This window comes from Podarcis vaucheri, assembly GCF_965113315.1.
Source record: "Podarcis vaucheri genome assembly, chromosome: 1".
In the NCBI taxonomy this organism is placed as follows: Eukaryota; Metazoa; Chordata; class Lepidosauria; order Squamata; family Lacertidae; genus Podarcis; species Podarcis vaucheri.
Window position 1 is genome coordinate 35,077,421 of NC_138759.1, and position 288,358 is coordinate 35,365,778.

At 42.0% G+C, this 288,358-nt stretch overlaps 4 protein-coding genes and 2 pseudogenes across 16 annotated transcripts; 2 read left to right on the forward strand and 4 right to left on the reverse strand.

Moving 5' to 3' along the window:
- Window positions 1–32,916: 32,916 nt before the first annotated feature.
- Window positions 32,917–62,424, reverse strand: BRMS1L (BRMS1 like transcriptional repressor). Its single transcript, XM_082213779.1, has 10 exons — window positions 62,104–62,424; window positions 55,323–55,413; window positions 50,914–51,041; window positions 44,360–44,439; window positions 40,284–40,380; window positions 38,794–38,877; window positions 37,905–37,969; window positions 37,708–37,747; window positions 36,947–37,073; window positions 32,917–35,740 (listed from the first exon to the last, which is right to left on the reverse strand). The coding sequence occupies exons 1-10, from the start codon at window positions 62,237–62,239 to the stop codon at window positions 35,617–35,619; spliced, it is 972 nt and encodes a 323-aa protein (XP_082069905.1). The 5' UTR covers window positions 62,240–62,424; the 3' UTR covers window positions 32,917–35,616.
- A 6,281-nt stretch (window positions 62,425–68,705) lies between these two features.
- On the forward strand, window positions 68,706–198,227 carry RALGAPA1 (Ral GTPase activating protein catalytic subunit alpha 1). Of its 11 annotated transcripts, none has more exons than XM_082213280.1 (42): window positions 68,706–69,169; window positions 88,391–88,501; window positions 89,593–89,642; window positions 92,255–92,312; window positions 93,453–93,496; window positions 93,723–93,900; window positions 95,329–95,444; window positions 96,101–96,239; window positions 97,938–98,146; window positions 99,094–99,333; window positions 100,235–100,423; window positions 101,713–101,850; window positions 103,308–103,456; window positions 104,533–104,662; window positions 106,780–107,017; window positions 109,345–109,506; window positions 116,464–116,604; window positions 122,140–123,711; window positions 125,506–125,630; window positions 125,947–126,163; window positions 127,391–127,567; window positions 128,348–128,500; window positions 129,533–129,726; window positions 129,844–129,942; window positions 130,037–130,192; window positions 132,780–132,908; window positions 134,975–135,100; window positions 136,367–136,425; window positions 136,949–137,057; window positions 142,141–142,251; window positions 147,092–147,160; window positions 147,967–148,101; window positions 149,137–149,320; window positions 155,809–156,673; window positions 158,622–158,693; window positions 160,401–160,524; window positions 162,479–162,634; window positions 170,804–170,962; window positions 172,273–172,400; window positions 187,262–187,386; window positions 194,774–194,888; window positions 197,078–198,227. In XM_082213280.1, the coding sequence occupies exons 1-42, from the start codon at window positions 69,064–69,066 to the stop codon at window positions 197,166–197,168; spliced, it is 7,848 nt and encodes a 2,615-aa protein (XP_082069406.1). In that variant the 5' UTR covers window positions 68,706–69,063; the 3' UTR covers window positions 197,169–198,227. The 11 variants fall into 11 exon arrangements, with proteins under 11 accessions (XP_082069406.1, XP_082069410.1, XP_082069412.1 ...); XM_082213284.1 differs by having other exon boundaries at window positions 194,774–194,838; XM_082213288.1 differs by having other exon boundaries at window positions 68,709–69,169; window positions 122,140–122,307.
- Window positions 198,228–198,344: 117 nt separating this feature from the next.
- Window positions 198,345–201,844, reverse strand: INSM2 (INSM transcriptional repressor 2). Its single transcript, XM_082213667.1, has one exon. It carries the CDS (start codon window positions 201,756–201,758, stop codon window positions 200,412–200,414), a length of 1,347 nt encoding a protein of 448 aa, XP_082069793.1. The 5' UTR covers window positions 201,759–201,844; the 3' UTR covers window positions 198,345–200,411.
- A 37,081-nt stretch (window positions 201,845–238,925) lies between these two features.
- LOC309527643 (26S proteasome complex subunit SEM1 pseudogene) lies at window positions 238,926–239,169 on the reverse strand (annotated as a pseudogene). The gene has a single exon. The product of its transcript is annotated as a 26S proteasome complex subunit SEM1 pseudogene (transcript).
- A 25,543-nt stretch (window positions 239,170–264,712) lies between these two features.
- NFKBIA (NFKB inhibitor alpha) lies at window positions 264,713–269,461 on the forward strand. The gene is made up of 6 exons (XM_082222549.1): window positions 264,713–265,078; window positions 266,329–266,437; window positions 267,113–267,323; window positions 267,633–267,721; window positions 267,844–268,104; window positions 268,853–269,461. Exons 1-6 carry the CDS (start codon window positions 264,804–264,806, stop codon window positions 268,898–268,900), a joined length of 993 nt encoding a protein of 330 aa, XP_082078675.1. The 5' UTR covers window positions 264,713–264,803; the 3' UTR covers window positions 268,901–269,461.
- Window positions 269,462–277,578: 8,117 nt separating this feature from the next.
- Window positions 277,579–278,226, reverse strand: LOC309532083 (large ribosomal subunit protein eL31-like; annotated as a pseudogene). The gene is made up of 2 exons: window positions 277,915–278,226; window positions 277,579–277,689 (listed from the first exon to the last, which is right to left on the reverse strand). The product of its transcript is annotated as a large ribosomal subunit protein eL31-like (transcript).
- Between the last annotated feature and the right edge of the window lie 10,132 nt (window positions 278,227–288,358).

Here is a 288,358-nt window from a genome sequence, read left to right on the forward strand (position 1 = left end):
GAAATCGGCCACTTTGTCTGAAGTAACTGTTATAATCAGAGACAGTAGGAGGTGGCATATGCCTCGCCATAGGCTATATGCTGGTGCCCTAAGATATCAAAGTCCTAATGTTTAGCAGCAGAAGTAAAATGGTGAAACTCACACTTTCCCACAGCTTTCAAGGCTGCCAAAGTATATATTTGTTTTGATGGTTATGCCTGAACAGCAGCAGGTTTGCTGTATGTTTATATATGTAATTTTCAATGCTCTTGGAATAAAGTATATCTGATGTTCATAATTTTGGCCCAAAGTACTTTTTGGATAGGAGTGGTATGTCTGTAGCTTTGCCTGCTGAGTGCTGGCTCTTTCACCCAGCTCTGGCCTCACCGTGAAGCAACGTGATTCACAAATCAATTCACTTTAGGGGACAGATTCAAGAGGAGCGTCAGGTTACTAACTCGGTAATCTCCAGCCTTTTGTATCATTTTTTTTAAAAAAATGAGAACTCTATTCCTCTGTCTGTTCCAGATGCGAAGGAATGTTTTGAGGCCCCTACTGATTTCAATGCCACACATTCCGAAAGCAATATAATTCTCTCTGTAGTCACAGAACCAAACACTGTACGTGTTTATGTTAGGTTATGTTTTGAGAGCAAAGGTTTCAAGGGAGCTAACTGGTTTTATAAATGCAGGCTTCTGATCTATTGAACCAGGTAGAAAAGATGGCAATGAGCAAGGGGCACGGGAGAGACATTGTAACAGACCGAATAATAACAGGAAGAATAAAACATAACCGGTTCTCCTGGTTTGCTTGGTTTTCTTAAAAGGCAAAGTTCGTGAATTTCAATAGGGACAAATGCAAGTTTCTGCACTTAGGCAGGAGTAACCAGATACCCAAATATAGGGTGGCAGACATGTGGCTTGACAACAGTGCATGTGTAAAGGGTATAGGGTAATAGTAGACCAGAAGCTTAATATGCTTTAACAGGTTGATGCAGTAGCAAAAAATGCTAATACAATTCTAGGCTGCATCAACAGAAGTACAGTGTGCAGATCAAGGGAAGTAATAGTCCCCTATTCTCCCTTTGTCAGGCCACACCTCGAGTCCTGTGTTCAGTTGTGGGCACCACAATTTAAGGAGGATTGTGTGCAGAGAAGGTCAGTCAATATGATATAGGGTCTGGAAACCATGATCAGAGGCAAACCAGGGGGTTGGCCAGGTTGGCCCTGCCAAGAGCGCCCAGGGGGACACAAAAATAATGCCCCACTACTCTGGCTCAGAGTGGCTAGAATCCACACACTCCCTGGACTGCTCCTTCACTGCTCTGGGTGACCAGGTGAGATGTGCAGGCTGCTATGGCAAGGGCACATGACGCAAGGAGCACCAATCCAGCCTAGGTATGCCTCTGCTTGTGAGGAATTGTTTTCAGAGCTCTCTGGGAAGAGGGGTGATTGGTTTTTTGTTGTTGTTGCTTTTTTATTGAGATTTCCACACAAACAAAAAACATATTACAGAAGAAAAAAGGCATATAAAAATAAACAGTAAACACTCTTATCAATCAATGTTAAGTATCACCCACTTATTTACACTGCGTTAACACACATTTTGACCTCCCTCCTGTCCTGCTACGGTTTTCTTACATTTTTTCTTCTCCTGCAGTTTCTATTTCTAAAATTTACTCATAACAAGGATTATGTTAGACCTGCTGTAGTTTTTAATTTACCACAATTTCTTTCAATATACGTCACAAATTTACTCCACTCTTCAGGAAACTTTGTTTCTTTTTGGTGTCTGATTTTGTTTGTCATTCTTGCATATTCAAATAATTTTGTTTGCCAATCTGTGATCGTGGGAATCTCAACTGATTTCCATTTTTGAGCTATCAATATCCTAGCTGCCGTCATCGCGTACTGAAATAAGTTTTGGTCTTTTCTTTTAATTTCATCCCCAATTATTCCTAAGAGGAATGTCTCTGGTTTTTTTGAAAAGGTATACCTGAAGATTTTTTTTAATTCATTATATATGAGCTCCCAATTTTTTTTTATTTTATCACACGCCCACCACATGTGGTAAAAATCCCCCTCCTTCTGCTTACATCTCCAACACATTTTATTTCCGCTTTTATACATTTTATCCAATTTTACCGGTGTGATATACCATCGATACATCATTTTCTCTAAATTTTCCCTTAGTGTGGCACACACTGTGAATTTCATTCCTCTGTTCCATAACCTCTCCCACTTTTCGTACTCTATATTATGTCCCACGTCCATGGCCCATTTTATCATTACCTCCTTTACTACTTCATCTTTTGTGTCTCATTCTAACAGCAAATTATACATCTTAGCTAACAGTTTAGTTTTCCCTTCTAATACTTCTGTCTGGTATCTAGATTTTTTCTCATTCATCCCCAATTTTTTGTCCTCATTCCAAAGTGCATTTATCTGATGGTATTGCAACCAACCTGTTAGTCTATCTTTCAGTTCATCATATGGGTTGATCTTCCAACCTTTTTCCGCTTTAATCAATATGTCTTCATATGTTAGCCTTTTCGCTTCCATGTTTACCTTTTTTATTGTTAAGATATCTGTTGGGGATAACCACCAAGGAGTGTTCTTTTCTAAAAGTTTCTTATTTTTTCCCCAAATTTCAAGCAGTGCTCCTCTGAAAATATGATTGGAGAATCCTTTATGGACCTTCCCTTTATTTAGCCACAAGTAAGCATGCCAACCATATCTATTGTTAAAGCCTTCTAGATCTAACAGGTCTAAATTCTCCAGAGTAATCCATTCTTTAAGCCAACACAAGCTGGAAGCCTCATAGTATAATCTTAGGTTTGGTACGGCAAAGCCCCCTCTTTCTCTCCTATCTGTTAGTATTTGAAATTTAATTCTTGGCCTCTTTGCCTGCCATATAAATTTTGAATGACTTTTTTGCCATTCTTTAAAGATCACGGATCCCCTAATGACCGGGATGGTTTGAAATAAGAACAGCATTTTTGGGAGGATATTCATTTTGATTGCAGCCATCCTTCCAGACCATGAAAGTTTTAGCCTATTCCATATATCCAGATCTTTTTTGATCTCTTTCCACATAGGTGTATAATTATCGCTAATTAGACATATTTTTTGAAGTTAACCAAATAACTAAGTATTTGATTTTTTTTGAGACCTTAATTCCACATTCTTGTTCTATGTTCTCTTTTGTATTCCTATCTATATTTTCACCAACATTTTAGTCTTTGTTTTATTTAGTTTGAAACCTGATACTTTGCCAAATTCATCTAATTGATTGTTAGTGATTGTTAACTCCCCCTAGGAAATGTAGCTCCGTGAAGGGAACGGGGGTCTCCCAGCAACTCTCACTAGCCTTGCCAAACTACACTTGCCAGGATCTTTGCGGGAAGCTATGACTGTTTAAAATTGTATGAAATTACTTTCCATGTACAGGGCTGATGGGGCCTTCATAGGCGCCGACTCCATGGGGCCTGAGGGGGCTCGAGCCCCCTCAAAAAATTTATTGGGGGGCTCAGCCCCCCCAATAATCTCGGGCGCCCTTCCAGCAGAGCGCCGCCGCCGTCCCCCGCCTCCTCCCCACCTGCTCCCTCGCCAGCCAGCCAGCCAGCTGCGCGCCCTAGTCGGAGAGCCCCGGCCGTCCCCCGCGAGATTAGGGAATCCCCGGGGGCGGGGGCTCCTGCCTCGCTGCTTCGCAGCACCACCGCCACTGCCAAGGCACTGCCGGGGGGAATTTCCTTCCTCCTGGCGGTTTCAGCGGTTTAGGGCCGGAGCGGAGGGGGCTCGCCCTCTCTTCTCCGGCTAGCCCCATGTTTCCCACATATCAGCTGTTCCGGAGCTGATTAATAGGCGCAGCACGCTCTCCCCTATTCGCTCACGAGGAGGCGGGGCCACTTTATTTGCATATTCATGAGCTTATTTATTATTCATGAGCTTTCCTGGGGCCCCCCCCCAATATTTTTTATAAGTCCGCGTCCCTGGGGGCCTTTTATACACTAATAGTGAACTCATTCTTCAAGTGCCTTTTGTTATGTAGCCCATACAGCATCATCCACATTCAAGAGTGAAGTGTGAGCTTAGCCCATGTAGCCCATACAGCATCATCCACATTCAAGAGTGAAGTGTGAGCTTAGAGTAACCTCAAGGTCTGCAGCACTCCTCCAAAAATCTTTGGGGGGGGGACCCTCTAGGGGGACCAAGGCCCAAAGCAGTCCAATGTGGACTGGTCACAAAAGGCTCTGAAACAGCTCGAAAATGTCCAGTTTCACCAACTTCGCAAAAAAAATAATAAAGCTCAAGTTTGCCGAAAAAAGGTCAACAACTTTTCTGTCTGGATTTTCAGTTTTTGAAATATGGCAACCCTAGCAGAATGGAATGGAGTGCCTTGGAAAAGGGGATGGCTGGCTGGAACATTGAGCAGGAGCACTCCACACTGCAACATTTCCTTCAGGAACTACCGTACTTATCAATTCCTATAAATCAAGACCGATAGAACTTCCTTATTCAGAGATAGCATTGCTCTCAATTCAAGAGGCTGGGAATTTTTGGCAAGGATCTTGTTCTTCTTCTTATGTTATACTTCAGCATTGTCCAACCCTAGCCAGCACCATGCTGATGGGAGTTGTCCAAAACAACTCGAGGGCACCAGGTTGGGAAAGGTTGTTATCATCTATTATACAGGCAAATATAGTCAAAACCCCAGAGAAGAAAAATGAACCTGTGCTTAATAGGGCACAAGTTTCTTGCATTGCCTGGACACTTTATCTTCCTTTGTTTGATATTAAAATCATTATTATATGTAATTGTGCTGAAACAAATGTACAAAGAGACAGACTGGAATAAAAAACCCCAGTGTGCATCCTTTTTGAATGAGAAGCTCACTGACAGATAAATGCCTGGGTAGTAAGGAGAGAAATCTGTACTGAGTTTTTTTGTGGATTTAAAAATCCAATTAAAGGAATGCCTGATAAGGGAGAAATTTCTAAGCATACAGGTAAATGCTGCAGGACAACTCTACAAAACCAATCCAGTGGCAGCAGCTCTCAGATTTATAGGTATCCCGTTTGTCATTCAATAGTCAAATAGCTCTGAATGGTCAAAGTCTGCCTTTGTCCAATTGTGACCTCCATGTTCCTGTGAGGGACATCTTTGTCTCACTTTTCTTTGGTCACCGAGTTCATGTACATCAATAGGCTGAGACTCACAGTCCATTAACAAGCGTTTTCAGCTCAGCCCCGGGCCACCCAGAAGCCCTGGTGCATGTTCTCACTGAATGGCTTCACTGGTGGCCCATTCAAATGCTCTAATGTCAGGGGGGAACGACTTGAATGGAGGAGCCAATGTACACCATTGCTCAGGCAAAGTGACTGCAGGTTTCAACAAAGCCTCCCCTGTGGCGATGTTAAGCAGAGTTATCAATAGTGCAGAGGCAGAGGAAGAACTAATGCTCCAATCATGCCATCAACAGGTGGCCCAGATGCAGCCACTTCAGAGCAAAAACTGCAGGCCAACATTTACGGGTAATTCTATCCTCTTTCCAGTTCCAGCATACAGATGTCCTCTGCCTGCCTGCCTGCCTGCCTGCCTCCCTCTCCCACATTCTGTCAGCCTCCTTGAACTGAATCCCTAAAGACTTTTTTGTTTCTCTGGCTATTCACGCAGACAGTAGAGAAACACACTCATCTAGTTATCAGGGAAGACCAATTTACTTTTTTAAAAAAAAATGAGCCTGAGTTATTTGTTTACTCCTCCACTATTTTTTGAAAGCTCATTTTGTTGCTATTTTATATTGTGTGTGTGTATCCTCCAACACAATGGTGCTTATTCTTAAACCAATTAAGACAGCAGAAGCAAACTCCATTTTATTTCTGCATCCATGATGGTGCTATGCTTTAGGTAAAATTAAAAGCGAAATTGCACATATGCATAGCATTCATTTCCTTTCCTTTTTTTAAAGCAGGGTTTGCAAACTGTTTTGTTATTGTGGTTACTCTAACATACCAGGAATGTAGCAGTTGCAAAGCATGGAATAGTGGTGGAAAGATAAATGTTCATTATATGCTTGACAATGGAAGTAATACACATGGCCGCCTAAAAAGCAGGTGCCCTAAAACCATTAATACATTGAGACACACACACACACACCTGAGATGCTACAGTGGAAGATCATACAGGAGAATGTTGCAGTAGTCAAGGTGGAACTCAGCCAAAGCACCAACTATAGTTTTCTTAGCAGGTCTGTAGCTATGCAATTTTGCACACGTAGAAGCATCTTGGCTTGGTGATAGATTAAACACTGGGAAGTGGGTAGGGAAAGAGGCCTGCAGTGCTTGTGCCTGATCAATAAGGCTGAGAATATACAAGGGGAATATATGAGGAGTATGTAAGGAGAGAAAGACTTGAGTGTGGAAAAAGAGAAGATCAGCCTTGAACTTAGGGACTGTCTGAACAGGGCTTTCTTGCGCCCGCCCTGTGGAACGCCCTCCTGTCAGATGTCAAGGAAATAAACAACTATGCCTTTTAGAAGACATCTGGGAGGTTTTAAATGTTCGATGTTTTGCTTTGCTTTTATACTTTCCTGGAAGCCACCTAGAATGCCTCGGGCAACCCAGTCAGATGGGCGGCGTATAATAATAATAATATTTATATTAATAATAATACTATCCCAACTTGATTCCTCAGATCATCTGTAGGAACATCTTTGGTTGTTCCCCAAGTTGGTGAGGCTTCCTTGCTGTTGGTCCAGTCTTCGGGAATGCTCTTCCACCAGAAATTCAGCAGCTTAAATATTATTTTTTCTATATTTGCTGAAAACCCCTCTATGCTGCCAGGCTTATGCAGACAATTAAAGAGGGGGGGGGGAGGAATTCAGTCACAAGTGACCACTGATCTGTGATTTAGTTTTTTATGCAGTTTTTAATGTGTGTGCTTGTGTAGATATGTGTTGTACGATACATTGGTATTTATGAAGTTACGATGTGTAAGTAGTTTTATTATATTAATTTTCAATAATGTTAGGTTTGGATGGTGATGAAACATCCAAGTGGAAAGATCAGCCAGGCAGATGTGCAAGCCATGTGAGGTACATTTGAAAGCCATGGGAAAGAGTGGAATTGGGAAGCTGTGTCCCCCCCCCCCCGATGCTGCTAGACTCCAGCTCCTGTCAGCACAGGCAATAGCCAGCTGTGACAATTTTCTTCTGTTCAGGGGGGGAATCTAAACCTGGGCTTCTGTGTAACAGACACTGACAGCCAAGTTTTTCACCTCAGTTCCCTCTGCAACTGCCACTTTAAGGGGGAGTGTTAAGCCCCTTTCATATCAGCACACAGGGAATTTAAGGTTCAAGGATGGGTCTTGAGGCAAATGGCAAATTCATTTCCTTCCTTCCTTAGTAGAACCTGAGCATAAGAGGGGGGGGAGATAAATGAGGTTTAGGATTTTTTTAAAAAAAAACTTATAAAATACTAGCATTACAATTAAAAAATATTGGTTATAGATGCAGAGCTGAGAAACCCTAATTAAATCATGATTACCTGAATCAGCAAGGCTAGAATTAGGCGGCAAGCAAAATGTGATATGGGCCTCCTAAATGAGTGAAAGATGCTCAGATATTTATACCTTTTTTTTTTCTTTGAAGGAGATAAATTTTGAAGAAAAACAGGACATTTTACAAAATATCCAACTATATGAAAGGATTCAGTGAACTGTATATCCAGAATACATGCAACACAACTTTTGCACACACAAAAAATTGATTTGACATAGTTTGCTGTCATCAAAGCAAAATAATTCATCGGCAACAGCCGATAAAACTCCATCAAATACTAACAAAAACAATTTTTTTAAAAAGTCTATGAATACATAACGTATTATCAAAGCCTAAATTATACAACAGCATATCCAGTCCACATCCGAGCATGGTAAAAGGGTCAGTATTAAAAATAGCATTCACTGTGAACACAACTAGTTTAACTAATCTATCATCACAAAAATAGATGTCTTTTATTCCCGTTTTAGTAAGTTCAATTGTATTGCACTGGAGTGAGGAAAATGGGCTCTAGCGGCTGTTCCTATGTCTCTGGAGCCAGCCCAAACTGGGGTAGAATTGGGAATATCTGCCACGTGCGGTTGGTGGCAGTTGTAGCATACCAGCGACTTGAGAGCCACAGACTCCAGATCCATGGCGTAGAGCCATAGTTCCCAACGTGGGGTACACGCCCCACAGGGGGGCAATTTGATTTTTAAGGGGGGCAATTTGAGAATGAGTTATTAACAGTTAATGACATTTTAGGCTTCCTTCATGTGAACAGGAGTTCACTTTTTGAATAATAAGAATTATATGTCTCTGGGGAGTGGGGGGTCGGGGTTTTAGAAATGTTTGGGTCATTTCTAAAAAAAGGTTGGAAACCACTGGTGTAGAGGAAGAATAGCAAGGAGCCGAGAACAGTTCCCTGGGTGATTTCAGCAGATAGAAGGGGTTTTGTTCTCAACCAAGAAAGTGATAGAGAAGGAGGAGGAGGAGAGGAAGAATTGAAAATCTGCATATTGTCTTTATCAGGTGTAAGAATTTTTCCATGCCGAAGGTAATATATGAAGCAAAGAATTTCTTCATTTTTACTTTCCATTTCACAAAGATGGAATCTTTAGAAAGCTAGTTATTATTCCTAAGGCCCATTGAAATTGCATTTGAGACTTCAAAATGGATTTCTTTAAAATAAAATAAAAAAGTAGTACAGTGGATTGACAGGAAAGCAGCTGCACAGCAACAAATGAGAGTGAAAATTAATAAGAGACCAAGGCAAAAGAAAGACTATTGGTTTTGCACAACCACGGCAAATTGGCTGGATTTAGAAGAACACACTTTGATCTTTCCTACACTAATTACTGCTCCATGTTTGAAGGTTTTGTGCATTCATTGCCCTTCATAGAAAAATGAAACTACTCTAAAGCACGGCTGCAATACAAATGAAAAGGTGACATCCAACAAATAAAGTGTGGCAGAGGTCACCCAGCACAATAACTGTATAATGCAACTTTAAAATACCCTTTATATACAAACAATGACATATTTGCTGCACTTCTGAATAAAGAATTGACATTAAATGGAGTGAGAGTGTTCGAAGGTAATGAAAAAGTAATTGCACAGAAGACTGCTGAAGGAAAACTATGAATCGAGTGTTTTGGAGACAACACGCGTAAGTCAAATCCGTTAAACGTTACTGACGTTGGAACATTCTTTTTATTATGGCTGCAGCTGCAGCATGTACAGCTTTGACTTAGGAAACAGAGGTGGGAGAATACCATATATCTCATCCAAGCACCCAGACCAGACTTGGACCTGCAACAGGTCAGCAACATTCCTGCTTGCTTTAGAAAGCACAGGCTCTGCACGCAGAAGGTCCTTCTATGTAACATTTATAAATATCTTCTCACTGATTCCTTGAGTAACCCAGAATTGACTCCAGGTAGGGAAATCTTGTAAGCTGAACACATGGAGCTGTCTTGTCCCAAGTGAAACCGTTGATCCATCGGCTCAGTACATGGTAAGGGTTGTAGCTCGTTGGTGGAGAAACTCTGGATGTCTGGGAACGTCTCCTGCCTGAAACCTTGGAGAGCTACTGCCAGTCAGTATAGACAGTGCTAAGCTAGATGAGCCAATGATCTGGCACAGTATGTTCCCCTATGTTCCCATGCCCTTCTCTAGGGATATCCAATTTGGCACCCTCCTGGGCCAAAGGGACGTGGGTGGTGCTGTGGGTTAAACCACAGAGCTTAGGACTTGCCAATCAGAAGGTCAGCGGTTCGAATCCCCGCAATGGGGTGAGCTCCTGTTGCTCGGTCCCTGCTCCTGCCAACCTAGCAATTCAAAAGCACATCAAAGTGCAAGTAGATAAATAGGTACCACTCTGGCGGGAAGGTAAACGGCGTTTCCATGTGCTGCTCTGGTTCTCCAGAAGCGGCTTAGTCATGCTGGCCACATGACCCGGAAGCTGTACGCCGGCTCCCTCGGCCAATAAAGCGAGATGAGTGCCACAACCCCAGAGTCGGTCATGACTGGACCTAATGGTCAGGGGTCCCTTTACCCTTTACCTTACCCTCCTGGGCCAGAGTTCTTATACTAAAGACCCTTAACAGTGAGGGTCCAAAATATCTTAAGGATCTCCTGATCCATTAACTCCTAGCCCAATCACTGAGATCTTTGGGGGGGGGTCTCTATTCTTGCCCCCTCTCCATGGTTCAGATGCATGGCTTGCTAACCACTATGAGCTCAGTGCAGTGGCGTCAAGTCTGTGGAACTCCAACCCACTTGCGATTAGACAGGCACCCTTCTTGCTGAACTTCAGGCTCATGAGAAAGACTTTCTTATCCCAGTAGGCATTTCAAGGTAGGGTTTGGTATTAGGATTATTGCTTTATTGTCCCTTTTTTCTGTGGATTGTTTTTATGCGCACTGCTCAGAAGTGCAAAAAATTAAGCAGTATATAAAAGTCTTAAATAAATTAAATACATCACATCCCCGACCATTCGCCATGCTGGCTGCAGCTGATGGCAGTTGAATTCCACAATAATATGGAGGCTGCCGTGTTGGCCACCCCTGGTCACAACCATAACTGAAACCATTTCCACAAAAATCATTATGTGATCTACAAATAATGATACAAATGTTTTTGATACCAATAGCAGCAACAAACCCCCAGCCCAAGAGTCTCAAGTGAAGTTTAACATAAGAAGATAAGAGCCTGCTGGATCAGACCAATGACCCATCCAGTCCAGCAGATGCCAATGGGGAACCCGCAAGCAGGATCCCAGCAAAAAGAGCCCTCTCCTTTCCTGCAATTTCCAGCAACTGGTTTTCATAAGCATTGCTTCTTCCGGCCATGGAGACAGAGCATAACCATCACGGCTAGCAGCCTTCATCAACCCTCTTCTCCGTGAATTTGTCTATAGATTTTCTTTCTCTTTGTTTGTTTGGACGATTATACCCCACCTTCCTATGCTGAAATTAAACTTACATTTACAATGTAAAATGTCCTAAGAATGTTTCCTTTACTGGCCATGGAGCAGAGACTGCTTTGAGGTCATGGAGGTGACTATCAGCATTCACTGACGTATCTCTGCTTTTTAGAAGGTTCACAAAATTCGCCTGGGATTGTCAGCATTTACCTGTGAATGACATCACTCACCAAATTTTGGAAATTCACCATACAAAGGGAGTAAGACATAGTTTGGTGTGTTTAGTCCCAGAGAATAAAAGAGGCAAACAGGTAAAACGATGTTTCTTATCAAACCAATGTCTGTAAGAATACTCAAGATGTCAAATAGCACAATTATTACCTTCTAAAGGGCCAATTTTAATCAGCATGGACAAATTTTAATTGATAGGGTTGAATGTTAAGGGCACACTTGTGTATTTTTCAAGGCTAATTGGATTGTAGTGTGTTACTGTAATGGGGGAAAGATAATGTTAAAGATGGCCTTTATGTCTAACACTGAGTGGTATTTTGTTCATAAAACTGTACATTATCCCACTTCATTCAATATATTTTAAAAGGTATCCATAGCAAGGGTTTGATAATATGCAAATTTCATTAAATGTAATTGTCACAGAGCAAAGCATCTCCTCTCCCTCTGAAAAATCCGTGGTCTGCCATAGGCACTTTCCCCTACCATTTGGCAAGGTGAGGAAGGTTCTTCCTATCTGTGGCCTACAGAGTGAGCTAGCACACTAGGGACATGGAGGTATTTTCCTTGTTCTGCCTGAATACACTCCTGTCTGTCAAGGAGGGAGGAAGAAACCTCCTCAAGTTAGCACCTTTTCCAGATTACCAAGTATTTAGTACTGTTTCTTTCGTACATGCTGGACTGGCAAACACTTCAGAAACCTTTCTGATTGGATGCTGACCCCTTTACCCCTCCAGCCTCTCCCATTCTAAGAAGCAAACTTTAAAACAGAGAGTTGGGGTGTGCCTTTTGTCTCCATCTGCCTGAAAATGTCTGTCTGTCACATGAAATCTGCTCATTAAGTGAGATGCAGTCCATTAAATGCTGAAAACCAACCTGGTATAGGATCACTTAATGCTATCTTGTGTTTTCAGGGCAACCTACTACATACACAGTGGGGCAGCATGGGAGGGCCACAGGGGCAGTTGCCCCAGGTGCAAAATTGTCAGGGGCGCAAGACCCCAACACCCACTGCTGCCTCAATACAGCTGTGTGCTTCTGTTGCTGGACTCCCTTGAAAACAGCTTCTCCATGCGAACCAGGAAGCAACTTCTCCAGACAACAAAATGACTTTTCTTTTCTTATCTCTGTGGCTGTGATCTCCTGGATAGTATACAGTGGTGCCCCGCAAGATGAATGCCTCGCAAGACGGAAAACCCGCTAGACGAAAGGGTTTTCCGTTTTGGAGGTGCTTCGCAAAACGAATTTCCTATGGGCTTGCTTCGCAAGACGAAAATGTCTTGCGAGTTCCTGCGGGGGGGTTTTTCCTCCCCCCCTTTTCCCAAGCCGCTAAGCCGCTTATCAGGTGATCCTAAGCCGCTAAGCCGCTTAACAGCTGATCCGCTAAGCCGCTTATCAGCTGATCCGCTCAGCCGCTTAACAGCTGATCCGCTAAGAAGCTAAACCGCTTATCAGCTGATCCGCTAAGCCCGCTAAGCCGCTAATAGCGCTAATCTGCTAAGCTGCTAATGGGCTTGCTTCGCAAGACGAAAAAACCGCAAGACGAAGAGACTCGTGGAATGGCTTCTTTTCGTCTTGCGAGGCACCACTGTACACAAAAAGTATCAGGTGTAATGACAATTATTAGACAACAAACCAACAACACCAAAAACTGGCTTATGAATATAAAGGACCATTTTACTAGAATAGTTATATACAGTGGTGCCCCGCAAGACGAATGCCTCGCAAGACAAAAAACTCGCTAGACGAAAGGGTTTTTCGGTTTTGTGTTGCTTCGCCTAGACGAATTTCCCTATGGGCTTGCTTCGCAAGATGAAAATGTCTTGCGCTTTTTTCTTAAAGCCGCTTGAAGAGGCGCAGTTGCGACGAACCGTGCTTTGCAGGACGAAAAACATTGCAAGATGAAAAGACTCACGGAACGAATTATTTTCATCTTGCGAGGCACCACTGTAAACTCATAAACCTACTAAACAGAGAGACATTACTGCATTCTATGTTTATGAGTATCCCCAGGCTTGGTTATGCACATTACACTTTAGTTTGCTTTCTGTTTAGTAGGTTTATGAGTTTATATACCTATTCTAGTAAAATTGTCCTTTATATTGTTGTTGGTTTGTTGTATCATAATTGTGATCTCCTGGATGACACGAACACCATCAGGCAGTTGAATGTGCCTGCATATTGTATCTGCCTCCTGCGTTGTTTTTGCTGTGTTAGCAGCACCCAAGTGATATCTCTGTGGCACAAGCCTAGGCAGTGTATAGGAAGGTCCTTGGCTTTCCAGACAATAAGATCTCTCCCCTGCCCCAGCCTTGTTGATATGGTCCAAAGGAAAGCAGAACAATACATCTGGAACCAGCTTGGCTGCAGGAGTTGCCAGAAGGAAACTTACAACATGCCATCCAACTGCCATAGGGACCCCACTCTGGATTTGTGTAGGGTTTACTCCTTAGCCTTTTCTTCTCCCGAAGATATCCTGCAAGGAAGCGAATCTCAACAGGATACAAAATGACATTCCGTGCATATAACAGAATCACATACACTTCCACTTACAAAAGGGGGAAATATTGTTGCACACCACCCAAATCTCTGAGCGGTGTGAGATTCATAGGGTTCCAGGCGCTTACCCAAGGTTTGTGTTTCCTTCTGAAAGAGGCACAGCAGAGACTGAGGAGTCTATGGGTTATTTACACATATATACAACCTGAGTCTGAAATGGAGGGGTTCACAGCATTAACACCTCACAAGGATATCGTTTCTCCCATAGCTGTAGCCTTTGATTCAAGCAAGAAATCAAACAGAATTCAAAAGTTGCTCTCAGACGTTGCTCTGGCTCTCTTTCCAGCTTGCTGCTTTACTTATAGGTCGCATCACTGCAACTCAACTGTAACTCTGGCTTTGTCCTTTTAACTAACTGGGCGTTTGGGGGGCCATCTCATACCCAGCCCCCTTAATCCTTTGTTCTTTTAATGGCCTTTGTTCTTTTAATGGCCTCATAAGGAAGCTAGCCTGACTATTATTTTAACGCTTGCTGGATCATAACACTGACTATGCCCTTCCACGTTCCGGAGCCCCTTACGGGGTTCCTTCTTCGTTTCTGGGGGCGCTTCTGGTACCCGCCGAGTCCCACGGCCACAGGCTCACTCTACCTGTGGTTTTCCGATGTGGGTCTCTGCTTCGCCGTAGCGGACGACCCGTTTCTGCGGAGCTTCCCCTTCACAACGCAAAGGGGACCGCCATTGCCGTTTCGCGCCGCCTCCGGAAGTCGACTATGCCTGTTGTGAACTGCTCTTGTGAACAGCTAGCATATTAATGACGCGATTGCCTTTCAGTGCTGTATGCATTTAATTGCCTTCTGACCTCAGTGTCTGCACCCCCTGCCCCTCACCAATGCTTATGCCATTACATAAGTGTTTCTTACTTTTTAGGGTGCCACAAGACATTCTTGCTTGTCAAACAATGACAACAAATTTAATAATTCATAGGAACACTTAACATTAACATCAACGTACAAGCTCAATCAAATGTTCAGGCTTTACCGCATTAACCTCCCTAGAAGGTCCTGTTTCTCCCGTAGCCACCATCTTGGATTCAAACAGAAATCAGGCCTGGTTCTCTCTCTGCCTTTCGAGCCTGCAGCCTTTGCATCCAACTTCTAGCTCGTGTCACTCAGTTCTCCACTCTGGCCTTTTGTCTTTCTAACTAACAGACAATTGATGGAGGGAGGCCCACCCATTTTTCCTCTGGCATGGAGCCACTCCCTTTGTTATCTTAATGATTCATAGTTAGTAGGCCATAACCAGGCTGGACCCATGCTGGACCCAGGTATTAGAAGAGTCTTGCGTACAGCCTACTTCCTCCCCGCCCCAACTCATAACAGCAGGTACACATTACTAACCAAACTCTTATACGGGACCTTCTTTTGCCCTAGGAACACAGGTCAGGAAATTGATATCTGCTGAGGCAAAATATAATATGTGAAGCAGCATTAAGAATTCAAGGACACTGGGCTTGTTCTGTATGATTCTGATCCATTATCATTCAATATTTAACATAATAATAGAATGCAGGTTAAATCTGAATAGGAGATAATGTCTTTATCTGGGTTCAGGCATTTCTCCCTCCTGTGACGCCTAATATTTAAAGTGCATTTCTCAATGTTGAATAATAAGAGGGAATCTCACTGTTTCTGCTCTGCACAGCTGACCTTTTCTTTCAATAGGAAGCCACTCTTTTATATTAAGAAATGATTTGGAACATGCTCCGTTCCTATACTTTTCCAATATGCCAAGGTGTGCTACATTTCTGAATAAAAAGGCTAATGAGGGCCGCAACCTTAAACACACAGTTGCATCCCTATATTGTAGAGATGATATTGCAGAGGCGGCCCCCGTTTACATACGCTCAGTTTGTGTGCGACCGTGTATACGTGCATCGTGTTGAACCCAGAAGTGACCTGGAACAGTCATAAAGATGTCACTGAAATGTCACTCTAACAGGGAAGAATGGGAGCAGAACCAATCCCCTGCTTCTGGGCTTTCTTCCTCTTGTGGGGTTCCACCACTCCTCTGCGTCCAGCAAGTCCATGACAAAGGTGCATTTGTTCATAAGAGGTGGGGGAGCTTCCGAATCTGATTTCCCCCCCATGATTGTATCAGTCAGATTTTGGTAAAGAAGACTGGGGAAAGAACAGTTAAAGAATTGGTATGCCATAGGCCTGCGTATTCCCAACTTTGTGGAAATCTACACAGAGGCAGCTTCTCAAACCCAGACTTTCACCTGGCAATGTCCACTCAGTCGCATGGACATTGAGGAGGTGGGGTCAGTGGTGTGCCACATGCTGGAGGCAGGGCCAGTGGCACAGCGCTGTTCTTCTCCAGTCATAGCATGGATCCCCCTTCATGCCATTAGGAAGATAGGAAGGTGTCTATCAAGTCAGATCATTGGTCTATGAAGCTCAGCACTGTCTATACCAGCGTTTCCCAACCTTGGGTCTCCAGCTGCCTTTGGACTACAATTCCCATCATCTCTGACCACTGGTCTTGCTAGCTAAGGGTGGTGAGAGTTGTAGTCCAAAAGCAGCTGGAGACCCATGATTTGGAAACACTGGTCTATACTGACCGACAGCAGCCACTAAGATTTCCAGATGGGGTTCTCTCTGAGCCCTACCTGGAGATGCCAGGAACTGGACCTTATATCTTCTGCATGCAAAGCCCTTCCTATGCAATGGCAACTTTCAACATTTAATTATAACTGTTTGGCTCAATACTGGTTTACTAGCTGCCTCGATAGTTCAGGAAGAATGGTGGTATAAACCCAGCAGTTGGATAAATGCAGTTAAATGGTGCTAGCATCCGTAAAAAGGTAAAGGTACCCCTGCCCGTACGGGCCAGTCATGTCCGACTCTGGGGTTGCGTGCCCATCTCGCTTAAGAGGCCGGGGGCCAGCGCTGTCCGGAGACACTTCCAGGTCACGTGGCCAGCGTGACAAGCTGCATCTGGCGAGCCAGCGCAGCACACAGAAAGGCCGTTTACCTTCCCGCTAGTAAGCGGTCCCTATTTATCTACTTGCACCCGGGGGTGCTTTCGAACTGCTAGGTTGGCAGGCGCTGGGACCAAGCAACAGGAGCTCACCCCACCGCGGGGATTCGAACCGCCGACCTGACGATCGGCAAGTCCTAGGCACTGAGATTTAACCCACAGCGCCACCCGCGTCCCCGCTAGCATCCGTACTTTCCATTATAAAATTTAAAAACTGCATTTTAACACCAGTTGTTACAATTCTAAAAGTTTTGTTGTTGTTCAGATATACACATGGAATGAACATACACACAGAGAGTGCCGTATTCCAAGCAAGCACATAGTCTGGCCGCATATCTTTGATTAAGACAATGATTCTGTCGTGGGCAAATCCCTTGCAAAATGGGAGCTGAGAAGTATAGCAGTAGCAGTGTATCTAATTCATTAATATATTGGTGTGAATTACACAGTAGCAACACAACATAATTGCCAGAAGAACCAAGCTCTTACTAAAACATATGTATTTAACCTTGGCATTATGAACCATTCAAATCCTGAATACAAAGCAACAGACTTATGTTTGAATTTTCATTGTCAGAGTATCTTAAACCTCTTCATTTCACAACTGACAGTGAAAGCATCAAGCGGTGGTTCAAAGCCCTTTTACCATTGACTCATTCATAACGCTCAGTTGCAGAAATCCTACATTTGTGATTTAAATTTCCTACATGGTGTATAATTGGCAATGCCACTTGATCCTTCTGGCACTGCCTTGCATTTTGTTCATCAGGCAATTCATTTCAATTTCATTTAGATATAGACTTTGGAAAAGGAAGAGATTTTTCTTTTTAAAAAAAGAAAAATAATGAAATAACAAAAAGACTAGCTTTTGTATTACAAATAGTAACAAGCATCTCTTTTAGAAAAAAGAGAGAAATGGAGGTTCGCCATAACTGTGAATAATCCATTTGTTTCAAGAGAGAATTTGCTACACTTTATGTAGAAGAGTTGTGAAAGATCAAAACTAAGCAGCTTCGAGGTGGATTTGATTAGAGCATCCTTGGTCAACATAGTCCCCTTCAGATGTTTTGAACTAAAACTCCCCTCAGGCCAGGCCAAAGGAGCTGACTTAGGGAAGTGAAAAAGACAAAGGGCATAGATGCCATCTGGAAAAAGAGAATGAGGAACATTGGTTTACTAGTCTGCATTTTACTAGACATTTTGAGGCATTCTTCCCCACCATGTCAAGACTATTACCAAGATGGTGCTTATAATAATGATAACTCTTTACCAGGGTTAGGCAACCTAAGGCCCATGGGCCACAAGCAGTCCATGGGGATCGTTTAACTGGCCCATGAACCAGCCACGAACTGAGCCGCCCGCTTGGCAAGTCCCTGCATGCTTCACTAAATGGGTATAGCACAGCACAGGGATTCACTTCGGTGGTGCTGAAAATCGCATCTGCTCATGTGCCGATGCTGGAAATCGCAGGTGCACACGCGATCCCGCCCACGGACGGATCTCTGCTGGAGTGAACTGGCCCAGGCGAAGTAAACCTTACCAACCCCTGCTCTATACAGAAGTTAATATTCCACCTGATGTAAACAATATTATGGGTTGGGAGAGTCAGTCTGAATGAAACCCTGGTTCCCCTTCCAAACCTGGGGTCCTATATCTACGAGGATAGAATGCATAGTGGGATGGTAATGGCTTTATTTGGCTGGCTAGCTAAGTACCAAAATTTTGCATAACCTAAGAAGTTGCTCTGTGCCACAGAACAAATGGGTAGGCCCTTCCTCCACTCCCTCACTTTGCTGCTAGGTTAAACAATAGCTCTGTGTGTGTGTGTGTGTGTGTGTGTGTGTGAGAGAGAGAGAGAGAGAGAGAGAGAGAGAGAGAGAGAGAGCTGGAATAGCTGAAAAACATAAATAAGTTTGATCTGTGCTACACTGAGGGCTCCTTTGAAAATGATGAAGCAAGATCTGTTGGGGTGTTAATGCTGTGAGCCCTTCCATTCTATACTCCGGTTGTGTGTGTGTGTGTATATATATATATATATATATACGAACAAAACCTTATATCCTACTTCATAGTCTCCACTGACCTACACTCCACAGAAACCAAACCTTGGCTGAGCATTTAAAATGCTTGGAGTTTCTCATCACTCGGAGGTTTGGGTGGAACATAACATCTTACAGAAAGGTGGCTTTTATATGAAGTGTATATGTTTTAACTTTTGTTTGCTTTGATAGTTTTATCAAGTACGAGTTATCTGTTTGTAAAATTGGGGACCCACCACAGACGAGCAGAAGAGTGTCTATTGCCAACTGGGGAAAATAGAAAATGCCACAGCTGTCGACATCTTTGACCTTGCACATATGTTCAGATATGTGCCCAGCCCGGTGTCTTTGCAAACAACAAAATAACAATAGGGTGTGGCCACTGCTCATCACCTCATCTCACTGGTTCTTGCAGGCTCCTCCCACCATTGCTTGTTCCACTAAGCCTGGCTTCAGCTAGGCATAGTAGCACCAATTCAACTCAGTTTTGCACCTGCCACCTGCTGACTTGCTCTCCTGCTAGGTCCAATCCATGCTGTCGGATGAGGGATATAGCAATGCAAGGAGGGAGCAGCTACTGCTGCAGGTGTTGAGTGGCTGGAAGGAAAGGGAACCCATGGGTACCCTGGTGCCCACAAAAACATGCAGCTGTGATGGCATATGCTACAACCCCACAGGCAACTGATGCTTGAACACTCTGCATAGCAGCTGTAAATCACTATTAAAAGGATTCCTCTCTATTGGGTTATGGCAGCCAGCAATTACTGAGGTTTTGCTAATTAATTCCAAAACTTAATAGCTGCCACATTTATTCACCTTTTAGAGGATCTGTCACAATTATTATTAATTACTATTTATGACATGCATTTGACGCCCTATACAAAAGAAGAAGAAGTCTCAAAGCGGTTTTACAAGATAAAAGACAAACAGATAAAATCAATTAAAGACCACGCACTTAACAATACAAAATCCCTAAAGTGCTCATCAAACAACACAATAAGGACAATTCCCACCCTACCCTAGTAAAAGATAGACACCATAGTTGAGGCAAACTCAACTACCAAAGGGTTGGGCAAATAAAAATGTCTTATTTGGAGGCCTAAAAACTGACAATGAAAGTGCCAGGTATGTTTCCATGAAGAAAGCATTCCACAAATTGGGGGGGGGGGGACGACTGAAAAGGCGTGTTCACGCATGGCCACCCTCCACACCTCCCTCAGATGAGCTATATGGAGAAGAGCCCTGATGAAGGATCTGGGCTGGTTCATTGTTAATGGTTTCTGATCTTGAAAGCCTACCAGAGTGGAGGATGCATTCCTTTTAGTGAGAATAAAATAACAACAACATCACCATAACCATCAATGTGTATGGCACTTAATGGAGTACAAGAGGATATTGTCCGTTGAGGATGGAACTAGTCATTATAGAAGATTTCCTGCTGCCACCAAAAAGAGCAGCCCCATCTCTCACACATTGTCTAGTAAAAGATGGTGCATCACAAGGCGTTGTTGTTCTCAGGGTTTCCTCACCCCTGCTGCACTTTGCTGGCTGAAGAAGAGTAGGGGCAAAGAAACTTGAAACAGCATTGTGTATATGCAGTTTCTTTTACAAAATATAACCAGAGAGAGAGAGGAAAAGGAAGAGGCTGAGATCTGAGGCTACTGTTTTCCATGGCAGCCCTGCATTTCCAAGACTCTTCCTAATAACAAATTCAGTGAGTGAGTGCTGAGGGGCTTATAGCCAAAACGAGATCACAGAGGAACTCTGAGATTTCTAGACGTACCCCAAAAAAAGTCTTTAGAGAAAAGGAACCTACGGAAGCAAAGAACAACCACCCCACCCCAAATCAATTGAGTGAGGACTGAGCATTCTCCGTGACCATAGAGTATTGAGTGTGTGTTGCAGAAAACCACAATTTGGAGGAAGAGGAATGCATGGGAGAGGGCACATGAATGCCTGGCTGGAAACCTGAATATTCCATAATGTCGCATTTTGCTGTAACATTTTGTAACAGCTAATTCCACCCTCAGAGATTGAACATTATTGTAACAGCCTGTACATTTTTTGTTATTCCTATATGAAAAGGAAAAATCCATTGTTGCATGTTTAGCTTGTCTAGGCCTGGCATTAGGTGTTAATATGTTGGGTGAATATGGCTGTGAATACTGCCAGGCCTCAGTAGGACTCATTTCTGACCCAACCCTGACAGCCTGTTGGAATCAATGGCAACACATGAGCTGGGCCTTCTGACTGTTCCCTCACTGTGAGACATGGAGCTACAGGGAACCAGGCAGGGAGCCTTCTTAGTAGTGGCACCCTCCCTGTGGAACTTCCTCTCATCAGATGTCAGTGAGATGATAGAACCTTTAGAAGACATCTGAAGGCAGCCCTGTTCAAGGACGTTTTTAATGGTTGATGTTTTATTGAGTTTTAATTTCGTTGGGAGCCACCCAGTCAGATGGATGGCATATTATTATTATTATTATTATTATTATTATTACTACTACTACTACTACTATTAGAAACACCATGAGAAAGGAGTCAACCAAGCCTAGAAACCCACATTTTCAAATGAAAGCTTGCAGACTAAGACTTCCCTAACTTTTTCACTGCCAGAAGATGGCAGGACAGGGTTCAGGAGCTTGCAGGAACTTGGGGGTAACCAGATCATATTAAGCTCCTGGTATTATAATTGGTAGTGTGGAATCGGCCTCAGAACAATATGAGCTATAGCAAACCCAAATTCTGAATCAAACTGAACTCTCATCACTAAGAACCACTGATCAGCTCAAGCAAAGCTATCTTGCACCACTGTATATGCCATCAAAGGTTTGCTTAGGATTGGAGCCAAGACAAGCCCACCCATGATGGAAAGTGAGTCAACCACCTCAGACAGGCTCCATAGGGGCAGCAGATCTTTATTCCCATCCCTTGTTTCTGATGTAGAGCTTCATTTACCCCTTCTTCCCCTGCAGGGAGGGTGAGCGCCATTTTGTGATTTGCCTCAGGTGCCAAAATGTCTTGGGCCAGCCCTGCTTGAAGCAATCAAACTTTGCAGAGAACTTTGAAAATAAATTGTAGTCTTTAATGCAAAATGGTTATCTATTTCACAGTTAAGGCATTTTCTGATTTGGAAAGAAATGAAAAATTGATATGCTCTTTTTCTTGCATGTCTATAAATCTCAGGATGACAAACAATTCAGTCTTGGTTTGCTATCTTTTCTCTTAACCTTTCCCCCACAACTCCTGTATTCTGTATTGTATTCTGCTTCTAAAAGTGATACTTAGTTTTAAGTAGATTGCAATTTAAGTTTTAAAGAGCTGTAATAGATTTCCTTGGATGAACAAAGCAGTAGTTATCAAGGGCAATGCCTGTAGGGACTTTTGAGATGCAAGAACTGAGTAGACCTGTCTCTTTAGGTTTCATACAGATGGTGCTCATCTCTTTAAGATGGCAGTTGTGTAATTGAGATACAGCCAGTACAATTGGGGATTTTTAAGTGTAGGCAAAGGCGGGCAGCGCCAATTTCCAAAACCAACAAACAAAGTGAAGTGAATCTCAAAAGGTGCTAAAACACTTCTATGCTGAAGCACTCCAGAAAGTTTGTTATATCTGATGAATGTTGAATATAGCATAACTTTTTATCACGAGCAATGGTCACTTCAGAGTTCCTGTGACAAGATGCATTTTGCTAGACAACTGCACACAGTATTTCAAGTGTGGTGGCCGTAAAGGTATTATGATATTGGCAGGTCTATTTTCAAATAAAGAATTGAATATAATGGCAGTTGACAGGGGCATTGATGGTGCAAGATTTTTCATGCTCCATTTCCAAATTATCAAAGTTGTTGTAGAGAATTGATTTGCAATCCAATTAAATTTTTTTGTCCCCCCCCCAGAAATGCAGCTGTTTTGTAGAATTTATCCCATTATCAGATCCAATATTTATCTTTATCATATGTTATTACTGAAATCATATTTCAAATGGATGTGGGATGTACTTACAACAATGTGGCAACTGAATTTTGAAATGAAATACAGATATACAAGGAGATATTTGAAGAGTGAAAGAACAGAATAACAGAATCGTTTCACATCTCTTCATATCCCCAATATTCATTTATATTATGAGGCAAATCAATTAAGACAATTTGCTATTAGTAAAGAAAGAAAAGGTTAAAGTGTGGGTAAGAATGCAAAATGATTGTCAATATGGTATCCTGGGAGTGGCAGCTTTTTTCATTAATAAAAATCTTAAGAATCTAGAATAGGTGTAATTACAATTTTCAAATCTAGATGGAAGCAGAGGACGAGATGGTTGGACACTGGTTCCCAGTCATTTACTCCCTTTTTATTATCTACTTTTCTATAACAAGGATAGAAGGCAGATTATTATTATTATTTAAAGTCAATAAACAGATTATATAGGATTAGGGCTTTCTAGAATAATAATAGTCTGCCTACAACAAAACAAGAATTCCAAGAAATTTCAGATAACAAGAGAACTCTTGGTTATAACCTTGGCAGGTTAGTTCCTTTTTTAGCAAAAGATATAATTAAAAAGCAATAAAAAGAGAATTAATGTCATCTGAAGCCTTGATTGTGGCACGTGATTTTAGTGCCAAAGGACAGATCACTCACGTTTATAGAATATCAACAAAGTCAGATACAAGTGATCTAAAAGGATTACAGAAATGTTGATAAAATAGTTTGTTATGATATTGACTGCATCAAATGGGAAAGAATATGGAACAAGGCGGGTATGAAATCAAGCCTGACAAAGATTCAAGAATCTCCTCTTAAAATAATCACAGGTGACATTCTACTCCAGGGATTTTATCATGCATTAACCCTAGTCCATGCTGGTGCTGGGGGGGGGACCTATTTCCACTTATGGTGGGAGTGTCACCCAGTGGCAGCATTTGGAGAGATGATGTTCATATGAATTAATTTCATAATAAAACAAGAATTGATATCAATCCCTTTGTCAGCGTTACTGGAGATATGAGATGGGCCAAATGAAGATGGCTTAGATAACAAATTGAGTCTATATTTATTGTTAGGTGCAAGATGACCATCACAAGAAACTGGAAATATTCAGAGTGATTAAAATGATAACTTATGGCATAGTCAAATCTAGTCCATAGTTATTGCTGAAAAGGTAACTCAAAAATTAAGGGATACTAGAGGACAAACATTTTCATTTTATTTTCATTTATGTGGCCAAAAAAATATTTTATACATTAATGCTATCATAATGATTAAGGCCTTAAATGATAATTTTAGGTTATATGTTAGTGACTAAGTTTTAATTTATATATTTTTTTAACTGTTGCTATTTCTGTATTGTCCCTGTTATGTTGTTGTTGTTGTTTAGTTGTTTAGTCGTGTCTGACTCTTCATGACCCCATGGACCAGAGCACGCCAGGCACTCCTGCCTTCCACTGCCTCCCACAGTTTGGTTAGACTCATGTTTGTAGCTTCGAGAACACTGTCCAACCATCTTGTCCTCTGTCGTCCCCTTCTCCTTGTGCCCTCCATCTTTACCAACATCAGGGTCTTTTCCAGGGAGTCTTCTCTTCTCATGAGGTGACCAAAGTATTGGAGCCTCAGCTTCAGGATCCGTCCTTCCAGTGAGCACTCAGGGCTGATTTCCTTAAGAATGGATACGTTTGATCTTCTTGCAGTCCATGGGACTCTCAAGAGTCTCCTCCAGCACCATAGTTCAAAAGCATCAATTCTTCGGCGATCAGCCTTCTTTATGGTCCAGCTCTCACTTCCATACATCACTACTGGGAAAACCATGTCTTTTACTATACGGACCTTTGTTGGCAAGGTAATGTCTCTGCTTTTTAAGACGCTGTCGCCTTTCTCCCAAGGAGCAGATGTCTTTTAATTTCGTGACTGCTATCACCATCTGCAGTGATCATGGAGCCCAAGTAAGTAAAATCTCTCTCACTGCCTCCATTTCTTCCCCTTCTATTTGCCAGGAGGTGATGGGACCAGTGGCCATGATCTTTCTTTTTTTGATGTTGAGCTTCAGACCATATTTTGCACTCTCCTCTTTCACCCTCATTAAAAGGTTCTTTAATTCCTCCTCACTTTCTGCCATCAAGGTTGTGTCATCTGCATATCTGAGGTTGTTGATATTTCTTCCGGCGATCTTAATTCCGGCTTGGGATTCATCCAGCCCAGCCTTTCGCATGAGCGTCCCTGTTATACCTACTTGCAAATTCAAATGTATCCCTATTGTGGTTTATGACTTCCTTGATATTATATGTGGGCTGGAACTGGTCTGTGACGGAAATAATAAAATTCATTCATTAACAATGATCAATTCCCTGCAGTGAAATATGCTACTTCTCGGCTTTAAGTAAGAATATCATAAGGCCTTGGGACACAATCCTGATATTTATAAATAAAATATACCTTTAACAATGTTACTACCCCCCAACACCAGCAATAATATTTTTTTTCCAGGCACTATGAATGAAATTACTCTAATTTAGATTTTGTGCGCACGATTAATTTTAATTTTCATTCAACTTTATTTCCATTTCTTTATCTTTGTATTCCATTGAAGCATATGTTCTTGTTTAAATGAATAAAAAGATTGTTAAAAACCTGTCACGTAGGTAATGTTTAGTCAGAAGAAAAGCTGTCAAAAAGTTAAGAGGGGGAAACTCAAAGTGCCCTCTTCTGGCAGCTGGTAATAACTGCTAGTAAATTTGACTTAATTGTTGAAAGTTACTTCGCATGTAACAGTACAGTTATCTTATTACATAGAATTTACCAGTTAATTCTTGCTAGGTGGATGCATATTTAATTTTATTTTTTTGTAAATATAGCTAGCCTGCTGTACACATAAATGCCTAAATTTATCTGGGGTTGGTGGAGGTGGGGAACAAAAATATTTCTCCAACCATGTACAGTCGTACCTTGGAAATCAAACGGAATCCGTTCCGGAAGTCTGTTCAACTTCCTAAACATTCGACTTCCAAAGCACAGGTTCTGTTTGGCTGCAGGAAGCTCCTGCAGCCAATCGGAATCTGCGGAATCCCCGTTGGACGTTTGGCTTCCAAAAGAACATTCAAAAACTCACTTCTGGGTTTCGATCATTTTTGAGCCAATTTGTTTGAGAGCCAAGGCATTCAAGATCCAAGGTACGGCTGTAATACCTTATGTCCCTTCATTCCATCACTTATGAGGCTAGACTGGCTCTCTTCTGGATGGATAGCTACTATTATGGAGCCCTGAGCAAGACACATAATAATTCGCCATTTTCATATGATACTACTACTACTAAATATGTACCAAATTTCAGCCTTCTGAAATTGCCTTACAGTTTATGAAACAGTGAATAGGGGAAATGCAGGCAGTAGTGTTTAAAACTAAGGCTAATTTGTGGTCTTCCAAGTGGGCTACAACTCTCAATGAACTCGCATGAACCTTACTATTGACTATAGCCAATGAAGGGGGTTGAAAGCCAACGTTTGGAAGGTCACAAGTTAGTCGCCCAGGAAAAAAACTCTAGCGGCCCATAACAAGGTATTGAGCTCGTACAACATTCTCACACAATGTTCTTCAACTGAATCAAAACTATTATTATTACTTATTTATTTCATAATATTTATACACTGCTTGATTGTAAATAAAATCTCAAAACGGTTTACAAATATGATAAAAACAGTAACATTTATCACTAAGAAAAATTATAATTTTAAACCTTTTGAAAAGTTAAAAATAGGCAAATACGAAGGCAACTAGCATAGAATTACAACATTTGCTAAAATGCTTGGGATTCCCATATATATTCCATTTTGGATTGCTTAATGGTCACATAACAAACACCAATGATTTATGATATTTCATAACCTCAAGATGAGTGATTGCTCTTGATGCCTTGGGACGGTGGGGGAATCCAATAAAATAATGGATGAATCCTGGCAACCTGGAGGTGCTGTGGGGGAGCAGTTCCCTAGTCTAGATAATTGGTCAACTGCCTGCTTTGAATAGGGTTGCATCCCCTAAAGGAGCAACTTCGTATCTGCAGGTACTCCTGGATCCATTTCTGTCACAAGAGGCCCAGTTGACCTCAATGGCTAGGAGTACCATTCACTTCCTTTGGCTAGTAATACACTTTTAGCCCTTTCTGAAGTGGGATAGCCTGTCCACTGTTGCCCATGCCCTGGTAACCGCCAGATTGGATTGCTGAAATGCACACTATCCAGGGAATTGCCTCTGAAGTTGATCCGGAAGCTGCAGCTTGTGTAAAATACAGTGACTTGACTGGGGCATAATATTACCACTTTGTTACCCTGCTGTTGAAAGAACTGCACTGGCTGAAAATTAGCTATAAGGAAGGAGTGCATGGACCTGTCAGTTTCGGTTTTCTTAGTTTCTCATTTTCCCCGTCTTAAATTCAGTTCACGTTTTTAGTGTGACTTTCTCCCAATAAACATTATGGCAAAACAATTTCCCCTAATGTAGTGCATTTTTTGTGTTGTTTTCACTAAAATGTGCGTTTTTATGCACAGGTCATTAATTTTCTTGTACGCATTACTTTGCTTGAGAACTGCATCGCAAAATTCAGAGAAACACAGATTTCAAAGGATGGCTATGTCTTCGTTTGTGTACTGTTTTGCAAAATGTGAATTTGGTAAGTTTGCCTTGAAATTTATTTGTTTTATTTCAGGTAGTAGCTAACAACCGACTCTCAAAGAGTGGCTGTTTAGGGACTTGGGAGATTACATAAATAATATCTCAGATTTTAGGAGAAGCTCATTCTACACTTTTCTTAGTTCATCAGTATAACTGTTGAAATATGTTTCTTTTTAATTACATGCTTGTAACTATGGCAACTATAAATATAATTACTCTCTGTTCTTAAGCTTCAGCATAGTGATTTCCTTTCAGCAAAGAGCAGTAAAAATAATCCTTCTTTAGAACTCTGGACTTTTTCTCTCCTGAATATCCCTTAATTAGTATGCAATAGGATTAGATCCAGTTATAACTCTTTTGCAACTACAAGAAACCAAATAACTAATATTGAACAGATTTGGGGGAAGGGACAAGGAGGGGTGTAAAATCTCAAGTTTGCTGCTTAAACACTCTGGTAGGAATTTGCTGCCATCTTCAGGCTTTCAGCAAAATGGATTTTGCACCTTATTCTTCAGATTATCTTCTTGGAAGAGGATGAGCAAATGTAATTTTATTTGCTCCCAAAACATAATACAACAAGCAAGAATTAAATAGCAACCACAGCCATATGCCTTATTTCCAGTTAGAATAACTCATATTTTATGCATATATTAGAGCAAATTTAATTCTAATCATGCCATTCACAAAGCATTTCTGCAAGACACCTCCCACTGATTTCAGACGACAGCAGCAGTGCTCAACAGATTAAGGCTCCCTGAGAGTAAGCCCCATTGAATTCAGACTTTCTTCTGAGTAGCCATGCTTAGGATTTCAGCCTAAACCCCTAAAGGTGGTGAATCAGCATAACTTTAGTACTCCAAAGAGTATTCATTAATGGTTCCTTTTCATCCTGGAAAAAAGTGACGTGGGGTGCCGCAGGGTTCTGTCCTGGGCCCGTTGTTGTTCAACGTCTTCATAAATGACTTGGATGAAGGCATTGAGGGGATGCTCATCAAATGCGCAGATGGCACCAAACTGGGAGGGGTAGCTAATGCCACAAAAGACAGAAACAGAATCAGAATTCAAAATGACTTTAACAGATTGGAGAACTGGGCTCAAGTGAACAAAATGAATTTCAACAGGGGCAAATGTAAAGTTCTGTACTTAGGCAGAAATAACCAGATGCAAAAATATAGGATGGGGGACATCTGGCTTAGTAGGAGTACATGTGAAAAGGATCTAGGGGGTCTTGGTGGGCCACAAGCTTAACATGAGTTAGCAGTATGATGCAGCAGCAAAAAGAAAAGAAAAGAAAAGAAAAGAAAAGAAAAGAAAAGAAAAGAAAAGAAAAGAAAAGCTAATGCTATTCTAGGCTGCATGAACAGAAGTATAGTGTCCAGATCAAGGGAAGTAATAGTACCACTTTATTCTGCCTTAGGACCACACTTGGAATACTGTGTCCAATTCTGGCCACCACAATTTAAGAAGCATGTTGACAAGCTGGAACGTGTGCAGAGGAGGGCAACCAAGATGATCAAGGGTCTGGAAACTAAGCCTTATGAGGAGTGCTTGAAGGAGCTGGGTATGTTTAGCCTGGAAAAGAGGAAATATGATAGCTTTCTTCAAATAACTTGAGTGCTAGCACATGGAAGAGGGAGCATGCTTGTTTTCTCCTGCTCTGGAGGGTAGGACTCATGGCAATGGCTTCAAGGAGATTTCGACTAAACATTTGAAAAAACTTTCTGACAGTAAGAGCTGTTTGGCAGTGGAGCAGACTCCCATGAGAGGTGCTGAACTCTCCTTCCTTAGAGCTTTTAAAGCAGAGGTTGGATGGCCATCTGTCATGGATGCTTTAGCTGAGATTCTTGCATTGCAGGAGGTTGGACTAGATGACCCTTGGGTCCCCTTCAAACTCTACAATTCTATGATCTTCACGACCATCAAAGAAGATGCAGCCCATTTCACCCTTCTTACAAAGATCCAGAGTTTTCATAACTTGTTCTTAGACACTCCTCACTTTATTGCGATCAACTGCAAGTCTCTTATCTTCTTAAGTGATCAAGCCAACATCCATAAAGATGGCAGCGGTGATGGCTAACACCATATCTGATGCTCTGCATAGCAACATTATGTATTTCTAACGTGTCGTACCCCATCTTTTTACTAGAAGTGGAAGGCGTACTTTATTTTCCTAATGTCAATCATTACTTCCATCATTTCTATCTTGGGCACCAGCTATTTATTCTTCATTTTCATTAGCAGAGAAAATTATTTCATTTGATGGTATTGAAGCATCCTGCTTATTTCTCTGCTTATATTCAGCAAGCCTCCTTGTCTTGTCTTCTTGATGTTTCTGCTTTTTGACTTGCCTGTTATGCTTAGGTATAGGCAGGCCTGTAGCAATTTCAGCCCTCGCTGAATGGGGAGGGTCCAGAGTGCTGCCACCATTCCTACAACCCATGTTCAGCTACTGTGCTCAGTAGGCCCCATTATTCTTTCAGGAGGGGTTCTCTGAGGTGACAGAAGCTGGTCTGTGGTCATACGTTTGTATGTTTGTGGCTCTCATTCTGCAGGTGCTGCTTCTGGCAGGCAGGGTTGGCAGTGACCAGGCCTAGATGTGTGGGTGCCTCTTTGGGGCTACGTTTCGCTAGCACCAAGCGACTCCTCTGCTTCCTCCCTCCATCACCCTTCTTTGGGGAGCTGAGTTAGCTGCATTGTCCTGCTGCAACTATCCTGGAACGCAGCCAGTGCTCCATCTCCGTCATAAGCTTAATTCATCAACAATAATGAACATCTTTGCAAGTTAAAAAAGAAACAAACACCATTGCAACCATGAATTGCTGTTCTTCAGTGGTTCAGTATCAAAACCATTACAATACAGTAGTACCTCGGGTTACATATGCTTCAGGTTACATACGCTTCAGGTTACAGACTCCACTAACCCAGAAATATTACCTCAGGTTAAGAACTTTGCTTCAGGATGAGAACAGAAATCGTGTGGCGTGGCAGCTAAAGTGGTACTTCAGGTTAAGAACAGACCTCCAGAACAAATTAAGTACTTAACCCGAAGTACCACTGTACACACATAATGACAGTAAGTAATATTTTTGGATTTTAAGACCCCAACTTGATGGGTCTGGTTGCTGGGTTTTCTTGTAGGTTTGATTTCCTTCTGTTCCCCCCACCCCTTTGGCTAAAACACTGAGCAGGAGCACTCCATATTGCAACCATTTGTTACAGGTCACACTTGCCTCCTGTGGTTGCCTGTCGGGGGGGGGGGCGGTAAGAAAATAGAGGTAGCTAGATGCTGAAGCTGCTTCTGCAGCCACCTGGTGGAAAAACTGAGCCTTGGGGAAGTGTCAGCAGAGGATCGGGGAGAGACATTTTTCAACCAAGCTCCTTGAGTGAAGTATTGACAGGAGAGGAGGACTCTGTACTTATTGCTAAAGGTAAAAGGTAAAGGTAGAGGACCCCTGGATGGTTAAGTCCAGTCAAAGGCAACTATGGGGTGTCGCGGTCATCTCGCTTTTCAGGCCAAGGGAGCCGGTGTTTGTCCACAGACAGCTTTCCGGGTCATGTGGCCAGTGTGACTAAACCACTACTGGCACATGGAGGACCGTGATGAGTGCCAGAGCGCACAGAAATGCCGTTTACCTTTCTGCCGCAGTGGTACCTATTTATCTACTCGCACTGGTATGCTTTCAAACTGCTAGGTTGGCAGTAGCTGGGACAGAGCAACGGGAGCTCACCCCGTCACAGTGATTCAAACTGCCAACCTTCCAATCAGCAAGCCCAAGAGGCTCAGTGGTTTAGACCACAGCACCACCCGCACTTGGCTCAAAATAGGCTGCCATAACATCTGCCCATCTTTCTCTTCTAGAACAAGGCGGAGGAGCCAGGGAAGACCCAGAAATCTAAAGCATGAAATGCAGATCTTAAATACATTTCAGTATCGAGGGAAGTTGTCATTATGCAATTTGTAATTAACCAGATACTTAACATGTCCATAGTGGGCACTGTGAAGTACAATTATGTGGACACAAATACATGGGAAGGGTAATAGTTCAGTGGTATAGCACAGAAATACTTTGTAAGCAGAATGCCCCAGGTTCAAGGCTTCTCTTGTATAGGATACCAGCTTTTAAATAATTCTATGTTTTATACACACAAACAGAACAAGGTCAAGGAAAATGGTGTTCTTCATATTATATGAAGATAGGTCTAAAAATCATCCGTTGGTTTAAAGAACAGCATTTTCAGGCTCAGTTAACATTTTTAAAGGTTTTTAAAACCACAATCACTAGAAAGGTGAATAATATGTTTTCCGCTGTGGCATACCTGTATAATTTACTTACTTGCCTTATACAAAAAAAAAACTTGCAAAAAGAAGCAATACAATGTAAACACAAAGAAAACATATAAAATTAAAACAGATCCTCCATAAAATAATTCTTAAAACTCACCCCCTAACCACCATATAAGCACGATCACTATTCATGTTAACCAGCTGAAGAATACCCTAGAAGTAGCAATTGGGTGTTAATAGCCTGTGAGGAAAGTCCTTGCCTGGCACTGAAAATATGCAATGCAGGCTCCAGGCGAGTCTCCTGGGGAAAGCGTTTCATGAATGGGATCCCCAGTTTCCTGTGCGTGCCAGGAATTATTCAACTCAAACACTGAATTTTAAATTTTCAAATTAACAAACACCTGTAATCTAAGAATGAAGGCAAATGGATAAATGTACAGCTAACGGCTGATTCATACAGAAGCATGTGAATATTTTATGTGTACAGAAGCCTCTGGTCACCTGTAGCAGCTACTGAATGAGTTGCCAGAGTGCCGTTCCAGCCCACTCGGCCGTATTTCCCTCAGTAGTCATCTTGCTCTGCAGTGGCAGCATCTTCCCTTGCCTTTTCTATTGCTAGAGGACAGAAACTGCCTGAGGCAGTCAAAGCACACATGGTAGTAGTAGTGCTAGCACTGGTGACAAGATTCCAGACGTGCTCTCTGTAAGGATTTGTCAAAGCTCATTTTGAAGATGCAGGAAACTACCTTCCGCTGAGTCAGACCATTGGTCAGTCTAACTCAGTATACTGCCTGCACTGACTCACAGCAACTCTCCAGGGTTTCAGGCAGGTGTTTTTCCCAGTCCTATCCTGGAGATGCTGGGGAGTGAACTTTGCATTCGCAGCATGAGCTCTATCAGTGAGCCAAGACCATTACCTTTGCTCACAGCCAGCCTCATTGCTGCAATGATTGCAGCCAGTCACAGTGTTGGTATAGCTAGCCAGTGGCTTCTCTGTATATAGCCGGTTCACAGGCTCTTGTTGTCATAGAAACAAATGGTTTGAGAATAACAGCTGCTTCAGTTGTTTGCATAGAGTATCAGAACTATTAGTCCATTAGATTAGGCAATAAAATTTTAAAATATTTCCTCCTCCGAGGTGCTTGAATACACTGCATTTTTATTTTTTTAAAAAAAGGTTTACACTACAGAAACCACATTCACGAGCTGTACAACTATTCAGATTCTCCATGACAGGTTCATTTATTTATATACTAGGTTAAAAAATACAAATATCTCATTACAAAAAAAGCTTTATCAAACTGTGTACATACAGTAGGTTTTGTCAAAAGCCAACCTGTCAGAATTACTTTATATACATTTGGCTAATATGTGTGACATGCAGAGTAAGAAGAAAACGGTTGCAGGCCAATTTCAGAAGCCTGGGATTATAGACTTTTGACAACAGTCAAATGGGTTTCGCATAATCGGTAAATACATTTCCACATAAACATGAAAGCAGTTTATAAACCAGGATATGACTTTATTCTGAGCCCTAGCAACTAGAATCAATCGAACTGGCAAGTGAGAGACAATTCCAATGCAGAAGAGATGTGTCATATTACCAGCCCTAATGGAAGCACGGTAACATGAACACAAGAAATAGTTATTTAAGCAGCAATGGCTGGCATCCCATGGTTCCATGCAGCAATGCTCAAGTGCCCCAGCTTGGATGGTAATGCAGATTGCTGCAAGGTTAGTGTGTACATGTATGTTCACACCCACACCCACACCCACATATGTTTAACACACACACCTGTTGATACTGAAGGACAGGTGAGATTCCAACCTGCAGAAGTGCGCAAAGGCAGACGCTGCCAATCCTTCATTTTTTATTTTTAAAAAGAAGACAACAGTCTCAGTGTACGTTGCTCTGAGCTCAGGCAGGCTCTTGCTACTAGGCTGAGCTGAAACTGCTCTGGATGCAGGGTAAGAATTTACAAGAAGAGCAAATTGTCAGAATCCTGCCCATTGAATCCAGCTTTAGGGCTCCTCACCTCCAATACACTTGAAGCTCAAATTGGAATGATGAGACATAAAAATACTTGGGGTAGCATCCAACTAATGAATCCCATCAGCACAAGAATTTCTGCTTATGCAACAGAACCACCCCGACCCCACAAATCCACTTCAGAGGGTTGTGAGAACTCCTAGAACAGATGGGAGGGGCTGTGGGGGAAGTTCCACTCAAGCAGAAATCCTTATGCTGATGGAGTAAGTTACTACTTAGCGCTGCTTTGGATAACTCCCTTTTCCTTTGGCTGAGCAGTTGATTCAGGCAAGCTTCTGGGCCTAAGAGTTGATTTTTCCACGGGAGGCTATTTTCAAGTAGAGCTGCCCATCCAGGTCCACCATGATATTTGCTTGCTGGGATGAGACTGGAGTACTGCAAACACACTGATTAATTTATTTTACACGTAGGGGTTTTAATTCTGGACTTGAAATAGAGAGGGGTTGCATGTTAAGATTCCAGATTTAGCACCAGTCCAACCTAGAACATAAAAACACTTTTGGCAGCCTTTTCCATCAGATGCAGACTTCCTTCAAAGGCTCATCTCAATGGATAGTAAAGTGCACAAAACCACCAAGTAACATCTCCTCCTCCTTCTACCCAGCCACAGTTCACGCCTCCAACACAGAATCATAGAATTGCAGAGCTGGAATGGGACCCTGGGGTCAAATCCCCAGCAATACAGGAATCTCAACTAAAACACCCATAATAGGTGGCCAGCCGACCTCTGCTTTAAAAAAAAACCTCCATGGAAGTCCACCACCTTCTGAGGAAGTCTGTTCCACTGTCGAACATGTACGGTAAAACTAAAAGATCTTACTCCTGATGCTAAGCTTACAAATGCTAACTTTTTGAGGTTGTTAAGCAGCAAACACCATTGTTTCTGCCCAGGGTACAATTTTAAAGGATTACACATCATTGGACTACGGATACATTTAATTACAGAGCTATATGCAGCAATACTTTTGGTTATCGGTTTACCATTTTCAGAACAGGCACTCTTGACCTTTGGAGAGGGGACTTAATACTAGCAGAAACGGAAACAGTGTCATTTGCTTTTGCACTGATTCCCCACCCCCACCCCCCAACGGTGCTTGTTTTAATAGAAATCAGTAACAGTTTTTCTGAAGTAACCCAGCTAGGATAACTGTTTGGAGGGGGGTCTCCACTTTTTTCCAGTTGCCCATCTAAGTATACTTTTCCATTAGGCTACATCAAAGTAACATTTGCGCAAGCTAACATAGGTTTGCAAGACGAACATGACATGTTTTCTAAAATTCAAGGAGTTCTTATATATGTAGTGATAGACAACACAATCATCACATGATCCATTCATTTCTTTATATATATAAATAGCACTTCTTTCCCATTTTATACAAGTGGATTTAGACTACAGTCTTAGAAGCTAGTGTGCCATGTAGTGAAGAACCAAAAATGTGCCCAGGTGGTGTCTTTCTGCAGCATCCTCTCACTTCCCCCAGCAGCTCAATAGGCAGTTTTAAAATTGGCTCACACATTGAGCCAGGCAAGCAGCTGCAAAAGAAACTTAAAAGACCCCAAGCAGCTGCATGCGCCATTCTCCCCCATGCATGCACATAGCTTTGTAGGACTGCAGGCTTAGTCAGATGTTCTCAGGCTCTCCAAAAGGTTAACGTTTTCTATCTGAGACGCTGGAGCCGAATTAGAGGCGAGACGTCATGGTCGACATGATTATGTGTCACTTATTCTAAGACATTTGTATGAAGATTACTGACACTACTACAAATACACAGATACTGCCACACAAAATAGATGAGAACAAATAGTAAATACATCTTTCATCTCATGGCACATCTAGCAGGATAACACTGTCTGGTTGGTTTAACGGTCAGTTGTGATTATGCTTGATTGAATATTTTCCTTTCTGTAGCTGAGAAATATACAGTTTGGATTTGCTTCCATCAGGCCTCTTAAACCACACTTCATCATGGTTAATTGTTGTAATTATGGCACTGAAAAGAAAGGAGGGGGGAATCAGGAGCACATTAGTGTCCATATAAAACTACAGGATCACCTTAAACTGCACTGCCATTTATAAACGGTACTGTAATTATTGGTAATAGAACACACAAGCATTATAACAAGTACCTCATTAAATTAAGGATAGTTAATAAAATACAGGAACACTGATATTGGAAGTGTACTAAACATTACTACGTCTGTTTACCAACCGTTCACATCTTTAATAGCCGCCCTTTGTTAAGGAAGGGAAAGAGAGAGACAGGCACGTGCGCAGGCTTAACAGCAGAGTGACTAGCTGGCAATGATGTAGCTACAGTAGCGCTCTATAGGATGCTGAAGTCAATATCCTATAGTACAGTTTGCTTTTGTACAGATGGAGACCATTCTGAGCATGTCCAATTGATGTGTGGCTGTCGACACGTCAGTCCTTTTGGACCGTGAAGAGGGCGTAACAGGGGCAGGGAGTAACAGGGCGGAGCATAATGGGCTGGCTTAAACAGTGACAAATGCAGGGACCAGGAATGGAATCCCTACACAAAACGGCTGCCATCTGTATAGTATGTTTTACAATGCCTATCAGTAGGAATCCTACAATAACATCTAGCTATTGTAATTAACACTGATGGAAGCTCGATTTGTTGTGGGATTGCTACTGATAGGCATAATAAGGTACCCTATATGAAAGCATACTATTACTATAGGATGCAAAAGTCACCTCTGCGGATGCTACTGTAGCTACATCGTTGCCAGCTAGTCATTCTGCTGTTGACTCCATGTTGACAAAAGTTCTCACTGAGTGATGCATAGGCAAGCTTCTCTAGTCCTGCTGTGATTTAACTCATTTCTCTCTATATATTTATAAATTAATGTTCATATTGTCTGTATGTACGAGGCATAGGCAAACTCCGGCCCTCCAGATATTTGGGACTACAATTCTCATCATCCCTGACCACTGGTCCTGTTAGCTAGGGATGATGGGAATTGTAGTCCCAAACATCTGGAGGGCTGGAGTTTGACTATGCCTGGTATGTACTATGTACTTTCCCCATACAAGAACATCATTCAGTATATAATATAAATTTATTCACAGACTTGAGTGTTGTGGGGTCTGCTTTGTTTATTCTTTTAACTAAAACTCTCGAGATTCCTCCAACCAGAGACAGGTTCACTAGGTGAATCCTGCCCGCTATCTTTACCTTACAGGGCATTCATCTTTCCTATCGATACATATCGCTTGTCCACGTCCGTACCACTCCCCATTATAATACAGCCTTCCATCTTCAGATCTTGCATTGTGTACATGTTTTTCCAACTTGACAGGGGCTGAAAGAATCAGTGCAGACAAAACAGAACAGGAGATTTAAGAAGGCAATTTCTGTCTACCTCATTTCTACTCTGAGTTGGCCTTTTTGCTTGGAACGCCTCCCACAACTATAGAACAGGAATGGGGAGCCTCAGCCGCAGGGACTGAATGCGGCCCCCCCAGGCCTTTCCCTCTGGCCCTGGAGCCTTTCCAGCCACTCCCCATTTCCACAAACTACACCCATAACTGGCTCTGCACTGCACCCTACTTAAGTATTTTTGCCATGTTAGAATGTCCTTGAACTCTGACAATGCTCTTAAATGCCTGAAGGATGAAGAGGTTTGCATGAGTAGATCAGTACTTGGTGCTTCACCAACCTTTGCTTCTACCACCCCCACCCCCCCAGTCACTGCCATGTGGCCCTTGGAAGGTTTCCTACAAGGTTCTCCACTCCCTACTACAGAAAGGATCCACTTAAGTTCTCCAAAAGGACAGAAAGTCTTTCCAAACCACACAAGACAAAAACAGTGTCTTGCTGCCTAATCCGTACACAATTAAGAACTCCCCATAGTAAACTCTTAGCATCTGTGGCTGAGAAATCCTGAGCTATTATAGAGGCAAGGATTGAACAAGCATAAAGCAGATTGTCCTTACGTTCTGTTTTCACTCTATGTGGCCCCAAAGTAGCCATTGCCTGAAATTAAAAAATGGTAAGTTAGTCATCATTTTGGCAAATCAACTTAGGAGCTTTGCTTTAAAGAGCATCCCTCTTGAAACCTAAGCCATGCCCATTCATATCAGCCATTTTCTTTAAAAGAAAAAGGAATACAGAGAGCAACATTCAACGATACCTTTCTTATTGTGGTCCAGTCTTCAAGTATATCAAGATCTTGCAGCATGTACACTATATAGGGTCGTTAATATGTTAAGGGACTTGCACATTTCCAAAGAGGGTCAAGTTGTTTTTTGTTTTTTAAAAAGGTTCTAGCAGATCACTTTGAAGTATGCTTGGTATAACGCAACTAAAATCTGTGCCAAGGCAGACCCCAAGGGCAGGGCATACACATTTTTTGTGTATGCCTTGGAGCGCCGACACAAATTTATCAGAGAAGCAGCATTGCTTCATTTCCTTGTTTTCAAAAGGGCTCCTTGTGTGGCTACACATCCTTTTGGGTTCTAAAGAATGAAAAGTTGTGGTTGTGGCAGGTTCCTCTGCATACATACACAGAAAAACAAAGGCATCTCATTACAACTGTTGCCAAAATTTCTGCAAACTCTTAGGCTTTTTAAAAAAGTTGTGGGGGTTGGAGAATAGGAATGCTGGGTTATCACTAGATGGATATTTTATGCTGTACCACCTGCCATCTTCTCTTTAATAATCCACATTATAACCAGGAGGGTGATATCCAACATTATTCATAATCAGACTAGAGCCACTGAAAGCAGTGGAACCCAGTCCACTCATTTTAATGGGTCTACATTGAGTATGACTTAGCTTTTGAGCATCATCCTGTTACTATAACCATACCACATACTGTGCAAAAAAAAGAGTGACAATCCAATGGACAGACCAGCTCTTAGTCTCCAAGAAAAATATTGTTCTAAATTCTCAGCTTTCAAACCATTGTCTTGTGTTTCACCCCACTTAGTTTCTTAATGAAAGTTGTATGAAGTGTTAACAACCAGCAGCACTGTAATTCAGTGAATATTATATCCAGTTGGCAACCATGAAAAGGATATCTGATACAACAACCGGTTTCTTCTTATCGGGACTGAAGGGATCCTTCCTTTTTTTCCTAGACTGAAGTTCATCATTCCATAACTCTGAGGAAATGTAAGAACGTGGCAGTTAAAATAATTTTCTTCACACAGCACACAGGTCTCCAAGCTCATCTATACATACAATTGATAAGCAAGCTGTGCTGCTTTAGGAACTGGAACTGCCACTTACACTGACTATCCCATCTTATTAACATTTAGAAAAGATTTTTCTTTATGGCGTTAGGCCGGGAGAGACAGACGGACAGAGAGACAGAGAGAGACCCTTGCATTTGAGTGTTATAAACCATGCCTGTGACCAACTCCAACTTGACACAAGTATTTGGTCACTTCATGTACACTCTTCCTTTCCATTTCTGTGCAGCTACCTTTATGTTATGGGCTGGCTGAGTCAAGACAATGCAGGTGGAGGACTGCCCAAGGTGCCAGAAGAAGGCTGCAGTGGAATATGGGAGCCACTGCTGGCAGTGTGGCAGTGTGCTAGCGATGACCCCAGAGGATGGAGTTTCCCCCCAACCTACTCTTTCATCTCATTTGCCCCCGTGATGAGAGCTGAAAGTCCCACCTCTCTCTCTCTCCAAGGTAGTCACAACTTCTCTCTGACACGCCCATGGTGCTCATTGCATCGCCCACCCCAGAGCCGCCAGTTACTGGGAGTAGCTCTGCCTACCCAGAAGGGGATGTTTCACTGGTCCCAGCCACCTCTCAGGAGGCAGAGACACTTCCCTTATCACCTAGGTCCAGGAGAAGCCAAACAACAGTAATAAATAATAAAAATAATTTATTATTTATACCCCGCCCATCTGGCTGGGTTTCCCCAGCCACTCTGGGCAGCTTCCAACAGAATATTAGAAACATGGTAAAACATCAAACATAAAAAACTTCCCTAAACAGGGCTGCCTTCAGATGTCTTCTAAAAGTTAGATAGTTGTTCATTTCCTTGACATCTGATGGGAGGGCGTTCCACAGGGCAGGTGCCACTATTGAGAAGGCCCTCTGCCTGGTTCCCTGTAACTTCACTTTTCGCAGTGAGGGAACTGCCAGAAGGCCCTCGGAGCTGGACATCAGTGTCCGGGCTGAATGATGGGGGTGGAGGCGCCCCTTCAGGTATACTGGGCCGAGGCCAGACAACAGCAAGAGAAGAGTAGATTCCGCACACAAGGTGTAGTGAGAGATTTCAGAAATGCTTACTGCCCTAAGATGGGCCCACCCCATTCCTATATATAGGATAGCAAAAGGTGTGTGACAGTGTAGGATCAATGTCTAAAACTTTGGTAGTTAGAGTACCTGCCTTTCATATAGCTGTGTTTAGAATTGCCTGAAGTGCCTTAAACCAGTAATCTGCATATGTGCAGCGGTAATCTCTACATTAAAGCCTTTGGAAAGAATCTTTCTTCAAGTCTTTGTCGTCAAGAACTAGGAGTCAGGACACTCCACCAGCTCTTAGTTACCTGAGGTAATGTCAATGCTATGTCGGTCTTCTTCAAGTCGTCTGATTTTCTCTTCCAGTTCACTTTGAACTGTGTCATACAACAAGAGCTTTTCACTCTGAAAGGAAAAGTTAACAATGTAGTCAAACATTAGCCAACGAAAAGCAGCCAACACATCATCTTCTACTGGATTGGGGCACTCAAGAGCAACGGAAGAAGCTTCCAACAAAGAGACCTGATGTATAAGAACCGTTCTCTCGCTGGGTTCAGAGTGCCAGAGGCAATGCAAAAAGACTGTCTTCTGATGTTAAGAAAGGTAGTCTCAGGTGCGTGAGGCAGATGCAATAGTGCACAGAAGGGTTAACATCCTGCAGAACATTCAAGTGGGTGCATGACATAACAAAAGCGAGGGGTTAAAAGGGGTTTTCGTCTTCCAAGAAGTGTTTTGAATCTACAAAGCACCAAGCCTAGACTGATAAATGTGAAGGGCTTTACCCATATTTTCCAAACAGTGGGGAATTATATAAACGCAAGAAAATAAGCACACTAGTCTTAAAAAAGGAGAAACCCAAAACCTCATTTTCCTTCTAAATATGTTATGATCTGTATGTAGCTATTTGCAAAGGGCTCAGGACAAGCAACCTGCAGGAACACATGGGAGAATTTCAAGTCATCTTGGGGGGAAGTACAGTGGTACCTTGGTTGGTACTCAAACACCTTGATTCTCAAACGCCGAAAACCCAGAAGTAAGTGTTCCGGTTTTGGAACGTTTTTCGGAAGCCAAACGTCCGATGCAGCTGTTGGCTATTGTTTTCGGGGCGCCTGCACCAAACAGAAGCTGCCAAACGGACTTACGGAACGGATTAAGTTGGGCACTTTTGTTTTTGCTATTTATTTTGCGTTTTTGTTTTTGAGGCTTTTTCGGTTAATTTGTTTTTGTGATTGTGTGGAACACAATTCAGCTACTGATTGATTGTGTGACTGCGGAAATGGATAAAAGCCCCCCATGCAAACAATGACTATCATCAGTGCAGGTAAGAAAAAATAATAATTTTTATTTTTATCACCTACAATACTGTCTTATTTATTTTATAGTACAGTACACTGATTATTGCTTTCATTTTATGGATCAATGGTCTTGTTAGATAGTAACATTAATGTTAAATTGCTGTTTTCAGGGTTGTGTTTAAGAGTCTGGAACGGATTAATCGGTTTTGCATTACTTTCTATGGGAAAGTGTGCCTTGGTTTTGGAACGCTTTGGCTTTGGAACGGACTTCCGGAATGGATTAAGTTTGAGAACCAAGGTGCCACTGTAAAAGAAGCAATGCAGCTGGAATAAAAAGACTATGCAACTAGTCCTGTGTGCTTGGAGATGCTTTAAGAAATTTCAGCTCGTGTATCCCTGCAAAAGTAGCCTCCCTTCCTTCCCCACTGGCCACACAGTATATCATGTTTGGAACCTATTGCAGGGGGGCTATCAATATGTAGCCGCCTTATATTCAAAATCAAGAATCCCAAATGGTGCAATCAAACCCTTCAGCATGAACTAGATCTTTGGATTCTGATCATTCTGAGGGAACTCAGGGTGGATTATGCAAATTAAAAACAGATATTTTGATTTATTTCTCAAAAAAAAAAAGTTGGAAACAATATGGTTTAAACTGAATTCTGAATTTAAAACATGTAACGTCTACACTTATTCAGGTAACTCACAATTATGTGCATTTAACTTCTGCTCATTCATCTTCAGTAAAAAATAAATAAATAAATAAAAAGGGGGCAAAAAACTTTGCCAATCCCACCCACCACTGCACCCAGTTATTGTTTTAACAGGAATGGGATTTTAACTTGGGTGGGTACTGTTTTATTGGGGGGGGGGGCGCGTTGTTTTAAATTGTTGTTAAATGTTATATGTTAATTTGGATTTTTGTATTTGTATTTGAGTTGGGGTATCGTTTAGGGGCTTTTGCTGGGGAGTGTATCGTTTATACATTAGTATTGTTGTGCATACATTAGTATTGTTAATTGTTTTGATTGTTTTTATTATGTATTTTGTGCTTTGTATATTGTAACTTTGTGTTGTGAAACGCCCCAAGACCTATGAGTATAGGGAAGTATACAAATTTTAAGGATAATAATAATAATAATAATTTATTATTTGTACCCCGCCCATCTGGCTGGGTTTCCCCGGCCACTCTGGGCGGCTTCCATAGAAACCAAAAAAACACTAAAATATCATACATTAAAAACTTCCCTGAACAGGGCTGCCTTGGATAATAACAATATTGGATAATAACAATAACGTGTCCTTTGACCAGTCACTGTCTCTCAGCCTAATGTACCTCACAGGGTTGTTGTGAGAATAAAATAGAGAAGAAGAAACTGGTACAACACCTTAGCACTTTGGAAACACCAGTTCATCCTAGGATATCTTGATGCAGAAACAAGCTTCCATGCAAACAATGGATATGGACACATTTCTGTCATACAAGCCTCTTTGAACCAGTTGATAGGGTGTGTGTGTGTGTGTGTGTGTGTGTGTGTACATATATACATGTATATGTATATGTATATGTTTATGTATATACACACAGAGAGAGAGATGGGAATTCCTACCAAAGGCCACAAGGTATTTCATTAAATTAGCTGCACAGGACTAGTTCTGGATCAGAACTATTGTGTTTGACCTTCCACATACTATTGGGAAACCATGTACAAGTGCATTACTTGCAAGTGGAACATACAACAAAATGCCGCAGTGCATCACCATCTTTAACAAGAGTGTTGCTGTTGAGAGTCCCAGCCACACAGCACATCCTCTGGAATACAAGGGCTGAAGGAGGGCACTTTTACTAGTCATCTGTTGCCACACCCCTTGTTCTTCCCAAGTGGCATTCAGCATTCTCAGTCCTCACTGTACTGTTTTGGCCCTTCAGAGTGTTTGTGTAATTATCTCCACCATCCTCAGGGTTTCCATAAGCACACTCATACTTCCCTCTTGGCTCCATTTCTGTTGACACTCACCATCTGAGTTTGCTATTAAAAGGGAGTGATTATTGCATTTCTTATTGTGGGAAACTACGAAAAAGCAGGGCATTAATTTTTGTCTCACAAAGAAACACTGTATTGTCCAGGTGTGCTATATAGCACCTGGTACTTCTGGAAAGCACTGCAGCCAGGATCCAAAGAGCTGCAAGGTTCATGCAAGGCTTTAATGTTGACCCAGTGGAATTTTTAATCCTGTTAATTTTGCTTGAATCAGGCCTTAGTGTTTTTAACTGTTTACAGGAAGAGCCTTTAACAATTACAGCTGGTGTTTTCAGGCATAGATGGATCTACAGAGCTACATGACCAATGTTTTTGTGATCATGCTCTCAATGTAGAATGAAGTCTCAATGTAGAATGAAGTCTCTTCTTCACTGCAAACTAATGTTTTGATTATTACAGTAACCAGTTAGTATGCCTATGTTTTTCAAGGGGAAAGCCAGAAACTACAGAACTGTGAGCCTGAATTGAATCATCCCACCCAGAGCTCATTCAAAGATTTTCAGTGCCTCTCAATGATTTTTAGTACTGCATGAACCTTCTTCTGAATCAAAACAACGTCTGAGTTCTTGGTTTCAGGCAGCAGAAATACGCCACATATCACAGAAAAGTTCTTTGAAAATGACACCACACACAAGAGATGCAGTCAAAAATGTGGTTCAGGTAGCATTGCAGAACTGAAACAAATCACATGGCAGTGACCTGACCTAGCAACCACTTGTTTATGCAAACTTGAAACATACATAACTTAGCTGAAGTAATTTGCTTCATTTTGTGTTCCCAGTGTACCCCTCAGGTGGCACGCTGGTTTCCTTTTGAGATTAAGATTTTACAAGGCTGATTAGACATGCTACCAAGAGCTTCAACATGATTTTCAAGAAAGCCCAGTAATTAAAATCATTGTTCTCTTTACTGTGGATGAAAATGCTGTAATATTCTACGTTCAAAAATTACTTGTCAGCTGCACAACCTGATTGTGTGCATGTTTCTCCAGAAGCAAGCCCCAACAGTTACAGACAAATGAAAACTCTCTTCAGCTATGAACGGTACCTCACAGTGCTGGCGGGAAGCTTGGATTTCACATTCATATTTGTTTTTCACGGACTCTAAACAGAGCTCTCTGTAGATACCTACAAAAAAGCATTTTTTTTTGTTTAAACCTTCTGTGGGAGAGGCAAAATAGGGCCTACAGACCTCATTTACCCTACCAATGCATTTCCCCATAAGCTGCAACTTACCAAACCCTAAGGAATGGGGCATTTTAAACAGCGGTGAAATCCCAATCGTGCCTGGCCCTCATGAATTCTCCACAAGTGAATTCTAAATTCCCCATCAGTAAAAGGCCCCTTTTCAGTTCAACCCATTCAACCCAAGGACAAGGCTCTCTTTACTCCACTGCCCATCCTGTGCCCAGTAAACACACACAAAAATTCCCCACATGTGCCCTTTTCACATTCCCCCTTCCAAAACACATCAGGGCTATGACACCGGGAAAACGGGCTAGAAATAAAGCTGCTTGTACTTTCTTTTTCCTAGCTCTGAGTGCGGCCCATTTGCTCCTCTGCTCCTCTTGATTCTTCAGTGTTAAATGTGGTAAAAGCTTGATGAGATATTAACTGCCCACTTTCTATCTTGGACGTGGGCATAGAAGTGTATGGGAAAGCAGCTAAAGTGTTCCCCGGTTCCCTCATGTATCCAGGCTTTGCTATTGTTTGCTTCCTATGCTAGCGGGAAAAGGGGTGGGAGAAAGAGAGGAGAGCCTAACTCTGCTGTCAGGGAACTGCCATCAGTGCCGGAGGGAGAGAACAAAATCCATAGGGATTCCAGAGAGCGTCCCGGGATTGGGAGAGGCAGCCCATCTTCTGGGGAACAGAATCAGCGTAGCACCAGTGGAGAAGGGGGGCAGATAGGGGAAGCGGCGAGGCGGTCCCATGACTCCTTGCCGGGGACCAGCGGGGAGAGTAGGGGTCCTCCGCTGCCTACACCCTCCTTGCGCAGAAGGCTTTCGCGCAGAGAGAGTAGGAGGAGACTAGGCGTCAAAGAGCTTCTTTGCTGGAAGAAGTTTAAGAAACCCCCACTGACGGATTCTGCCAGCGATTGAGACAGCCACGGGTGAGTGGCTGTCCGGACAGAAAAGGTTCACTCAGGCAACCCAACCAGGTGTTTGCACCGGCTTACGCACGAGCAACCCCTAGAACCATTACAGCAATCCGTCAGTCCCTGACGTTGCTCATGCGCAGCCCTGGAGAGGCAGCACGATGAGCCAAACAGGGCCGCCCAGAGACAGAGCAAGAAGCCATGGTGCGAGGTCTGGTCGAGAGGAACCGAGACCTGGAGGTGCATGTTGCTACCCTGTCTGCGCGGCTGGAGGAGAGGCGGGCTAAGGATGCACAGGTCAGAGCCACCCCGATAGGGAGGAAGGTCCTGGGGCTGGTACACAAGTTTGGTGGAAAGCCCCAAGACTACAATGCCTTCCGAACAGAAATTCAATACGCTTTGGAATTGCAGAAAAATGACTTTGTGGATGACGGGGAGAGGGTGGCTTACATTGTTGGACATCTGTAGGATGGGGCGCGTGAATGGATCAGGCCCCTAATGGCGACGCAGAATGATGCATTGAAAGATCTTAAGAAATTCTACCAGGCAATGGACGCGATGTTCTCCAGCGAGGTGGAGCAAAGCGTGACACGGAGGGAGCTGATGGGGTGCAAGCAGGGGAGCCTGTCCGTCAGAAACTACTGGAGGCGTTTTGCGATGTTAGTCCACAAGCTCGGGTGGGATCTGGACTCTGAACCAGTACAAATGTTGTTTGAAGCGGGTTTGGCCCCCGAAGTGAAAGACGAGTTGTCTCGAGCGCCCCGCCTGCGGTCGATGGATGAACTCACAAAGACTGTGCTTGCAATCGGTGTACGCCAGGAAGCGCGGGCTCAGGAGAAGCCGGAGATAAGGGTGGAACGTTTCCATGACAACCGCATTCTGGAGATGCCGAGGGAGCCTTCCCAGGTGGCGGAGACGATGGAAATTGATGGAGCGTGCGCGTGAAGTTTCAAACGCTGGTGAAGGTCGGAAAAGGGAGGGGAAGGAGTGGGAAACTACCAAGAAGTGTTTCCTCTGTCAGCGACTGGGACATTTTGCAAAGGTCTGCCCTCAACGAAAAGCCTGGCAAGGCATGATGGGGGCTGCAGGCCACGACGAGAAGGGGGAGGAAGGGCCGGTGCAGGGAAACGACAATGCCTGGCTGCCAACCAGCAGGGGCAACAGCCAGGCCAGCAACCAATAGAAGTGCCCCAGCCTGACCCTCCCAAGGCAGCTATAGCCATAGAGGTGGTGCTAGAACTCCCAAATGGGCACCCCGTCAAAGTGGAGGGGCTGCTAGATTCTGGTAGCTCGTGTAATTTCTTCAGCAGAGACTTCGCTCTGGAGCACCAGGTCCACCTGTTGCCACTAGATTTTCCCTTGCAGGTGACCACCATCGATGGCAGGGAACTCCTGGGAGGGGAAGTGACACACCAGACACCGCCAATGCGAATGAGGGTCTCCAGGCACACAGAAACCATTGCCTTTCATGTGGCCACGCTGGCAGGACCCCAAATAATACTGGGAATGAGCTGGCTGGCAATACATGACCCATTGGTGTCATGGCATCAGCGGTCGGTCACCTTTGGGTCAGCTTACTGCTTAGAACACTGTCTGGGAGGGAAGGAACCAAGAATGACTGTGGCCAGGGTGGCTGGGGTGACCCTGGAGCAAAAAAGGGAGGTGCCACCACAATATGCTGATTTGAAGGAGGTCTTCAGCGAGAGGGAGGCAGACAGACTGCCCCCCCACAGGCCAAATCAACCTGCTTCCAGGGGCTCAGTTACCAGTGGGTAAGCTGTATGCCATGTCCGACCGGGAGATGCAGGAGTTGCGGCAGTTTATTGACAAGAACCTGAAGAGAGGTTTCATAAGGGAATCAAAGGCGGTGGGGGGCAGTCCAGTCTTCTTTGTGAACAAAAAAGAGACTAATCAGCCCAGATTAGTCGTGGATTACAGGGCTCTAAACCTGGTGTCAGAACCCATGACTTTCCCAATGCCCAGGATTGACGATATTTTGACACATGTGAGGCAGGGGAAGATTTTTACCAAGCTGGACCTCAGGGGAGCATACAATCTGATTAGGATAAGGGAGGGGGTCGAATGGAAAACGACCATGTTCACCCCCCTGGGGGCTTTTGAGTACTTAGTCATGCCATTTGGATTACAATTGGGGTCCGCCTGCTTTCAAGCCTTCATGCACCATGTGTTGGGGCCTCTGCTGTACAAGAATTGCGTAGCCTTTTTGGATGACATCTTAATCTATTCGGACAATGAAAAGCAACACGTCAGAGACGTCAGGGAGGTGCTACAGAGATTGAAGAAGCATCAGTTGTGGGTCAAGCTGGAAAAATGCCAATTCCATGCCAGGGAGGTCGAGTTCCTGGGGTACAGGTTGTCAGACAAAGGACTAGCCATGGATCCGGGCAAAGTGAAGGCAGTGCTGGAATGGAAAGCCCCCAAAAACAGAAAGGATGTGCAGAGGTTCCTAGGCTTCAGCAACTTCTACTGGAAGTTCATAAAGAACTTCGCTCACTTGACAGCGCCCATAACGGATTGTCTTAGTAGCAAAAAGAAGTTCGCGTGGACAGAGGATGCGCAGCAATCCTTTGAAAAACTGAAGGTGTTCGCCTCGGAAGACCAGCTCCTGCACGTGGATCCGGAGAAGCCCATGAGACTGGAGACGGACGCGTCCGACCACACGATTGGAGCGGTCCTTTTGCAGCCCGGGGCCAAGCAGAACTGGAGGCCGTGTGCCTTTTTCTCTAGGAAGCTGAGCAAGTCGGAGCAAAACTACATGGTGTATGACCGAGAACTGCTTGCGATCTATGCGGCATTTCGCCAATGGAGACATCTATTGATGGGGCGCGGCACAAGATCCAGGTCCGAACTGGCCACAAGAACTTGGAATACTGGCGGACCGCGCGAGTGCTCAACCAGAGACAAATCAGATGGTCCCAGTAGTTCGCCAAGTTTTTCTTCGAGATACGATACGTGCCGGGAGAGGAAAACGTAAGGGCAGATGCTCTCTCCCGGAAACCGGAGTACATGGAAGGAGAGGGGCCACCAGAGACCAGGCACATGTTCCCCGAGGACCGGTGTGTGTGTGGGGGAGCGTTGGTTGGGAAACGAGAACTGGCAGGGCTCACCAGAGACGATGAGTTTGCTCAGACAAAAATCAGGGAACTCAGGGACGGAAAGGAAGTCAATGGAGGGTTTGAGGAAAAGGAAGGGCTACTGTACTATAAGGGGGCGCTGTATGTACCAGGGGAGACTTTGAGGGGGAAGGTACTTAGACAACTCCATGACAACCCCACAGCTGGGCACTTTGGACAGCACAAGACCATGCTACTTGTCACCAGGCAGTTCTGGTGGCCAAAGGTGAGGGAAGATGTATGAGAATATGTACGAGGGTGCGACCGATGCCAGAGGGCAAAGGGGGAAAGGGCTGCCCCCGTGGGGCTACTGGAACCCTTACCTACACCGGAAAGGCCCTGGGAGGTGGTGTCCATTGATTTTATGACAGATCTGCCCAAGTCAAGGGGAAAGACAGCGGTCATGGTAGTGGTCGATCTACTGACTAAAATGTGCCATTTCGTAGCTTGCTCGCATGCAGCAATGGCAGAGGAGACAGCCAGGCTGTTTGTGGATCACATTTTTAGACTGCATGGGGCTCCATTGAGGGTAATCTCGGATCGCGGGAAACAATTTACTTCCCGGTTCTGGCAGAGACTCATGAGCTTGCTACAGGTCAAGGTGAGCTTCTTGATGGCGAGGCACCCAGAAACCAATGGACAAACCGAAAGAGCGAACGGTATACTCCAGCAGTACCTACGTTGCTATGTCAGCGAGAGACAGAACGATTGGGTAGAGAAATTAGCTTTGGCTGAATTTGCGTACAATAACACTGAACACGTGTCCACGGGAATGAGCCCTTTCATGGCCAATTACGGGTGTCACCCCAGGGCCTTCCCGGGGAGGGGGGAGGAAGGATGGAGTGTACCTGCGGCTGAGCAATTGGTGGAGGAAATGGAGGCCTTACACCAGCAACTCAGGCTGAACTTGGAGCGAGCCAAGGAAGTTTACAAGAGGCAGGCGGACAGGCACCGTCAGGAGGGGGAGGCCATACGGGTGGGAGACCGGGTGTGGTTGTCATCCCAAGGGTTGCCCCTAAAGGGAGGGTGCAAGAAGTTGCAGCCTAGGCGGCTGGGGCCTTTTGAGGTAATACAGCAGGTTAACCCAGTGGCATTTAAACTCAAGTTGCCTGACAGCATGAAGATACATCCGGTGTTCCATAGGTCCCTACATTCACCTTACAGGGAGGGGCTGGAATTCCCGGGACGGGAGGGAGGGGTTACCACCCACCCACGGGTAGAGGAGAGGGAACACTGTAACAAAGCCACGGAAATACTCAATTCAAGGTGGCGAGGTCGCCAGGTAGAGTACTTGGTAGCTTGGGAGGGGGAACCTAGGTCTGAAAACACTTGGGTCCCTGCTGAATCAATCACTGACGGGTATCTGGTGGAAGAATTCCATGGTTTGTTCCCGGATAAGCCCAAACCATTAGCTAGATTCTGGGAGGAAGAATTTGGAGCCACAGACGACGAAGGGGTTTTCCTGCTTCCGAAGAGGAGGGAGGGGAGGTGTCCGAGGGAGAAGGATCAGACTGGGAGGTGCAACCAGCGGGAAGAAGTCCGAGCAGATGGGAGGCTGGTTTTGAAACCTCAGAAGATGATGACAGTTCCTTCAGGGGATTCCCCTCATCGTCGACCAAGGAGAGAGAGGAGGTTGTATCGAAAAATCGCGCCGGGGTGGGGGGTGGGGGTCCTGAGGAGGAGGTGGATGTCAGGGAACTGCCATCAGTGCTGGAGGGAGAGAGCAAAATCCAGAGGGATTCCAGAGAGCGTCCCGGGAGTGGGAGAGGCAGCCCATCTTCTGGGGAACAGAATCAGCGTAGCACCAGTGGAGAAGGGGGGCAGATGGGGGAATCGGCGAGGCGGTCCCATGACTCCTTGCCGGGGACCAGCGGGGAGAGTAGGGGTCCTCCGCTGCCTACGGCCTCCTTGCACAGAAGGCTTTCGCGCAGAGAGAGTAGGAGGAGACTAGGCGTCAAAGAGCTTCTTTGCTGGAAGAAGTTTAAGAAACCCCCACTGACGGATTCTGCCAGCGATTGAGTCAGCCATGGGTGAGTGGCTGTCCGGACAGAAAAGGTTCACTCAGGCAACCCAGCCAGGTGATTGCACCAGCTTACGCACGAGGAACCCCTAGAACCATTACATCTGCCTTGCTAAAAACCCAGTAAATAAGAGAATGCCTTGGAGGCCAAGCAGATGAGATGAGAGTTTGATTTCATCTACTCTGGGTATTCTTATACGATGCCCTCCTTGAATCTTTCACCAACAAAGGCAGAAGTGCCGAAGAGTACGGTGTAGTTAAAAAGGAGCAGATTTAAATGTTTTTGTTGGTATTTTACTTCTACTAACAAGAAGTACCTAGCTGAGTCAAAAACAACCCCTTTGCACACTTACCTGCCACTTTTGTTCGGATTTGCATGTTTTCTTGCAGAGCTGCCAGCGGTTCCAAGTACTCTGGTGCCTTTCCCGCAATGACCTCCTGCAGTTTTGCATCCACTTGGCTTAATCTCTCTTTGTAAAGTCTTAAAAAATGCAGATGAAAGATGGAGTGCATTGCATTAAAGTAGTGTAGAGAATACTGTATATTAACATTACTAAGAATACATTTTCCACAGCCACCAATGGCCAGAACCTAGAAAACCATTGAACCTGCCAACCTTGCAGAAATTCAGAGGACTTTAAAAAAAAAAAATTAACTGTACAGAAAAATTATCACTTACACAATGCTTATACAGTGCTGGATCTTTACATTATCCTTCCTGATTTTAGCCCGCACAGATGAAGATCAGACATCCATTTAAGACTGTCTCCTAGTACCCAACACATACATACAGCTATATGAATTGGAACTCTTTGCTAACTAGATATTTACAGTATTTATTCCTAGTCTTAGTCTGGGAAACATGCAGAACAGAACCCTCACTTTTTTTAAAAAAATGACCAATCCTTTATTGCTATTTTTGAAAATGTTGAAATGCATATCCTGCTCTCAGGGCAGCTAACAATATTAATAACTCAGTAAAAACAGCACAGCAGCTGTAGATAAAACACAATGAAGTAATTTTTCTTTAATGAGGTTGGACTAAGGACTTATTATGGCTTAAACTGGTTTATCACAAGTGAGTGTTGTTTCACAGTAACTGAATGTTTCAAGAGTCCTCATTACGGTACTAGCAAATACTTCCATTTCAGCAACCCAAAGAATTACACACTGTGCACCAGAAAGTAAAACCATGTTTCCTGATTTGCAGTTTACAGGGCAGCCGTGCACCTAGAGCTGCCACATTCAAATACAAAACAGGACCAGTCTGGCCTTTATTTGAAGCAGAATGTGCAGGAGAGTGAAGTGAAGCATGCACACACTTTCACCTTGTAGCATCCATTGCTACCTAGAGTTTTGTTACTGCCCATATCACTTCCAGAGTTGGAGTCAAGCCTGGTAAAAACCGCTTAAAGTAGCTATGTAAGGCGAGGGGTGGGGAAGTTGGTTCACTTCTACAGCATGATCCTTGTACCTTGGTTCTTGAATGCCTTGCAACTCAAATGTTTGGGATCCCGAACACCGCAAACCTGGAAGTGAGTGTTCCAGTTTGTGAACATTCTTTGGAACCTGAACTTCCGACACGGTTTATGCAGCTTCTGACTGCATAAACATACTAAAAACGAATTGGCTAGCAGCAGTGCGCACCTGGCTGATCAACTGAATCAATTTTTTAGCCGCTTTGAGGAGGGAACTGGAACTACTGTCACTACAGCATTGGCCACCAGCACATCATCAGAAACTACTACTGATAGACAACCACTTTTATTACAGACCTGTGATGTACAACGTGCCTTTCGGAGCATTAACATCAGGAAGGCAGCTGGACCGGATGGAATCATGGGACGGGCTATTAGGGACTGCGCTGCAGAATTAGCCGGCGTATTTACGGACATTTTCAACCTATCCCTGTTGCAGGGTTTTGTCCCTACCTGCCTGAAGACATCGATTATAGTGCCAGTCCCCAAGCAGTCAGTGGTGGTATCTCTCAATGATTATAGACCAATAGCCTTAACATCTGTTGTTATGAAATGTTTTGAGAGACTGGTGCTAGATTATATTAAGGCTAGTCTTCCATCCACTTTAGACCCGTTCCAGTTTGCATACAGAAGAAACAGATCTACTGATGATGCTATTTCCATCGCCGTCCATACTGTATTGAGTCATCTAGAACGACAGGGAACCTACGCAAGGCTGTTGTTTGTGGACTACAGTTCTGCCTTCAATACAATTCTGCCAGACAGGTTATTTCTTAAAATGACCAACTTGGGTATACATCAGAAGATCTGTCTGTGGGTAAGGAATTTCCTGACTGATAGGCCGCAGACAGTGAGAATGGGACCTTACTATTCTTCTACTCTAGTATTAAGCACAGGAGCCCCTCAGGGATGCGTGCTAAGTCCCTTTCTCTATTCTCTGTACACATTTGATTGCACCCCACTGTATAAGTCCAACACAATCATCAAATTTGCGGATGATACAACAGTGGTGGGGCTCATCAGTGAGAACGATGAGACTGCTTATAGGAAAGAAGTACAGGGGTTAATTCAATGGTGTAAAGAAAATAATCTTATGCTTAACACCAAAAAAACCAAAGAAATCATAATTGACTTTAGGAGAAAGAAAAGTGTATTTTTACCATTGCACATAAATGGCGAGGAAGTGGAGAGGGTTGGTAGTTTTAAATACCTGGGCATTTATATCTCGGAGGACCTCTCATGGACTGCAAATATTAATATGGTTGTGAGGAAGGTGCAGGGGAGGTTGTATTTCCTGAGAATGCTCAGGGGACTGAATCTATCCCAGCACCTACTTCTGTCCTATTATCATAGTACCATCGAGAGTGTCTTAACCTATAGTATATTATCGTAGTATGGGAGCAGCTCTGAAACGGATAAAAAAGCTTTACAGCGAACAATTAAAATTGCCCAGAACGTTATTGGGCTCCGACTACCAACCCTGGATGAGATCTTCACGTCTCGCATCTTGAAGAAGTCACATAATATTCTGAGAGATCCCACCCACCCTGCTCACAACGTCTTTGAACTATTGCCTTCGGGCAGAAGATATAGGACAATGAAAACACGAACCACACGCCTTCTGAATAGTTTCTATCCAAGAGCTCTGATTGCACTAAATAACGATCTCAGGGCCAGTTGCAAGGTTTAGTAAGTAGGGAGTAGAAGGAATGAGATAGGTTTTAGGTTATGTTATGCTTTTAATAGGTCATGCTATATTCTGGATTATGTTATGTTTTATAGATTATGTTTAAATAGGATGAGAGTTCGGAGATACGTGCAAATGTATATGTGAACCCGGTCTTTGGGTGGGTGTTTGATTTTCGTTGTTGTGTATACTGTGTATATATGGACAATGACAATAAATTTATCTAAATCTAAACTGAGTGCAGGAAGCTCCTGCAACTAATCAGAAGCTGCACCTTGGTTTTCAAACACTTTCAGAAGTCGAACGGATTCTGTTAGAGAACCAAGGTACGACTGCATAGAGAAGACCCCATTTCCCCACTTTCTGCTTGAATGGGAGGAGGCATGGGCATAAAATGCAGGTGGCTATGCCATCACAATTAGGATGGCCTTTTAGAATGTCCCACCCTAGCAGAGGGCAAAAGTTGCTTCTCCCTTTGCATATAAGGTCTAGGAAGACAAGGGTGAATTCTTCCATTTCAGATGTACAGCAATATAAAATTTCATGGTAACTACATTGGAAATCTCTACGCATCATTGTATTGATTATCTGTCCCTCACAAGGAGGTCCCAACACAGATCACAACCATGTAAAATACAATAAATATCTAGAAACCTCCCAAAATTTCACCAGCATACATTAATCTTTCAGCATAAACAATCATAATGTTGCTCCACAAACCTTTGGATCAGGGATAGGCAGACTTCAGGCTTGGAGAAGGTCTGTAGTCCATTAGCAGAACATACAGTGGTACCTCGGGTTAAGTGCTTAATTCGTTCCGGAGGTCCGTACTTAACCTGAAACTGTTCTTAACCTGAAGCACCACTTTAGCTAATGGGGCCTCCTGCTGCCGCCGCGCTGCCGGAGCCCAATTTCTGTTCTTATCCTGAAGCAAAGTTCTTAACCTGAAGCACTATTTCTGGCTTAGTGGAGTGTGTAACCTGAAGTGTATGTAACCTGAAGCGTATGTAACCCGAGGTACCACTGTATGTTCTGCATGCAAAAGACAATCAGTTCAATCCCTGGCAATTCCAGATTGGGCTTGGAAAGACCCTCATTTGAAACCTTGAGGTGCCACATCCAGCCAGTGCAGACAGAGGCAGATGCCTTGATGGTCTGATTCCACATACAGCAGCTTCCAGTGCTCCACCTACCTTTTAGTTTTACTACAACCCATAATCCATCAACTAGAGACAGGTGCAGAATGGCAGCAGGGGTGGGGAAATACATACTGAGAATTAAGGAAGAGGTCTCAGCCCAGGGATTTGTTTTGATAGCACATCTGAGCTCACAATTCTTTTACCCATAAAGCCTACTCATGCCTTCTTCCAAGCATCCTACACTTCAGCAATCTAATTAAGGAAAAAAGCCTTTCCACTGTAGCTACTGTCACATAATCCCATCAGAGAACCCTGTGAATCTACTGCAATTCACCCAAATTTGTACTAGTAGATCCCAATATATTTTATGCCTTCCCTTGCTTTACCAAATACAAAGCTAACCCAGGATGGTGAGAGGACTAGAATCCAAAGCAAATTCAAATCTGTAGTTTACTTACTGGTCTTTGAGGTCTGTAAATTGTTTTTCAAGATTGGACATCTCATCCAAACACTCCATTCTTCTTCTTTCACAGTCCTCATCGTCCATTTCTGAGAACAGAATTATTCACTTTAAAAATACACAACAGCAACTGGTTTTCCTCCAGCCTATTTTATAGAATTTATACTCAAACAGTTCATTAAAACACACAAAAAGTTAATATTCAAAAGGATGAAGTTTTAAGAGGAATTAATACTTGGCCATCTTTATTTTTTTCCTGCTGCACAATTCATCTTGGAATATAACCAAACTGGATCATCCATCACTAGTTCAGACTCACTTGAGCGGGCATGTGAAATTGAGATTTAGTTATTTTTTGCCCCAACATGCATCCCTTTACACCTGTTTACACTGAATTGCACGTCATTCTACCGCTCATTCACTGACTTTGGATTTGGAAAGGCCCTTTTGGAGCTCTTCACTATATGGCAAGTACCCTTGCAGTATCACCAGGAGATGTGGTACTGGTTTTATATCAAGGCAATTTAAACTCATCTCTTTTTATATTAATGTGTTTCATGAACGTGTGGATGGCATGCACTGCAGAATTAGAAATAAGGGGGGGGGAGGAATCTGATGCATTCTCTGTCTACATGTCAGGATGATAATCAAGATCATCTTCTTGAAAGCTAAATATATGGACCCAAGGACTGGTAGTTACTGGGTGATGGTTTTTCCACAAGATGGAAAGTAAATGTCCATGACAGGAAAGAGCCTATTCTATTGTGGCACCCTTTTTCTGAAATTTGCTCCTGTGAAAGTTGCACCTGACACAACCCTTATTCTCTTTTTCTTATCAGGTATACCCCTTTTTATTTGCTCAGGTCTTTTAAGTTTCTAAGGTTTTATACTAACATTTTATTTTGCTTTATTGGTCTGTGCTTTATTATGGAGGCCTAAATCAGATAGAAAATCTAATAACAGATTTATGACTTTCTGTACTTCCGATTATTTCAGGGGAATACACAACACTTACTTGACAAATCAGAGAAGTGATACTTCCTAATTTAAGTAGCAGCTTTAAGCATTACAGCTGCTTCATAAAAGGGCACATATTTTAATAATCCTCTTCACTGCATCCCAACCTATCAGTGTTATTTCCATATTGCACATGGAAGGCTAAGGCTATGATGTCTTTGGACAGTGAGAGTACATTGAGGAAGTGAACTAGAGACAACCTCCTGTTGACATGTTGCTCCTTTTGACACCACAGTGCACCAGCTCTTTTGGAATATTTTACAATAACAATCCTCCAGGATTTTGTTTATGAGTTTGCAGAGTCAATTCTGGGCTGACAAACAATGACCAACAGCAGTATAAATTATAGCATGAGAAAGTCTGTTATGTACTAACTGGTACAGATACATTCCTAAGAATCAATGCATGTCTGTCAACAGTTATCTGTTGACATTATTCTTGGGATGAGAAAAATGAACAAAAGCTTAACTGTTTGTCCAATTCGGAAGCAAGATACTAGCAGGTGGCGCTGTGGTCTAAACCAGAGCATCTTGGGCTTGCCAATCAGAAGGTTGGCGGTTCGAATCCCCGCGACGGGGTGAGCTCTTGTTGCTGGGTCCCAGCTCCTGCCAACCTAGCACTTTGAAAGGATGCCAGTGCAAGTAGATAAATAGGTACTGCTGTGGCAGGAAGATAAATGGCGTTTCCATGTGCTCTGGTTTCCAACACAGTGTTCCGTTGCACCAGAAGCGGTTTAGTCATGCTGGCCATATGACCTGGAAAGCTATCTGTGGACAAACGCCAGCTCCCTCGGCCTGAAAGCAAGATGAGCGCCACAACCGCATAGTTGTCTTTGACTAGACTTAACTGTCCAGGGGTCCTTTACTTTTACCTATACCAGCAATGAATAAAATCTGTGCCAATAATCTCCTCGTGATTTCTGAAATGAAGCTTACCTCTGCCACCATGCTACTTGCTTTGTCATATCAAAAACAGATTTGGTGCTTCCAGAAGTCCCATCCAATCAAAAAACAATGGGGGGTGGTGGAGAACAGCACATACTAGTTGGGATTTATTTACCACACTCCACTGAAAGCACAAGTGACAAAAGTGCTCCGTGAAATATTGAAGAGGCCTAAAAAGAATGGCTTTGGACAGGAGACTTCCCCCACCCCAGAAACCCAGGTTAGAATTTGCTCGTCCAAGTAAGTAGTTTAAGTGCTTGACATTTCAACGTATTATGAGTCCGAAATGTGAAGGTTTGATCAATGGGTTGCAACCTATAGCACTGCACTGCAAATAGCACAGGCAAACAGGCTTTCTGGTGTACCTAGGCACCAAGGAGCAAGGAGCTGCATGTAGTCTGCAGGGCACATTAGTGTGTTGGACTAGGACCTGGGAGACCAGGGTTCAAATTTCCACACAGCATGAAGCTTACTGAGTAACCTTGGGCCAGTCGCTGTCTCTCGGCCTAACCTCCCTCACGGGATTGTTGTGAGGATAATATGGAGAGGTGGAGAACCTCCTTGAGCCCCTTGGTGGCGTATAAATGCCTTTTCCTCAACATGTAGCGTACTTGCCCCCAAAAGTCTGGCTGCCAATTATTTAGCGCTTTTCTAGGTAGGCTTGCTACCTAAATCCACTGGATCCACTCTGTGCGGTTCAGAGGAAACTTGGCATAATAATCATAACTTACTGATACTATACAGCACGTCTTCAAAAAGTGAGGATGAATCCTAGCCACCATTAAAATAGTGAACAGCACTGGGGAGTTGTCTGACAGAAAGTCTCCTGGGAAACATAGTTCCCTATTTCCTAGGGTTCCCCCCCCCCATATTTGGATTCCAAGTTAGAAAGATTAATGCTGTGAAGTCAAATATTTCGAAGTGTGAAATCCTCATGTCAGAACATAAAAAGAGCCCTGCTGGATCAGGCCAAGGGCCTATCTAATCCAGCATCCTGTTCTCACAGGGGCCAACCAAATGCCTCTGGGAAGCCTGCAAGCCTGGGCCTGAATGCAACTGCCAAACTACAGAATAAGGAGATTGTGCTGTGCCAGCTCTTCATCCAGCCTCTTTCTTGCACACTGCACAGTGTTAACACTCGGCTTACTCCAGCAAGAAATCCTGATTCACATTCAGTTTATTTTAAAAGTTTAATGCAACTTCTATTTTGTTGGGATGATCGCTGGATGTGGAGCACACTCCCCACCCGCAGGCAGCCTCAGCCTGCCTGCACGCGTGACCTTGGGGTGCGGAGCACACTGCCCCGCACAGATAAGGCCACAGATAAGACCACAGCTGTCTGAACATCGTGCCCTCTGTCTAAACTTTTGTGGTCACAGTAGTCTGCGGTGTCCTGTCTGTAACCTTTGTCTCTGAGACCTTTGCCTCCTTCGTCATACATTGTGCAAGGAGAAAATGACGCGGTGGAAACAGGTGCCAAAATAACTTTGTACCACCCCACGATCTCGAGGCTGGAAGATGTGTAAGGGTCACAGCCCAAAATGTATCTGCCTGGGTTTGCATATTGTGTCAAGAAAAGGAGCCTCCACAGAGCTAGCCGGCAGCTTGCATGCAGCCCACCTGTGCGCAGCTCACTTGCATTATCAACTCCAGCCTCATGTCCTTCACTTCACTATTTGAGTTTAAAATAATGTACACATATACTACTGTTCCAGAAAGAGGTTTTTCCCTTAAAAATACCTAGAGGTTCTTACCGTAATACTGTGTTTTCGAACCTGACCAAAACTGAACTCACAAGATCAGCCGGTTTACAGAATGCATGTTACCCTTAAATGTTTTTTTTAAAGTATTTGAAAGAAGACGGACGAGCACAAGGTTTAGTGTTTTAATGCTCCATATATTGGAGGGGGTTGGTGAGAGAAAAGAGCAAAAAAGCCTGTCCTCTTTGTAATAAAGCATATTACATGTTCACACGCAAACTCTCTCATTTTATGACTTTAACTTTAGCTTTTTTGTGTTGATTTACTTGTACACCACTTCAAGACAATTCTAATTAAGTGGCACATAAATTGGTGAAATAAATAAAATAAATTATATTTTTTCTGGGTTCCAGCCAGAGTTCCATGGGTCATGAGCCTAGAGTAGAGCTACTAGCACATGGCCACTACTGGCTCAAGAGCAGTTTATCCAAGAGAGGCGTCTGGCCACAGAAACTAAACAACTGTTTGGCAAATTGAAAATAAAAATGAACGCATCTGATAAAGTGGACTCTGGTCCATGAGAGCTTATGCCTTAACAAATTTATTGTTGTTTTTAAGATGCTACAAGACTATTGGTTTTGCTGCAACTGATGAAAACGTCTGCCTCTCTGAAAATGCCTAGGCAGATCTCCAGTTCTGCCAGGGTAGTGTTCATCAAACACCATTTTAATGGTTGGCTTAATTGCTCTGCCAAGCAATTCACTCCTCAAATGAAGGAAAAGAAACTTACTTCCTCTGTTGCTTTTGTAATGTTGGGATAAGTGAAGGAGGATGTGCACATAAAATGGAGGAAATGCACTACTAGTATAGTTCAGTGAAGAGAAGAAAAGTAATGAGGGTAGGTAAGAGATTTTGGGGGGACTCGGGTGGCGCTGTGGGTAAAACCTCAGTGCCTAGGACTTGCTGATCGCATGGTCGGCAGTTCGAATCCCCGTGGTGGGATGAGCTCCCGTCGTTCAGTCCCAGCTCCTGCCCACCTAGCAGTTCGAAAGCATGTCAAAGTGCAAGTAGATAAATAGGTACTGCTTTATAGCGGAAAGGTAACAGCGTTTCCGTGCGCTGCGCTGGTGCTGGCTCGCCAGAGCAGCTTCGTCACGCTGGCCACGTGACCCGGAAGTGTCTGCGGACAGCGCTGGCTCCCGGCCTCTTAAGTGAGATGAGCACGCAACCCCAGAGTCGGACACGACTGGCCCGTACGGGCAGGGGTACCTTTACCTTTATCTTTTTAAGAGATTTTTATGGCACTATAACAGCTATGCCAAGAATGAAAAGGAGAAACAAGTGCTTTTGAGAGACTTTGCAAATCTCTCCTCCAAGACTTGTGAGGGGCATAATTTTGTGAGCCATGCTAAAATAATTGCAACTCTGTCTTGCACTCAGATTCCTGGTATCTGCGCTGTAGAGAGTTTCATTCTCACTTTCTATGCCTTCTTTTGCAGCATTCCCTTCCCATGCTTCTCTCCAAATACTGTTTGCAAAAATGTAAAGTATTTTATCTTCTCCCATTCCCTCCAAGTCCCCCCCCCCAATTCAATCTCAATCTAGCCAGTCAGATCAAACTACTTTGTGCTTCCTTCTCAGGGACCTTAGTTATTCATAGAATTCCCTTGTGTTCTCTATGACTCTACAGATGTTAGAGAGCTCCAGCTGTACCTCTTCACTGAAACTCATTGTATGCCGAACTGTGTGTGTGCATGTGTAGACAATCCATATTCCCAGATTTCAGTGTGCAAGTAGCTACAGGTTGAAATGCTCTCACTTCAGTTTCCCCCTCTCCTCCAATCTGTCCTACACGCACAATGTAGGAAACCTGCCTGCGAGAATATACATACATGCCATTTCCCTTTAAAGATTAGGTACAGCAGATCTGAGCTAGGTCTGGCTTGAGTTTGGCTCTTCTCTGTATGCTTGCCTGTTGTAACACAGGAAGCAGTAAAAATATGATCTTGATTTCCCTGACCTGGGAGTAAGACCTTAAACTCAAAAGGAGCCAATTCTGAGTAGGCAGAAATAGAATCAAACTGTATAAATGGAGAGGATGCCTGAATGCACCAAACTGAAACTGCGTAAGTTAGTGGTTCTGCAGATGAGTAGTTCAATATCCAGCACTAACATTTAGTCGTTATTTGTTAAGAGCTGGCCTTATTCGCAGATGCATACATCTTTTCTGTTGTTGGAGAACATGTGCAAGTTTTGTGTGTTGCATTTCTGTAGCATTAAGATTTTTCTCTACTTTCTTCATCAGTCTGCCCACACACCTGAGCCCAGACACTCCATTCTGTTTTTCCCTTCCATTACTCTGAATCAATTCTGACCATATATGTTTGTCCTGTCATTTCCTTGCCTCTGCCTAGCCTCATACGCCTCTTCCCTTCCCCTTCTCAGATCAGTCTTATCCGTCTCCTCTATCTAGCTATCTATCTTTCAATAAATAGCCTCCTTCTTGGAAGCTAATGTGTCTTAATCTACTCTGGAGCCATCTCCTCACTCATCCATCCACGCCTGCATCTTTATTTTTTATCAGGGTTGCAACATGAAAGAGGGGGAGGACAAGTATGTGTGGGTGGATGTGGGTGTGTAGTGGCTTGCCAAATGCAAGAGAGGACAGGTGGCTCCTGCAACTTTATTGGTTTACAGAAAGGGGGGGGCAGGAATCCCTGCTGAACATCAGTAGCGTGCAGGAGCCCTGGGTTTTTTTTTTGGGGGGGGGGTTGCCTCCGGAAGGCGCGGGCAAGCAAGAGGGATGCTACGCAGGTCTGCTCGGAAAGGATCTCCACTGAGTTCCACGGGCCCTACTCCCCTGCCAGCATGCACGGGGTTTTGCAGCCCTGGACGAAAGCAAGCATCTTGCCTGCCTATTGTTACCCCGGGCGACGCCTAGGGCGAGCTGCCCTGCCCTCCGCCCCACAGCCAAGGGGGTGCATGGGGGAAGCACCGGGCGGGGGAAGGGGGCGGAGCGGACGGGGGAAGGGGGCGGGTCTGAGTCCTCCTTTTCCCACCCCCCGGCCCAGCCCGAGTGGGCAGGAGAGAGGGCGCCCCGCTGCCTCGCCGGCTTCACCTGAGCTGTCACCCTCCTCGGACACGGACGAGCTCTCGGACTCCTCCTCCTCGGAGCTGCTGCCCTCGTTCTCCCCGTAGTCCACCTCCATCTCGTCGTGGTTGTTCTCCTTCTTCTCCCGCGAGTGGACCGGCATCGCGCCGCCCAGCCCAGCCCGCAGGCGCTCGGCGTCGCTGGCTCCTAGGGACCGGGGGACAACAGCCCTCCCTGGCCGGCCGCCCGCCCGCCTGCCTCCCCAACGCGCCGAAGCTCCGCCTCAGAGAAACCCCGCCATCCACCTTAGCCCCGCACAGCCTCACGCTCCGCTCCGCCGCTCATTGGCCGACAACCCGCCGACGGGCGTGGCGCGCGGGAGGGCGGCGGGGCGGGCGGCGGAGCCGGAGCGGCGCGTGGCGGAGCTTGGCTGCGGCGCGGAGGATCTCGGGACATGTAGTCTCTCGGAAGGAAGGCTTCACTCCACCTAACCGCCTGCCCTCCCGCCCCTCAGTGGGCGGCGGAAGGCGCGCCGAAGTGGAAATGTTTCCCAGGGTTGCAGGCGGCCTGCCAAAAGAGCCGCAACAAAGCCTCGAAATTCTGAGAGCCGGTGATGAAGATGGTGGAAAGATTTAGGAAAGGGTTTATTGAGGAGTCAGACCCGTAAAGCCGTACACGGCGGCAGCAGCAGCAAAAGGCGCGGGGAATTTGTGGGCGCCCAGATGCTGCCCGGACTACAGCTCCCACTATCCTTGGACATTGGCCATGCTTGCTGGAGCTGATGGGAGTTGGAGTTCCAACAACATCTGGAGGGCCTCCGCGTCCTCGCCGCTGTTGCGCAGGATGGCACTCTTTTAGAATGTAAGAAAGGTTCTTTTGCTGGATCGGACTAAGGGTCCCATTTAGAGCGAGAGCCAGCCTGGTTTAGGGATCGGAGTTACATGGCTTCAAATCCCCACTTCGCTGCCCTATAACTCAGTCTAAACTACTTTGCTTCCAAGGATAAAATGAGCTGGGGAGAACTCCTGTGCTGAATTTTTTTTATAAAGGCATTGCAAGATGAGGTGCTTGATTTTCAATGCACTCTGAAGACGAACTGTGAAATAAACATGGAGTTTGCCTTCATTGTTGTTGCATAATCTTTGATGCTTCAGCTGAGCAGTCCGCTACATTTGCAGGTCTATTTTCATCTGTTCAATTGCTATATGTGAAGTTAGGCTATCATGCCAAAAATTTACTTGCACTGAGGTCACATTCACATCATACATTTAAAGCACCTTTATAGCACTTTTCACAGCAGTGTTTTTTCTGGGGGTACTCAAGGGTATGCAGTACCAACCCTTTTTTTTAAAGGCAAAAAGCACTGGTTTAAAGTGTGACACTTCCTGTAACAAATTCATGGTGAGTACAGGCTCCATTTTTCTAGAATAGAAGAAAAGCACTGTTTAACAGACATAGCTTCCCCCAAAGTATCTTGTGAACCGAACTTTACCCATCACAGCTAAAATTCTCAGAACCCTTATCAGTTCCCAAGATGCTCTGGGGGAAGCAATGTTCTTAAAACGTTCTTTAAATGTATGGTATGAATGTGACCCTAATCTCATTTGCCATTTTGTTGTCTGTTGTTTGAAGAAACCCTTTTGGTCGCACTAGAGAGCCTTGTTTGGAAACAGTTCTTAGCTTCAGAGACCAGCATAGTTCCCATGGGGTCCAAATGGAAGAGGACCTCCTGCCACAAAAAGTTTTGTGCCAAATGAGTGATAGCAATGAGTGAAAGCAGTGTTTGGGAAGGAGCCGATGTCTGAAAAGCAATTCATGATTCAGCCAACCTTCACTAGTCAACAATTTAAGGATTTATCTTCCTCCTAATTTTGTTCTGCAGCAACTGTGTGGTGCCTTCTCATCCAGGAGTTTCTGGGCTCAGATGTCGTAGAACAGTAAGGAACCCCACCATGTCCCCACCCTGCTAATGTGTTCACAGAAGCTCAGAGAGCAATAGCAAGCACATGACAGGCCAGCCTATTTTATAGCTATCCCCAAAATAGTGGCAAGGGAAATGAAAGTTAGAATCATTAAGTGTGTAATGGCATCTTGAAACAGTAGAGGCAAAAGGTGAGTCCTCCTGTAGATTGAAAACTGGCTAAACAAAAGGAAGCAAGGGTCAAGACAATATATTTTTCACAAAAACGGGCAGTAGGGTCTGCACTTGAACTGTACCATTTAATTTATATATGATAGTGAATCAAGGGTGAGTGACAAGATTGCCAAAGTTGTAAATGATTCCAAATTAATCAGAATAATGAAAACTCTTCAAATAATGACTCTTCAAATGCTCCAGAAAGCCAATTTTAGTGACATATTTTTGTTAATAAACAATTTAATACTTAACTGTAAGATATTAATTATAGTCTTTTGTCTCAATCTTTAAAGCTGCCTTTATGTACGATGAAATAGTTATTGTGCGATATGCTTTCTTGAACATTTTTTACTTGTTTCTATTTCAACATATCATTTGATTGCAAGCTAATCTAAAAGTACATGCTGCAAACAATCTGGAATGTGTGCACAGATGAGAAAGGGTCTGGAAACCAAGCCTTGTGAGGACTGGTGGAGGGAACTGGGTATGTTTAGACTGGTAAAGGGGAGACTGAGAGGATATATGAAAGCTACTTTCAAATATCTCAAGGGTTTCCACATGGAGGATGGAGCAAGCTTGTTTTCTCCAGGCTAGAACCTGAAGCAATAGAAAGGAGATTCCAACTAAACATCACGAAGAACTATCTGACAGTAAGCTGTTTGACAGTGGAACAGACTCCGTTGGGAGGCTGTGGACTCTCCTTCATTGGAGGTTTTTAAGCAGAGGTTGGATGACCACCTGTCATGTATGAGCTAGTTGAGAATCCCGCATTGCAGGGGCCTTGGGGTCCCTTCCAACTCTATAATTCTATGGTTCTTTTAACTTCTTAATGCCTGTAAGGTATAATCCCATTGCGTGGAAAAAAAATTCTGACACCCATAAAAGAGTACAAGTGAACAGAGAGGACAATTAAAGGTTAAAAAATTAAACAATTTATATTTTTGCTAATGTACAAAAAGTGCAGTGCTCAGGACAGAACCCTCACAACACTTTCAGCATTTAAGTATTGATCCCAACTGCCAGAGTTGGCATTTGTGTAGATATATGCACAAAACCACAAATACAACAGAAAGTTTTAATGATGATAATGTATAATATTTTACAACAATGCTGGAGATGTTTAACCAGGAAAGGGAAGAAGAAGTGGTTGTAAGAGAAACTGAATTTGATATTTGTGCAACAGTATGCAGCGGACAAAAGGCACACTAATTTTTCTCTGTTTTTACCACTAAGTATGGGAACCTGCACAAAGCCTATCACAAAATTCCAACAGAGTTCAAAGTATGTAAGGATTAAGCATCAAATACAGAATGTCTCGCTTTCCCTGAATATTAAGTACAGAAACATATAAGTGTCCATCCCACAGAAAAACAACGAAAGAATAGAAAAATAAATTTGTCCAAGGAGCCCAATGATGACCTATAGCTGTGGGGTAAACAGATTTTTAAAACTTGAGTACAAATTATGTTGGTTTGCAGACAATGAAAAATGAAGCAGTAATCCTCTGCACATTTAAGTAAGAATAAAAGAAAAACCTCTGAAGACAGTAAGACTTTCTTACAAGTAAATATACTTAGATTCACACTACATGAGTATCTCTTGTATTGATGAGGACAATATGAAAATTAGTTCTCTATCCCATTCAAAAATACTATTGTGGGGGAGTGAGTGTTTAGAGAACATTCAGGCAGTATTTGATATGAAAAGGTAATTTAGGGGCAAAATGAAGCAAAGCGCTACAGATAGTAACTGAGAATAAAGGATAACTGAGTATAAAGCAGTGAAGGTGAACAGAACAGGTAGGAGGTCGCGTACAAAGAGGGAAAGGTACGGGCCAGAAAACAAATGTACATATCTGGTGCCTGTTAATCTAAATTCCAGGTATGTTAATCTGTAACCACAAGAAGTGGTGCTTTAGAGACTAACTAGTTTATTACAATGTTTGTTTTCGTTGGAGCTCAAATGCAGCACAGGATAACCTAAGATAAAAACTAAAGCTAATATGAATACAAAACACACCCTTTATTATTGGTGCACCAAGTCTATATGAAAACAAGGCAATGCATGTGACATTCTAACTTTTGGTAATGCATAACTACAAGGAAAGGGAAGGTGTTATTTTTATAGTAAGTCAATAATTCATAATCCTGAAAAATATAAAGTTGCTAATTAATTTCATTCTATGATTCTGTTTCCTTATCCCCTTGCAACTAAAAGTGAATGGATGGACACACACATTGCATGCATCCAATGAAAGCTGATGAGAACCCCTGCTTTCTCCCTGAATTTGTGCAGGGAGTATCCCTGTATTTGTCCCTTAAGTTTGCTCCAGTACCCATTCACCTGTCCTGATTGTAGTGCAAGTTTAACTGGCTACATCTGGCCAAGTAGGATTTTACCACCACTACCCAAACTTCACTGGCTGTAGTTTTTTGTTTTGCCTACTAAGTCTACACTGTTAGGTCAAGGGAGGAGTAGTTAATGTTAAGTGTGATGCCACTGGACAGGTTAAGATGTCCAGGTGTAGGCACAACTGTTTGATACTATTCTTTTTAACCCAGTGTGGTGTAGTGGTTAAGAGCGGTAGTCTCGTAATCTGGGGAACCGGGTTCGCGTCTCCACTCCTCCGCATGCAGCTGCTGGGTGACCTTGGGCTAGTCACACTTCTTTGAAGTCTCTCAGCCCCACTCACCTCACAGAGTGTTTGTTGTGGGGGAGGAAGGGAAAGGAGAATGTTAGCCGCTTTGAGACTCCTTAAAGGGAGTGAAAGGCAGGATATCAAATCCAAACTCTTCTTCTTCATTTCACGATCTACTCCAATGGCACCTTCTGGTATTGCAGACGCCACTGCCGATTCACATCTCTACCTACTGTGCCCTAAAAATACCTAGAGACAATGCCACAAGAAGAGTATGAAGCATATTATATTCTTTTCATATGTTTTGATGTGTTTAGATTGTTTGCAATCCACCTTGAGTACTAATGGTTGGTATAAATGTTCAAACCCCCACCCCCACCCCACACTACAAGTACTCAAAGCAATGTGGAAAAAACTAATCTACAATAAATTATGCGCATGGGAGTGGCTTTCATATGACAGATTCAGAGTGTGGCAACTGGGGACAGGTCAGTATGTGCACTTTTACAGGGAGTCAGGAGACAAAAATGGAGCAGATAGGAAAGATGGAAATACCCCTTCTATTTTCAAGTTTCTTACTTTAATGCCCTTCTTTGTTCTCCTGAAGAGACTATGTAAACTGCTGAATAGCAGCACTGAAGCTAAATTATGTGGGACAAGTTCCCAGAGGACAGGCTGCTCCTGTGTAGAAATGTTTCAGTGGTATGAGAATGGCACTTCTTTTGCAACTTAGCTTGCAGACAGAATGCTACACTGAATGTGTGAAATGGGAGACAAATGACCTTACCTCTGAGAGTGATTCTAGGGATTGATACTTGCACACCTGAGCTTAAATTAAACACTGAAATTGTTTGTTTTTCCTTCCTTCTGTTTTGCTAGCTGTGCAAGTGAACTCAGCCAGATATATATAGCTGAAGGCAAGGGGTTTTTTTCATAGTGGGGACTGACCTCTAGGATAGGTAATTACATTCTTGCACAATCCTATAATGTATCAGTGACAGGAAAATGTGCAAGTGGAAAAGAGGGATGGCCCCTTTCAGAATAAAATACCAATTCAAAGTGAATGGACATATAAAACACTTAATTTAAATTAATTAAAAGTGCATGAACATAGTGCAGAAGTTCTTCCAAGTCCTGACAATGAACATGATTTCAAGCACTGAGCCATAAGAGCCAACTATAGAAGGGCCACTATACTCAGCAGATAAACTGCATGCAGATTTGCGGCCTCTTCTTAAAACAATCACAGCCAAGAGGGTTCCAAACTTTTCCTTTCAGTTTTTTAGCTTAAGAATTTTTATATTTCTGAATCCCTAGATTTTATAGCTCTAGCTTCTGCCAGAAATTTTATTTCTAAAAGAAATGTACAGAACACCTAAAGTAGCAAAACTGATTTCCTCACCGGACAGGCACCACCCTTTGCTTCTTTAGAGTACAAATCTAACTAAGCATGCTTACTCGGGAGTAAATTCTAATGAGCCCAAAGTGGCTTACTCCCATGAATCTTCTCCCCCCACGTGAGTAGTAGTAAGAACTGCAAAGGGGCTTGGCGGCACCCAAAAGACCAACAAATGTATTGCAGATCACGCCATAGGAAGTTCGTCAAGCTTTCAGGGTGCCACAAGACTCTCGGCTGCAGGTGGTCGCAGCCTCGACGTCCGAGCGCCAGTAAACCACGCCACTCTGCTCCTCTGCCCTCACGAGACCCCACTGATCAAGGCTCCCCCAGCGCGTAAACGAAGGCGACGCCGGAAGAACCGCCTTCCCTTTGAGTCCCCCGGCTATGACGTCAGAGCGAAGGCGGTTGCCATGGGAAGCCTGGAATTCGCACCTGACGGCTGTCGTGAAACGTTGGGGGGGGGCAGTGCTCGGAGAGTAAGGGAGGAGAGAGGAGGAGGAGGAGGAGTAACGCGGTGCTGCGGAGCGAGAAGCCCTAAGCCAGCCCTGCCTACCTCGCCACAGCCGCCACCAACCCTCCCTTCACCAACCCCGCGCGCCCGAGAGCTTCGAGTGCGCCGGCCGCACCCGCCCCTTCGGAGCCTCGGGGCGCCGCCGCCGCCTGCTATGTAGGCTGCGCTGACCGGGGGCGCGGATCCGGAGGCCGCAGCGCACCTCAGGTTTCGCCGGGGGGTCCCGGCGGCGTCGACTGTACGAGGAGGGCGTCGGCGAGGACAACAGCGCGGCTACCCGCCCCGGGGGCCCCGCAGGCGGGATGTTCTCCAAGAAGCCCCACGGAGATGTGCGGAAATCCACGCAGAAGGTGCTGGACACCCGCAAGGACCCGCTCACCCGCCTCAAGCACTTGCGCGTCGTTATCGGTGAGGAAGGGGAGGCGGGGGCCCCGAGGCCTTGCTAGCTGCTGAGGGTCTGGAGGGGGGCGGGGCGGGGGGTTCACCTCGGTTGCAAGGGAAGAGGCCGGGTTGGAGAAGCCCTTGCTGGGCTGGGCTGGTGCCCGAGCGAGGGGGGAGGCCGTCCCGAGAGCTTTCTCCTCCTCCTCTCCCCTCCCTGCCTTATCTTTGCTAGAGGTGGGTGGGAAAGAGAGGTTGGACGGTGCTGGGGTGCTTTGAGGTTGGGGAGCAGCAGCTGCGTTTTTGGCGAGAGGTGAGGAGAAGCTCCATCCCAACTCTTTTGTTGGCATGACAACCCGGACACTGATGGCACTGTGGGAAATGACAGGAGAGGAATACCTGGAGAGTGATGAAAATATCCACCAGCTGCCTGTTTTTACACACGCCCATGCTATTTACACACACACACACCCATGCCTGACTTGCCTTGCATATATTAAGATGAGGCAACCTGCTTTGCACCCTGTGTTGCGATAATGTTTTGGGGGTTGCTGACTGCTGGATAAATATGCTGCTTTCATAGGTGCGATTGGGATGGTTGTCAGCCCTGTGCTTTGAGTTTGTGTTTGGGCATGTCTAGAATGTCTTAACTTTGTGGAATCTGGTGTAGGGTTTCTTGTCTTCTTATGCTTACTGCCCAGAGTAGTACTTACTTCAGGCTGTGCAGTCTCTGAGAACACAAAGCTGAAAATTAGGGACACAAATTGTTCTATCTATGCAGTTTGGGATCTTGTCTTCAGCTCAAGAGTGTATTGGGGCAAATCTGCCCCAGGAAGCTTCTTGCTTTTCTACTAGTGCATTCCAGCACCTGCCTAGGACTATGAAAAGTTTCAGGAAGTGAACATTTGGATGGGCTCTGATACAGAGATTCATTACTTTTTTCTATTTGTGGTCCAGTTTGATGAAAATATGTATTGAGATTGGTGTCTTTGGTTGGTGACATTCATTAAAATAAACATAGCATATTATAGAGTTCTAGTATTGTGTGGGAAGGGCAGCATAAATTAGCTAATCTTAATTAACTAATCCCTGAGGCAGGAACTCAGATACTTGTTTTGACTGTGTAAGCCCAAGGGTTTGATAGCATTGGATCTGCCTGCTTTTTTTCTACAAACTTGTTACTCACTCATGCTTGATTGAAGTGCATTATTCCACATGTTTTCATGATGAGTTTTCATTCTGTTGGTTTTGCAGGTGTCAGCTTATTTAAGATGAGTACTTTATGACAAGTGTATGATAAAATGCAGAATCAAAAATGTTTCAAATTACTTGAGTCTTCATCAGAGTTGCAGTCCTAGGCATGTTTACTCAAACCTAAGTCACACTTTATCCATTGGGCTTACTCCCAGTTAAATGAGAGTTGGATTGTATCCTGAAGCTTTCATATGCAAACCTGTATATCAGCTTACAATTAACAGAATCACCAGCTGGCGATACACAAACATACACACACACACGTGTGTGTGTGTGTGTGTGTGTGTGTTAGGGTATCTACTGGAGAGAACCCTGCTAGTATTCAGTATTGTAATTTATGCATTTATTATTACAGTGGTGCCCCGCAAGACGAATGCCTCGCAAGACAGAAAACTCTCTAGACGAAAGAGTTTTCCGTTTTGGAGGTGCTTCGCAAAACGAATTTCCTATGGGCTTGCTTCGCAAGACGACAATGTCTTGCGAGTTCCTGCTGGTTTTTTTCCCTCCCCCCCCCTTTTTCTAAGCAGATAAGCCGCTAAAAGCCGCTAATAGCGCTAATCCGCTAATCCTTCAATGGGCTTGCTTCGCAAGACGAGAAAACCGCTAGACGAAGAGAATCACAGAACGGATTCTTTTCATCTTGCAAGGCACCACTGTATTTATTTTCATTTCTTTACCTCTTTATATAGATAAGAAAAAATCTCAAAGTGGTTTGCAACACATTAGAACATCATATAAAACAATCCAGAATCATCATCTTATTTGGTGATCACTTGTAGCTGTAAGATTGTCTTCCATGAACATGGTCTTAACAGTGAGTCCGTAAGTGACTGTGAAGGCCAATTCTGGATTCATATGTCCTTCCACAGTGGGAACATAGGTTTCTGGGCAGGAGTTCATCACAGTCAGGATTTGCCAAACATGCCTTCCTCTTAACTTGTTTCTCCTTTTCGCCCTGAGTTTGTGCTTCTTCAAAGTCCATGACACTTTTGGTAAAGGCTGTTTTCCAGTTGGAGCACTTGCAGGCCAGTGTTTCCCAGTTATTAGGTTTATGTTACATTTTTAAGGATTTGCCTTGAGAGCGTCTTTAAACCTCTTTTGTTGTCCACTGGTATTTTGCTTTCCATTCTTGAGTTGGGAATAGAGTAGTTGCTTTGGAAGACAATAATCAGGCATCTGAACAACATGACCAGTCCAATAAAGTTGATGTCAAAGAATCATTGCTTTGACACTAGTGATCTTTACTTCTTCCAGTATGCTGACATTAGTTCACCTGTCTTCCCACGTGATGCATAATTTTTTTTTGAAACACCATTGATTGAATATTTCAAAGAATTGTAGATGGCGTTTATAAGTGGTCCATGTTTCACAAGTGTAAAGTTGGTAGTACAATAGCTTTGTAAGCAAGCATTTTGGTTTCTCTGCAAATGTCCTGGCCGTCAAACACTCTGTGCTTCAATCAGGAGACTCACACAGCTCAGGCGATGCTGTCTTCTCTTGTTGAAACATAACTGCCCAGGTAGGAAAAGTGATCAGCGCTTTCCAACATTACACCATTAAGTTGGATTTGTGGTGCTGTAGAGGGGTCGTTTTGTGCTTGTTGGTGCAGCATTTTGTTTTTTTGGATATTGAGCGATAGGCCAAGTTTTCCATAAGCTGCTGCAAAGATATTTAGGGTGATTTGGAGGTCATCCTCTGAGATATAAAAGATGTTGTGTAAGAGAATTCACAATGCCTTGCGTTGCATGCATCTTGAGATTATTATTTTTTTGTGGCTCTGTGTAAGAGATTGCACAAGTCATTGTGCTAGCACCTTTTTGAGACATTGTGGGACAGATCATTGAATGCTTAGCACTAGAAGAAGCACTTTGCTTTTTTGTGCTAAGTCAGGAAAAGCCCTTCTGCTCACAGAGCAGCATCGCTGGATCAAACCCATTGATTGTAGCTGCATTTCAAAGGATACCATAGAAATGACCTCTGTTTGCCCAGAAATACTTGTTTGCATGATATATTTTAAAGCAGTTTCTGTCCTACTCTTTGGATAAAACCTTTCAGCCCAGCAAGCACAATAGGCCTAGATGCCACTTGATAAGTTGCCTTTAAAGTAAGAAATATTAAAAGTAGTTTCTAATGCAGTTTTTGAGTAGGAGAGAAGCACATGCTCAAAGGTGTTCTCTGGATCACAGCCTATCTAAATATTTTTTGGTACCAGAGTGCTATAGTGGATGGAGTGTTTTATTTGAAAGTGTGGGGTTATATAAAAAAAGATCCAGTCTCGCTCAGTTATTTGAACTCTTTAGCGACACTATCCCTAAGGCTTTGAATGGGTTACAGGGTTAGAAACATACAATCAATTTTCCATTTTTAAAAAATCAAGATTTTAAAAAGCCAACTCTTAATCTCATTCTCAGTTAGAGGCTTAACGCTGGCTACCAAAAGTAGATGGCTTTTGACACAGGCTTGGATTTTAACAAGACTCTGAAGGAACAGTGTTAAATTATTGTGAAAACTCTAATGAGAACATTTCTCTTTGCCCACAACAATGATCATGTTTCATTTTATGCATAGTGATCAGATCAATTGGAAGTTGCACTTCTCAGAAGAGTAAGTTTGTTTCCAGTAGTTACATTGTCTACTGTTTTGAAACTCATATGGATGTTAACTATGCATTGTATTATTCCTGATGAAAGAACTGTGTGCTTAAAGCAAAATTATTTTAAATTTATTTATTGTACAGAAATTCATTGTTTCATGAATGAAACATCAAGTACTTTTTGTCACATTTGCATTGCAAAGAATTTGCCATTTACTATTTTGAAATACGTATTGTTTATGAAATATATATTGTGTATTCAGGTAGTACCACACCTGTTACTTTTAATTCTGATTTTATTTGTGGCTTTCAGGAAGTCTCTACATTCCTAGCCTTTGAAATTGGATCCACAGTATCAGAGGTTTAATTTGGAGGTGATAAGTTGATCCATGATTTAAACAGAGACTTCTCTGAAAAGTGGTAATAGGGACTCCTGACCCTTTCTGTCAGTGTTTTGAAAAGTTGCTCATTGCAGTGTTATAATGTATGACCAGTCCTATAGAAGACTGTGAGTCTTCTGAAAAATGTTGAACTGGCATTAGTTTGGCTACGGAGTCAAAGTCTGGCATGCTACAAAAATACTATGTCATGTTAATTTTGCATGCTGAAAAATATCTAAATAGCTCACATTTCCCCCCAATGGCCAATGGTATTGGAACTCCTATATGTGATCTGTTGGGGGATGGGAATCAGAGCAGTAAAATTTATTTAGGCTGCAATCCTATGTAAACGTGCATGGGAATAAGTCGAGTTGAAACTAAATTGCCTTTCTTATGCATAAGCATATTAGAGTTTTGTTATTAAATGTGTTTTTAAATGTTATATTCAAAGGGTTGCATCAAATGGGGTTGTTTAGCTTTTGTAAGTGAAACAGGGAAGGAAGCAGTTTTGTCACGTTTTCCAACTTTGATTTTAGATTTGAGTTGCATTATATTCTAGTATTTTCCATTTTGGATTTGCCACCCCACATCACTGGTCTTACTGTATTTTATTTTTAATTTATTTGTTAAATTTCTATACTTCTCATTTGTGGGACACAGGGCAGTTTACAATATAAAAACACAAAAATACACAACATAATAACAAACAGAAACAATACATACGCACCCCACAATTTAAAAAGCCATATACTGTATTATTTAATTAGCCAAATTTTGCTGACTATTCCTGTTTACTTGGAACATTCCTGAGTTGGAACCATAGTAGAATTCAGCAGAGGAGAAAGCTGCAGAAGTTTGTTTTTCTGGATAGGTAATAAGAAGTGTAAGTTACCCCAATGAAAGGATTTCTTAATTCAGAAATATATTGTGCACTGTAGAACACATTGGCACTTTGAGAATTTGACCTCTTTGGGGGTTTTCTCGGAACCATTTCTGCCACAAGAAATTTAGTTGCTTCTAGAGCTTCAACCCATTTAAAACAATTTTTAGTTGAGTAATCAATTCAGTTTGTATAAGGGTAAAGATAATATTTCTGAAGCAAGAAATATATGATTAATCAATTAAACCTTGTAGCTCTAGTCACCTTCTCCTGCTTAAACTAATTGTAATGGAGCAATTATAGCCCATATGGGAATACAGTATGTTGTTTCTTTTACCTTCCATTTGGGCAAATCACATGGAATCCAAAGAAGAGAAATAAAATCTGTACAGTGGTACCTCAGGTTACAGATGCTTCAGGTTACAGACTCTACTAACCCAGAAATAGTACCTTGGGTTAAGAACTTTGCTTCAGGATGAGAATAGAAATCGTGCTCCGGTGGCACAGCAGCAGCAGGAGGCCCCATTAGCTAAAGTGGTGCTTCAGGTTAAGAACAGTTTCAGGTTAAGAATGGACCTCTGGAACGAATTAAGTACTTAACCCGAGGTACCACTGTATATGAATGTTGGAGAGTGTTGGACACAATGCTTCCTGCTGTTTGGCTTGCCTTGCTGCTGACTGTTTTAGGGTTATGAGGCAAGCAGCTCTCACCCCTGCCCTTGCTAACAAATGACATAACAAAAGATTTTTTTAAAAAGAAGGTGATGTAGGAGACAGGAAGATAAACTGCTGCCTCCCCAGTGGCTTTAGAGAATATTTGAAAATATTTGACCATGGTTGTATAATAGCTGCTGATTTTACACATGAGCATGAAAGCAGTACCACCGCTTTGTCAACACAGGCTAGTATATTGGAACATAACCATCCAAGAAGCTAAAAAGCCCTCTTTGGTCATTCTGCCTCACATGATTCACAGTTGTGTGCAGCAGGCAGTGGGGCTGCACTTGCTGACCCTGTTGAGTAAGCTACACAGCAAAGTTACTCTGTATTCTCATACTTGCCTGTATATCAACAAGGTTGAAACTGTCTAGGCTAGGGCATAGAGTTTGCCCAGGCATGTGAAAGAGCAGGAAAGCATTTACCATCCTGGTTTTTAGCAATATTTTATTGCTTCTTTTGAAGGGGGGTCTCAAGGGTATGAAAAAGGAAAGGACTACTTATTTATTGTTGTACCTAGATCATCCTTCAATTTCCTCCATCTGGTCTAATTTCTGGCCTGCAGGATCGTCTGGGAAGGGCAAATACAAAAGGTCTGCTTGTATAATAAGATGCAGCAAACCTGAAATGAGATTAGGAAAATGATTTTCCAGAAATTGTGGGTGACTTAACTTCCCAGTATTATTCTCTGATGAAGTAGCTTCAGAATTTTGAAAACAGGGCAATGTTGTACTTACTGCAGAATGAAGCCCCCCACCCCTCAAAGTTCCAAGTGTATATCTGGATGGCAGTGCATTATAAAACATTGCAAATATCTCCCAGGACCATTTTTTAAAAAACATGTTATATTGAAGAATCAGAAGTATCATTTCCCTACTTACTTGCACTCTTTACCTAAAATGTGCATTTGCCAAGTGGGTGCATGACAAGAGTTACAGTGGGGAGGGAATCAAACTGCAAGGCACCCAATCCATTAAAAACACACACAAACATACAAACATACAAACAAACAAAAAAAACGCACACGCACACACTAACAGCATAGTTCCACATCAAATCAAGTTAAAGGAAATGGCTCATAATAACCCAAACTGAAATTTGCCACTGTAGATAAGTAGATGTTGTTCACAGATGGACATCTGTGTGGCAGATTGCCCTGGCATTGCAAAAGTGGGCAAAGCACTCTGTTGCTTTAACATGGGAATGTAGCTCCTTCCCCACCTCCTTGAATTTTATTTTATTTAGAACAAAATCTAAACAGTTTAAGCAAAAAACAATCCACAAGTGAACATAAACTACATTTGAGATAGTGACCTTCTAGTGCTAGTGAGTGTGCACATGCCTGTATTTTGTGCTGTATTTGCATGTCAGAGTGAAGCCACATGATAAGCACTTGTGTCAAAAGCATTCTGTATGAAACCTTTCGGTTGCTTCTGCGCTGACAGAGAATTCTCATTACATTATGATACTGCTCCAAATAAAAATTTCCACACCTCCCCACATTTTTTAAATAAAAAAACCCCTACCATCTGTTCAGAGATCATTATAGTGTATTGCAGGGGGCTTACTAAATATAAATAGACACAGCAGTGGAAAGGAAATGCTTAAAATTATGCATTAAGGTTGTTTGCTGATTGCATTCACCAAGTTGTTTACTTCTGTCTTACCCGTGTCAATGAAATGAGCGATAAAGCCACATATGCTTGAGGATAAATATGCCTATATATACATGCATTATCCAGGTTTCTATAATGGATGTCATCACAGTATTCTGCTCCATATAGCAAATGGAAGAACTTAAGTTCTTTGTTTACCATTGTCTTAATTTTCATTCCTTCCCCCTGTTGCCTCCCGTATCTTGAATTCTATATTGTAAAAGATCTGTCTTCGTGGTGTTACTCTGTAAGGTGCCATGCATATTCATAGTGCTGTATAAATTAATAATAATAATTCTATGCACAAATTGGGACGCGGGTGGCACTGTGGTCTAAACCACTGAGCCTAGGGCTTGCCGATCAGAAGGTCGGCAGTTCGAATCCCCGTGACAGGGTGAGCTCCCATTGCTCTCTCCCAGCTCCTGCTAACCTAGCGGTTCAAAAGCCCACCAGTGCAAGTAGATAAATAGGTACCACTACAGCGGGAAGGTAAATGGCATTTCTGTGCGCTGCTCTGGTTTTGCCAGAAGTGGGTTAGTCATGCTGGCCACATGACCCGGAAAAACTGTCTGCAGACAAAGGCTGGCTCCCTCAGCCAGTAAAGTGAAATGAGCGCCACAACTGCAGAGTCGTTCGCAACTGTCAGGGGTCCTTTACCTTTACCTTTTTTATGCACAAATTAGATTTTTAGCATTTATCTAAATGAGTGCTTTAGGTTTGTCTAAATGTTTATATGCTGTAATACCACCCCCCCCCACACGCACACCTGGCCAACTGATTAAAATAGCATTGTTGTGGAAAGCTGTTTCATAGAATCATAGAATCATAGAATCATAGAGTTGGAAGAGACCACAAGGGCCATCGAGTCCAACCCCCTGCCAAGCAGGAAACACCATCAGAGCACTCCTGACAAGTATTCAGTTTATTCATGTTTACAAGTATTCAGTTTGGTGCGGTGCTAGGAGAGAGCAATGGGTTGTATTGAATGGGTAGTATAGCTGATGGTAAGGGTTCCATCACCAGAATGGAGATGAAAGCAATTTTTGGATATTCCCACTCTGCCTTGCAGCCCCTGACCCTGCAAACTGTTAGTGATTCTCCCTTCCCCTTTACTTCCTGGGACCATCCAGAGCTGATCTTTCTTATTTTTTTTGTCTGGGGGGGAGGGGCTTCAGGGAGAGGAAGAATAGCTGAAAATTGTTTTCCTCTTTGTTTCACTGACAGAAGCCTACCCCTACCATCAGCTGAATTATGCTGTTGGCTACAACCCTATGTCTTTCGCTATGTAAAATGCCATGTCTAGGGATGGTTTCTCTCTCTCTCTCTCTCTCTCTCTCTCTCTCTCTCTCTGTGTGTGTGTGTGTCACTCACTCTTATCTTGTGTCACTTACCCCAACTTTTTTTTAAAAAATGCATTAGTTATAGTACAGTGCCATTGGTGTTAGAAAAAGGAGCGGTTGAGAGAATAGGCTGAAGGAGAGGGCCCATAATGCACAGTGATATGCACACAAAAAATGAGCAGGAAAGAGTCATAGCACATGTTTTGTATGCAGGAGGGCCCAGGTTCAACTTCTATCATCTCCAGGTAGGACTGGAAAATATCCCAGTCTGAAACACTGGAGTGTTCAAAATTCTGAACTAGAGATTTGGAAAAAGGCAGGTTATGCTTGTATGAGTTGACATCACAGTGCAGAATGCTACAAAAGCAATCTTCAGTTCACTTTTTTATTATTTTTGTTTGTTGTTCATTAAATTTGTATACTGCCCATACCCATAGACCTCAGGGTGGTTCACAACATAAAATTGCAGTATAAAAAACACGAAATAAGCAATAAAAATAAAATAAAGACAACCCAATAATCTCCCTTCCCACAACACATTTAAAAGGGCATTAGATGTCAATCAGCCCAAGGCCTGGTTAAAGAGGCACATTTTCACCTGACACCTAAAGGTGTATAACGAAGGTGCCAGCCAAACCTCCCTGGGCAGAGCATTCCACAAACGGAGCCACTGCAGAAAAGGCCCATTCTCGTGTTTCCACTCTCTGAGCCTCTTGTGGAGGAGGCACACACAAAGATGCCTCAGAGAATGATCTCAGGGTCTGAGTATGTCCATATGGAGAGAGGTGGTCCTTCAGTTATTTATCAATCTATTGATATGTCATAGCTGTAGGAGAATCCAGATCAGTCCAAATGCACATGACAGGACTACAACAAAGTATTTATGAGCTAGGCATTAAATGTTGGTGTGTTTATTTGGAAAAAAGTCTAAATGTCTGCACACACCCTAAAAAAAATTGGATTTAATCAAATACCAAAGCTTTTGCTTCTTTATTGTGCTAGTTGGCATTTGGCACAGTGGTTTTAATCATCATCAAGTCTGTATGAGGCTTCTAAACTGGAGGTTGTATTGGAATCTAGGCAGAAGTCTGCCTCACATTGCATGGCAACAATAAAGGAACAGTTATTAATATCTACATATGCCTCCCGAATGTTAGCATAAACAAAAGCTCCTGCCAAGTACGGTGTCTGATCTCGCAAACAGCTCCCTAATGCAATAACCCTCCAACTCTGAAGGTTGGGCCTATCCTTTCTATTGTTTAGGTTGCTTGAAATCGCTTCCTGGCAATCCATTTTTCTTAGCCAAACTGTTTTAAATAAATTTCTGCCATGCTATCTTTGGGTGAGCCCTCACAAGGCAGCTCACAGTGAAAAATGCTCAAAAGAAAGCGGCTGATCAACAATACATGAAAACAACATCAGATAAAATCAAAGGCAGAGGACCAACAAAACACAGTAACAACAAACGTGGCCAAATAAACAAGTCTTCAGGGGCCACTTAAACTTTGGCTGCAAGGAACTAAGGCCTCCTGAGGGCAGTGTTTAGTAATTGCTATTCTGTGCTACAGAAATATATCAAGAATTGGCTTAAAGCTCTATTGCAGTAGAGTATTTAACACCTGAAAGAATAGCAAAAATGAATAAAAACTGTAGCGATATCTGCTGGCGATGCAACACGGGAAAAGGTACTATGATACATATATGGTGGAATTGTTTAAACATCAAACAATTTTGGGAAATAATATATAATGAAATGAAAAAAATGTTTAGATACTCATTTAGGAAAACACCAGAAGGTTTTCTATTGGGAATAGTACCAGGAAGCGTAAAGGAAGAAGAAAAGACCTTATATTTATACGCAACAGTAGCAGCAAGGCTATTGATTGCGAAAAACTGGAAAAGTGGTATAATACCGACAAAAACAGAGTGGCTTACCAAATTATTGGAGTATTACAATATATCCAAAACAATGGAAGAAATTGGAAGGATTTCAAAAGAAAAGATAGATAGGGACTGGAAGGTGTTTAAAAGATACTTGCAAAATCATATCGAAAAATCAGAACTCCTATTAGAATAAACAAGTTCCGTTTCAAATACTGAAATATCAAATAAGATGGAAAACAACGTGTAATAGAAAAAGAAGTATGAAATTAGGGTAAAGGTGTGTGAAAGAAAGTAATAGTAGTGGAAAGATATTGTAATTGAGTAGTTTGGAAGTCAACACAAAGGTGGGGTGAAGGGTCGGTGGATGGTGATGGGGAAAGGAACTATTTGTGGGATTGAGTGTAAGTATGTTTGAATATTTTTAAAGATTGTATGAAATGTATGTTTGTATGCTTGTATATGTGTATTAATGATAAAAAATAATAAAAAATTTAAAAATAAAAAAAAATAAAAAAAATAATAATAAAAATAGAGTTATGCCAGGTCAAGGTCTAGAGAATATCTTGTCAAATGTGACCCACACCCAATTTATAGAATCATAGAATCATAGAGTTGGAAGAGACCACAAGGGCCATCGAGTCCAACCCCCTGCCAAGCAGGAAACACCATCAGAGCACTCCTGACATATGGCTGTCAAGCCTCTGCTTAAAGACCTCCAAAGTAGGAGACTCCACCACACTCCTTGGCAGCAAATTCCACTGTCGAACAGCTCTTACTGTCAGGAAGTTCCTCCTAATGTTTAGGTGGAATCTTCTTTCTTGTAGTTTGGATCCATTGCTCCGTGTCCGCTTCTCTGGAGCAGCAGAAAACAACCTTTCTCCCTCCTCTATGTGACATCCTTTTATATATTTGAACATGGCTATCATATCACCCCTCAACCTCCTCTTCTCCAGGCTAAACATGCCCAGCTTCCTCATAAGGCATCGTTTCCAGGCCTTTGACCATTTTGGTTAGAATCATAGAATCATAGAATCATAGAGTTGGAAGAGACCACAAGGGCCATCGAGTCCAACCCCCTGCCAAGCAGGAAACACCATCAGAGCACTCCTGACATATGGTTGTCAAGCCTCTGCTTAAAGACCTCCAAGGTAGGAGACTCCACCACACTCCTTGGCAGCAAATTCCACTGTCGAACAGCTCTTACTGTCAGGAAGTTCTTCCTAATGTTTAGGTGGAATCTTCTTTCTTGTAGTTTGGATCCATTGCTCCGTGTCCGCTTCTCTGGAGCAGCAGAAAACAACCTTTCTCCCTCCTCTATGTGACATCCTTTTATATATTTGAACATGGCTATCATATCACCCCTTAACCTCCTCTTCTGCAGGCTAAACATGCCCAGCTCCCTTAGCCGTTCCTCATAAGGCATCGTTTCCAGGCCTTTGACCATTTTGGTTGCCCTCCTCTGGACACGTTCCAGTTTGTCAGTGTCCCTCTTGAATTGTGGTGCCCAGAACTGGACACAGTACTCCAGGTGTGGTCTGACCAGAGCAGAATACAGTGGCACTATTACTTCCCTTGATCTAGATGCTATACTCCTATTGATGCAGCCCAGAATTGCATTGGCTTTTTTAGCTGCCGCGTCACACTGTTGGCTCATGTCAAGTTTGTGGTCAACCAAGACTCCTAGATCCTTTTCACATGTACTGCTCTCAAGCCAGGTGTCACCCATCTTGTATTTGTGCCTCTCATTTTTTTTGCCCAAGTGCAATACTTTACATTTCTCCCTGTTAAAATTCATCTTGTTTGTTTTTGCCCAGTTCTCTAATCTGTCAAGGTCGTTTTGAAGTGTGATCCTGTCCTCTGGGGTGTTAGCCACCCCTCCCAGTTTGGTGTCATCTGCAAATTTGATTAGGATGCCCTTGAGTCCATCATCCAAGTCGTTGATAAAGATGTTGAATAAGACCGGGCCCAAGACAGAACCCTGTGGCACCCCACTAGTCACTCTTCTCCAGGATGAAGAGGAACCATTGATGAGCACCCTTTGGGTTCGGTCAGTCAGCCAGTTACAAATCCACTGAGTGGTAGCATAGTCAAGACCGCATTTTACCAGCTTCTTTACAAGAATATCATGGGGCACCTTGTCAAATGCCTTGCTGAAATCAAGGTAGGCTACATCCACTGCGTTCCCTTCATCTACCAGGCTTGTAATTCTGTCAAAAAACGAGATCAGGTTAGTCTGACATGACTTATTTTTCAGAAATCCATGCTGGCTATTGGTGATCACAGCATTCCTTTCTAGGTGCTCACAGACTGTTTGCTTAATGATCTGCTCCAGAATCTTCCCTGGTATTGATGTCAGACTGACTGGGCGGTAATTATTTGGGTCCTCTCTTTTCCCCTTTTTGAAAATAGGGACAACATTTGCCCTCCTCCAGTCTGCCGGGACTTCGCCTGTTCTCCAGGAATTCTCAAAGATGACTGCCAGTGGTTCTGAGATCACATCTGCCAGTTCTTTTAATACTCTTGGATGCAGTTCATCTGGCCCTGGAGACTTGAATACATCTAAACTAGCCAAATATTCTTGTACTATCTCCTTAGTTATTCTGGGCTGTGTTTCCTTTGCTGAATCATTTGCTCCAAATTCTTCAGGTCGGGCATTGTTTTCTTTATCGGAGAAGACTGAGGCAAAGAAGGCATTGAGGAGTTCAGCCCTTTCTGTGTCCCCTGTTTGCATTTCACCATCTTCTCCTCTGAGTGACCCCACAGTTTCTTTGTTCTTCCTTTTGCTACGAACATACCCATAAAAGCCTTTTTTGTTGCTTTTAACCTCTCTAGCAAGCCTGAGTTCATTCTGTGCTTTAGCTTTTCTGACTTTGTGTCTACACGTGCTGGCTATTTGTTTGAATTCCTCTTTGGTGGTTTCCCCCCTTTTCCATTTTTTGTACACATCCTTTTTTAATCTTAATTCAGTTAAAAGTTCTTTAGATAGCCACCCTGTCTTCTTTAGGCACCTTCCATGTTTCCGTCTCATTGGTATTGCCTGTCGTTGTGCTTTTACTATCTCCCTCTTAACAAACTCCCAGCCATCATGAACTCCCTTTCCTTTAAGTATTGCTGTCCATGGGATCTCACCCAGCACTTCCCTAAGTTTTATGAAGTCGGCTTTCTTAAAGTCAAGAAATTGAGTCCTAGTATGCTTGGCTGCTCCTTTCCGCTGTATAGTAAACTTCAGAAGAGCATGATCACTCGCGCCTAATGATCCTTCCACATCTACCCCACTAACCAGGTCATCAACATTGGTTAGGACCAGATCTAAAATGGCTGTTCCTCTTGTTGCTTCTCCCACTTTCTGGACAATGAAGTTGTCTGCAAGGCCAGTGAGGAATCTGTTTGACCTTATGCTCTTGGCTGAGTTTGACGTCCAACAAATATCCGGGTAATTGAAGTCCCCCATTACTACTATCTCCCTTCCTTTTGCATGCTTGGCCATCTGTTCCAGGAAGGCATCATCTATGTCCTCCGTTTGGCTTGGGGATCTATAGTAAACTCCCACAATGAGGTCTCTGTTATTCTTCTCTCCCTTAATTTTGACCCAAATGCTCTCACTTTGGCTTTGAGGTTCTAAATCTTGGATCTCTTCACAGGTATACACATCCCTGACATATAACGCCACTCCTCCTCCTTTCTTGTCTGGTCTGTTTCTCTGAAATAGATTGTATCCCCCCATTATTACATTCCAATCGTGGGACTTATCCCACCAGGTTTCAGTGATGCCTATTATGTCATATTTAGTTTGCTGTACCAAGAGCTCAAGCTCATCTTGTTTATTTCCCATGCTTTGCGCATTAGTGTACAGACATTGAAGTCCATTAATCATTCCCCCGTGTCTCTTATTTAAGGATTTTTTCCTCCCACCACTAGGTCCGCGTGCTGTTTGCTCCATTTGGTCTATGACATTTGGATGATCATCTTCATTAATTGATAGACTCCTACCTTCAGGAGCATTGTCTCCCTCCCCCACATTAGTCAGTTTAAAGCCCTCCTGATGAGGTTTCTGAGATTTTTGGCAAAAACATTTCTCCCAACCGTTGTGAGGTGCAGCCCATCGCTTGCCAGAAGTCCATCTTCAAGAAACTGCAGTCCGTGATCTAAGAATCCAAACCGTTCCTGTTTACACCATTTGCGAAGCCAGCTGTTCACTTCCACTATTTTCCCCTCTCTCCCTGGGCCACGTCGTTCAACTGGGAGGACAGACGAGATGACAATTTGTGCATTTAGTTGCTTCAATTTCCTGCCGAGAGCCTCGTAGTCTCTTTTGATCTTCTGGAGGCTATTGCTTGCAGTGTCATTGGTTCCCACATGAACCAAGAGGAAGGGGTATTCGTCAGTGGGTTTTATGATTCCTTGCAGTCGTTCAGTTACATCTTGGATCTTAGCCCCGGGGAGACAGCACACTTCCCGAGACATCTTGTCAGGCCCACAGATCACTGCTTCTGTTCCCCTCAGTAGGGAATCCCCTATCACCACTACACGCCTCCTCTTGGGTTTGGTCGGGGTTCTTCCGTGAGCTGTCCGTTCCAAGGTCACCTGCACATTCCCTGAGGACTGACTTTGCTGCTCGTCTTCATATACCTGATCGACTGTTTCTTCTGCTGAATCATTTGCTCCAAATTCTTCAGGTCGGGCATTGTTTTCTTTATCGGAGAAGACTGAGGCAAAGAAGGCATTGAGGAGTTCAGCCCTTTCTGTGTCCCCTGTTTGCATTTCACCATCTTCTCCTCTGAGTGACTCCACTGTTTCTTTGTTCTTCCTTTTGCTACGAACATACCCATAAAAGCCTTTTTTGTTGCTTTTAACCTCTCTAGCAAGCCTGAGTTCATTCTGTGCTTTAGCTTTTCTGACTTTGTGTCTACATGTGCTGGCTATTTGTTTGAATTCCTCTTTGGTGGTTTCCCCCCTTTTCCATTTTTTGTACACATCCTTTTTTAATCTTAACTCAGTTAAAAGTTCTTTAGATAGCCACCCTGGCTTCTTTAGGCACCTTCCATGTTTCCGTCTCATTGGTATTGCCTGAAGTTGTGCTTTTACTATCTCCCTCTTAACAAACTCCCAGCCATCATGAACTCCCTTTCCTTTTAGTATTACTGTCCATGGGATCTCACCCAGCACTTCCCTAATTTTTATGAAGTCGGCTTTCTTAAAGTCAAGAAATTGAGTCCTAGTATGCTTGACTGCTCCTTTCCGCTGTATAGTAAACTTCAGAAGAGCATGAATTATGTACTAACTCTACCACCCATTCTTGGTCCTTGCATGCTAGAGGCCTGGGACTTCTCTCTTGCTATATATAGATAATTTAACATAATACAGTATTCCTAGCAATGCTTATTGCTGCTGTTAATAGTCACTACTTAACCTTACATACTTTTGAGCTTTGCAGAGATCTGTTATGCTTGCATCTCATTGCCTTTGCGCCTAAAGTTAACATTTTCTTCTCTCTTCTTGTGTTCATACACACATTACATCTCTCTTTGCAAACTGACAGCAATGTTTCATTCATCTGATGAGTGAGTTCTAGTCCATGAAAGTTTATGGCACAATAACACTAAATTAGAAAAATCAATTCTGCCTTGTGATATTACCAAGGTGGTAACATGCTAATTTTCATATTCCTTGTATGAGTTGTTAGAATTGAACTTTTTATATTATTCAAAGACAGCACAAGAATAAATGTGTTATTTGCTTCCAAAACCTTTATGAACTGTGAGGAATTGGTACGGTGGTGGGGAGGGAGGTGCACAGACTGTGGGGAGGTAAATTGCAGGGGAGTCTATAGCAACCTTCCATTCACCTGTTTTTTTGAAATTCAGCTCCCCCATAACTTCTCTAGTGTAAATAAATGGTTTCACGTAGGTTTATCCTTAGCTACAAATTACTGAAACTGGGCTACTGCCTAAGTGTTTGCTTTTTCTGATTGATTTGAAGAGGAATTCAAACAGAAGGTCTAGCTAAAGTTAAAAAGTGTGTGCAGTTCATGAAAGCACCGTATGCCTGACTGAAGACAGTTACAAGTGCCCACATTTACACAAAGAAGTGCATTTAGGAGATCCAGTCTGGTTTGTCACCTTCTGAATGTGTATTTTTGAAAGTGCTTAAAGTTTTTACTATCTCTCAAGCTTTCAATAGGACCTATGGATTTGCATAGGGTTCCATATATCATAGTTCCTATGTCATCTTTGGGAAATTGCTGTCATAGTTTACAAAATCAGGACAGTGCTTTAAGCCCTTATATGAGTTGAAGGCACTTCTGCTTGTGCAGATTTTTTCTACCCTATCTGCACCCCCCCCCACACACACACAAGCTATATCCCATGCTATTCTGGAGGGTCCTCCAACTCATAGGAATGGCTTGTGGTGAACAGTCAAGGCTCTGCAGCAGGAAGATAATTAGACCTGAGAATTTTCAGTGCAGAATTGGGAAGAGGGAGACATTTTTCACTAGTTTCACTTAGCAGCATTTCTTTTTCTTTTGAATTTTGTTTTCATGCATATGTCAGTTTTGGTGGTGAAATTCCTCTTGATGGCAACCAGGAGGAGTATTGCTACTCCCCAGTAACACCCCCCCCCTGCAAACTTGCAAAAAATAATAATCACTGAAATAGCCCTCAAGATTTGCTGCTTTTGAATAGGCGTTGAATTGGAGGAAGGGGGTTTTTTTGTTCAAACCTATAACATATTTGTGCAGTGATGTGTTATGTGCACCACAACATGTTGTTAATAATGGCTTCTTCCGACTTGTTAAAAGATCGTTTTTTATTTATTTCAGTAATTCACATTTTGTTTGTTACATTCGCTTTTAATTTGATTTGATCTCCTTCTGTATATCTTTTCATTATTTGAACATATTGTTCCTAGTATTATGCTCTTGCATTGCACTGCAAAAGCTACCCTCTTCTTCACTGATGAACTTCTATATGACATTTATATTGGGCAAATATACATCACATGGGTAAACAGAGAATCCAGATTAGAGAATTCTCTAAAGGTGACAGTTAAGTGTTTTGCTATGTATTGATGTAGGAAATAATTGCATATTAAACTCTGTGCCTGTCTTCTGAGAAGTAAGTCCAATTGAGTTAAGTGGGGAGTTAACTTTTAGGTAAGTGTACATAGCAGCAGTGGGGAATCTTTGGCCTGTGGGCTTAATTATACACTCCAGTCTCTCCAAATAACTTGCAAGGCCATTTTCTTTAGACCACATCCACTTGGGTAATGGTATCTGCTGCCACCTATTAATCTCTTCTGCCACTCTGTGTTTAAATCACAATTTTTGTAGATTTCCATCTGACCATGGCACTTCCTACTTCAATTTATCCTTCCATCACCACTTTCTGTGTGGCATGGGTTTATTTTGGAGGCCCCTTCGGCAGCATTTAAAAATGGTACTTTTCACAGTGTCTGGTATCTGTTGCTAAGGTTATTAATGGGACACTCTGGACACTGTGATTTACTTCCTGCCTCCCTTTGCATGACCAGCTTGAAATCAAGGTGGACTCCAAAGGAAGAATTGGGACCATGCTTAGAACTTCAAAGGAAAAACTATGTATTCTTCCACATGACAGAGTGGATCCAGTTCCCCACCAGTGTGTAGGAGTGCGGCCTTAAGCTATGAACCTTTTGAGTTCTCCTTAAGAAATTGGTACCACTGCAGGTACCAAAAGTATAATATAATTTGAGAGTGTGAGGGATAGACCATCAATTAAAGAGATTGTGTTTGGATTATCAAGAAATTACTCAAGGAGCATTTATACTTGGTGGGCAGGGCAGAGATTAAAATGTGATTACAGTAAATAGTTCATATAGTGAGTTTTAAAAAACAAATTATTTTCCCGACTGTCACGGGAAATGGGGTTGCTTGTGTGTAAACCTCCAGCGGTTCCAAACTGCTTAGAAGTTGGTGGTGTCTTTCCCTGACTGAGCAGCCTAGGTGCTGCTGCTGCTCAGTCGCTGGACGAATCCGTGAGTGGGTGTTTCCTAAATTTCCTCCAACATAAAAGCTCCTTGACTGACACCCTTCGCCTCGCCTCTCTGCGCGTAACCCTTCTGCGCAGACTAGGCGTGCGCAGAGGTGCCCCTCCCCTCTCTTCACTACCTTCAGTGCCAGCATCCCGGAGCCTCTCCTCCGAGGTGCTTCCTCCCTCTTCCTTCTTCCTGGTGTCACCGGGACATTCTTCCCCAGCTGACCTTCTCTCTCTACCCTTACTCGTCCCTTCTTCCGCAGAATCGGGAAGCACCTCCTCTCCTCTCTGCTCCGATGTCAGTTCCCTGACACCGACATATGCCTCTTTTTCGCAGTTAATTTGGCCTAGCTGCAGCTGTGACATAGAACCCCTAAACTATCTCTGTAAAAATAAAAGGGGGTATAGAAGGTTATAGAACTGGTTACTCATGTTTTGTAATGTAATTATTAACTGATTTTTCTATTGTCATTCAGCAGTGTTAAGTGTTTTGTAGTGCTGGGTAATAATGAAATTATATTTTGTTTGTTTTGCAGAAAATGCAGAATCTATCGATCTTAAGCAGTTTTTTGACCTACATTTTTCACATATATATTACATCTTCTTTGAAAATTTTGTGACTATTGAAATTAGTCTTAAGCAGAAAGGTAAGAATTTTTATTAAAATGTTTGACTTTGATTTTAATTTTTACATTTTGCATACATGTCATTAGAATTACCAGCCAGTGCTTCAGTTTCTTCTGCAGTGTGCTGGTTCTGATAGGGTCAAAGTTTTTAACTTGGTTTACTAAAAAGAAGTAAAATAAATATGCTAAACTATATCACTCTCTAGAGCAGGGGTAGCCAGTGTGCTATCTTCTAGATGCTGCAACCCCAGCCAGTGGTCAGGAATGATGGTGGTCGGATAGAGGACAACATATTGGCTGCCCCTTCTCCTTGGCATCAGGAGTGTTTACGATGCAAATTATCTAAATTTGCCTTGGGAAATTTTCCCTGTTCAGAATTTTGGAAAACCCACAACACCAAGCTATATTATTAGATGTTCCGGTGATTCATTGTTTAGGCTGCTGCAGTGCATTCTGCTTGGGACTGCCCTTGAAGACAGTCCACCAACTGTAGCTGGTGCAGAATGCAGTTAGATCAGGTTACTTACTGGTGCCACAAAGTGAAACCATGTGTCTCTGCCTAGCTGATTTAAAGAGTTGAGACTGGCCTATAAAGTCCTTAACAGCTTGGGACCCTAGCATTTGAAAGAGTACATCTCCTGCTGACCTGTGCCTTAATTTGTAAAGGACAGGCTCCGTTTGTAGTTCCACCAACGGTAATTTGTTGTGTGATGCTGTGAAGGAGTGCCTTCTCCCTTATGACCCCCTGGAACTCCCTCCCACTGGATATATGGGCATCTCCCATGTTATCTATTTTTATATGTCATGCAAATGTATTTTTGCATTCAAGACTCTGAAGATGGCTGATTTCAATAACCTTTTTTTTCTGAACTTACCGTTTTATGATAAAAATAATTTGTTTTATGATTTTGTATTTGTGTTGTATTTTAATGACATATTTGTGTACCCACCCACCCTGTACCTCTGGGTTGAAGGGCAGGTTATAAATATTATAAATTTCTCCCTCTTAGGCAGCTGGGTAAAATAACATAAATTTCAAAGTTTATTATTACAGAACTGTAGTTATTTTCACTATCTTTAGTTGTTGAAAACAATCCTGTTTTTGAATTTAGGTCACAAGTCACAGAGAGAAGAACTAGATGCAATACTTTTTATTTTTGAGGTAAGATTCTTCCAATGTAGAAATTCTGCTGTCGTCTAGGTCTTTTATTCTGATTCCTTTTTTTTATACATGTTCTTGTAACGCAAGTGGTAGCATGTAAAAGTTAAGATGGAGAGTCAAGAATTACCGTATTTTTTTGCTCTATAGGATGCACTTTTTCTCCCTCCAAAAATTAAGGGGAAATGTGTGTGCGTCCTATGGAGCGAATGCAGGCTCCTTAGCTTCAGTAATAGCAACGCGAAGCCTGCGAAGCCAGAGGGAGAGCTCCCTCCACGCTCCGGAGGCTTCAGGTTCCTTTTGCTGAAGCCGGGAGAGCAAGACTCTCCTGGCTTCAGCAGAGAGGGAGAGCTGCGCAGCGCCCCTTCAGCGAAGCAGGAGGAGAAATGGAAGGGGCTCCGTTTCTCCTGCCGCTTTGCTGAAGGGGCGCTGAGCAGAGAGGGGGAGAATTTTTTTTCCATGTTCTCCCCCTCTAAAACAAGGTGTGTCCTATGGTCGGGTGCGTCCTATAGAGCGAAAAATACGGTAGTTGATGAAGGGATAGTTAGCTGGACTCTTAGCACTCCTTGTCAATATGGCCAGTAGTCAGGGATAATGAATTGTAGTGCGGCAACGCTACATGGGCTCTTCATCCCTGCTTTAACGATTTCATAAAATCCGTTTGGATTTTAATTACCCGTTGGTTTTTTATTTTTTAGTAGTAGTAAAATCATAGAATTCCATAAGTGGGATCATAAGGGTCATCTACTCCACCCCCTGCAATGCAGGAATCTCTTGCTCAACGTGGGGCTCAAACCACGACCCTGAGATTGTCTCATCTTATGCTCTACTGAATGAGCTGTCCCAACCTACAAGTAGGGCTCAGTCAAATGGCAGAAGGTAGAAGACTTTGAGGGTGGTTTTCATTGACCGTAAACCAAAAAACTGCTTTTAAGTATCCAGAAGGACTTTTCATTAGGTTTCATGTTACATACCCCTTAACACATACACCAAATTGACATTTATTAAAATTTCTCTTCCTCCCACCTTTCTAAAGAAAATCTTACCAAATTCAGTTTAGAATTATATAACTTATCTGTCCCAAACAAACAAAGATCCATTCATCCAGAGGGTATACACAATAATAAATCCTTGATAACTGATTTCAATTAATTCCAAGGAAGTGATCCATTTGATATAATTCTATGTCATATTGTAAACAGCTGCTAATTCAGATTAGAGAGGAGAATTCAGATTAGAGAGGAGTCTTAAGTGCCATGCAGTGTGTGGGTACTTAAAACTAGGGTTGGGAGGAGGAGTTCCAAATTCTTCTGTTCTTTGAATTTTAGTCATGATTGCCAATTGTTCAGACTTCAAACAATTGAAAAAGACACACGTAGAGCTTCCTCCCTTGCTTGCAGCTTGGTCTGTATAGCTGGAACTTCCAAATTTGATGTTTGATATAAACATCAGCTAAGGATTTTTGTTGCCATTCTTTAAATTAAACCAATGAAGCTGTGTCAGCTTTGATCATTTCACAAAAGAAAACTGAGTCAATAGTAATTTGAAGTGCCAATTTGTCTCCACTTCTCAGGTGACGTTAGAATATCCCATACAGACACTTGTTGGCTGGGGATAAGAAATTACAGTGAAGCATTTTTGTAATTCCAGAGCACATTTCTTTTATGGCAACATTGTTCTTGCTTGAATTAGTTAGCAGTTGAAGTGGATGTCTAATGCCAACAAGGAAAAAAAATTATGAAATGAAAAAAGTAGTTGGAAAACTTGTGAATATCTGATCTGAAAGCCCTGAGGTCCTGTAATTAAAGTCCTGTAATGAAAACCTGGGTCACCTTCAGTTACTTTAAGACAATACATAAATGTGTTAAATGACATAACATAAAATGTTGCAAAATAGTTATTTATTTATTTATTTATTTGCTTGTTTAAATTATAAATTATACATTATAAATAAATAGCTTTAAATTCGCTTTATTTTAAACACTTTGTTAACTCTTCGAAATAAGGACAAAAAAATTCTTTAAGGAAGATTGGGAACCATTTTTGGATTATTTACAGAATCAATGCAAAGAATTAGACTCACTAGTAGGTTTTGAGTAATCATTTACAATTACCAAAATTTACACAAATTATAAGTTAAAATATAAAAAAGGAGTAAAAAGGAAATATGCAGGAAATAAAATTATTTTGAAATAAACCAGAGAAGGAGACTAAGGGAATTCCAGGGGGAATGGGAAAATTTTGGAATTATGAATTATGTTATTTGTTATGATGTAATATTGGAAAAAATGGAAAACTTAATAAAAAATAATTTTAAAAAATCATTATATTTTAAACACTTTGTTAACCCTTCTTGTCACAGTAGATTATTTTGTTTTCACTTCTAGTGATGGTGGTCTTCTGAAGTTTATTATCTTTGAAAGTTTTAAAATACCTGTTTCTAAAAGTCTTTTATTGATAATTTTAATATTTTGTTTTTATTTTGTAATCCTCATAGAGATTTTATTTCATTGAAACTAAATAAGCATTTTTTTAAAAATAAGTACATGATGCCTGATAGCAGCCATTGTGCCCTAATGATTGCTCTACGTATTTATTGACTTCTGCTTTTGTAGAAAATTTTACAACTTCTCCCAGAAAGAATTCATCAAAGATGGCAGTTTCACAGTATTGGTATGTATTGGTAATATGGTAATGGCACTATCATTTTTATTAATGTAATCAGTATTCTCAAGCATCAAACAAATGCTAACACTGCTTTATACAGTGTTATCTGCTGTCACGTCTAATTAGTGCTCTTAGAGAGAGAAATATAAATGTCATGGATTGAAGGGGAGGAGTGGCTGAATTGATGGCCTGGGAGCTAGACCAGACCTCAAAGTAAAATTATCCAGCCCCTGGCATTTTGATAAACTTTAATTAGGGTCTGATTAAAAAAGTTTGATCACTGTTGTTTCAGTTGCAGGGGGAAGAAATATTTGCATGTTCCAAGAATTAGAGATATCTTACATCTCTTGTAAAATTAGTGATGTAAAACATCTCATTTTGGATTTTATATCTAATGCTGCACTGTGCCTGAGGGCTTATCCTCCATGACTGCAACAGAAATGTGGACACTTGGGTGGGTGGGGAGGGCCTAGTTTGTGTGGCAAAATGCAGTTCTGAGAAACAGAGCCGTAGTACAGAAGTTGGCCATCTGGGGCTTAGCGTACCCAATTCAAAATGTTTCTTTTGTTTTGTCACTGATTAAGATAAGGAAAATTCCATGCGTTTGCTACTTTGCTAACTCATGCACACATTAGTATGTAAAATTGCTGGCAAATGCTGCATATATTAGTCATGTTTGATGCCTCTGCATAGCGTGTTACAAAGGCACAATGAATTCATTAATTGGTGGGAAATTCATGATTGGAATTGAAATTAAAATATAATTAACATACATATACTTAAAATTGTAATCAACATGAATTATGCATGTTTCGTACTCCCACAGAATCCATCCAACGCTGCAGTGTCTTCTTTAATTTTTTGATGGCAAACTAGCTATTACTTTTGCTGAATGTGATAATTGGTATTATTTTATTGTTTGTATGGAGAAAGGTATCGGTCCAGTTTGATTAAATGGATAGAGAAGGTGAACTTTTCTCACTTCTGGCATTAAGCTTGTTGCCAGAGGGCATGAAGGCTCACCAAGAATAATCAAGAGTTTGCCAAGGACTTGTTCTGAAGACTTTATTAAGTCCGACCGAGGGCTCTCACACCTTCAAATGGCAATGAAACAACAAATACTGAATGTGTGGTTTTTCTTTTCAGGATTAATTTTAAAGAAATTACTTCACACAGGGAATTCTTTAAAGGTATGACTGATAACCTTCTTGTTTTTTCTTCATCAAAGAAGGGGAGGGAGGTAAATAGTATTTCTAATGTTGGGCCAAATATTTAGAAAGCTATTTAAAGGTGTCTCATTGACTGTAATTGGATTGATCTAAGAGTTGTATCAGCACTGGGCTCAGGTAACTGTTGAAATTGTAAATGTTGTCTGTAAATGTGAAATTAAAACCTTTTATCACCTTGTTCTTCAAGATTCGTCGTGAAGGTGTACGTCTCTTCCTCTTGTGGTTGCAAGCACTTCAAAATAATTGTAGTAAAGAACAGCTATGTATGTTTTCTTGTTTAATTCCTGGATTTCCATCACCACAGTTTGAACACGGGCCTCGAACACTAGATAATCTCATTAATCCTGTGCTCAGTGTTCAAGAAAGTAAGTATGTAATGGTCATATGCATCCAGTATATTTGTGATTAGTTGTTGGCACCTGACTGCCTCAAAAGACAGTGGAGTGTGCCTCCAGGGGTGAAGTCAAACCACTGTGTTAGCAGCACAGAAGTGACCCCCCCCCCCCGGGGTACAAGCCTGGGCAGTATGTATGGACGTCCTGGGCTGCCCAGCCTCCACTTTTGGCCTCACTGGTGGTGCAGCTTGGCTGCAGGAGTTGCCAGAAGGAGGCATACAAGGCACCATCCAACCATCTTAGGGACTCCACTCCAGATTTGTGTAGGGTTTGCTCCTTAGCCTTTACTTCTCCTGAAGATGTCGCACAAGGCAGTGGAGGTTTAGGATCAGAGCTTTTCTTCTCCTGGATAGGCTATCTTCCCACGTTGATGAGTCCCATCTGCCCCTCACTTCTCTCTACAGCATGTGCAGAAACTGCCTTCTTGACCATTGGACTCACAGTTGGTCTCAACTGCTCAGTCCGCCGGAGGCTGTCTTCGCACGCAGGGGAAGTCCCTAGCTCACCGAGGGTTTGAGACCAATCAGCTACCATCTCCTGGTTTAACCAGCCAGTCAAAGCTGTTCCCAGGGTGTGGCCGCTGTCACATGCTGACAGCTTCTAGGACCCCACAGGTGAAAGCTGAGTGGGGAGTGGGGACCGAAGTTGTACACAATACCCCAGAAGGAGCATGATGTGTCCCCCACCAGAACTACTATCCTTTCCTTACACACACCCCACTCCCCTTGTCATTAGTAATGCAGTCCTAAGCATATTTACTCAGAAGTAAGGCCTATTGAGTTTAATGACTGAGATGGAGAGCATAGTGCAATCTTTCACTTGCGCTTCTGCACCCTTGGAAGGAATTACCATTGAACTTAGTGGATCCTCTTTTCCACCTGCTGCCTTGTGTGTCCCCAAACTGCAGTGTGTTAGCCATTGGGTAGAAGGAGGGAGCACGTCCTTTTTGATGATCCAGCCCTTGCTGGACTCCTGGTTTTTCAAGTTATTTCTACCTGAATCAGAAGTAACTCAATGCCTGGAGCTCTGGGGGAAGGCGGGATTGCTAGAAGTGACATGCACATATCTACATAATGGATGTTATGTTGCAGTTCATTCCTATCCCAGAAGGTTGGTTGATTCATAGTTGAGCACAGTGTTAAAATAGTTCCTTAAGATAGAAAGAATAAAGGTATTCCTTTATTGTTCTTCTATGCATAGTTTTGTGTTTACTGATAGAAGAACGCTCCCTGCTTTAAACAAAGGAAGCCTTGTGCTTATGAACATAAACTGAGAACAATCATGCATTAGCTTTCATAATGTATTCATTTTATTTATTTATTTATTTATTTGAATTTAAGACATGTATACACTGTAACATACCCAACCTGACAACCTGAATATTTATTATTTGAGCAGCACAAGTGACTGTAGAAGAAATCACTCCACTTGTCCCCCCACAATCCGGAGATAAAGGACAGGACGATCTAACAAGCTATTTTTTAGAAGCACTTTTGAAATACATAGTAATTCAGGTAAGTTGTGTTGCCTGCATTTACTTGAAAAACTGATTTTCTAACTAATATTTAATTTCATTATTGTCGACTGCCAGAGAGCCACTCCATTCCATGTCTTTCTCATTCTTTCTATGGGTTAATCTGGCACAAAGCAAGCTTTGCTGTCTCCTCCTTTTTTCCTTATTTACTCTCCAGTATTGAAGGGTAGATATGAGAGTACAGTGCAGTTTTCTGTATCTTTTTAGTTCATGTTTTTGTCCTTGCAGCAGGTAATAAAAAGGAAGGTGAGTGTATGGGGTGCAGAAGCTGCTTCCCTTGTCTCTTTCTAGCTGCCTCTCCCTTGGCTCCTCTCTTCTGTTTCAGGAAAAATGTAGTGGCAGCAGAGTATCAATTCCTCTGTTCCAACTTGCATGCATCTCAGTCATATCAAGAGACACATGCTACAATCTTGTACAGTGAAGGATCTGGAAGCTGGGCAAAAATGAAATTATAATTACTGCACTATTTCTGCACAGTTTTAGGAACACATTAACATGCAGAGACAGAAACTGATGGAGAACGGGTAGTTGAATATAAATAATATTGATTCCACATACCTGTTACGTTGGGATGTACTGCTACACTCTTTTTGCCTCCAGAATACCTGTAAAATAATCTAAAAATCATTTTTGTAGGTCAAAAGCCTGGAATGGAAGAACAAAGAAAACCAAGAAAAGGGATTTTCATTCTTATTTTCACATTTTAAGAAATACTACTTGCCTTATATTTTCCCAAACATGTGTAAGGAGAGCAGCTTGTATAACCCTGTACTTGGTAAGCATTATTTCAGTCTCTGTTAGTAGCCTTCACCATTTGTAATACGATGTATGACACAGGGGCACAGTCCTTCTGTGCTCTTCTTCTGTAGGATCAGGTTTTACATAATGGTAACGTTGCAGAAAGCCTATGCCTAGCTTTGCCTATACCTAAACTAGCAACTCTACCCTCCTGTATCTGTATTCTTACTAGGATTTGAATGGAAAAACTTTAGCTGGTTTAGTGACCTATTCTTAAGCATCTTTTGAATACAAATGCCACTTTCTTTGCATTGAGAGGAATTCAATGCTGCAATATTACGATTGTTCCGTTAGCACAAGCATCTCTGCTTGCCAGATGGAACAGTCTCCCCTCTCCTCCCCCTGTACGCTCTTGTGGATTTTGTCCTGGACCCTCAAAGACAATTTTTTTGGGGGGGGGGAATGCGGATGGAGGAGATGTCAAAAGCCCCTTTATGCTAATAGGACTTGTTGCTCTGGCTCCTGCTAGTACAACTATTCATCTTAATCTGGCCCACTTTGTTGTAGACTGCAGTAAACTTTGGGTTGTATCCAGCAAAGTTATCCCGTTTCTGCCCCTTCCTTTTCTCATGTGCCTGCATGTTACCCTGCACATCTGCTGCCGAGGGTTGCAGAGAAACCAGAACACATTTGGGGAGTATACTGGGGGACAAGAGGGATTGGAAATTCGTTACAAAAGCAGAAGTTCTTGCACAAACAGGAATACTTCATCGGGTGCAACCCTTTATTTCAGTAACGCTGGTGATAAAGTTGTCTCTCGTGTTTAGAACAATAATTCGTAAACTAAACCATTTTTGCCTCTCTTTGGGTAAACTCTTCTTTGTCTGCGTAGTATTTGTAATTGTGGTTTTCTTTGTACAAGGTAGAAAGTGATAGAATCCATATCTACTCCACTACCCAGCTTTATTACACTGGACTATGCTAGAGATCCCAGAAGTACCTAGAGTGTTAATCATGCACGCAGCTGCTTTCCTAAGTGGTGGCCCTCTTGTGGCAAGTTGATCAATATTCAGCAACATCTTAGCACATACATATGACTACATTCTAATAAAATGAGTTTAATCCTGAGGAAATTTAAGGCTGCTATATTAGGCCCTGAACCTCAGCACATTTACTTGGAAGTAAGTTCTCTTGATTTCAACAGATTATTTCTAAGTAAGTGTGCATAAAGGGTTTCAGCTTTAGTTTGCTTTGCTATATTTTCCTAATTGTTTAAAGTCTTACTCTTTAATAATATAGTGTTTAATAATACTGTTTGAAATTAATGTGAAACATATATAGCCACACTTTATATTAGTAGGTGTGGGGTGGAAGCATGGCATTTGAAATTATTTGCTCTTGTACAATTAAATTTCTGTAACTTTTATGTACTGTTTCAAACTTTTGAGGCAAACTCCATGTAATATCTTTCTGTGTCTCATAGAGAGAGAGAGAGAGAGAGAGAGAGAGAGAGAGAGAATTGATTTGTTTGGATGGGTTTCATTGCAAAATGTATTACATCTTAGTAACGCCTGGTGTAACTCCTAGCTAGTTGTATAGTGGCTAACTACTTTTTAATTAAAATTCCTTCATCATCACTTTTTTTTATGTACCCAGAAATCTGAAATGGGTATTTTGGCTTTGATTGGATGCTTTCTATCCCCTTATTATTTAGAAATTGTTTTCTTCTCTATAGAGATACCGCAGACGAGACCAAAGCCCCATTATGTAATGATAAAGAAAGATGCTGAAACCAATGAAGCAATATATTGCACAAAGGAACCCTTCCTTAAGGCCAGGGTTATTGTCATCCGATGGTTGGTGTCTTTCTGGCTTGAGCCAAAACCTCACGCAGGACCTCAGATTCCTGGAATGGAGGGTGAAACTGTGCCAAAGAATATTCAGGTAGAGCCAAAAAGGTGATTTGGGTGGGACTGACTAGGGCTGAGACAGATCCTATTATTTTACTTATTTCGCATTTATCCCACTCTCCTTTGAAGGAGCTCTTGAGTGGAAGGTATGGTTCTCCTCACAACCCTGTGAGGTAGACTAAACCCAAGCATGATAAGTCCAGGGTCATTCAGTCAGCTTTGTGGCTGAATGGATGCTGGCTTTGATTTAAGCACACACATCCCTCGTGTATTCACACTTGATTTCAAATCATGCCTCCTACACTTTAGTCATTGCGGTACAGTTTATTTATTTATTCCTTTATACAAACAATAATATAACGCGCTCTCAAAAATCAGGGCCGTGTACAGCAATATAAAAATATTTGTTAAGCCATTAGAAGCAGTACAGACAGGCGACTCAAGAAAACTGTAAACAGCTTCGTAGGCCTATCAGTATAAAAAGTCTTCAAGAGGTCCCTGAAAGTCAAATCCTGGATGAATGCCAAATCTCTACTGGAACAATGTTCCATTGTCCAACTTCTGGTTGACACCAGTGCTCTTCTGGATGATCTCAGTGATGTAAGAGCTCAGGCGGTCCTTAAGGTATCTTGAACTCAAGTTGTAGAGATATTTGTATACCAACTCAAGAGGCTTGAAACAGGCTTGATAGCATATGGGCAGTCAATGTAGATATTTTAATACTGTGGGCTGTCTGTCCCCGCCAGCAGTCTAGCCATTGCATTCTGCTGCCCCTAGAACTTCCAGATCAGGCCCAAGGGCAGCTCCACGTAGAGCACATTGCAATAATCCATTGCAATTATTGTTTGGGGAGACATTAAACTTCTTATTTCATACTTTAGCCAGTACACCACACCACCTCTCAGCAGTGCTTTCTCGCAGTAAAACCGTTTAACCTAGAAGGTCAGGCTGTCATAAGTATATTTTCATTTCTGGTTTCAGAGAGCAGCTGCTAGCCTGGTTTCTAGAGAAGACAGCAAAAACGACAGTACTGACAGACCTGATAGAAATGCAGAGCCAGAACAGTCTCATTCCAACACAAGCACACTAACTGAAAGAGAACCCAGTTCCTCCAGTCTTTGCAGTATTGATGAAGAACATCTAACGGACATTGAAATAGTTCGCAAAGTGTTTTCTTCAAAGAGAAGTAACGTTAATTTTCTTACAGAAATCTTTCGTCAGGTAAATAATTCCTCTATTTCTAAAAAACATGCATAAACTTCTCTAAAATACTCATCCAGAGAGAATTAGTAGTTGTCATAACCCACTAGGCATTTGCCTATTTACAAGTTTGCTTCTGATTTTATTTAAAGAAATGCTCTCCCCTGTAATATCAATGTGTGCACCATCATCGTTTTTCAGATATTGCTGATAAATATTTGCACGTAGCTTGGCATAGATTAATGTGAAAGTGTCAAGCATCTGCAGTTTGGTCTTGCTAATTGTCAGTTAAGCTCGCCTGACTTCCATTGCTCTTGCGATTCCTAGCAACCTCTACAAAAACATGTAGAAAGGGCCTGTTGGCAGACTGGGTAGCAGCCCATGTTTACAACATGTTCTGTACACTTGAACTCACACATTTTTGTGCTTTGTGTTTTTCCTTCCTTGCCCTTGGCTGCCCTTCCAGATGTACATTTGAAAGTCCTGTATTTGTTCAGACCAAATTTGTCTATATACTTCATTTTAAAAATGAGAAATGCCTTGAAAGAAACGTTTCAGAAGAGCTGGATTCCATTTGTACAATTTTGGAATAGATGCAGACCAGCATTGTTAGCACCAACTGATATTTTGATGACATTTTGTTGAACAAAGGACCTAGCCATTTTATATAGTACAATTTTCTATCTATTGCTGTTGGTAAATGAATATGGAAATAGTATATATTCTTCTTTTTATATTTTTATGCACTGTATTTCTATATTTGTCTGTATATCTATTCAGGTAGTAAAAAATACTTTAACATGAAAACCAGTTGAGTAGCTTTTAGATCAATTCTTTAAGATGAAGTGTATGAATGCTAGAATTGTTGTAGGGGGCACTAATGTACCATGATAAATGCTATGAGCTTTCCCCCCTCCATTAGGCATTTTTACTGCCAATATGTGAAGCAGCAGCTATGAGGAAGGTGGTAAAAGTATATCAGGAGTGGATCCAACAAGAAGAGAAGCCTTTATTTATGAAAGAACCAGAAGAAGTTTTGTTATCAAGTATAGACTGTGATGAAAATATTACAGAACATAATTCATCAGAAAAGGGAAAAGAAAGGGAGGAGGTAAACATATTGGAATTTCTTCAAGTTGTTCAGTTTCTAGTTTTACAAAGTAGCAAATGTACTTCCCATATCTCCACACAGCAGCATTTTCTTACATTGCAGATTTTGGAAAAGAGATTAGCGAACAATGAGATGTAGACTTAAAACAGTCTACTGTCAATCATATTTGATTTGACTTAAATATGCTAGGACATATCAAATGATATTCCATCAAATACTTTTTGGTTTTGGCTTTCTAAACAGATGTTACTTTTTAATGCTTTGTCAGTATTAAGTGCACTTTCACCTTCCTTTTGTTGGGAATCAAGCTGCACCATAACGATTTACTTGAATCTGGCTTTTCTCTCTCTTGTGGTGTCTATATGGCATTCTTCATCATCTGGAAAATGATTGCTGGGAGTTTAAGGATTGCAGCAATAGCAGTAGTAAAGGTTACACAAGACTTCATGGAAAGAGACAACCCACGCGTCAGTGGGATCTGACTTCTGCAACCGTAAGAAAAAAGAGGTGGCAAGTAATCAAAACCTGAAGCCCACAGAGTGGGGAAACCAACCTTCTAAACTGCTAGGTCAAAAGATTAATAGAGAAGGATTAGTAGAGAAGGAACTTCAGGCTTTAAAACAGGAATGGGAACCCAGATCTAAATATCCTACCCATAAGCCGCTCACCACTTGTCTAGAAGAGATCTGTAGTGTAGCTGTGCTGATTAAACGCAGATACTCCAACTGGAGTTAGTGGAAGTTTTGTTCCACCTTATAATAAAAGATAGTGTTTCCAAAGGATGAAGAATGTCGTGCCTTCAAAAAAATAAAGAGAGAAAGGAGGAATGAGAGTATTCTCATTTTTGGCTCTTTTTGAACAGAGAGAATGCGGAACTGTGAATTTTTTAAAAGCAAAAGCTGAAAATTTCCAAGCAGGATATGAGCCATCCTAGTATGGGTTAAGCAGGCCCTCCCACTTGCTCTAGGCAGAAAATTGTGTGCCTAAATTTCTGCTAGGAAAGGTTCATTCATGGTAAGTACCCATTGTTCCATTCCACCAATTGCTTGGTGGAGGAGCAGAAGGGAAGGCGGAACGTAATTCAGCTTCCTGCTGCCCCTCCAAATAGCTGGTCCTTAGGCCTTTTCAAGGGCTGCACAAGCTTCCCTCCAGCTTTATTATTGGGAAGGAGAACCAAATGTGCAGCACCCTTTCTGTATGCCATGCCTCATCAAGCTGGGTTAATGTGTGAGACTGAAACCATATCTATGGGAAGTTGGAAAGAAAAAAATCCCTCCTGTATGTTTTAGGAAATCGTGGGTAATTCTGGTCCTGTTCGAAATCCAAGCTGGACAAAAAATGGTTGTTATCAGGAGATTCCCCATAAAATAGCTGACTTGGATGTCATAGAACAAGGCATACGAGCCGGGGTCCAAGCAGTACTGCAGGTAAAGGATATATTCTCATTTCATTTTTCCATCTCACAGTGAACATTTTCCAAATATATATACTGTTGCATGCCCTGTAACCTTTGCGTAATATTTTCTTCTGAATATAAATATAAATGAACGTATGTTGCAGTGCTAACAGTATAATCCTATACATTATTTCCATTTTTAGCAAAGTTGGTTTATTGAGTTAATAAAACACTGTTTTCCACTTGATATTTTGTTCCACTGAAGTTCTCATATCCATAAGTTTTCACACATGTATCAAAATGCATTGCAGTTTCTAGGATGTTGCTGATGAATCCAAACCAGTCTGTATTAAGCCATACATGAAAGTTTAATGCTATTGACTAGATTTCAGAGGGAATGTATGTGTTGTGCACTTGAACTGTGCAGCTTCTTCTTATGGCAGCAACATTGTGCACATGCCACAAAAAAACACCCCACCACCACCACCACCACCCAAAAAAGCCCCCTGCCTGTCGTGAAAGGAAAAGTGACAAAATCCTCTAGATTCACAGAGGATTTATGTTTTTGTCCATAAAAGGACAGGATGGTAATTAGATTAGGAGGAGGGAGATGGAAAACTGCAAATAATAAATAAGTTGAATGGGCCACAGTCCATATCAAGGCAGTCTCAAGGCTGGCAACTCTCCTAATAGCATAATATATAAATGCAATTACTCAGATGTCACAGAAAATAAACCACAACTAGAACTGAAGTAAAATCTTTGACTTTATGAAGCATTTAAATAATTGTTGCCACTTACTAACAATTTAGATGACTGGATTAGGTTAGTAGATAGTGTCTACCCAATGGCAATTTAGTGCAATGTTTCATAAACCCAAAGATTTTGTTTTAGTTCATGTCATGTTTTATTGTGTATGACTGATTTATTGCATTTCTCTTCAGCTCTGTTTACAGTTTGCAGTAGTCATTTGTTAGAAATATCTATCCAAATGAAGTTATAACCTCTGTTTCTGGATCAGAGTATAATTTTAGGATCACTTGGGCATGTTCCATTGTATTCTGTTGGCTCTAACTTTGAGTGCCTAGTAAGTCTAAATGTTCTTCAATGCATTTTATTCCAACTGTGATAGCAAGCAGGTGTTGAAACCACTCACATTTTTCTCGGCAAGTTTCAGACAATTTTAAATTAAATCTAATGTTTGCATTTATGTTAAGTATCACTTTATGGAATATATGCAGAGACATTTGAGTATCTTTCAGGGCCCCATTCTGAGCTTCTAAAATGTAAAAAAAAACAAAACCACAACCCTGTGATTTGTACTTGTGTTTGAAGTGTTTTTCCACTCATTAAAGTATGCCAAATTAGACTTTATTCAACTAACCCTGATGACATCCCAGTTCTTCTGCGGTAGTAATATGATTAATCAATGCAGCCAAGTTTAGCTGAATTCTCAAAATAATGGTTCTTATTTCCCTTTAATCACAGGTTTTCATAACAAATTCCTCAAATATATTTCTTCTTGAGCCAGCAAATGAGATTAAAACACTTCTGGATGAACATACGGATATGTGTAAACGCATTCTTAATATCTACCGTTACATGGTAGTGCAAGTAACCATGGACAAGAAGACTTGGTAAAGTGTTTGTTTTTTATAATGGGGTTACATTGGTTTATTATTATTCCTTCAAGTAATACTGTATTTTTCGCTCTATAGGACACACTTTTTCCCTTCTAAAAAGTAAGGGGAAATGTGTGTGCGTCTTATGGAGCGAATGCAGGCTGCATGGCTAAGCCCAAAGCCAGAACAGGGAGACGGAGCACTGCGCAGCACTCCGTCTCGCTGTTCTAGCTTAGGGATGGCTGCGCAAAGCCTCCGCAGGGCAGTGGGGTGAAGGCACCCTGCTGCCCTGCGGAGGCTTCAAAGGCTGTCCCCGAAGCCAGAATAGCGAGAGGCTATCCCAGAAGCTAGATCCCTCTTGCTGTTCTGGCTTCTGGGGTTCAGAATTTTTTTCTTCTTGTTTCCTCCCCCCAAAACTTGGTGCGTCTTATCATCTGGTGTGTCCTATAGAGCGAAAAATACGGTATATATAGGTTATCTCTACATGGCCAGGAAGCTTACTTGATGGTCTTCGGCAAATTACTTGTGCTCTACCTAATTTATCTACAGTATTTTTTCTTGTAAGGCCAAAATGTGTGTCATGTATGTCATTATGAGTTGGTCTGGAGGAAGGGCATTGAGATGCAAATAGGATGAATACATAATGTAACTATTAAGTAATACCTCCTAAATTCCTGGTGTGCAAAGTCAGCATTGTTTGAGTTAAGTCCCCCCCGCCCTGCATAGAAAATGAAAGAAGCTGGAAACTGAGTTCCTAATGATTGTGAATTAATAACCTCTATATAGTCAATGCAGCTGCATAGTGGCATGTGTCAAGTTCCTTCACTGTCTTTCTGTGGATGCTAGGAGACTGAGGGTGGAATACATTTCCAGAATCCTCTTCGACTTCCCTTTCACTGGATCTGGTTTGAGTAAGACGTCAGGAGGAAAGTAGCAACAAATGGTAAAGGCCATAGCTTCAGAGGGATCAGTTAAAAGACTGCCTTTGCCACCGAAGTGCTTCTCACGAATAATGCTAAAAGGTGCTTGAGATGCTTAAGAAAAATGTATATGAGTCCACATATTATACCGAGTCTTATGTTGCTTTTCAGGGAACAGATGCTGCTTGTGCTGCTCAGGGTCACAGAATCGGTACTGAAAATACCATCTCAAATTTTTCTACAGTATCAAGGAAGAAAGAATTCAACATTAGCAGGAAGGCTTGCTGGACCTCTTTTCCAGGCAAATGAATAAATATTAATTTTATTATTGTTATGAGTCATATCAGGTTGCGTTCAGCTCACCTAAGGTGACTTTCACTCAGCACTGCACTCCGATGAGATACCTGTTTACTTACTTAACATTTTCATAAGCCACCTTACAATGCAAGCTCTTTCAAGATACATATAATATTTTTTTTAAAAAATGCCATAAATTACAAACCAGACAATAAATCATTATGCATGTGAAGTTCAGTTGCACGTAAGAATCACTACTAAATATATAGACATCCCACTTTGAACATTGCATTGATTTTGTACTAGTAATAACTTGAGGATTTCATGCAGCTAAGGCTGCATTTCTCCCTGTATGTATCCTTAGCTTATTATTTTTGCAAAATGTATTATGTGATCCGTGGAGATTTGGACTACTAATGTGATTCTTGAGAGTCACTATCAGTGTAAGTGAAGGAGACGGATGTGCAAGGTAAACACATCTTACATCTTGAGTTTGACATTTAAAGCTGTTCTAGAAAGATGAGGAATTGGTAACATCCAAATAGAAATAGGGAGGGAGAGAATATGTGGTGTTATGGCGGAACAGTAAGTTACACACACGTGTGTGTGTGTGTGTGTGTGTGTGTGTAACAGAAGCTTTATGGCTACTTTTGAAAGAAATTTAGATTTGGAAAGAGATGATTTAGAGCAGAGACATGGGAGGGATAAGGGTGCTTATCTCTTCTATTATTTTTCTGCTGTAGCTCTTTGTTCCAGGCTGTTTTCTCCCACAAGGATTAGGACACTTATTTTTAAAAGTAAATACATTTCTGAAATCAGATACAGCAGAAACTCAAGGGTAGAGAAAGGGATAAGCAACTCCTCCTCATCACCATTTCTCCACTCCCAAAGCAGTTTAGTAGCCATCAGATTTTTCTTACACACATGTTTGTAAAATGGTTGTCTCTCTAAATTAGGTGATGAAGTGCTTCTAATATATGGGGTTAGGTCACCTATAGTGGTGATAAGCTGTGAAGCTTCTTAAAATCCTGTTTGGATAGCATTAGCAAACTCTGCTAATAAATAATACAATGAAAATGGATCATTCTTTCATATGAAGTGGATTCTCAATCAGATCGCTTGTTAATGTGCTTTGGTGACCAGGGGCAGGAATGTAATGAACTTGGAGTGAATATTCCTACATGAAAATACAGGGGGGCCCATTTAAGACAGTGTGCAACCTTTAATCCCAATAATGACAGAACTTTCAGGTGGAGAATCCTTTATTTTTATATATCACTATTAATGGTAGGGGAACCATTATATGAGTTTATACTTCATCATTCCTTCCAGGCTCTGACGCTTTGTGGTTTACATTTTCTATTCTTTGTTTTCTTTTGTTATATTTCTTTTCGGGGGGTGGACAAAGCAATATATGTATATGTATATGTGTGTGTGTGTGTGTGTGTGTGTGTGTGTGTGTGTATATATGAGAATGAAGAAAATGCATGTAAAAAGTAATGTCAGATGTACTGTGGCAGATGGGGACATTTTTATGGAATGAAGTTGCTTATGGCTGAATGTTCCATTTAGAATTTCAGGCCAGCTGATTGAAGCATCTGATCCTTTATCTGTTCCTTTGTTCTAATTGATTGAGGCTTTTTCTTACAACTTACCGTATTTTTTGCTCTATAAGACTCACTTTTCCCCTGCTAAAAAGTAAGTGGAAATGTGTGTACGTCTTATGGAGCGAATGCAGGCTGCGCAGCTATCCCAGAAGCCAGAACAGCAAGAGGGATTGCTGCTTTCTCTGCGCAGTGATCCCTCTTGTTCTGGCTTCTGAGATTCAGAATTTTTTTTTCTTGTTTTCCTCCTCCAAAAACAGTCTTGTGGTCTGGTGCGTCTTATAGAGTGAAAAATACGGTAGTTTAAATCCCCCAAGGCCCATCCAAGTTTATCAGTTGTTAAGAAAGAAAGGAGTGAAAATAAACACTTTAGTTAAAATGTATTCTCCACAGTTAACATAGCTATGCTGCTCTCTTATATTTTTACCGTGTCTTAGAATGATTTGAGTTCCCTAACTCTCTTATGTTGCCATGTGATAAATATTACTATATTCACTATCTGCATGTTTGTTTGTAGACTCTCATAGTAGCTTGGATCAAGGCAAATCTAAATGTGTACATCTCCCGAGAACTTTGGGATGACCTTTTGTCAGTATTGTCATCATTGACTTATTGGGAAGAGCTGGCCACAGAGTGGTCACTGACTATGGAGACTCTAACAAAAGTATTAGCTAGAAACCTATACAGCTTGGATCTCAGTGACCTCCCACTGGATAAACTAAGTGAACAGAAACAAAAGAAACATAAAGGCAAAGGTAAGGCAGACAGGCTTCAGAAACTAACCTAATTTAAAAATGTCTGTTAATGTCTTGTATGAAAGGAAGTACAGTGGTACCTCGCAAGATGAATGCCTCGCAAGACAAAAAACTCGCTAGACGAAAGGTTTTTCCATTTTCGGTTTGCCTCGCAAGACGAATTTCCCTATGGGCTTGCTTCGCAAGACGAAAACGTTTCGCGACTTTGTTTCCTATGGGAAACCGTGCATCGCAAGACGAAAAATCCGCTAGACGTCAAAACTTGCCGAACGAATTAATTTCGTCTTGCGAGGCACCACTGTATATACAAATGATCATTGTGTAAGAGGTGAGGTGGAAACTGCACTCATCCTTTAAAAATATGTGTGGGAGAGATATTGAAATATCCTTAACAATGCTTACATTTAAGTACAAACTACATTAGGATGTGGTATAGTAATCATGCTTGAAGGCCAGTTTTATGACCCTTCAATTAATTTTTAAAAATCCAAATGAAACATCCTTTTGAAGAGTTAGTGCACATTTGCCCCACATCCAGTGCGGTTGCTGATTATGGCTTCAGTTTCTGGTTTGGCTACAGGCAAATAAATCCCTCATTAAAGTGGAAGTTGCCCATAATGTCACAATGCCTGAAATTCTGAGGAGCATTGGGTCTGTTTCTGAAAATATACTTTGACTTCTTGGGCAAAGCTGCAGGCTCATATACTCATGAAATAAATAGTCTACAAGACAGGAGGACTGCAGTTTACCACTTGATGTGGAGTCCTCCTTGGGCATCAAATCTGCTCTTAGTAAACGATTAAAATAGACCTGGTGACAGGAATGTGTTCTGTTTTGAGTGTGAGGCTGGAGCCCTTGCCACCTGCAGACCTACTCATGAGTGAACACTCTTAACATGATTGTAGTTACAGGTGGTAGCCGTGTTGGTCTGCTGTAGTTGAAACAAAACAAATAAAAAAATTCCTTCCAGTAGCACAAACACAAACGCATCCATTCTTAAGGAAATCAGCCCTGAATGGTCACTGGAAGGACAGATCGTGAAGCTGAGGCTCTAATACTTTGGCCACCTCATGAGAAGAGAAGACCCTGATGTTGGGAAAGATGGAGGGCACAAGGAGAAGGAGACGACAGAGGACGAGATGGTTGGACAGTGTTCTCGAAGCCACAAACATGAGTCTGACCAAACTGTGGGAGGCAGTGGAAGATAGGAGTGCCTAGTGTGCTCTGGTCCATGGGGTCATGAAGAGTCGGACATGACTAAATGACTAACCAACAACAAGCACCTTAGAGACCAACTAGATCTGAAGAAGTGTGCATGCACACGAAAGCTCATACCAATAACTAACTTAGTTGGTCTCTAAGGTGCTACTGGAAGGAATTTTTATATTTTTTTAAATTTTATTTCTTAACATGATGTTGCTGTTGCTACTGCATATGCCAGACTGGGGATGCTTACTGTCTTTTGCTCTTTGAAAGCGCAGATGGCATACTAATGATTTTTTAAAAATTTGAACCAAACTTAGATGGTGCCAAGAAGCCCACAGGTGAATGATTAATAGTAGTAAATAAAGTAACAATTTGTGTTGTCTCATAGCAGGCATAGTTCTGTCACATTATAGGGAAGGTTTATAAGCCTAAATGTTCAGCACAACAGTAGTAATGGTGGCTTGTAACAGAAAGCAAAGAACATTATGCAGGTTTCAATTAATGAGTCCCTTCACAAGGACTTCCACTTATGTGATGGGGCTTTCCCCCCTCCTTTGGCTACACTCCTGAAATTGGCTTGGAGTGGTGGGAACACCCCCAGAACACACGAGGGGAGATCATTCCATCTGGGAAGCCAAAATGCTTGTCCTGATGGAAAGATTGCCTTAGCACAACATTGAATTCCTCCCAATAGATTAAATAACTAGTTGGTATAATTGGGTGTGGCTTTAGTAGTCAGATTTAAATTAAAGAAGATGGAACACACACACATATATATTTCTCCATGGGGAAGCCTTTGCTTATTTACCCGGATGATACTCAGAATAAATTGTGATTAACATTCCTTTTTATGTTTTAGATAGTTATCTACAGCTTGCTTATATTATAGATCTTTCAATATAGAATTGAGTTGAGACCAAAAATACAATTATTTTTTAAATACTGTTTTGGTAGTAATATGTATTGAGTTATTTAATTTAAAGCTGGGTGGAAAACATAATGATCACCATTGGTAATTATTATTATTTCATTTCATTTATACCCTTCCCATCTGGCTAGGTTTCTGTGGGATGGGCAGATATGTAATCATTGATATGTTCTGTCTCCCCTCTACCTTTCAGGAGTTGGGCATGAGTTTCAAAAGGCATCGGTTGATAAGTCGTTTTCAAGAGGCTGGAGCCGTGATCAGCCTGGACAAGCCCCAATGAGACAGCGCAGTGCAACAACTACTGGATCTCCAGGAACAGAAAAGGCCAGAAGTATTGTGCGACAAAAAACAGTTGGTATGTAATAGAGAACATAGATGTTACACAAAAAAGTCAGAAGGGAAATTAATAGACCCAATGCACGTAAATAACTTTCTACATATGCTTTGGGTGTGTCACAGCTAGTAATACATTTTTGTATGTAAGTCTGGGCAGTCTTGTGTGGTGTGAGATGAAGAAGTAATTGCCCTTTGACTGTTAGATGCAAATTATTTTTACAGATATACCCAAACATGTGGTCACTATGCACTGATCCTGTGATCCATTATGTATGTACCACATAAGGATTTGTCTTATACAACTGAAATCTTGTGTAGATTTCATCATAGACCCATTGCAAGCACAGCATCTACAGTTGCTGCTGCATGTGCGGCTACCCCTACTTCTGATGGCATGCTGTATAGATACCTCTGTTTCAAAAGACATCTGTTGTGGACAAATTTATGAGCTAGGCTAGAGCGTAGCATCCTAGGATGTAAGGAAAACTGGCAAGATCTTTTCTAGTAGCAAGTGTTTCTGTGTGTTTCAAACCAGAATTAGCTGGCTTTGCGTTCTAGCACACCTGTTACAAAAAGAAAGCGCTATAGCTAAGATGTTAATTGCACACAGCTTGTACGATATCTGTGAGGTAGCAACCGACCTTGGAAGGATCCCAGACAACCTGAGACCATCTCCGGCATACATATTTTATTTCATTTCATTTCACTTCCCCAAACTTTTCAAAGCTGTCACTCACACTATATATGGCAGTATAAAATAATACAATGCTACAATCAGCCAGCCAGCAGCTTAGCCATCCTGGCACAAACATGTAACCTGTTCTCACATTTCCAGTGCTAGCTGAGATTTATAAATACCTGACTTTTCACTATTGATCTTGGAATGTTCCAGTCTAAAACAGAAAGCTGTGCCTCTGCATACTTCTCATTTTCTTATTTACATGACACTATTAGCTACTTTCCCCCAGACATATGACCCTTGGCACTAAAACTTTAAGAAAGCATTTGATATGAGAGCAAATTGATTATTAATAATTAGGCATATCTGAATCTCTAACAATCCCCTTCCCTTTGTTGCTTGTTGTCACTTGTGACAGAGTTTTGTATTAATTGCCAAAGCACTCCCCCCCCCCCCGCCAGGCTTATTGATCTCTCAAATGCAGTAATTTCTTTCCTTAGTTGACACAGTGCCTTCATAGAATGTGCATATACTATAATTGCATTAATACCAAACAATCTGGACCCCCACAGTTGCAGCAATTGGGTGAAGTGCAAGACTTAATATCCTGGTATTAGTTGGGCTCAACCATGAAGAATTTCCTACCAGGAATGTTGTGTGCTTTTCTTAATGAACTGTCCCTTAGTCCTTACCTCTTTTGCTGCCCTGTCCCAAGTGTAGGACACTATTGTTAAACTGAACAGCAACAGCCACTATTTCACCCACCTCTGTGCCTACATCCATTCCAAAACTTCAAAACTTCTCCAAATGGAATCACTTTAATTTGATGTCTTCAGTTTCACATGTCTTCAGTTGTACCACTTAGTGCAAATTCCTTTCCTATTAAGTTTTTCATGATAAATGCATGGGTCTCCTTTTTTCATTCCAATTTTTCAAAGTGTTTTCCCCCCTTTACCCCCAAGTCATGCACACCCGCTCATCAGCTGATGTCACTGGTGTCTGCAGCTCATGAGCAGGACCCCATCCTTTAAACTAGTGAGAGGACAAAGGAGCCTGGACAATGCTGGCTTCTGTCTCCTCTCCCTGTCACCCTCTTAAAGGAAAAATGCAGAGCTGCTTCAGAGGGTGCTTTTGCCAAGTGCTTCTAGGCAGTCCACATGCTCCTGTCCCGAGTGGTTCAGGCTGGAGTGTGATGACTGTCTTAAAACACTTTGCAGGTTCCCCAGTGCCCAACTGCTAGAGGTGTGCAGGGACTGCCCATATGTCAGACGTGTGATATCATAATGTTACTATGTGATTGATAGGTGGGCAGGCCCCTCACACCTATCCATGAGGCCAATCTTGATAAGGATCTGGCCCATGGAACCAAAAAAGTTCCCCACATTTGATATAGAGTGTTTCACTAAAGGGAAACCCAGATGTGAGACCTGAAACACTGTTACGGACTTACTTGTGCTTAACCTGAAGCTCATAGGACTTTATGTCCCAGTGTGCATCCATTAACTCTGATTGTGTACCAGATGTTAGCATAGCAGTTTGTAATTGAGGCCGTTGTACAGCCACAAAGACTATATATCATGTTTGAGGCTGCTGTTATTCCTTATTAAAAAGGTAAAGGGACCCCTGACCATTAGGTCCAGTCATGACCGACTCTGGGGTTGTGGCGCTCATCTCGCTTTATTGGCCGAGGGAGCCGGCGTACAGCTTCCGGGTCATGTGGCCAGCATGACTAAGCCGCTTCTGGCGAACCAGAGCAGTGCACGGAAATGCTGTTTACCTTCCCACCGGAGCGGTATCTATTTATCTACTTGCACTTTGACGTGTTTTCGAACTGCTAGGTTGGCAGGAGCAGAGACCGAGCAATGGGAGCTCACCCCGTCGTGGGGATTCAAACCGCCGACCTTCTGATCGGCAAGTCCTAGGCTCTGTGGCTTAACGCACAGCGCCACCCACATTAACCACAGTATGTTGCATCAAAGCCACTGAAAACTGCATGTCCACAATGATGGCTTAAACACAGGGGTGAACTCAGTGGAAACAAAATTCATGAATGATGTGCTGGCAGGTGTTGTACCAACACAATCTGCTCTCCCGGCATAACAGTTTATTTCACTGAACTTTGGGGAAATCTGGCACCATGAAATGGTTCTTCCACTTTCCACTCATATTTGTGCAGAAAGCAGAGACTGTGTTTGAAATCTGGGGTACATTGGCAACCAGAGGCAGATCCAGTTTAAATTCTGATTTCTTTCTGCATCCCATATCCTTTGGTTGACATCGCCACAGTATGGCCTCCTTCAAAGAACTAGAGATGACAACACATTCTTTATTCTTGGTCACTTTTGTGTAGGCTGTGAACAAAACTTATAGCTGTTTCAGCCATCACAGTCTCAGTCGCATTCAGGTACTCTTGGAATTTCCTCCACATGGCCCATCTTTCTGAGTTTTTGGGAGCTTTTCTTCATTCCTCCTCGGATTATGAGACCAATGCCCTCACGTGGCAATAGAGACGCAGGTGGTAGTCAACCTAGTGGTTGTCAGGATGCATTGGAGTTGGCCCTATAGTTGGTTGACCCACCTCTGGAGTAAAAACATAAGTTCTGCACATACATTATGTATCCCTACCTTTGTCCTTTGCTTATGGGTGTTCCCCAGACACATTCCAAAAGAACATGGAAGCATTAGGTAAGTTCTAGACTAGAGCAAAAAGAGTAGACCATACATGAAGCAAATGGGTGGCATTTTCTTAGGTATTGCGTTCCTTTAAACTTGGCACCATCATTGTTCAGAGCACCCTGAGACCCAGTAATATGCAGAATAAACAAAAATAGTGAGCATAAAAATACTAAGAATATTTATCAATGGGTGAGGTTGCAACAGATATAGATATATAATATATATGAAGCCTAATGAGAGGAGAAAAAAGTGAACAAAAGGAGTCAGGGGAAATGTATTCATTTTTTCTGAGGTTTGTATACAAATAGCATACACTTTGAGGGCAAAATCGCTCAGATCTGTACCAAACTTGTTGCCACAGTTGAGTTTCAACCTGGTCATGGGCATAGGTGGGCCACCAGTGCTTCTTGGCTGTCATCCACATCCTCTGCAGGAGTAGGAGGATCGGACCAGACCTGCACAAAAGTAAGAGCAGGCATGGTCAGTATAAACATAGGATCTCCCCCATCCAGGCCCCTGGTCCAGTCCCAGCTGTGAGGGACTCCACTCCCATGCACACACTGCCTTGTAAGGTGCAAGCATTTGTTTCTTGGAGCTGCAGTATGTTTCCACATGCACCTTGGGCCAAGGGTCAAAGGTGAGCCTTTCTACTGGCCAAGCTCTGCAGTTACTTGTTGGAGGGTGGCAGGGGTGTGAACTGTTCTCTGCCCTCTTGTGTGAGAGTTTGCCGGGTGGCATGGTTGGTTCCCAGACGGCTCTCCCATTTCCCAGACTGATCTTGGGGATAGGTGGGCTCCATGAAGGCTTTTCTGTGTGCGGGTTCCTTGCTCGCTGGAGGGCTGGTTCCAAGTGCCTGTTTGAGAGTGAAGCTCAGGAGAGAGATGTGAATAATAGCTGCATTCCCTCCCCTATGCTGGGGAGGTGGGCTTTGCTGAAAGTGCAGCTAAAAGTTCCCTTGTTTCTGTCTTTGCATAGTAGTCTGTGCTCAGTGTTCCTGGGGGTGCAGAGTGTTCTTCCTCCTTGGTGCCCATTCTCCAGAGCCCATCTCTAGAACCCAAATTCCCTGCATGAGGAGTGTGTGAGGCATAACCCTGCGCCATGCAAGGTGTCGTGTTGTTTGCGTTTGACACATCCTGCTGGTGCTGTGCGTTGATTTGCTACAGGCCTCCTCAGCACCTGGAGCTCTCCCATGCTGCCATGGGTGTAGCTAGCAAGGGGAAGCAGCTCAATTTTCCCAGATTGGTCCTGCCCCATTGTTTTCTATGGGACGGGTCTGTCTTGTGCCAGCCACTTGATTAGTGGATGTTCCATCTGTTTGCAGGGCCACAGTCATGGCCTGAGGGGAGCGAATGTGACAGCCAGGCACCCTCACCCCCAGCAAACCTCTTTCTTGCCCTCAACACCTTCCATTTGGGGATATTTTGCCAGGTGGGTCAGTTGTAGGAATAATAATAATAATAATAATAATAATAATAATAATAATAATAATAATGGTAGGATTTACTTGCTCTTCAACTACACCTTTGGCTGATTAACATCTTATACCCCTTTTAAACATGTTTGGGGAGGGAGGGTTATTGGTGTTGTAATTTTATGTTGTGAACTGCCCTGAGATCTGTGAATGAAGGGCGGTAGACAAATTTAATAAATAATAATAGTTCTGCCCACTGGGCTACTCATGGGCAGGGGAAAGGTCTGCCGGTAAAGGGATTTTCCACTGGCGTGGATGGCTCTGCCATATCCTAACTCACTCCAGCCCAATGAGTCTGGGTTTGGGATTACACAGTAAGTCTGATTATCACCAAAAACTATTGAATGTTAACTTGGCTATATAAACCTAATATTGTGGATAGAACTCATATAACATGAATATAGTTAGTAGGCTCTTCAGATGCACTGGGCACATGAAAGTCGTTCACTCACTTCAGCTATGTAATCAGTCCATTTATAAAAAGTCCATTTATAAAAAGATTATTCAGTGCTTTAAATTAAGGAAGAATTTGCGCTTGAATTCTTTCAGATTCAAATGGAATGAGCAGCGCGAAACTCAGAAAGTTATTGGGGATGGTGGAGTCTGGATTGTACTAAGTTGGATGTGTTAAAACCCTCAAGTTAACAATGCAGTCTGGTTTTGCATTTTAAGATTATGGTGCAGAACTTTATGATCTGAAAATAGAGACGATGTTTGCACTTTCATAACCCCAGCAAATCTTTAATAAAAACACTTTTTAAAAAGATTATGATGCAATTAGGAGCAGTAGTCTGTGCTGCAATTTATAATCTTGTAAGGCATTGAACTACAAAGCCATTGCTTAGAATAGATACCAGGGGATAATACCAGTGTAGTAACTTAGATCCAAGGAGGGCATATGTTAGGCAGGAAAGTTGGATTCTCACCTTGTGTTTAAAAACACTTGCTTTGTTTTTCTGCCTCCATGTTTTAATGTTTCCATTTAGATGGCATGTTTTGCATCCTTTTTTGCTGTATTGGTATATTTTAGTTAAATGTTATGCTTCCTCAGACTTTTACAATTTAAGACATCTTTGCTCTTTGTTTGCTTAAAAAAACTGAATTGTTTAATGTTCTAAATTTATTTTCTAAAGTAATTCCTGCAATTACTTAAAATAATGCTATTAGGAAATCAGTAGAACTCATTGCTTGAGGATATATACATACACACTCTTAAGCTATTCAAGTCAATGATTTATTTACATGGAGAAAATAATATGTAACTCAAGCTGATCATTGATACAGTTGCAGCTATTGGGAAGTGATCCCATAAACATACTGGCTGAAAAATGTGCTGCTTTGAGCTAGTTGCTCTTAGTTCCCATTGAAATAAATGAAACTTAAGTCATGAGTAACTCGACCCAATGGAACCTATGTTAAGGTAACTTAGGCTGCAATGCTACACCTGCTCACCTGAGTGTAAGCCCCATTGAACTCATGGGACTTGCTTCTGAGTAGATGTGTATAGTATTGTACTGTGAGTCTGAATCCAAAGCATATCAGTCACATGTTACATTCCCTTTACAGATACATTGACAGGGATGGAGTGCAAGTGAGGACATATTTTTAAATGTCTGGACCTGTTCATGAAGCTTCTATGACCAGAAAGGAACCTAGTTTGTTTTCATTATTTGAAGCTCTTCAGACTAAAAGATGCTCACTTGAAAAAAGGAAACGTTAGATCAGAGCAAGTGCAAGACATGTGCTTTAACAGTGCACAATTATATACACTCTTTAGTGTTCATGCCATGGCCTTCAGCTTGTTGACATTTTTCAACTTGGGAAGAAATTCTATTGAGCTCAGTGGCGCTTCTGAGAATACACACCTGTTAGTGTTTTACTTTGAATACACAGAAATTGTAGTTGTCAAAATATAGGCATTATTGCTGTCTAGCATTTTTAAAAAATCAACTCAAAATGTTTTATGTGCCCACTGATTATTTTTTTCCTTACAGCTCTGCCAATATCTGCCGTGCTGAAATGTTTTAATTTAAATTTTCTTCCTTTTTATCTTTGTTTTCTCTGTTGCTGCTTTTTCTGTGACACAGCCTTTCATTATAGTCACTCTTCTTTTTTTTCCTTCCCCACTTCTTTCTTTTCCTTTTTTAAAGCCATGAGAAGCCGATCCATTGGTGAATGTGCTCTGCCATCGGCCTATATACGCAGTGCTAAAAGTGCTCCTGTTCTGATCCATACTTCCAAACCCTTCTTGCCTGATATTGTTCTCACTCCCCTTTCTGATGAGCTTTCAGGTAGTGCCACCTCTGCTAATTTCTGCACCCCCTTTTCACTTTTTTAACCCTTCTGCTTTCAAAGACTGCATAATCACTACATTTTTCAAAGTAAAATATTTAGGGGTGGGGAGGAAATGGGGAAGAGATGAGAGTGGATATTTTGAGTTTTGTGGTATGCTATATTTACAGCTCATTCTGGAACTGTGAGAAGCTAGCGCTGTGCCAATTCCTATAGAAGTAATGCAATGTTCTGCTTTACAGCTGAATTTTTTAAAAGTTGATTTGACACAAATATCTGAGATATATTGTTGAACTAGGTTTTCTACATCAAATGCCAGGGCAGAAGGACGAAGAAAAGATTTCTCATTGACAGTCTTCAGCATGGGGAGGTTGAGGATATTTTCTATCATCGCTGTTTGGTCATTGTATTTTAATTTACCGGCATCATAGCCTTCTCCTTTTGATTGTTTATTATAATCAATGTCTTGCTGACTATGTCAGTAAATGCATAAGAATTACTAAAGAGGGGTTTACATTAGTAAATACCACATTAAAAACTCATCAATAGACCCAGAAAAAAGTATGTTATTACTTATAACAGTATTATAAACACTTAAGTGCTAACTGTTGTGTATGTTTCTTTTAAAAGACACAACTAGCTGTTCTTCTGTTAACAAAACCCTTGACCCATCTCGAGAAAAACAACATTTTTTAAGCCCCCCAATGAACCATATTATAATAATGATTTTTAAGCTCTGTTCATAGGTATTGTGTCAGTGATAGACAGCCTCAAGAAATGCTTCACAGCTATGGTGGGTTTTCTGTTGAAGCAACCACATTTTATCTCCTGTGCCACTGAATCCCAAGCTATAAATGTATTGTGTTTTTGTTCACATTTCAAATATGCTGAATCATGTATACTGTGATTCGTTGTTTCATAATGCCAGTCAGTTTCAAAGGCTTGTTCAGAGATGATATTTGTAGTAGCTGTTTCGGAAGCGGGATGTGCGTTTTCTTTTTTGCTTTTTCTCTTCTGTTCCTCTCTTCCATTTTCCTGCCTTATTCATTCATTATTTTGTTTTCCTTGGTGTGCTTGGCTCTGGGTCTTTTGGGGGATTATGCACACATGAAGGTGATGGATGGTTGATGAAGGACCCTGGGTGAGAGGCAGGGAAGGAAAGAGATCCCAGGGTGAGAGGCTGGGAGAAGAAAGGGATGCTCCCAGGTAAGAGCTGGGAGGGTCTAAAACATGGGTAGACAAACTAAGGCCCGGGGGCCGGATCTGGCCCAATCGCCTTCTCAATCCGGCCCACGGACGGTCCAGGAATCAGTGTGTTTTCACATGAGTAGAATGAGTGCTTTTATTTAAAATGCATCTCTGGGTTATTTGTGGGGCATAGGAATTCATTCTTCTTCTTCTTTTCAAAATATAGTCCGGCCCCCCACAAGGTCTGAGGGACAGTGGACCGGCCCCCTGCTGAAAAAGTTTGCTGACCCCTAGTCTAAAATTTCCTTTGTGAGACAAGGGTTAAGAGCCAACCGTGAGAGAGGACTCCACCTTTTCTTTTTGTTTCTGCTTTTATTTAGATTAGTTTGTTTTTAATTGTATGGTATTATTAAAAAAAACTTAATAAAATTTTACGGGGTGGGTGGGAAACAGAAGTGAGATGGACGGCAAAGTGTTGCTGTGTGAAGTGCTCCTGTTGAGGGGGCCAGCCAGGCAACTTTGTTGTCTTCAAGCACACTCCAGTCATTCTCCCTTAGACCTGCAGCTGTGTATCAGTGAGGAAATAATTTTTTAAAAAAGTTTTTTCTTGTAGTTCTGTTTATTTTTTCCCTAAACTCCCATTCCTTTCTTCCCCTACCCCCAGCAACATGTCCAGACAGGCACAGGACCTTTGAAGGGACGGGCTGTCTGTGTTCACCTTTCAAAACAACACTACAAATGCCTTCCTTTTAAGTATAGCCATCAACTAAAGGGGGGGGAGCATGTTAATTTGAAATGAGGAGAGTATATTTTTCAGACAGTCTTGACACAGCTTGTTGTTGTTTTTTAAAAAAGTTCTCATGATTTGCTATTACAGTGGTACCTCGGGTTACATACACTTCAGGTTACATACGCTTCAGGTTACAGACTCCGCTAACCCAGAAATAGTACCTCGAGTTAAGAACTTTGCTTCAGGATGAGAACAGAAATTGTGCTCCGGCAGCACGACAGCAGCAGGAGGCCCCATTAGCTAAAGTGGTGCTTCAGGTTAAGAACAACTTCAGGTTAAGAATGGACCTCTGGAACGAATTAAGTACTTAACCCGAGGTACCACTGTATAATATGGAACATTCCCAGTTCGAGCTAAAAGAAAATATTGTGTTGTAAATTATTAAATAGTTCAGAAAATCTGTGTGTTTCTTCTTTAGGTTCCTCAAAGTGGCACCTTTATTGATGCTATATAACTGTGTTTAAACTTCATCAATTAATAATCTAGTCCTAATCATTTATCAATTGGGCTATTGCTATCAAAGAATTGTAGTTTCCATGGACGCTGGTAAAACTAATGATTTTACAATGTTATGCTTAGATTTCTCCACCAAGTTCACCCAACATTTTAAGACCTGCTCACCTCATTCCACAGGCTATTTTTGTAGATTTCAAAAAAATGGAACAATCTGTGTTTTATATCAGGATATGTTGACTATGACAAGATTATGTTATCTGTTACTTAGAAAGTCATTTTCTGTATAAACTTATCAGTACAGCTAATGTCTCTAAAAAGTTATCAGCTCAGCTTTGTGTATTATGATTACTGTTTTTCGAGACAAAACTATTATTTTGTCTTAAGAATCTGTAGACATGCCTTGTCTGCCTGATGCAGAGAAATAGAGCTGGCAATTTAGGATTTTTTGACAAATTGGAAATGAAGAAGTGTAGAAAACCTTGGGGTCCTTGCATATAATCATAGTTCATAGAATCATAGAATCATAGAGTTGGAAGAGACCACAAGGGCCATCGAGTCCAACCCCCTGCCAAGCAGGAAACACCATCAGAGCACTCCTAACATATGGTTGTCAAGCCTCTGCTTAAAGACCTCCAAAGTAGGAGACTCCACCACACTCCTTGGCAGCAAATTCCACTGTTGAACAGCTCTTACTGTCAGGAAGTTCTTCCTAATGTTTAGGTGGAATCTTCTTTCTTGTAGTTTGGATCCATTGCTCCGTGTCTTCTTCTCTGGAGCAGCAGAAAACAACCTTTCTCCCTCCTCTATATGACATCCTTTTATATATTTGAACATGGCTATCATATCACCCCTTAACCTCCTCTTCTCCAGGCTAAACATGCCCAGCTCCCTTAGCCGTTCCTCATAAGGCATCGTTTCCAGGCCTTTGACCATTTTGGTTGCCCTCCTCTGGACACGTTCCAGTTTGTCAGTGTCCTTCTTGAACTGTGGTGCCCAGAGCTGGACACAGTACTCCAGGTGAGGTCTGACCAGAGCAGAATACAGTGGCACTATTACTTCCCTTGATCTAGATGCTATACTCCTATTGATGCAGCCCAGAATTGCATTGGCTTTTTTAGCTGCCGCGTCACACTGTTGGCTCATGTCAAGTTTGTGGTCAACCAAGACTCCTAGATCCTTTTCACATGTACTGCTCTCAAGCCAGGTGTCACCCATCTTGTATGACACTTAGTAACACTTAGTAGTTAGACCTTAGTAGTACTAACACTTAGTAGTTAGACCTTAGTAATCCTAAACAGGATTGTGGAAGTCTTGTGCTTATAAATTCTGGGGAGACGTTGAGCTGGGTTAGTAGCCTAACAAAATAAGGCAGCTTCTGAAATTCCTAAAAAGACTGTGCTGGTGGCACTTTGTGTATTTGGGTACCCAGAACAGTAACAAATGGCTGCACAGGAAACAACATGTAGTTTAACATTTCTGGGTGCAATCTTGTTTTCTTCGTGGAGCAGCCTTCCCATCCCAACTAAACTGTGTACGTTGCATAGTGGTAGAACAATCCTACACTTAGATTCTGCAGCAAAAATATGTGAGACAGGATTATTTTAGCCGTATGTGTGGTGTGTTTGGTATCCTTTCTGTGAAACAGTCAGCCTTACAACCAAAGTAAAGCAACCAAAACATAGAAATCAAACAGCACACAATGTTTAAAAATGTATTAGAAGAGAATGGTATTCTACGAAGAATTGCTGAAATAAAATAGGTTAATAAGAGCATCACAAGCTTCATATTTAAATTTAATGTCATCTTCAGTGTTTGCATCTTCAGTGTTTAAAAGGGTGCAGAGGTGCTTCTGTGACTATTTAGGACTCATTTTGCAGTGTGTCCCCCTGGAGCTGTAGTCCAGATCCACTCAAAAGGAAATCTGAAGGGTTGCTATAAGAGTTTCCATGAACCTCTTTGTTGTGCATTAGAGTCTAGACCTTATATCAGTGGGGCTTCTGCAGGAAATTATGAAAGAGATTTCCTTTGGTTTTTAAGTGTTTTGTATGTGTGTAAATTTTAACACAGCTAGCTTTTGTTCTCTTCTCTCACCTCACCTCCTAAGAGGGTATACTGCTTTCAGCAGAATTCTAAAACAGCAAGGGAAAAGGTGAAATGGGCTCTTACCTGTAAGTATTGATTCTCGCCCCCCCCCCCCATTCTTAGTGCTAGTTCAGCTCATCCTGAGGGAACAATGGCTCCTTCGTTAGGATTCATTTTTGGCCATTTTGATCATGAAAAAATAAAGATAAGTCAGCTGTAGGTTCAGTAATTGTCAGACTTCCTCTGGATCATCGTATTAGCTTTTTCTGGTTCTTATAAGAAACTAGTATCCAATTTTTAAGAGGTGCTTCAGAAGATCCCATTTGGAGACTGAAAGATGTGTTCATTTGTTCGTAGCTAGCCTTTTAGAGTTAGGGAACCATCTGCTTTCTTTCACTTGAATGAGGGATCACCCATTATGGACATACCTACCTAGGTGTTTTGTGTGTGTGTGTGTGTGTGTGAGAGAGAGAGAGAGAGAGAGAGAGAGAGAAAGAAAGAAAGAAAGAAAGAAAGAAAGAAAGAAAGAAAGAAAGATTTACTTAATAATTAAAGATGATACAGCTCCCTCAACATATTGAGTCAACTTGTGGCTAGAAATATTGTCAGTTCTTAGGTTACATATTTTCCCAAAGCAGTCTATATTATAAGTCATTATTTCTGATTCCATGAATTAGTATTTCATAATTTATTGGCACAGCCCTAGCTTTAACAGCATTTCCATGTCTCCCATGATCTTGCTCTGTTTCCATGCATGTTAATATTTTAAGACTGTTCTGATGGTCTAACTCATATCTCACATTGTACTAGATAGCATATATGTGCACGTATGTGCACATGTGTGTGTGTGTGTGTATGTGTTTAACAACATTTTTGTTTTTGGTGGAGAGAATTTTATGGTTCTTAAGGACTTCTTTTTAAAGCGTATCACTACCTTGCAGTAGTGAACAAACAAAACAATAATATATATATATTAGATTTATGTACTTGATTTCCTAAATACATACTTTTTCTACAGACATGGATGATGCTCAAATCCTCCCACGTCCACCTCGCGTCAGACATTTTTCACAGAGTGAGGAAACGCCCAGTGAAGTTTTTGATGCATTGAATGAGGAGCAGACACTTCCACGAAGTAGCAGCACATCTGACATCCTGGAACCATTCACAGTTGAGCGAGTCAAAGGTGCAGTTCCTGTCATTGACGATTCATCCCATCATGCGCCAAGCTTACAGAGTTCCACAGAGGCCTCTTCAATATGTAGATCCACTGAAAGTCATGTTACTGATACAAATAGCCGAGAGTCCTCTCTGGAAGTTGGGGATAGTATTTATGACCATCTCTGTCATTTGGTAGGCCCGGTAGAACTTTCAGATACAGCCTTTGAACAAAACCAGTATGTTGACCTTGAAGGTGAAGATGATCTTCTTTCCTCTCTGAGAGAATATCTTAAGGAAAACGAAGAACTTTGCAGTAGCATTGAGATAGATAAGCATGAGCCTTCTTCTCATGAAGTTGATGCAGGAATAAGTAGGAATGATAAATTGCCATTGGATGGAGTAGAGCATACAAACCAGACTGTTACATGTGCAAGTAGTACCACTGTTGCAGAAAGTGCCGATGATGCAGAACTGCAATTGGAGCAAAACCAAAGTGGCTTTATAAGTAATATTGCACCTACACAAGTAGACAGTTCTACAGGAAGCCAAGCTGATAAAGCTAAACATTTAAACATTGATAACCCCATCCAAAATCTGCCTGATCCCAGGTCAAGTAGCCCTAGAGAAAAGGAAACGAAGAGGTATTTGTTCAGACAAATTGCCACTGATGTAGATGTATCTGTGGAAGCAGTGCTAGCTGAGAAGCATAGAAGTGCCCTCTTTAATGAAAAAATAACCAACACAAGTGTTATGCATGCAAAGAAAATGCCACATAAAGCCTTAGTTAACCCTGAAATGCTTCACATTACTGGCATGAGCAAACTGTCACCAACTAAGAGAAGCATATCTGAAACGGTAACCCATAAGGCTAAAATAATGAAAATAGCAGCTAAAAAGCGAAACAGTGTCCATGTTACTTTTAGGCCATCTACTGAATCAGTTCAGTTTTATAATCCTCTAGAAAACAAAGAGGCCCCCTGGAAAGCAAGACTTCGTAAACTCAGTGGTTTCAGTAGCGGGAGCAGTAGCAACAGCAGCAGCAGCAGCAGCAGCAGCAGCAACACAAGCACCAGCTCATCCACAATGGCTGTGCTGGTCAAACCCGGAATATATAGGCCTCTAGATACAGCCAGTACAACTTCTGCTTATAGTAGGCAAATTAAAGAATCAGGAGATGTTCCAGCATTCGTGTTGCAGAAGGAAAGTATTGGAATAAATCAAATGTCAAACCGTAGCCCACCTAAGCCATCGAGTCAGGAGTCGGGACAACAGCAGGGCTCCCTGGGTGGTGTTTATAAATCTGTTGTACATGCTCTTTCGAAGCCGAAGGCAAATGTTTCCCCACAGAGGCAGAGCAGAGTGCCAGCAGAGGCTCCACTGAGGGATCTGTACAGTCATGTAATGGGCTATTTTGGAAAGAAAGCTGCAGGTGAGCACTAACAGTGTGCGGAGCACAATAGGAGAAAGGCAGCACCAGTTTGGCTTGATGCACCTGAAGCAAGCTCTTATAAAGCAAATCCAAAGGCTTTGGGATGATCAGTGCTTTTCCTGTTTGGTTTTGCATGCGCATATGGCCAGCTGAATTTCCCCCCTCCAGCATAAGTTACTTTGATAAACGTTAAATTACTAATGATCCTTTTTTTTTAAATAATAGTGAACCACTTTGCTGCTGAACACTTTAAGAGTAGGGAAGAGGAAGAGATAGTAAATGACCTACCAATGGATCCTGTCTTTATCATATACTTCTCCTGGCAAGCCTTGAAAGCCAGTCTTCAACATATATTTGGCATTCATATGCTGTCCAATAGGGGGGCAAATTGTTTTGATATCCCCAATTTATCTTCCTAGTGATCAGTTATTTCAGTTGAGCCAATTGTAGGTTCAGTTAATTTTTCTTCCTCCTCCTCCTGAAAACGAGACAAGAAAATTTTGAAGTAGGTTTCAAAATTTCCTGTTTGGACTATCTTCTTAAAACAATCTGGTGTGGATTTTTGTCATTTTTATTTGAGCTATTTCAAAATATGCTTCAGTGCTTTCTGTGTGCATTCACTGGAGTGGATGCACTGACTTCCTAAGCGACATCTATCACTGCTTTCCCTCCCCCCTGGGGTCATGGAAGTGCATAAAGGTACCATGATAGTTCTCCTTGAGCTAACCGTGAGCCTCTATGTGTTAACCAAAATGGGCAAGGCTGGCTGTCATTCTAATATCACCATCTTAGTTCATGTGTTCAGTAACTTTTAAAAGAACAGTAAATTAACTTTCAGCAGTGAGGTAGGTTTTTTGCGCTTTTTTTTTTTTTACATTGTATGCTGGCATGATTAACAGAATGCTCTGTAATGCATCCTGCATTGAGATGTTAATGCCATCTGAGGGCAGTCTTTGTAAGCATATCACAGTAGACTGGGTAGTAATGTAGATTCTTTCCGGCTAATTTGTTTCAGTATGCTATTTAGTAAAGTTTTCTCTTTAAAAAGCAATGTGCAGTCTGGATTCTAGGAGTATATAGAACGAAATTTTGAAATTTAATACTTCACGGTTTTAATGTCAAGACCATGTTATACCTCAGATTAACAGTACGGTTGCTTTGCACTCTTTTGAGGGGATAACACTTTCTCAAAAAAAAAAAAGATAAGCAAGAAAAATAAAACCTTCAAGGTAAAATAACACAATAGTGTAACAGAATTAAAAACAGTGTAATTCTGTGCAATATTGATCATAAACCACTGACCATTTTAAGTCTTCTGTTAATTTTTGAATCATGTCATCTTTCATTGTTTATTAATTTATTTAAGTGTACTCTGTGTCTACAGTACTGCATTGAAACATAATTCATTGGTACATTCTACTTATATGTTTCTCATTAGCATACACCCGCAGAGTTGGGGGGGATTATGCATCTGGTGATATGGAGGAATGAAGAATGTGTGCTTAAAGCAAGCATTAACAACTTTAAGTAGTGCTTATCTGTAAGCTTTCTTGCTCTTTCAAAGGTCACACTGGAAATTGACTAACACCTGCTCAGTGGTGATGGCTAGGGGTAGGGGGCGTTGAAGGGTGAGGGTAGACTTACTAATTCCTAAAACTAAATTTATTTTATGGGAGAAGGTATTTTTAACTGCATGACATTCTTTTGTATTTACTAGTTTATTCCTGTGCTTTTAAAAAATATTTTGTTATTGAAACTGTTCTTTACTATATACAGTCATTCATTTGCTTTTAGCCAATAGAGAGGATATGAGCCCAAAGCAGAACCCTCTTGGTAGTGATAATGGCAGTAGTAATGCAAATATTCCTGACCTCATGGATGAGTTTATAGCTGAAAGACTGCGCAGTGGTAGTGCTCTGGTAAGCTTTTGCAATTTTCTTTTGTCCTGAAATATAAGATACAATTCTAATGCTAAGCAATTTACAAGATCACCAGTTAATTATGACTGTAAAAATGTTAATAGCTAGTGATGTTTGTTAGTTTGATAACCTCAAATGAAAATGGCTGCAGTAAATGTTATTTGATGGAAACGGAGCTGGACTTAAAAATCGGTAGTAGCTGAATCATTTAGTTTTGTACAGCCCTTGTCTCTGAAATAGCAAACATGAAAATCTTTTCTGGCTGTAAAAGTCTTTTCTCAAACTATTTCTTCAATTGTAATATTTCTTCAATTAGAATGTGACCAGAAGAGGGAGCAGTCCAGGAAGCTTAGAAGTTCCAAAAGACCTTCCCGATATACTGAACAAGCAGAGCCAAATGCGCCCTGCAGATGACCCAGGTGTGCCTTCTGAGTGGACGTCTCCTGCGAGTGCAGGCAGCAGTGACCTTGTCAGTTCCGACAGCCATTCGGACTCCTTCAGCGCCTTCCAGTATGACGGCCAAAAATTTGAAAGCAAGTATTCCCGCATCCAGTTTCCCTTAAAATCATAATACCTCCTCTACATATATTTTTTTGCAATAGACAGCTTTATGCAGAGAAATTGAGAAGAGTGAATGTGCACAGGTTCTGTAAGTGATCTGGAGCAAAGTCCACAAGGAATGTGTTTGGCTTATCCATTTTATAAGAGCATACAACTTTGGGAGCAGGTATTTTTGTAGATCTAGAACCGTGAAAGAAACAACAGACAACAGTACAACCTTCTAGCAACCTTGGCCCTATATAACCTTGAGAGCCAGTGTGGTGTAGTGGTTAAGAGCGGTAGTCTCGTAATCTGGGGAACCGGGTTCGCGTCTCCGCTCCTCCACATGCAGCTGCTGGGTGACCTTGGGCCGGTCACACTTCTCTGAAGTCTCTCAGCCTCACTCACCTCACAGAGTGTTTATTGTGGGGGAGGAAGGGAAAGGAGAATGTTAGCCGCTTTGAGACTCCTTTGGGTAGTGATAAAGTGGAATATCAAATCCAAAAACTCTATATGCACGCTGGTGGGGAAGGAACTTCTCAACTTTGCAATCCTTCTTTTCCACTGTGATGGTTTCCTCAGAGTCATGAATATGTCCCTCACACTACAACAACTTGGGTGCATCATCAACAAGAGCTCATTGCGTTTAGTTTAGCAGATCCAGACCTTCATAATTGATCTTTGATGTGGCTGTGGGCAAGGTCTCCTTGTTTTAGGACAGGCAGGACAAGAGCTCTTTAGCACTTTAGACTATATACCTAGTAAAGCTACAAAGGGCCTTAATAGCTTGCATCAACTGATTCGCTGGTTGAGATTCCTGTCCTGTAGCTGCTTATTCCTTTTTAACAACAGTCCACCCTCAATTGGTGGCTAAACCCTGATCACATTGTTTTTGCGCACACAGATACAAGCCTCTCAGGAGGGTATGTGATGCATGCTGCCAAAGCCTTTGCAAAGTAGATTATTATTATTTTCTAGGAAGGAGAAACATTTTCTCCAGAATTTGTTCTGCCTCATTGTTGAGTCATAAGATCCCAAAACACTGGATCATGTTGCTTAGATTTGTTGGAATCTGCACGTGATTGCACAACTCACTTGCATTAAACACAAGATGAAAGGTAGCAAGAATGCCCTTTGTAGGAAAGTCCTATGTTTTTGAAACTGATCAGGTCTATACTTTTAGTTAGGCCATTGAGATATGTATCTATTTCTCTCTGTAGATTTCAGCTTTGGCCCTGAAGGGGGCACAACAACCTCTGTAGAGTCTGATGCAGGTTCAGGACCTCAGCAAAGTGCTGAAGAACAGGAAGTTGCTAGTCTAACTACACTCCATATTGATTCTGAGACCAGCAGTCTCAATCAACAACCACTATCTGCTGAAGCAGCAACTATTACAGGTAATAATAATAATAATAATAATAATAATAATAATAATAATAATAAATAATGTATTATTTGTATCCTGTCCATCTGACTGGGTTATTCCTCTGTTGCAAAGCAGAGGAGTGAAATTTCTAGAGGATTAGCCATTTTATTCTGTTGCAGCAATAAGACGAGTTGGGGTACCAACAACTTAAAGACTAACACATTCATTTTTACAGCCTTCCTCTTAGAAGTGGTGAAAAGTATAGCCTATAAAGTTAATCTGAATAATATAATTTATGGGGTATATTTTGCCAGTTAAATTGATATTTAAAAAAAAACAACCCAGATTGTTTTCTGGAATAATAGACCTCTTCATATCAAGTAGAGATTGTAGCCATGATCCAGAGGTCTGCACATGGCAAAACTACATCCATACTAACCTTTTTTTCTCTTCATCTGTCACCCCTATAAACCATCAAGCAGCTTTTAAATTTCCCCAAAGTTGAGCAGGAAATCAGCCTGCTAAAGACCTCAACAGCATATAGTAAGCATCCAGGGGCTGGATATTTTGTTGCTGCCCCCACTTTTGATACATAAGATATTTGGAAATCATTCCTATAACAAATAAAATTACAAATTTACCAGTGCCAGCAACTTAAATTTGACTGTATAGGTGTCCAAAGTGCTACTAATAACATATTTTTAGATGTGTGCTTGTTGTGCCGCTGTTGAGCTTTGTATGCTACTTGCAAATCAGAATGAAGGCTGAGTAAATGCACTTTTTATTCTGATAGCTACAATGTCATTTGTAGGTTCTGAAAGCGCATCACCAATCCAGTCTGCTCTTGGATCACGATCGCAGACACCATCACCTGCCACTCTGAGTGCAGATCACAACGAACAGAAAGATCTACAGCTGGATGAGAAGCTCCACCACTCTGTTTTACAGACACCAGATGACCTAGGCAATATCTTAGATAGAAAACTTAAAGAATAGCTTTTATTTCATTTCCTATACAGTGCTCACTATTTTCAGAATTGGGTTGTCTTGGAGAACAATACTTGTGTTTTCTGTTTGCCATTCATTAAATTTGTCTTACTAATTACTGCATTTTTTGCTCCATAAGACGCACCTTTTCCCTCTTAAAATCTAAGGGGAAATGTCTGTGTGTCTTATGGAGTGAATGTGTGGTCCCTGGGGCGGGGGGGGGGGCTGAGCTGGCAATGGCTTTCTCCAAAGAGCAGGTCGGGGAGCAGGCGGTGGGGCTGGCGGTGGGGCTGGCGGTGGGGAAAACTTGGCTTTCCCCCACCGCCAGCCCCACAAGCTCTTTGGGTTGAGCAGCTCTGGGGTAGCCCGGGAAGCCTCCGCTATCCCTGGCTTTTGCGGGAGGTGGGGGAAGGGACAGAGCAAGGCTCTCTCACTTCCCCCACCTCCCGCAAAAGCCCCCAAGAGCCACATTTTTTTTCTTTAATCCCCCCCTCCCAAAAAAGTAGGTGCGCCTTATGGTCAGGTGCGACTTATGGAGCGAAAAATACGGTATGTTTTTAACTCCTGGGAGAAAGTAAAAAATTCATCTGCTTGATTAAAGAAGGAGCATGGACTATTTATACATTAAATAAAGTGGGTAAATGTGGCACAGTGGGGGATTGAAGGACCATATTTGCTCTGTTCTACCTGGCTATCATATATTTTGATGCAACATATTAATGGGTTTTTCTTGGGAGGAATTCAACATCTTGCTTTTGTGGTCATTCTGTCAACACAAGCATTTCAGCTTGCCAGACGGAATGATCCCTCCTTCTTCCCCACATGTGGTTCTCTGGGGGGGGGGGGTTTCCTGACCCCCTTAGAGCCAGGGGATCATGAGGAAGGAGGAAAGCCCCACTGCACAAATGGACGTTCTTGCACACCTTGCATCATCTCCCTCCTTAACTTCTTAATCCACCTCCAAATAATAGCTGGCCTGAAGTTTTGTTTGTTTTTCCTTCTGTTACAGAAACTAGTGATTTTCCATCTGAATGCTGCAGTGTGATGGCAGGAGGAACAGTCACTGGATGGCATGCAGATGTCGCTACCGTAATGTGGAGACGAATGCTAGGAATTTTAGGAGATGTCAATTCCATTATGGACCCTGAAATACATGCTCAAGTTTTTGATTACCTTTGTGAACTCTGGCAAAATCTTGCTAAGGTATTTGGAGAACTGAATATTTTTAGCCGCTCAGCCTAAAAAAAGTATTTTAAGGTAGAATTGAAGCAACAAATTCATCTTCACACAAGTTTGCATTGTATTTCTAAATAATTTCAGATTAGAGACAATCTTGGCATTTCAGCTGATAACATGACATCACCTTCTCCACCAGTTCTAATTCCTCCATTGCGAATTCTGACTCCGTGGCTATTCAAGGTAAAGAAAAGTGTAGCCCATTCTGTGAATATGAAAATGAAAATGGGGTAACGTATGAAAGTGTTAACATTGTGGCTTCATTCTTTAATATTAGGCAACCATGTTGAGTGATAAGTACAAACAAGGCAAGTTACATGCTTATAAACTCATATGTAATACAATGAAGCGGAGACAAGACGTTTCTCCAAACAGGGACTTTTTAACTCATTTCTACAATATAATGCACTGTGGACTACTTCACGTTGATCAGGTAAGGAGCCTCAATAATTTAAACTTTATTCTGAAGCACATTTCTGAGCAATCGTGAACCCAGAAAATTAAAAACGTGTTGCAGAGTATGCCTTTGAGAATTTGCAAACATAATCCTCACTTGGAGTTTTTATTCATTGTAAATTATGTTTTAAAGAAGTGGTTTTCAAACTTTCTGATATTGGGGAACCATTTCTACATGCTTCTTGCCACTGGCAAGAAAACTCTGTATGTTGTACAAGAAGCTGGGGAGTGTTATAGGGTACATAGTATCAGGCTACTGGCTGGGCCTTTCTTGAGTAAACTTAGAATGCACCCAACTAATTCTTGTAGCTACATGTTTCAGGGAAAGATCACTAGTGTGGAACAAGCTGCGTTTCAGGACCCTTGCCTGCCACTTCTGATCTCTTCATTGATAAGCTTCCAAGAAAAGCATAGGATTTTTTGAATAATATTTTAAAAAACGATTGCTTCTTAGAGACAGAGGCTTAGCTCTTGCAAACAAAAGATGACATGGTAGATCTGTGTTTGAGCTGCACTCTTTTGGATTGTAGATGGGTCCATACCCCCCACTCAAAAAACAAACAAGCCAACGAGCTATCAGGGAGAAGTGTTCTAAATTTCTTTTTTAATTGACATCTCATTTTCTTTGTGATTGAATGCTCCTCCAGAAATAATTAAAAACCAATCATAAGAGTCACACCTACAGTCTAAAGTAGTAGAGCCTATACACAGGATTGCCTCCTCATATGCTGTTCATGAGAACTAGCCCAGAGTCTTTGTTCTTCAAGTCTGAATATAGGCTGTCTTACCGTAACTTAAGTGACAATTCATGCAATACACTGCAAGATTTTGTCTCATACTCACAGTTTCAACTCCTTGCAAAACAATCTAATTACCAATTTATAATAGTTCTGGTAAAGCTATGCCTTTTGGGTATAATTGCCAAGAATCTGTCATACTGCTGAATAAGATACCTTCCCAGAAATCTAAGGGTCGTTGGCAAATAAGGAGACATTGGTTCCAGTAATCTTACTCATCTTCTCTTAGAGTTAGCAGATACTTTAGAAGGAAACTCTACTCCCATTTGTTAAATATTTTGTTCTGCTTTTTACTGTCTTTCATTTTCTTCTTTCTCTGATGGTCAGTTCTAACTTGGAGGCATTTCTGACTAATCATTTTGCACCCTCAAGACAAATTTACGTTTTATTCCCATTTTCACATTTGTGAAAGCCACCTAATACAAACGTTCTCTGGGGAATTAACACTAAAAAAACACAATAAAAATAGTAGCAGAATAAATCCTGATTTAAAGCCAACAACTCCCAATGTCCTAGGCACATTTTGTGACAGGGAATTTCATCAACGTGAGCAGTTTCTGAGCTCTACATGTAAGATTTCAGATTAAAACTGCAGAGTGGAAGGAAAAGGAGGATCTTTTTCTGCCTCTCCACTTCCAGCTACTCTCTGAAGACTGGAGAAGAGACCCTCTTAAGAATATGACGGAAGTGAGCTGGGGAAAGACTCAACCATGTGAAAAATGAACATAATATTTTAGCTGCAGTTCATTCATTTCCAGCTTTGTATTCTAGTTATTTAAAAAGTGCCCATAACATAGGTTTAAGGTGCTGCTTAGCTCCTAGCTTTCATATCTCAGTTTCTAACACTGGGAACGATAGCAGTACAGAAGTTCTCAAGTGCAGTAAACATTTAAGATTGAAATTTTAAGACTTGAAAAGCCTGGAGAAATAAAATGGACTTTACCTGGCACTGAAGAGATCTGTACAGCTTAATAAAAAATGATACCAAGAGCAGTAATCCTACTTTTCTTGAACAAATTTGTGAATAAATTATTTTGAGAGAATGTTCACATCTTGATAAGTTCCAGTGTAACTGCAAATCCTAGGAAGAAATGTGGCTAGATTTGGGTAATAGTTTTATTCTAGCTCACTGGGAAATTATTTTTCATTCAGGTTCAGTTTGACTCCCTAGCTGCACTTGGACATGATGATTTCCTCCATGGTTTATCATTAAGGATATGAATGATACACAAGCCTTGGGCTTGTGTAGCACACAAACCCTTCTCCTGAAGGAACGATACACAAGTCTTGGGCTTGTGTAGCACACAAACCCTTCCTACTCCTGAAGGAAGCTTTTGCTTTTGCTTCCATTTTTTAGTTGAACACAGCTTGTTGTTTCATCCAAACCCAACAACCTGTGACTAAATCTTAACACTGGTTTGTTTCAAATAAACTCCTTCATACCTATACCGTGTAAACAGTTTAGGATGGAGACAACACACTAAACTGTGATGAATTCAAAACAGAAGCAAGCAGCTTCTAATCTCCTTGCAACCACACCAAAGGGGAAAGTAGGGGCAGGGAAACCCAGTATTTGCTGTGAATTATTCCCATCAGAATAAAACATAGATTATCACAATCTCCAAATGCTGCCATTGGCATTCTCAAAACAGGGTTTCATACTATTTATTTTGTCCTTTCGTTAGTCTTTTTATTTAACAGAGTGTCTATTATGGAAGTTGCAAGCGATCTGTCTGTTAAACAGTTCTGTGCCTCTTTTCCTCCAAGGATATCGTCAATACAATCATCAAGCACTGTTCTCCTCAGTTTTTTTCACTTGGTTTACCTGGTGCTACCATGCTGATCATGGACTTCATTGTCGCAGCTGGTAGAGTGGCGGCATCCTCTTTTCTCAATGTGAGTTTCCATTAACAAAAATTATTGCTGCTGTTTAAAATTATTTACAGACCACATTTCATTGTGAAAAATACCAAGGCAGTTTACAAAATAAAACCAGTACAACAAAGTAACAAATATATACCAGAGTTCACTGTAGTCAGTACTAAGGATTGGTGCCTTGAAACGTTGGTGTGAATAAGTAAGTTTTTGCCACCGAGGAAACGCCTGCACCACAGGTGCCTGACATATCTCTAGGAGGTCATTCCACAGTGGGAGGGCCACCACAGAGAAGGCCCTCCTTTTGTTTTATGACTGGGCTGGTTTATACAGAAGGAAATGCTCTATCGGATAGCCTGGTCCTAAGCTGTTGCCCAGGTTAATTATATTCAGCAATTGCTATTAGATTTTCTGTGGGTGTCCATCCATCAAGTAGGATCTAGCACCACCCGGTATTCAGAAACAGGATAAGCAACTCAAGAGTCAAGGCATATACGACCCCTTCCAGTGCTGACTCCTGTCCATTTCCTGCCTTTGTCTGAGATGGATTGGTGGTCTTAGCTCTCCTTTTGGATTTTTTTCTTGTGTTCAATATGAGTGTTTTTCCTTTTGTTCTCCAGGACAGGCGTCCCCACCATTTATGTGGGGGTTACATTCCGGGGGCCCATGCGCATAAGTGAAATTGCCTAAAGTGGGGAGCATCTTCTAAAAAGCCTCTTTTCCTATTTCCCCCCTGCTCTCTCTCCACACAACTCTTTTCTCAACTAGAGTTGAAGTTCTGGGGCCAGCTGGAGGCCATGCAGAAAAGTGGCTGCAGTGACTGCTGTGCTACCCTCCGTGTCAGCTGTTGGGTGGGGAGGCCTGACTGCCTAAACAAATCCCCACTGTGCCTTCAATCTTTTATTTTCTTGCTTGTCTCCACACCCGCCACTTCACTTCCTGGGGTCTGTGAGTCTTTTTTCCACTCTTGTATCCCACTCACCTTTAGCCATGAGGTGGTGCTAGATCCTACCTAATGGATGGCCACTGGCTAAAAGCACCATTTGGGGGAGTCCAGCAGTCCATTTATATACAGCTTATTTTTATATATAGCTATGAGTTATATAACACACACACACATACAGTGTGTGTGTGTGTGTGTGTGTGTGTGTGTGTTACTAGGATGTTGTGTACAAAGTTTACCAACCAAAGTCTCTCTAAGTAGGGACTTTGTCACCTTAAAAGCAACTTAGCATATTCTATTTATTTACTACAAAACTGTATTATTAGAAAGTTGTATATTAGATAATGTACAGGTTGTTTACATTCTTGACATTCTTGTTTTATGCATCCAATTGCTTGCAAATTTGCCTGCCTTATACTGTGCTCCTTTGCCTTAGGGAGCTTGCAATCTAAATTTAAATATTGCATGAAGATAGGAAAGGGAGAGGTAAGGGTATCAAACAACAGAAACCGCCCGAGACCTCCGGGTATAGGGCGATGTCTAAACTGAATAAATAATAGTAATAAAAGTGGGAAGATCTGTGAAAGGCAAGCATAAGGGACGAATGTAAGAAAATGGTGCTATTATGTTGTACATGTTTTTAACTTGGTTCTAAGTTACCTAGAAACTGCTATGCATAAGGTAACCTATCAAACTGAATAGCTAACAAATAACAATAAGCTGTAATACCTGAAGGCAGCCCCAGTGCAATTGCATTCTCAGAAAAATAACTCTGAAGCATCCCCAGCAGGTCAAGCACATCACCAGCATATGAGCCCACAAAGCACTGCAAGCAGCTCATCATCATTCTGGTCCTTGGGTGATTGAAGGGGCAATACAAGTAGAACAGGGCTTTACCCCATCCCACTGGCTCATGGCTCTGGCCAGCTTTCTCAACCCCAGTGTACGTTCTGCAGCAGGAAGCCTCTTCTAGTTGTAGGGGCTCCTTGTGTAATTTAAAATCCTGCCAGGGCTACATGGCCCTTTTCCCACTCATGTTGCCCCTTCATGACTGCAATACCCCAAGAGACCTGTGCTTAAAACGTTTCATTTCAAGATGAAGACTAAACTTTATCATCTGTTTGTATCTTTCTCTTTTTCTCAGGCACCAAGAGTAGAAGCACAAGTTCTCTTAGGCTCTCTGGTTTGCTTTCCCAATTTATATTGTGAACTCCCAGCTCTGCACCCAAGCACTCCTGACATTGTTGTCTCTCCGTTTACAGATGTTAAGGTAGGTTTTGAAATGCTGTCTACTCTGCATATATTTCCCCTTGTTTAGCTGTTTTCAGCTGAGCAGCAGCTCCTGGCACAATCCTAGGCATGCCTATTTTTTATTATTATTATTATTATTATTATTATTATTATTATTATCATTATTATTTATCAGTTTGCTTGTTGAATTTGCACCCTACCTTTCCATAGTCAAGGCAGCTAATAATAATACAGATGCAGTGAAAATAGTGCCTGATTTAAAAAAAAAACCACCACATAAGAACAAGGCAGGTAAAATACATCAGTAAAAGCAACAAAAAGAACCAGTTTCAACATATATGTTAGCTAATGGGCTAAAAGACATATCTAAATAAACAATGTTTTTGCCTGGAAAAGGTCATCAAATAAGGAACTAGCTAGATGTCTCTTGATAAGGAGTTCCAAATACTGGGAGCAGATTCTCTCTGTAGAGCAGAGTAGTCCAATGCAAGCCCTCACACTGCCTTTCCAAAACTGGGTAAGTGGGGCACTAGGACCCTGCCATAGCCTTGTGCCTCCTTCCCAAAGCCCAGGGCCTCACTCAGTTGGCTTTGGGAAGGCAGCGCGAGGAGAGGACCTTCCGCACCATTTTTGAAACTGGTCCTTCAAGGACAGGACAGAGCTGCTTTCAGTTAATTGCTTAAGACTAACCACAATTTGCCCTGTGGTAAGTTAAAAACAGTGGCAAGGGATTCTGAAATGCGCATACCCAATGGCAATTCATGTATTGATAAATATTGTTTATTATGTCTAAATGCAGCTGTTGTGGTCAGTGGAACAAGTAAGTGTATCTAGGATAGCAGCTTCAGTCATTTTTCTTCTTGTTAGGAGATTTTTTGTGTTCAAATCATTCATTGCTATTTGCTTAACCAGAGCACTTGGGTGGCAATGTGTTTGGGGTGGTTTTTTTTTTGTTTGTTTGTTTGTTTGTTTGAGAAAGTGGCAGCTAGTAGCAGCTCCTCACTGTAAGGGAGTGGATGTTTGTGCAGCTAGGCATGGTATGGTACCCAAAGCTGAAAGATTCAAGAGAATCAGCAGGGATGTACGGCTGAAACAACTTTGGATTCCTTGTTCCATTGGATACTGTCTCTGAGGAAATAGTATGAACAAACAGTATGATAGTATGAACAAATGCAGAGTGTTTTGTAACTCTCCCATTTCTGTGAACTTTTCCTATCACATAATAAAGCTTTATTTTAAATTTAAGGGGTTTCTGGATAACTGACTTTGAACGTTCTTACTTTAGGAACTGATCATCAAAACGGTATTAAGTTCTGCCAGAGAGGAGCCATCTGGACCAGCAAGGTATGAATAAAGAAGGATCACTGCAGATCCTCTAGCAAATAGGTCAATTTGTATGTTCAGCTAAATTATTTAAATAGCACAATATGGGTTGACTTTTGGTGTTAATTTGAATCATGGTTTTCTTTTAAATTTGCCTTTGCTCAACTGCATTATGAGTTATCCAGAGAATATATCTGAGGAGATAGATAAGCATTCTTAAAATCCTTTTAAATTCCTTTTAAAAGGAAGTAGCAGTAGATTATGGTTAATGAAACAAACCAGTGAAAAAGTAGTGGCATGCACCATATATATTAGTTTAGACATTAAGAGATGGCTTCTCTAAGGCTACAATCCTAAACAGGCTTACCTGGGAATAAGTTCAATTGAACTCAGTGGAGCTTACATCTAATTAGATGACCATAGGGTTGCACTGTTGTCCTACCTCAACAAACTCTCAATATACCACAAGTTTTCTACTCCCTTGACATTAGTTTTAGCTTGGCTAAAGTCAGTGCTTACATTGCTATCTAACATTGTTTTGCAGATGTGTTGCTCTTTGTAGCCTTGGCATATGGATATGTGAGGAACTGGTGCATGAATCCCATCATCCTCAGATCAAGGAAGCTCTGAATGTGATCTGTGCATCATTAAAAGTAAGCATGTAACCATTCGGATTTAAAGGGCCCTGTGTAGTGTTTCATGTGCACTCTGTGGCTTTTCTGGCCTTCTTTTCTCATTTTCCTAGAAGAATCTCTAGGCAGCGCTAGGGCTCACATAGATAAACGTTAGCTGGTTTCTGTTCATAACTACTAAGGTTACAGTCCTGTGCACGCTCACTTGACAGTAAGCCCTGCTGAACCATGTGAAAGTGCGTTAAAGCATATTAACATCACATTCATATGCAGGTTACATATGTTGTAACACTTGTTTACTCAAAAGTAATTCCCATCATGTTCTGTGGGGCTTACTTTCAGGTGAGTGCACATAAAATTACAGCCAAAGATTAGAATATAAGTAAGATTCCGCATCAGCCTCTTCAATTCCCTTTCCAACAATAGTATTCAACCAAAGCATCCCAATTACTTTTATATGCTTGGTGGGGGCGGACCTAAAACTGTGCCAATTTTTATCCAAATTTTCCAGGTCTCATCGCTGTTACAAAGCAATGGTTTAATTTAAAGTAATTTTAAATATGAATGCTTAAAATATAAAGTGTAGTACCTTAATACAGCACACTTCTTTTAGGTGCTTCAGAGTAAGGGGAAATAATTGATGTCATTTTTCCTTCTTCTTTTTAACAGAGATTTAAAGTTCACAAATACAGTTTTGTGCCCAGAAGAATCACACATTGAGGCTCTTATTTGGAAACTAGATCACACATTATTCAAAGACTCTTGGAGTTGGCTATTTTTCTTGCAGAGAGACATGAATTGAGTATAGATACCAGATACTATGTTTCTTGTCAGTTGTATTGACAAGTGCAGTACGCACACTATTGAACTGGACAAAAGCAAATTGCAGGCTTATAACACAGATGCAGCAACACTTTCTGAACTCCAACCAAGCTGCTCTATCAAAGTATAGGCAGTGTTTATTTCCTCTAGACAGTGTGAAGTCACAACTTTTGTCTCTCAACCACCTTGAAAGCCTTAGTACAAAGATCCTAATTGCTCTTCTCAACCCCTGCAGTTAGAGACTGTGTTATGTGCCGCTCCAAAATAGCTTGGGTTCTAAGTGACTACAAAACCTCATCCATGCTACAGAAAAAACTCTATTGCTCAAACCATTTTTTTAAGCAACGGGTGAAGCTGAACCACTGTTGAAAGTTTAGGCTAGAGAAAGGCATACTGGCTCTATGGATTGACTCCAGTGGACCAACATGGAGCTTGAATTGGTGTCTAATAAAAGAAATCCTTTATAACAGAACAGAGCATAGTATTTTAACATCAGGCTTTTTTAAAGGGACCGTTGACAAAAAGTCACCGTTATCAAGAAAGTAAGTTCTTTAACTTCTCTCTGCTGAACCCACTGAATAGGTTCATAATACAAAGAGTCACAAATACAGGCGCAAAAGCTAGGTTTTAGTTGGATATCAGGAGAAGCTTTTAGCAGAGTAGTTAGACATAGGGACTAATTACCTAGGGAGTCTTCAAGCCATGGTTGAATTGCCGTCTGCTGGGGATGCTCCAATTCTATAGCTTGATGCTCTAGCTAGATTTCTTTCATTGAGCAGGGGGCTGAACCTTTCTAGCTAAATGATTCTCTAGTTTAGATGTTAAAGACAGGTTATTCGGAACTTTCAGAAACTTTCCATCATGGAGATTTGCAGTAAATTAAGATTAGGGTCAAAGCATGTCCCCTCCCTGAATAACACTCCCCAGATATTTGGTGACTTGACATCACACCTGCAGCAAATTAAAAATGCACAGCTTCAGTGCAAGTGCAATGTATTCTAAGAGCAAGAACTTAGCACAGCCCTATATGTTGTCCAAGGCAGGAGTGGCAAAGATTTGGCTGTTCAGATGTTTTGCTTAACTATTCAGGTCCCATCACAGTGGTGCAAACCAAGCTTTTATGAGCAGCCTGATTTTGAAGATTATGATTCCTCAGATGTGACTATAATTTAGAATTATTTTTTTTGTGGGCGAACGCATATAAGAGCTAATTATGCAGTAAGCCTCCCCCCTCCCCAGTCTTACTTACTTGTTCACACTTACTCTTTAAGACCACTTTTTCTCAGACAGTGATCTAGGATCCACCAGAGAGTCCTGGGCCTTAATGCCACAGCTTGCCTAGTGCCTCCTCACTTGCCTGCCTGTCCCTTAGACATGTCATTGCCTTCAACTGTACCAACGGCAGCCCCAGCAGCTCTTTCCTGCTGGGTAAATATGGCCAGGAGAGAAGAGATATTTAGTGGGGAGAAGGGAAGAAAGTCAAAGGAAGTGTGGAGGGAAATTAGAAAGTGAGATGAAAGGTTAATAGTTAATAAAACATTTAACTGGAAATAGAAGGAAAGTAAAGAGGGAGGCTGTTATAGGAAGAATAAGTGAACGTAAAAGGGCCAGGGAAGAGGGATGAAAGAAACTCACATGGTGTGGGGAAATAAGGTACAGTGAGAAGAGAATAGGGAGAAATTACAGGAGATGGGTAAAAATACTTCGAGGCATTTGAAGGGAAAAGCCTTCCCCACTTAAATCCTCTGGATCAACAGCTTCTGTCTAAAATTGGGAGGCTGAGTCACAATACCTCCAGAGCAAATGTCTGTACAGTACAGGAACGCTAAGCTATGGAACTCCTCGCCACAGGGAAAACACTTGTGGCAAATAATTTAGCAATTTCCAAAAATGGATTAAGTATCAGTAGAAAGTCACCTCAGTAATTGCCAGCTAATTATGCCATACTACTTGCATCTGCCACCATTTTGTGACTGGTGGGCCTCTGTAGTTTTCAACCATCTCAATTGGCCCTAGGGGTAGAAAGCTTAAGAAACCCTGTTTTAGGCAGTTCTTGGGTACTTCAGATCTGCCCCCTATTTTTTTCTGAATAAGAATCATTTCCATAAAATAAAATTACTGCTTAACCTGATAATATTTGCCTTGAATAATTCCTGACTATTTCTGTGCAAAGGAGCAGCTATTAAAATTCAGAGCGTATAAGTAACATAGTAAACGTTGCTGCTGTTTGTTACTGGAAAACACATTTGCCTTTTGCATGCAGTTTGAGCTTCCCACAGAATGAAAAACCTTCCCACAAATTGGTGGCATGTAATTGCTGACAATTTGAGTAGGTAAGGCTGCTTCCAAGGTCCATATTTGTGGTACTTACCTATAAATCCGACAATAGAACATCTCCAACTACTTCACCTATTGTCCATCATGTACAGGGTTTGGCTTTTTTGTAAAGGCTGTTTTCAAAGAACACCTCCAGCTATCTGCATTTGATTTGTTGGAGCGTCTGAATTTTTCTTTGATGTTCATCATAATAAGTTGGAAGCCACCCAAGCCCTCAGGCAGACAGCAGACAATGTGTATTCTGCCTGCTGCATTCTGCTTTACCACTTCCTCAGCATCCCCTGGCAGATCATAAGAGGCTTTGTCGTTAAGACAAGTGCTTCAGCATGGCGCTTACAATGCCAGTTATGGTCTTACAACTCAGAAAGAGGTGGAAGTTGCATGGTTTTTTTTACAGCAAGTTTCCACAGTATTTAATCCTCACCCTCTGCTGCCATCTCCAACGTGAAATGTTCACAATACAAAAGCTATAGATAAAAAAAAAAAATCCCGAGTGTACCTCTGCCTTAGCTATTTCATAAATTCAGCAGAACCATGGGAGAAATAAGGCCATTTCATTCCATGGCAGTGTTTTCACACCACATGTAACCATAGTTTAGTGCAACATAAGTGAGCAGGAACTATCTGTAGTGAGCTTCCCCTTCTTTCACACAGCTGGAAGGGGTTTAGTTTGGTTAATCATAGCTAGTCATGTCATCTAGGCCCAGAACCATGATTAACATTAACTATGATTGTTTCAGCTAGCCATAGTTTATGTTAACCATACTTTTTCAGTCTAGTTCAGGGGTCTGCAACCCGCGGCTCCGGAGCCGCATGTGGCTCTTTTACATCTTTGCTGCGGCTCCGGGGCGGATACTAGCGAGGGGAGGAGGTGCATTGTGCGCCCCGACACTCCTCACTGTGGCGGGCGCTGTACTGGCTGTGACGTCGCATGGGGGCGGTGCGTGTGTTAGTCATGCACCGTCCCGACGTCACCTTCCCGCCCGCTGTCAGATCGTGGCTCCGGAGATATATTTGTTTTAAATGTCGCAATGGTTTTGCGGCTCCCAGTTGTTGTTTTTTCTTCGGAAACAGGTCCAAGTGGCTCTTTTTGTCTTAAAGGTTGCAGACCCCTGGTCTAGTTGATAGGACAAATTATGGTTAAGCAGAAGCAACAGCTTCTGAACTACTCCCTGCTGTGCAGGAGTAGGAAAAAGGAGGAGGCTGTGCACAAACTGTGGTTTCATATGACATGTGAATGAGGCCATTAATGTCTACACAAGCCCAAGCGTAAGATCATAGAACCATAGAACTGGAAGGGACAACAAGAATCATCTAGTCTAACTCCCTACAATGCAGGAATCTTTCACCAAACATAGGGCTTGAATGCAAAGACATGAAAAAGTGGTCCTGCGGTCATATGCATTCAAAATACACTTTGCGTACCATGCCCTAGAGCTCCTGTGTTTTCCATTATATTGCGTATTTACACAATTAAAAGAACAAAATATTGTGACAACACTTGTTAATTTTTTATTTTATATCATATTTTACATTTTGCAGATTTTTAGAGTCTGATTTGCATCAATTTCGGCCACCTAACATGGTGGGGTTTTTTTAAAGGAAATACTAATCTTGGCACAACGCATGCAAATACAAAATGTTCATCCAAATAAATCTGTTGTTTTTCAGCACAAACCTCAGACCTTTTGATGGTTGTTTGCAATCCATAATTGTTGACTGTATTTGGATGTTTCTTTATTTAGGTTTTAGATCCAAGTAAAGTAATCTATTTCAGATTTAAAGCTGTGCTGCTTCCTTGACAAAAGACTGGGTTTTTAAAAATTTGCTTTGAGTGTGTGTAATTCTCCTCCAAATATGTAACAGTCATGAGATGCTAGTCCATCACATGGTGTGCGCTAATACTGAAGTCCATGCATTTATAACTTTTTCTGTTTTTCTACAGTTTCCAAATAAAACGGTTGCGCATGTTGCTTGCAATATGCTTAATATGCTGATTCATTATGTACAGAGGCTACAAATGTACCAAGCAGATTCACCATTAAAAATTATTCAGGTAAGTATAAACATGAACAAAAAATGGAACTTTAGCTTTATAATCCTCGCTTTAGAAATATGAAGCAAAATATTTTCAAATGGTCAAAGTCAGAGGGGTTTTTTTTGCCATACAGATTTTCAGTTGTCCAAAAACACCCAAATGAGGGGTGTTTTGTTTATAATTCTTCATTTGGAGTGTAGGTGATGGTAAATGTGGAAAAAAAGCTAAAGGAAGGAAATGAAAAAATATTTAACTTTATTACATATATTATTGAAATGTAATCTACCTCCACAGACAGTGCCAGTATGCTTCAGAATACCAGTTGGTGGAAACCACAGGAGAGGAGAGGGCACAGAACTAAATGCAACATGTAATTCTGCCCTAGGGTGCAATGTTGCTTCAGGATAACCAGTAACACATTGTGTCCTCTTTCTAAAGGCAATTCCACAATCTTGAAGTATTAGACAAGAAGCAGCAGATCCTCTCTATCCAGATCTCCTATAGCAGACATGTTCAAAGTCCATTTCGGGGGCCTAATCTGGCCCCTGTGGCAGCTTATTTCCTGGGGTAAAATCCTAAAAAAAACCCCACCTCAGCAGCTTCAACCCTAAACAAGTTTGGTTGGCGCTTTGGTTTACCCTCAAGGCCCTTCACTTCATCAAATCTGGCCCTCTTTGAAAAAAGTTTGGACACCAAGTGTAACAATAAGTACATGAAATTTTACAAAAAAAACAACAGCCCAGTGCACAGATCTGCCTTCATCTACAGACAAAGTCTTTGAAGGCGGTCCTGTGTCTCCTCAGACTTCCCCCTCCCCACAATTGTAATTTGAGTAGCTCAATGCCTTACAGCACATGTCTACTCAGGAGTAAGTTCTATTAAATTCAGTGGGGCTTACTCCCAGGTAAATGGGGTTAGGGTTGCAGCTTATATACCATGTTTTAAGTTTAGTGACACGGGTGGCGCTGTAGTCTAAACCACTGAGCCTAGGGCTTGCTGATCAGAAGGTCGGTGGTTCGAATCCCCACGACGGGGTGAGCTCCTGTTGCTCAGTCCCAGCTCCTGCCAACCTAACAGTTCAAAAGCACGTCAAAGTGCAAGTAGATAAATAGGTACCACTCCGGCGGGAAGGTAAACGGCGTTTCTGTGCGCTGCTCTGGTTTGCCAGAAGCGGCTTAGTCATGCTGGCCACATGACCCGGAAGCTGTACGCCGGCTCCCTCGGCCAGTAAAGCGAGATGAGCGCCGCAACCCCAGAGTTGTCCATGACTGGACCTAACGGTCAGGGGTCCCTTTACCTTTACCTTTAAGTTTACTGAAGTTTCTTTAAATGGCTTTGCTACGTCATTTATGTTGTTGTAATATAGAAGAGAAGCATATATTATAGCATTATAATTGCACAACCTTCTACTTCATTAATTTGTATGGGCCAATTTAAATCATTGAGATCCAAGGGTGCATCTGTTTACTTTAGATGCTTTCATTCTGGTCGGTTATTGCAATAGGGGATTAAAAAGAGGGGGGAAGGTGTCCTAACAGTGGCCAGGATCTAAAGCACTCTGAATCCCTACATGCTGGTAAGCTCTTTAGTTCCTCCATTCAAGTTGCTAGAGGTAGTTTGAATTGCCCCTGATTTACATCTTTTTTGGCTGTCTTCCTGATTTCTTTCTCAATATCATCCTCAGTGTTTTAGCTGGTGGGCAGGGCATCCACAGCACTAAATTGTGTTTTAGACCTCCTATTTCTGCCCACAGTTACTCTGAAGTGTGTGCCCTCTTTAGCATGTAGAATAAATCTTACAATGCATCCCTCCTGGCCTTTTCTTAGATTCTATATCCAGGGATGATGATGATGATGATAATTTTTTATTTATACCCCGCCCTCCCCAGCCAAGGCCGGGCTCAGGGCAGCTAACAAGCAATAATAAAAACAAGTTGAATGATTACAACTTAAAACAAAATTAAAATACAACATTAAAATATTGAAACATTAAAATATTAAAATGCCTCATTAAAATGCCTCATCACAGGAGGAGAAGGAAAAGAAAAAAGAAAGGGAGGGAGGGAATCAAACTGGCTTCAAGCCAAAGGCCAGGCAGAACAACTCTGTCTTACAGGCCCTGCGGAAAGAAATCAGATCCTGCAGGGTCCTGGTCTCATGAGGCAGAGCGTTCCACCAGGCCAGAGCCAGAGTTGAAAAGGCCCTGGCTCTGGTTGAAGCTAATCTAACTTCCTTAGGGCCCGGGACCACTGGGGTGTTGGTATTTATGGACCTTGAGTCTCTCCGTGGGGCATACCGGGAGAGGCGGTCCCATAGGTACGAGGGTCCTAGGCCATGAAGGGCTTTAAAGTTCAAAAGCAGAACCTTAAATCTGACCCTGTACTCCACCGGGAGCCAGTGCAGCTTGAAAAGCACTGGGTGAATATGTTCCCATGGCAGAGACCCCGTGAGGAGCCTCGCTGCAGCATTCTGCACCCGCTGGATTTTCTGGGACAGCTTCAAGGGCAGGCCCGCGTGGAGTGAATTACAGTAGTCAAGCCTGGAGGTGACCATCGCATGGATCACTGTGGCCAGGTCGGGGATGAACATACCCCATTGATGGTCACTATTTTGCAAGCTTTCTAATAAGCACACTCTATGTTGTCATCTTGTAAATGTTGTTCCAATCAGCACCGAAGCTTTGGGAATGAACATGTGAACACCTAAATGGTATATTTGTGTTCATTTTCCCTTCTCATAAGCAGTTTTGTTTGGCTCTTTGGCTTCCTTAAATCACTCTTTCTGTATATTTATCAACACTTCCTGTATCCTCATTGCCGCTTTGAATACTAATAACACAGAGCTCCTTCCAGGAAAACCTAAATAGATGCTAAGCAATATGGCCTCAATCCAATGTCTGTGCCCTACTTAACATTATCATATTTAAACCCTGATCAATTTGATGGGATACGGAATAGTTTGTGTTAATATAACTGTTGGTGCACACTGAGAATAGCAGGTTCAGCTACTATGCAGCCTGCCAGTGTGGGTGTAGCCAGGATTTACGTTGGGAGTAGGCAGGACACCCACCTGTCCTCTGTCTGGCTCTAGTCTAGCAGATTTGGAAGGAAATGTCTCAACAACAGTTGTTATAAATTACTCCCTTTTGCCCCCAAGTGCGCAGAAAAATCTGCCAAAATCTTTCTACAATTTCTACTTTTAGTTAAGCATTTTTATTTACTTACTTGATTGGGGAGGAGCAGCTGTTTGATGTTATTGTTTTATCTTTTTGCAATGTGCTTTGAGGTTTGTTTGTTTTTTACAATCAATCGGTGTATAAATTTTATAAATAAATAAAATGAAACACACTGTTACAGCCACCTACTCTAATGGCCCTCACATTTTAAATCTCACCCAAAAGAGAAATATGAAGCAGGTGCCATAACAGAATGCAAATGTTTTTTTGAAAAATAAAAACAGATAAATATGTTTGGGCACAATAATATGCATGAGAAAGGAATATCTCAATATATTTCAGTGAAGTGCAACGGATTTTGCTACAAGCAGTTGAAGGCAATAAAATAAAGCAAACACCAATTCTAAGTGCATGCTGAAATCAAGGGAACTGACTTCTGAGCAAATGTGGTTAAAGATCAATTCTGCCAGTACTGATAGCAGCAACTATTAAAGGCTTCGATTCTGGAATTACTCAGGCTCTTAAGCAGCTTCACAACTGCAGCCTAAGTCTTCAAAGAGCTTAACAAATGACTTGCTAAGTGATGGTGGAGTGGGAACACTCTGAATTGGAACAAACACTGCTGCCTTGCCTGTAGTAATAATAAGAAATTATAACAACTGAAAAATAACCATTTGCATTGATTAATTTACCTACAAGGATGATCCAAAACAACTGATTGCATTGACAGCCATCATAAATCCCTACACAATAGACATTTTCTATACCCCAGTAAACTAAAATGAAAAATGGGAATAGACCAATGTATAAAATTATGGGTAGTATAATGAAGGTGAAACTTTCTCTCATCATGATACTGGATTCCAGGGTCATCTGGGGGTTTCAGGATAGCCAAAGGAAATACACAGTGCACAGTGGAAGTCACATCTACAAGATGTATTGATGGCCACCAACTGTTAGACAAATTCAGGGATGCTAAGGCTTATCAGTGGTTACTAGTCATGGCAGGTGTGTTCTACCTCCACTTTGGTCAAGGCTATATGTTTCTGCAGACCAGCTGGTTGGCCAGTGTAGGAAACAGATAACTGGACTGTATCAGTAGGCTTTTAGTTTGAACCATCAGGGTTCACACATTCTTATGTTCTTAATGTGGAAATGTATTTAAATATAGTGACCCAATATAGTGATCAAAAGGCAAATGACTTCATAGGAGGGTTTAAACATCTTGAAGTAAATGGTTATTTTGATAGATTTAATATGTTTTGGTATGTATTATGCATTGCATGTAAATTGTTATTTCTTTGCTACATTTACCTGCTGAAGAGTAATGGGACATTCTCATGACACTTGGAACCAAAGTGTGTGTTGGTTGCAGATGACGGGGAGGGGGTTAGTTCTGCTTCAATTAGTTAGTTTGTCTGTTTATTATAGTGGTTCTGGGTATGTTTGCCGAGGGAAGTATAACAGTGTGATGCAATTGTATCAGCTTATTTTATTCAGGACATAACTTCCTCTGCTTATGTATATATTCTTGAAAACATAAGAAAAAGTTTTAAAATACAAAGACCCAAAAAAACCTACCAAAAACTATTTTTCAAAGTATGTCTGCCAGCAGATTAAAGGGTTTATTTAAAGTCTAAAAATGGTAGAAATGTTACAGCAAATATTTATTTATTTCCCATAGATCCTGATAGCAACCATCACTCATCTCTTGCCCAGTACAGAAGCTTCTTCTTACGAACAGGACAAGAGGGTATGAATTATGTCATCTTTCTTAAGTAAATCACTGGTCCCAGCCATTTGTTTTCTTTGCAATAGAAAGTGGATTGTATCCAGGGTTTTCAATTGCTGCAGGTGAGAGACTGGAGTGGGATGGCCTATTGCTGGAGTTTTCTGCTCATGTATAGTGTGGATACCATCCAATAGTTATACTCATTGAAGTGACTGGTTCCTGCAAGAAACTATAACCTTTTTTTGAGTGTTCAAACCATATACAGTGGTACCTTGGGTTACATACGCTTCAGGTTACAGACTCTGCTAACCCAGAAATAGTACCTCGGGTTAAAAACTTTGCTTCAGGATGATAACAGAAATTGCACAGCGGCGGCAGCAGGAGGCCCCATTAGCTAAAGTGGTGCTTCAGGTTAAGAACAGTTTCAGGTTAAGAATGGACCTCCAGAACAAAGTAAGTACTTAGCCCGAGGTACCACTGTACAGACTGCCACATAATGTATCTGTTTTTCTTCTTTGTGTAGCAAAGTATTAGGTAGTCTTTAATCACTCTGCTGCCGTTAGCATAGGTGTATTCCATTCAAAGTTAAAAGTGTTATGCTGAACCCTCCTAATGACACTCAAATAGATGACATTTTAGTGCGTTCATTTGGCATATATGTTTCCCCCCCACACACACACACACAAAACAGTTGGACGTAATATACAAAGTACTGTGCTACTATTGAGCTAGATTAATGCCGAGACTAAATTAAGAAAGGACAAAAACAGAGAGTAAGCAGATTCCTCTTTATGGTTAGCTGTAATTTTGAAATCTTTCTGTTGCAGCTGGTGGTCTCTCTACTTCTCTGTCTGTTGGACTGGATAATGGCATTGCCTTTAAAGACACTGTTGCAACCTGTTCACACTTCAGGATCTGAAAATGATAAAATGGAAAAATCTGTTCTCAATTGCATATATAAGGTACCTGCTGCTGCTCCCCCCCCTTCCCCTGCTTTGATTTATGGTGTGAGTGTGTTACTTTTTATTTAATCTTTAAAGTTTTTACTAACAAGGTGAGAAGAATAAAAGGGTTGGAAGAAACAAGCAAAACAGATTAACAGTACAAAACAGATATGCAACTTCAGAAGGCTGTCACATAAAAAGACAATCCTTCCAAGTACCAAGCTCCTAAGCCGTGAAGGGCATTGAATATGAAAAATAGCACTTCAGATAACCAGTAAAAGTTCCCTCAGTGGTCATAATCAGATAGCCATGCCTTATGTAACTGCATATGGTAGCCTTGTTCCTCTCTTCATACAAGCCAGGAAAAAATCTGAACTGGGAAACTATGGTTAATGGTTCCCTAACAAACCATGGTTTCTCGTTGACTTCATATCCTTGTTTGAATATAGTATCCCACTTTGGACTTAAGGGGAGATAGTATTAACTCAGACTTCCTGGCTTGTTCACTTACTTGCACAAAGGGAGAAGAAGAAGAGTTTGGATTTGATATCCCGCCTTTCACTCCCTTCAGGAGTCTCAAAGCGGCTAACATTCTCCTTTCCCTTCCTCCCCCAGGAAAGGAGGAGAGAAGTGGCTGCATGTTGGGTTCATATCTCTGTTTATGAAGAGCATTTTGAAAATCTAAGCACATGCAATTGGGGTAGAATAATTGTCAGTACCTATAGTACATATCACAATAGTGAAATGTCTGTCTAAATTACATCTCATGGCACACCTGTGAAACAACATTAGTAAAAACAGAAATTTGGAACATTTAAAAAGACCTCCATGGTCCCATCAGGGTATTTAATTTGTCTTCCTAAGAATATTATAGGTTTATTATGGCCTTTCCTCCCATGCAGATAAAACTGATGACAGCTTTCCATGTTTGCTTTTGTACTTCCAGCAAAGCATCACACACTAACTACTGTGTCCAGTCTGTTTATTTTTATTTCTTTTGTTTGTTTCCTTTCTTGATACTTTTATTATGTTAAACTTCATTTTTATTCTTAGGTCCTTCATGGGTGTGTTTATGGATCTCAGTGCTTTAGCAACCCCAAATATTTTCCTGTGAGCCTATCTGATTTGGCATCTTCTGATTATGATCCTTTTATGCATTTGGAAAGTTTGAAGGAGCCAGAGCCATTACATTCTCCAGATTCAGAACGGTCATCAAAACTCCAGCCAGTCACAGAAGGTCTGTTTGCCTTGATGAACACCTCCCTTTGACCAAATAATGTAGATTTCCGATACTGAAGTGTCTAATGTGTGGATTTTATATTACATCTGATGCCATTATGATCTCTAGATAGTGCTAAATCAATGTGGAATAAATCAGTGTAATTTTGAGCAATTGCAACTCTGTTTACTAAAATACGTACATAAAAATCCATTTAATATGGGTCCTTTTGCCCTCTGTGCAACATTGCAAACAACTAGCATTATGTATAATTTTTTGGTTTTAGAGGAATTATCTTAATCTTTTCTAAACAACCAGATACAGAATAGTTGAGTTCCGATAAAAGCAATTTAATATAAAGTTGACATTTTGTTTTATATTCGTAAAGAAATGTTTTTGTGAACCTTCATTGTTTCCTGAAGAGCTTTCCATGTTGGGAGTATTTTATTTTTTTTCTCAGTAAATACACCACCTTGAAATAAAGGTTGCAAGAAGTTTTAAGCTGAATTTTTTTCTTTTAGCAAATATCAAATGGTCCTGGTGGACAGAAATTTGGAAAAGATAGGCTTTAATACTGATACCAAATATTCTGTGTGGTGTCATTCTCCTCCTGTATTAAGCTGTTCCCTTTAGGCTTCCATAGTGGCATTAAGGACTAGATAAATGCAGAACCTTTTTGTAGCAGCTGTGTGCTAACAGCAGGTGATTTTGTGGTCTGTAGTGACTCCGTGCTGTTTTTTTTTATGTGGAGAAAATGGCTAATCATTGTGCCCTTGTCTAAGGCATGCTTCATCATCTTCAAGTACTTTTTTGGCCAAAGAATTCTGAACACAGAGCTGTCCTCTAATAAGCTCAGTATTGGATTGAACAAATCTGATTTGAGAACTATTGGCAGGAGGAGCGGTAATTATTAAATTTACTGAAGAATGAAGCAAGGTACTGTAGTTGGCTTTTTGTCAAATGGCTGTGGTCTTATTAGCAAAGAGTAATCATCTGCAGGGTCAGAATGAAAGAAACATCGAAGGATTCATTCTGCCCTAATTACAGTTTCACCTATACATATTATGCAAAGCTAATATTTAAAGTATTTACCAAAATTAACTTCCCCTACATGTTCCATTGCAAGTGTAGAGAATTGCAGTAGCTTTTTGTGCCTTTCTGCTTTTGTATACTATAATAATGTGTAATTATGGGTTTGCAGCAAATGCTGTGTGATTTGTTTAATCTGGCAATTTGAAAAGACAACCTTGAATAGCTCCCCCCTCCCACTCTTTAAATGAATGTCTCATGCACAAAACCTTAGCATTGCTATCCTTCATTTGTACATTTCCCCACAGGACTAATGCTTCTGGTTTCTTGTTAAAGCCCTAAATTTATGTATGTGGTGTTGTTTTATATAAGTTAGTAACCTAACTTTTTCCATTTAGAATAATTTCCAAGGAAGTTGGGTCAGATTAATGAGCTACTGTTCCATGGATTTTAGTGCTGGTTTAGCAGTATTAAATATTAAGGGTGGTATCCAACATTACTCATGCTCAGAGTGTACCCATTGAAATCAATGGACTTCTTACACAAGTCCATTGATTTCAGTAAGTCTCTTCTGAGTATGTCTGATATCAGATATCACCTAAGTATTTTTCACTATTCCCCAGCAATCTGTAGTTCCTGGAACTCTTAAGAGCGATTGAGAAAAGAAAGCTTTTTTTAAGTACTCGGGTAAAATCATGTCAGAAAGCAAGACCCAACCTTAGATGTTGGGAGGCTCACAATGGAGCCTTGGCTCTTTGTATTTCCCTCTTTCTGGTCAGCCCCCCCCCCCCTATTTTTAGCTGCCTGGTGTGACTGACCATTTTACTGGGTCCATCAGGGTATCAATTGTTGCAACTGCTGGACAACAGAAATGTATGATCCTGAAACACATCCTGGATATGTGGAAATAGTGGCTAGGTGCAGGGCTTTGAACCAGTTCAACACCCCAGATGTCCAATATATGTCTTGTTGACTCTATGATAGCCCAGTCCCAAGACATCCAGTTGATGCAAGCCCACTGGGTTTTCCAACATTCAGTAATATGAAGAATACTTCATGAAAGAGAGAGATCCAGTCTCATTTCTCTTTTCAATATAGCACATCCTTGCCTGTAAGAGACTGAGCTTTGGGTAGGGATTTCAGGCATATGGAAAGGTAGTTTGGTGCATTTCCAATAAACTGAGGTACATTATAGGATACTAAAGCTGAAGAATCCAGGACAGTGGGCACCCTAGTTTGGATTTGTCATCACCTCCCTGTGTTTGTCTACTTTCCTTGATGCTTGGATGCTTGTATCTGTTTTATCTTATGCAGAAGTGTTTCAGGATAAAAGCTCTTGTAATGCAGAGTGCTTTGAGAGGCACTACTCTGAAATTTCAGCTACCCTGTTTTTCTACAAAACAGGCAAGTGGACATGGTGACAAATAGAAGGAAGAGCTTTAGTAGGTGTACTAAGTGAAGCATACTGTTGCTTCTTCCAGATGAGTATGCCTTGAAACCCAAGAATAACTGTTAAGAACTCATTGAAACCCAGTAACAAGTATATTGAATCCCATGGTGCAATAGACATGTGAAACTCTAGGAGTTAATATCAGCGAAAAGGATGGAACAGCAGCAGCAGAGCTGGTCCCACCATGAAACATGCTGCCTCAAGCAGTAAATTTCAGCCACGTTTGAAAGGATAGCAGATTGTCAGCTACTAAACTGGCAAATACATTTCATTTGAATTGTCCTCCAGCTTCAGAGATGCACAAGCCTTCTTTAACAGAAAGGCTTGTGCACATCTGCTTTTGAGCCCTTGCTACCTTTTAACTACATGAGTAAGAACATACGTACTTTGCATCTGCCTGTCATTCTACCTGATAGTAAATCAAATCACACTACTCATGATACATGTATGGCAGGAGATTCATTGAGCAGTTTGAGTCTGCTGGTGGTTAATGGCAAAAATGTAACAGATGTCTACTCAGAAGGGGCACAGCAATCCAAACCCCTGATTCACAATATTGGTGTGGGTTAGATAAGGTGGAGGTATCAGTCCACCCAACCCTGTCCAGATCTGCCAGCCTCCGTTGGAGGGTGCGGGGGACTTCACTGCTATTGAGGAAACCCCACCTGTGCAGAGTGCTCCAGTGCACCCAAATACGCAGCAAGCAGAAGCCACTTTGGCGGGGTGGGGCTGCAGCAAAAATAGACAGCACAAATAGATGCAGGGAGCTGCTCCATTAAGTCTCTAAACTGGATGGGCCTTATCCCCAAGCAAATGGATATAGAACTGAATTCTAAGTGTAGGGTTATGCTGTTTTTACCTTCCTGTTTTCTTTTACTGGGTGCCTTTCAGTATTTCTTTCTGGAATTGTCGTCGTGTTTCTGCTATGTATGTTGTGGTTGTCTTTTTTGAGTGTGATATTATTTTTAATGTTACATAAAATGTAATATTTAATAACTTTAAATTATAAAACTTAAATAGCCAGCACTGAGGAAGACTCCTGACACATTTATTTTCATCATATATTAATGGGTTTTAAGCACTATTAAAATCCAGAAGTTATAGAAACTTATTATAACTGATGCCAGTCATACATAGGAGTAAATGGTATGAATAGCACTATGCCAGTGCAGATGTGGTGAGAAGACTGAGTGAGCAATAAAGTACTGTGGGGAAAAGAGGGTTGGGTGACTGAACTATCTCTCAGAGTCACTGTAAGCCAGAGTCTCGGAGATACAGTTACTCTCTGGTTTTTAACATTTAGCCCTTAACAGTGTTTGCTGTCTCTCTCTGAGCTGCACCCTTTTATTATAATTAGTGGGTGACATCTGAAGAACAGAGATTTTCAGGAACCACCCCAAGTCCATTGTTTCCATTGATTGAAAGCAGTGTTGAAAATGGAAAAGAAAAGAATCGTAGAATTGGCTTGAAAGTTGTGCCTTCCTATCATCCAAGGGAGGTTTTGGTCTTACCACCTTATGATAGGTCCATAGATATATGGACAGAGGAGTCTCCTGAGGAAGGAATTGCCTGGTTGTTGTTTTTTATGAAGACAACCACTTAATCAAATTCTGAATAACCTTGTATACTCAATTGAAAAGTAAAAATCAGATGGACTCATGAAGCTGTCATGCATTGACAATATGCACAAACTACACAAATAAAGCAAGAAACCCTGTTGCAATTTGCCACTGATAGTTTTTGGAAATTATCATTGGAGAAAATCAACAAGAGGTCTGCTATTAGAATTTACGGTACATAAAAATGAAAGTATGGGCAGCGCTTTTCAAGGCACCATGCATTTGGATTCAAGGGTTCAAAAAGCTGTTTGTGAAACCTAGAAATGTACCATTAGTATAATCTCTGTGTTACAGGTAATTATTAAATTCAAATAACTTACATCGGGGTAGGCAACATGGAGCGCTCCAGCTGTTTTTTACTACAACTCCCATCAACCACAGCCAGGGATGGTGGGAGTTGTAGTCCATAGATTCTGGAGAGCATCCAAAAAGTGGGATTTGCTTGGCATAACCTTATCTGAATCCATAGGATCACATGCTGAGCAGCTGAAGATATGCATGCAGTGCCCCTTCAGCAATATTAAAATCCTGTGAATCAGGTGTTTGTCAGGGACAAGAGCTGAATCCAGATCCCACTCCTCCTCCTGAACTCTCTGCACAAAGCCTCAGCTGTTTTATTTGTGTGCAGAATATTTTCGGGAGGATTCCCCAACTCTCTGGAAGCGATTTGCAGGCATGCTGGGGGCTACCGTAAGGAAAAGAAGCATCATTCTTTGGTGCAGCTCCAGCTGAGAGCCTCCTTCCCTCTAGCTAACAACTATCATTACTGAGGCCATCAGAGGGAAAGGAAGAGGAAGCCCCTCTGTTGTTCTTAGATAATCCTCCATGGCCTGTTGGATTACTGTGTGTCCTGTAGAAGGGAAGGGCTCTGGATAACAGGAAGTCAGTTAGTCTATAAACAGTGGCTAAGAAAGTGCTGTTGAAATTCCAGAATCTTTCCATCCATTAGAATAAAGTTACATAGACTGAGAAATCAGAACATCCCTGGAGGGAGATGGAGCCAGGGTGGGGTGACCTAGGCGCCAAAAACAATATTGGTATGTAGGCATGGCAGAATGGTTCGCAGGTAGATGGGTAAAAGGATGATCACTGGGGGTCTTTACTAGAAGCATTGCCTGGTGGGTTGTTCTGTAAATTATATGGAAGCATAATGTTCCTGCTTTTGTGTATAAAGTGAATTATCCTGCTATGTATAGGAAACTAATTCTCTTTTCTCTATCTGTTTGGGAGGGCTTTTGCCTGAAGGGCAACATATAAAGTCATTAAACAATAAAATAATAGAATTTGGTCACTGTATAAATAATATTGTTTTCATCACATAAGCAGTTTAATAGTCATTTATATGCATTTCTTATGGTGCTCTAAATAGGCTTTGTATGGAACCTTTGCGAAATGGTCTGGTGCCATTAAAAGTAGGGGGGTCTTCTGCAAGTGGATTGTACCAGCGGAGTGATACTCTGAATTCTAGAGGGGTAGCTCTGTGTTAGAGCATTGCAGGAAAACATGTCTTGTGGCACCTTAAAGATCTCTCAATTTATTCTGGCATAAGACTTCATGGGAAAGAGTCCACTTCATCAGTTACTTGAAATGTTATCCTGAGTTGCTGGGGGTGCAAGTCTGGGCACAGTAAAAGCAAAAGCAGGCGTCAGGGCACTTACTGGTGCAAGGCAGGCACGCCAATCAAGCCTATCCGGTGCACCTGCACTGCCCCAACTTCACTGCCACTCTGCCCCACCCCTCACTGTCCTGGTATGTGGCAGTGGTGGGGCTGCCAGGAGGCTCCTGCCTTACCACACCACCCATTCCTGAGCCAGAAGGGAAGGAAATGTAGAGAGAACAGACGGTGATAATTACGCTATTAACTGTGACCATTCACACAGTTGTGTTTTCATAACACAAACATCCTGGCAATTGAAATTGGCTCGGGTGAGAGACCAGCTGCCATTTGGCGCTTCACTTCCTTGAACTGTTTCTATTCCAAGCAACCATTATAAGAACAGCTATGTAACTTTACGAATTGGAGCATGAATTTTCTCTTTCTCTCCATTCCATTCTCTTTTTGTGTTGTGCATTTTCACTTGTAATCCTTGAGCAGGGACTGAGTACGGTATTTAGTAAAGTTTAGGCCCTTCTGAAATGATAAATAATAACAGCATCATTGACATAATACTGCCTGTTTTGCATTTATTGTTTGGCACAGAAATCCTAGGACTGGATCGTCGAAGTGCTTCTTTTCTTCTTTGTTCCTGTTGCTTGAGAGTGCACATGATCCCTAGGGGAATGTGTTTTTCTCTGGTTTCACGCAGGTCACCTCAGAACTCCTCAGACTTAAATGTTTCTTTTTGTGCCTAACCAGCATTTTAAATTTTTTATCTATATAACTTAATCTATTGCCCTTTGTTTTGCAGTAAAATCTCACATGCAACAAGGACTGATCTCTGTGGCAGCTCGCACTGTGATCACTCATTTGGTAAACCATTTAGGCCATTATCCCATGAGCGGGGGACCTGCTATGCTCACGAGTCAAGTGTGTGAAAACAACGACAATCCTTACAGTGAAAGCCTTGAACTTTCTCCTGAGCTCTTTGAGAATCCCAATCTGCAGTTCTTCGTGTTAAACAGAACAACTTTAGTTTCCTGTATACAAATCCGAGCGGAAGAAAACATGCCTGGAGGCGGTTTGTCTGCTGGGCTTGCATCAGCTAATTCAAATGTTAGAATTATAGTGCGTGATCTCTCTGGCAAGTATTCCTGGGATTCTGCCATTCTGTATGGACCTCCACCTCTTTGTGGTTTATCTGAACCAACTTCTTTTGTCCTCTCACTACCCCATCAAGAGAAGCCAGAAGATGTGTCAGAACCTACTGTGTATGTAGAAGAAGTATGCGTAAAGGATGGAATTGCACTCCAGGTAAAAAAAAGATGTAGAGAGACTGTACCAACATGGGACACAATTAGGGACGAAGAGGATGTCCTTGATGAGCTCTTGCAGTATATAGGAATCGCTAGCCCAGAGTGCTTACAGAGGACAGGTGTATCGCTCAATGTTCCTGCTCTTCAACCTCTGTGTGTTTCAGAGAAGCAGGAACATGATGTAATTAATGCAATCCTTAAGCAACATACGGAAGAGAGAGATTTTGTTGAAAAGCACTTCAATGACTTAAATATGAAGGCTATGGAGCAGGATGAGCCAACTCCGCAGAAGCCCTCTTCATCATTTTACTATTGCAGATTGCTTCTTAGTATTCTGGGAATGAATTCTTGGGATAAAAGGTAAAAAGATAACATTATTCACTGTTAAAGACTAGCTGCTCTTTCGTTTGTACTGTTCAGAACTGAAGTTGACGTTATAAGAGAAACTGTGGTGGCTGCTGAAAAGAGCAGCAGCACATTTGTCCTCCTCAACTAATACTTCCCTGACCCACCGACTTTTCCCATGCAAATGAGCAAGGGTAGGGTAAATCAAAGACATGACATGCTTTGTATTATCAGAGGTTACCTTGGGGCAGGGGCTGCAGGGCAGAGAAGGAGATACAGGACTGCTGTTTTTTGAAGTAGCCTCATATCTCCCTTAATGTCTTAAGAAAAAAACAGGAATGCGTTGCAGGATGAGACCAAAGTCCTATCTATTCTGGCATCTTGCATCTTGCTTCACACTGTGGTCAACCGATCTGGGCATGAGGACCCTCTCCTGCTGTTGTTCTCCAGCAACTGCTGCCTCTGATTCCGGACGGAGCATAATAGCCGTCATGCCTAGTAGCCACTGATAGCATTATCCTCCATTAATTTATTTAATCTCCTTTTAAAGGTATCTTAAGTTGTGACCATCACCACAGTTGTCGCATTAAAATTTAACTGTGTTTTGTCTTGTTAAAGGGCAGCTTATAATTGCTTTTAGTGTTATTAAATGTTCTGACAATGCTTAATTTAGTTAAGTGTTCTGATAAACTTGCAACAGACTGGCAGAAAATCATTTTCATCCCTCCCTATAGACAGCAGAGGAAGGGAGGTCATTTTGCTTTTTGTGTTGCACTGATTCCCCCCTCACAGAGTTTGGTTAGGATTTATATAGAGGACTGCCCTTCTTTGTTCTTAGTCTGAACTCCTATATGGCACCTTTAACACCTTTTATTCTTAGTCAAGACTGATCGTATTTCAAAGTTTGGGTCAGCAGTTTGTTTTTATGGACATTATTTTTAAGGAGGGGTTATGTGTAAGCTTCTAGGACAATATGTAAAATGATGGCATAAGAAAATTTAGCAGACTGTTCCTTGAAATATTATGCAGATATCACACAGCAGACAAACAAAAAACAGCCATTTCTTCTGCTTGATTTATAGTAATCTTGACTGTGAATCAAGAGCTAATAAATCAAACATTTTAAAGCATTTTTTCCATTTACAATTATTTACTTCTGCATAGGTTCCAAAATGAAAGGGTTTTAATACAGTTAGCAGATACTTAATTAACCCATCTATTATGGACAACATTTCCCTGGGGGAAGCATCAGTATATGAACAAAAATCTAGAAATCTCAATTTAAAAACATACTGTTTTTTATGAGAGAGTGTGAGCTAAAAATTTCTGCAGCAGATCCACTTCTTTCTTTTCCTTTTCCTTTTCCTTGACATGTTATTTTTGTCAAAGCAGACTATTCTCTTTTGTTGGCACTGTTCTTAGGAGTCCTCCGCTCACAGGTTTTATGAGCAGTGCCAGAAGTACAAATAGTAAGTGGAAGATAGCTATTTTACAGTAACATCATTAGGCTTTTAAAATTCTATAGCTAATCTGGGGGAACCTCTCGGCTTTGCTTACTCTGTTATATTGCAGCCTACAGTTCAGTGTTTTTTGTTGTGTTTTTTGGCTGGCATGGAAGTACCTTTTTATCACTAAGCAGTTATCGCCTGGCCTACTAAAGAGCAGGTTTTATGTGCACCAAAGGGAGTCCTGTTCAGCCCTCCAGATTAAATGGGAAGAAGGGGAATGAAGTAGGGATTATGTTCAAGTCGCTAACAAGGATGCAGAAGACCACCTGGGATAAAAAAATAACTATATGTATATATTATTTTTAAAAGATCTATTCATCTTTGATATGGAAAATGTCTTACAAAAGGCAAGAAAACCGTAGGAGATTGCATGAATGGAATTGAAAATGCCTTGTGCTGTCCTATATCTGTCATTGCACAGGCAATGAAAACATTTGTTATATTTCCTTATCTAGGAGGAGCTTTCATCTTCTGAAAAAAAATGAAAAGCTGCTTCGAGAACTTAGAAATTTGGATTCAAGACAATGGCAAGTTACCTGCTATGAACTCTTTTTAATCTGTGTTAAATCATCTCATTGTTGAAAATGCTTTTGTAGCTAATGGTTTCTACTTCAGCATGTGTTTCAAGAAATGGTGTTTGTGATCAGGGTGCGAATTCTATCAATTTCCAGGATTTCCTATTAAATAGGAAATAATTGTCTTTAAGATTGAGGTGCCAATTCCTACACTGTAGTTAATTTTAATTCAGTTCAGTTTACTGGTGGTCTAAGCCATAAAGCTGTAAAAAGAGTTAAAAGTAGGTAATTTCTTAGCTGTGGAGTAAAGTCATTGCTTAAGCCAACATTGCTTTAAAGGGAAGCTGACTGCAGGTGAAGTATTCCAAGAAGCGAGGGAAGAACTATTTCCCTCAAGACTGAATAATTCCTTTGGAGGGCAGTTGCTCAAATTAAGGAGTACTGAAGGTTTTTATTTTATTTGAAGCGTCTACTTTTATTGAACAATTTACCAATAAACAAAACAGGTAGCATTTCAGCATATTGCCTGCTCATATCTTCAATGATAATTACTATGCATGGGGAATTGCTACTGAAATCTGTGTGTTCATATCTGCCGACTAGATTCATGGAAGGGTAAGAGCAGGCTTCCTCAACCTCGTCCCTCCAGATGTTTTGAGACTACAATTCCCATCATTCCTGACCACTGGTCCTGCTAGCTAGGGATCATGGGAGTTGTAGGCCAAAAAACATTTGGAGGGCCGAGGTTGAGGAAGCCTGGGTAAGAGTATGTTCAAGAGTTCTTAACTTTCTCAGTGTTTTCCTTACACCTCTGTTACCCCTTAATTTGTCCATTGCAACTACAAACGAACCATTATTCTGAGCCATGAACTTAAGTCCGTATTTTTCTGTGTATAAGACGCCCCCATGTATAAGACGACCCCTATTTTTTTAACCCGAAATTAAGTTGTTTAGCTTTTTTGGGGGGTGGGAGAGGTCACTTCCACCAATCGCTCACCCGCCTGCCCGCCACTGCCAATCGCTTGCCACTGCCGATCGCACACCTCGCTGCAGCCGCCAATTGTCTGCGCAATCGCCGTCACCAACAGCCCACTTGCCACAGCCGCCAGTCGCCTGCCCGCCTCACCACAGCTGCCAATCGCCTGCCCATTTGCCACAGCCAATCATCAGCAGGTCTTGCCGCAGCCACCAATCACCCGTCCAATCGCCGCTGCCGATCTCCTGCTTGCTGCTGCCCCCTCTGCATTCACTATCCATGTATAAGACGACACCCAATTTTTGCCTTATTTTTTTTTAAGCAAAAATCATCATCTTATACACGGAAAAATACGGTACATTTAACGTGAGTGTTCAGCTTTATGAACTTGGCAAAAAAATTGAAAGGGGGCATGCATCCAGGGAGAGAGACTTTAATAGTCCCACCCACCATTGAATCCAGTGTGTTTTGACTATGCGCAATTTTGACATTAGGTGCAATCCCTGGAATGTAACCACGTCATAAGTTGCAGGCTTGCTGTATATAGGCAGGCATTTAAAGGAAACCAGTCTAATAAGCATACCTTCAGTGAAGAAGGGAAGTGATAAGTGTAAAAATGTTAGAAGAAAAAGCATTTAAGACACTGCTTTTTTTGCAGTTATCGCCCCTTTTCTGTTTGCATATCTCATTCTTTAGTGACTTCAGAGTACATTCTTATGTAATTGCAGTCCTGTGTCTTACAGCCGAGAGACTCACAAAATCGCAGTATTTTATGTTGCTGAGGGACAAGAGGATAAACACTCCATTCTTACTAATACTGGAGGAAGCCAAGCCTACGAGGATTTTGTAGCAGGCCTTGGTTGGGAGGTACCTTTTTTATTGTTCTTTGTAGTCATTCAGGTTGACTGTATGTTACCATTGTAATAGTAGCTACTGAGGAATTCATCCAAAGACTGGTGAGAAAGAACTCTTGTGTCCCGCAGGCTAGAACATTTGTCCAGGAGTTGATATTCTGCCTGGTTCACAAGTTGTTTATAGAGCTTTCAGGAGAATGGAAAGTCGAGGATACCAGCCTGCTGCCTGAAGTGGGATTTCCACCCCCTCTCCATCAGGACTCTCAAAGTGATATAAAAGGAAGAATGCATAGTCTTTCCTAGGTCACTTTCCCCTTAAAATTCTTGTTTGGGTGGTGGGATATGAGAAATTGGGGATAGGAGGAAGTTGGTTTCACAAACATTCTGACAATCTCTCAGAAATATGCTGTAACTTCCAGCAATTATGCCTGTGAAATCTGCTAGTTCATGTCCAGTGGTAGGAAGATAGTATCTGATTGGTTTACTGGTCCTGATTGTTCAGAATCTAGGACCAAAATATCATGTAAGTGTAGGAGAAAATCGGCTCCATCTTGCTGCACAAATGCTGCAATTCATATATCTTACCATTATCCCTAGATAGGGTAACAAGAGGATAGCTGAAGGGTAGCTATCCTCCAGCTGGGATCTCTGGCACCTAGAAGTGCAAGTACCAGCAGGGCAACAGCCAGAGAGTTGAAAGCAGCCATTAGAACACTAATTGTGTGTATGTTGATGTGGCGATGGAAATAACTGCAGAGGACATTAGACCAGAGCAAAGTCCTCTTCAGTACTCTAGGGTTACAGTGTGTGCCCCTCCCAATGTTTCCATCAAGTTCTTCAAAGCTTAATAGTTTTAATCATCCAAGTTCTCAGATAGTTAAACTGAAACCTTATTTACTGGCCAAATGAATCCTGGAAGAACTAGGTACAGGGTGATGGTGTATTTGAAGGTTTGCCAGAATTATACAGACTCTGTAATCAAGAGCATAGCTAGGAACATGCCTTAGGATAGAGAAAAAGAGTAAACAAATCAATGAGGCAAAAACCCTTTGCAGTGGCCACGCAAGAGCTGCCTGAGTGTCCAAGAAGTGTCCCCTGCTCTTTGTGGCAAACCACATCCTCATCCCACACAGATCCCATCTACACAGGTTGAAACACAATGTGTATCTGCACCATATAGTAATTGACATTAAGTGTTTGGGCCTGACCAAGAGTGCTGTGTCAGCCCGTGCTGGGGAAAATCAAGGCCCCTTACCCAGGCATGCAATTTGCATTTGGTGCCTTGTAAAGAGTCCACCAACAGAACCATAAAATTACATGGCAAGTCTTCAACTAGTAGCATGCCTGCTGAACAAATATTGGGTTCAATACTAGTCAATAGCTCCCAAGGATTTCTTCTTCCCATCTCTTCTTTTTCTTTGTATATGTTCAGTATTAAAAGGATATATTATTTTTCCTTTGGAATGAGCTGACGGCATGCCCTGTCATGGGTACATGGAGGTGATCCTTTCATTGGTCTCTTAGGTCTTGTCTTCTCGGCAAATGGGACGTATTAAACCATCAGGCTGGCCTCACGCCATCTATTTTCTGTCTCTATACATGTGTTAATGGTGCAAATAGGAATAATCATTTGGCACCATAGAATTCACATTTTAAACATGCCATAGAAATGATTCTGATAGTGTTTCCACAATTTTGCCACCCTTCTTCCTAAAGCCTCTTTCCTCTAGGCTCTGAAACTGAAAGTACTAATGTGTCAAGTATGTTGGGGTGCTCTCGTGCTTATATAGAGTTGGTTGGCTTTCTGTTTATTTCTGGTTAATTAGGATCCTTTGGTACTTCAACACAGTAAAGTGGTAACAATGGCTCAGTTCACATCTAAGTGCTTTATATGCTTTTCTGAGAGGCATGTGTGGGACTTTATATTAAGCTTTTTCTAATGTGATGATGATTTCTGTGCTTTTTAGGTGAACCTCACAAACCATTGTGGTTTTATGGGAGGGTTGCAAAAAAACAAAAGCACTGGACTGACCACTCCATATTTTGCTACCTCTACTGTGGAAGTAATGTTTCATGTATCAACTAGAATGCCTTCTGATTCAGATGACTCCTTAACAAAAAAGGTAGGTGTTTTGAAATTACCTTATCCTTTAGGTTGATAATAAGACCAGGGAATAAAGAACAAATAATTTATTCAAGGGTTCGAGATCTTATTGCGGCTTTTGGCTGTTCATACCTGTTGACAAATCAACTCTGCCACGTTTCATCACAGTCAATACAGTATCTTGGTGCTTCTAGATAAGAAGTATACTAGTCTGATATAAATTTAAAGGATGCTTCCTATCATAAAGGAGCTTTGGTACAAAGATCCAACATGTTTCAGCTGATCCTTTCAATAAGAGAGGGCCCTGTAGTGCATTGTAGCACTCAGCAGTGTACACACTTCCACATATATTGGAAGACGAAAGAAGGAGGTATGAATATTGTTGCCTGCTCTATTTGCCAGAACAATGACTTACAGAGTTCTAAATCACATGGGGGAGTCTACACATTTGCAGAGCAGGCTTCCTGCTTCAGATCCCAGCCCCGGTATACGGAGGGAGGCAGTGCTGAATGATGGCAATGCAAAGGAGTGGGAGTGTCCTGCAAGCATAGCCCCACTCAGTTCATGAGATTCTAGGATAGGACTACAGTTAAGTTCAACCATCTCCGTGATCTTCTGGGGCCCATCTAAAGATCTCACTCAGCTATTTGTTGTAGTGATAGGGAATATGTACATAAGGACAAGGTTGGATCTTAATCAACTCAGACTTTATCATACACACAATTTTTATTCTGTAAACCACCATGCGATCCTCAGATGAAGGGTGGTATAGAAATATACTAGACCTTCCTTCTTCCAAGGATCATGGGGCAGTTTGCAGTATAAAAACACAGAGATACATAGCATAATAACAAACAGAAATATTAATCTCCCCCCATTCTGAATTGAATTTTCATGAAGAATAATTGCAATCCCCTATGTCGATCATGGATAGGATTCAGCAAGTTACTTATACCTGTCAGCTGAGGGAGTCATATGCTAAGTTGGTCAGTATAACCTGCTTGAAGCAACATATGTTTAAAAGTATGAAAGAGAACTGTTTCCAGACTATCCACCCATTTCTTTATCTACCTCCAAGGTATCATAAAACTGGAAAATCCAGGGTATTTAGAAATTGATATCCCACAGAGTTGCCAGAGGATGCACCCTTCATGCTTAACATCTAAAATGTAACGTGAAACATTTAAATATATAGGTATGCAATAATTAAATGTGTTTGCAGCCAACCTCTATGATCAGCAAGTACCAGCTATTTTCAAACCTCCCTAAGAATAAACTGCTCTGCACCATTGGTATTTTTTCCCCTTGTTTAAATTTAATAAATTCCACATTAGTGGTAATAAGTTGAGACCTTGAACATTTGCCCTATTACAAATGAACAATTGGCTATCATTAGACTGTGCCCCCTCTATTCTGTACATATATCTTCAGATGTGCTAATCCATTCAGCAGACACATTAATGAGCGCTGGTTGAAGTGTAATATTGGAAGAAGTGAGGCCAGTTGACCTCAGCGTGGAGTTTAATACTTGTAATTGAATTAGATCGTCAACAGTTAGTGTAGAGAAATAGCTATGCCTCTGGCTAGCTTCAATTATTGATGACTCTTCATTTTATGTTCATCCTGTAAATAATTTTCTGTATTATTATTTTTTAATAGACTTCGTTCTTTAAAATTTTTCTTTCGTATCCTGAAAACTTGTGCCACACTGCTAAATATTTTTTGTAACTGTTCAAGATGACCTTGTCCAAGCTAGGCCACACTTCATAAAGTGCATTCAGGCTTTGGTTGGCATTAAGATATGAAACACTAAACCATGGTTTAACCTTACAAGAACAAGCCTCACTGTGCTGTATGTTTGCACCATCTTCCTCTGGCCTAGCCATTAGATGATTTTACATTTCTGGGTTTCAAAATGACCTTTGTTTAACATGTCATCCAAACCCTAAGCTGTGGTTAACCTTCACTATGGTTAGTTGGAACAATGGCTTGAAATTGGCTTGTTTCAACTAATCATAGTTAAGTTTAACCACAGTTTCTCAAGGGTCAGTCTAACACTGAAGAGAAAACTTCCAAACCCTTTCAAACAGTTGTGCCAGAGAAGGGGGAAGCATGCAAGCCTGAGGCTCACCGTTGCTCTTTTTTATAATCCAAACCAGTCCTGTGCATCTTCTGTTGTGCAACACTTCGTGAATGGGCTACGATAAATGAAACCAAGCTTTTAGTTTTGGACCCTTTCCCCCATGTACTAGATGTTCATGTAGGTTATTTTCCACATTTTGGAGCTAAGTTGTAGACAGTGGCCTATGACTGTGTGTAGGTCACAGCTTCTACTTGTAGATAGCAATTCTGAACTGGGCGAAACACTTAATTCTTAATGAAATAAATGGGACTTAATCAAAGGCATAAGTTCTATTAATTTCAGTATAACATTGATTTCAGTGCACTGTAGGTTTTTTTCTGCCTGCAAAATCAGTGCATATTTTTAATAAATAACATAGATATAGAAGCCTTCTTGCTTCCATACTTGTTCTTTTGAAACATTTTCAATCAAACTTTTCCTTAAAATAGTAATAATAAAGTAGTATCTAATGAGATTCATCTTTGAATAAGAATGGAGTTGTCTTTCTCCCCTTCCCTTCATTTTTCTTTTATTCTGTGGAACAGCCATCACAGATCTAACACCACAGGCTGGGTTTTCGTATATCATCTCGTACATGATACAGTGGTGCCTCGCAAGACGAAATTAATCCGTTCCGCGAGTCTCTTCGTCTAGCGGGTTTTTTGTCTTGCGAAGCAACCCTCTTAGCGGATTAGCGCTATTAGCGGTTTAGCGGCTATTAAAGGCTTAGCGGCTATTAAAGGCTTAGCGGATTAGCGGCTAAAAGGCTATTAGCGGCTTAGCGGCTTAGAAAAAGGGGGGAGCGGAAAAAAATCGGAACACTCGCAAGACGTTTTCGTCTTGCAAAGCAAGCCCATAGGGAAAATCGTCTTGCGAAGCAGCTCAAAAACGGAAAACCCTTTCGTCTAGCGGGTTTTCCGTCTTGCGAGGCATTTGTCTTGCGGGGCACCACTGTACTCTCCCGTGAAAATTATTGTGCCAAGGCTAAGCCATAAGTAGTGGTCTGAGATGAGCCATGAACCAGGAGAAAGGAATTCATAGTTAAATGTTGAAGCCAGAAGATAAGACTTGAAGAACATGACAGGATCAGAAAAACAACCAAAGAATACAGAAACCCATCAAATACATTGTTATTTATGGAAGGTTTAACTGGAGCAGGAAACTTATCTTTCCTGCTTTCTTGTCCATGAGGATCCAGTGGCCATACTGGGTGGGCAAACTAGTTCTATAGTTCACTGCCCATGTAGACGCTCCAACCTGTGGTGTAGTGGCTCACCACACGAGGCAGCCAGAAACCGTAAGTCTATCCATCTCAGTCATATCAGCTCTAATTTAGGAGCATGGGTGTGTTTGCTGTCTAGCCATCCAAGCCCATAATCTTTTCTATACACCGTGTCATCCACTCCAAATTCCTTACACAAGATTATGAAAGCATAGCTTCATTTCTGAAGCTGGAGCCTTTTTTACTGCTCACACAGCTAAAGACAAGGAGCTAGCGAAGCTGCATAAGCAATATCTTGTTTCCAAGCTGCATGGATAAAACTTACTCAAGTACAGTCAAATGCTGACTCTGTGACTGAATGTACATTTCGGGTTTTAGAGACTCGATGGGGGTGAAAGAGGGAATTCTAGACAGCCTAGTTATCAGATTTGAATAACAGGGTACAAGTGAAGAAAGAATCATTCGTGTAAAAAAAATGCTTCCCTAGTTGCTGAATATTCACAATCAGTCTGTACACATCTGGAGTGGAGAATCAGGACCTCTGGTTCAAATCATGCACACTTGGGATGGTACTCAACTAAGGTTTTTTAAGAGTAGACCCAGTGAAATCAATGAACCTTAGTCATGTTCATTAATTTTAATGGGCCTCTTATGAGTAAAACTTAAATGAATACCACCTTTGAGTATAACCAATTTTATCTTTAGAAGTGAACTACATGCCATACATATCTGAGTTGGGAATGCTAAAGGGCTTGGGCCTTCTCTTTTTATTCCTTTGAGCAATACACTCCCATTTTATAAAACTAGCTGTTTTTTGGAAGTGACCCTTAATTTCAAAAGCTATTTGCTATGCCTCATGGACAGTTGCCATTTGAGATAGTTAAGCATGAATCCCCCTTCTGTATGCCATATTTGATGTGTTGGGTTCCTTAGATTCCTGCTATTATGTGTGTGCATGTGTATGGTTTTATTTTTCCTCTTTTGAAGATTTATCATAGATACAGTCCCAGTTCTTAGCAACACGTGTGCTTTCAGAAAACTTTGTTTTCCTCTTTTTTCTTCCAGATTCCATTTTCTCTCCCCTAACAAATCACCAGAGCACTTTTTAACCACCTACCCCTGGTATTAAAAGCAGTTTGGCAATTTAGCACAGGAAAAGCTTCCTGAAGTCAGAACTGGAATTACAAAAGCAAAACCCTTAGCTAGTTCATGGCCTTCAGGAAGTTGTAATGTCTTTTCTCATCCGTTCTTTAGATCAGTAGGTTCTACACATTACTGGTAATTCTGGCAAGAGTTCAAGGGTTAATGCAATAGATAAATAAAAGGAACTTTCTGTAAATTGAGCCCTGCATTATTTCAGTTGTCTTCTCTTTCCAAAACTAACTTATTTAATTTTTTTAAGTAAATACTTGAATTCTTCCTGCCAGTGTTCTTTGCTTTTACTATCGTTTATTACTTCAATTATACTTCGTATCACTTAGAACAATCTGCCATTTGGAAATCTCAGTATAGCCTGCAGCTTAGTATTAACTCTGGCTGGTATTGTAACATGTACAGCATATGACATTAATGTATCAAATTAGATTTGATCGTCCCTTCTGGTTATATTTATTTCACATTTCTTTTGTATTCAGTTAACATAAACTTATTAGGAAAGCTGACACATGGTGATGGCTATAAAGTAAGAATGTTTTAAAGTATTTCGATTTTTTAAAATGAAATTTCAGATATCTCTGCTTTTCCAATTTGTTGGTTTGTTCAGTGATGGAGTAGAAATTGTAACCCTGTGCTGTAGCAGAAGAAATAGTTAAACTAATCTTCATTGTTGTAGATTACCATTCTACCTACAGTAGTCACAGACACAGGACATTATGGTAGCACAGTGGCGTAGCGTGGGGGGTGCAGGGGGGGCCGGCCGCACCGGGCGCAACATCTGGGGGTTAGGTGGCGCAAATCCACGGGGTAGGGGGCGCAAATTACTTGCCTTGCCCCGGGTGCTGACAACCCACGCTACGCCACTGTGGTAGCAACCCTTCCTGCAGAAAGAACTATCAGTGGTGAAAAGAGAAGTTATAAAAGAAAAGCAGTGGTGGCGGCAGAAGAAGCCCTTTTTTTCTGGGAAGTTTTGTCTTGTACTTGGTCAGGGCAAAGAGGCATTGGCTACAATCACAATTAGATAGTACCCAGGCACAGTCCAGAAGACAGATACAACAGTCTTCCCCTAAACGCTGAGTATTTCAACATTTGAACATCTTATGAGATGTTTGTGTTTTTGTTTCTTGTTGTTGCTGATGTTGCTGTTAAGTGATGTTGTATTCAGTGGTTTACAGAATCAATAAAATTGCCACAGAATAAAAACGAAAACCTAGTGTGACAACAGCTACACAAAAACTTGTATATCAAAAAGTCAGATTTAGACTGAATAGCTGCAGATCAAAACATCCACTAGCATCATATAAAAACAAACTGAAATAAAACCTGCTTTCTGAAAACTAGTAAGTTGGGCAACTGGTGAACCTCCAGGAGCAGAAAGTCCCACAACTGTTTCCTTCTATTCCTCTTAGGTTTCTGGAGGTACCCTTGGGCCTGGGCTGATGAAGTTCCATTTGCTACCTTACATCTTACCTTGGGACCCAGGGTAAGGGGGCTTTTACCCTCCCTGCAGTCCCAGTCCATATAGGAAACCTGTGCCTGCTATTTGCATGGGAAAATTCCAGTGGAAGGCTTTTTTCTCTAATGCAAATAGCAGGTAAAGGGGGCTCAGGAAGGTCAAAGGGTTAAATCTCCCTACCCCCAGCAGCAGGATCCCAGTGGAACAGCCAAGACAGTCCAGGGCAGTTCCCCAGCAAACATCCTGCTCCCCTTGCCAGCACCAGCGCTACCCTCAGGGCAAAGGGTGAAGGAGTCGGCTGCTGATATGAGGCAAAGAGGTTGCTTTTTAGAATGCAGCTTTTCTTTGTTTCGTTCCCAGAGCACCAGCCATGCTCTCTCCCTATTGTTGCCTCCACGTGTCTTCCTTTCATCCACATCCTCCCCACACTGCCAGCACTGTCACCCGCGCCCCTAGTTGTGGAGGGGAATGAAGGAGAGAAAGTTAAGGGTTGTGCGAGCGAGCTATAACAGGAGAAAGGATTGGGCAAGGTGTATACATGGAATTGGCAGAAATGACTGGCAGAATCCGAGACCAGGGAGAAGAGTCGGTGGAAGAAGATTGGAAGAAATTTAAAGTATATTTACAGAAATATTGCAAAATTAATGAATGTTAGAAGGATGCTGGAATAAAGTTATATGGCTTTAGCAGAAATGTTATAAACAATTAAGTAAAAATAGATTGTTAATGGACTGTTAATGGACAAAAATAGATTGTTAGTGGAAAATTTAAGGTTATATTGTCTTAAGATAAATTATAGAACGAAAATTGAGAAAGATGGAAAGGATTTGCCGAAATAGCTAATTGAACTAGAATACAAAAAAGGGAGGTGGGAGGAGGTCGATGAAACAAGTAAATGAAAGGTAAAGATACAGAATATTGGATGTGTTTTTAAATGTTTTTGTTTTTCTGGTTGTTTTGCTGTATTGTTTTTTCTTTTATTTTTTGATCTATTGTAAGGTATTGTTTTATTTTGTTTAATTTTTTATTGTTTCTTTTTTCTGTAACTTTCAAACCTCTAATAAATATCATTTTTTAAAAAAGGATTGGGCAAGGTGTAAAGGGAGGGGTTGGCGGGTAGGCTCATCCCCTATTACAGGGGTCAGCAAACTTTTTCAGCAGGGGGCTGGTCCATTGTCCCTCAGACCTTGTGGGGGGGGCGGACTATATTTTGCAGCCCACAGATGCATTTTAAATAAAAGCACACCTTCTACTCATGTAAAAACATGCTGATTCCCGGGCTGTCCGCGGGCTGGATTTAGAAGGCGATTGGGCCGCATCCAGCCCCAGGGCCTTAGTTTGCCTACCCATGCCCTATTATATAAACATGCAAATTCTACATTAAATGCAGCTGGCAAGCATCAATTCCAACTATGCTGTTTGTGAAAAAGTACTTTCTTTTGTGTAACCTGAATGTTCCAACATTTGGTTTCATGGGATGAGACACACACACACACACACACATTCTTGTGTGAGGTGGAGGGGAGAGAGAGAGACTAGTAAAATTTTGATTCTTAGAAGCAAAGTTCAACTCACTAATCATTGTCATTCAAAATTGTTTCACTTCCATATTTTGGGTAAGAATGTTCATAACAAACCTAATAACTCTTGCCAAGTTTTGTAATTGTTAAGGCAAGAAACTGTCTTATGTCAGTCATTAGAGGACCTTAGGAAAGCAACTATGTGTGCTGGAGACTTTCTTAGAATAGGTGACAGTCAATTATGATTCTTGTGTGTGTGAAATCAAGTAAATGGCAACATTCTAAAATACAATATTTGGAATCCTTACTTTGGAGAATATCCCATTGATGAGAGTGTGGTTTGCTTATTAGTAAATTATTAGTAAATATGTGTACGATTTCACTGCTAGAGTTAATATTCAAAGGTTTTGTCTATGAGAAGTATGTTCTCCATTAGTTCATGATATATAACAGTGAAAGCTGACAAATTAAACTGAAGAGCCAAAGCTGAATCAATGAGATACTTAGCTGAAGAACTTGTGGGCAACTTGTTTGTTTAAAACTGACACGTCTGATTTTTAAAGTTCTCTCCTCATCTTGAAATAGTTTTTTGTTCCAGTCTTAAAATGAGACCCATTCAATCTAAAATGGGTTCCATCCTCTTATCTTAGTGATTTTTCAGATTCCGCACTATTTTACATCCTTTTGCATATTTGTTACTTTTCTTGTTTCAGCTAAGACATTTAGGAAATGATGAAGTTCACATTGTCTGGTCAGAACATACGCGAGACTACAGAAGAGGAATAATTCCTACCGAGTTCGGAGATGTGCTCATTGTTATATATCCAATGAAGAATTATATGTTCAGTATACAGATTATGAAAAAACCAGAAGTAAGCTTTTTTATTATTATTCAATGCAGTTTTATCCTTCTCTTCAGGGAAAAGAATCTCTTGAGTGGCTTATATAAGAGCAAAAACAAACAAGGCAGTGCCTAGACTTTTACAATCTTTTTAAAAATGGCAAAAGAGGAAAAGAGGATGGGGAGAGAAAAGGAAAGTAAGGAAATTCAAGCCCTAATTGTTAATGTTACAAAATTATCAACTTAGATGGAAACATTTCATGGAGAGGAGAAGCCAAAAGGAGCTGGTGTCTCAGCAGAGCCAAATGGCTATAACCCAAGGGGATAGTAGCTGCTAGAATTATGTACTATGACATTTAGTTTATAGCAGTGTGTTAGGGCTGTGCAAGAAGTAGAAAGGGGAACCGCATTCAAATAGTGCTTTAAGGTCCTGGCTAGTAAATTTACAATCAGAGTTTCTCATTTCAGACATCATGGGAGACTTTAGTTTAAACTAACCAGGACCAGTGCACCGATGAAAGGAGGCGGCAGGGGGAAGAAGTGAAAGGAGAGCATGATGTCCTATGCTCACTCCTTGCTGCTACACTATTGTTTAGCAAGCTGAGAAATGTATGTCTAAACCAGGCTTGTGTGCATAGATGCCAGAGATTTGTGCAGGAATGTTAAAGACAAGAAGGATTCTTGGCACAGTATTCAACAAATTGTTTGGGTTGTAGCATGATAGTACCAACTATCATTTGGGTGACCGGATAGATCCAATCCAGTGTTGGTTGTGTATATTCCTGAGTCAGAGCCTATATACTTAGCAGATGCATACAGCATAAATGTGTGCCATTCCATGCTAAATCAGGACTCTCTTTTTTTAATCATGCAGCCATATCCCAACAGGTGATTGTGATTGCTTGCTCATTAGTTGTATGTTAAGATTTCTCTAATGAACATCGGGCCATAAACTTATATTAGCAATTTTCTTTCAAAGTAATCATATCCCTTCAGCAAATGTTCCCCTTCTCCAGTCTCACTCAGACTTTGACCTTCAAGAACATGGCATTCGTGATCATTATTTGGTTTTGGCATTAAACTAAGCCTGAATGAGGTAAATTATTCAAATGGTTATTAAAGCAAAATAAGGAGAAGGATTATTTCTTGCTGATAATATCAAGTGATCATATCGGTATACTTTTATAAGGTGCAGCATCTCTTAGAGTATTTTGAATAACTACTGTGATTAACTGAAGGTGAGAAGAATGATCTAGCTGAGCAATCCTTTGTTAATGCTGATTGCTAATTGTTATAGAAAAGAATGATTTAATGGCCGGCTTTCTCAATTTCCTGATTCAGGTCCCATTCTTTGGTCCATTGTTTGATGGTGCTATTGTGAATGGAAAAATTCTTCCTATTATGGTTCGTGCAACAGCTATAAACGCAAGCAGAGCACTGAAGTCACTCATTCCATTATACCAAAACTTGTATCCTTTTAAGTAAGACTACAATCCTGTGCACATCTACCTGGAAGTAGACCCCATGAACACAGTGGGACATATTTTCAATAAATCCATCAAGGATTATTCTTCACCCCATGATTGATATTGAAGAGTTCAATAAGTGCAGGGGTTTTGTGAAAAAAACAAAAAGCAAAAGCACAAGGGTAACAAAATATTCAATAGAAATAAAATATAAAGCTCAACTGGATTAATGCATTAACAGTACTTAAAGATATGTTTGTAGTAGAAGTACTGTTGACATATTTTTTCCCCTGTAATACTAAATTTATAGTAATAGTCTTCTCCTTTCGTTAGGCATATTGTCATTGGGGGGAAAGATTGTGCCATTTTAATTCCCTGTTGCAAAAGGAATTGCAGCTTTTTCCCACCCACCAAAGAAAGAGTGAACTGGTTTAGATGTACCACTAAACTCCTCACACCTATGCCAGAGTAACAAGGCTCCCTAGGGAAGACTATACTCATTCTCATAATCCTGAACTGTACTTTTGTTGACCGAGGAGAGGTGTGCATGATTGTGTGACACACATGGGATGTTAAGCTGTTATAATACCAACATGACTGCATATTTTTGTAGAGAAGTCTGGAAACAGTGGTACTATTTTGTTCAGGAAGTGTTCAATAGCAAATCAGCATACATTGAAATGAAAACATGAGGTAAGTCAGTTCATTTAAAACCAGTACCGTATACTTTGTAAAGGAAATGTTGATTAAAATAGGCAGATGTCTTGCACCCTATGTACAGCAGTAAGACTGCATTCACATTAATGGGAGAAATCTGGTGTCAAGTGAGCACACTTCCACTCTCACAATGGAACTTCATCATCCTTCTCGCCCCAAAACAAAAATCTACACACACACAGACCCCACAGCATCCCCTCCCCCAAATCTGCATTCAGCTCCTGACCTTCAGAGCAGATTTCAGGTGCATTCAAAAGACTGCACTGGGTAGGAGAGGAAGAAGAATTCCTAGTGCATCAGCCATAGCTTATCGGCGCACACACAAACGCTGTTGGATTTCACTTGGTGACTCCAGGGAAATGGGTATGGGAGGACATTATCTGCCATGTTGTTGATGAATGAGATGGGTAAAGGGAGACCAGGATGTGCTGCTGCTTCTTGCTGAGGAGAAACATAAGAGAAATTTGCTTAGAAATAACCAACATACATTATAAAATACATCTGCGTGTATCCGCTTATCTGTGGAGTTGTGTTGGTCCTTCTATCTACCTTCTTAGAGGCACCTGTCTATGCCTTAGCAATGCCACATAAAATAGTTTGGTAGATCTGCTCAACTTCATTTATCTTATTAAAATTCAGGAAATGCTGCTAATAGGCTAATTCCCCCCACCCACCCCCTGTTTTATTTATTTTATTTATTAAATCTGTATACCGCCCTTCATCCGAAGATTACAGGGTGGCTCACAGCATAAAAATACAAAATGAGAACACAAAATGCATAATAAAACAAAAGCATTCCACAAACAGGGAGCCACTGCAGAAAAGGCTCATTCTTATGTTGCCACCCTCCAGACCTCTCATTTTCTTATTAATAATAGTCTTATTCAGCCAAAGAGACCCTTTGAGTCTTGATCCCATACCCAAATAAAATCACATTTAAAGGTAAAGGGACCCCTGACCATTAGGTCCAGTCGTGGACGACTCTGAGGTTGCGGTGCTCATCTCGCTTTATTGGCCAAGGGAGCCGGCGTACAGCTTCCAGATCATGTGGCCAGCATGACAAAGCCGCTCCTGGCGAACCAGAGCAGCGCATGGAAATGCCATTTACCTTCCTGCCGGAGTGGTACCTACTTGCACTTTGACGTGCTTTCGAACTACTAGGTTGGCAGGAGCAGGGACCGAGCAATGGGAGCTCACCCTGTCGCGGGGATTTGAACCGCTGACCTTCTGATCAGCAAGCCCTAGGCTCTGTGGTTTAACCCACAGCGCCACCCGCATCCCTAAAATCACATTTGAGAGATAGCAATTGCATATGCTATCTGTTGATCTGCCAAGCATTGCAAGCTAATTTGCCCCTTCCCCATTTTTTCCTGTCTAAGACTGGTGAAAGATTGCTAGCAGTAACGTCACCTTGAGGCTTGGAAGTTTTGTGGTTAGTAAGAGGTGTGTGTCAAGTATTTGCAGTTTTCCCTGATATTAAGGGGCTCCTGAATTGGTATGTTAACTGAATAATAAAATTTCAGTGCTCTAAACATAATGTGATACTTAATATGTGACCATCCTGATAACAGATTTTCACATGCCAGAGTTTTTACTTGCAGCTTTTCTTTTGCTTTAATTTCTACATCTGATTATGATTATAAAACAGATATTGAGACACTGTGGGCAGATGAAGTAGCTGTAAACTTATATATTTTAAACACTGATAACCAATATCTTTTTCACAGTTACCTAGAAACAGAGATAATTTGGAAAAATATAATCACAGGTGATGCATTGTAAGCCTCAGAATAATGAAAATTCTAAAAAGATTTAGACTTACTTTGTGCCAATAATTATATAGATGTGTCAGCTATTTTATACCCACTAAATAGTCCTGAGATTCCAAAGCATAAATTGTGTGATTTATGCTCATTAAAAGTAGCCTGAGACTTATCTTGGGCACATCTTGGCTAACTATGTACCTAATGCTGCTCAGTAAATTACAAGAGTATATTGATTGGCATATGCTGCCTAAATCGATCGCCCTGACAGCCAGAATTACAGTAATCTGTCAGTATTGATGACTGTCTTTCAGGCTTTGAAACCTCTTCTTCATTTGTCTTGTCATGCCTTACTTGTTTCTGAAGTGCATTTTCTTGCAGCCTCCAGTTTTGTCATGGTAGGTACTTTATAGTCCTTTTTTTTTGTCCCTCGAGACCAATTTATTGGCTTGATCATGCAATTAGAGGTAAAATACAGCACTAGGGAGCATGGGTAGGCAGTGTTCTGCCTAACAATTGGACCTTAGGTGTAGTGTAGGCTTGTTCTCAACCATTTATTAGTTACCTGTTGAAAGAGCAGGGTTTTTTGTTTTTTTTTAATAATGACTAATTCCAAAGCATCACTTTAAATGCCTTTGATTTTAAGCACTAGACTACTGATTGAGTAGACATTTGTGATTGGTTTTAAACTCTTGTATTAATGCTTGCCATATAGATTGTCCACCTATGCCTTATTACAATTATTTAGGGATTTCTACATTGATTATCCATATATGTGTGCTTGCTGCACTGTTGGGTAAGGGCCATGTAAATGTTTTATGCTTTGTATTCTCTCCCCTCTGCCCCCCCCCCCCCGCCCCCTGGTCTCCCATGGCTCGTGCTCAGAATGAAACATTTTAGATAGGTAGAAATAAATAAAGTAATCACAGAGTGCTCCCCGCTGTACAAGCAGAAAATCTGTTGTTTTTTTTCAACTGAGAAAGCAAAAGATTTTAAAGGGGGAAAAATGAAGTAAAATTGATTCGTTGTACTCATCTAATTTGCCATTCACAAAGTAGAGAGGTAGTCTGCAATCTTTGCTCCATTGCTAAGCAGTGTGTGTGTGTGTGTGTGTGTGTGTGTGTGTGTGTGTGTGTGTAAAAAACCCCACAAAAACCTTGTTTCAACATGTTTTTGTAATGTTTATTCTTCTTAAACACCACATCCAAATATCCCTACAATTACCAAGGCTTTTTCTAAAGTGAAATGCGCAAGATTGAATGTTGTACTAGATTAGTTTTAAATCTTTTTGAGGGAGGAATTGCACAATATCTGGAAAATACTGACTGCATGAGAAATCATTACACCTGCTTTGCCCCAGTGTTGCTTAGAAGAAATAGAAAGAACGTTTTCTAAAAAATGTATTATGAATGTGCTACATTTTAGTGCGCCATTTTAAGAGCATTTGAATAATCTAAAATGTGCATTTGTGCTCATTTTATTTTTCACATGGAAACTTCAGCAAAATATAGGGTTTTAATACTGTTAAAATATAGTTTTAATATATAAAAATATAGTTTTAATACTGTTACTGCCTTTTAATATTGCTGTTAGAACTAATTTTTTTTAAAAAAATGTATTTCTTTTAACATCATTATATAAAAAAAATAAGGACAAAGGTCACTGATTCACCCCTTTTGCTTGAAGCACTTCTACTTATTACCAGTATGGGATTTTAAAATTGCCAAACCACAGTTTCCATCCATCCATCTGTTCTTGCTAATTGTGAAAAGGTTCAATTTTCAGCAAAGCCATGCATTTCACAGAAGGTATGTGAGGTGAAATTTCACAGGGGACATGATGGATCCTGATTCTCAGCGATAAACCTTTGGGGCCAGCCGGGTTGGCATATGTTTCAGCATGATATGAAGGCTTGGGTTCCCTGGCTTCACTTTTTTGGCGTGGAGCTGATAAAACCTGGCTGTGTATTGTTTCACTGGACACCAATCATGGGCAACGGGAACTGCCCATTTTAACTCTCTGTGGGAAGGAAGCCCAGACCCTGTTCACAATAGTACTATTGTCATGTTACAAACTATTCTGAACAGCTTGACAGCTTTAGGGAGGAGGGGGAAAGGGGGTCGCTTTGCTAATTGGTGCTCCAAGGAAAGATGGGGAATGATCTCGAGTTGATATATTTACACTGTTCTTCCATATAGGCTACCAGTTTTTAATAAAAAAACACAAAAGCACCATTCTTGAACAGCTGCCCGATAAAGCTTTTAAAGTATATTAATCATTTTATACATACACATACACACAAATAAACTATAATAACCAATTACAATAATAATAAAAGGACACAGCATAAGGATTTTGTGAGTGGAGCAAAGTTCCATTAATAGACTTATACCGTATTTTTCGCTCTATAACACGCACCCGACCATAACACGCGCGTAGTTTTTAGAGGAGGAAAATCCGTAGGCATGCCACCCGTAGGCATTTCCTCCATAACACACACAGACATTTCCCCTTACTTTCTAGGAGGAAAAAAAGTGAGTGTTATGGTGCAAAAAATACGGTAATTAAATGTAGATTAACCTTTAATGTTTACACTCTGGTTTTGCCGTTGTATCACCTACAGAAGGATCCTTAGAGTGCTACCTGTTAAACACAAATTCTGTTGTGAAGTTCTGGATCTTCAATATTCATTATGTTCTTGCGTTGGTCTTTTATCTCCCAGCTCTTCAGTTTCATGTTAAAATGTTGAATACTGGTTGTTGCTTCTTGCATAAATAAGTGAAAACAATAAAATATTTGTGGTAGAGGTAATGGTCCTCTGGAGTTGGCTCACACAAGATCTTATTTTGGGAGAAGCACAGATGTTCAAAGTTATCATCTGATCAAGCCTACATAGATTTACTTGTGTAACTGTAATTCATATAATTTTATGCTTAGGTTCTAAGTGGTAGAGCTTGGATAAAAGGTAAAGGTAAAGGGACCCCTGACCATTAGGTCCAGTCGTGGCCGACTCTGGGGTTGCGGCGCTCATCTTGTTTTATTGGCTGAGGGAGTCGGCATACAGCTTCCGGGTCATGTGGCCAGCATGACTAAGCCGCTTCTGGCAAACCAGAGCAGCGCACGGAAACGCCATTTATCTTCCTGCTGGAGCAGTACCTATTTATCTACTTGCACTTTGACGTGCTTTCGAACTGCTAGGTTGGCAGGAGCAGGGACCAAGCAACGGGAGCTCATCCCGTAGCGGGGATTCGAACTGCCAATCTTCTGATCGGCAAGTCCTAGGCTCTGTGGTTTAACCCACAGCGCCACCTGTGCTAATAGTCACATGTTTCACAGCCATCTGTTTGGTTTAAGCTGGGGTGGCTAACCTGGAACCTGCTAGATACTGTTAAACTCCAGTTTCCATTATCCTCATGGGACATTAGCATGGCCAGTGGTGATGGGAACTCTAGTCCAACAACATCCACAGGTTAGTCAAACATATTTTAGAGGGTTAGAAAGAGTAAGCAGTGGTCAAAGTACAGTTTCTGCTCTAATTATTGAGAAAATATATTAATGCTGTATTTCATAATGGTAATTCATTGAATGCCCATTCTTCCTTTTACAGCAGGGTAGATTATATTTAAGTCAAGATTAATGGATAGATTCTGATGTTAAAATCCAGTCTCTGAACCTGCCATTCCCTGGAGGCATATAGTGCATTAGTTTAAACCAATATGCAGCTTATCATAGATACTGTGACACAGTCTTAAATGATGGTTTGCTGTGCATTGTTACTGCTTTCTCTCCTAATAAAATCACTATTTTGTATTCTTGATCATTACAATATTAAATAGAAATGTAATCAAATTATTGCACATTTAGATACAGATAGCTCTTAAGTAATTGCCCACTGTAAAATTTTTGATCCCTCTTCTCCCCCCTCCTCCAAATATGGTCTTCTGTCAGTGTGCATATTCAATAAAATAGAATACTTGTGTGGCTTAGATTAGTTGAAGCAAAATCTTTTCAAGTCATCATCTTTTTAATCCTCATTTTTTTACCTACTTTAAACTCTTCAAGCTGCATTTCCCCTTCTGTCACTCGCTCGCGCTCTCGCTCACACAAATACACACTTCTGCCTTACATGAAGACCAGTAACTGCCCTACCAATGTCTGAGCCATGGGAGAAGTTTCCTCTTCACAGAGCAGCCTTCAGCTCTAACTAGGCTCTTGTGGGGGAAATCAGATGGGAAATTGGGGAAGAAAGAGTCACTGAGCTTTTTCTATGGCAGCAGTTGGGAACCTCTAGCCCAGGCATGGCCAAACTCGACCCTCCAGATGTTTTGGGGCTACAATTCCCATCATCCCTGACCACTGGTCCTGTTAGCTAGGGATGATGGGAATTGTAGTCCCAAAACATCTGGAGGGCCAAGTTTGGCCATGCCTGCTCTAGCCCCAAGCTTAATTCAGCACACCAGATCTCATAGTTTGGCCCATGAGGCTGTTTTGGATGAGCCACACCCACCTGCTCAACGTATAAAGGTGCAGCGAGGCCAAAACTTTATATTTGATTTTCTTCAGTAATGTTTCATTCTGGGTTGTTTTGTTTAATAGTTTAATGTAGGTAGTAAACTGCTTTGAGTTTTTTCCACCTTTAAAATTTAAAGTGCTATAGAAATAATAATAATAATAATAATAATAATAATAATAATAATAGTAGTAGTAGTAGTAGTAGTAGTAGTTCTGGAGTAAGTATATTGGTATGTAATGAATGATGCTTTACAGGGTTAAAGAAAAAGAAAAATGGTGTTAAAAAAAAGTACAAAAGTGGAAGTAATCTAATTAGACACAACAATATAGTAAGAGTAAATTTTTTGAGGTCTTAGAACAAAGGAAGGAAGTCAATACGTGTTTATATACGTAATGATATGGTTTTTTTCTGTAGATGTGTGCTTTTTCATTTATGTTTAGTTTAGTTTTGTTTCCTTTGTGTGTTTTTTCCTTTTTCTTTCTTTTGTTTTTTTGTATGTTCCTTTTTTTGTATAGTATTATTTTGGATTCAATGTTTGTAATTTTTGTTATGATTCTGCATTGAAAATAAAAAAATAAAAAAAAATAATAGGAAGTTTCCAGCTGTCCAGCAGCACCTGAAAAGCCTTGTGCACAGCTCTTTGCATCATGTCAGGGCTTGTAAAATGCAGGGATGTATATGGAATGGCACAGCTGGTGTCACTTTGACGTTAAGTGACTGACAGGTGAGGCAGCCTCACCCAACTGCAAAACCTAGCACATGGGGCAGGGGTAAGGATCCAGTTTCCCACACCTGTTCTATAGACCTTAGATATCATTGTTTCCTTGAAGGAAGGAATAGTTCCTACTGCCTTGAAAAAGGTATTTATTGAAAAGGACCTATATTGAAGAAATCAAAATTGGGCCCTATGGTCCTTGATATTTATTGTTGTATCTTTATGGCCACTCCAATATCTCTTCTGAGGGGTCCCCCAACTCTCTGTAGCAGATTTGGGGTGCTTAGGTAAGGAGAGGGAGGGGAACTTCTGTTATGTAAGTGGACGTCCTTGCATGAACAGGATGACTTTCTTGGATTGCAAGAAATTCCAGTTTCTTTTGTACCGTTCTTAAGCAAAGTCAGCTGCAGGCGGTCATGAAATAGATTCTTTTGATCCATTTCAGTGTTGTTTCTGACCTGTTTATGGGGTAGGAACAGCCTTGATTCTGCCGGACCTGTCCACAGCTTTCAGTACCATTGGTCATGGTATCTTTTCGTGTTAGCTTGACAGGTTGGGCTTAGGTGGCGCAGGTTGTTTTTTTCTGCCTTTGGTCCTTACTGACAAAGCAGGCTCACTTGGTAGCATTGGCGATCTCCTTCACCTCATGGCCCTTAACTTATGGGATGCTGCAAGTGTTTACGGTATTTTGGAAGGTGGCTAACAAATCTATTAAATGAAAACAATCTATATTACAATGGTTTATGTAACCTTGTGTGCATCTTTTGTTTTTGTTTTTAGGATGCAGTCCTAAAATCACTTATAATCATGTGATTCATATTAATTAAAGCAATAGAACTACTTGCTAATTTATTATTTCAGATTGCAGCCCAAATTGGTTCATAGAGACAATAATGTAAGGCATGGGATCACGTTCTGTGGTTATAAAACCTATTGTAATAAAAGAAGTTAATACTAAAAAGGAACTGTGAAAGATACTGGAATATTTTTACTACCACCTCCCCCCTCACAAATATGTGTCAAGTAGCTACGTCTCAATATGTTCTGAATTTTATCTGACACCAGCGTCTATTAATGGGACTCCATTTGTACTGCCATGGCACCTGTTATGGATTTTGAATTATCTCACAGCCCGTGGGACTAAAATGAAGAAGTACCAGGTGTCAGGCTTGTATCTTAATTGAGACTCAGTGTAAACAATATAAACTTAGTAATACGGTTGTAGGAATGGATTGCAGCCCAGCAGTTGAGTTGCTTACAAACAGTTGGGTTACAACTTTCCTTCATGGATGGTAATAAAGGATTTAGCTATTTAGCCTGATGAAACAAAACAGAACTACACTTGTCATTGCTGTATGAGGTCAGGCTATTCTTAGAAGAATTCGTCTCAAAATTTAGGTTTTTGGTAATACTACAGTGAATCATTTTCTGACAAATTTCTCTGGGAGGCAAAAATTAAAATTGGTTTAGGAGCACTATCTTAAAGCCCACTCGTATGCAAGTTTAGTAAAAAATAATTCTCACTGGGTTCAATGAGCTTCTTCCCAGGTAAGTGTGCATAATATTTGCATTTGTAAAACAATCACAGAAGTATTGTGGTTTTTTAAAACAACAACAACATAGGATAGGATTTTGGTTTGCTTCCTGATTTGTTAAATTTAGTATTGCAATTATTTCAGCATCTATTCAGTCAGTAAGATTCCTGAAGCTGAAAATACATAATTAAACACTCAGCAAAAATGAAATAGCCAAGGCATCTGCTTTCAAGTATAATAGTGCAGTTATGCACTACAAAGAGGTCCCATTAAATTTAATTAGACTTATCCTGAGGTGAGTGAGTATAGGATTGAAGCCTGTGCATGTATAATTTAGTATTGTTTTAAATTAAAAACAAAACAAAAAATGTCACCTGTTGATTGGATCCAAAAGATTTCCTCTTGTATATTTTATCATTTCATTTTGGATTTTAAATTGTATTCAAATTATAGAGAGAGTTTTAGAAATGTCTAAAACAAATGAAATTGGGTGTATATCACTTGTATGGAAAAGAAGCAGATGAGGGGAAGCAGAGGATAGGAAGAGAGATGTGAATTACTACAAGCATTGTTTAACAAGTTACTCCTTTCACAAGTTGCTATTACACCCAAACTCAGAGCCAGTCGTACTATTAGGCAGAATGAGGCGACCACCTCACCTGATTTCAGATATCATGAGAGGGCAGCAAATTGTTAGTTTAATTAATTTATTGTTTTATTTTAACTTCTATGGAAGGAGCGGAGTCCTTTGGTGATTTTCTACCTCAGGGGCCAAAGTAATTTGATTGGGTACTGTGCACATTGATGCAGAGGAGCAGGGAGTAATAACTGTTTCTCCACATCAGGCAGCAAAATATTTTGGGTCAGTCCCACTTCTGGAAGATACTCAGGAACTGGAAAAGAAAATGTCGCTGGTTGGAAGTGGTTCCTGAAAATTCCTCTGTTATTTTCCTCCTGGACATCCTTATATGCCAGCCTCTGCTTTTTAAAATGTACAGCACGGGTGGTATTGTTGAGAGGGGGTTTTCAGCCCGTCTTGTTCATGCGTCAGACGATAAATGCGGTAATTTAAATTATATGCAACCCGACACTATAAAGCAAAAATATGCTTCTTCCCCATCAGCTGATAAACAGGCCTTTCTACACCAGCTACAAGCTAAAAGAGCATCCTAAAGCAGAACATGAAGTCAAGCTCTTAACTTAAGGTCACAAGACTGATGGCTTTTAGAATCTGTAATGCTACCCGCTTTGTTGTTTAGATTGTAATATGTGAAGTGTGTGGAATAAGGATAAGATTGACTTTGCCTACCTTCATATGTACTTCAAGGCCATGCTGTTTTGGTGCTTAAATGGAGGTTTTTCAGTATGCAAGGGTTTTGTTGGACCAACACAGGGTGCCCAGAAACTTACTCTTATGAAGGGAGAACTTGCAAAATTCTTGCCCGTTTTTCCTGAATGCTAGCAAGGAAGCATTGTATTTTGTCTTCTCTTAGATAAGCTTTCCAAAGCATTTTTCCTCTGTAAGAGAAGATGGTCAGCAACTCCCAAGATGCTGTGTACATCCTTTCTGTGGAGCTCAAGGTGCAAACACAATCACATCAAAGGCATTAACTTTGAAAGGGCATTGGCCTTTCAGATATGTTTGTGGGAGGGAGGTTATTAGTTTGTTTTGGTTTTATCATGCATTTTGTGTTCCCATTTTGTATTTTCATGTTGTAAACCTATCATCTTCCGAGTGAAGGGCAGGATAGAAATTTAATAAATAATATTAATACGAATATTAACTTCCCTTCTGTCCTATTTGTGTATACGTACTATACATATACTAAACCTAAAAGGTTTCATTTAGAGACCTCTGAAACAGGAGCATTTTAAAAGTAGGTAGGTGTCTCCACCCTGCTTTTCATAAAGCGTTTTACCCATTCAAACAGACTTTTAAAAACAGCTTGTTTTGATAGCAGGCTGTTCTCCTGTGGGCCTTCAGCCTTTGCTTCCTGGCAGCACCTTTGGTGCGAAAAGAGAGTGCTCAATTGGGAGACTATCAGTGCCAGCATGCATAGAGTGATAAGTTAACACACCACTGGGAATTTCTGGGGCCCACCAAGATACTTCACTTCTAATGTGCTAACAAGCTCATTTTTCTACCTCTTGCCTCTTCAGTTATTTTTTTTTCTCAGAAGAGCTTAGAAGTTGAGTGCATCAGGCATAATGAAAAGCTCTGTAGGAGGGAGAAGCAATAACCCAATTTTTCCCTTTTCAGCCAAATAGAAAATTAGTTTCTGGTAATACACAAAGGCCAGTATTTTTTGTGCAAGGGGCACTGCTGTGAATCAAAGGACTCTATTAACTGCAGAAAATTCAGCAGCTGTGAATCTCCCCCAATGGAAAAAAGTGCTTTTCAACAAGTTGTGAGATATGTAGTATTATTTAGACTTCAACCATCAGTTTCATCCTCTACCACTTATATACAGCCTCTTAAAAACTGTGCTATATTACTCTCCTGTGTTAAGGCTCAATCTTGTGTATGTCCCACAACCTAAGAACCTTCACAACAAAAGGGTTTTCTATTCCTTCGTGTCCTAATGTTGCTATTTATGGTGTTTTCAAAAGCAATTTTTGGACTGCAACCCTGTTTTAAGGGGACAGATGAGCATAAGCAATGAATCTGATGAAGATCTATAATAGAAGTAGTTTGGGTTTGGCTACCTATTGTAAGTCAAAGCTCCTTTTTTCTTTTCTTTTCTTTTTTTGCACACTTGCATCCTAGGTGTGAAAATTATTGTCACTGCACAGTCCACTTAATTATTGAAATATAGTGGACAAAAGTGTGGGTTTAGTATGTTTTCCTCTTCTTTAAAAATATATAATCATGAGAGAATCTTTATTAGTTTTAATATTTTGTACATCAGTAAGCACCTAAAATGTTTATACTATTCCTTATAACCCATTGTTAGTTCCCCCATTCCAAAGATAAGTCAAGGCTTTTCAAATGGGGTTATATGAATCAAAGAAGGGTATTTTTCAAGGTGGAAAAGGGAGAAATTGCTCGTTTGGTTGCAAGAAAGGTTAATGGTAGGAAGAATATTTGGCTATGGTGCCGAAGAAAGAGTTGATATGTAGTGAATGAATACGCTGCATTGTTGGGGGTGATTTGCTTTAAGCCAAGGGGGCTCAAATTGTAAAAATTCATGGACCCATTTCCAAAGCCACAAATCTGTGAGGGGGGCAGGGAGAGAAGCAAGGTAGGGTAGGGTAGCTACCCATCTTAGAGATACACTATCTGTGCAGGAAAATGGGCACAAACATCTCTGACCTTTCTCCGAAAGCCAGCACAGGTGTTTATTGCTCTTGCATGCTTTCTCCGTATCGCTGGAAAATGTCCCTAACAAAGAAAAGGCTGGGGTAGAGTGCAGATGTTAGCCCCTACCCACTGGGATTTGTGAGCAGAGAGGAATTATGTTCTGCAGGTGAACAGACGTGTTCCTGCAGCCAGATTTTCCCATCTTTCTTTCAAGTGCCTTTTAGTGATGAAAGGAAGTTGCCCCTTTGCTGCCAAAGCATGCTGCCCACCCATCAGCCAAATTATTATTATTATTATTATTATTATTATTATTATTATTATTATTATTATTAGCCTTTGTCATCAAAAGGATTGGGTGCATGTGCTCAGTTTCCCCTTCCTGCTGCCACTGATGCCAGACATCCTTATGGAGTAAAAGTGGACTGCTATCTTCTCCCCCAAGGCGAACAGAAATTGTGTTCCATGGTTCTTGAACACATGTGCGTACACACACCTGATAGTTTCCAGCAAGGGGAGCTCAGCCCCATCTCCTTTAAAGAGGGGAATATTCTTTGTTGAGATTTCATAGGTCTCATTTGTTAAAAAATTAAGTAAATGGAACTCCTGCCAAGTGTTTCTCATCTTCTGAAAGAAATACATTTAAATGACATTAGAAGACATTGCTTCAGTAGAAATATCCAAAAGAGCTGCATGCAAAAAAATAAATAAATCCCGTTTTTAGAAAGATTAATAATCCAATGAGTACAGCAAGACAACTTCTACAAATTGTATGAGGAAAGTAACTGATTTCGAATCCCACTAAATCAGCCTATGACACAAAGTCAGCATGGTATTTTTTTTCTTGATAATTGTATGTTGCTGCCTGCTGTTCTACATTTTGACAACCATTTCCATAGTTGCTTTCATGAACAGCAGAAATATTCTCTCCCTTTCTCACTCTCTCTGTGCTAACGGTAAAATCAGGCCCTCTGGAACAAGAAGCCTGGAGAGGGTTCTTCAAAAGCAAGAACACTTCAAGATACCGGTCTCTTGTCAATATTATCAGCAAAAGAGGATGTAGGGGGAAAGGAAGAAGTACAATGCTTGGCTGTCGATGTCCCGCAGACACTTTCTTCGCTGGTACAGGGATGCTATGGCCATTTTGCAAATATACCTACTTGTTTCAATAGCATAATTGGCCAGTTATTTTTCCTAATACACAGATTTAGCTAGGTGTTTATCTGAACAGTTTAATTTGTTTGAGGATTATGGGGAAGGCTGTTTTTAAGTGAAAATCAATATGGACTTTTCGTTCTGAATCTGTTTTTTTTAGTACTAAGTTTTAGATATTAAAATCTAACATTGAGAGCACTGATATTTTTTTAAAGACCCTGTTGGGTGCTGTTCTGGGGATTTTATTTTGTAACATGTATTTACTGAAACCTTGCTTCTCTCATACTTCCTCGAATCATTGCATGTTATCTTATAAGCAAGGGTTTACAAAACCCTTCATAAAAACACAACAACCCTTGTTTATGAGATAACATGCAACCCATTTGCGGAAGTATGAGAAGCATGGTCACTTGTTTTAATTACTTTGCTTCCTTTGACAAGAGGTGCGTTCAGAAGGTTTTTCACATTTCATTTCTGTGTAATTACTATTGAAGTGTTTTCTTTGATAATGGAAGTTGCTTCCAGCAAGAACCATGACCACCATTGGGATTGGAGATATGCCTCTCCAGCATTTTTATTCAGCTGCTGTTACATGAGCAATGGGAAGTTGAATAATACCTGCTAAAGACTTCTGCATAAGCTGAAGATGCTGTTCTAGTTTCTGCTGTGAGTCTGATCTCCATTGGACAGTGAGTGTGGCTTAGCCCTTCCAGAACTTATATTAGAGTTCACTGCCTTTGGGGCAGCTTCAGAAGGGTGATATATTAGGTTATTAGTCATACAGGACGAACTTCTGGGGAACCTTGAACTCTTTCAAACTCAATAAAGAGTTTTAGCTAATGTATTCTAGGTTCAAGAGGATGGGTAGATCAGTACAGAAAGATGGTGTGATACTGCACATTCAAGTGAGAGGCAAGAACTTAGGGTGGGGTATTGGGATCCTTTGAACAATATTCATTTAAAACATTGTATAATTACAGGAGGTCTCTCTTATATATCAGCCTTCAGAATAGGTAGGGATAAAGCTCTGAATTAGAATCATAAAATTAATATATGCATAAATAGATTGGTTAAAAGGAAACAACGTGGTTGTGTCATTGATCAGAATGTCATGCTGGCTGCTTTATTCTGAACTTTAAATTGATCCTTAACTTTTGGATAAAATTAGCTATGAGGAAAGAGCTCGATATCTGCAAACCATTGTCCAGCACCATCTTGATCCTTCAACTTTTGAGGACTATGCAGCTCAGGTTTTCTGTCCAGCACCTTGCCACCATTTGCCCTCTGAAACCGGTAAGAATGCAATAAATGCCTAGATTTCTGTTTGATAACACTTAAAATGCAGTATTTCTAGTCAAACTACCAATATTAAAAAATAATATTATTTAGATTTCCATGCTTAGGAAGCCGCATGTTGGGCAAATGCAATTGTATCCTTCGTCTATCAAATTAGAGCACTCACATACAACTACTCAGTTGTTGATCTATAATAAACCAACATTTTATTTATGAATGTTCCTAGATACCTTTGATTCCTCAATCTAAAGACTGATCTGTAAGCCCAGTTGATGCACTTTATCTTCAAGAAAGGTTGATTTTAGTCTTCATTTGGGAACCTTGAAAGCTTTGCTGTTCTCATCCACTTTCTAATTTTAAACTATGAATGGTTGCATAGTCATTTTCCCCTATAATTTTTTTTAATCCTCTATATACAATGCTGCATTTTCAGTTACTAATAAAACAATCACACAGGGAGCAATCCTATGCACAAGAAGATAGCATAAAAACAAGTCGGTGTAAGTTAGGCCGACGTAAGGTTACAGCAGATCCAAAAGCCATTCAACAGAAGACATTAGGAAAACCATTGTGTTTTATGCCAGGTTGCAAAGTCACATGACAGAGCTGAACAGACTAAGGATTTGGAGCTCTCTGGTCCCACCCCCGCAATACCCCTTTGGGGGGGGACTTATACCAGCCTCAGCTCAGCCAAAGTCATCTCAGCTGTTTAAGCCCCAACTGAGCCAGAATGAGCAAGTTACGACAGCCTATCTTCTGCTGAGCCAGGGTTGGGGGCTTACTGCCAGCTGAGCCTGTCTGAACTGGGAAGCAGCCGGCTGAGCCAGAGATCTGCCGTACCTGAATCTGCTCATCCCAATAACTCTTGCCATAGGATTGCCCCCTAAGAATCTAGAATAATCACTGAAGGTATCTAGAATAACTCAAGGCCTACCTGTACAAATAATTTCTTGAACTCCTGATGATTATATCATTTATTTTATTTCCCCTCTTTAGATCATTAAATATCAGTTCTGTTTATCAGAAGGTAAGACAAAGTGTCCAAAAAAAACCCCTCTGTTCTTATTAATCTTTTACTAAAGCTCTAAGCTTGTAACCACGTTGTATGCAAACTTTCCTGATTGCCCTTATTTTCTACCATTAAAAGAAAGAGAAATTCACACTGATTGAGAAATTCCCACTACATTTTTTTCAAGTTGTAGTCTTTACTAACCCCAGGTCTGCATGAAACACTAACACTGTGGTTCTGGGATTAAGGGAACTAATGGGAGAGACATCTGTTGAGCTGGTAACACTCGATTGTGTCTGACCTTTTGTTTCTCAGCATGAACAAATAGTACTGGGTGACAGTGGTGTGCCTTGTACCCTGTACTGCTTTTCTTTGATGTTAGCACATACTTTTAGAATTCAATATAACAGAGAAAGGAAAGGGAGAAATAACTTGTTTGTTGCTGACAAACTGTTACACTGTCTTGAAGCAGAAATTAGAATATTACCACTGATATTACTCACCTACTTGCAATAGAGACAAAAAAAAAAACAACTCAGATCAGTTTTCTTCTTCGGAAAACAATAGATGGAAATCTAGTGACACCAACAGAAGAGGATTGATGCAGCTATATTTGGATTTGCACATATGATTTAGAGGAAATAAATAAATAAAATGTTTGGGCTCCAAAGCAGTATGTTTTCACTTCCTTCCAGTGCTTATCATTTTTATCTGAATGTGAACAGGAAATAGAAACAGAGGAGCACAATAAAATGAATGCCTGAGTGAAAAGCAACAACAGCATTCGTGAATAAAAATAAAATTAAGGCAGTAGTTAAAAATACTAAAGTCATACAAAAAGGTCCTAATAGTGATTTTTAGTATCTTATTTTGTCTTAATTAAGTCCACCAATTGATTTTAAACAGGCAAAATTATATATCTGTGTTTTAGTGATTGTAAAGGCTTCTGACCAAGTGATATGTAGCAGAGCTAATTTTATGGTTCCTGCTTCTTTTGTGTATAAGGGACAGAAATATGTTTTCATAAGCTTTTGCCTTCCTCCATTAGTGAATAGAGTACCTCACACTTTATGCTCAGGTGCATATTTTCTGAGATGGATTGAAATAGCTTCTCAGTAAGATCAGTTGTAAAGTGCTGAGTTGGAGAGATGAATGAGTGATCCTCTCTCTATCTCCTTTTCTGAATTCAAGAGGTACTTTTAAAAACTATTTTTTAAAAACATTTAAACAGCTGTCTGATAAGTAATAATGATGCCTGTTGTTAAAAGTGCATTAAAATGACATTGCCATCCTGTTTTTTAAATCTTAATGTTACAATGGCTTTTGCTTGTTTGGTTGTTTTTGTTATATGGAAGAAATACCTGGAAGCTGCCATCTGTAGCTGAATATTGGTATTCAAAGAGCATGGAGTACTTACACTGAGTCAGCTCAGTGACCATCATGTCCAGTATTATTTGGAGGCAACTGTAAAGGCCTCAAGTAGTCTCTCCATTCTTGTTACCTAATATCCATTAACCAGAGATGCCAGGAATTGCATGTAGAGCCTTCTAGATGCAAAGAATTTGTGGATTCAGTTTCTTTCTTTTGTGTTGACATGTCAGGGTAATAAGGCTAAAATTCTTCTGGAGGTAGTATGTTTTTATATGTATGAGAAATATTCTGTCAGATAGTACAGCTCTCCATGAACAAGGAAGTTGGAAAAGAATGTAATGTAGATCATAGTTCTAAAAAAATTTAGGTTCTTGACTATTGAAGGGCTTTCTTATTTTTTAAATATTTCTCATCATCTTTCCATCTGCCTACCTTTATGTAATATGCCCGATTATTTTGGAGTCCATATAAATGAGACCTAATAGGAAATATGCCAGTCTCCCACTGGAGGGGTCTCCAAACACTTCTCTCCCCAGACATTTAGGTGCTCAAAATTTCTCTCATCATATTAGAAATACAAATGTTGATTGGGGTGGGAAACCTGCGCAAAACAGTCAAATGTATTACAGCCTGATATAACTGTGTAACTATTTCTGATATGGTAAATGAAAGGTGTAAATTACTGAAATAAATTACTGAAACAAAGGAAGGCAAATATTTAAGAACTACGCTGGTCAAATATTGAGATATTGGCAGTGGGAAGACACTAGTAAATGTGGTGACTCAGAAATCATAAGAAATTGGAATTGGTTTAATGATAGATTCATGGTTAAACATCTTGGGCAGATTATTAATCAGCTGCTGGGACAGATTTTATCATATAAAATAGTATTTTTAAAAAAGATGGATAGCCAGTACTATTCCCCTCAGAAAATAAAAGGTTAAAAAATGCAACCCTAGAAGATTTAACAACGCAGTCCTGTTCAAAGATAAATCTCACTGTGAATTCAATAGGGTTTACTCTTAGGTAAGTGTGTATGGGATTGCAGCTTAATTAAATCTGTTGGTTGTAATAAATAGAGAAGGCATTATTCCTTCTAAATTATTTTTGGAGTATGCTAAGTGATGAGTTCCCATTCTGGCAAAATTACTTGCATGCATAGATAATTTGGTCAGATTCCCCAGAAAATGAGGTGCAAATATAATTGTAAACGTATTTTCAAAGAGCAACAAAAATAACCTCAGGAATTATCACTTCATAATAGTTCTAAGTATTTCTTCTAAATTGTATGCAGATAATTATTGAACAAACTGAAACTTTGAGCTGCAACAAATGAAATTATAGGAGGGAGTGCAGGCTGACTTTATCAAGGGAAACATCACTTTCCCTTTGTTAGTCAATATGCACAAAATCCAAGAAAGCATTTGTATGCTTTTTTTTTTAGATGGAGCTGCAACTTTCAGTACAATTAATTGTATTTAACTGTGGTTATAAACTGTGGACTACCGGATTGCACACACTGCTGACACATTTACAAAGGTTAGAGTAGGAACTGCTGATGAGTTCCTGTCAGCAGGGAGGCTGAGACAATGTGTTTACTGACACCATATTTATTTAACTTTTATGTTAACATATGGATAAGAATAAGGATTCTGAACACCAGTCATCAGTCTGCTGGTGAACCCAGTTGGGTAGGTGGGGTATAAGTAGTACATCATCATCATCATCATCATCATCATCATTAAAATATTTGTCAGGAAAAAGCAGCAAAAGCTGCGAAAGCCAGCTGCAAGTTGCTGGAATGCAAAACAGGATGTTGATGTATGGGACTGTACTATTGGAACAAAGGGGCAGTCTATTCACTGCACTGAGCACCGGATATTAGCTCAGAGTGTCATCTGACCTGTACTGGAAGTACAGGGTGGAGTTTTCTCTCTACTGTAGGAGACTGAAGAGTGCAGACACGTTTCTCTGTACTGCTGGAATGACAGAAATAAAGACATGTAAATAGATATCTGTCTGCTCTTTCCCCTCCCTGAGGGAAGCAGGGAGAGGGAGGAGGGGTGTGTCCCTCTCACGTTGAGTGGGATCGCCGATAGAGACCTTGCCTGTATCCTGCCGGGAGACGCAGACAGGGAGGTCAGCCAGGATCTCAGCCGAATGCCTGGAGAAAGGCCAGTTACCTCTGACCAAGGCTGAGAATCCGACAATATTGACTTCTGTATGTGATGATATGGTCTTCTTATCTATCACATAAATTGAATTCAAGCAATTTGGAACTGTTTATAAAATAGTATTTAAAAGTGAATTATAAAACTGTATTTTGTGACCTGTCCTCCTCAACCCAACTAATTTCTTATACAACACTGAACAAGTTAAGTATTTCATGTATTTGATGGTTTGGGTTTTTCACCTAGCTGAAACCAAACTAAAAGCTGTTAGACATCCAACACAATACTAAATGTTTTCTGATACACAGTGACAGTTAATTGTATCTCTTCACAAGTAGAACAAACTTCCACTTGCCCAGTAGGACTGCAGGCCCCTGCGTACTCCCCAAAATCTGCCCTGGATGGTTGGGAGGTGTGAGGGGCTGCAGTGGAAGGAGGAAGAGGAAGTCCCATTACTATCACTCATAATAAGTGTGATTGTTCAAGCATGTCCAAAGCAAGTAAGGAATTGGCAACCACTTAGTATTACATGGTGATAATAAAAGGGTTATCAGAGCAGAGGTCCATATAGCTCAGCCTGTTCTCATGTAGTAACTGGTCATTCAGAGGTTCATAAATAGGACAGATTCCCCCAGTCCCTGGCATCAGAGATGTACAGAATATATTTCTGGTTATTGTGGTTCAAGGCCACTGATAGACATACGCTGTGTATTTATCTGATCCTCTTTTATGCAGTGCTTTTTTAGGAGGTACTCGAGGGTACACAGTACTGGCACCTCCTTTTGTTGTTGTTAAAAAGTGCGGTACTTACTGTAACAACTTCATGAGGAGTACAGTCACCTATTTTTCTAGAGAGAGAAAGTACTGCATTTATGCAATATCCCCCAGCAATATTTAATCTATGCAATCCGAGAGACATTTCGTTTTGAAACCTGCTCACATTCAAGTTCATGCCTTAAATTTTATTTGTGTGTATGGTGGGGGAGAACAGGTTTTTTCTGCCACAAGAAATGGTGAACGAATGGCATGCATCTGCAGCCAGTTACGTGAACTCCAGTGGGAAATTGCATGTATGCATGTCAAATTCAAAAGTTAAATCACCATGTTGGAAGAAGTTACACATGAAGTTCCTCTCAGTGATGTTGATTTTCTGTAACATTTGCTAAGCAATCCCCCTCCACAGTACTTGTTATAATCTTTATCATGACCACTTGGCTGTCATACTTTCCCCTTATCTAAACAGCTCTGCTTGTGTAAATGCATGCATAAACTGAGCAGAGTGGCTTCTTCCTCCCTGTGGCTGGATCCAGAGCCACTCCAGTAATTTGAACGACATAATGACAGTGGCCTCATAATGACATGGGTGCCCATGTAATCCTGGCTACTCTGCACTCTTTATTTCATCATTCAGATGTTTTAAGAGCACTGTTCAATTCAGGCGTGGTTGAGCTGCAACCACATCACTTGAGTGATTTACAAATTGCACCAAAGTCTATCTTTATCAAGTAAAAGAACCTATGCTCCTTTGTATTTCAGTTCCTTTTTATATCTTTCCTAGCTCTGGTCTGTATTGTTTATAACATTCTAAATGTTGATATACTGAAACCTCACATACTTTCTTTTCTATTCATATCCCTTTTGTAATTAGAGCTAATTAGAGTGTTCAGATAGTGAATTTTATCACCTCCTTGTAAGATGGGTGGAATGCAAATATAATAGTTCTCCCCCACTTGTTTAAAACTGAAGGCTAGCAGGTGATCTAATATATATATATTTGTCAACTTCCATATTAATCACTACTGCACTTTTAGGCTCTAGTTCTGCATTTTCATCAACTGAAGGTTTGTTTTGTATTTATGTTCATTAGTATTGACGTTAGTATCACCTGCTTTGGGATTAAAGTGAACATTTATTACATGAAAGAAGCCAAAAATGCCTTACACATGAAACAAAAAATACGAAGAAAAAAGAAACCCAGTATTAATCTACTCACCCATTGCTATCAAACAAAACTCAGATACAGTAAGGCTGCAATCCTGTGCACACTTATATTGGAGTAAATCGCATTGAACACTGTAGGAATTTCTTCCAGGTACACTTACCTAGAATTGTGCTGCATGTACATGTCAGACTTACCTGGCTCATATTTTCACTAAAGCTAAATGCATTATCATTAATTACCAGTTACTTGCCAAGTTAAAGAAATTATTCTGTGTCCAGAAACCACACTAAGTATTTCTTTAGCATTTATATTTCTTTTGCAAGTTGGTGAATTTTTCTCAGTGGAGTTTGCTCAGTGGAAAATGCTTTAGCACTATGAGAAGAATTTTAGGAAGAACTTCATTTCTTTTTCATGGGAAACTGGCTAGCTAGGAGAAGCCAACTGTTGCCATGTAATATTTTATTGCAGATAATTTTGGTAGAAATGTGTAAATGATTCACAAACAGGAAAGAAATGTTTGTGCCATTATGGTTGTGTTATTTATAGCAATGACCCTGCTGAATCAGAACTTATTTTTATCGAACTATTTTTTTCTTTTCTTTTTTTCTTTTCCTTTTTCTTCTTCTTTTGTAACCTGTAGTCGGTGAGTATTCTTCCTGATCGTTGAGGTTCATTTTTTGCCTACTAATGCATCCCTCTTTAACCTTTAGCATGCACCGTTAGCGACATAACAAATTCTAACTTTCTCCTTTCTGTACTCATCTGTAAATGCCCTCCAACCTCTGCTGTCCGTGTCTCACGTCTCACATCTGTTATCTTTTTATCTTTTCTCCCCCCTTTTCCTCACTTCTGTCCACCTCTCCTTCATCACTTCTTCATTCTCAACAAAGAAAGAAATGGTGTGATATTTCTTCTCCTTCCCAAACCACCACTAGAAAGCATTGGCCACTTCAAGGTAAAGGGCAAAGGCTTGAAACGGAAGGTCTTTCACGCTAGCTGTGAATGGTATGCTATGCAGAGCATCAGCAATTATTTTTTACGCTCTACCTCATCATTTGAAATGCTTTGATTCCTTGTAAAACTAGAACAAGATAGAATTTATTAACATGTGGGGTGTTAAAAAACAGCCTTTCCCTGTAGGGAAGAGGACTTTTCTGCTTAGTTTTGTGGTTTTTTCTGGAAGGTGCAATAAATTTCCTACTCTTACGATTAGCAGAATGTTTGGAGCTGCTATACCTGGCTCATAAAAAGAAACGCACACATTTGGAGAGCAAAAGCAGAGGTTTTGTCAGTTTCAGAAAGTGTTTGGCCAAAGCAGACGCAATAGCATTTGAGTTATTAGATCAGGCTTATGGCAGTGTTCTTTAAAAGCAGTGTTAGACTTCTGACCCGGCCATGATGGTTTGCAGTAACCTCTTTAGGAAATCTAGCTGAGTGAAAGCAAGAAATGTGTCCTGAGATTTATATGCCTTCAGCAGGAACTCGGACATGAATGTTGTTCTAACTTTGGAGATAGTGAAAACATTTTCTTAAAAGTGGTTTTCTGTATCAAAGCATTTTTCATAAAGTGGTAGTAATACTAAAATACTCAGGTCATTTTTAAAGTGGTAATTTTATCCAAATGCTTCAGAAGCATTCATAATGTTATAGGATCCAAACGGGTTGCACATGGAACAACCCAGGGATTTTTCAGAGGGGGACCTTCCCACTGCAGCCCTTCATGACTCTGAAAATATGCCTCTTGAAGGTTAGAAAGCACCTCAGAGGAAGATTTGGCGCAATAGGTCGTGAGGTGGCTGCAAGGGGATGGTTGGCCATTTCCTTGTGAATGTGACTTTACACTTGCGCATGGGGTTCTTTGAATTCTGACCTATGTGTAAATTTTAAAAACTGTTCTTCTTGAGCAAAAAAAAAATATTGTTCCTGATGATGTTGTGGATATGCCCTTAGAGGAAATTAAATAATTTTAAATATTATAATAAATTACTCATTTACTAACTCAATTACAAGGGAATCCTGTTGAAATTGTTGTAAACTTCGGCCCAGTAGGACTTCTGTACTGCCATTGGCTATGAATCTGATGTTGTGTGTGTATAAAGTCCCTTAAAAGCAATTGGCTTCTGGTGGAATCCAGTTGGTGCTGTTGTGATCATAGAAGCACTTTGCTTCCAGCAGATGCCTATGTTAATAGAAGAGGGTATGCTATTTTTGCTGATTCAGCACTCCCTGAAAATCAGCTCTAGAGGGGGGGGGGCTGCAGAGCAGAGTGAGCAGATGCAAATGGAATCAGCCAAAATTGCTTCCGTTAGTGAACATCCGCTAGAACAAAAGCTTTTCTCTAAGGGCAAGGGCACAAATACATGCATAGTACTAAAATAAGGTTGGACTTTTTTTGTTTACAATAGGGAACCAATGGAATGTATGTAGCTCCTAAAATATAGCTAAAGGAGTCTGAACTTAGGGCTGGAATTGACGATGTATATTTGATAGGCAACAAGTATCTGATCACAGATATCTCTCTCACACACACACACACACACAGAGAGAGAGAGAGAGAGAGAGAGAGATCTTTACAAATGCATACAAGAATTCATCTTCCACAGCTTCATTAATTAGGTAGATTTAAGAAAGAATTGTCTTTCCTTTCTGGCAGCTGAAGGCTGAACACGGAGCATGCTTAGGGGAAAAACACTGACCTTGTTTTGCATCTCTCATAGAAGTCTGGACACTGCAATAAATCTTATCAACCTAACTCCTTTGCTGCTGTTCCTGCAACTTATTTTGGGGGGCCTATATGTGGGAAGGGTTTGTCTCAGATTCATCTTGTTCCTTTTACAAAGATACCGAACCATGTAGTGCATCCAGCTAGCATGATCTATTCACGCTTCTGCCCTGTTGAATCCTGTAGGAATTCATGTGATGAGGGTGTTAAGTAGAAAATGGGTGCCAACCTCAGTCCTGTATAGTATCTCCCCAGCCTCTTGCTGTGTTCTGACCTTCCTTCAGAGCTTAGTTAGATTTGCCAGCAGCCTTCCACTCATACAGAGTGGAATGGGTTTGTTAATGATTGTAGCAGATGAGCTAGTATGGTTTCTTCTGTGTCTAAAGAAGGGGCAGGTATTTGTTGGGGACTTGCTCTTTCCTAACCCCCAGCAGATTGTTCTCATATATGGGGGTCTTGTTGTTTCCCATAGGCTCCTACCCAGAGACTCAGGCGTCCGAAGCTCCAACAGCAGCGCAGATGGACGGGCCCGATCTAGCCTTCCCCATTTCTCCCCGGACTAGCAAGAGCCGCATGTCCATGAAACTACGGCGCTCCTCTGGCTCAGCCAACAAGACCTAAGAATGGGTGAAGCCTGCAGCCCCTTTTCCTGAGATGTTTGTCTCCCCTCTGTATGGAATTCTTGTCCCACATTTGTCCACTTGTTTGTTTATTTTAGAAAACCTTATTGGAGTTTTATTTCAAACTGAAAATATCTTGGCTTTCGTTAGAATATTTTTATCTAATTTCCTGCTTCCATAACTTGTCAGTATAGGGTCATTTCTGCACCTGTTTTACCTTTCCTTGTGAGACCCTGTTTTAACCTCTGGGTCTGTTGCTAGCCACACATGGGGCTGGAGACTGCAGGCATGTTTCTCTGTTTTTTTGTACTACCCTCTAAATAAAAAAGTACCATTTGCAAATGAATGTACTATTCAAATGAAGATGCACCTCTGGAGTCCTCTGCAAAGGTCACTAGGAGACACAGAATTATGTACAGAGAATATATGTGATAAGAATTAAAGCCCTTCAAGTCAACAGAGGCCCATCACCATCTCTCTTACTGTCATTCGCTGCTGGACAGGCACCACAGCAAGATCCCAGTGCTGAAATGCTAACAGCTTTCTACTCTCCTGCTAGTATTTGCTTTCCAGATGCAAGTTATGGCCACTATCAGCCTTTCTCTTCCGAAAACTGTCCCTTGGTCTATCTGTAAGATATGCATACTTTCAAGCACTTTGCCATGTCAGTCATTTGCTCTGAGCTATGTACCATTACTGGGGAGAAAAAGGGACTGTGCCCTTGTAGCGGCAGATGTATGCACAAACACATTCCACTCCAAATTCCCACTACCCCCAGACGTATTTTCATACCGAAAAAATACAACTATGTTGTTCGCCATATTCTGCTCTAACAAAATGTAGCATGGCACCGGTACTAACTGCATGTGTAAATATCTGTCCTTCACCTGGGCAACTATAGAAATATATATTGATGTATTTGTTCACCGTGTAGTATATACAAATTTGTAATGGTTGAAAAAAGACATGCTATTTAATAATACAATAAAATTATTCTTACCACCTGTGTATGCTCTGTATTCCACTGCAAATATTGGAAAGATTGCTTAAATCAATCACAGTAGTATTAGCTTCATGAGGAGAGTGGAGAGCAGGCATGGAATGGCTCATGGTTGTAAGATTGCAAAGCTTTTACAGCAAGCGTCTTAATTGACAGTTTAATTCACAGTCCCTTTTGGGGGCAATCCTGCACATAAATATTAAGTTCTGTGATACTTCCAAGTGTATAGGATTGCCACCTTAGTCCCACTTCGTAGTTCCAAGATAATGCTTGCCTAAATCCTTCCTTTCTGGCTCAATAAATTTTGCTTAAGTGGATTGATAATGCTGTACAAAGTGAAGAATTCAATGTTGAATTAATATTGCTGAAAACATCCTTGCAAAAATAATAATAATGAATGCCTGTTTGGGTTCCAAAGTAGAACAAGTTCAAATAGCTACATTATAATAGCAGCTTAAAATTGAAGCAGTTTTGACAATTCCTTGACAGTAAAATGTCTCTTTGGAAACTCTTTAAAAAAGGCTTTTAAATTTTTTTCCATTAAGGTAAAATCATTATCTAACTTAGTTCCTAAAAGTTAAGTATGTAGAAATACTTAACTTCTACATACTTGGTCACATAGCATGCTGTATTATTCAAGTTTCAAAATAATTTCACTAATGTTACCCTAGTTAAAATGAAGTTGCCTTTCCGTATCTCATCTTCCATTGATCAATACTTCTGCACAACAGTTAAATCCAGCTATAAGTATCAATTTACAAAGGACTATGCAAATTTAATCAATAAAAATTGCCGTCTATCTACAGAGAGGTTTGCAAAAGTGGACTTCCAGCAAATGTATCAGTGAAGAAGTTGGAGAGGGAATTGACCACCAGAATTTCTAAAATGGTTACTAGATTTGAAGGCTGGGGTCCAAAAAGATGTCTGCTCAAGTAATCCAGTACACTATTAGACTTGTACATTTAACAACTGATCCTTATGCGTTAGTGCAAGCTGTTTTTGAAGCTCTTTGGTTTGCCATGTAGGATGGGGTGGCTGTTAAAAAGAAAGACTAATGCTTTGTTTGACTAATTGAACAATTTTCATGAATCTTGAAATTCCGGCTGAACATTTTGGACTTCAAAGTAGCTTCCTGCTTTCTCTTTTTGTATGCGCTCCCTTTTGCATATCATATTTTTTAAAAATTAAAAGAGTGGAACAAGATGCTCAGAAAATAGGCAGAATAAACTACCAAAAAAATCATCAATCCAGAATTTAATAACCAGCAATGAGCAAGAGCAGACAAAGGGAACTTTGCACATTGTATGTATGTATATATTTATATATGTACTTATATGTATATATCATAGGACTGCACGCTGACTTTCTACAAATATCAGACAGTGTTGTAATACAAGATACAACGAATAAAACACTTCACAGCAAATTAAACTCTTTAAACCCTCAGAGGCTGGAGAGGCAGATTCCACTAATTAAGTATGAGGGCTAACTAGTTCTCCTGGAGAATTGATAATTTTTTGTTAAATACAATGTCGGAATGTACTTTGATCCTAGGGACAGGAGTGACCAGAATGAAATCGTTCAGGCCCCCATTCTCCCTAGACAGCTTTTACTCGCAGGCAGGCACACAGATGGCTCTAGGTTTGGCTATAGTATTTCGAGTACACAGAAAAATGTCTCTCCACCCCACACCCACACTTAAAGCAATGTCACATTTTTCAGTCCTGTAGTGGAAGGGGTGATTCCCACTCCGCCTCAAATAGACGGCTGGCTCGCTTTCCCTTTCGCTTTGTTGAAGTGACAAGTTTTAAGTACTGTACGTGGAAACTGGATTCACAGAATATACAGTGCACTCTACCTTTTCATAAGGCAGTAAGGCTAATTTGTGTTCATACATTAAAAACGTTTGGCATGACGTACTTCTAAAGTCTAGTGATTTTCTTCGGCTATGCACTGCGATTTTCCATAGGAATTACAGTTCGGATAGGATTCGTTCGGGTCTCCACCATCAGGGATTGAGGATCAAGGCTTAGGGGGCGAAAGAATTCTATCGTATAAATCGGTTCCCGCTAACTGGAGAATCGGTCAGTCTGAGCAACTGGCAATTTCATAGTTCAAGTCTGGTAAAGAAGCGGTTCGAGTCGGTGGCACATACCCCCTCACACTTGCGCACTCCCCACACCCATCTAGCAGCCCGGCCTGACAGGCATCTGCAACAGGAGCACCTGCCTGTTCTCCGACGGGTGGCACTTGTTGATGTGCCGAGTGAGGCCGGGCGAGCTGAAGAAAGTCGAGGGGCAATGTTTGCAGGAGAAGATCTGCTGCTCGCCGTGCGCCACGCTGCCCTCCGGCTGCCCCAGGGGCAGCAGCAGCTCCTCCCGCACGGCGTGCCACAGTCGGTGCTTGTCCCGGATGTCCGCCGAAGGGAAGTGCGCCCCGCACAAGTGGCACGGGAACGTGATCTGCTGCGCAGGCGGCGGGCTCCCGCCGTAGCCCAGCGCCCCGGGGGCCTGGTGGGTGCCCAGGTGCTTCCGCAGGTACGCCTGGCGCCGAAAGGTCTTGTGGCAATAGGGGCACAGGAAGAGCTCGCCGCCGGACGCGCCCAGGCTGGAGCCGTCGGCGGCGCCCGCTTCGCCGCCCGGGCAGAGCAGCTGCTGCTGCTGCTGGGCGGCTCGGGGCGGCGGCGGCGGCGGGTCCCGGCAGCAGGAGCTGTCCGCGGCGCCGTGGTGCTGATCTGGTCCGGCCTGGCCGCGGCTGTTCTCTTTGTCCTTGGCGGGGCCGGGCGCCGAGGGCGGGCGCGGCTTGTGCCAGCGGCGGTGCGAGGCCAGGTTGGCCGGGCAGCTGAAGATCTTGTGGCACTCGGGGCAGCGGTACTCGACGCGCACGATCCGCGAGCAGCGGTGCTGCGCCAGCGCCAGGGGGTCGGCGTAGGGCTCTTTGCACAGCTGGCACACGAACTCGCCCAGCAGCGGCGGGCCTGCCCCGCGGGGCCCCTCCGACGCCCCCTCCGACGCCGCCTTGATCCGCAAGCCCAGCACGGGCGACGTGGTCACCTCGTCGGCGAAGCTCAGCTTGCGCACGGCCTTGGGCTTCTTGGCCGGAGGCGCCTTGGCGCGGGGCGCCCGCTTGAGCGCCGGGTAAAGCGGCGGCGGCGGCGCCGACGTGGCCGGCAGAGAGAGCGGCAGCGGCAGCGGCAGCGGCGTGCGAGGAAGCAGAGGCAGCTTCTCCGCCGCGGCCAAGGCGGGCCCCGCAGGGAAGGACTCCGCCGAGGCGGGAGAGCGCGCGCAGCGCTGAGACTCTCCGGCGGCTGAGGCGGCGGCGGCGCTGTCCGATGTGCCTGCGCCCCACACGGCCGCCAGCGGGGCGTTGGGCTGAGGCAGCAGCTGTTGCTGCGGAGGAGGCTCGGGCGAAGGCGCCGGGACGCGGGGCGTTTCCTCCGCGGGGCAGGGCGCGGGGGGCAGTCCCGGAGGGGGGCGCACCCGGTAAGAGCCCCCCGGTCTCCTGCTCCGCTTGACGAGGAACCCCCGCGGCATCTTCCGCGACGCCCCACGGCAGCGCTCCCTTTCCACCGGCGGCTCCGCGTGCCCGACGGGAGTTTATACCTCAGGCACCTCTGGGGAGCCCGCGCGTCATCCTCTCTCCGGCCCAGGGCTGCCAATGAGGAGTTGGGGAGGCGAGGGGAGAGGGGAGGGCGGGGAGGGGGGCGAGGGAGAGGACTGGAAAAGGCGGGAGAATCGGAGCTGGGGGAGGAGGGAGGCCACTTTCCCAGCCTGCGCCAGGAGGTGGGGGTGGGGCCGTTTACCTCAGCGAGTTTCCCGCCCAGCGGCCCCCACAGGTGCCTGGCCACGCCGAACTGCCCTCTCGGCCCGGCGCCCTTCCTTTTTGCCTCACCTTCCCGGGCAAGCAGAGCCTCCTTCTTCAGAACTTGCCTCAGATGGCGAACGCGCGGGGGAAAGTCTCCTCAGCAAGCGCTAGTTCAGGGGATCCCAGCTCCCCGCACGTGGAAGGGCTGAGGGGGGGGAGCTGGGAAGCGCCTCTTCCCTTCGCCAGCGGCTGGGCTTGAGGTGCAGTTTGCCCCCCCCCCCAGCAAACAACCGAATCTCCATCTTTTCCTTTCTTGGGGTGGGAGCAGGGGTGCCAACTTGAATAAAATATTGGGGGGGCGCATAATGGATCCCATGACGGAGCACACCCACCCACTACTTGAATGCCAATGCCCCTCAACTTCGGGGAGGCGGCACCCTCAAATATTTTATTGGGGGGTGGCCAGAGGGAGTTGGCTCCTATGGGTGGGAGGTGCGGGACTCCAATAGACAACAAGGCAACCCTTTCGCAATCAAAACTAGTGATAACAACGATCCTTCTCTTGATTCGCTTTATTGAAAAGAAGCCCCTGAAAGTATCTTGCCAGTTCCTCGACCGACCCGCTGCCGTGTAATTCCGCTGAGGAAAAGGCAAACTAACCATGAGGAAGCCGCTTCTCCAGCTCTGAAACAGCCGCGACTCTGCTAGGAGGTGCTTTGCCAATGAGCTCAGGGTATCTTCCTAGGACATCTTAATCGGAGGCTTCTAACTGGAGCAGCGGGGGAGCTGTCCAGCAGCAGCAGCCGCAGGTTTCTTTTTCGGGATCTGGAGCCAAGGGAAGAAAAGCGGGCGACCTCGTTCTACAGCGGCTCCCCCCCCCCCATTTATTTCCATGCAGCTGCAGTCACGCTTCTGGCAACCCTGTTTGCTGCTGGAGAAACAGAAGGCAGCGGATCTATTCTTTTCTTTTGAGGAGGGTTTGTGTGTGGAAGGACTGCTTCCAACATGGCCTTGAGTTGTCATCCCCTCCCAAACCCAGCAGGACTTAGCTCGGTCTCAGGATATGTTTTCAGTTCCAGGTTTCAGCCTTGACATATGCAGGACCTCGGGGAATGTAGAAAGTCTCTTTCCTTCTCCCCGAAGTGACCACTAGCACCACTAACAGTTTGGTATTCTAGAAATGCAAATTGCTATGCGAGTAACTTCAGCTGCAGAATGTCATTTTAAGAATTTAGTTTGCTCTGATTCTCTCACAGCTTGACTATTGCATCTTGAACCTTCTCTTGTCAGAACTTCGCTTTCAACTTTATGCAAAACTTTGCTGTGAAAATTATTTACCTCCCTCGGTTGTCAGATAATAGGGTGACCTTCCTCAAATATTTATTCTACCCTCTTTCACGTCCAGTGAGTGGAATAAAGTCTTCATTCCTACATTGGAAGGTCCTCAGGTGTACATATGCAAAAGCTACAACAGAATTTATCCCAAGTCATCAATGACAAGACAATCACATTGCTTCCTTTTATCAGCCAGGCACATGAAAAGGGAAAATTTGCAGATTGAGATGTGCATCAGTAATAAGGGCGCAGGAATCAAACCCAAGGCCTATAGCCCGCCTTCTGTTCCCACAGTGGCCAGCCACATGCCTATAAGTTCAGAGCAAGACTTGAGCACTATAGTAACAGCACTGATCTATAGTGGATTTTTTTCAATACATGTCAGGAGCCAGAGTCAGGTGTAGATCAGTGATTTAAAAAATGCCGGTGTCAGTGTTAACTCTTTATTCAAACAAACCAAAACAGCACAGGCCTAGTGATTCCCGCAACTCTTCCCAGTATGAGGCAGTTGCGAGGAGTGAAGGTCTCTGCCTTCCCCCAGCTGCCTAAGCTTTCCCCCAAGCAATCAGAGACTGCATCTATGTGCAACCAATCTCTCCTCTGCTCTTTTCATTTCTCTCTGTGTTCTGGGAGACCAGGAGGGGAGCTGACCACAGCAGGAGGGGGAGACTTCCTGGTTGCTTCAGCAGCCAGCCTCATCTCTGTCTTTTGGCCCTCCTCTCCAGTCTCTGAATCAGGACTGCTCTCTGCCTCAGTTTCTTCCTGCTCACTAAACCCTGTTGCCTCTTTAGCTTCTGACACCTCCTCCTCCCAGTCTTCTCTTTCTGACCACTCATCGTTGTCTCACCATCAGTCCCCTGGCTCTGAGCTTTCTTTTCCTGGGGGTTCCTTTGGGGGTTCCATAGCTGTTGCCTCCCACCACTCCTCTGCATCCAGCCAGTTCATAACAATAAAGGTAATAAATAATATTTAATATTTGTACAGCACTACCAAGTATTCAAGTATTCACGTGCATTCTCGTGTTGTACTTACAACAACCCTGTAAGGTAAGTCAATATTATCATCAATATGGCAGATGGGAGAAATGAGACTGAAAGAGAGCGGCTTGCCTAAGACCACCTAATGAGATCATTAAAGAGGTAAGATTGGAATCAGGGAATTCCTGATTTGTAGCTCAGTCACCAGTCACACCACCTCTCTCTGTAGACAAAATACAAAGAAGTCAACTGACCAGTCATGGGAATCAGTGGGATAAAAGCAGGAACACTGCTCATGTGGAGCTACTGATGCTTCTCAAAAGACCTTAATGTTGTGAAAGAGGAATCCAGCCTGAAAGAGGCTTCCATGCTTGAAGAACAACAGCAGCATATTTTGACTAGGAATCAACACATGTTGTTTTCCTGTGCAACTTGTTCCAATTTCCTTCATCCCCAACCAGTTATTCTTCCCCATCCTTAATAAAGCACCTTTTTGTTTTTTTGCAAAAAGTGTTGTGGGGTTAATAAATAGGGAAAGGTAGGCACTCTGGAACACTCACTCTCTGAAAACAACAATCAAAGCTTTTTCAAAATTCTTCTTACACCATCAGATACCACTAGAAGTAAGAGTGTTGACCTGGTGGGAAAGATTTGTGTGAAATGCTGCACACATTTGGCTCTGCTTTTCACATGTGTGCCCCTGCGCTGTGAGTGATTTTACCAAACTGAATCACTGCCTCTCGCGGGGTTGAGTGCACATGTGAAGGGACATTGCAGAGCTCCTGGTTTAGAGCAAGCACTACTGTAATTCCCCAGAGAGTTGTGTCAGGGCTAGTAAAAGCCTGGGAGAAGCTTGCTTGCAGTTCAGAACAGCTGGGATCAGAATCATAACTCCCGTGAGAGATCTACTGCAGACTCCTGAGACACCAGAGGGAGAGAGGTTCTCAGGGAGGAAAATGAGTGATTTACACCACACAGCTTTGCTTAAAGCAGCGCTCCAATTAAGCAAGAGATTATGGAGCACAGAGCATTTTCACAGAGACTGTTATATGCGAGTGATCTATAACCCTTTCTGAATTTACTTGTATCTTGGGGTACAGCAAAGAAGATGAGGACTATTTGTCACTGAAATAACAACAAAATACTTCCCCCATAAATATTCAAGGAAAGAGCTAACATCACTTGGCAAGTATATATACTAAGTGCATTTGCTGGAAATCTATATGGTGGCATGTTTTTTTTCCCCTCCCAGAAATCTATAATGTCTCCATCAATAGGCCAACTCAATCATCAACTCTTAAGAAGTATGGAATATTTTTCTCTTTGAAATGCCCCAGATGCCTTGAAAGTATTTCACACTTGTTGCAGTTCAAACTGTTTGTCATTTAAAGGCATTTTTATGAGCTCCAGGAATAAGTCATCTTTAGGAGGGGTGACTCAGAAGTCTTAACAGAAGACTCTAGTAGAGTCAGGGGATTTACTGTATATCAAAGCTCTTTTCAAGGTGTAATGTGTAATGTGCATTTTAATTAGGGGCCTACAAGATGGTGTAGCTTCAAAAGAACCTATTTCCAGATCAGTGCAGTGTTTCCTTTGGACTCTCTTAGGGTTAAGCTTGAAGCGATCACCCATTTCTTGCCTATCCTTGTGCTCCTGGTAAGGAAATAGTCAGCCTCCAACACACAATCAGCCTTGACAAGAGTAGGCATCCCCAAGGGCACCTATAACTGGCACAAAAGAGCTGAATACTGCTGTTTATCAGGAGATTCCAACTAAACATCAGGAAGAACTTTCTGGCAGTAAAAGCTGTTTGACAGTGGGAACAGTCTCCCTCAGAAGGTGGTGGACTCTCCTTCCTTGGAGGTTTTTAAGCAGAGGTTGGATGGCCATCTGTCATGGGTGCTTTAGTTAAGATTCCTACATTGCAGGAGCTCAGACTATAATTCTGCCAACTCTACAATTCTATGGTTCTTAAGGGGTGTTCTATCTTTTGTTTTACAGTAATATGAGAATAATTGGGAGCATTCTGGTAGTTAATGCTATGACTTTGAAACTGTTATGCCCAGGGCTTTCTTTTCAGCCAGAACTCAACAGAACTCAGTTTCAGCACCTTATATTGCCATTATAAGAGAACAAGGGAGGCGTTCATGGTGAGTTCTGGTAGCTCTTTTTCTAGAAAAATAGCACTGGCTATGCTTGTTTGTTTAACTGTTTACTACATTTTTATTCCACCTTGCTTCCAAAATGCCCAAGATGGCGTACTCACTTCTCCCATGTCTCCTTTTATCCTCACAACAAGCTTTGTGTGGCAGGTTGGACTGAGATACAGTGACTTACTTAAGGTCACCCAGTGAGTTTCATAGCTGAGTGGGGATCTGAACCCTGGCCTCCTAAGGCCTAGTGTCCAACACTTTAGCTACCTCACCTCAGCTGGTGAAAACCATGAAGGAAAATTTCCAAAAACTTTTATCTCCAAGATACTCCCACTGAGGGGCTTACAGAAGAAGAAGAGTTTGGATTTGATACCCCGCCTTTCACTCCCCTTCAGGAGTCTCAAAGTGGCTAACATTTTCCTTGCCCTTCCTCCCCCACAACAAACACTCTGTGAGGTGAGTGGGGCTGAGAGAGTTCACAGAAATGTGACTGGCCCAAGGTCACCCAGCAGCTGCATGTGGAAGAGCGGAGACGCGAACCCGGTTCCCCAGATTACGTGACTACCGCTCTTAACCACTACACCACACTGGCTCTCAGAGTGGTCTTTTCTCCCCTGAAGCAAAATAAACTGCACATGCACATTCACACTCTGTGCAATCGAGATGTACTTTATTCTGTTCTTTATTATCAGATTTCTCCTCCTCCCCATAATCTGAATTGACTCATTAGCAGTTATTCTCTGTATTCTGGGAACATGCCCCAGCTGATTCTTTTTTATTTTGATTTTACTTTTTAAAAGAAGCATTTCAGTACTAGCAGCTTTGTTTTCCCAGCGCTACAATTATGTCTCTTTTGCTTGTCACCGGATGGAAGCACTGGAGGACAGGGTAGTTTAAAAAGCATCAAAACTAGTTAGTGCTGATTTTCTCCACAACACTTATTTAAATCTGGAGAGAGAGAGCACAGCATAATACCTGCTCTCCATTACCTCTCTTCTATCTCACCTGTGACTACGTCCTTATTGACCTACAAATCACTAAATTAGGTACTAGAAAATCATCTTCCTCCAGCTATAGGAAAGTAGGAATCAGCAGTCACCAAGTGATACTTCCCATTGTTGTTTCTATTAACTTTATACCTACTGCATCAAATCAAATTAATCTCCAGCTTTGCTATTATAAGGACTGCCATGTTTTTTCTCGTTTCTGCTCTCTGGCTTACAAGGGTCCTATGTGTTCCAATTAGTGCTAGAGACAAATTTAAGCAACTGCTAGCATCTGCATTTTCGGAGGGAGTTTGTCATTCTTTTTTCTTTTCTTTTTTCTTTTCTCTCAAATGTTTACAAATTAACTCTCTGCTATACAGATTTGCTACAGGAAGAGCCAGTGTGCCACAGGGAGCCAGTGTGGTGTAGTGGTTAAGAGCGGTAGTCTTGTAATCTGGGGAACCAGGTTCGTGTCTCCACTCCTCCACATGCGGCTGCTGGGTGACCTTGGGCCAGTCACACTTCTTTGAAGTCTCTCAGCCTCACTCACCTCACAGAGTGTTTGTTGTGGGGGAGGAAGGGAAAGGAGAATGTTAGCCGCTTTGAGACTCCTTCGGGTAGTGATACAGTGGGATATCAAATCCAAACTCTTCTTTTTGTCCCAATGTGAACCAATGTTCTGCATTGGACACAATTTAACTTCAATCTGATAGGTTCACAAATTGCCCTCTGAATCAACACCTGAACAGTGTCATAGGGCTTCCATTATGTCCTTTTCCTGCAGCAACTGTTTCTCTTCCACTCTGTTTTTTTTGGGGGGGGTTGCTTTAACATTCACCCTAAAAAGAGTTATGTGAAACTTGAAAGCTACCTCACCACTTTAAAAACTTTTAGTTGGTCCTAATAAAGGTATTGTGCTTCATTTGTACTGTTTCTATCTCTGAAGGGCAAGCACAGTTGTACGTCAAGGAAAATATTGGGAATGAAGAATAAAAGAGAGAGAAGAAAATAGAATAGGAAGCGAACAGAATGATATAACATATTATAGCTTTTTGACAAAAACTCAGTATGGAGACTGGAAGCCGCTTGAAGGAGGAAAGAAAACAACACATTTTTGATATTTCAGAAAATACCTGGGATATAGATGATGAATTGCAGGATGCACTACTAATGAAAATCTAGCATGAAGAGGCTTGACTACACAAAAGAAAGAATAACTTCAGTGGTGCCTTTGTACATCAGCTAGGACTGCTGCACTCCTGTTGCCTTGTGAATTGCCTGGGTATTCCTCTTAAAATGAAATGTGCATTATTTCAATAAATAAATAAACCACTTGCCTGGGTGCAAACCTTATTAAACTGAATGGGACTTGAATTCTAAATATGCAGAGGATGGCACTGCAATTCATCTGACATGGGCTTTATACAGGCATCCAGTCATTTCACCATATGCACAGAATGAACTGCAGGTCAGCAATCATATCTACAGGTTAGATATCTACAGTAGAGCATAAACTAAATTATCAGGAAGTAAAGATAATGGAAATAAAAATATATATTCTGAGTGCCAGAGCACAAATACAATACATAAGCCCAACAATCACCAAATATATCAGTTTTGGAAGGATCCAACAGTTTTCATTTTCTTACAGATAGCTGACGAACATGGAGTTTATGTTGCAGAATTGGTTTTAATAAGCATGTCTTGGCATAACCAAAGTGGATTGAAACGGTATGTGGATTTTAGTATATGATGAAATGAAGAGTTCTTGAGGCCAGAATTTAAAGTGAGGATATTCTGGATCAGTAATTTCCGAGGTGTGGTATGTGTGCCCCCAGGAGTACACAAAAGGCTTTTAAAGGGTACATGGCAGAAGTATATATTTTAAAAAAACTTTATCAAAGGGTTGTTGTTGTTGTTTACCTGCAAAAACAATTCAAAGATAAAATAGGGAAGGGGCATGTGATTATACTGAGTTTGGGGAAAACATTCATTTGGTAGAGAACAATGCAGTGACTCGTATGCAGATAAAATTTAGACCAATAGTTCTCAACAGGTATTGAGGCTGTGGAATTGCAAGATGATATGGGTGGTTGATGCAATGGCCTCCAAGCACCCTTTCAATCACTGCAAAACTCAATTACCAGTAGCTCTTGGTTGCTCTGGGAAGCTGCTGATCCTAAAGCAAATTGCACAAAGACTAGAGAACAAGTAGTGCAAGTCTCACTCTGAAACTGCTAGGCTAGATGGGCCTTTGGCCTGATCCAGTAGGCCCTCCTTATGTCCTTGGTTACCAGAGCTCAGCACATGAATAGAATACTTTGGGTTTATCAATTTCAGTAATTAGCCCAAGAACCTGGAGCACGAAGCTTTTCAGGTCCAGGAGGATTGCCTGAAGTCAGCCTCCGAAATGGATGGAGCAGGAAAACAGTAAATTGTCTGTAATACAGACAAAATGGTTGACATTACTGTCCTAGTAATATCCCAGTCTTGCTATTAATAACAGATTTATGGCAGATCCTACTCAAGCATCTTTAAGTTTTCGTCTTCTCTGATGTTGCATTTTGAGCATTTTAGAGATGTTGTCAGTTTATTAAAGTATTTGGAGGCAAAGCCCAAATTTCATATATTGCAACTAACTTCACTGGCCCTATCCACCACCTACAAATATGTTTTGCTGTAAATTACTGGAACTGTTTCTGTTGATAGTCAGCATAATCAAACATTTGTAAGCAGGCTGTCTCTTCAATCTGTTCAGTTGATGCACTTTACCTGATCTTTCATTAAAGTAATCAAAACACTTGCTGTGCTGCATCTAATGAATGTTGCATGTATGATTAAGTACTTTCATTCATATTGCAAGTTTGATTTAATGTAAACTGCCTTTCAGACAGCCATTAGCTTAGCTCCTGTGTGAATTCGATTAATTGGCTGAATTCTTCCAGATGTCCATTAAGTATTACAGGAATTTCTATGTAAAAACAGCAGGGACTGCCTAGCAAAGAACTAAACAATGATATGTTATATTGCTGCCATGACTTACAAAAAGCTGGACTCATTTTCATTAATAAAACATCTGTACTCTTGCACAGCTATGCATCAAAATGCATTTATTTTATGTTTATGCCTCTTATGACTATAAATAGATGGTTAAACAGAAGCACAGTGTGTTCTAAAACATGACACATCATAGCCACCAAAATGCATTGGGGGGTGGAGATAGATGTGTTAATACATAGAATGAGCATCTTAGAGCTGTACCAGGAAAGGCAGCTACTTCCAGCTTAAGACTATTTCACATGAGGTCTACTTTCAGGAAACTGCAAAAATTCACCTCTTAAATGTTTGAAACATTTACTTGAATATGAGTTTATTTAGCATGCCCGAGGAACACACCCCTCTGGTATTTTTGCTACATAAAAGAGATCTTACAAAATAAGATAACTGGGAACTATTCTTGTGTGTAGTATTAATTTCTTATAACAATTACCATATTTTTCGCTCTATAACACACACCCGACCATATCACGCACGTAGTTTTTAGAGGAGGAAAATCCGTAGGCATGCCACCCGTAGGCATTCCCTCCATAACACGCACAGACATTTCCCCTTACTTTCTAGGAGGAAAAAAGTGAGTGTTATGGTGCAAAAAATACGGTAGTTTCATTTACATACATATCTGTCCCATATTTTTTTCCATCATGGAGGTAGTCTCCCATCCAGGAACTGGCCACACCAGAGATGATGATGATGATGATGATGATAATAATAATAATAATAATAATAATAATAATAATAATAATACCTTTATTGTCATTGTACAACCTGTGTACAATGAAATTAAACAAGCGTCCCCCCCCCCAAAACACTCAATCTCTTATCAAACAACACACCACCTCGCAAGTCAATTTCGCTATGTTATTTTTCATTCAATAGCCTAACAGCCCATGGATAGAAGCTATTTTTTAGCCTGTTGGTATGGCTGATTATGCTTCTATATCTCCTGCCTGAGGGTAGAAGTTTAAAGAGGTGATGGCTGGGCTGTGAATTATCCCTGAGAATTTTTCTTGCTCTCCTAAGGCAACGATCCCTTGCGATGTAATCTAGCGGACTCAAGGGACAGCCCATGATATCATGTGCTGTATTCACCACCCTCTGTAGAGACTTTCTGTCCGTGGCTGTCAGGCCAGCATACCACACTGTGATACAATATGAAAGGACACTTTCTATTGTGGACTGGTAAAAGGAGTCCATCAGTTTTTGTTTAACATTATTCTTTCGCAAGACCCTTACTTAGCTTCAGCAAGATGGTGGCCTCATGTGCCTTCAGACATATCCTGGGAATAAAAGTTCTTAATGATTGTGGGTTGCTCACTTGTTTCTGGATTCATTTATGTAGAGTTGTCACCTACAGTGGAAGTGGACATTAGAAAAAGAGTAGTAGATGGCTTGGCATCAGAGAAAAGGTTTTGAAATTTTGTTGAGTTATTTATTTATATCCCACTCTTTTACGTAATTTACCCTGAGTGGCTTTATAGCATAGCCATAACATTATACAATATAATCATCAAATTCCAACTAACAAACACGTCTTTTAAAAATATTGAAAAAATATAATGCAACCCACACTAAAAATGTAAGAGGAAATTAAAGATGTCACACTGGCAGCAATGAAACTAGGCGGTTGCATGTTAGAAGCCTGTTCAAACAGGGACATGTTCAGTTGCCAATGGAAAAGACAGAAAGAGAGAGCTTGGTGGATTTTGAATGGCAAAGTGTTCCAGGGCTGCAGGGCTGCTCCCTCTCTTGTCTTCATCTGAGGAACGTCCCAATACAGTACCCAGAGCAAAGCTTGTGAAGTTGCTCTTAACTCCCAGTTAGGCCTTTATGGATGCAAGCAGCCCCTAAAGCAGGGATTGCTAACTTGTGGCCTTCTAGAAGTTATTGGACCCCAACTTCCATCAATGGTCAGGGATGGTGGGACTTTTAGTCCAGTAACATCTGGAGTGCCACAAGTTAGCCATGCCTGCTTTAGGGCATCAATAATTGCTGGGCTAGAATCATACTTTGGATTGACTGTGGAAGCAAAGAAGAAGCCAGTGGAGCTTCTCCCCTTCATTCCCCCTGTCCCTACTGCCAAGAAAAGAAGTCCTGCATTTAAAAATGGGGGTGGAGGGTGAAAATAATTCCCCTCCCCAACACCAACACCAGTGGGTGCAGTGACAGAGGGAGCTTGGGGTGATCTAGACCTTCCCCTTACCACCTCATGCCACTGCTGCTGATGGTGAAGAGGAGAAAGATGTGAGGTGGGCAGCAGTAACAGAAGAGGACAGTTGTTAGGGAGCTGCCCTGCCCTGCCCTGCCTGTTCCTCTGAGGTTCCTGCTGTTCTGTCATCATGCAACAGTTCACAGGGGTGCCTATTGGTGGCTACACAAACTGCAGCATGACAACGTCCCTACAATTTTATTATATACCAAGATAAATACATGTCAATGAAGCTTGCACATGAGAATTTCCTGCTATACTGTGCCCCATGTTAACCAACGGAGGGGATGTCATGTGCATTTCCAAAGTGTATTGGGCCAGCCTTTACATTGAGCCTCTGTAACAAGGCACATGTCTGGATGTGCTGCAAGCTCTTAGGATAATAAGATTGTCCTGTGTAATTTATTTTCTTCTTAATGTATCTCCCGTTTTTCTTCTTCCCTTCCCTTCCCGTTTCTTTTTACTTCTATCATACTCTCAATTGCACACCTTTTATATGCAAAAATATAATGTGTGGGTGAGTGCGTGCGTGCACATGTGTGTAGTTTGGTAAAGTTCAATGCTATTTCCATTAAGCGGCAACAAACTTCTCTATAAAAATGTAAACAATGCAGGAAGAGTAATAATGCAGCAGTGTATTCTGAGTCATTGTGATAAATGCTCTTGTAACTTAGCAAACAGCCAAGCCTTTAAAATGAATGCATTTAAGGAAACATATAAAAATGTGAGTTTTTAAGGTTATGCATAGTGAATGGCTAGTAGGTTGATATTTTGTGTCAAAGCATTAGTCTGAAAAGCTGGTGTTTGAGATGAGAATGCCTCTCTGTGTGGAAGGTTAAGCCTCAAATCAGAAGGTCAGCTTGTAGCATTATGAGTTGCTATACTCAGTAACGCACCTGGATAAAAAGCATTTTATAGATTTCTTACATTTTTAGAAATAAAACTCATGCATTGTCATAAAACTGCAGTTTTTAAAAAGATAAGAGAATTAGGCAAGCCAAACAATTGGTAATTTGTAATGTATAACAGTTTTCACTTTCATTGAAACATGGCAAACATGGACAAATGACAACTTCTTTTGAAGCCCGAGGTACTGAAAAATTAAATCAGCAGGCTTTGTTATTGATGTTGTTTCTAGCACGAATGTTTTGAAATCCTTCCCTTTCATGTGACTCTTAGAAATAAACGGGATTGTAGGTTGAATCATTTTAGTGATTAATTCCTCTAACAGATTCATATCCAAGCCTCTGGTGTTTTCCCTCCATGTCACTTTCGCCCCCTAAAAACTGGCTGTAGGACCTTTTGCAGGATAAAGAACACAAGAAGAGCCTGTTGAATTTGTCAGTGGCTCATTTAGTCCAGCATCCTGTTCTCACAGGGGCCAAGCAAATGCCTATGCCATGGGAAGCCCACAAGGAGGACCTGAGAACAACATTACTCTCCCCACCTGTGGTTTCCAGTAACTAGTATTCAAAGCATAGGGCCTCCAATAGTGGAGGGAGACTAATAGCCCTCAGAGTTAGTAGGCACTGTTGGACTTATCCTCCGTGAATTTGTCTAATCCTCTTCTAAAGCCATCTAAGAAAGATCCATCACTGGATTTGGAAGAACCACCAATGACCCTCTTCAAACTGGCAAGAGGTAAAGGGAGCAAATCAAATGGGCAAAGAGATCTCTCACCTGTGCAAATACTGAGAGGGGGGGGAGAGAGAGATATAAGTGGGTGGACTCTGCATGATCCACACACCAATTTTAACCTGCAAGATTAAATCTGCAAGATCCACACACCAATTTTCTTCAATTGTCAGCAAATTATGGGCTCTCCTTTAGCCTTCTAAAATTTATAGTTAAGAAGGCCATCACAAAAGGTAAAGTTGAGTGAGTACCCTCTAGCTACCTCTCCACCCTCTCACACCCCACTATACGTCTCTCTCTCTCTCTCTCTCTCTCTCTCTCTCTCTCTCTCTCTCTCTCTCACACACACACACACACACACACACACACACACAGTAAACTACCTAGGAGAAGTGAGTAAACTGACAGTGGCTCCTTCTTTCATGTTCTCTGTTCTGCTCAGGGGACTTGGGAAAGAATAGGTTCTCTCACTTTATGCAGGACAGCCAGGAAGCATGGAACAGATTTGTGGTGTCTCTAATTTTCCCAAGAGCCTTATGTGGTGCAAGAGGGGAGGCAGTGAGGTCAGCTTAATTGGGCTCTTACAGGTCTCTGGGTCCTGGCATTTGTCCAAATGAGCCAACCTCTGGCACTAGTCATGATGATGTCCACTTCATTCCCTTCTTAAAAAAAAAAAGGTGGTTAATAGATCTCTGTTGAGGGGAAACAACCATTTACTGTAACTAGGCTTGTGGAGATGCGGGAAATTTTTGACCAGTCCCTTTTTTCAGTGCTTTTTTTCTGGGGGTACTCAAGGGTATGCAGTACCAGCACTTTTTTTCTAGAAGAAAAGCACTGCTTTTTTACATAAGATATTGGAGCTGTTAGTTCTTTCAACATTTTGGACATTCCTGGATGAAGATGATTTATCATTATCTATTTCAGCTGAGCTTTATGCCTCTCCCAGAGATGCCAGTACGAGATATTATGGGAACTGAATGGCTGCCACTGAAAGCATTACACTCCCATCATCAACATAATTATAGACATAATCTACCGGGATGCGGGTGGCACTGTGGTCTAAACCACTGAGCCTAGGGCTTGCTGATCAGAAGGTCGGTGGTTCAAATCCCCACGACAGGGTGAGCTCCCGTTGCTCAGTCCCTGCTCCTGCCAACCTAGCAGTTCAAAAGCACGTCAAAGCGCAAGTAGATAAATAGGTACCACTCTGGCAAGAAGGTAAACGGCATTTCCATGCGCTGCTCTGGTTTCGCCAGAAGCGGCTTAGTCATGCTGGCCACATGACCCAGAAAAACTGTCTGTGGACAAACGTCGGCTCCCTCGGCCAGTAAAGCGAGATGAGTGCCACAACCCGCAAGTCATTTGCGAGTGGTTTTAACTGTCAGGGGTCCTTTACCTTTTTTTAAAAAAACCATTTTACCAGAAAGCATCAGGCCCATCAAAATATTTCATTGTAAGGCCTACTGGAATAAAAAGGTCTTCACTGTCTTCCTGAGGGATCATGGACTAGCTATGAGATATGTTCCCTCATAGGTGGTGGTGGAGGTTTATTCTGCATTTACATTTCAAGACTACCCTGTCAAAAGGATTGTGGCAAATGAAAGATTTATCTTATTAAAATAAAACTCAAAAAATTAGCCAGGGGTGGGGGAACCTCCAGGTGTTACTAGAAGAAAGCTCCCATCATCCCTAACCATTACTAACCAGGGATTGTGGGAGCTGTAGTCCAACAACATCAGGAGGGCTACAGTTCCATCCATCTGTTCCTTCAGCACCATCACCCTTGCCCTAAACTAGGGTTTCCCAAACTTGGGTCTCCAGCTGCTTTTGGCCTACAACTCCCATCACCCCTAGCTAAGAAGAGCAGTGGTCAGGGATGATGTGAATTGTAGTCCAAAAACATCTGGAAACTCAAGTTTGGGAAACCCTTCCCTAAACCCTCAGTTCATTTCATGCCAAATCACACAGGTCTTAGAAGGCTTACAAAAGAGGTTTGAGAAAGCTTTCAGGAGATCTTTCTCCCCAGTCTTGGCCCCTTGCCAGCTGTCAGCAAAACCCACCTGAGACTATTATGGTAAAACAAACAAATGTAGGTGCCTGTTAGACATGGTTCAGTCTCCCCATAAACTAGCTGATAGAGGTATAGGAAACAGATAGAAGACCTCTAAGGATGACAGCTTTGGCTGTTCCTATTGGATAACTGTGGGAAAGTAGCCTGAAATGTGGAGGAAGTTAAAACTGTGTCACACTTGATGCAGCAGCCATGCTGTTTACATCAGTGTTACACCAGTGTCAAGTCATGACACCATGAAGTGTCAAAGCCTGTAGCAAATCCTTGAATTCAAGGATACTTAGAGAGAGCCTGAATTGACCATGGCAGCTCATAAGAGTATACATTCCATCTTTATGGACATGCATCTAGCCAACACATTTTACATGTGGTGCGACCAAAGCAAAGATGTTCCTGTATAAAGTAAGCCTTAGGGCAGTCAGTCTACTCCTTTGTGTTTGTAAGTCACAGGAACATTAACCACTCCAGGTGAAGGTGTTGCAGGAACCTCCCCCCCCAATCATTTAGTTTGTACAAACATGACACACATTCACACATGACATATGTGATGTTTCTGTTATAAATTCATAGAAAATCAACGGTACATCGGATCTACACCGTTCCACTTTTATTTTGCTCCATGAAGGAAGGACTATCAAAGGGGATGGTTTGATACAGGATGGCCATAATCCCTTGAGCGTACCAACACGTACGCAGGAGCCCTACCCAGTTGGCATGCCAACCTTGATGGTCCTAGACAGAAGACCATCAAGGACACAAAGAACTTGCATATAGGAGTGGATTCAACATGGACTGGAACAAAGGACAATGATCAGCTCTTCCCTCTGGGGGCAGGAAACTGCCAGCTCCCCTTTGTCCTCTGGAAAATACTCATGGGGAGGGGGAAAGGAGGGACCAGCCAGGTGACAAGATACTCAGGTTACTTCCCGCAACCCCTCCTTTTTGTGATGTATCAATGATGTACGGTAGTCATGATGGAGTTGTGATGGAGTTCTAGGGGTGTAGCTTGGGGGATTAGTAGCTAATAAAAGTTGGGGTCTCCTTTTGTTCAGGGCTTCCATCTTGTTTCACCTGGTGGCAGGTGGGAGTCCTGTCGTGACAGTCTTCAATAAAAACCAAGCCTACTGGCTCCTGTTTTGCTCTGGTATTCCTGGCTGGTGTCCTTGTTTTTTGTCCAAGGGAGCCCTCAGATTTCTTCGTTAACAAAGGAACCAGGCAATGATTATAGACATAATTTTCTGTAAAGGAGCTGTGTTGTGTTTTTTAAGAATCCTCCTTCAGTAATTCCAGAACCCCCTATGCCACCTCTACAGTAATCTACCTTACAAATGAGAAGGTTGCGATTATAATTTGTCATTATTATAAATATAGGGTGATGGGAACTATGTGCACCATGCAGAAATTTTTAGAAAGGTCATTGATTTTTATTTTGAAAAGGCCTTACATCTGCAAATAGGAAAAGGACAAAGGTTTGGATGGATGACTAGGGGGGTGGAGTAAGCAATTCAGGATGGAAAAAGGGAAGCGTTTTTGAGAGATAGATAGATAGAAGGTGGAAATATAACAAAGTGGTTTACAGGAGGGGAAGGTCAAAAGGCAAGTATAATTAGTGATTCAAAGATAGCACAGTACTTAAAAGGAAGTAGCAAGAAGAAGCAGTAATGGGTTTTACTACTACTGTAAAAGGGCAGGAAGGTTTTCCTTTCGTAAAACGTCAGTGGGGAAAATATAAAAGTTGCAGTTGTTAAAAACAAAAACAAAAAACCTGAAGCAGAAATTTAAGCGCAGTACTTTTGACTGAGCACACCAAATACTATGGAGCTTTAAGTTTTAGTGGGACATGTTTCACATTATATTTGTGGCCACAGAACATAAAGATGTAGGCATTACAAATAAAAGTGACTTTTGAAAGTGTGGCCTATTATGCCTTACCACTAGTTGTTTTTCAAAGAACCAGGCAGGAAACAATGATTTTAGACTATCCTGCCCATGAATATATTTATATTGTTCCACAGCACACTACCCCAAACAATGAGAGGTGCAAAATTCTAGGGGTTCCGGGCACTTACCCAGGATTCATGTTTCTTTTGGAATGAGGGACAGGTGGGATACATAATATATATGGTTTATTTACACATATTTACAACCTGAGCCTACGATGAAGGGCTTCGCAGCATTAACACCCCAAGAGGGTCCTCCTTCTTCCACAGCCACAGCCTTGGATTCCATCAAAAATCAGGCATGGCCCTCTCTCTCCCTTCCCAGCCCGCTGCCTTGCTTCCAGCTAAAATAACTCAACTCTCAACTCTTGGCTATCCCAAGAATTTTGAATCCTTGCTTAGATTTTAACACTTTCTGGATATAGGAATTAGAAGGCATGCAGCCAACTGCCCCACACAACCTCATAACAGTGTGTGTTATACAGTGGTACCTTGGTTTACAACCATAATCCGTTCCAGAGGTCCGGTTGTAAACCAAAACAGGTTGTAACCCAGGGTGCACTTTCGCCAACGGGGCCTCCCCCCAAAAAATAGGGGGTAATCCCAAAAAAAGGGACATGTGCTTCCACGTGGTTGTAATCCAAAATGGTTGTAATCCAAAGCGGATGCAAACCAAGGTACCACTGTAATTCCAGGGGAATCAAGTTTATTTCTGTTAGCTATAAACCCATTTATTGCAACAGAGTCCATGTGAATTTGGCTCTCTTTTTGAGCCCTAGAAAACTGGAAGGTTTTGCCTTGTAACATTTACTGTGCCACTGTGATATTACTTTTTTTTAAAAAAAAGAGGTCTATGCTTAAAACACTGTTGGCTGTGTAACAATTCTTCTTCTTACTACGTTGCTGCCAGAGAATACAAAATATACAATTCAGGGATCTTTTTCAGCGGGGGCCGGTCCACTGTCCCTCAGACGTTGTGGGGGGCCGGAGTATATTTGGGGGAGAAATGAACGAATTCCTATGCCCCACAAATGACCCAGAGATGCATTTTAAGTACAGTGGTACCTCAGGTTACATACACTTCAGGTTACAAATGCTTCAAGTTACGCACTCCGCTAACCCAGAAATAGTGCTTCAGGTTAAGAACTTTGCTTCAGGATGAGAACAGAAATCGTGCAGCAGCGGCGCAGCAGCAGGAGGCCCCATTAGCTAAAGTGGTGCTTCAGGTTAAGAACAGTTTCAGGTTAAGTACGGGCCTCCGGAACGAGTTAAGTACTTAACCCGAGGTACCACTGTAAAAGCACACATTCTACTCATGTAAAAACACCAGGCAGGCCCCACAAATAACCCAAGATGCATTTTGAATAAAAGGACACATTCTATTCATGTAAAAACAAGCTGATTCCTGGACCATCCGCGGGCCGGATTTAGAAGGTGATTGGGCCAGATCCAGCCCCCGGGCCTTAGTTTGCCTACCCATGGATAAGATGATTAAAAACAAGCAAACCTGGAACAGCTTCTGTTAGAGCAGAACAGTGCATGCTCTATATGAGAAAGCCTTCTATAGCCAGTGGTTCAAGAGCCAGGAAGTCATTACTGTAAACTAGGGGTGGGAAACATTTGTATGTAGATGGAGTGTTGCATTCGCCCAAGGAAAGACAAATGTCAGTGGGGCCCGGACCTGGCAGTGGGCCACCCATTTTCTCTCGGCCACTATTCCCCTCTTCCTTCCCCTAATTTTTTTCTCTCTCTCCCTCCTCCCCTCTCCCCTTGCCCCTGGGGAACATTTTTTGTTGAACGGTTGGTTGTATGTCTGTCTGTTTGCTTGTTTATTAGAAGTACTGTATTCATATTTGACCCCTCCAGCGAGTTTGCCTCACTCAGAACTGTTCACAACCATCCAAATCAACATATAATACAGTGGTACCTCGGGTTTAGAACTTAATTCATTCTGGATGTCTGTTCTTAACTTGAAACTGTTCTTAACCTGAGGTACCACTTTAGCTAATGGGGCCTCCCACTGCTGCTGCGCGATTTCTGTTCTCATCCTGAGGTAAAGTTCTTAACCCGAGGTACTATTTCTGGGTTAGTGGAGTCTGTAACCTGAAGCATCTGTAACCCAAGGTGCCACTGTACTGGGAAAAAGGAAACAATCCTGCTGGTTGTGAAGTAGCTCAGTGCTTTGGATAAAGTGTAATGTAAGGACATGCTCTGAAGCAGCCAGGCGTCTTCCTTGCTAGATGTTGCCTAGCATCTCACAAAGATGTTATATGGCACAATTCTGGATAGTGAAAAGGCATGAAGTGGCCAAGACAAGGGATGATTCACCTCTGTGAATCATTTATTTTGTAACAAAAAAACAAATCAAAACAAAACCCAGGATATATATCTTCTAAATAAATAGCATGTCATCCCTTACATTTTCCAAGCAACAACCTAAAGACTTTCCATTAATGCAAGTCCTCACTGGAGATAAAGTGATAAGATACCTGTTGCTGCTACTCATAACTATACAGTTAAGTTTGCATCTCACTTTACCATCTCATTCTTCATCACCACAAATATATTCTTATATTCAGATTTAAGGGATGAGGATCTGAAGTAAAGTAATAGTGACTTTACAGATTTGTTGTTGTTTAGTTGTTTAGTCATGTCCGACTCTTTGTGACCCCATGGACCAGAGCATGCCAGGCACTCCTGTCTTCCACCGCCTCCCGCAGTTTGGTCAAACTCATGTTCATAGCTTCAGAACACTGTCCAACCATCTCGTCCTCTGTCATCCCCTTCTCCTTGTGCCCTCAATCTTTTCCAACATCAGGGTCTTTTCCAGGGAGTCTTCTCTTCTCATGAGGTGGCCAAAGTATTGGAGCCTCAGCTTCAGGATCTGTCCTTCCAGTGAGCACTCAGGGCTGATTTCCTTAAGAATGGAGAGGTTTGATCTTCTTGCAGTCCATGGGACTCTCAAGAGTCTCCTCCAGCAACATAATTCAAAAGCGTCAATGCTATTTTGGACTTGCTGAGTGATCACCTTCCCTAATCACGTAAATTTTGTTGTTTTCCTCAAACATGACATAATTGCAGGTGCCTCAACTCCAGAAATGGAGCAAGAAAATAATTTTCCCCACCTCTCAAGAGTTAATAAAGCCTTAAAGAGTTAAAGAGTGCATTATCACTCAAACTGATGTAAAGGAAGTCTTACTAGCACTAAGTGCTGTGTGAATTGCACTATTATCTGGCACAAAGACCTTAAACACCATAAATCACACCAGGGTGCATCCCCCTCTGGTTGCTGATCCATAATCCCCCAATGCCCTGAGCTTTCAGGAGGTAATCTTTCAACAATAGGATGAGCTGAGAATTGTGTTCTCCTAGGATTTGTGTTGCAATTTAATGTGTGTAGCTTTGGTGGTGACAAGAGCCACTTGTATCCCATTCAAAATTTTCAGGAATTTAAAAATACCTTTTATAAATTGCATGGGGTGGGGTGGGGAATCTAATTAATTTCAGAAAGTGCATGCTGCCCCTCAATTAAAAAAAACATTTTCAAGACTACAGAATATGTTTATCCGCTCGTCCCCTCCTTTCTAGCTAGTTTCCAGACAGAGAAATTCTGGACTCTGGGGTACCTCAATATTACCTATTTCAAACAACGGTGGAATTAGTTGAGTTCTGTCACATTTTAGCATTGTTCAAGCATGGATAAAGAACAAAAGTGTTAGAACATTTCTTCAATAGCTATTGACAAGGCCTGAGAGCACCAAACTGTTCCTTGTTTAAGCCACCAACCCCATCAAATATATTTGTTTCCTTTGAGAGAACAGAACACAGATTATATTGACTGAGTAACCAAGACTGTTTGTTTGTTTGTTTGTTTGTGTGCTACAATTATATACCACCTTGCTATAATACAATTCACATTTGTATTTTGAATATAGTATTCATGCTCTCATGTTACATTTCCCCTTTGTTTTTCTAAGTCTGAAAATTATTTTTAAAGTTCTTCAAGCCATAATGACAAGATTTGTAAAGGGACATATCTGGGGGAAATCGATTGGTGTTTGTATAAGTTATAAACTATAGTCCTTTATGTGCTTTTCTTCAACCCAAATGTCTCCATTTTGTTGTGATACCGGTGTTGCAAGGGATTGGAATAGATGGCGCCTTGGATCCCTTCCAAATCTACAGTTCTATGATTCAAGGATCCTTTCATTGACATGGGCTCTCTTTTAAAAACTGCATCAAATTAAAACTTACATTGATAAACTGTCCAGTAAATATCTGGTGCACAGATCTGGTGCTTGCCAGCACCGGGAAAACACTGATCAAAGGCACATAGGCATCCATCCCCATGCACAAAATTGCATCATAATCATCAACAGACCACAAAGGATGTAGGTCAGGCCTGTTCAACCTGTCAATCATGATCTACTGGTCGATCGCGGGCTGTCCCTGGTCAATCCTGGTTGATCGTGTGATCTTGAGCGATCGCCCCCCCCCCAAATAAAAATAAAATAACAAAAAAGCTCAACAACTCTGGCCACTCCAATGGGTAGATCACTGCCAGTTTATTTATAGTGGGAGCAGATTGCAGTCTCTTGGAAGCTGGACACCCCTGATGTAGGTGAACTATGATTTAAAGGTGGCTCTGAGGTGGCCCTTCATGTCACATGCTCCCTTCCCTTTTCCATCTCCCACACAAACCTGACCTCTGTATAATCCCCAGTCTTCCCTACCACTCCATTTTTCTCCCTCAGTTGTCACCCAGGTAGCTTCCCTTTGCTTCCTACTATTTCAGTCACTCATCTTTCTGTTTAGCTACTTGGGTGCTGCTCTGAGCCTCGAGAAGTAGAGCTGAAAAAGCAAGTAGTAGAGCGTGTCATTCTTCCCCACTTCTTCTTTCACCTCCAAACTTTTCAAGACTCTGCAGCTCCGGTGCCAATATGAGCCTTGAAAAGTACCGTATTTTTGCTCTATAGGACGCACCCGACCATAGGACACACCTTGTTTTAGAGGGGGAGAACAAGGAAAAAAAATTCTCCCCCTCTCTGCTCAGCGCCCCTTCAGCAAAGCGGCAGGAGAAAGAGAGCCCCTTCCATTTCTCCTTCTGCTTCGCTGAAGGGGTTCTGCGCAGCTCTCCCTCTCTGTTGAAGCCAGGAGAATCTTGCTCTCCTGGCTTCAGCAAAAGGAACCCGAAGCCTCAGGAGTGCAGCGGGACCTCCCACTGTGCTCCGGAGGCTTCAGGCGGCTATCCCTGAAGCCAGGAGAGTCTTGCTCTCCCGGCTTCAGTAAAAGCAATGTGAAGCCTCCGGAGCGTGGAGGGAGCGCTCCCTCTGTGCTTCAGAGGCTTTGCATTGCTATTGCTGAAGCCAAGGAGCCTGCATTCACTCCATAGGACGCACACACACTTCCCCTTAATTTTTGGACGGGAAAAAGTGCGTCCTATAGAGCGAAAAATACGGTAGATAGAGCTGAAAGAGGAAGTGGAAAGGAGCCCCTCACCATCTCATGATGAAAGGGGGAGTGAGGGGGCTCAAAGTCTTCAGGACCACCAAGGAAGGTCCTCAAGGGAACCATCACCCAAAGTTTGGTAGAAGGTACCACCTGAAAATGCTACAAAAGTCAGCAACACTGACAGCATAACTATATGCATGCTTACTTGGAAGAAAATTACATTTTGTTTAATAGCCTTGCACCCTTATTTGTTTAGGTTCACAGCCTTAAATATTCAAAACAATGTGATAAAAGGAAGGGGGGAAGTATAAAGCTCAAAATGGACACAGGAGCAGGGTGAAAATTTGCTTCTCGCCGCCTGGTTTCAATGTAGGCCCATCTAATTATGGCAGGTTATAGACTGTGGCTAAGGATGTGGCTGGTGCTGTGGTCTAAACCCCGTTGCTCGGTCCCTGCTCCTGCCAACCTAGCAGTTCGAAAGCATGTCAAAGTGCAAGTAGATAAATAGGTACCACTCCAGCAGGAAGGTAAACCGCATTTCCGTGCGCTGCTCTGGTTCGCCAGATGCAGCTTAGTCATGCTGGCCACATGACCCAGAAAAACTGTCTGCAGACAGTAAAGCGAGATGAGTGCCGCAACCCCAGAGTCGTTTGTGACTGGACTTAACTGTCAGGGGTCCTTTACCTTTACCTTTACAGACTGTGGCTATGCTTCATAGTGGAACAGAAATGAACCCATATGTCTGGAAAGGAGCTCAGAGAATGTGTTGATTGAAGTGGTTTTGTTAAACAATCATAGACAACTCTATAGGAAAACCACAGGATATATGGAGAATGGGCAGGAAAAACATCAACATGGCAAGTCCTCAGTTGCCCTCTGCATTCTTCTGAAGCATCTTACATGGCTTGAGACAGGGTGCCATGCTAAAGTAATCATATCATTCATATTATGATTAAGCATCATTGCTGCCAGTTCAGCATGTTGAGTTGTATCACATCTCAGCCTCATTCTATCCAGAGTCACAATCAATGGGCCCAACTCTGCCAAAATAAAGCTGCATTGCTACAGTCCTATGGATGCTTCTATGGAGTAAGTCTCATTGAATTCAGCTGGACTTATGGTACTTATATGTAGACATGTTGCTCAAGGTTCCTCAGACTACATTGATTATGAGATTATCAGTATTCCAGCTCTGCTACAATAAAACAACTCTATGGTTCATACAAAAGCTGTCCAAAGGCAATGAAGTTTTGGGGTGTCTTTGTTAATTTTAAAACGTAGTGAGTCACCAGCATCCTATTAAAAATGCTTTGTATGCATTCTTCTGGTGAGAGGGAGGGGAAGGAATAAAAGCCACAGTTATCAGAAATCTGTCCCTTATTCTATAACGTGGGAATGTGTTTCTGCTTATTTCTGCCTCTTCTCCTTCGCTCTCCTGCCCCACCCCGATTCATTTTATGTTCTAAATCCCATCAGAAGGTTAATTGTGTTAACAGGAGTTACTGCCACAGGGGAAAGATGTGATTGAATGCTGAGTGCAGTTTTAGTTGATAACCTCAGAGTGACTGAAAGGGCACAAAAAGGGGGCCGATCTACTCTGAAGGGGCTGTCAGTCACTCAGGAAAAATGCGGCGGCTGGAGAAATGGCCTTATCTCCCAGGACACAAGGAAGAAAAGCTATCAAAATAATCTCAAGCCTGCACTCCTTCTAGCTTGTATGTCTCTGTCTGCAGGCCTGGCAGCTGAGCTACAGATATGACAAACTGGGCTTTTCATCGGGTGTGAATCATAAACAAACAAGCACAAGGCTCGGTATATTCTTGGGCACAGTTTAAATGGCACGAAAACGTGCAATTCATCAGAAGGGCTAATGCACAATGGTAAATAACGGGATTTTATTACACCAGTGAACTGTTTCGAAAGAAGGAAGGAAAGAAAGAAAGAAAGAAAGAAAGAAAGAAGGAAGGAAGGAAGGAAGGAAGGAAGGAAGGAAGGAAGGAAGGAAGGAAAGAAAGAAAGAAAGAAAGAAAGAAAGAAAGAAAGAAAGAAAGAAAGAAAGAAAGAAAGAAACCCAGCAACAATGGGCCAGTCCAATGAGAAAATTATGTACACAAAATTCTCTACATGGAAAAGGGTAAAACCAGTGGCTCAGTTTGGACGGGGGCCTCACACACAGGGCTGTAGCCAATAGTAGTCCCACTTAATTTTAATGGGTCTACTCTGAGTAAAATATAGCTATATGTTGGATAACCCGCACAGCTGAAACTATGCTTACATACCCTCCAATGTTTCTCTGATGAAAATAGGATGTCCTAAGGAAAAGCGGGACATTCCGGGATCAAATCAGAAACCAGTGTGGCTTTTGAAAATCTGGCACTGTCCCTGGAAAATAGGGACACTGGGGGGGTGGGGGTCTGAGCTTATTTCCCCTCTTCAACAGGCAATCAGTCTGTGTGCAGGAGCCTGTGGGCAAAATTTTCAGGCAAGAAGCTGTAACCAGCAACCACTTACAGTTTAATAGTTATGGCATGTATTATATATCGCACCCATCAACTAAGGAACTCAAGACTAGCACGCATTGTTCTTTTCTACTTGTTTTTACCTTCTCAACAATCCTGTGAAATAGGTGGTACTAAGAAAGTGTCTGGTTGAAACTAAGGAAGCTTAAGCTACAGGGCCCTTAATCTTGGAGGGGTCCCAGAAACGGCTTTAGTCCACATTGCTTAAAAATTTGAGGTCTTCTAGACCCAATTTGATTATTTTTTTGTTGTAGATATTTGAACAATTCCAAAGTTTGAGAGTCAGTAGCACAGCTGTTGTAAAAGTGTGGCAATCTGTCATGGAACAACCCCATTGAAGAAGATAACAGTGGTTACCCAGACCTCATTGCTGGTTGTGATGGTGCCCCCATGACAGTTCAAGCATGAAGGCCCCCAAGATGTAGGTCTGCCACTGGTTGACCCAAGGCCACCCAGAGAATTTTGTGGCTAAGCAAGAATTTGAAGAGGTCTCCCTCTCTGGTTCTGGACCAGAATACTAGCCACTATAGCACACTGCTTACTGGGACAAATTGTCTTCTCCAGAATAAATATCTAAAAATCACAGACTTAGTTCACAAAGAGAGGATGAGGTAGTAAAATTACATGACATTAGGCAGCAAGGGTGCATCACAAGACAGAATCTTCCCCTATGTAATAAGCAGTCCCTGCGCATAGAAAAAAATAGATTTTGGGGAAAATGTCCTGTTGAAAGCAATGATTCTTCAACATCAACTTCGTTGGACTTGTCATGTTGTCTGGATGCCTGATTACTATCTTCCAAAGCAACTACAAAAAGGAGTTTTAAAGGCGCTCTCAAGGCAAATCTATATATAAAAAAGTAACACAAGCATTGATAACTGGGAAACACTGTCTTGTGAGCCCTCCTATTGGAGAACAGCTTTTACCAAAGGTGTCATGGACTTTGAAGAAGCACGAACTCAGGGTGAAAAGGAGAAATGAGCGAAGAGGGTTTGGCAAACCCTCACCGTGATCACCTCCCACCCAGAAACCTATGTCCCCACTATGAAAGGACGTGTGGATCCAGAATTAGCCTCCACAATCACTTACAGACTCACTGTTAAGACCATGTTCATGGAAGACAATCTTACTCAGCTACAAGTGATTGCTAAAGAAGAAGTTAGATTTGTATGGAGATAAAGCTTTAGGGATTGAATCAAGTGTCTGTTCATGGCATTCTCTTTATTTCTCTCTCTCCTACCCTCAATTTTTAAAAATATATCCTGCCTTTTCTTAGTTCAAAGCAGCTCACAAACTCATTTGCCTTCCTTCTGCCATGCTGATACAATAATAGGTAAAGGTACCCCTGCCCGTACGGGCCAGTGTTGACAGACTCTAGGGTTGTGCGCTCATCTCACTCTATAGGCCGGGGGCCAACGCTGTCTGCAAACACTTCCGGGTCACGTGGCCAGCGTGACGAAGCTACTCTGGCAAGCCAGAGCCGCACACGGAAACGCCGTTTACCTTCCCGCTGGTAAGCGGTCCCTATTTATCTACTTGCACCCGGGAGTGCTTCTGAACTGCTAGGTTGGCAGGCGCTGGGACCGAGCAACGGGAGCGCACCCTGCCACGGGGATTCGAACTGCCGACCATGTGATCGGCAAGTCCTAGGCGCTGAGGTTTAACCCACAGCGCCACCCGCGTCCCGATACAATAATAGCAGTGTCCTAAAATTGTCTCTCAAGTATGCATGCTAATCTTTAACATACTATTTCCCTTAGATATTAGATATTCCTCTAACAAACCAAACCCAAATGCCTTATTCTGCTTCGTCCTAATAGAGCTCGACTGTTCCCTCCTGCACCCGTTCTGAGGTGAAAAGGTTCTGCAGTGATGAAACTAACAACACAACTTGAACAAAACAACCAAAAATGCTTATTGACTTGATAGCAGGGAAAGCCAGTTTGAAGTATTTGATTCCTGACACCAGTTAAGCAAGTATGTGCAAAGTGTAAAACCTGCACTTGTTGATTTCTGACATAAAAATCAATGAAACTGTCCATAACCTTCATCTCTTTGGTTTAACTCTCCATAGTAGATCAAAAGAGAGTAATTAGATTTCTGCCTGACTAGCGGGGGTAGAAAGCTGTTTCATTTTGGATCAAAAACCTTCCCAGTAGATTACACCTCCTAACCGTTGCTTATCAACACTTAACAATTGCTTCTGTATTTGACTTTGACAGAACTACCAGAATGCTACAATCTAATTTCCAGAGAAAGATGATGAAAGGCTTTCAAAGTTTTAGTTTTGTTCCCGATTTCGGTATATATTCTCCCTTGTGCTACACATTTTGGCTATCCAGATTTCTGGACCATCCAATCTTACTAATCACCTCAATAATTAAAATAAAGCAGGAGAAGCCTTCATTTAATGGACAAGACAATCTTTAGGTTTAGATTTAATGCACCTGTCTCACTCTGTAAATAAATATGTCTCTGTTTTCATGCTCCAAATGAGACTAAGGCTATGTACATGCTATACCTTTAAAGCTTATTCAAAACACATTCTTTCCCTCAAAGGATTCTGGGCACTGTAATTTACCCCTCACAGAGTTTCAATTCCCAGCAACCCTTAACAAACCACATTGCCCAGAATTCTTTGAAGGAAAGGATGTGCTTTAAAAGTACAATGTGCACAGAGACTCATGGGCGTAGCCAGGCTTCATGTTGTGGGGGGTGGGGGCGGGCAGACAGAACCTCAGTTAGTTAAGTATTTTTATTGATTTACTTTTTCTAGAGGGGGGCAGCTGCCCCCCTGCCCCCTCCCACCGGCTATGCTTATGCACAGCCTAACACTCTTCCATAGATTTTCATCTGGCAACTTTTGTAAAATTACAAACATTTTGCTGCCTGCCACTGAAGACAACTGTTTTAGCTGCCTTCTGTTTATGCTGCTAAATCAGGTACAGTGGTACCTCGGGTTACAGACACTTCAGGTTACAGACTCTGCTAACCCAGAAATAGTACCTCAGGTTAAGAACTTTGCTTCAGGATGAGAACAGAAATCGTGCAGCGGCAGCAGGAGGCCCCATTAGCTAAAGTGGTATGTCAGGTTAAGAACAGTTTCAGGTCAAGAACAGACCTCTAGAACAAATTAAGTACTTAACCCGAGGTACCACTGTAATATTAAGGGGGGGAGGACAAGGTAAGCTGAGGTTCTAAATAGCCCTTATTGGCAATGTTTTAGTTTAGCATTGCTGTTGCCAGTAGATGAGCATTATTAATATCTGCTTTAAGCAAAATATCACTCCGGAATGGAAGCAGCTTGGAAACATCAAGAGAGCACGAAAAAGCAAATAACATATAGCACTGGCAATGCGCTAGATGGGAAGTAATCAGCTGGAAAATATGTGACAACTTAACATCAGTGATGGACAGATGCGGTGTATTCATGTGTGGAGGCCGAGGGAAGCGGCTCAGTGAATTCCAGGCCACAAAAGCAAGCTTTGGAGACAGATTCCCATCATGCACACCATCTGGCAGCTCCCATTATAACCTGTGGGAGTGCCACATACTATTCTTTGGGTGAACATTGTTTAATTCTTTTACAATACTCAATTCATATTTAATTATAAACATATGAAGGTATCTGGTGTTAGATATTAAGCTCGACAGACAGACAAACAGACAGACAGACCCAGCAGTGTAATGAGGGTGGTGCAACCAGCCTCCCAACAAGATCAGGAAGCGGCAGCAATAACCACTGCCAATAGAGAGTGTAGTTTAAAACAAGTGTTATAGCATGAATTTCACACATTCAGCTATTCTTTTAATGTATATTTCATTATCAGAAAATCAAGATCACTCACATGAACTTAGTAATAATAATTTATTATTTGCACCCCAGCCACTCTGGGCGGCTTCCAACGAAGATTAAAAACACATTAAAACTATTATAAGCAGGGAGTAATAATCCCACATGGATAATTTTTGCATTTTTGATCATGGGATAAATCTGAAAATCATCTTTAAATGTATGGCATTTGTTCAATGATAGCTCAAATTTTAGCTCAGCTCCCAATATGTGAAAGCCTCAGTTTTATCAGAATGAACTAACTCAACTTCATAAAACAATAGTCAGGTATTGTAACCAACAAAGCCTCTTCCACTAGGGATACTGAACTGCAGCTGCCCCACTTGAAATGTCAAGCAATTTTTAAAAAATAAATAAATCCTGAGCCGTCCGTCCCCCCCCAAAAAAAAAATCTTAAAGCCGCACACTCTTTCCTGTCCCACATGCATTTCATACTTCCAGGAATGCTTGTGGAGGCATTTCTGTTAATCTGTTCCAAGGCCAATTAGCAATCAGCATATTTCAGGAAGTCCTAATCCAAAGGTATACCTATGGCAAAAATATCTGGGCAAAAAGCAGGTGGCTGACATTTGAATACTCAGAAAAATGCCTGCTTTTCAGCCTCCACTTGACAGCCTCCCTCTGTTGTTATGAGAGCTATTCAGCAGCCACTATATCAAATTAGGGAGGATTGCTTGAAGAACAGCCCTACACCATGTCACAGCCCATCAGAATGATACATCTGTTCTGAGCATGTTCAGAGCTGTTTCCTTGAAGGCCAGATTTCCTCATAGTAACCACAGAAGCAAGAGTGAGTGTGTCCTACTTTGATGAGCTTTTTTTAAATAGTTTGTTTAGTGCCCTCGCATAAGCGAGCAACAGTGGACACCTGTGTCTTAGAATAGTAGAATCATAGAACTGTGGAGTTGGAAGGGGTTTGTCTATAATAAATACCTATTATTTCCCCTGAGATATTCCCATTTTATAGATGGAAATGCTGAGGATAAAATGTAATCAACTGAGGTTATGACTCAGCAGGAATTTGAACTCCTCTCCCATGTTTTGCCATTTTGTTGGTGGCTCAGACTACTTCATATCATTGAAATATTATTCTTCATTACATTTTTTTAAAATTGTGAAATACCTGTGTTTGGCATCATCAGTCACAATATAGTGGATTAAAAAAGGCTTGTGGTTAAAAGAGAAAAATATAATAAAACCTGATAATCATAGCAATTAGAAATAGAATGTTTCTTCTTAAGGAAATGTTGAAAGAGGCCTGAAATCAACTTCCATATCAACACAAATATATATTTGTACAACTGGCCACATGTTCGCAGTTCATTCTGTCTGTTGCACATACAAAATGCTCTAGCTATCAGATTTAACACCTATATCTCAGTCTATAACCTCCTTTATTTGGGGGAAAGTCCCATTGATTGGGACTAAGATGCTTCTAATTGTGCTCAAGATTACAGCCCCAAACAAAAGATTCCAAAATTTTTCAGTATGGCTTGATGCATCTGTGATACTTTCAGTAAAAATAAATAAATTATGTTTTGAGGCATTCCCACACCAATTAAGGTCTCTTTAAACAAACAAAAGCCACTATCTTGTTATGCCATTCCCACTTCTCTGTATCATATCTTTCATTTTTGTTCAGCAAATGTATGTTTATTCTGTTCTTGTGCTTTTTTTAAACAGTACATCAGTTGGAGGGATCGAATCGTAACTGCACATAGTGTTGATTTGCCACATATTTGGATTTACTGCATATTCGATCCTTCACCCTTTTTCTGGTTTTACACTAGACTCCACAGTGTGTTTTAATCTGTTTGTCCATAATATTGGCTTTCTCAGATCAATATTGCAAATCTAATCTGTAGCATTCAGCCAGTTCCTCCCCATGCAGCTCAAAACTATCCAGCATTACAAATTGTGATTTGCAACATTTTTCTCACCGAAACTTTGTGAAGAAGAAGAAGAAGAAAACACAAGTGCCTAAATAAAAGGTGTAGGGCAGATTACATCAAGGGTCAGTCTCTAGGCTGAACTCCTCTGCCGTGGACAAATTTGTAATATTACTCTCCCCCACCCCCATGGCTTTGTGGCAAACTTTTATGGGCCTTATAATAAGTAACGTCATTCATTTGAATGATATCACATGATATTTTCTTAGAACCAGGGAACATTGGAAACTTAGGACAAGACCCAGTTCAAGTTTAGCAGTCTGAAGTCCCATTGGCTTCAAACTGGAGAATTAAGCAAATGCTTCTGGCTGCAGCCTCATGCACACCTACCTGGGAATAAGACCCATTGAATTTAATAGGACTTAACTGGGGTAGCTAAGTCAGTAGACTCTTAATCTCAGGGTTGTGGGTTTGAGCCCCAAGTTGAGCAACAGATTCCTGCATTGCAGGGGGTTGGGCTAGATGACCCTCATGGTCCCTTCCAACTCTACAATTATATGAGTCTACGACTTGCTTCTGAGTAGACATGTTCAAGACTGCACTGCACAGCTCTCCCATTGAAGTCAATGGGACTTTAAAGTGCTTAACTTTGGCTGGATTTTGCCCTTAATGCCCAAATAGTATGATTAAATAAGAAATAATGCAAATGTCACACGGTGTTATCTGTGGCTCTTGCTAATGCTCTCTGTTCTATTTCACATTGCCCAGCTATTTATTTTAATCATATGTGATTTCCCCCTTTTTCTTTTCTCATCTCTGCACAAGAGGCACCTTTCTGCCTTTGTGAAAGTCACACCAGTCAATGTGCTTCTTTGACACGTAAGGGGCTGAAACACAACAGACTTATGCAATTGCGCTCCGTTCTATAGCCTTCCTTTCTTTTGCTTCCATGCTCTTATTTTTTATATATAGAGAGAGTGTGATTATGAAAAAGATACACTGAGATCTGCATTTGTCTCTGTCCCAGTCACACGGGCAAAGGAATTGCACACAAGCTATTTCCAGGCAGGCAATGTTCTTAGACCTTTCTCTATAGATGCCAATTAGAAGATTAGCATCTTTCCTCTCCAGCCCCTCCTTTTCTATTAAATAGTCACACAAAAGCCGAGCTGACAAATTGCTCTCTCCATGGTGTTGCACGAAGACAGACAATAGATGATCATCATTTACTATACTCAAATCCTATTAATCAGAGATTAATGAGAACATGTCTAGTGGGGGAGAAATTACCAGAATGTGGGAATATTGGCTTGTTACTCATGTAACATCTGCTCTGCCTTTACCTTTAGTGTCATGTCATCTTTTATCATACTGAAATAATGTTTGGTCCAGAAACATAATTAAGATAATGGGGACCTCCCTTTAACAATCACCTGGCTTCAGGGAAATGTATACTTCTGGGACACTTAAAGGTTTTTGTGTGAGGGTTTTTTTATATATAAAAAAGCCATACCTGTATTTTTAGCAAATGTCATTATTTTTCTTAGCAAAAAGAAAAACCAACAATTGTTGCCATTTTTCAATTTTAGTATTGTTTAAATCTGATATGAAAATGATGAGTGATTTTGGAGGGTCTGCTCCATGGGCGGTGAACTATGAACCATAAACTTCAAACAAATATGTTGAAGAATATGCTTTTCATCACAAAATATTGGGAGTTCGTTCTTAGATTTAGCAAGGTATTAAGATTTTTTTATTTTAAAAAATGTGTCTGATACATCCTTTTTGTTTCAGGAAATTTATTTTTTATTGTTAGTATTTTTTAAAAGGTGCTGATCAGCGAGGTCTTTCCTTGCATATACTGATTATTTGACATCCAGTAATCTTCTGTCACTTTTTTCCCCTTTGAAGTGCTATGTGGTTATTTTTTCCCTCCGTGAATACACAGCTTGGAAGCCAAAACTTGATGCAGGAGAGCTAGGAAAATACAGCATTCCTATCCCTCCAATAGGACAGTCGCGTTTTCCTACAAGAAGATTGGGAGTGAGTGGAGCAAATAGCATACGAAGTAACCTTAAACCCCCTGTTTGCCTTTAAGACCTGAAACTTGACAATTTGTTCTTAAGTAATTAGTATTCTTTTTGAAACCTCCTAATGCTGTTATCCCTCAGTATGACGGAAGCCATTGCCAGGATAAACAATAAAGCAATTACATCTGTAATCAGCCAATCAGTAAGGAGGGATTGCAATCTATACGTTTTATGTGCTTTAAACGTACTAATTGGCCCGGCTTCCTAATGGCCCGGGTAGATGCTTGTCTCCGTCGGAGGGCTGAGATGATTAGCGCGCCGCGTATACACGGTTGCCTTCTTGGATTAGCCGTGATCTAAGGCTTTGTGATTAAGCCGTGATTCAGCACCACAGGGACGTGAACAGCTCCCGCAACCCCGCGCTGCCAGGCGGGCGGGGGGAAAGGGGATTGCAGAGAGCTTCTTAATTAATTTTTAATTATTGCTAATTAGAAGTACTCTGCTTTTTTAACATCCTGATGGGGAGAAACAAGAGCGGATCCTGCTTCTGCTGCTTCTTTAGCATTATTCCGTTAATTAGTTTCCCAATGAGGGCTTTACCGGGGCAAGGTCAGGCTCTGGCAGGTCTCAGGAATTAGCGTTGCACCGAAATGAAGAAAACCTCACATCGGGGTGAAGCGGGAGGCTAAGCCCGGGAAGCAGTTTATTTGGCTTTGCTGGCCTGTTTGAAAACAGGACCTAATTAATGGCATGCAGCTTCGGTAATATAGTACAGGCGGTAATAATAATAATAATAATAATAATAATAATAATAATAATAATAATAATAATATACAATAACATAATAAAACCTTTAAAAGCTTCCCTATATAGGGCTGCCTATAGATAGATAGATAGATAGATAGATAGATGATAGATAGATGATAGATGCTTGAGGTTCATTAGGAGACTTGTAGTGAATTATAGAATTGTAGAATTGGGAGGGACCACAGGGGTAATCTAGTCCAACCCCCTGCAATGCAGGGATCTTTTGCCCAACCTGGGGCTCAAACCCACAGCCCTGAAATTAAGTGTCCCATGGTCTACCGACTGAGCTATCCCAGCAGACCCAAGGGTTCAGGAGTAGAGCATCTGCTTTCTATGGCCCCAGAGTCAATCCCCGGATAGACACTGCCAGGCAGTTTATACAAGATTCAGCTACATGGACTAATGGTCTGACTCAGAAAAAGGCTGTGTGTTCCTACACTGTTAGAACGTGGTGCTGATAATGCCGAGGTTGCAGGTTCAATCCCTGCACAGCTACATATTCCTGCATTGCAGAGGGTTAGACTAGATGATTCCCAGGATCCCTTCCAACTCAACAATTCTATGATTCTACGGTTGTGAAACCTGAAAAGCTCTTGATTTAAAATCTAGGCTGATGCCAGAAGAGGAGGCTTGGGAACCATACAAAGTGCATCCTCTATTACTGAGCCATAGCTGCCTCATTAAGCTACAGCAAGGCAGTGTCACACAGAGGGGTCAACCCACCAAGGGCTGCTACTGCAGCATCTTCATTCACTTGGAGTGGTAGTGCTTGATGTGCCATTATTTCAGGAGAGTTTTTCAAAGGACCCCCAGAAGCTGGTTGTCCCTGTAGTGGGGCAACAGACCTGTACACACACACACAGCCATGTGTATGATGTAACGTATGGCCCAGGTGTTTACATAAGTGGTATCTCAGATGCCCGTCTTCCTTTAACCTTTTATCCAACGATGGAGTGAATCGGGCACATATACATCCCCACATTGTGCATTACATTGGGAACATGAATGCTGCTTTGTTGTGGTGGTGCGTATGCAGTCTTCATTTCTTTGTAAAATGACATAATCCCTCTTCACCATAAAGTCCCAGAGCTGGCTACAACAATATAATATGCCATTCTAAAAACAGATAAAAGCATTCCAAATGGAGCAGAGTGGTATTAAATACTCAACAGGAGAGGTGGGTCCCACAAAACAAAATACTGACAAAAGGTCAGGGTAAAGAGGGACACATCTTCAGCGTACCATGAAATCTGTACAGTGAAGATGCTCGATGCATTTAGGGGCTGCCACAGAGGAAGCCCTCTCCCAGGGCCACCTTTCCCTGCACTTTCAAGTGTGTAGGAATTACCAAGAGAGCTGCCAGCTCTGCCAGTCTTAGCACACAAGAAGATTGTTGTTTAGTCATTTAGTTGTGTCCGACTCTTCGTGACCCCATGGACCACAGCACACCAGGCACTCCTGTCTTCCACTGCCTCCCACAGTTTAGTCACATTCATGCTGGTAGCTTCAAGAACACTGTCCAACCATCTCGTCTTCTGTCATCCCCTTCTCCTTGTGCCCTCAATCTTTCCCAACATCAGGGTCTTTTCCAGGGAGTCTTCTCTTCTCATGAGGTGGCCAAAGTATTGGAGCCTCAGCTTCAGGATCTGTCCTTCCAGTGAGCACTCAGGGCTGAATTCCTTCAGAATGGAGAGGTTTGATCTTCTTGCAGTCCATGGGACACCCAAGAGTCTCCTCCAGCACCAGAATTCAAAAGCATAAATTCTTCAGCGATCAGCCTTCTTTCTGGTCCAGCTCTCACTTCCATACATTAGTAGGACCAAAGTCATTTAGGGCTTCAGACATTAATATGAGCAACTTCAGTTGGGTCTAGAAACAAACAGGCATTTTTAAATAAAAAATATAAACCAGCCCTAATATATGCAGATTTATTTAGTCCATTAATATCCCACCTTTCTTCCATCGTAGAACCCAAGTTGGCATGCAAGTTGGTCAGAGACTGACCAGGCCCATTAGTGTTGAGGAAGTTAACAGATGTTGCTAACATTAGAAAACCTTAGACCTGCTTAGCTTCCTCAAGGTAGCTGAGCATGAGCCTTCTCCCTGGGACCATCTGCAGACCCTATTTACTAAGGAAATCAAGATATCTGCGTTGCAGAAATCCCCTTTGTTTCCAGCCCTGCCTTTGCTTCTATTGTGTTCTTGTACGGATCTGTTAGCCTCCATATGCTTTCATTCCTTCTGCCCTTATGCCACAGGGTGCCGCAAGGATAAATTGGTTAATCTCTGTAAGGCACTTACAGCACAATCCTAAACTACTCAGAAGTAAATCCTGTTGAGTTCAATTGGGTTTGGTCCCAGGTGAGTAAGTATTGGATTGCAGCCTAAATTAATAACATGATAGCATGCAGAGCAGTCATTTGCACCCTGCATTGCTTGGAATCTAAATAACTAGGGCTAAGAAATGGACAAATGAGGGACATTATTCATCCTTTCCTGCATCTCACCCACTGCCAAAGGTCCCAAGGCATGGTCTGAAGGCACATTTAAACAAATAAATGGGCGGGATATAAATAATAAAGAATATTATCATTATCATAAATTTGTATACCGCCCTTCATCCACAGATGTCACAACATAAATTTTGAGAATTGGGTCCAAAACCTAATTGGCAACCAGTATAGTTGGGCCAGGATCAGCTTAAATGGACTTGCATCCTGGCTGCAGAATTCTGCACCAGCTGAAGTTTCTGAACCATCTTCAGAGGCAGCCCTACATATAGCACATGAAGATGAAACTGAGCAGCTCTGGATCTGGTCAATGCCAGGATGGGAGACGGCCTAGGAACCACCTTGGAAGAAAGGCGAGATATAAATCCATGCCAATAAATAAATAAATAAAAACATGTCACTCATCACATGCTCTACGAGATCTGCACATTGTTCATGTATGTAGATGCCAACAGCCTGCTTCCCCACTGGACCATGTGTGGCTGGGAACACAGGTGATCTCTAGGTGTTGCTTAAACAGTAAGGGTTGGACTGTGAACTGGTTCAGGCACCAACATGGAATTAAAACTGAAGGTATAAAATGACCACACTGCCAACATAGTAGCGGATTTGTTAATCCACCACCCACTACCCTCAACAAAGACTGTGCACACTGGCAACAGTGGTAGCAGGGATCTACCAACAGCCTACTGATCAATATGGCTAACTTGGCCTCATATTTCATCCCCCGCCGCTTCCACAACTGCAAACAAATCTCACTATAGTTCATCAGAGACAATAAAAGGAAAATAAACATGCCTTGCCCCCTAGTCTTCTCTCATCGTCAATGTAAACCAATAAATATACAGAAAAAGAACCTACTCAATTGACACTGACATAAAACCCCCACATACATTTTTTTTAAAAAAACACACCAAAGACTGTGCACCCAGGTTGCCTAATGGACTTCATTTTTTTGCTCCACCATTGAGAAACAGTGACTGGGAAGTATCAGCTGCTGATTTTCTGCCTGTTGTAGATCTCTTAAGGACATAGAATCTGTGTCAGGAAAAAAGGTAGCAACCCCAATTGGGGGGGGGGATCCACCCAAAGATATGCAGATGTGGTCTCATGTGTGTGAATGTTGGAATTTAACGGTTGAAAATATGGTAGCTGCCAGGCTACAACCACTTGCCTGGGAGTAAGTTCCACTGAACTCAGCTGGAGTCTCTCCTTTCCCCCTCTTCTTCTATATTCAATTTTTTATTTATACAAAACAAACATTGGGGGGGGGGGTATAATAATGGGCAGTCTAGTATTTCTGCTTCCAGCCAACATTCTGTAACATTTCTCTGTTCAATATACAATCCCATCCCAGGCCATAGCTGTCAACGTTTCCCTTTTTTAAAGGGAAATTCCCTTATTCTGAATAGGAGTCCTCACAAGAAAAGGGAAAAGTTGTCAGCTATGTCCCAGGCTGCAGCATTGCTGAAAGCTATGAGCTTTCCATCTTGTAGCCATGTTTTTATAATTCAGCTATTAGATGACTGGAGAAATCATCTTCCACATTGTCATCATTCCAGTTGTCTTCCCACGCACATGCATCTTCATCTTCATCTAAACCAGCCCAGTCTTCAGCTGGGAACTCCTCAAACTCGTCATCCTCCTCCAGCAGCCCCAAGTCAACAGGCTGTTTCTTCTCCAACTTCATCAGCCTCATGCCATTCTAGAGCCCACCAGCAACTTTCCCACTATTTTGCTCCCCTGGCTGGAGTCACTTCTGAGTAAAGACACATAGAATTACACTGTAAAAGTATCAGCCCTTTTTGGTGTTTACAGTGTACAATGCAAACTAAATGTTAGTTTATCCCCACATGACACCTGTTAGATATTGAATGTAACATTTACATACAATATGTAAGAGGAGTTGTAGTCAATCAAACATGCTTCCAAAATGCTGTTGAGGATTAATCTCACAACATGTGCTTCATTCGCATGTACTGTATGTATATAAAGGCCCCCAACCGTTAGGTCCAGTCGCAGCCGACTCTGGGGTTGCGGCGCTCATTTCGCTTTATGGGCCAAGGGAGCCTGCGTACAGCTTCCGGGTCGTGTGGCCAGCATGACTAAGCCGCTTCTGGCAAACAAGAGCAGCGCACGGAAACGCTGTTTACCTTCCTGCTGGAGCGGTACATATTTATCTATTTGCACTGCGTGCTTTCGAACTGCTAGGACCGAGCAATGGGAGCTCACCCCGTCGCAGGGATTCAAACTGCCGACCTTCTGATCAGCAAGCCCTAGGCTCTGTGGTTTAACCCACAGCGCCACCCGCGTCCCTTATGTATATCTATATCTGTATCTGTATCTGTATCTGTATCTATATCTATATCTATATCTATATCTATATCTATATCTATATCTATATCTATATCTATATCTATATCTATATCTAACCTAAATATCATTGTACTTTCTGAATGCAGAAAGAAAGAAAAATCAATCCAGTCAATGGAGTAGAATGAAAATAAGATGAGAACCAGGTATCATTAGCACAACCTGTTAACATTATAAAACATTTACAAAATTAACATTACAAATCAAATGTAGATTTAATTTCACAATTTGTCTTCCTACTTAATAATGTTAAGGACCATGCTCTTATAAAACCCAGTGTTAATTACAGTAAAATCCATCAAATCAAATTAAACATTTGGAATCAATAGTGGTTATCCACCTACTGTTCCTAATGGCAATCATGTCTTTTGATGAGTGTTTCCAATATGCCTTACTTTTATCACCTTCCCCAACCTTCAGTGAACCCAATGTATGCTAATTCACACCTGATAACAATTGGCTTTTGCCTGGACTAACCCTCTGAAGCTGATGATAAAATGTGTCAGCTGAGATCTTTTTTTCAAGAAGCTGCTAAAACATTTCACATTTGGCAAGCTTGATTACAATGCCAGATGAAAGGAAACTGAATAAAAATACCTGCGTTATTACTCCATCTCACTCCTACATTTTGTTTAATAAGTTATGATGTGTTATCCATTACATTTTTAAAAGGAAATCTTAATGCTTGCTTTGGAACTTGCTAGCCATCACCTGTGTCCTATACATCCTATGCATACCTACCATACATAAGACCCAGCGATTGCAATGAGGCATACTCTTAGGCCAAGTGGGTATAGGACTGCAGCCTCAGTAATCTTTGCAGGTCTTTTTTTTCCCCATGTGTCTTTAGGCCCTAGATATGTAGGAGGTAGTCAAACTACTTATCTATTTATCCCAGCATTGGTTACTCTGGCTATTAGCAGCTCTCCAGAGTCTCCAGGAGGCCTCTCTCATATCTCCTGCTAGCTGATCCTCTGTAACTGAGGTCGCAGAATGAATCTGGTGTTGGTTGGGAAAGCAAACAAAAAGGTATGCCAAAATCCAGGTTTGGGGCAAGTGCTCTTTGGTGCGAGAACTCCAGCAGAGGTTTAAAATCACAAAACATGCAGCAAAGTAAAGCGTGGAAATATGGGCTGTTAGACCTTTAAAATATGCCCTTCTAAGTTCCTTCCAATGTTTTCTACTTCCCCAGCATAGAAAAAGACCATATGTTTGGTGAATTAAAAATGGTTTACTTACAAACTCTTCAAATTTCAGATTTATGTTCTTTTCCATACAGCATTCAGAAAACATAGGCAGCAAAAGTCCAGTTGGTCCAATGTGGTGAAAGTTCCTAAATTATTGTTACAGGAACTTAAGGATGGCTTTGTAAAAAGCTGGAGTAACCAGCTCAGACTTCTTTACATGTCAGAGGTCACATGGTAGACGGAGACAAAGAATAGACTTCCTCCCTCTCAAGGTGAGGAGGAGTGACTTAGCTAAGTCTGGCAGGACAGCTTACTCTGTGGCATTAACCCCTTTATGCATTAATCAGACTTAAGCATTTTGGGTACATGAGGCTGGAATGTTTGTACTCTCTCACTGAACATGTTGTTTCCAGAACAAGGATGGGAATCTCTGACCCAATAAACATTTTTAAGAATATAACACAAGAGCGTAAGGAAGGCCTTCTGGATCAGGCCAATGTCCCATCTAGTCCAGCATCCTGTTCTCACTGTGGCCACCCAGATGCCTTTAAAAACTTGCAAGCAGGACTAAGTTTGTCTGGCAGGGCAAAAAGCCCAGAATAAAATTTAAGATTCTAACTGATGCAAAGGAAAGAGGGGGATTTGCCCTGCCGGACTTAAGGTTATATTATGAAGCTGCAGCCTTCTGCTGGATGAAGGATTGGTTATTGTTAGAGAACACTGATGTCCTAGATCTGGAAGGGTTTAATAATGCTTTTGGATGGCATGCATATTTGTGGTATGACAAGGTTAAGGTTCATAAAGGATTCAAAAACCATATTGTCAGAAAAGCAATACTTATTGTCTGGACAAAATACAAAGACTTATTAGAAAACAAGACCCCGAGATGGTTATCACCAATGGAGGCTAAGGCCCGAAAAAGACTCAATATGGAGGCCGGTTGGCCGAAATATTGGGAAATAATAGAAAAGATTGGAGATAATTGGAGGTTGCAGAGCTTGGAAAAATTAAAGAATAAGGTGCGAGATTGGTTACACTACGCTCAAATTCAAGAGGTTTTTAAATCGGATAAAAAGATAGGATTCCAGGTGGAAAAATCGAAACTAGAGACAGAATTGTTAGAATCAAATACTAAGGTACTTTCAAGAATGTATAACTTGCTGCTTAAATGGAACACTCAGGATGAGACAGTCAAATCAGCCATGATAAAATGGGCTCAGGATATTGGGCATAACATTATGTTTGAGGACTGGGAAAGGTTATGGACCACCGGAATGAAATTCACGGCATGTAATGCCTTGAAGGAAAATATTATGAAAATGATATATAGGTGGTACATGACCCCAGTCAAGCTTGCAAAGATATATCACCTGTCTGATAATAAATGTTGGAAATGTAAGGAGGCTGAAGGGACATTTTTTCACCTCTGGTGGACCTGTCCAAAAGTGAAGGCCTTCTGGGAAATGATTTACAATGAGCTAAAAAAGGTATTTAAATATACCTTTACCAAGAAACCAGAGGCCTTCCTCTTGGGCATTGTCGGCCAGAAAGTGTTAAAAAAGGACAGAACTTTTTTTAGGTACGCGACTACAGCAGCAAGAATACTTATTGCAAAACATTGGAAGACACAAGATTTGCCCACACTGGAAGAGTGGCAGACGCAATTGATGGATTATATGGAATTGGCTGAAATGACTGGCAGAATCCGAGATTTGGGAGAAGAAACAACGGAAGAGGATTGGAAAAAATTTAAGGACTACTTACAAAAACAATATAAGTTATATGAATGTTAAGAAATTGCACGGTCTAGAAAAATATGGCTCCAGTAATTTCATTGTGAGATACAGAAAATTAAGTTATAAGCAAGAAAAGGTCGAAATTTAAAGTAGTACTATGTTTAATTTAAGGTACAAATAACTGACAAAAATTACTTTAAAATTAGAAATATAACATTTGAAAAGTACAAAATAAGGTATGAAACAAGGTAACAATTTGCTGGTATTTTTCATTATAAAGAACGCAGGGTAAGGGAGATGTGAGGAAGTCCAGTAAGTTATATTAAAAAGTTTTTGAATAGTTATGTTTTTATCTATATTGTCTGTTGGTGTACTTGTATTTGGTGTTTTGTTTGTTATCTTTTTGGTGAGGGGATTTTGTGTGTTTACTCTTTATTATATGTTTTAAAACTTAATAAAATATTTTTTTAAAAAACTTGCAAGCAGGACTGAAGTACAACAGGGCTCTCCCCACCTGGAATGCCCAGAAACTAGTATTCAGAGGCCAACTGCCTCTGACAATGGAGGAAGAGCATAGCCATCATGAGTAGCAGCCACTGATTGATTTCTCCTCCATGAACATGTCTAAAGGTAAAGGTACCCCTGCCCGTATGGGCCAGTCTTGACAGACTCTAGGGTTGTGCACTCATCTCACTCTAGAGGCCGGGGGCCAGCGCTGTCCGCAGACACTTCCGGGTCACGTGGCCAGCGTGACGAAGCTGCTCTGGTGAGCCAGCACCAGCGCAGCACACGGAACGCCGTTTACCTTCCCACTATAAAGCAGTCCCTATTTATCTACAGTGGTACCTCGCAAGACAAATGCCTCGCAAGACAAAAAACTCGCTAGACGAAAGGTTTTTCCGTTTTCGATTTGCCTCGCAAGACGAATTTCACCTATGGGCTTGCTTCGCAAGACGAAAACGTCTCGCGACTTTGTTTCCTTTGTCTAAAAACAAAGACATGTTTTGTTTATAAAGTTAATTTATTTTCCCTTCAATTTTTGAACTGCTCTTTACAGTATGTGTGACTTTAAAGAGCAGTTAATAAACTGTTGTTGTACCAAATTTGGCTTTGTTTGGACTTTTTTTGACCATAGGAACACATTAATTGATTTTCAATGCATTCCTATGGGATTTTGTGATTCGCAAGACGAAAAATTCGCTAGACGACAAAACTTGCGGAACGAATTAATTTCGTCTTGCGGGGCACCACTGTACTTGCACTTTGACATGCTTTTGAACTGCTAGGTGGGCAAGAGCTGGGACCGAACGACGGGAGCTCACCCCGCCGTGGGGATTCGAACCGCCGACTATGCGATCGGCAAGTCCTAGGCGCATGAACATGTCTAGTCCTGTTTTAAAGCCATCCAAGTTGTTGGCCATTGCTGCCTCCTGTTGAGTGAGTTCCATAGTTTAACTATGCAACGCATGGAGAAGTACTTTTTGTTGTACTCCAGTTCCCAGCATCCTTGGCCATTGGTCATGCTGGCTGTGGCTGATGGGAGTTGCAGTCCAACATCTGGAGAGACACAGGTTTCCCATCCCTACTATGAGTCTTTTAACTCGTAGGTTTTCAAATTGTGGGTTGAGACCACCTGATGAATGGTAAGTGCTAGGACTCTGGAGGTTATCCACTGCTGCTGGAAGACAAGCACTATTTGCGGTGCCCCCCCCCTCTCTCTCTTTCTCTCTTTCTCTCTCTCTCATCTGAAATCATAGTTCTGCAAACAGCAGCTGGGGAAAAATCTTTCTGTGTCTGTAACACAGAGACACTTGGGTCAATATGGCTAATTATGAGCAACCCCCAAATCCAAACGCCTTTGTAATTAACACTTTTGTTCCTTTGATCACTGCCACTTTTATCGCACCCAGAAGGATGCTAGGCTATTGACAGGGAACTCTGAAAACAATGTGCTCCTGACTCTCACAGGTTCATGTAGTAAACCACTAATGCAATGTACTTATCATCATAATGCATGATGAAATGCAAGCAACAGGCTGTGGCAAGAATGAACCTTTGGTTTTCTAGCAAGAGACAATCAATTCAAAGAGTAAGTTCTTGCTATATATTTTGTGTACAATATTTTTTTGGTACTAGATGTCAAATGTGTGTGATGAACATTTCCCCATTTGGCAACAATGCAGGAGACACAATGAGACAAAGAAAACGTCCGCCTGGAGGCACCCATGTCTGCAACTTCAGAAAAGAAGGAAATGCTCCTGTATGAACTATGGATTTCTCTCCTAAGAGCAGAGGGCCCAGAACTTATTCATGAGTTCTTCCCTCCCCTAATTTTGTGGGAATGAGTTTAAGGTGAGCTGGCACTGTTGCTGGGAGCTGGGCTCTGATCTCTTTCCTTGTGCAGTTTCCCAAGGGCCTGAATATAAAAAATTAGAGATCATGGTGAGGTGCACACTTTTGGCATTGCCTTTAGATCACCAAATAGCTTTGAATATTGTAAGTCCTGGCAAGAAGGGGAGTGGCCATTGTGGGGCAGGGGCAAGGCTGGAAAGAAGGATGAGACCTATGATGCAAGCTGGTTTGAAAGACTTTGCAGCCTGTGGGTTGCTGGCTCCCCAGCAGTGCTCGAAATCTTGCCACTTCTGACACAAGGCACATCTAGACTGCTGCTATTTTTTTTGAGGGGGGGGGAGAGATTCAATCACATCCCAGCAGATTCAGGTTGCACAATTAAAGTTGGTCTGATGCTGTGGGCCAATAAACCCAGTTCCATCCCAAACTGGACATTTTGCAGTAAGGAAAGTGACAAGGAAACACTCAGGAATGTGTAGAATAGCAATTGTTTGATTCAGCATTGAATAACCTCCCTGCAAGGAAATCAGAATGGACGCTCAGGTAAAGAGCAGGCTTGACCTAACCTCCCTTTGAACGTTCTACAAACAAATCAGGATGAATGCTCAGTGAGCATGTCCTCTGGAAGCAACCGCAGAAGCAGAAAAGAGTCAGATTGCTGTGAAGAAACTAAAAACCCATGTTAACACACCAGTCAGATAGTTTATTGGAACATTTGTGGCAGCAGAATACATTGGACAAGACATCACACCTCTAAAAGGGTGGGTATGTTGCCTGTGATATAAAATGTTATTATTATACATTTATTTATACCCTGCCTTTTTCCCTGACGAGATTCAAGGCCAACCAATGTGCAAATCTCAGCCATACAGTTTGAGCTGATGAAGAAACAGCAACTGCAGCAAAGGCAGGCTGCCATTGGCAGAGTCAGAGCTACTGGAGCCCCCAATCTATGCCTGGCAATGTGTGTGTCATCCCCTCTCTCTCTCCCAGCCGTGCCCTAAGACTACAGTCTTCCAGGAACACAGAAGTGGAAAGCAGATATTGAAATGGATGGCTTAGGTTCGGAGGGATTAATTATTCGGAGCAGCTTTTGCCATCTACTCTGCAGCACTATCTTTGGGAGTTGGTGACATCATAGCTAAATGCCATGTGATTTCGCCACCCAAAATGTTTGCTTGGAAGTAAGACTGCATGTTTTCAATGAAGCAGAGCTCCAAGCAAGCATGTTTAGGGTGGATTCATGCACTAGTGTGTTAAGGATAAGAGGTGCCAGAAAGACGAACCAGTTATTAAGCCTGCAGGCGTATACACATTCTTGCGACAGAATTGTTGTTGCCGTGGTTGTTGTTTAAACTTATATACCACCCTTCATCACAAGATCTCAGAGAGGCTCACAGAATAAAAAACAAGATAAAAACACAAGTAAATAATTAAAACAAAAACAACAGACAGAACATTTGTCATGGCATGATATTGAATCCCACCTCACCTGTTTACTGAAAGTTCATCTCACCCCTTATATATTCCATTGATCACTGTGATTTGTAGGGGACAGCCTCCTACAGATGCATACCCTCCAACATTTTGCTGATGGAATGTCCTATTCAACAATAATAATTCAATAATAATAATAATTTTATTATTTATACCCCACACATCTGACTGGGTGACCCCAGACACTCTGGGCATCTTACAACATATATAAAAACATAATAAAACATTAAACATTAAAAAACTTCCCTATACAGGGCTGCCTTCAGATATTTTTTAAAAGTTGCATAGTTACTTATCTCCTTGGCTCAGGAGCTGCATAGCTCTATACCCTCCAACATTTCTCTGATGAAAATAGGGGTGTCCTAAGGAAAAGTGGGACATTCCGGGATCAAATCAAAAACCAGGATGGCTTCTGTAAATCCGGCGCTGTCCCTGGAAAATAGGGAGACTTAGAGGGTCTGCAGATGCCTCCTTATCAGGAGGTCCATTCCACACAGTCTGGGATCTGGGCCTATAGCAATGTGCCCCCTACATTCCTCCCTTTGGATATTAGACAGGCACCATCTCTGTTGTCCTTTCTCTTTCAACAAGCCTTTTTATCTGAGGTCTTTTGCAGTCTGTGTCTGCGTTGGAATTGTTTTAAAGATGTTTTTGTTGTTTTATTACTTCTTGTTTGCTGCCCTGGGCTCCTTTGGGAGGAAGGGTAAAATATGCATCCTTTGGGCTGAGAAAGGTCCCCCATTCCTGTGTCACATGATATGGAGCACCACACATGGCAAAAACTGCAAGTTTCAAGGGTAGTCTATCAATTTGTGAAGGAGGAGTACCAGGGAGTCAGTCCATGGTACCCAAAGCCATTGAGGATGACTTTGAGAGAGGCCAGGAATGCAAATGCACGTCTTCCATGTGTTCGCCATACGGCTGTCTCTCCATCACGTCCCTAATAAAAGTTTCACTTGCAGGCCTTGAAATGAATCATTCAGTAAAAGCAATTAGCAGTGGAAAGGCACTAGACACTTGTAATTATCTAAATGCTTTCCCATTAACCATGTGTGGGGATAGATCTCTACAATTAAATTTGTTGGTGAATGCTAATTGCAATCTAGTGAATAACATTTTGTTTCATTTGATTAGGTACGAGAATTTGACTCAGTCACAATTAGATTGCAGCAAATAGCTTGCATTTATTTTATTTTATTATTTTATTACTTTTTTAAAAGATTTTGATCGGCAAGAAAATGAATTGTGACACTGGTAGACCTGAAAACAAGACTTTCAGTAACAGGGAGCTTATTGTGGGCTGAAGCCACAGTGGTCCTGGTTTGTGCGCATGTATTGCTGACACCTGCTGTGTTATGATGGAATTACAACAATAGAACTATTTTTCTCTCTCTCTTCTCAAGTTCTTTTATAGATCAAGATCAGTAAATCAAGTGGCACTCCTAACTCTGAACCCTAAGAATTCTAAATGGTGAGACCATGACAAACATAACAATGAGAGGTTGTGAGTTGCTGTTGTTGGAAAAAAATTTATTCTCATTTTCAATAAGCAAAACATAAAACACAGAACAAATGTGTTTCTCTTTAGAAAATGATGTAGAAAGATGGGCGGGGGAGGAATATCCCACCAAATGGAAAAGGAGATTAAAGGTCACCTCCCAGTCAAAACCACATTCACCCCAAACATTTAAAGCACTATATTACTTTAAACAGCCATGATGGCTTCCCCAAAAGAATTATGGGAAATCTAGTTAGTCAAGGGTACTAAGAGTTGTTAAAGGGAACCCTGACCATTAGGTCCAGTCATGACCGACTCTGGGGTTGCGGCGCTCATCTCGCTTTACTGGCCGAGGGAGCCGGCGTTTGTCCGCAGACAGCTTCCAGGGCATGTGGCCAGCATGACTAAGCTGCTTCTGGCGAACCAGAGCAGCACACGGAAACGCCGTTTACCTTCCCCCGGAGCAGTCCCTATTTATCTACTTGCATATGACGTGCTTTCGAACTGCTAGGTTGGCAGGAGCAGGGACCGAGCAACGGGAGCTCACCCCGTCCCAGGGATTTGAACTGCCGACCTTCTGATCGGCAAGTCCTAGGTTCTGTGGTTTAACCCACAGCGCCACTCGCGTCCCTTCACAGAGCTACAATTCCCAGAATTCCTTGGGAAGAGGGATTGACCGTTAAATCACTCTGGGAATGAATGCTTCTGTCCCGTTCTGTGAGGAAAGGCAGGATATTAATCATCATAGAGTGGACACTTAGGACAAGGTTGACTTAAAATTTTGAATGCAGAGATTGAGGCAAACCTCCTTTGTATTGTGTGTGCAAAGGACTTTTGTCTTTAATGGCTGCTAGCCATGATGTCAGGCATCAGAGGAACCAACCCCCACGGCAGGTTGCCAGGAATGGATAAGACAAGGAAAAGTCCTTACCATCTGCTTTTTATTCAATATTTACAGAGAGAGGCTTGTGAATGCAGCCTCTTGGACTAATGGTGTTGCCCTGAGTAGGTCTCCACCTCCTCCCTCTTTCCCTTCATGTGTCATTACTATGGGTGCTGAGAAGTGCCCTCTGCCTCTGAGCTCTCTGCTCTCCTACTTTCAATGCCTGCCGGGTTCTGGGAGAGGGAGGGGTCTGGAATGCTTTCTAAAGACACTGTGTCTGTCAGCCGTCCCCCCTCTGGGGCTTCTTCTTCCTTCTCTCCCATTATTGCCCAGCTTTCCCCCCTCATCTGCCTCTGAGCTGTGACCTCCCTCAAACCCCCGTTGTAATTCTGAACAGTCTTCTTCTTCTTCTCTGAAAGGGTCAGGCTGGGGAGGCCATCTCCACCATTCCTCCTCTGCCCAGTCCCTGACACATGATGACTATGTTCTGCCTCGGCAGTCCGTTATGCCTCTGAATATGCCAATCACTGGGAATCACAAGCGGGCAGAGGGCTATTGCACTCATGTCCAGATTGCAGACTACAGAAGTGGACATAGGAGGAATGTGACCGATTTGGTTGCGCTGGGTGCGAAGCATCAGGGACACAGCTGGGGATGCCGCAACTATTATCTAAATGGAGTGTGAGAGGCGGAGGGGCACCAATTTTTGGCATCAAACAGGGTGCTGCTGAAATTTGAGACCCAAAGGTCCACCACACTGCAGGCTTCCCACAGGCATCTGGTTGGCCACTGTGAGAACAGGATGATGGACTAGATGGGCCATTGGTGCTGACCTTTAAAGCCCTAAATGGCCTTGGTCCAGTATACCTGAAGGAGCGTCTCCACCCCCATCGTTCAGCCCGGACACTGAGATCCAGCGCTGAGGGCCTTCTGGCGGTTCCCTCACTGCGAGAAGCCAAGTTACAAGGAACTAGGCAGAGGGCCTTCTCGGTAGTGGCACCCGCCCTGTGGAACGCCCTCCCACCAGATGTCAAAGAGAAGAACAACTACCAGACTTTTAGAAGACATCTGAAGGCAGCCCTGTTTAGGGAAGCTTTTAATGTTTAACAGACCACTATATTTTAATATTTTGTTGGACACTGCCCAGAGTGGCTGGGGAAACCTAGCTAGATGGGTGGGGTATAAGTAAATTATTATTATTATTATTATTATTATTATTATTATTATGGCTCATCTTATGTTTCACATTCTTATGTTCTCCCTTGAATTATTTGGACCCAGGTAAACTGCAGTCCAGACAGGAGTTGCCCCACTTTGGCTGCCTGTATAGGTGTCCTTCTGTCAAACAAATCTTGCATAGTCAGCAGCCCCCTCTGTATTTATGAGGATGTCTAAATTTAGAATGATCCAAAATGGATCATTTTGGGGCACAGTGGAGGTGCCAGTCTTCATGCCCAGCAATTCTAGACCAGCAAGGTGAGCTTCAGGAAGAGATGCTCAGAATGTCAGAAGGTGCATAAAGTCATCGTGAACACGGGGAACAACCTCAGGCTTGATCATGAAATCCCAGCAATAGTGTCAGTGAGCCATGGTATTTCAATGTCATCATGAATGATATGAATTAGCTGCTTCATTTGTTATAATAAAAAAATTCCTTCAAGTAGCACCTTAAAGACCAACTAAGTTAGTTAGTTCATTTGTTATGGTAATCTTACTCTTTGCTTTCAGCCTGCTCAAATTGAAGAACTTTCCATCTGTTCAATATATGATTTCTACTCCGGTGGGGAGTTTCCCTTCGACAAAGTGTAGAATCATGGCAATGAAAATAACAAATAGAGTTGGGGCAATAACACAACCTTGTTTAACACCTGACCCCACTGTGAATGGTTCACTTTAAGAGCCATTGTTATCTTCGATTGTTCGATTGTTGAGCCGAAATGATGTTTACAAATTTATCTGGGCAGCCAATTTTCAGAAGGACAGTCCACAGGGCATTACGATTTACAGTGTCGAAAGCCTTAGTCAGGTCAATAAACACCATATACAGGGGTTGGTTTTGCTCTCTGCATTTTTCTTGAAGCTGTCGAGTGGAGAAAATCATATCCACTGTCCCCCTAGAAGGCCGAAAACCATTTTGGGATTCAGGAAGGGTCACCTCTGATATTGTTATGAGACGGTTTGCTAAAATCCTTTCAAGAATTTTGCCGGCCACAGCTAATAGAGAGATGCTGCAATAGTTTCTCCAATCAGTTCTGTCACTGTAAAGCTGTAGAATCAGGAGTCCAAACCCTCTCTTGGTAGCAGCTTGATGGAGGACAGTTTTCCTGTATCTCAAGTGCTTCCCATTACAGAAGGAATTTAATAAATACTGCCATTTCTGAAGGAGTGTTGTGAGTTTCTTTAGACTTTAGACTCTGGAATATGCAGATTTCCCCACCCCCCTTTCCCCTTAATTCTTATTTTTATTTCTTTACAACATTTTTGAGACTGTCTTTCAAGAAAGACGTGTTGCCCACCTCTGAAGCACACATCTCCCTCCCTTTTCTCCTTCTTTGGAAAGGACTGCTCCATCCACTGAAAGTAAAGCCTACCTTCAGTTACCTGGGAAAACCTTATATGAAGACAGACTACTACACACCACAGAGTGTTACATTTTACAATACCACAGAAGCCATAATTCTACAAAGGGTTGTTTCACTACTGCAGATTAATTCTTTTATATGCAGTCTATCAAGCCCAAAGGTCATTATGATTTAATTGGCATCCCCGCCCTCACAACTGATTATGAGGCTGTAGCAATCTAAAACATTTAATGGACATTAGAATAATTATAGAGGTCAATTAACACTCCTTACAACTCCATTTCTCTAGAAAAGCATATTCTCACTGTCCACCCTCTTCCACTTTAAACAGACTTGTTAACTTCATAATGCATGTCATATCCCAAACCTTGACTAGTCAAGAACCTATAGAAGAGAGAGGCTGGTGCTTTCCAGTTCTGGCATCATTCTGGCTGCCATTAGCAAATGATTAGTAATTTCTACATCCTCCTCTGGTATATTATACTTCAGATAACCAAATAGTATTACTATTGGATCTCTTGGGAGACCATAGAATTGTAGAAATGGAAGGGACTCCAGAGAACATCTAGTCCAACCCCCCTGCAATGCAGGGATCTCAAATAAGCATCTATGATAGATGGCTATCCAACCTTGGCTTAAAAACCTCCAAGGAAGGAGAGTAAACCACCTCCCAAGGGAGATCTATATATAAAAAAATTATTTCCATTAGTACATAATTCCAGAATATCTGGATTGTTGGATATGCGGAATATATTTGCTCTAGGTCAGTGGTTCCCAACCTTTTTTTGGCCATGCCCCATCTAAGCATCTCTAAAACCCTGATCCCCACCCCCCATGACATATAATTCTTATTATTCAAAAAGTGAACTCCTGATCACGTGGAGGAAGGCTAAAAGGTCATTAACTTGGTCTAACTCATTCTCGAATTGCCCCCCCTTAAAAATCAAATTGCCCTCTGTGGGGCGTGTGCCCCATGTTGGGAACCACGGCTCTATGTATTTTACGTTTGTACGCTTTTTTTCTCTCTTAAGAGAACCCCTTCTTATCCTCCAGTATTGGCTCCAGGTTATGGAAGGCACTTGGATGGACGATGTATTTGGGGGGTGAGGCTTTCCTTGAGTAACCTCTCTTCCCCCTCATCACTGTGCCAGCTTCCCATTGGGCTGACTTTTCTCCTGTGTCCAACAACAAAGCAAGTGGCGACTGCTGCTCTTTCTCTGCACTCCTGCCACTGCTCCTATATTCCAATCAAGGGGAACAGCAGCAAGAAGAAGTAGCAGCATGACTGGTAAGTTATGGGGGCTGGTAGACGTGGGCCTTGGAAGGTGCCTGATAATGTCAGACCTTAACACCAGTCTTAGTGCTGACCTCCTCTTCTCTTATTTCTTTGGTGTTTAGAAATCAAATGCTGTTGAACGTGTGGGTGGATGGGTGGGTCAAGAAGAAGAAGAAGAAGAAGAGGAGGAGGAGGAGTTTGGATTTGATGTCCTGCTTTATCATTACCCTAAGGAGACTCATAGCGGCTAACATTCTCCTTTCCCTTCCTCCCCCACAACAAACACTCTGTGAGGTGAGTGAGGCTGAGAGACTTCAGAAAAGTGTGACTGGCCCAAGGTCACCCAGCAGCTGCATGTGGAGGAGCGGAGACGCGAACCCGGTTCACCAGATTACGAGACTACTGCTCTTAACCACTACACCACACTGTGTGTGTGTGTGTGTGTGTGTTTGTATAATTTCTTAGTTCCTCAGTTTTGATTTTTGTTCTTGCCCATTTTAAAGATAGGCTGGTTTTGTCTGCATTTTAAGTCAGTGACTGTATGCCACCTGCTGTATTGTTTCAAAACATGTTGGGATAGAAATGTTGTGATTAAATAGCTAAACCCTGGAGCACTTTAAAAAAAGTGTAAATCTTTTTATTTCTGCATTTAAGGCATTCCCCAGGAGGAGCCTCCCCAAGCTTTTCTTACTGGCCATCCAAAGAGAGGAATTTCGCAATGTTTCACCTAATACACACCTTTGTGTCCTCAGAGTGAGATTAATGCCATGCACACTTTATGAAGCCCCATTTAAAAGTATGGATAAAGTGCACCTCTTCCAGGATGCAGCAGCTAGACTCTCGACCAGTGTTAGCCAAAGAGGCCACATAAAATACCTACTGAAGGAACTACCCTGAGTTCTAACTGTTTTCTGGCTCCAAGTCAAAGCGCTAGTGCACTTTTTAAGCCCTCAGGAGGAACTTTCTCCTACCTACACAAACATAGCAATCCTACCTGGCTGGTGACTGGGGACAAGACAAGGGAGCCTTAAAGTTCTGAGTGACTGCTGGTCTTCTGGCTACTGCATGAGCCCAGCCTGCCAACTTCCAATCCCGTAGCCACAGAATAAGTAATAGATATGATGGAATTACAGGAAACATAATGTGCTGCCCATGCTTTATTTTGGCTGCTGAATATGCATGGCAAGGGTGCACCTATAGCCATGGAACACCACACGGTGGCGCTGCTAAGGTGAATCTGAGCAGCAACTGGTGGTTGCTTTCAAAAGCTGTGTTCCTACCAAGCTCACCATGCATTTGTTGTTGTTTAGTCGTTTAGTCGTGTCCGACTCTTCATGACCCCATGGACCAGAGCACGCCAGGCACTCCTGTCTTCCACTGCTTCTCACAGTTTGGTCAGACTCATGTTTGTAGCTTCGAGGACACTGTCCAACCACCTCGTCCTCTGTTGTCCCCTTCTCCTTGTGCCCTCAATCTTTCCCAACATCAGGGTCTTTTCCAAGGAGTCTTTTCTTCTCATGAGGTGGCCAAAGTATTGGAGCCTCAGCTTCAGGATCTGTCCTTCCAGTGAGCACTCAGGGCTGATTTCCTTCAGAATGGATACGTTTGATGATCTTGCAGTCCATGGGACTCTCAAGAGTCTCCTCCAGCACCAGAATTCACAAGCATCAATTCTTCGGCGATCAGCCTTTATGGTCCAGTTCTCACTTCCATACATCACTACTTGGAAAACATTTTTGAGTCCACAGCTCCCTTGACCAATTGCATTCTTTCTGCAGCACCCCTGGGGGCTCAGGTTATGTCACCCCTTGCTGGCAAAGCTGGCAGCCTCTCACCCTTTTTTAAACACCCTTCCTTTTGGAGTGTTCCCTTGGCCTCCTCTCCTGGGAGTCCTCTGAGCTGCTGCTGCTGCTGCCCCTGGTCTCTGAGCTGTCCTCTCTGTCCCAAAGAGAGGTGCCTCTTCACACAGCCCCACAGGGGCCTGGGACTTCTCAGTCTCTTCCCAACAGCAAGGGCTGGTGAACTGGCTAGCTGGGCTTCCTCACTCACCTGCTTGCTTACTCTGAGGCTGCTTCAGCTCCTGGCAACCAGCACCCCCTGGCCAGCCCCAGAGGCAGCATTTGCCTGCAGAGCTTGTAGCCAGGCCTGCTGCAACAAACAGCTGTGCAAGCCTTTAGGAAGCAGAGAAACAAGAAGGCATCGGAGGAGGGAGGGCAAGAAAGAAGGGCAGATGCCAGTGTTGCCTGCGACACCCCTGGCCATCCTTCAAGACACCCCAGGGTGCCACGGCACACTGGTTGAAAACCACTGCATTCGGGGGAATGGCTCTTCATCATGCAGTCTCTCTGATTAAAGCAATTCTGGTAGCTCTTCCCCATTCATAGTGGGGTCATGATCCAAAAAGACATTGCATTGATCAGAAATGCTTTACAATAAAATGGGGAAGGCTCAAACATTTGTTCCTTGAGTTGCCAACTTTTTTTCTCTGGCAGGGCTCCTATACCTGCCTTCTTGCTTGTTCTTTGTAAATGGAATAGAAACGTTCTGGCCACAGTTTTTTAAAATAGCATTTCTTTTCATCCATCCACTGTCGAGTGGTTCTAAAATTTGTCTTGCCTCAAAAAATCCTTCTCCTTGACTAACTGAACTTTCAGATTGCTACTCTAAGCAATGAGGGTGGGGTTGCATGTTCTTTTGAACCCTTCCCAGGCACCTATGCAATATACCATGGCCGCAAGGGAAGGAGATGGTTGCCTCTTCATGTTCCTCTGTTTGTTGATCTGCAGAGCCCTCAAGATTAACTGAAAGGATAGAGTTAACCAATCTCCACAGGAATAATTAGGTAGATCTCAGGAGGTAACAGTCAGAGGACATCTCTTGTAAATTATAGCCACACCATGGAACTTCTAGGTAGCTCTTTGAAAGGAAAATAATAATAAAAATACACCCTCTAATTCTTTTGTTCACAGAAGTGGCACGAGAACATTTCATCTTCCCATGCAGCCTCTTTCTAATGCTCCAGGACCCAGGCTGATTTTAAATTCTCTCTCAGCTGCTGTAAGGTAGCTGGAGTCATTACAGAAATATTGCTTCTCTAGATCAGTGGTACTAAAAGAAAAGATCTCAAGATACTGGGCTTGGGGGGCAGTTATATGGTCGTGGGTTGTGTTCAACAGAAGCCAGCACCTCAGGCAAAAGTTCTGTTTCCTTGTTGAGAATGTTCAGGTGAAACTTTACTGTCTTTACACATCCCTGTTGGTAAAAGGGAACTGGAAAGCATGGCATGAGCTTCATCTGTACAATGTTAAGTGCCTGCAAAGGGGGGGGGACCACTAACATGACAAATGAACCACTAGGAGTTAAGCAAAGTTTAGAATCCCACATTGTTTGTGACTAATTATGTTTGAGAACACAGAGACCGTATTGGAAGACACAGGATTTACCCACCAGGGAAGAATGGCAGATGAAGTTGATGGACTACATGGAATTGGCGGAAATGACTGGCAGTATCCGAGACCAGGGAGAAGAGTCGGTGGAAGAAGACTGGAAAAAGTTTAAAGACTATTTACAGAAATACTGTAAAATTAATGAATGTTAGAAAAATGTTGAAATGAAGTTATATGGCTTTAGTAGAAATGTTATAAGGAATTAAGTATAAATAGATTAATAGAGCATTAAAGGGGAAAATAAGGTTAGAATGTGTTAAGACAATTATAGGATAGAAAACAAGAGGAAGATGGAAAGGAATTGCTGAAACAATTAATAGAAGTGGAATACAAAAAGGGAGGTGTGAGGAGGTCGTGGAAATTAGTGAAAGAAAGATAGGATATTGAAATTGAACTGTGTTTTAAATGGTTTTTGTTTTGTTTTGTTAGTTGTAAGTTAGTGTTTTGTAGTGGGGTTTTTTGTATTGTATTGTATTGTTGTATGTTTTTTTCTTTTTTGGTTTTTTGTAGTGTTGTATTCAATTTGCTGGAAAACTAATAAATATTATTATAAAAAAAGAGAGAGAGAACACAGAGACCGGTCTCTGTCATTTGCCCAAGTAGCAATTGCCATGGGGTTTTGCTAAATGCAAAATAAATTAAAATAATAATAATGGATCCGTGGATTACAGAACTGGTTTGCTGAGTGGGTAAGTGCCAGTCCATTAGCTTCTTGACAGGTAGGTCACTGAGGCAGGGAGGCTGGTGCAGGTAGGTAGGGAGTTTGATGTGACCCATCTGGTGCTTCTGGTGTATTTACTCAGGAGAAGAACAAGAGTGTTCAGTAACTGTAGCTGCATGCAATCTGATACTCACCATAGAGAGAGATCCACTGAAGTCAATGGGGCTTACAACTAAGTTGACGTGTACAGGATTGCACTGTTTGCCTTTGAGGAAAGATTATTTCTCAACAGCCCCTGCCATCTGTGCCTTTTAAATGCAGCAGCCAACACCTGAAGCAAGCAGCCTGAGTCATGGAGAGGTGAACAAATTCTGGCTTCTCCTCAACTAATCTGGGTAGAAGGTCCTTTTCTATGAATGTGTATAACCAAACGATCTCAGCAGGCACCTTCTTGCATAAAACAGGAGTGTGATCTAGACCCTGGAGAATCGAACCCTTTTTACACGGAATATTTCATCATAGAAATGTAGATTTGGAAGGTATCCCGAGGGTCATCCAATCCAACCCCTTGAGCTGCTGGAATCTCAGCTAAAGTATAAAGAGGAAGCTGGATAATGTGGTATTAAAAACACAGCAATTATTATTTCTGTGGGTGTGCCTCTCCTCTGCTTGACCCAGGAACTTATGGATTCCAGGTCTCACGGACCTTTGCTTAAAGCATGGCAAAGTGCCATGCCTGAACAGGCTGAATGGAACTGAGGTGTCCCTCCAGCCAGGCCTGTGGGGGCTGCCCTTGTGGGGGGGGCACTGGCGAGAAGCACCCCGATGCACCTGCCCAAACAGTGGGCAGCCAGAAGCTCCTACCAGCAGCGTCTCTGCTGTCAGTAGCCACCAGAACCACACACCCCAAGGCCAAGGTTGCAGGTTTGATGCCTGTATGGGACAGCTGCATATTCCTGGATTGCACAGGGTTGGACTAGATGATCCTCAGGATCTCTTCCAACTCTACATTTCTATGATTCTAAGATTGGGGATTCCGAAGAGGGAACTGATGCCGATTTTGTCCTAAAGTACAATTGAATCTTACGCACCTTTAACTTGTGCGATTTCAACCATACATGGTTGAAGGCCACCTGGTTGAATTTCTGCAAGTTAAACGCAAGCAAGGCAGAAAGCTTTAAAGCTCTTTTCACACTGGGAAAACCTGGCACAATAAAGTGCCTCTCTCAGTCCACCAGCTTCAAAAGGCTAGGGATGCTCACATGAGGTTTCATGGGAACTTGGACAGTCTTGTGAGATCTCGTGAGAGCATCCCCAAACCACTGTGTGGAGGGGGCCTTACTTGGTGGGGGCAAGGCCCATTCAGCACACCAGCTTCATAAGGTTTGGGATGTTTGTGTGCGGGCAATTCCAAGGGGATGCTTTGAGTACAGTGGTACCTCGGGTTAAGTACTTAATTCGTTCCGGAGGTCTGTACTTAACCTGAAACTGTTCTTAACCTGAAGCACCACTTTAGCTAATGGAGCCTCCTGCTGATGCTGTGCCACCGGAGCACAATTTCTGTTCTCATCCTGAAGCAAAGTTCTTAGCCCGAGGTACTATTTCTGGGTTAGCGGAGTCTGTAACCTGAAGCGTATGTAACCTGAGGTACCACTGTATACGTTTTTGCATATACACAGAACCCTTGGAACGAAACACCTGCATAAGATGTGATTGTGCTGTATTGAAGAGATTTTAATGTTCATTAATGTTCATTAAAATATACACATTCTTATGGCACAGTATTAGGCCATGACAGATGTGCCCTCTTAGATCAGCTGGTTATACAAACAAACCATTCTTTTTTTGAGGGGGCTGCCTAATGTTGCTTGTCTATGTTGTCGTTGTCGTTTTTGTTTTTATTTTATTATGGCAAAAATGAACCTCAAAAGCTGGAAATGGTTCCGCTCTCTTGTGATTGGAGCAGGTCTTGTGAGAAAACAGCCACCTCAGATAAGACTGCCCCTGCAGTAAATAACAAAATTTATATACCGCTTGAACAAGTTATAGCTTCCTGCAACAATGGAGAGGACACTCAGGAATGATCATGTTAACAGTCTGTTAAATCTTGCTATTCCATAGTGAAACCAGAGGATCAACGGGATCAAGCTTTTTCTGCTAGAGCATTCAGGAACCTCTCAGGTCCCAAAAGTCTCCAAATGGGCGCACCACCCATACATTGCCACCCCATGTTCAAACTTCACCAGGTCATGGTCCAACCATGACAAAGGAGTGCAGGGGCAGAGCATCTAAGCCCATTGCAAGATCAAGAGGTTTTCGGCTCAATGATATAGTCCACAGAAGTACCATAGCAACACCTTGAGCTTCCGGTCTAGCCTGGTGCTGTACCACATACCCAGATGGGCATGGCTGAGTTAGATTTGGGCCATCCAGTTCATTCATCCAAGTCATGATAAAATGCACCAGGTCAGTCCTTTCACCCATGATCAAGTTGTGGATGAGCATAGTCTTATTACCAGCTGACATGGCATTCAAGAACAGCTCCGCTAAACTGGAGGGCTCAACAGATAAGCTACCAGTAACTTTGGGAGGAGTGGGAGGGGTGGGGACTAAACATATAGGCCTCTCCCCCACCCCCCACCCCGATGGTGATCTAGCTAAGTATGGGGGGGGTTGCTGCGTTGCTGCTGTTGACAGGAGGTAGGGTTAGTGCTTTCTAACTTGACAGTCAGCATGTGTTGGGTTGCCTGACATCATGTGCGATTATTTAGAAATGTATGTAACATTTTAAATGTCCCATGTGCTGCAATTCTTGTCTCATCATCCTCATGATACCTTGCTGAAGTAGATGACTAATCATATCCTTGATGTACAGATTTGGAACTGAGGTTATGTGAGAAAGAGCCACTTGGGGAGGCGAAACTAGGTGTTACCTTTCATTGCATCACTCGCAATCATGAAAGGGGATTTTAACAATTTAATCTTAGCCTCAGATTTTCATCAGGACCACCACACATGGGGGTGGGAGGGTAATCCTTCCCTCTCCAGCCACAACTCTGATAAAAATCACCCCTACACAAACACCCATAGCAACAGGGGTTGGGGGGGGGCTTGGTTTTGCTTACACACATCTGAAGCTGCTTCCAGGTTTGGGAAATATAACTGCATCAAGAACAATGGATGAATGGAGGGGGAATTAATCTCCAGCACTACTATACCATTAATGTTGCCTTTAGGAAGAGGTTTGGAATGGTGCATATTTTAACCCGAGAGACTGGCAACAAAGGGAGTAGTTGCAACTTGGGCAAGTTCCACCTGTACCCATGGGAAGTGTATGGAGCCTTTTAGTACTGTAAAGGTAAAGGTAAAGGGACCCCTGACCATTAGGTCCAGTCGTGGCCAACTCTGGGGTTGTGGCGCTCATCTCGCTTTATTGGTCATGTGGCCAGCATGACTAAGCCGCTTCTGGCAAACCAGAGCAGTGCACGCAAATGCTGTTTACCTTCCCACCAGAGTGGTACCTATTTATCTACTTGCACTTTGACGTGCTTTTGAACTGCTAGGTTGGCAGGAGCAGGGACTGAGCAACGGGAGCTCACCCCGTCGCGGGGATTCAAACCGCCGACCTTCGGATCAGCAAGTCCTAGGCTCAGTGGTTTAACCCACAGCGCCACCCGCGTCCCTTTTTATACCTTAATGTGCTTCAAAATACAATTTAAGGTTTGGCATTAACAGCCCCCCCCCCAGCCCTCACAACATCACACTATTTGTACAAAATGCAGCTACCCACTCTGCCGTTCATTCCTTTTGTTTGTTTCCTAATAGGCTGCCATTTCATCAGCCATAGTTTCGGAAATGTGACAGGGAGGATCAGGAGAAGACTTGGGAATAATGGTCATGACAAGTGCAAATGTTGCCAGCTTTTGTATTCTGTTTAACATACCATAGTTCCTTTTCCTTAACTGGTTCTGGTCCTTCAAGATTAGCACACCCAAGCAGCTGAACCCTCTGTAACAAGGCATGGAGAAGAGTTTGTCTCACTCAATTTGAGGCATATTTATTGGCATTACAGCCAATTGAGAACAGTTAATCTCAAATCCTGCTGCCCGGCTAAACTAATCCAGCTCTTCTTTCAGTGGAGCCAACACCTGGTTTGGGTCACTGAGCATTAATACCACATTATCTGTGGATAAATTGATCTTGTCTTTGACTCCCTGTTTGGCTAGTACTTCAGTTACAATCACAAATAGCACCAGGGACAATGGGCAGCCTTGTCTGGTGCTCCAATGTAAATGAACATCAGTCAGTGGAGTATTTTGCCAAGGCCAAATGTCGTTGTTTTCCCTAAAGAAGTGGTTCCTTTTGGATTCAAAGGCAATAGGTGGCTGAGGATTGTAAGAATAGCAAGAATAACTAAAATAATGCACACTTACATCTAAGCAGACTGAATAGGATATATTACTAAGCAGCTGGATACAGTTCACAGAAACAGACTACGTAAAGCATATTACTGCATAGATAGCTCAGTGGGATAAAGCGTGGTGCTGAGGTTGCAGATTTGGCCCCCAAATGGGACAGCTGCATATCCCTGCACTGCAGTGGGTTGGACTAGATCAGGGTTTCCCAAACTTGGGTCTCCAGCTGTTTTTGGACTACAGCTCCCATCATCCCTAGCTAGCAGGTCAGGGATGATGAGAATCGTAATCCAAGAACAGCTGGGGACCTAAGTTTGGGAAACCCTGGATGGTCCTCAGGGTCGCTTCCAATTCTACGATTCTGTCAAACTAAAATAAATACGTGAAACAGCTACCAGGAAAGCCCATTGGCACGGCAGTGGGCAAACCCCCTCATAGCTGGCACTGGATCACACACAGCACCATCCCTGGTTCCTCAAATGATGGGTTCCCAAATACAGTGCCTTCAACCCTCCTATTTCTACTGTTGCCTTACACTGACGAGGCTGATGTGGGTAATTGCTCACAGCCACCTTGGCAACTAGCTTACCAGTCCCATGGTTCTGATCTTCCAAGACCATAGGCTGCCTTGAGAGATGTGGCAACCAGCCAAAAAAGATAGGCCTTCCTGCTGATCTCATGTATGTAAGATGCTTGGTAAGTGTACAGAGCCCGTGATCTTGTTGTGGGCCTCAGTCCTCCTAAACTCTTTAAGACAAATAGTCCCTGCCACTCATACTTTGACATAACATTCCAGCCAATTCCATGGAATAAATGCTGACCTTCTAGAGTCGCATAAATGCTGATGATACAGATTAATATTAGCTGATACAAGAATAGGTGATAGTTTAAAACCAGTGATAGGTCTATCAAGGGGAAAACATGGCCTCACGCTGTCTCCCACAGCAGGAGCACCAGCATCAATTTTGCTTCTTCCTCACCCCTCAACCTCTAGCTTCTGATAAGCAGGAGGTCAGGTGAGTAACAGTGCCTTGCCATTCCATCTGCTAATGCCATTTTGGAATAGGAAATCCCATGATTTAATTCTGCACTGTACAAAGCAGCACTTCTTTTGCCTGTCCTGATTCTCCCACCATTCAGCCTCATTCAACAACCCTAGATAGTATTAATAAGACAGAGGGGGAAATTATCTATACACTTAACCCATGCCATGCATAATTGTATAAACCTGTGTCAAATCCCCCATTACTTGCATTTCCCCCCCTAAACTAAGTTGCTCCAAACAGTGAAACATTCCCTCATAGGGAGTCGTCCCAAGACGCTAACCATTTTAGTTGCCCCTTTCTGCACCATTTCCAGCTCCACAATATTGTGTTTTAGATGAGCTGATGAAAACTGGACACAGTGTTCCGAATGTGGTTGCATATCCAAGATTTGTATAATGCCTCTACAATTGGAAGTTGTGCTTTTTGATCCCTAACACCTGACTCTTTTTTTGCAGTTGTCACACACCAGGCGTGTAAACATGCAGATAGAATCTTTTGCCCCAATATGCATCACTTTACACTTCCTCATAATAGATAAACCTCATTTGCCATTTTAATTCCCATTTCACCCAGAACAACCCTGAATAACTGGGCGTCACCTGCAAATTTGGCACAGCTCTTTTAGGGACAGGTTAAAAAGCACCAGTCCCCCTCCTTGGCAGACAGACTGGTTTAAGGAAAATCCAGGTCTCCTATGTTAAATGTCCTATGATTTATTCTACACTAGATGGCACTGCAGATAGTTGACTATAGACTCCTCTTCCTCTTCAAGGCAGAAGGCAGGCTGTTTCTTCAGACTTGTCTGAAAGCCCCTAGCGTCCTGGTTTCATTGTCAGTGCAAAGTACAGTATATGGCTTAGATTACAATTCAAGAGCAGGAGAGAGGAGAAAAAGCATAAAGGAATTTGGAGATGGGAGGACACGAACAGCCTATCTAGATGACAGCAACTGAGACTGATGGCAATGGTCCTGAAAATGGCAAACGCCTCCTCTGTATTTTACTAGTCTTGTAAATTAAAATGGCATTTCTCAGTACTCAGATTTGGAAAGGCAATAAACTCCAGATTCTGCCAAGCTCTTGTTTCTGTCTGTCTCTGCTCCTTAGTCTCTACCAGGTTGCAAACCCAACTTTTCAGGATTCTTTGATCTTTCAAAGACTGGAGTTGTGCAGCCCAGAACACCCACAATATTTCCTCCCTAACTGTGCATTGCAGGAAGTGATCAGTAACAGCAGGCACGCTATCTTTCAGGGAAGTCTTTTTTATTGCCTTTCTTGATCATCCTTCTTCAGAAACTCTTGACTGAAGCAAATAAACCCTGAAATTTTCCCAGAACATGCTTCGGACAATGACGCGTAAAGCCCATTCCACTATTCATAGGCCCGGGATTTCCACTGCAGGTAACAAAAGAAAGGTCCTAATGTAAGTTCCTCAGGGCAGAGACCCATTGTTGCTCTTTAACCATGTTGTATAATCAATATAATTAATAAAAAGCTGAGAAGAACCCAGTAACCTGCTACGTAGTGTTTTGTGTTAGCTGCTTTGGATGTTCACGCAAAGGTGGAATGTACATCTATTATAAAGCCAAGGCAATCCTACAATGTTTTTCATGTTGTGTTCCTATGCTTTTAACGGGGGGGGACGGGGGGCACACGCACAACCCACAATCTGGCAAGTCCTCAGTGTGCACCGTGCTCCTTTGCAAAAAGGTGGCCTTATGGAAAGGGGTTGCACTTCACCACTCTGCAGCATTCTCTGCAATATTGGAAAGACTGTGTCGTTTGCAATGTATGTGGGGCTTATTCCTCCACAGTGCTAAGTTCAGGCACCCCTACAAATATTGCACTGTGGCCCTATTAAGTGCTGGTGTTCGTCCTGCAAGGCCTGCCTGCTCTTTCCACTCCTCCCCTTTAAAACAGGGCCAGGAATATTTACCAAAATACCAGGGCATTTTAGGGCTATATCTATCTAAAATATCAAGGCAGGAGGGAAATCCCAAAAAGAAGGATCGTGAATTCTTTTGTCTCCTTTTTTTGCATATCCCGAAAGCCCATCGAGGAAAAGCCTCGAGGGGTGGGGTGGGCGCCTTAGTCACAGAAAGCCATCCAAAAAACTTTCCCTTCTGTGGAAAAAGCAAAAAATTTCCAGCGAGTGACTAGGGAAGGGAATTCCTCGGCCACAGCCTTTGCTGCCGCAGCAGCAGCAGCTTCCAGACAGGACTGAACTAGTTGGCCCGACTTGGCCGGGAAATTCCCGAGCGCGCAAGCTCCGCCCCGGCGCAGAAATCCCCTCCGCCGAGGCTGTATAGGCAAGCGCCGCCGCCGCCGCCCGCCAGCTTCTCGCCACGACTTCGCAAGGCAACTACACACTTCGGGACCCGCGGCTCGTTCTCGCCCAGGCCATGTTTTTCAGCCCCGGCTCCCTGGATTACCCTATGGATATAACGATGGACAACCACCCCCGGGACGCGCTGAAGAAGGACAGGCAGCTCAGCCTGGTCCAGGACGACCGCCACGACAGCGGCTTGGACTCCATGAAGGAGGAGGAGTACGAGAAGCTCGTCAACGAGCTGAGAGACATTCGCATCGAGCCGGCGGAAGCCTCCGCGGGACTCCAGAGCGGCCCCGGCCAGGGCGCGCAGGCTTGGAAACTGCAAGTGACCGAAGACGGAGATACGTAAGTCTTGGAGGACTTTGCAAATTCGGGGAAGGGGATCGGAACTTCGACCTCTGTGGGCGGTTTTGCCTCGCGTTCCCTCGGAAGTTAGCAAAGTGGTGATCTTAATGCTTTTCCTTGGAAATAGATCTGGTTGGAATTAATGGGATTTATTTCCAAGCAAATGTGGTTAAGAGCCTGGTGGCCTCTGTTCCCAGATGTGAAGGAAACTCTAGAAAATGCAGCACGGGACTATCGCGAAGAAGGAAATGTGGCGGGTGGAGGCAGCTGCAAGGGAGACCGCGATCCTTTTGATTTGTCCCCCCCCCCCCCCCGGAAAGGCGACAAGTTTGCTATTTAAATATAAACGCCTCTTTAGTTTTTAAAAGAGGTTAGCATGGTGGCATGCATGCAAAAGACCCGAGGATGCACGGTTGAATTTCAGCTTGCTTGAGCGCTGTGAAGCCCCGGGAATTGCGCATTTGCAGCAGCGAAAAAGACCCTGCAGGAAATTCGCTGGCTCTTTTAAAGCTGGACCCTTCATAATAGTTCTGAGTTACTGACCCAGCAGAGTAGAACAATCAGTAGAGCGAGCCAAACGCATTTAACCCCCCCCACACACAATAATGTAGATTTTTTTAGTGCTCGTGTTTGACTCCATCCGCATTTGTGTTTATTGCACAGGCTGCCTTGCAGGGGGGAGCGAGGAGCCTACTATGTAGATCTTTAATAATAGAACGCGGGGTGTGCGGGGGGGGGAGAGGTCCTTTGATGTCGCTCGCGTTCTGCTGGTTACATAAAAGCCCGGGGATTTTTGCAAGTCTGGGTTTTCCCCTCCCCGCCCGCTCCGCCTTGTGCCTGGGCCGCCTGCCAGCGGATAGGGGCCGGGACGGGGTGTTCTCGCAAGCTGCGCGGGGGGCGGGGCTTGAAGGAGGCGCCGGGCGGGGCGCACGGGAGGGGGGAAGCGCTCTGGAAAGTCCCTGGCGCCTTGCCCGGAACACTCAGCTCACAACAACTCCGCGGAAAACACCAGGTAGCGAGAGCACGCGGCTTCGAAAACCCCAGGCTTTCGAAATCGCCTCTCTTGCCGCTGAGGCTGATGTTCTTCCTCCATCATGACTCGGATCCTGGGCACGTTGCCCGCGGGATGACGAGCAAGAGCAAAAGAGCTGATTAGCAAGAGGTGGCTGGGAATTTTTTTTGTCCTTTGTTTTTTCTTTCTTTCTTAAGTACTCACCATCGGGTTTTTCCCACCGTTTTCCTCTTTGCAGATTTCTCCATCTGGCAATTATACATGAAGAAAAGGCCTTGAGTTTGGAAATCATTCGCCAGGCAGGACGAGACAAAGCCTTCCTGAATACCCAAAATAACCTCAACCAGGTACTTACCCGGCAGGGTTTTCTTTCCTCTCTTGCAGGGATCAAACATGGTGCCCTAGGGGACTTGGAAGCTTTCCAAAAGAAACATTTTTTGCTGGGAGAAAAAGATAAATTTAGGGGAAAAAATCAAGGGGTTTAAGTAACTCATTAAATTGCCACCTTTTAGCATAATTATCCCCATCATTGATGGGGTTGAGCTCCCAAGAAAATGGGGGTGAATTTGTGGCCTTCCATATGTTGCTGGTCTACAACTACTGTCAACCCTGATTCTTGACTATGCTGGCTGGGGCTGATGGGAGTTGAAGTTCAGCAACTGGAGAGCCACAAGCTCCCTCTGCCTTATTTAGGGCAAGTCTTTCAGGCTACAAGGAGCTTTAAATTAGCAATTTGTGGAAGTGGCTTTTCATGGTTGGCTCCCAAGTATAGTAGGATTGGACCACCAACGCAACAGTGTGATTGTTCTTTCAGAAGTGTATCTCATGACAAAAAGCAAAACATTGAGGAACTTTTCAAAGGATTTATGGAAAGTGGTTGGTCCTGAAAAAACATACTTTCCTCAAGAAATGGGTTCAGGAGTGATGACTAAGAAGACTGTTTTGTGTACTATAATGGCTAGTCTAGGAGATTTTTCTTTTTTCTGGTTAACTATAATGCTTTCTCAACTTACAATTTGCAGACTCCACTTCACTTGGCAGTGATAACAGACCAGCCAGAAATCGCAGAGACTCTTCTGAAAGCTGGATGTGACGCAGAGATCAGAGATTTCCGAGGAAACACCCCGCTGCATATCGTTTGTGAACAAGGCTCTCTCAGAGGTGTCGGTGTCCTCACACAGTACTGCCAGAAACAACAAATCGACTCTATCCTACAGTCGTCCAATTACAATGGTAAGCACACATTCTGAGCTGCCAGCTCACTGGGTACTCCAACCCTTGGCACTCTGCTACATTGCCTTGTGATTCAGAGAGTTCTTTCCAGCTCTTTCTGTATAGCAAGTGTCAGCCAAAGGGGGGGGGAGGGTGTTCCTTGTTCTTGCTTTGCTTTGTAGTCACCTACTGGAATCAAATAATCAAGCTTCTTTGATCAGAGTAGGCCATCTTTAAATGGCTATAGCGTATATGATTTGAAAATGATAGCCAAGTGTTGGAATGACTTGTATGACATGAAATTTAATCTCCTCCATTTCTGTTTCATAGGACACACGTGTCTCCATCTGGCAGCTATTCAAGGTTACCTGGCCATAGTAGAACGCCTCTTGTCCTTGGGAGCAGATGTCAATGCTCAGGTAAGATACCTGCCATTTTCAAACAAGCAAGCCTTGTTCGTCCAAGCAGTTTGAGAATGAACATCTTAGCATGTGTCCAGCCTAACTGAATGCACCCTTTTCTTTTCTTTTTCAATAAACAGGAGCCTTGCAACGGCAGGACTGCCTTGCATTTGGCTGTTGATCTACAGAATCAAGAACTGGTGTCGCTCCTGTTGAAACACGGAGCAGATGTAAACAAAGTAACCTACCAGGGCTACTCTCCATACCAGCTCACATGGGGAAGAAACAACTCTTTCATACAGGAGCAGCTGAGGCAGTTTACAACGTTGGACCTGCAGATGCTACCAGAAAGTGAAGACGAAGAGAGCTGTGAATCGGAGTCAGAGTTCACAGAGGATGAAGTGAGTGGCCATTTCTCCATTCTATGTGAGAGAGAGAGATTTCTACCATAATTTGCACACACATTTCCCATTAAGGTTGTTAGGAAGCAGTTGTAAACAACAAGGGACTAGGTTCTGCTTGCCTTTGACACCTTGAAGGTATAAGCCTGGTAACAGAGTTATTACCAGTCACCCATTGGTGTAAGCGCTGAATACTCAAAGGTATAGAAAATGCATTGATTAGATTCATTTGAATCTAGCAAATCATTGCACTGACTTCACACAAGGAGGAAAACTGGCTTTAGGGGAGCATTTGACATGTTATGATTTAGGGCATCTTTTAATAAATTTTCAAAAGTGGATTTAAAATTACACTAAGGTTATTTCAAAGGAAGCACATTTACACAGATTTTCGGGTGGTACTATTTCCAACCTACCATTTGTTACCTCCACTTCCCTCTAATATTATAAGCATCATATTAGTCCAGATTTTTGTCTGTTAATAAAATGTACCACCACAACAAATAATTTTCCTTAACTACTGAGTTATTACTCATGTAGCAGCGCCCAGATTTTTTTAAGTTTTTAGAATGCAGGCTCTAGTGTTAATTATCAGGTGCCATTTTCCTCATGTGAGTGCAGCAAAATTTAATGGAACACTTCCTTGGGATAATGGGAAATGGCCCTGTATTCCCCTTAGAGAATTACTTCATGCTCTTTCTTAAAGCCTTCCATTAAGCCTGATTTGCTTTTTCTTCCCCTCGTCTAGCTCCTGTATGACGACTGCATCATTGGCGGACGACATGTGCCTTGCTAAAGTGGGAGCGTTGCACGAAGCAGAGGCGAGCAAAATGTGAACAATTACTGAACACACAGCACAGTACAGAGCATGTTGTTAGAACAGCAGGTGCTGCCTGCAGTTCAATGCACAGTTCGGGCAGGAATGAACTTTGGTTGTCAGACATCAGAAGAAGCCTGGGCTCATTTGCACCAGAGAGTAGATTGTACAAATAAACGAACAGAGTGAGAACTTGGATGGTTCACCTACGTATTCACTGCATGCTCTACAAGGGGGCTGGCCCAGGTCACCATCTGTTGTGTCCTTTTGGAAGACATTCCATATATTTCTGACTGACTGACAATCCATCCCAAAGACTGAACTCAGGTGTCCTTTGTGCTGCACGGCAGGCAGAGGGATTGCAACCCAAAGAATGTCCTCTTCTCCATCCACAGGAAAGAGTAGCAATTTAATGTTCAGGCTGTATATTGCAAGCCCTATGCTTTGCAATATGTATATTGTGTGTAAATATTGTATATTTTGTGAATAGCTTTTTTGGTACTTGTGTATATTTATTAAAAAATCAAATCAAATGAGAAATGCACTGAATTGATGAAACTCTCCCCCCTGCTGAAGAATTGCTCACCCGCTTTCTCCTTTCTGATGCCCAGTTAGGTAAAATCAAACATCTCAGGCAATTGGTTCATTCTTGCACACATTCACATTAAAGAAAGCCGCTAGTGTCCTGTGTTAGTAACCCAGGGCAGGGGGTGGAGGGGGACGAATAGGGGTATATTTGCACCCACGTGCTGTTTACTCGTTTTCATATTGGAGCCAGGTCAATTCAAAAAACATTTCTGATCACATCAATCAATTGTCAGCGTTCCTTTGAATATAAAGCCTCCATTATCCTTCATGGTATGTTAGGTGCCACAAGGCTCTTTGCAGTTCCATTGGTTTCTGTGGAGAAATTAAAGCATGTATTTAACTCCCCTCAAACAAAATCTCTGGGATTTGTCAAGGCCCAACTCATATCAGGTTGTGCCACAAAGAAAAGCCATTATCCCTGCCCATTATCCATTCAGGTATATATCCACTGGTCAAGTGTGTCCACCACAGGTATTCCTGGACCCTTCACAGGGTTTTTCGACAACTCAATTTGAAGCTACCCCTCATGCCTCAGGTTTGTCAGGTGGAGGTTTGCCCCATGCCATTGGTGTGTTGCCCACAGGTATTACCTGACCTGGCTTTACTAGGTTATCTTCACTACCATATTGCTGCTTTTATATGGCCAGCATATAAACGGGCGGATGAGGCTAACAGTGGTCAAGAAGGAGGCTTCTGCGTGTGATGTAGAAGGATATGAGGGGCAAGTGGGGCTTGTCAACCTGGGAAGGTAGCCCATCTAGGAAAAGGAAAAATGATCCTGAAACTCCACTACAGGGTATCTTCAGGAGAAGAAAAAGCTATGGAGTAAACCCTACAGAAATTCAGAGTGGAGTCCCTAAAATGGTTGGGTGGCTCCTTGTACACCTCCTCCTGGCAACTCCTGCAGCCAAGCTGGTCCCAAACATATTGCTCTCCTTTGGACCACATCAGCGAGGCTGAGAGGGAGTTATTGTAGTCTGGGCAGCCCAGGACCTCTATACACACTGCCCAGCTTTGCGCCCTAGAGAGGTCACTTTGGTGTTCCTGACACAGCGTTTTGACTTGCACCCCTGAGGTTCACTCAGCTGTCTCTCGAGACAGATGTCAACCACATAATGGCTTTACAAATATTGGTGTCCAAACTTCCTTAAACCTAGCTCTTTCACCAGGCTGCCTTAATACATTGAAGACGGGCAAGCTGATTTAACTGCAGTTTTCACTGCAGCATTGTGGGATTTCCTTGTTGACACCAGTGGGTTTAATAGTGTATCCTGTGGTTTGCAGTAGCAGAAGCTTCACATGGTGAACACATAAGCCACAGGTCTCTTCCTCTAGTCCAGTCTCATTGTATCAATGCAGTTTATAAGACATGGATGGGGAATCTGTGACCCTCCAGCTGTTGCTGGACTCCCAACTCCCATCATTCCTGACAATTGGCCATATGGGTTGGAGTTGATGGGAGATTCCAACATCTGTAGGGCTATAGGTTCCCCAGCCCTCTTGCAAGAGAAGATGTCAGCCAGGATTGCAGGCTGGATCCATTCCCATTATCTCCCTGAGGCTGTGTTGAATTTGTATAATTTGGGTTCTTGGTAGGCTGTTAACAGTTTCAATAAATGCCCTTGAACTTTAGCCTCAATTGCTTTGCATTGCTTTGCATGAGGAACACTGAATCAGGAGATTTAGCTCCGTTCTGCTTTGCATTGGAACTCTAGCTGCATGGAAATGATTAAAGTCAAGTGTCATTCTGAGTCAGGGTTATTCCCATTCCTCTCTTTGTATGATCAAAGGTCATGCCTTGAAACTTCCTGGTGGAAGAAGAAAATATATGCTTGGTTATCCATAATTCAGCCTGCAGTTAAATAACTGAATTCGACTTTAAAGGAAGAAACCAAAATTCTGCAGCTTTTCATTTGAAATAGCACGCTGTGTAACCGCTGTATAATTTAACTCATTTTGCAGAAACTTTCTGAAATTGAATTACTCGTTTTGAATTGGGTATTTGATGATTACTATTATTTTAAACAAGGGATTTGGTAGTTATTGGTGTGGCGAAAAGGAAGTAGGGATAAGGAGGGGCAATATAGATCAGAAAACATTACTACACATGGAGAAGGAAAGACAGGTACATGAACAGCTCATTTACTGAACAATGGACCCTGTTTTATTTTAAAAATATTAAAAGAGCATGATAGTTTTCAAATACAAAAATATAGATTCCCCCAAATCAAAACCAAGAACTTACAATGAAGCTTATCTACCCCAGGATTTTACCCGAGGACATATACTGCCACGGGGGCTGAATTAAATCAACCGACGGGCAGGATTAGGCCCCCCAAAATAGACTTTGGACACACCCGATCTATCGCATTACCAATGTACCTCTTCCACAGATAATATGTGCATGATTTCAAATGTATGTAGCCTTAAGAGTTAAAAAAAACATTGTTTTGTAAAAGTAGTATAGGGCCAAAGTTCGCAGAAATTCAAATTTAGTCCAAGAGACAAATTATTTATTGCCCGTCTTAATAATTGCTTAAAACTATTTGTTTAAAATGCCCCAATTCTAGAAACTTATTTATAGAAATACTTGGAATTTGGCTATTATTTCAGAAGCGCTGCATGAGCAATACTATGTCGGAAATACTGCACATAAAATAGATGAAATCTAACCCATCTTTTCATTTGCTGTTTCAGAGGAATTTTTGTCTTGCTCATAATTTTTTTTTTTTTTTTTGTAAACAGCTGCTCGGAAAGATAGAAAACCTGGATTTGGAAGCACATATTTTCTGAGAGTTTTATTTTCCCTAAGCTCCTCCTTGACCACTTCTGCTTAGCAACTTTGCACATGGATATGTTGACTCTGCTCCTACCTGCAGGACCGTTCTCAGAACGTTGTAGAGGATTTCTGCTTGATTCCATGAAATGGTTGCAATTTTTCCTGTGGAGGGGGTGGTGGTGGTGGTGAGGCTCCCTTCTAATTTCTGTATCCAGCATGAATGTTATTGCTGGAATAGCCAGGCCAGCCTGGCAATGGCCCGCTAAGTATGAGTCATCAAGCTAACAAAGGTAGTGGCTCTGTGCTAGAAAACAAATGAGTGGGCCTCCCACAATTGTCTATCAGTTAGAAAGACAAAAGGTCAGAGTAGAGAGTTGAGTGATAAGAGCTAGAAGCCAAAGGCTAGAGAGAGAGCCAGGCCTGATTTCTTATGGAATCCAAGGCTGTGGCTATGGGAGAAATAAGACCCTCCATTGTCGGTTCAGGTTGTATATATATATATATATATGCAAACAAACCATTTATCATACAGACACAAAGTTTCTGCTGTGCCTCCTTCCTGAAGGAAACACGAACCCTGAGTAAGTGCCTGGAATCCAAGTGGTGCAAGATTTCAGAGGTTCCAATTACTTACCCAGGGTTCGCGTTTCCTTTTGGAATTAGAAGGGAGTCCAGGCATTCAGCCATTTATGTTATGGGTCCTTGCAGGATTCCACTGTGTTTCCTTCTATATGAAACCACTGGGTGAGGTCATTCGAGGGCTTGGAGTTAAGAGTCAATAGTATCCTTATGACAACCAGTCAGGTGAGGCTGTACAGGTGTTGCATCCTGGATTTGATAATGGGCTGGATGAAGGCCCATAAACAGAAGATGAATCTTGGCAAGACAGAGGCATTGTGGATGGAGAGATAGTTCTAGCTGAAGGGAAATGAGATTCCAGGCTGTTTTGGACATGGTCACACACCTTCTGAAAGGGCTGGTCTAGAAACCACTTGTATGTCACCTTGGGTCCCACAATGGAAAACTAGGCAGGATATAAATGCAAGAAAATACATACACAAATATAAATTCCTGAGTGGGACTAGTCTGGCCACAGTAATTACTATAATGGATTACTACAATGTATTATATATGGGGCTGCCCTTGAAGATGACTTGGAAGATTTATTATTGCATAATTTGGTTGCCAGAATTTTAACGGGTGAAGCCCAGGCTTGTTCACAAACTTAAAATATGTGCACCAGTTGCCTATTCATTTCTTGATGCAAGGTTTTGGTCTTTATCTATAGGCCCAAATGGCTTGGGATCCAAATATGCAAAGGTGCCCTTCTGCTATGCCCGTCTGCCTGTGTATGGTGCAATACGAAGATCTGGGAAAGGGCTACAGCTCAGTGGTACAACATCTGCTTGCATGCAGAAGGTACTAAATTCAGCCCCAGCATCTCCAGGTAGGACAGAGATCCTGCAGTCCTGGAGAGCATTTTCCAGCCAGTGCAGTTGATACTACTGTGATGGATGGACCAATGGCCTGACAGCTTCCTATGATTTTAAGTGCCCTCTTCCAAGCACTTTCCCTATGAGAAGCACATGAGTGCAAGAGGTCTTCTTATTCTTTGGCAATCACTCATAGCCGAGTAAAATCTTCCATGAAAACGGTCTTAACAGTGAGTCTGTAAGTGACTGTGGAGGCCAAGTCTGGATCCACACATCCTTTCACAGCAGGGACATAGTTTCCGGGTGGGAGTTGATCATGGTGAGGGTTTGCCAAGAGGTTTTGCCTCTTAGCATGCTTCTCCCTTTCATCCTGAGTTTGAGCGTCTTCAAAGTCCATGACACCTTTGGTAAAGGCTGTTCTCCAATTGGAGTGCTCACAGGCTAAAAGGTAAAGGTAAAGGGACCCCTGACCGTTAGGTCTAGTCGCGAACGACTTTGAGGTTGCGGCGCTCATCCCAATTGTTGGTGTTTATACTACATTTTTTAAGATTTGCCTTGAGAGAGTCTTTAAACCTCTTTTGTTGACCATCAGCATTACGCTTTCCATTTTTAAGTTCGGAATAGAGTAGTTGCTTTGGAAGACAATAATCAGGCATCGGAACAACATGACCAATCCAACAAAGTTGATGTTGAAGAATCATTGCTGTGATCTTTACTTCTTCCAGCATTAGTTTGACTGTCTTCCCAGGTGATTTTTTCCCCCGGAGACACCGTTGATGGAATCTTTTGAGGAGTTGGAGATGGTATTTATAAGTGGTCCATGTTTCAGAAGCATACAGTAAGGCTGGTAGTACAATAGCTTTGCCAACAAGCATTTTGGTTTGCCTGAGAGTGTCCCGGTCCTGAAATACTCTGGCCCTTCAATCGGGAGAAAGTTGCACTCACAGAACTCAGGCGATGCTGGATTTCAGCATCGTTGTCAGCCTTGTGGAAAGATAACTGCCCAGGTAGGAAAAGTGATTGACACTTTCCAATGTTACACCATTGAGTTGGATTTGTGGTGCAGCAGAGGGGTTGTTTTGTGCTTGTTAGTGCAGCACTTTGGTTTTTTGGATGTTGAGCGATAGGCCAAGCTTTTCATAAGCTTCTGAGAAGATATTTTGGATAGTTTGGAGGTCATCCTCTGAGTGTGCGCACACTACGTTGTCATCAGCATACAGAAGCACTATGACAGAAGCTATGGTAACCTTACTCTTTGCTTTCAGTCGACTCAGATTAAAGAGCTTTCTATCTGTTCAGTATATGATTTCTACCCCAGTGTGGAGTTTCCCTTCAACAATGTGTAGGATCATGGCAATGAAAATAAATAGAATTGGGGCGATAACACAACCCTGTTTAACACCCAATCTTGTTGTGAATGATTCACTTTGAGACCCATTGTTATCTGTGATGGTTGCTGTCATATTATCATGGAGGAGTTGAAGGATGTTAACAAATTTATCTGGGCAGCCAATTTTTAGAAGGACAGTCCACAGGGCATTGCAATTTACAGTGTCGAAGGCCTTAGTCAGGTCAATAAATACAGATCAATACAGGGGTTGGTTTTGCTCTCTGCATTTTTCTTGAAGCTGTTGAGCGGTGAAAATCATGTCCATTGTCCCCCTAGAAGATCAAAAACCATTTTGGGATTCAGGAAGGGTTATTTTGGATATAGTTAGGAGACAGTTTGCTAAGATCCTTACAATAATTTTGCTGGCCAAAGCTAATAAAAGATGCCTTGATAGTTTCCACAATCAGTTCTATCACTTAAAAAAAAATGGTAATAATTTTCGCATCCCTAAAATGTTCTGGGATATCCTCTCTCTCCCAATTTTTTCCGATGAGCTTGTCAAGTGGTTGTGTAAGTTCAATTCCGCCCACTTTGAGGACTTCAGCTGATAGCCCATCAGGTCCACTGGCTTCGTTGTTTTTCATTTGGTTAATAGCTGTATATAACTCTCCCAGATTTGGAGATATTGCAAGCTCATATCTAATTTGTTTTTGTGCAATTTGTGAAAGGACCTCAGCAGCTATAGAGGAGTTGCAAGAGGTACCCCTGACACCAGGGGGTGGTTGGAAAGGCTCAGGGCCCAAGCCCTTAGTTATTCTGTGCTGAGCCCCAGTTCCTGTTCCTTCCCCTTCCTTTTAAACTTAAAAAAGGCTTTAAAATAATAATCTTGCAGTGGTGGTAGCTAATGTGGCACCTTCCATCCATGGTTGGACTACAACACCCATCATCCTCAGCCAACATGAACAATGACAGGGCACATGATCCTGTAATAGGGCATACTGCAAAATGCATTGCAGCTGAGACCTCTGCCAGGGCCAGGCACCCATCTAAATCTGCCCAGAGGCACTCTATGTATCCATGCAAATTTCTCCCATCGAGTCCTGTAAGAAGTACCTAGCAATGGCCCCCACCTGCTGCCTACTTCAGGAGCTTTTGTTTATTTAGCCAGGCAATTTACATTTGTACAATTCCTCAGTCTGCTTTGAAATTTTCATGTGCGGACATTTATTCTACTTGTCAGGGTTCGTGTTTTATTGTACTGTGTTATGTTCTCTATGCAAATGTGCCTTTCATCAGCTTCAGGTGATAAGCCAGCTATGCCCATACCTGGATAGAAAGAGCTTAGAGTTACCCACACTCCAGTCACAATGCTCTGGGCATTGTGTTGCATATTGGGGCTGCCCTTAAAAATGGCCTGGAAACTGCAATTCAAAACAAGGCCATAACAACTGGGCATTTTAGGCTAGTGCTTTACCAGCTGTATCAATCTCCAGTTCTTTTCTGGGCACAATTTAAAGTGCTGGCCTTAACCTATAAAGCCCTTACCTGAAAGATTGCTTCTTCCCACATACGCCAGCTGGAATAGGGTTGCCTTATTTCATACAGTGAAAATCTGGATAGTTGTTCAGCTTCTTTTCATTCTTCCCAAAGTTGTTGAGCTTTTTTTTACAAAATTGCAAACAAGCCGTTTTTGAGCTATAGTAGTACCTCAGGTTAAGAACTTAGGTTCACCTAATAAAGTGTATACAGTGGTACCTCAGGTTAAGAACTTACGTAATTCGTTCTGGAGGTCTGTTCTTAACCTGAAACTGTTCTTAACCTGGGGTACCACTTTAGCTAATGGGGCATCCCGCTGCCGCCCTGCCGCCGCCACACGATTTCTGTTGTCATCCTGAAACAAAGTTCTTAACCTGAGGTACTATTTCTGGGTTAGCAGACTCTGTAACCTGAAGTGTCTGTAACCTGTGGTACCACTGTATTTTTAGGTATGGCTCCATTCTCCTCACAGAGCTAGAGTGGTTTAATGATTGGTCCCTCTTCCCAAGGAATTCTGGGAATTGGTGAGGGGCAGCCTCTGCTGTTACTAAAGGACTTCCCAGCACACCAGCACTAAAAGCTGCAACTCATGTGGGTGACATCACTCCCCGTTCTAAGAAAGCAAGGCCTGTCATCTGAACGTTAACAAGCAGTGACGTGAGGGGGAAACCTCCTGCAGGAAACTGGAAAATGAGCAGCATCGGGATCACAAGATGATGTCTGCTCATAAGCTGCTGGCGCAACTCTAAAAAAGTTTTTATCTTTTCTGGAACAGGAATTCAGTTTTGAAAACAAAATGCTGCTGTATGGAGTGTTCCTGTTCAGGAATATCCACTTCATTCTCCTTCCCACTGAGTTCACATTCCTATCTCCCCCCTCATCAGTATTTCATGGTCAATGAGCATGCTCAGTCCCCATTAAGCTGTTCTGGAGTCCCTACCCCCACCCCCAGCAATGAAGTTATTTTTCTTTTATTTCTTTTATTCTTTTTTAATGTCATAACATTTTTATTGCAATGAAAGATTAGTTTTCATCCACATTAACAGTCTGTAGGCTTTTGAAAGTGGAAACTGGCACATATGTGACCAGTGTACAGTGGTACCTCGGGTTCCAGACGCTTCAGGTTACAGACTCCGCTAACCCAGAAATACTACCTCGGGTTAAAAACTTTGCTTCAGGATGAGAACAGAAATCGTGCTCCGGCGGTGCAGCAGCAGCAGCGGGAGGCCTCATTAGCTGAAGTGGTACTTCAGGTTAAGAACAGTTTCAGGTTAAGAACAGACCTCCAGAACGAATTAAGTTCTTAACCTGAGGTACCACTGTATACACTTTATTAGGCGAACCCTCATCTTCATTGCGTTTTCTGGATAAACACACATGGATACAATAAGGAACATTCCTTACTCCTTTTGCCAAGCCTTGTTCAAGTGGGTGCCAATGCGTAAATCAGGAGTCCACATCTCCTTCATTGCAAATTTACGGATCTCCTTGAGAGCACGAGGAGCCTGCTTCTTGAAACCCATGCCATGGATCCGTTTGCGAATGTTTATAGTATATTCCCAAGTAACCACCTCATTGATGGCTGATCATCCTTTTTTCTTTTCTTTTCACCACCTTTCTTTGCAGGAGCCATCCTGCTCAGGACCAGAAAGCATGAAGTTATTTTTCTAAAGCTGTTATGTACTTACACAAACCTTCCCCCAAGCCTGCTGATCTCTACGGGTGGTGTGTATGTGTGTGTATGTGTATGTGTATGTGTGTGTTGTACCATTTTGCCTACAAAAGTAACTGCCCTCAGCACGTGAACATCAGAAGCAGAGGGAATAGCTCAGCTGGTTAAGAGAGTGTGGTCTGATAATGCCAAGGTTGCAGGTTTGATCCCTGTACGGGGCAGCTGCATATTCCAGCATTGCAGAGGCTTGGACTAGATTACCCTCAGGGTCCCTTCCAACTCTATGTTTCTATGATTGATTGTGTCCCAGTGACACGCAGTCCTGTCAAATCCTCTCTTCCCCACCTCGCTCCCAGCGCTGTAGAGGAGAAAACGGTGCTACCATTTCTAGGGAAACAAAACCAAGAGAGGAAGTGGCAGAACAGTCCTTTCACACTTGCAACCTGGCGAATGAATGATTTATACTTAGTGTGACTGGAGTGAGCCAAAAAGTACCCAGGCACGGAAAGTTAAACAGGAACTAGGCAGGTGGGGGTGGGGGGAGGAACAGCTGTGCCTTAGGAAGCAGGGGCTTCCCCTCTGCCTTTCTGCTCAGAGTCCAAACTGTGAGAGCAAATCCTGTGAAAATGCGTCGAGAGCTTGATTTGAGACAGGGTGTGATGCTGCTCTGCTGAAAATGCTGCCTTTGGGAGAATTGGAATCCTACCCCACGTATAATCTTCCTTGGACCCTGTGAATTCCATTTTGAATGCAAAACTTCAGCTTGCACAAGGTCCCCGTCTGTCCTTTCCACCAACTGCAAGTAGCAGTGATCTCCCACACACAAGGAACCGGGGGGCGGGGGACAGGAAGCTGCCATTTGTAGAGTGAGACCTTTGGCCTATGTAGCTCCATATTGTCTACTCTGGCTGGCGACAGCTCTCCAGGGTTTTAGGGCACAGGGTATTTCCAGGCCTAGCTATGGATGCTGGGGATTTAAATGTTCTCCCCCTCTCCCGCCCTATACATTTGAGAAATTGTGATAAGCTTCTGTTGCTTTCCTCTTCTTAGCCCAGAGAATCTCAGAAAAACCTCCAGAACACTCACATAATATCACCTCTGGACCTTTTCCCACTTAAGCATTAACCAATGTAAACGGCTTGGAATTTTTTTTACTATTATTATTATTATTATTATTATTTATTATTATTATTATTATTATTATTATTATTATTATTATTATTATTATTAGAATTAGAATTAGAATTAGAATTTATATACCACCCTATACCCAGTCCTTTTAAAATAGTTATAGATGCAGGTCTGAATTCAAACACCAGCAACATCTGGAGTTGAATCAGAAAAATCCCCTTTTCATGTGTTGCTTTATAAGCCTGCAGTTCACATTTCTCTATGGATGGCACCTTTTAAAATTGGACTTTCCAGTGAATAATGGGATGAAGGCGAGGGTTTTCCCCACTCAGCCACAGTGAACATTCTTCCTCCCTGCTTCGCAGATTAGATGGATCAACTTCGATTGCCACACAGTCCATGAACTTGCTTGCTAGTAAGAAACGCTTTTCCTTTTCGTTTCCCTGCTATGGTCCGTGACATATAATTTACCCAGGGAACTAAAGCTTGTACTGCTACCTTGACTGTTTTTATCATTTCAGTTGCAATGTAAAGCAGAGCATTTAAACAAGCATCTGATTAGGAGGCCAGCAGGACCCAGCCCCGCTCTGCAGCAGGGAGCTGCAGCAATCTGCTTCAGGTGGCACGAGGGGGGTGGGGGACATAGACAAAGGCAGAAAGGGTGTGTTTGGCTACTGGGCTGGAGTTTCTCCACACCTGCCCTAGAGTGCAGGAGCCGCCCAAGCTGTTTGAAATATGGGAAGCCTAGGCAAGCACAACTTCCTCCTATGCTATGTTGTCTTTCTGGCTCTTTTTCCAATACTTCAGGCAGGTTCTCTGCCTTTTCTTTCTTTTCAAAGTGTCCCAGTGTATGTTTATTCAAACAATTATACATTCACACGCACAACCTTTAAAAAAAGAGAAAAAAAGAAACAATTTTCAAATGGGGAATAAGGCAGCTTTTTGGTGGAGCGCATTTTCACCTTCTCTGAATTATTGGAGGTTTAGGCTTCCTGGAGATTTTCAGGCCTGTCTTCTCCACCCACTTCTACCTTCAGAGGACAGTATAGTACCCACATTTCCATCTGTCATACAGACACCCTTAAGTTTCCAAACAGCTATCTGATCTCTCCCACTGAAAGCCGTCTGTTTCACATTCATCCAATTTAGCACTTAGCCCCCTACTCTCAAGCCCATGCACATCAGTTCTGAACCCAGCTGCTTGGTGGGCTGGGGGAGTGCAACAGAGATGGTTAGGGAGGTGCACAAGGATAGTGTGTGTGTGTGTGTGTGTGTGTGTGTGTGTGTGTGTGTGAATGCCTCTTCATGCCATGGATGCCAGCCACGTCCCTTGTCATGTGACTCTTGACCGTTCATCCACTGGCAGGTGTGGCTCAAGAGAGCAAAAATGTTCTTCACCCTTTAAAGTATCAGTACTGTAGAAGTTTGAATGTTGCTTACTGGAAACCTGAGTTCAACGCCTGAGATGGGACAAGGAAAGAAGCTTCAAGTTCTGTATTACCGTGTAATCTTTCTTCCACAACCAGAAGGACCATTCTATAGAAGACCATGCTTGTGAACACTCTCACAATAACATATTGGGAGTATACATCACAAATATATGCATCTTTGTAAACATTGTTTGGTTGGAGAACTGCATCACAAAATTCACATAAGTGCACATTTTGAAGGGCAGCTGTTTTTCAGTTTTCATATTATTTCAGAAAGTGTAAATTTGATAAGATTTAGCTTTGAATGTGAACTGAATCAAATTTCTGCCTCACCCCAAATTTCTCCCTCGTCCCTAGTGGGGACTACCAGAGTGCTGTTGACTCACTTGGTTGGGGAGAAGTGGTCCTTGACTGTTGCATCAGCTAAGCCAAACAAACGGAGAATAGTACTGATTTCAGACAAAAACAAACAAACAGAAGAACCTTAAAAGATGTTGGAGAAAACCCCCAAGTTTCTGCATTCTCCTGTATGCCCTTGTTGTACTGTAACTATTACATATCTGATTCCCACGCCCCAGGGAGCCTTCAGAACAAAAGGGTTTAAATTTTCCAAATCAGTTTGAGAGGAAGCGGGGGGGGGGATGAGACTCAGCCTCCTCTCCTCTGCACCAAAAGGCTGATCAGCAGGATTTTAGTCTTTATTGACTGCTTGCACCTCTCCAATTACATGTGCTCAGCTATTGCCGCCGCCTCTGTTGCTTTTCAACACCCACACCTGCCTTTTCTCTTGTAACGTTCATTTTGCTTTTGCACTAAAATGCCTTTTAAAAAAACCAAATGTTCCAAGTTTTTGTTTGGCATTGTTATGGTTCTATGACTGATTTGCTGAATATCAATTCTTTCCCATTTGCTGTGGAAATGGGGAATAGAGAGCTATGTTTAGTATATACAGTCAGTGCAATTCTATAGATGTCTAATCAGAAGTAAATACCATTGAGTCTTGAGAGTCTTGAGAGTCTATGGGATTGCACCCTAAGGGCACTTCCAGATGGTCACTATTTTTAGATGCAAACTGTGCAACTAAAGTTGATCTGGAGCTCTTGTGCAGCAAAGGATAAGGCCAGTGTCAGGAACACACAATGGCAAGAGCAGACCCTACAAGTGCCCCTATTTTCCAGGGACGTCCCTGATTTAGAGAAGCTGTCCTGGTTTCTGATTTGATCCCAGAATGTCCCACCTTTCTTTAGGATGTCCCTATTTTCATTGGAGAAATGTATGGTGTTATCCAGCCCCCAAGCCATCTGAAGGCAATCCTGTATAGGGAAGTTTTTTAATGTTTAATATTTTATTATGTTATGTTGAAAGCTACCTAGAGTGGCTGGGGCAACCTAGTAAGATGTGTGGGGTATAAATAATAAGTTTGTCGTTATGGAATGGGACATCCCCATTTTCATCGGAAAAATGTTGGATGGTGTGCAAGAGTGCACTAATATTTGCTTGATGCAACACTGTCTAACTTCACCACAACAAACCACTCAGAATAAATAGTGGATGTCAACTTAACTTCCTTGCAAACTTTGTGCACATAAATTAAAATGAATCTCAATAAACAGGTTATCTGGAAACAGACTCAGTGTATGGTCACATTAGTGGCTTCCAATGTAGAAAGGCCACCCCAGTCCTATGCACACACATTGCATTAGAAGTTACATTTGCACAGAGTTGTTCACATCAGAGAAGGAGTGGGGATATCGTCACCTGACGCTCTTGAACTTTCCCCCCTCTCCCTTGCAACTCCCTGCAACTCCTGCTCATTTAACTGTGTCATCTATGCTTGTGCACTCATCTGTGCCAACACGATAGGTGTTAGGGATGCTCACATTAGTGCTTACTCTGCATCCAGTGTTCTAACCTGATTGAAACTGGTTTGAGAAAAATATGCATCAAACAACAGTATTTGCCGAGAAACTATAGGACTGATACGGATTGTGGCTCACCTCATGTGAATGTGTCTTCACAAATTAGCAGTGGGAGAGCATTGGATCCAGGGTAAACGGTCATATGAACATACCCTAAGGTAAAACAGCAAGGACAGGTCCACTTCCATTTGATTGCAGAAGAACAATGTCTCCTTAGCCCCAGTATTGAAGTGAATTAACAGTGCCTAGGAAGATCAGTGTTCTTGAGTTTATTTCATGTCACAATCTCACAAACAACACTATGGTTGGCAACAAGAATTTTCTTTTCTTTTCTTTTTGCCAGCAATAACATCCTGGAGATAACTATCTTTGAATCTTGTTGATGTATAGAAGTCCTTGCTCTTGATTCAAACTGATGTAATTCATTGCTTTTCCGTTTCATTTATATTCATTATTGCAAGTTCAGGCATAATCACAGAATTTGTATAGCGAGAGGTACAAGATCTTCTTTTCACATCCCCACCCATGGGAGAATTTACTTTAATTGCAATCAGGTGTATTTCATTGCACCACATTTTAGTTAGTTTCCAAAGTACACAATAAATGTACAGTTGGCTTCCAAAAATTAGAACTGCTCCCTAGTCATAGAGATATCTGGTCTACTATGTCAAGTTCTGGGTCAAGTCCTTCATTCTGAGGACATTGACAGGCTGGAGTGTGACCTCGTACTTCCACTGATAACATGCTGTTTTGTGGGCTGCTAGCAGAGCCAGGTGCAACGTTATGTGTATTCTTTGTTTAATTTTTAACTTGATGTTTTGTGCAGGTCTGGTATATCAGAAAACTTGTATCTCAAAAAACAAAAAAGGCCCCACACAGGTAAACAAATACCTGAGTGCATGCCCACAACAGACCTCACTTTTCCCAGAAATTGAGTTGGGGGCTACAGGTGGAATATGGCAAGACACATTCACATTTTTCTTTTTTCAAAAAAATAGCACACAGATTTAAGCAAGTCTGATATATCAAAAAATATGTATTTCAAAAATAGGGGGGTTGGCCCTGCACGCAGGTAAAGATGCCCACATGCCCACAATGGACCTCACGTTTTTGGCACTCAGAGAGGATGGGGAAGGGCTAAGTGAGGGGAAGGCGCAATAATACACAATATATCCCATCAAGCACCACCGAGCAGAGTGGATGGAAAACATTGAGACAGGAGTTCAATTCAAAGCTCCCCTGTGTGGGTGAACATGCACAAAACTGCACATGTGTGCAAGAACACCCTGATGTTTACATAGCCATAGTCCTATGAGGAGCTGTTGAAAGAGCTGGATGGCTGTATTCAAGTATGTGAAGGGTATTTATCTGAAGGGCTATCATGCAGAGCAAGCAGATTCTCTGTTGCTACAGAGGGTGGGACCATAACCTATGTGTAGAACAGTGTTTATCAACCACTGTTCCGCGGCACACTAGTGTCCCGCGAGATGTTGCCTGGTGTACCGTGGGAAAAATTGAATTTTTTTTTTAAAAAGTCAAATTTTCGCCCACTAAGCGGGCGCCGGACTGTGTCCTGGGTATGGGGGGGGTTGACCCCACCCTCGGCCAGCAAGGGTCCTCAGGGGGACACCCTCCACTATTCTGATGTCCGGGCTGTGATTGGTCCAGACTCCAGCCTGGACCTATCACAGTAGGACATCATCTTCCGACTTCCTTCCCGCCCGAGCACAGTGTGCGCAGCAGCGGAGAGAAGAAGACGTTCGGACTTGAGTCACCAGGAGGACTGGAGCAGGAGGAGACGGACGGAGACCAGGACTCGGCGGGAGTCGGCACTGCAGAGAGACCGCATCCGGATCCAGACCAGGCCGCAGGTGCAGCGTGAGGTGAGGAGGTCATCTGGAACCAGTCGGTCATGGTCGGGTCTCGGAAGAGAGACGAGTGAGTCCAGCCCTGTGCAGCAGCAGCAGCCCGGTAAGTTTATATATAGTCAATATAGGCACAGAGTTAAATTTTTTAACATTTTCTAATGGTGGTGTGCCTCGTGATTTTTTTCATGAAACAAGTGTGCCTTTGCCCAAAAAAGGTTGAAAAACACTGGGGTAGAAACTTCAGGGAAGCAGGTTTCAGCTAAGCACTAGGAAAAACCCAGTGGTAAGAGCTGTTCAGCAGTGGAATAAACAGGCTTGAGAAGTGGTAGGTTCTAGTTTCCTGAAGATGTTTAAGCAGGATCTGGTCAGCCATCTGCATAGGATGCTGTTGGTTGCATCCTGCAGATTGTAGAGTGCAGGGAGTTGTTGAGCTAGATAAACTCCAAAGTCTCTTTTCCCGCTCTTAGGGTTTTATCTAAAGTAGTGCTGAGCAATGTGTCCTATCAGGACAAGGATTCCCACGCATGCAACAGGACTTTCCCTTGTCCTCCTTTCCCCACACACATGCCACCATAATTCTGTTCTAGGGGTTCCCCTAGGCCTCCAGAGCAGATTTGGGGAAGGTGTGAGGTGCACACAGCAGGAGAAGGAGGGGAAGTTGCATTGCACAAGCAGAAATCCTTGTGCCAGTGGGGCACTTTAGATAGCGCTCTAAACGTCTCTGGTTCTGTGATCTTTTACGGGCGCAGCTTCCACTGGTGGGGGGGGTGGTTATGTGCCCTTGCAAGTTCTGCAGCAGCACTCTGGCAGATATGACTCGGCTGGAATCTGCATAATACAGAGTTTTGTACGACTACTCAAACAGAAATTAGTCGGCCATCATATCTACCTTTGTATCTTAGTAATTTTCCTTTCTGCATCAAGCTCGTAGGAAAGAAAGTCTCCCCGCTAAAGGTTAAAGTTATTTGAAATGGCACAAGCCTCCCCAATTGGCCGCCTTATGCACCGGGTTGGTGGGTAAATTGCTTAGTGAAAAAAGGAAGTGACAATGTCTGGTTTCCTTTTGAAGACAAGCCGGATGTGACTGGAGAAGGAAATGCTCCTGGCAGCTTTGCAGCCGGCTGAACTTGAGAAAGCAACTGTGGGGTCACTCTTAGAAGTAGCTGTCTAGGAAAGGGTGGACAATGTGTTTGCTCGCTAACCTCTTGATTCATTCCCTCCACCGTTTAAAAAAGAGAAAAGAGAAGAGCTTATCTGTATGTTAAACAAGTATGCCTTGCCACAAAACGTGACAGCGTGTGGAGCACAACAGCTCAGGTTTCCAGCCAGCCAGGTTTCCAAGCCCGTTTCTAGGATATTCCATTCAATTTTCCCTCCCTGCCTAGATTCATGTTCTCCCCTCCACCTTCTCTAATGGCCAGCCAGAATTGTGTGTCCTCTGAGCATGCCTGCTCTCCTCATTCAGCTGTTTCGGGGTTCCCCTCCCATCAAGGTTTTTCCCCTAAAGATCTTATTATTATTATTTGTACTTCTGTAAACCTTGGGGTTTTCCCAAGTCTGCCAACACCCCCCTCTCTTGTTTATGGAGGATGTAATTTTGGCTATATAAGGATATACACTGTGACAACGAGTACTGTGTGGGTATACAGTATATACTCAGTATATACTGCTCTACTTGTGATCTTCCAAACTGAATGAAACCTTCCAGCCCCCTCAGTTTTTCATTGCCAGGCAGGCAGCAAAAAAAAAAAGTTTGATTAAGCCCATAGTGGGTCACTGTATACAGGATAGATTAGCTACATTCTGCTTGATAGGTCCTGTGTTGTGCAAATACAGGTATGTGTTAAGTGAGACCCCACTATACATGTCAAGTACAGAGATACTTCGGGTTACAGATGCTTCAGGTTACAGGTGCTTCAGATTACAGACTCTGCTAACCCAGAAATAGTACCTTGGGTTAAGAACTTTGCTTCAGGATGAGAACAGAAATTGTGTGGCGGTGTTGCGGCGGCAGCGGGAGGCCCCATTAGCTAAAGTGGTACCTCAGGTTAAGAACAGTTTCAGGTTAAGTACGGACCTCCGGAATGAATTGAGTTCTTAACGCGAGCTACCACTGTAGTATCTCACCACTTTAAAAAGCTGTGCCTTCCCCCAAAGAATTCTGGGAATTACTGTTTGTTAAGGGTGCTGAAAGATTTTAGGAGACATCTCTTCCACTCAGAGGGCTAAAATTCTGGGATTCCCAGGGAAGAGGGATTGACTGTTAAACCACTTTCAGAATTGTAGCTCAGGAAGGGGGAAAATACATGAAAAGAGTACTTCCGATCACAGACCTTCCACGTCCCACCTTTGTTTGGGCATCATTTTTCCAAAGTGTTATCCCGGGTGCCTTGAAGTGGGCAAGGTGGAGATGGTAAGCATGTGAAAGGGCTCAGGCTTTTAATCTTGCAGTTAGAGAGAGATTTTCTTGTCCAAGTATGTTAAGCAAGCTTTGATCAGATTTTCTATTTTGATGGTTTCATAAAGTTGTGGAATCTCATTCCAGAGTCTTTAGGGAAAGTAAGGTTAAAAACTGGCAGTTATGTGCAGGCAAATCCCACAGAGGGACTTATATACTTCTGAAGAGAGCTATGCCATTTTGGGATGCAGGAGAAAATATTTACAAAAGGGGAATAATTGTTCTTTTAAATAACAGAAACTTAAGAAGCAGGAGGGACGCGGGTGGCGCTGTGGGTTAAACCACAGAGCCTAGGACTTGCCGATCAGAAGGTTGGCGGTTCGAATCCCCGCGACGGGATGAGCTCCTGTTGCTCGGTCCCTGCTCCTGCCAACCTAGCAGTTCAAAAGCACATCAAAGTGCAAGTAGATAAATAGGTACCACTCCAGCGGGAAGGTAATCGGCGTTTCCGTGTGCTGCTCTGGTTCGCCAGAAGTGGCTTAGTCATGCTGGCCACATGACCCGGAAACTGTACGCGTGCTCCCTCGGCCAATAAAGCGAGATGAGCGCCGCAACCCCAGAGTCAGTCACGACTGGACCTAATGGTCCGTTACCCTTTACCTTTACCTTTTTAAAGAAGCAGGTACACCCAACTACTACGTACACAATGAAAAAGAAGGCATTTTGCCACAGGGGATGTTCAAACACTTGCTACTATTTATGTCTTAAGAGGAATATGGAATTTGGCCCAAAAAAATAGCTTTGGAAAAGCTCAGTTTTAAAAATAAAACTTAAAAGCTAATGTAGAATCACACACTCTTATTTTCTGTGGATTGCAATGGCAGAGTTAAGCACATGCTTAAGACTCCCACTGAAATCAAGGGAATGCAAGTAGGCTTAGCTCAGGCAACAAACTATGGTTTGTTTGTTAAATTTATATTTAATTAATGAATCATCACATTTCTATAAGTTTAAGGCTGACGAGCAATTGTGGCATGTTGGGGAGCAGCAAACTACTATTCATGTGTATTGGGAAGGCAACCTTATCTGCAGTTTCTTAAAGCACTTCCTGACTGCTGCTATTTTTGGATGGGATTCAGTCACATATCAGCAAATTCAGGTTGCGCAATTAAAGCTGATGAGCACTCTTGTGCAACAAACTCACACCCCCCCCCCAAAAAAACCTCCAGACTTATTGTGATAAGGAAAGTGATGGGGAAATCACACCGGAAAAACTAAGTTAACACTTGCCTAACATATTCTTAAGGAAATCATCCCTGAGTGCTCACTGGAAGGACAGATCCTGAAGCTGAG

Coding starts and splice junctions, on each gene's coding strand:
- BRMS1L (XM_082213779.1), bottom strand. CDS start 62,239: ATGCCGGTCCACTCGCGGGAGAAGAAGGAGAACAACCACGACGAGATG. Junction 51,042..55,322: donor TTTACAGACCTCAAAGACCA/GTAAGTAAACTA, acceptor GCATTTTTTAAG/ACTTTACAAAGAGAGATTAA. Junction 35,741..36,946: donor AAAGATGAATGCCCTGTAAG/GTAAAGATAGCG, acceptor CTTTCTTTTCAG/TGCCATAATTACAACAATTA.
- NFKBIA (XM_082222549.1), top strand. CDS start 264,804: ATGTTTTTCAGCCCCGGCTCCCTGGATTACCCTATGGATATAACGATG. Junction 266,438..267,112: donor CCCAAAATAACCTCAACCAG/GTACTTACCCGG, acceptor TACAATTTGCAG/ACTCCACTTCACTTGGCAGT. Junction 268,105..268,852: donor CAGAGTTCACAGAGGATGAA/GTGAGTGGCCAT, acceptor CCCCTCGTCTAG/CTCCTGTATGACGACTGCAT.
- INSM2 (XM_082213667.1), bottom strand. CDS start 201,758: ATGCCGCGGGGGTTCCTCGTCAAGCGGAGCAGGAGACCGGGGGGCTCT.
- RALGAPA1 (XM_082213280.1), top strand. CDS start 69,064: ATGTTCTCCAAGAAGCCCCACGGAGATGTGCGGAAATCCACGCAGAAG. Junction 89,643..92,254: donor CAATACTTTTTATTTTTGAG/GTAAGATTCTTC, acceptor CTGCTTTTGTAG/AAAATTTTACAACTTCTCCC. Junction 95,445..96,100: donor TGAAATACATAGTAATTCAG/GTAAGTTGTGTT, acceptor TCATTTTTGTAG/GTCAAAAGCCTGGAATGGAA.